This window comes from Choloepus didactylus, chromosome 27 (assembly GCF_015220235.1).
Source record: "Choloepus didactylus isolate mChoDid1 chromosome 27, mChoDid1.pri, whole genome shotgun sequence".
Taxonomy (NCBI): domain Eukaryota; kingdom Metazoa; phylum Chordata; class Mammalia; order Pilosa; family Megalonychidae; genus Choloepus; species Choloepus didactylus.
The window spans coordinates 17833620-18089579 of NC_051333.1; the positions used below are offsets into that span (position 1 = coordinate 17833620).

The 255960-nt window shown below is 36.7% G+C and overlaps 3 protein-coding genes and 1 pseudogene across 9 annotated transcripts; 1 reads left to right on the forward strand and 3 right to left on the reverse strand.

Moving 5' to 3' along the window:
• Nucleotides 1-12630: 12630 nt before the first annotated feature.
• ZNF568 (zinc finger protein 568) lies at nt 12631-60262 on the reverse strand. Of its 6 annotated transcripts, none has more exons than XM_037820227.1 (7): nt 60211-60262; nt 58904-58973; nt 56709-56981; nt 54912-54970; nt 28474-28600; nt 28103-28198; nt 12631-18751 (listed from the first exon to the last, which is right to left on the reverse strand). In XM_037820227.1, exons 4-7 carry the CDS (start codon nt 54924-54926, stop codon nt 17175-17177), a joined length of 1815 nt encoding a protein of 604 aa, XP_037676155.1. In that variant the 5' UTR covers nt 54927-54970; nt 56709-56981; nt 58904-58973; nt 60211-60262; the 3' UTR covers nt 12631-17174. The 6 variants fall into 6 exon arrangements, with proteins under 6 accessions (XP_037676155.1, XP_037676156.1, XP_037676158.1 ...); XM_037820228.1 differs by lacking the exon at nt 60211-60262 and adding an exon at nt 60111-60195; XM_037820230.1 differs by lacking the exon at nt 58904-58973 and having other exon boundaries at nt 60211-60260.
• On the forward strand, nt 60193-111364 carry ZNF829 (zinc finger protein 829). 2 transcript variants are annotated; one of them, XM_037820267.1, is made up of 5 exons: nt 60193-60665; nt 61188-61459; nt 73859-73985; nt 74295-74390; nt 109459-111364. In XM_037820267.1, the coding sequence occupies exons 2-5, from the start codon at nt 61427-61429 to the stop codon at nt 110436-110438; spliced, it is 1236 nt and encodes a 411-aa protein (XP_037676195.1). In that variant the 5' UTR covers nt 60193-60665; nt 61188-61426; the 3' UTR covers nt 110439-111364. The 2 variants fall into 2 exon arrangements, with proteins under 2 accessions (XP_037676195.1, XP_037676196.1); XM_037820268.1 differs by having other exon boundaries at nt 60193-60586.
• Nucleotides 69972-71255, reverse strand: LOC119521688 (annotated as a pseudogene).
• Nucleotides 111365-146562: 35198 nt separating the features above from the next.
• LOC119521185 lies at nt 146563-229982 on the reverse strand. Its single transcript, XM_037819229.1, has 12 exons — nt 229887-229982; nt 225545-225629; nt 225249-225341; nt 224273-224399; nt 219705-219800; nt 210668-212034; nt 182650-182811; nt 179286-179343; nt 177466-177479; nt 174748-174874; nt 173581-173676; nt 146563-150864 (listed from the first exon to the last, which is right to left on the reverse strand). Exons 2-12 carry the CDS (start codon nt 225551-225553, stop codon nt 149504-149506), a joined length of 3510 nt encoding a protein of 1169 aa, XP_037675157.1. The 5' UTR covers nt 225554-225629; nt 229887-229982; the 3' UTR covers nt 146563-149503.
• Nucleotides 229983-255960: the final 25978 nt, after the last annotated feature.

Here is a 255960-nt window from a genome sequence, read left to right on the forward strand (position 1 = left end):
GGACACGTTTGAAGTGTACTTGTCAATCTGAAGAGTACTTGTCAGTTATTTTGTAGAATATCCCTCAATCTGGGTTTGTCTGATGTTTTCTCATGATTATAAGTTTATCTATTTCTGGCAAAAATACCACAGAAGTGAAATTGTGCCTTTCTCAGTCATCATATCAGGAGGTTCATGCTGTTATGACTTATTACTAATATTAACTTTGATAATGGTTAAGGTGGTGTCTGCCAAATTTCTCTGTGAGGTTACTAATTTTCCCTTTGTAATTAATATCTTGTGAGAAATACTTTATAAATATCTGTGTATCCTGTTTCTCCTCAGACATCTGCCTACTAATTTTGCATGTTATCAATGGATCTTATCTGCAAAAATTATTACTGTGATTTTCAACTTTCCTAATGGTGATTTTCATCTTTCCTCTTTCCTTCTACATTTATTAAAATTCTTTCAATAAGGAAGAGTTGTGCCTTCTTCCAAAGCTATTTTTTACTCATTTATTTACATCAGTATGACCTCATGGACATTAGTTCATTCTGGGTTATAATCCAATATTATTATTTTATTTTACTTTACTTGTTGCAGAAGTTGTTCCAGCTTTAGTCATTAGGTGTTCCTTCGGGTTTACCACTCTTCTGATCATCTTTTTTTAAAGCAATTCCTTACTTTCTGGCATCACAAGGTATTCCAGTTTCACCTTGCATTTCCCCTCACCCAACCCTGGAATCAACTGCTTTTCCAAGGAGCCCTGGTTTATTTCATTGGAGAATGGTATTTAGAAAACAAGATGTGGACACTGGGTATGCTCATTGCTATAGGGTGTCATCGTTCTAGGCCCGCTCAGTAGACAGAACCAAGAAATATATGTATGCGTATCAAGCCATTCATCCATCTATCTAATTATGAATTCATACTAATATCTCTGATTCCAAGCCAACATTCATTTTAGCCTCCCTTCTTTTCTTATTTGTAACTTCTTTCTCTAATAGTGAGAAACTGAACTTCATTATCTACTGCATACCCGAGGCAGCTGGCCATTATAGAATAGTGGAATGGCTTGTAGAAGACCACCTATGGCAGGTTTTATCTGTCCCCAAACTGTGGTTCTCAAACTTGGCATGTACTAAAATCATCTGGAAGGCTTGTTAAAACAGATTGCTGAGCTTGACACTGAGTGTCTGATTCTTTAGATCTCAGGTGAAGCCTGAGAATTTGCATTTCTGAATTCTTTTAGCAATGCTGATGTTTTCGGAGAACCACAGTCCTACAGGATGTAGTATAAACTGAACCACTGGTCAATTTCTCCCATAGTCAGAATACATGGGGATTGGGAATCAAATGAGCAAAAGTTTTCCTCACTTTCATGCTGAATAACTCACACAAAGATTTTTAGTTCAAACTTTGAGCTGAAAAGTTGAGTTCTGTTTTAGTGGTTTTAGTTCCTGAAAGGGACATTTATACCAGGGGACACAACAAACTGAAGTTGAGATTGCCACCTGGCCACTTTGGATTCCATAGGCCCCTGAACAAACAGGCAAATAAAGGGATATTTTTGGTTAGGTGATTGATGCCAATTACCAAGAAGAGGTTGAGTCACTGCAACAAAGTGGGACATAAATATCGCTATCTAGAACCCAAGGAATTCTCTGGGGCACTTCTTAGTACTTTCATGTCCAGTAGAAAAAGCTAATGAAGGAAATCAGCAACCCAATATATTTAGGACCATTAATGACTCAATCCTTAAGGAGTGAAGGTTTGGATCATCCTAACCAGATAAAGAAACCAGACTGGCTGATGTCTGGTTGGGACTAAAGGGAACATGGAATAAATAGCAGCAGGAGAAAGTTATAAATATATCAGCTACATCCTTGTGGTAGTTACAGAGCAGCTTTGCATATTTTCTTCCTTGTTTAGTTTGTTTATCTAAACTTACTGCTGCCTATCTTTTCTGTCTCTGTTACAGACCTTTCTACTGTCAATATTAGCCTCACAGAATTCCACATTTCCAAGCAGAACATCTTTATTTAATTCCCAAACACATACCACAGAAGAATAATCTCTGCCAATCACTCAAACATAATTCTGTAAGCACTTCATACTTTTTTCAGGATTTTCCGTCAGGATTGCCATCCTTTATTATCTCCTTCTGATCATATCCAACACATTTGTGTTGGCCTCTGGCTCTCACATCATCCAAGGATCTTCATCCAGGTATACTTAATCTAAATAAGAACCCTATGATATAGGGAGGTTGGTTATTACCATTTTATACTAAATACAGTATGATCGTATGTGTGTATGTCACTCTAGTATGTGGGATGGGTCCTGGGAACCTATATGCACCCAATTCCCCAGAGGAGTTTTCATTCACAAAAATGGGAACCATCAAGTTGGTCTTACTTAACAATAGACTGCATACCTGTCAATGTAGAAAATGCTAATCCTTCTGTCACCTCTTGAACAGCACAGATTATGATTTTGAGAATAACTACAATTTTATCCCTTTTCCCCTTAATTATGCATAATGTCTATTTTTTGGATAACTTTAAGTCATATTTATTTTATTCTAAAGTGTTTTTTGAAGAGTCTAAATGAACATTTTTTTTTCCTTAAAATAGTATGCCAATACCATTTATTCATTAATTTCTTCCATTCCTCTCTCTTCTTAAAATTGCCTCCTCCTCCTTTCAGGACTATTTTTTCTATTTCTTTGTACTACACACCTGTGCTTGCTCACTTTTAAATCATTATTACATTTTGAATGCTTTAACAACTGATAACATCATTCTTTATGTTTTTGAAGACAGTTTTCTTATTTTTCTTTTTAAAAGTTAAAATTTCTTACAAAATAATTTTAGAAAATACAAAGACACACAAAGAACAAAAGAATGGTCATCTCTAATCCACTCAATCTGTGATAACTCCTGTCAAATAGTGAAGCAAATCCTTTAGACTTTCTCTTATGAAAACACACTGATGCTTTTCATAATGTTCTGTAAACTGCATCTATTACAAGATACACAAAGAACAGCTTTTCAGGTTGGGCAATACAGGTCATTATCATTACATGTAATGACTTTGTTCTGTTCAGCTTCATGGCGTTCAAGGCTAAACAATCATTTTACCAAACTGCTACTGCTGAATGCTGGGATTATCTCCAAATTTTTGCTATTTTAAACATCCCGATGAACAGGCCCAGAATTCATTTTGTTATGCTTGCCTGCTTTTTAAAATTCAAACTAAATTTAAGAATACACGAATGCCTTCTCCTTTTAAAAGATATAAACAATGTAGATATGGTTAAATTCTCCCTTGACCACTATTTCTAATCATAATCCTTTCCTAAAGCTCACTAACCTCATGGCGGTTTCTGGTAAGCAACAAGTGTTGAGGATTAAATGAGTTAATATTTAAAGAGAGCACTTGTAACTATGCCTGTCACATAGTAAATCACCAGTAAATGTTAGTCATTCTTACCACTGTTATCACATCATGATTATCTGCTGAAAGGTCTTCAAATTTAGACAATTTATATTCAGGAACGTGTAATTAATGTGAGGAAACCATCATCACCTATTCTTTAGTGAACAAATGATATTTCAAGCTGAAAAAAAATAAGAGGTAATGTGTATAAAAAGCTTCACTAAAAACATCAACGTTTATACTGAATTGTTAACTTCATACCAGCATGAAAACCTGATACAATAGTGTGGGAGCGAGGTTATTTGGAAGTACCGCTTTTAAACAATTAGAAACAGATCTGAAAAAATTCTCCAAACAATTGTAAAAAAAAAGCAGAAATTATATTGGCCATGTAATCTGGCCCAAATTAATCTAAATTTTACACTAATAGAGTAAAAAGTGTCTGAGTATTGATTTTAAATGCTTATCCAGATAGCTCTTTGAATTAAGGGAAATTTTTAAGCTATATAATTTGTTTGGAACTAAACAACACTGATTATAATATATTGTAAAGCCAATTGTTGCTAAAATTAGAGAAAAATGGATAGTTTAAAATACATATACCTATTAAGATATAAACCAACCAACCAACTATGTAAGACAATAAACTAGAAGAACGGCAAAATAAACCCAAAGACAGTGGAAGGTATTTGTAAACCTAAAGGCAGATTAGTTTTAAATGCAAACAAACAAACAGAAAACCTCAATCAATAATATGAAGACAATTTTCTTGAAAGAAAGAAAAAAACAACTGTGAAAATTCTCATTTAAACAAAGGCAAATGAGCAGTGTTATGAATGAGCAGCAAAAACTACAGATTTATTTTGAAAAATGTAAAGGTAATATTAACTGTCATGTTTCCTTTTGTAAGATAGGCCAAGTGGTGATTTTTCTAGGAAAAAAATATTTCACCAGAATTTACTCAATAAGAGAAAAAACTTAATAAATTGATAAAAACACACACACAAAATAAAATATAGCCAGCAGTTTCCGCTAAAGTAACCAACAAACTAGATATTTATAGGATACAATTATCCAAACATTCACAGAACTTCTAGAATATATTAGAAGATCAAATGCTTGACAACTCATTCTGACTGGAATAACCTTAATTAAAAAAATTTATTGTGGTAATATAGATCCAACATAATATTTTCCATTTTAACCACTTTCAAGTTTACAATTCAGTGGTATTAATTACATTAACAGTGTTGTGCTATTATCCAAACCATCCATTACCAAACCAAATGGAAACTCTACCCATTAATCAATAACCTCCGTTCCACTCCCCGCCCCCGTACCTTGTAATCATCTGTCTCTATGAATTTGCACTGCAATAACCTTAATTTTAAAATGGAAATAGGGAGGTGCAAAACAATTTTCCAGTATCAATTATAAAATATACACAAGCATCTTATGTAAACATGCAAATTTAATCCAGCAATCTATCAAAATAGTACAAATAGAAGATAATTTAATCAGAAATTTTGAGGTGACTTATTTCAGATTAAATATATTTCCAGAGTTTGAGTAACAGTCTGAAAAAAAAAAAGAGGAACAGACCCAAACTCAACATTATCTAGGTGCAGTCTCTTCGTATTGCTCAACATTAAATATTTTTACATATAAATGATATTTAATTTTTCACAAACTGTAATTTAAACATTTAAGAATTAACTCTCCTTCCACCTTGCCCAAAAAGACTCACAATAACATCCTAACATTGCAATAGGTTAATTCTCAATCTAGGAAATAATGGTGAACATTAAAATATGAAAATAGTTTGTGAGGTCCTTGAATTAAAAGAAAGGCAACAACATTAAACCTCCACAATTTACCTTTCTTAAACCCAACATGTCTTAAAATAATTTGACTTGAGACTGCTTTGCCCCTAATAGTAACACTGTGGGCCACAGACACAGTATGAGCTATGACTAAGGGTAGAACTTTACAAAATTATTACGGATGGTTAGCTAAGTATTTGGGGGACACACACTTTTCTGGGCTTCTCTTATCTCCATAGTCTTCAGTTGGCTGGATCCAAGGTTGAATCCCTTGAGGGTAATTTTTTTTACTTTGAATTGCTGAATATTTACATAGGGAAAAACTGCACAGCATTGATGTGCTTTTGTCATTTTGAGTTAATTGGAGGTTCTTTTCTAAGTGTTAAAAATGCCAGAATATGGAAAGGTTAAAATAGCTACAACTGCAGTATGCTTTGTTTCTACTTCTTAATATTTTCTGATTATCAGAAACGAAACTTTTCATTTTCTTTCCTTCTACGTGTATATTCTGAAGCTTTCGTCAGCTAAAATTACAAAGCATGCTTTCAATACAAGCTGAAAACAACGCAATGTTTTAGAAAGAAAAGACAATGTTCTCCATTCCTTACCATTTCCTTTTTCCCCCTTCTTCTTCTATTCCTGCATCCTTGGATTTACATCTGGTGTACAAACTTTCACACCCTTCTACTTGCTCAAACATTAACATGTTTGATCTTTTATTTACTTTTAAGAAGTGCATTCATGTTAAACATTTCTATAATTTTTCGCACAACAATACACCTTCAGCTTTAATTCACTCTTTTTAATGGTTGCATTATATTCCACAATAGAATTCTACTGTGCTGGCATATTTTACTGTGAGCCTTCAATGCTACTAAAACCAATGTTTTTATATATATATCAGCTCTTTATTTCCATGAGTTAGTCTTTTCAAACTTGAATTTCTGAGGCAAAGGGTATGGATTTTTTAAAACGGACAATATTTTGGGAACAGTTTTAGATTTACAGAAAAATTTTACAGATAGATTTACTATATGTATAGCAGACAGTACAAAGGGTTCCTATATACCATCCCAGGCCCATGTGTACAGTTTGCCCTATTATTCACATCCTACATTAATATGGTACATTGTTACGATTAATTAACCAATATTGATACATTAAGTCCATAGTTTATTCAGATTTCTTTAGTTTTTGCCTAATGTCATTTTTTGATTCCAGGATACCATAAAACATTTAGTTTTCATGTTTCCTTAGGCTCCTCTTGGCTGTGACAGTGTCTCTGACTTTTTGTTGTTGTCTTTGAGTTTTGAGGAGTACTGGCCATTATATGGTAGGATGACAATGGAATTTCCTGATGTTTTTCTCATGATTAGACTAGGGTTATAGGTTTGGGGAGGAAAATCTCAGAGGTAAACTGCCATTTTCATCATCTCATATAAAAGGTATGTACTATCAACCTGATTTATTACTATTGATGTTGATCTTGATTACCCGGCTGAGGTAGTGTTTGTCAGATATCTCCACTGTAAAGTTACTCTTTTCCTCCCTTTCCATACTGTATTCTTTGGTAGAAAGTCATTATGTGCAGCCCACACTCAAGGAATGGGAAGTTATACCTGTCCCCATCCTTGAGGGTCCAGTACCTATGTGATTTATTTGGATTATTCTGCATGGGAGAGTTGCCTCTTCTCCCCATTTTATTAATTTATTCAATTATTTCTTTATATCAGAATGGACTCATGGATATGTATTTTATATTTGAGTTATAATTCAATACTACTTTATTCATGTTGTTGCTTAAATTGTTCTAGCTTTGTCTATTGGGAGCTCATTCAGTTGGCACCTGTGCCCCTCTGAAATACCTCCAATTGTGTATGTCATGTGGGTGTATTTGAGCACTTTATTTTCTGGTCCTTTAAAATGTCCCAGCCTCATCTTGTATATTTCCTACCCTAGTTCCAGAATCAGAGGGCAAAGATCCTTTTACTGGAGAATGGTATTAGAAACCAGGATCTGGATGTTAGGTGCAGTAGAAGTGTTGTTTCTTTTAGGCTTTCTCATCTGATACAGCATAGATATGTCTCCATATACTAACCTGTGCATATACAAGTATTTATACATATTTTTATATGTAACCATCTGTATCAATATTAAGTTAAACGTAAGTTCTTACTGATGTTTCTAACCCTAATCCATTACCACATGAATCACTGCAGCCTCCTCACCTGGAGGATCATTCACATTTAAAGTGATTATTGATACAATTAGATCAATATCTATCATGTTTATAACTGTTTTCTATTTGTAGCACTTGCTGATTTTTCTCCCTTTCTTTTCCTGTCTTTATTTTATGATTTCTAAAATTGTGGTAGCATATAACATAAAATTTGCCATTTTAACCACTTTTAAGTGTTCACTTCAGTGGCATTAATAATATTTACAATGTTATACAACCACTGCCACCTTCTACTACTAAAATTTTTTCAACACCCAAAACAGAAACTCTTTTATCCATTAAGCAATAACTCCCCATTCCCCCTCACCCCAGCCCCTGGCGTCTCAATTTAATTTCTATGTATTTTTTTTATTTTAGATATTTCCTATAAATGTAATCATATAATATTTGTCCTTTTGTGTCTGCCTTATTTCACTTAGCATAATTTTCAAAGATCATCCAAAATTATAGCATGTATCTGAACTTCATTCCTTTTATGGCTGAATAATATTCTTTTTTTATGTATACTCTACATTTTGCTCATACATTCATCTGTTGACGGGCACCTGGGTAGTTTCCACTTTTTAGCTTTTGCAATAATGCTGCTATGAACACCAGTGTACAAGTATCTGAATCCCTGCTTTCAATTCTTGAGAGTATATACCTTAGAGTGGAATTGCTGGGTGTATTAGTTTACCAGCTGCTAAAACAAACACCATATAAAGGGTTTAGCTTAAAAAATGAGAATTTATTAGCTCACAGTTTTGAGGCTAGAAGTCCAAAATCAAGGTGTCAAAAAGGCAATGCTTTCTCCCTGAAGACTGTGGCATTCTTGGATTGGCTGCCAATGATCCTTGGGTTTTTGGCTTTTCCATTACATGGCAATGCACATGTCAGCATCTTCTTTCTCTTCCAGGTTCCAATGACTTTCAGTTTCTCCTCCCTGGTGGCTTTCTACCAGTGGCCTTCTCTATAAAGCCACCAGTAATAGGATTAAGACCCATCCTGATTCAGACGAGCCATACCTTAACTAAAAATAAGATCTTCAAAAGGTCCTACTTACAATGGGTTCACACCCACAGAAATGGATTAAGATTAAGAACATGTTTGTCTGGGGGTGCATAATTCATCCTACCACAACCAGTTATATGGTAATTCTATGTTTAACTTTTTGAAGAACCACAGAACTGCTTCCCACAGCAGCTGCACCATTTTACACACCCACTAGCAATGAGTGAGTTCCAATTTTTCCACATCTTCATTAAAACTTACCGTTTTCTATTTTTATAATAATAGACATTTCTTGTAGTTTTGATTTGCATTTCCTTAATGACTAATGATGTTGAGCAGCTCTTCATTTGCTTACTGGTCATCTGTGTATCTTTTTTGGAGGTTGCCTCGTTAGTTTTACTTGACTATTTTGTGTATCATTTTCTCTATTAGCATATAAATTATACCTATTTTTGAAAAAAAATAGTGGCTTCTCTAAAGTTTGCAATACACATTTACAACTAATATAACTTTACCTTCCAATAACACCATACCACTTCACAGGTAGTACAGAGTATTGCTAATTACTTGTTCCCATTGTAACACTGCTGTCTTTGTTTTCACCTAATCCTTATTCTATAAACACCCAATTTACTGTTACTATTATTACTTTGAAGAGTTAATCTGAAGAAGAAAAATAAAAAGATTGTTATTTTGCCTTCATTTGTTCCTGCTCTGATACCATTCCTTTCTTTATGTAGATCAGAATTTCTGATCTGTATCATTTTCCTTCTCTCTAAAGAACTTCTTTTAAAATTTCTTTTCAGGGCAGGTCTACTGGCAAATTCCTTCCATTTTGTTTCTGTGAAAAAGCCTTTATTTCTTCTTCATTCTGAAAAATAATTTCACTGGATATAGAATTCTAGGTTGGTAATTTTAAATTTTTCTTTCAATACTTTAAATATTTCATTTCTCTTCTCATGCTTGCATGCTTTCTGATGCATGGAGTATGATATCATTCTTACGATGTAATTCTTATCCTTGTTTCTGATGTAAGGTGTCTGCCCCACCTCTCCCCAACAGTCCCCACCCTGACTCCCTGGCTTCTTTCAAGACTTTCTGCTTTGATTTTCTGAAATTTGAATATGATATGACTCAGTATAGGTGTTGTTTTTTTTTTTTTTGGTATCCGTGTTGTCTGAGCTTCTTTGGTGAGTTCTTTCATGTTATTTATTTCAAAAACTCTTGGCCACTATTACTTAAAATATTCCTTCTGCTCCTTTCTCTTTCTCTGCTATTTGTTATTTCAATTACATATGCTATATTTTTTGTAATTGTCCCACAGTTCATGGATATTGGTTTTGTTTTTTCCACTCTTTTTTTGTCTTTGCATTTAAGTTTGGTAAGTTTCTGTTGACATATTTTCAAGCTCACTGATTATTTCCTTGGCTCTGTCCAGTCAACTGATAAGCACATCAGAGGCAGTCTTCACTTCTGTTAGTGGTTTTGATTTCTAACATTTCCTTTTGATTCTTAGAATTTCCATCTCTCTGTTAACACCAACCATTTGTTCTTGCATGCTAATTTTTCCATTGGAACCCTTAAAATACTTATAGTTACTTTAAATTGCCTATTTGACAATTCCAAAATCATGTTATATCTTAGCCTCATATTTGCTTTGTCTTTTTTTTTTAAACAATGAACTTTGTTTTTAGAATAGCTTTAGATTTACAGAAAAACACAGAAAGTAGACTGCTCCCATATACCACTTTCCCCCTCCCCCCCCCTGCTCCCAGTCTCTTCTATAATTAACATTTTGCATTAGTGTGGTATACTTGGTGCAATCATGAATTAATACTGATGCATTATTAGTAACTAAAGTCCTTATGTTTTGTCTTTTCAAACTTTTTTTCCCCTTTACCATCTTGTAATTTTTTGTTGAAAGCTGTACACGATATACTGAGCAGTAGAAACTGAGGTAAATAGGCCTTAGTGTGAGATTTTTATTTTAATCTGTCTAGGACTGTGCATCATGTTTGCTGCAGCTGTAGGTGCCACAAGCTTCAGTTCCTCTAGTGTCCTTGTTATTGTTTTCTTTTTTCTCCCTTCTCTGTTATCCCTGAGTTTCCCTCACAACTCCTTAAATGGAGTCTGCGCCTTGTAGTTTTCAGTTTTAATCCAGGAGTACTGCTGATGTGGTAGTAAGGTGTGGGGAGGAGAAACATTTCATAATCTTATGATTATAAATCTGTCTTTCAGTGGGCCTGAGTCCCTGGGATATGACTTTCAGAAGGATTTATTAGCCTTTTTTCCTTTCCATTCCCTTTAGTGAGAGAGTAAGGATAATAGGGGCTGTAGTTGGCTAACTGCCCTTCCCCAAAGAAGGTAAGATTTTCATCATTTCCCTAGAGGAGCAGGCTTTTGTTATCAAGAACACGCTGAGGTATTTCAAAGTTGTTACCAGATTTTTAAATAGCTATTCCAAGTTTAATTTACAAAAGGGTCATTTTATTTCACACCTCCACCAGCAGTGAATGAGTAACCTTTTGTTTGCATCATCTTCAGTGTTGGATGTTATAAACCTTTAGAATTTTTGTAAAACTACTGCATGAAAATAGCAGTTTTCATTAAAATTATTTCCATTACTGAGGTTAATTATATTTTCTCATGTATTTTCATTTGGATTTTCTCTGAAGTTAACTGCCTATACACATATGCTGATCATTAATTTGAATGCACTCTATTAATAAAAATATTAATTCTATTATTGCTAAGTATATTAATGATATTTTCCAGTTTAACTTTCTTTACTTTTGTTTCTGATGTTTTTCCAAACTGAAAGTTTTAATTTTTATACTGAAAATATGCCTTTTCTGTTTCTTTCTTAAGAAAATTCTTCTCACCTTAATCGACAACACCGTGAAATTTTTCATTTTTAAAAAGTCATTTTTTATGATTTTACTCCAACTGAAATTTATTTGCAGGGTATGGAATAAAAATTTAACTTTGTTTCCACCTAGATGGAAATCCAGTTATGCCTGAACAGATTTTAAATAATCCATCACTGTTGCACCAATTTAAAATACCTTCTTTGTCATCTATAAGTACTTACATAAGTTGTTTGATTGTTGGACCTTCTTTTCTGTACTAGTGGCCTTTATTTTATATGACTTTACAGTAATTTTATATACATATATATATGGTATAGCAATTTTAGCCTGAGAAACCTATAAATTTTACAGGGGCTCATGGTTATCTGGTTAAAAAACTGTATTTCCCAGCTGATTCTGCAGTTACATCTGGTCATGTTATTGGATTTTAGCCAGTGGGATGTGAAGGAAGGTAATGTGTGTAACTTTAGATAGCCGTCCTTAAAGTAAACTGATGTGCCTCTTTGTCTTTTCCTCCACACAGTGATTTGGGGTGTGCAGAGAAAAAGAGGAAACATCAGTCCTGGACTGTCTAACTGCTGACAAATAAATGGGAGGATAGAATCAGTTTCCATTTTATTTTAGAGCACTGTTATTTTGGGTCCCTGCTACATGCAATTAATTTGTATCTTAAAACATTGGCCTTATCTTTAACAATAATGGGACTTGAAATACTTTCAATTAAACCTATAGTAACCCCCTTAATTATACGCCACTGTCTTCCACTATTTTTTTAACCCCTTTAAGACAATTCTGCTATTCTTTTCCATTGTCAATATTTCTTTATATTTACTCAAATATTTAACATTTTCTTTGTCCACCAATCCTTCTTGCTTTTTCAACCCTCCCTCTGGCACCACTTATATTATTAATAGCAAGTTCACCCACACCCACCCCCCACCTACCTCTTTAGTCCATGACACTGAGTTTTTCAAGAGATCAGGCCAGATGTCAAACAGCAGTGCATAAAGAGTAGTCTGAGAATCCCCGAGGATCCCTGAAGTCAAAACAATTTTTGCAAATTCTAAGACTTTTCCTTTGTCCCTCTCATTCTCTTATGAGGGTACATGAGTTTCTCAGAGCCCACGTAACATGTGACACTACTACAGACTGAAAGCAGAGGCAGATATAAGAACCTAGCTGTCATCTATTAAGCTAGACTATAAAGGGATTTGCAAAATTGTACAACAATGTCACTGTTTTCACTAAATATTTTTGTCTTGAGAAAGTTATTTTTCATAAAAGATATGTTAACATGTAATGAGTTTACTATTTTTTTAATGAATTAAAAACACTAAAAAATTTTCTCTGAGATTGCTGTTGCAAAATTCCCATTTTCTTGCATCAGGTTCTCAGGGAAACAGAATCTAAAATGGAGATTTGTGGTCAGGTAGCTGACTGGGGGAGAGCTCTTGGGAATATTACCTGTCAATAAATGAGGGAAACAGAACAGGGTGGAAGAAGTTGAACTCTGATGTAGCTGCAATCCCTTGGGTAGTTATAGAGCTGGGATGGCTTTTTGGAGTTATCGTAAGTTGAGGCAAAGGGGGACTAGGCTGCCCTTAGGGAGGCAGTGTAACCTGGGGCAGGCAGTTCCCTTCATCTGAGAGCGACTGCAGAGGAACTTAGCTATGAGTTGTCAGCAATCAAGATGCCCAGTAGTTGGCAGCATCAGTGCCTCAGACCTGCAGGGGGTATCTGACAACTCTGAGGCATTACTTACTGTGTAATAAAGAATTTAACCTTGCCCAAAGAGAGAGCTGGCCTTTACCCTTGACTTCTAGTAGGGAACCTCTAAGCCCTCATGTCATGACTAATAGAAGGGTCTTTGCTTGCCTGGGGGCCTTGGGCCACATCAGATAGTCTAACAATATGATTTAGAGTGGGCCTTTGGATCATATAGTATCAGCTTGACCTCTAGAGGGGCTAGAGACTGATATTACCCACATGATAAATTAACCATGCCTACATAATGAAGCCCCAACAGAAACTGGACGTCAATACAGCACTCTGCATTGTCACACATTGTTTCCTAGAAAAGTAGTGTGTCCAAGACTCCAGTGGGACAACTGGAAGCTCCATGCTTGGAACTTTCCTGGACTCAGCCCCATGCTTAGTTTTCATTGGCTGATTTTAATCTGTATCCTTTCACTGTTTTACTCAATAAAATGAGTATAACATCTTTTAGGAAGTTGTGTGAGTCGTTCAAGTGAATTATCGAACCTGAAGGTGATCATGAGGAACCCTGAAGTTACAATTAATGTCAGAAGTGAACATGGTCTTGGTACCCCCAAACTTGCAAATAGGTGTCAGAAATGAGAGGTGGTGTCATGAATTATTCCCAACTTTGCACTTCTACTCCAGAGTTCTCTAGCGATCAGGCTGAAATGACCCATGGTAGGACTAGGTCTAAGATCATAGCCTAACATTCCTCATTCATGATCTTCTTCCTCCCTGCCCTTTCTGTCCTTTTGGAAGCACTTCCTTAATAAAACTTTTGCATGTGAATCCTCATCTCAAAGTCTGTTTCTAGGAAACACAAAGAAAAAGAATGTCCAAAACAGAACTTGATTCCATTCCCTGATATTCACCCCCAAATGCTCCTCCCTGACCTGATGCATTATTAGCCAGTGGTCCACCATACAGTCAGTGGCTCCCCCTAAAATACAGAAGTTAGCTTTTATCTCTTTTTACCTCCTCTTTCATATCAGTGTGTTCTATTCATTCACCCCCAAAATACATCTCAAATCTACCAATTTCTACTGCTGTATTCTCTAGTCCAAGTTGCTATTAATATTTTTTATTTCATGTGTGCTAAGGCGATTTCCAGGTAATGGACATTATGAAGTTAAAAAAATAATACAATCTAGAATAGAAACTTGACAGACAGCAGTTCATGTGTATCCAGGTAATCAGGGATTACCATGATTTAATTAATCATATTTCAGATGTTATCTCAGTCACTTATCTTATTATTTAAACCCTTTAGGATAGGGAAAAAAATACCCAAAACAAAGGAATTCAAAGAACCCAGATCATCCACTTGCTGACATAGGTTAATAAAACATCCTTCCTATACTTCAGGCTCAGGCTAACCCGCAAGCACTTTACCTCACCTGATAAGCACAGCCTCTCTTAATAGCGAAAAGAGGCACCTAAAGTGGTCCTTATGGACCTTAAGTGAAACATTAAATTGCTTTAGTGACTTCAAAGCCATGTAAAGAAAGGGGCAGAAGAATTAAGGTATATAAAGTTATCTTCAAATAAACACGAAGAAGAAAATCAGAAATAAAATGACAGTTTAGACAAAAACAATGTCTTGCAACTGAAAATACACAGGTTTTCTTGTGTGGATAACACATGAACTTTGAAAACTATCTTTTAAAAAAAGACGTCTACAAGTATTAAGTTTGCTTCCAAACTGGATTTAGCATATAACCGTCTAAAGAACAGACTATTAAATGAGAATACTCATTTAGTTATTTAAATTTTGGTAAATTCTTGTTTTCATAAAAAATCAGCCCCAGCTGAGAAGTCCTAAGTCACTGTAAATCTTTTAGAATAGCTAATAAAAGTCAAATATCAATATAGTCATGATTGCGCTTCACAACTTCAGTTTGAACAAACAGGAAAGATTTAATTTTGTGAAATCAGGTTTTCAAACAAATTCAGATGATGTTCAAACATAAAAGCCAAAGACCCTTTTTGATCAACACCCCCAATCCCAATCTCCTTTAAAAAAGGCATTGTGACTTTCTTTAAATCATATTTTAGAGATGACATAATAAAAAAGTATCCATAGTAAGAGTTGGTTCATGCACTGTTACAAAGAATGAGACACTTTTAGAGATACTATAAAATCACTTAAAAGAACTCTTAAAGATGTTGCCCAGAACTCAAAGGTTAATGCCCAGAATCTGAGACCATATCTCTCCACCATTTGCAAACAAAATTAGAGAGGCTATATAAGTCAAGGGCTTGTGGAAGGATGAAAATTTTTGTTAGGGTAAGAATGAAGCAATTTTATTTATACAATTGCTTATGGCTGCCTCAAAGAAATAAAAAGACTTTCTTATTATTACAAAATATTTTAATAATTAACAATAAAATTAATGCCTACAGCTGGCCACATGGAAACTTACAGGGCAAGAAAACTAATATCCCAGAGTCAATTTCTCTTAAAAACATATTCTCTCCATGACTCAGCACATATTATTCATTAGTTAACTAGGAGCCCAGAAAATCTTGTCAAATAATGCTAGACATACTCAGAGGATAGGGACCATGAGTGGTATACTATGATGTCATGAAACAATAAATGACAATGTATTTGATTTGTTACACTGTCGTCTCATTTTCAAAATTTTAAGTTATTATATATTTACTTGAATCTAAGACACTGTTGGTTGAACTATGACTCCCAATTTCAGAAATGTTAAAATGTAAAAAAAAAAGCATTACAGAACAGATAAAATATGTTAAATTCATATTATAATAGGACTATCAGTTTTAATTACTGATTTTCTGGAAATATCTTTGATGAAATAGTTTAGCATCTGATAGGGCATATGCATCTATTATAATATTTTTTCTATAAACAAAGGCTTCCCCATGGCCCTTTAATTCTGAGAAGTAAATAGAAAAACACTATTAAGACACCCACATTACCATTTCACATCCATTAATTTTTAAGATTTATTTTAAATGCTACCAGAGTTTTTTTTTCTTTTTAAGGCATAAAGAATTACAAATAAAGCTAAATTAAAGTATCAACATCCCCAATCCCAATTTCCTGCCAGACACAACCACTATCAACAATTTGGTATGGATCTTTTTAGTCCACATAAAATAGTTTTACATACATACATGTATCAATAATAAAAACAGACTTTTGTTATTTGTGAATGTTTTCATTCCAAATTACAAGAATGGCATTATACAATATGTATCATCTGTATCTTGATTTTTTCAACTCAATATTGTTTCAAATAACTATCCATGTTAAAAAATATGGTTCTACTTCATTGTTTTCAACTGCTCTATAGCATTTTATCATTTGACTACACCATATTTTGTTCATCCATTACCCAACTGATGAATAGTTGTTTTCAATATATACATACATACACATATATATGTATATATATTTTATAATGCATATTTGTGAGTTCTAGAAGTGGAATTACAGGGTCTTGATGTCTTTTAAAAAAATGCTTCCCAGACCTCAAGGTCATAAAGACAGTATCCTGTATTTTCTCCCAAAAGTTTCAGGGTTTGGCTTTTCACATTCCAGTGTTCAGATCCTTGGGAATTATGTTTCCTTAAACTTTGTAAGGTTATATGTAATTTTAATTTATTTCACCCAATATGGAGAGTCAAATACTCCAACAATTTTTATTGACTAGGCCATCATTTCCCTACTGACTTATGTTGTCTAACATATACCAAGTTCACATTTATTCTGTGGTCTATTTCTAGACACTCTATAAAACCTGTTTATCTATTTAATGCACTAATACCACACTTTTTTAATGACTATGACTTCATGTGTATTATATAGTATGAGGGTGTCTTCTCCCTGTTCTTGTTTAAAATTGTCTCAGCAATCCACAGACTTCTATTTCACATGAATTTTAGAATCATTTTGTAAAGATCCTAGAAAATTCTTGTCACATTTTGTTTGGAACTGCATTAAGTCTGTAGATTAATTTCAGGAGAATTCACAAGATATTTTAAAAGTTAAGTAGAACATGGGTTGAATTTAAGAGAAGACTTTCTTCCTTCTCTCATTTAGCACACCAGGCGTTTCTCACCTGTATGACCTCTCTTATGTATAGAAAGGGATGCTCTTTGAGAGAATGCTTTCCCACATTCATTACATTCAAAGGGTTTCTCGCCAGTATGACTTCTCATATGTATAATAAGTAAAGAGCACTGAGAGAAGGCTTTTCCACATTTATTACATTCATAGGGTTTCTCTCCCGTATGACTTCTCACATGAAGAGTAAGGGATGAGATTCGAGAGAAGGCTTTACCACAGTCGTTACATTTAAATGGTTTCTCTCCAGTATGAATTTTCTCATGCTCAAGGAGATTTTGTCTCTGACTGAAAGCTTTTCCACACTGATTACAATGATAGGGTTTCTCTCCGGTATGAATTTTCTCATGTTCAGTGAGATTTGATTTCTGACTAAAGGCTTTTCCACATACTGCACATGCATAGGGCTTTTCGCCTGTATGAATTCTCTGGTGTCGGATGAGGTTTGACATCTGAATAAATGCTTTCCCACATTCATTACATTCATAAGGTTTCTCTCCAGTATGAATTTTCTGGTGCGTAATGAGATTTTCTTTCCGACTGAAGGCTTTTCCACATTCATTACATTCATAAGGTTTCTCAGCTGTATGATTTCTCATATGTACAGTGAGGGATGAACTTTGAGAGAATGCTTTCCCACACTCACTGCATACATAGGGCTTCTCACCTGTATGACTTCTCATATGTATAATAAAAACTGAGCATTGAGAAAAGGCTTTTCCACATTTATTACATTTATAGGGTTTCTCTCCTGTGTGACTTCTCATGTGCAGAGTAACAGACGACATTCGAGAGAAAGCTCTACCACATTCATTACATGCATAAGGTTTCTCCCCCGTATGAATTTTCTCATGCTCAATAAGGTTTTGCTTCTGGCTGAAGGATTTCCCACATTCCTTACATTCATAGGGCTTTTCTCCAGTATGAATTCTCTCATGTTCAATGAGATTTGATTTCTGACTGAAGGCTTTCCAACAATCTTTACATGCATAAGGTTTCTCCCCAGTATGAATTCTCTGGTGTCTAATAAGATTCGACATCTGAATGAAAGCCTTTCCACATTCATTACACTTATAAGGTTTTTCCCCAGTATGAATTTTCTGATGTGTAATTAGATTTTCCTTTCTGCTGAAGGCTTTTCCACATTCCTTACAATCATAGGGCTTCTCTCCAGCATGAACTCTTTCATGTCTGATGAGGTCAAATTTATGACTGAACTCTTGTCCACACTGTTTACACTTAAAAGGAATTACAACATGGGATGAGCAATGGTAAAATGGTTTCCCATACTCATTATATACATAATTTTTCTCTCTTATAGAGCCTTTCTCATTACTAAGAAAGTCTAAATTATGTTTCACACCCTTATCATATTCATAGAAGCTCTGTCTAGAAGTAAGGATGTCTGACCTAAGAGGAAATACTTGTGTAACTTTTTTACATTCACTGACTTTTTCCTTAATCAGAGTTTTCTTGGAGATGGATGTGACTTTTTTCCTCACAAGTGTTTCCTGTTTCTTCTTGATTTGTTCATCAACTTCCCAAACTTCTAAAATGGAGGACCAAAAATTATTACTTGTCAATTTTTCTACTACTGTATTATTAATAACATTTCAGAAATTTGTTAATGTAGAGTTAAATCTTTAATGTTGGCCCTAATCTCCCAATATGAGCAAAATCCAATGTGCAAATGTCCCTAGTTTCTAAGGATTGATAAGGCAATTCCCATAGAAAATATTATGGAGAGAAAACTGACATTTGTAGGCCCGAGGAGCTTTGATTGCTTTTTAGTGTCCCTGCACACTGCAGAAATCAGCAACATGGGCAGAATAATTAAGATGAGTGAACAAACACATAAATGACTGAATAGGAAGTCAAATGACTAGAGAATAAAATTAACACTTGTGGTAAAACAGAGTAGATTATGCTTCTTTCCCTTTCTTCCTAAAATTTCATTAAAATGACAGTAAAAGAACAAAGGGTAAAACCCATAAGACAAAGAAAACAAGTATAAACAAGGGAAAATAAGGATTTCAACAAAATACTGGAAGATGAACATCTTAACTGATGGCAGAGCTAAGAAGTTAAGCAAAAGCACCCTGAAATGAAAATGCCAATAAGCAACAAAGTGATTTGGCCAGACAGTGGAAAGATTCAGACACTCAAAAGACAGGGTAAGAATGAGACTGAAAAGAAGAGATCAATTTCAAGTCTATGAAACAGTTAAGACTCCATGAGCCAGATATTGTGGATCCACTTTGGTAACATCTTTTCCAACCTTCTTCTTTGTTTTTCCATCCTGCAGTGGCTAAGACAGCTAAAACCTAAATTTCCTAAACATACTTGCATGTAGGTATCTGGATATGATTTAGATTTGCCACATAAGATGCACTCATATAACATTTCAATTAAAAACGGACTGAAGAGAGGAAAGAGACTGTGTATGAGGCATCTATTATGTTTATGACATTACAACAGAAGTGGTTCTGGAGCCCAGAGTTTTGTAGTGGTATCTCCTGGTAACTATATAAATAAGTCAAAGATGGCCTTTGTATAGTGACCCTATGTATTGCTTACTTCTTCAAAGTGGGTTGGGTCTCTTAAAAAAGCCCACCGACACCCAATACAAATTCTTACACATCTAACTGTTTTCAAAATAGACAAATATAATCAATTTTTAAAGCCATTTGCAGCTGGCCTGCTTTGCATACCCTGCAAAACAGTGTCCAACATCTTTAATATTAATAAGATAAAATTTTGCACTTATAGAGCCCCAAGCCACTTCAGTGTCTTGGTGCTCTTTGGTCCAGAAGCTCCCCATTATGCTGTTTTATAGTCTTGATTTTACAATCATGTAAATGCTTTTCAATTTAAAAAAATAGAATTAAAAAAAGAAGAAATAAGAAGCTAAAGCAATCTCTATATTTTGAAAAAACTATATATCAAGTTACTGCCATAATCACAGACACGAATTATTTCAAGTGACTTTAAAATACAGTATTTGACTGTATATTCCTAGTAGAATATATCCTAAGGGAGGAAACAAAACTCACAAAGAAATCTCAAACTATATTGAGCAATACCGGTATTAATCTTAGAGAGAGAGAGAGAGAGAGAGAGGGAGGGAGGGAGGGAGAATAGAGAAAAGAGAGACAAATCAGTTTTGCCCTCCAAGGGATATTTGGCAATGCCTAGAAGGTCTGAAGACATTTTTGATTGTCACAATGAGGGAGGGAGGCAGTGTTATTGGCATCTAGTGGATAGAGGCAGGAATGTTGCTAAACATCCTACAATACATAGGACAGACCCCACACTCAACAAAGAATGTCCAAAATGTCAAAAATGATGACATTTCAGAAATATTTATGGATTCAGCAAATAAATATGTAATGTTCCTAGGAGACAAGATTTTCAGCATAAAAGATAAGGGAAACAAATATAAATTTAAAAAAATTTAAGACAATGGAAGTATTGTATGTTCAAGGAACATGATGTATACAGCCTACTCTTAAATGTTTAGAAAACTAATGCATAAGTAGATTGACAGACAGATAGTTAGATGGATAGACAGAATGATATAGAAACTATGGCAAAATATTCAAACTGGTGCATGTGGGTATTTGGGGATGGATGGGAGGTATGTTGGAGTTCTCTGCATGGGCTTTGTATTATTTGTGCAACAGTCCTGTAAGTTTGAAATTATTGCAAAATAAAAAGTTTAGGGGGAAAAAAAAAAGAAAAACCCCATATTCTTTAATCTGAATTGGAAAAGTCAGTATAAACTCATGAGTTCTTCCTAAAAATACATGTTACTAACTCTTATCTGCTTAAAAGCTCTGGAAGCAACGACAAACTAGTATTAATGAGCAACCCTAGTGCCCAGTTTGTGACTTCTAAATATAACCATTAACAAATGCAGGGACTTTTGAAAAAAAATGGCTATTTCCACACCTGAAGCAAGAAATTTACAAGATTAGCCAAGAATCCTCTGGCCAAAGAAGAGACGATTTGACTATCAAAATAAATAATATCTATGGAAAGTATATATGTATATTTTTATTATTTTGATGTTCAAGTTGTATAAACATGGATCTATAATGACTTAACTTAGTGATGTGGAAACGGCTAGGGCATCAATCATTACTTGAAAGATTTTAATAGGAAAGAATGCTGTCCTGTATAAAATCTACTTCAGAGTAATCAAATAGTTGATGAAACATTCTTATTTATGGGATAATTTCTGCTAATAAAAGCAGAAGGAACTCCTAATAAAATAATGGATCTAGGCAATTATCATCAATGGTTGCTAAAATCCTTAAGTGAAAGATTAATGGAGATCTTTAAAAGATGGATAAGGCTGAGAACATCTGAATCTACTGATTAATCTTAATATCTCTAAGAGGTAGATAAACAAGCATGTGATATGCAAAAATATGTACACAGCACACTTATAAGGTATTGCCAAAGAGTCAAACTTGAATCTAGTAAAACCGGATTACAGAAAAATGGGATAGAGGACTACGTTGAACAGTATCAGGACGAAGCAAATTGCCAAACAAAAAATACGGGACATTTTAAAGAAAGGATAGGCAAACTACAGCCGTGGCCAGATTTTATATGGACTACAAGCTAAGAATTGTTCAAAAGTTGTTAGAAAAAAAAAAAAAAGGACAGAAGAATATGTGACAGAGACCTTTTGTGGCCTGCAAAGCCTGTATACTATTTATCCCTTGAAAGAAAAACCTTGTTCATGCTTGTTCTAGAGTACAAATGACTTGGGTTTTTTCATAAATAACAGAATGGGAAGAGACAGAACTCTCACAGATTAAGAGAGACCTGAGACATATCAGTCAAATACAATGTGTGGATCTTGTTTGAATCCTGATTCAAATAAACCAATCATAAAGAGACATTCTTGAATCAATCGGGAAAATGTGAACCAAACTAAGTATCAGATGATAGTAAGAAATTAATTAATGTTGTTACATATTGTGCTGGTTTGAAGCTATTATGTATGTATCCCAGAAAAGGCCATGTTCCTTTAATCCATTCTTAGGCTGTTTTAATTGAGATGTGACTCATCCAATTCAAGGAAGGTCTTAATCCTATACTGGAGTCGTTTATGAAGATAAAAGACAGAAAAAGCCCAGAGTGCTCAGAGAGAGAAACACCCAGAGACAGTAGGAGAGAGCTGAGAGAAAAACCCTGGAGGAGCTAAGAGAGGATCCACAGAAGCTCAGAGAGGAGGCCACTAGAATCAGGAGCTGAAAGAAACAAAATCCAGGAGCAGAGGACAAGCAGATGCCAGCCATGTGCTTTGCTATCTAACAGAGGAATGTCAGTGGCCTTTCTTCAGAGAAGGTATCATCTTGTTGATGCCTTAATTGGGACATTTTCATGGCCTTAGAACTGTAAATTTGTAAATAAATCCCCATTGCAAAAGCCAAGCCATTTCTGGTGTATTGCATTTCGGCAGCTGTAGCAAATCAAAACACATTATGAATGATAATATTGTGGTTATTATTATTTTAAAAATTTTAGTGGTTAGGGATACATACTGTAGTATTTAAGGGTGAAATGTAAAACATTCAGAGAAAAGGCAAAACAACAAAACAACTGCAGGAGAAGAGATGGAAAGGAAACATGACTGCAAAAAGTTGAGAATGTTGAAGCTGAATGATGAATACATGAAGGTTTATCATCCTCTTCTCTTTATTTTTGTGTATGTGTGACAACTTCCCTACTATACATTTAAATAGCAGTATAAGCATATTTATTTAGAAATATTGAGGTCAATACCAAAATAAATAGTTAAATAAGTTGAAAATAACTGCCAAAAGAAGTGAAATGTGAGGTCAGAAGAGGAACTGCTATAAGTTGTATTTCTACTGGCTTTTCAAACTAGGTACACAAATTCTTTGAGAAAAATAAAAAATGTATATTAAAAAGGAAAGAAATGATGCTAAAAATAAATAACAGTAGCATTAGGTTTGGAGAAGCAAGTAATAATCCAAGTCCTCAATACCTTTCCTTAGATTAAATGTCATATGATCCTTCGTACTGGGGTTTTATTATGTCCCCCAGAAAAAGCCATGTTCTTTGATGCAATCTTGTGGGGGCAGACATATTAGTGGAGATTAAGTTGGAACACTTGGATTAGGTTGTTTCCAGGAAAATGCACCCCACCCAACTGTAGCTGATAACTCTGACTGGATAATTTCCATGGAGATGTGGTCTCGCCCATTCAGCAAGGGCCTTGATTAGTTCACTGGAACACTATATAAGCTCAGACAAAAGGAGCGAGCTTGCTACAGCCAAGAGGGACACTCTGAAGAATGCGTAGGAGCTGAGAGAGGAACTGCAGTTTACAGAGACATTTTGGAGATGGCCTTTGAAAGCAGACTTTTGCTCCAGAGAAGCTAAGAGAGGACAAATGCCCCAAGAGCAACTGAGAGTGACATTTTGGAGAGAAGCTGCAGCCTAGAGAGGAACATCCTGGGAGAAAGCCATTTTGAAACCAGAACTTGGAGCAGACGCCAGCCACGTGCCTTCCCAGCTAACAGAGGTTTTCCGGATGCCATTGGCCATCCTCCAGCGAAGGTACCCAATTGTTGATTCACTACCTTGGACACTTTATGGCCTTAAGACTGTACCTGTGTAACCAAATAAACCCCCTTTTATAAAAGCCAATCCACTTCTGGTGTTTTGCATCCTGGCAGCATTAGCAAACTAGAACATCCTTATAAATCTAGTTTTTGTCCATTCTGCAATCATAATTTCTTTATGAGCATACTTGAAACTCAGACTGTCCAAACTAAACCCAAACCATTGTTGGTAATAACTATTGGAGGGAGCTCCAACTTATCATCTAATTGTAATTCATTCTAATATATGCTTAAAGAACAAGGCATATATGTGTCCAATGGAAATGTAAAATAAATCAGGAAGCAAGCAATTTTAGCTCAAGATCTGATTTACTGCAGTGCTCTTATAGCAGGTACTATCATTTTATTCTACCTTCATTTCCAGACTCTGAACCTGTCCTTACCATCACAGCCTGTTGTTTTGCTTCTCTGCTTTCATCATGGCTGACACACTGTCACCCAAAATGATGACAGTCTTTCACATCATTAGTTCTACATTGGTGTTTCACATCCCTGGAGTTCTATCAAACATGAGTAACTTAAAATTCAGAGAACTAGTCACTTTTTAACTTTTATATTCTATTTTCTTATGATACCTCTGCTTATAACTAACCATTGTAACCTTGCTGCCATCATGTAAAATGCAAAACTATAGCTTCAATAAAAAGAAAATACTACACTGCATTTGCCAAAACAATTTTTTTTTAAATATAAAGGAGGGAAAAAAAGCTGACAAAGTTCAGAATCTCTAAGTATACTGGATAACCCATCGTCCATTACGAAAACCCCTTAAAATCATCTCCTCCAATTAGGCCTTGCTTTTACGCTTATCCCACAAATGTATCATGCTAATTTTATTCATCCATCCTTTGTCACGTTTTTCTTATTATTTATGCCTTAAGAAGCTATAGATCTTTTAGAAAAAGAGCTTCAACACCAAGCTCTCTTAAAAAAGAGAAAAGAAGAAAGACAATACTTTCTTAATGTTATTACTCCTTCTATCGCCCTTCTCAAAACTCTTAAGGTAGTCACTGTCTGATCTACTCATTTACAAAACAAATGCTTTGCATGCAATTTACGATTTCAACAGTATTTCATGTGGCTGTGTCCTGTGTTTCTAACTCTAACCTTGGTGTTTCTGCATTTCCTTTGAAGATCTGCAGATACATATTTTAAACCAGTAAAAACAACAAAAATCTCTCTAAACATAGCTTTACATCAATCATTAAGTAATTTTATAAGAATAAAGCCTTACTTTCTCCCATCTGGTTCAAAATTCAAGTCTCAAACATCAAAGTGTTGAAATATATGACAGTCTACGATTTCAGACTCCAAAGCACTCTAAGTAGTGCTAGAATGCTTATTCAGAGATGGGAGATATAGATGTAGGCTGAAAGTGCTAGAAATTGAGCTCAAGGTTAAATGACTGCTAGAACCTGGATAGGTAGAACACTCATAATTAAAAGTAAAGATGTGAAGATTTCCACAATTGTGAGGCATTAAAGATACAGATTCCAAGGCTGCCATTTATGGAGTAAAGTGAAATACAAATTTAAAGGCATGATCAGCCATATCACGGAAGTACACAAAAGAAAAAGGAGTCCATTATGTAAATTAGAACTGCTTTGGGTGTTTGTTCAATAAGGACCAAGAAAAAGTGGTCATGCAAAAGTAATTTCATAAACAAAGAAAAAATAAACAAACAGGAACTCAGGAGAAATCAAAATCCTTTAGAAAGGAGTGAGAAAAGTGATTTACAAGAAGAGTGAACCATATGATCAAATGTAGCACAGAGGACTTCCTCTTACCACAGTAGAATTAAGCATCTCTGCCCTCTCTCTGCAAACATGGAGAATGAGAAACTAAGAATGAGAAAAAGAAATTAAGTCTTTGGTGAAACTAGAACTAAACTCCAAATCCAGTATGTGAGGAAAGAACAAAAGATAGGTTGGACCAGGCAGGGGAGAAACCTAGACAGTGACTGTCTGCTTCTCAGACAAAAACCATAGAGAAAAATGTCTTCCAAAACAGAGGCATGCCCCGATCAAAGACTCAACAAGTCCTGTTTTGCAACAATGGGGTCCAGATGTGTTGCGACTGGTGGTAGAAACATGATGGACCACATCTGGCCCCGCCAAATGATAGAGAGGACAGGGTTAATGAGGAGATGCGAAGAGCTATTGTTCTTGTACAAAGCAGTCTGTTGGTGTCAGAGGGTGGGAGAGACACTTTTTGTGCTAAAGGAACCATACAAATGATAATCTCTCGACTGAGGAGAAGTGAAGGCTAAAACAACTCTCAACACAAAATCTGTATAACAGACTTCCACATAGCTTAGAGCTATGTGGACAACCTCCAACACTATCCTTCTGTAAAGAAAAGGAAGAAATACCCTCATTCAAAGATAAGAAATGTAACTGAAAAAGAAACCAGCATCAGACGTATACAATCATGCTACCAGAAACAAAAAACAAGAATCCACAGGCTGAAAGAAAAAACTGATACTAATTGATTCGTATTAAGACATGGTCTCATGAAGTTCTGGGGCTTTAAAGAAAAAGAAACCTATGGGCATCCAAGCGAATAAACCACGTCACCTATGAGGAGCAACAATCAAGCTTCAGACTTCCAAGTAACATTCAAAGCCAGGTGAGAGTACAGAATTGTCTGGTCTCTGGGGAAATGGTACTAAATGGTACAACCACTGTGGAAGACAGTTTAGCAGTTTCATAAGAAGTTAAACATACACCTACCATATGATCCACCCGTTCCATCACTAGGTATCCATCCAAGAGAAAACGAAATGTATGCCCATACAGAGACCTGTACACGAATATTCACAGAAGCTGTCTACAAAGTCCTCTGGGAAAGAAATGATGGCTCGAGAATTTTACAGTCAACTATGAAGAAAATACAAAGGTTAAAAAAAAAGATACTGTCTTACATGCAAAACCTCAGGGACTCTAGTTAGAAGGTCCATAAGGACAGGGACTTTGTTTCGTACACTGTCATGTTCTCATGCCCAGAATGGTACTTTACTGTTATGACTATAAACGGTTTCCCTTCCTTAGTATCTTCTACATGGTTGTTGCAATATATATGAATGCTACTGATTTTAATTTTATATCCTGTCACCTCCCTGGATTCTCTTAGTGTTTGTAGCACTTTTCCAGTTAATTACCTTTCGTTTTCCAGGGAAACAATCTTATCATATGTAAATAAAGATGGTTTTATAGCTTCCTTTCCAATTCTTATAGTACTGATTTCTTACACTTGTCTTATACTTAGGTAAAAACTTAACAAGAAATATACAGACACTACAAGGAAAACTTGAAAGAATTTCCAAAGAACACATAAGTATACAGATCTGAACAAAGCAGAGCATGTTCTTGGACAGAAAGCCTCAATGCTAAAAGGATGTCAAATCTCCAAAGTTAATTTGTACATCTAACAACAATCCCAAGAAAAATTCCAATGGGTTTTTCTCTTGAAATAGACAGTTGAGTCTAAAGTTCATATGATAAAATAAACAGTCAAGAAAGCCCAGGAGAACTCTGAAAAAAGATATATATACATCTGGGGAAAGGAAAGGACTCAATATCAAGGATGTGAAGCAGACCTACTTTTCAATGAATCCTTTGGACTATTTATGCTTTTTAACCAAGTACATATAATTTTCAAAAATTAAAGGGCTGGAAGGTGAGAGTAATCAGGAAGGTGATACCAATTTCCAGCCAGAAACTTTTAAAGCTGCATTAGATTGAGAGGGTTATGAAGCACAATGAGAAGTACGATTACCATTACAAAACACACCCCTGAAGTTTTTTCAAATGGGAAAAAGGAAAGAAATTAAAAGGAATCTAAGTGTCAAACCAACAAACATGTTTTTAAAATACAACACATCCATGAAACACTGAATTGCATAAGAAAGTAAAGGAGAGAGAGTACCTAAGGAACATAAAGAGGGACAATAATCCTGAAAGCAAGGCCATTAATGAATTAGGAAGGATTGGCATCCTGAAATCAGATAAGTGGGGCTGTTAACCTCGACAATTTGAAAAAGAAGATAGCCCCAATACAGGAAGAATAGAATATGGAAATGTCACAATAATCCAAGGCATTCATACCATTTTTCACTCTAGAAGACAAGGGCCTTTAAGAAAATTTTCTTGGAAAATGTGAAATGGTATCAACCCTTCACTGAAGAACTGTCATGTTCTTTCTTATTCAAAAATGCCTAGTTTTCACTTATTTACCTGGATTGTGCTTCCCAAACATTTCTTCCTCAATCACCCATGGCTCCTCTTCCTGCTCCAACTTGAAGATCACATCTGGTTTGGTGACTTGACAGCCTATTACGGGAAATGGCAAAGGTCATGTGTGTTAACGCTGGAGACAAAAAAAAAACCCCAGCACAGATCTTGGGCTGAGTCCTGGGGGCTTGAGGACTTATACAGGAACTTCCAAGGAAGCACAATGACACAAATTAACTGGCCGTTATCTTGGAAACTGGAACACATACAGTTCTGTGAAACGAGGGGAGGCCAGAATGATCTAGCCAGTAAAAGTCTTCACAAATTTCCAAAATGGAAAGGAATTCTGTGTTAAATGGCAAAGCTACTCTTACCCACTGTGACTAGGTTGCTATAGTTCTCCAGCATCACATCCCGATACAAGTTCCTCTGAGCAGGTTTCATTTGCTGCCACTCCTCCTGGGTGAGGTCCACAGCCACATCCTTAAATGTCACTGTTCCCTATAAAAACACAATCCCAATTAATTTGAAGTCACCAAAATTTGATAATGCAGTCAAAACATATAAGGACTCATTTAGATAATGTTCAGGGGTCAGACGTGATGAAAACTGCATAACAGGTCTTCATATTTACCTAATTTTTGTATTATACTACAGGGGAAAAGGTAACAGAAATACTCTGTAAAAGTATGTTAATTATTGGGTGAACAAACAAATTCATCATCAATAACAAAGGAAGACAGAGATGGTGGTCAATGAATCATATTGGGCTGTGATAGATGGACATGACTCAAGACTAACAACCTGGCTAGTTGGTTGTACAATCTAGTGAGAAAAGGAACATGGTAGAGTGTGGGGATGAAAGAAAAAGAAGGCAGGAAGAGGAAAGAGAGATGTGGAAGTTTAAACATGCAAAATTTGAAATTCCTATAGGACTTCCAGATGTAAATGTCCACTTATAAGTATGGAGAAAGAAAATGAAAATTTGTTAGCCATGAACCCAAAATAGGGAGATGAATCCACGGCCAAAGAATGTTAAGTGGTTATAAAGAACATGCACAATGGGTATAGACAGAATCAACAGTCAAGCATCAAAGAAATGGATCCAAGCTTTTGTTTATTTTATACACCACTAGAGGATTCAAATTAAAACCATGAGAACAGTGTAAGAGAATCTAGGAAACAAATATCAAAGAGGTAAAGACCAATTTCTGGAAAAGAATGTGATGATCACAGATATCTAACTCTTTCTCCATATATAAAATCTTCAATATCCAAATAAGAAAATATGGAAAAATCTTTGTCTGCAAAGGCACTAAGAAAGAAAAGCATCCACATATTTCATACATGTATGAATTTATTCAAGAAATAGTACAAATGAGATGAGACAACATGAGAAATACAAATGGAAATTAACAAGGGCTGAATCACATTGTTTCTCAGAAGCTACCTCTATGATGTTGAGACCATTATTATAAAAAATATCATCACTGACATCCACTGAGTACTTATTATATACCAGGCACAGTCATAATTCCTTGAGATACACTAACTTTTAAAATTTTCCCAATAAGGCTATGAAGTAGCTACTGTTACTATCCATTTTAAAGGTGAGGAAGCTGGGGCTGAAGAGTAAGTTGCCCATGGTCAGAAAGCTACTATGTGTCGAGCTGGGATTCCAGTTCACGCAGTCTGGCTGCAGAGACCATGATCTTAACCACCATACTATAACTTCCTTTCCAAAACAGCAGGAAAAACCTCAGAATCGCACAAACACCCCCTGTTTTAAGACAGACAACTGGACACAGGAGCTCCTCTAGTTGAAATCCCCTTTCTTGCTGAGGTTAAAAGCATTTGGAAGCACTAACAATAGGAAACCACTGGACATGTCAGATTAAAAAAAATCAAAAGTCGATGCAGTAAGTCACGCTGACTTGGGGAAGCACAGAAAGAAGTATGCATGAAGCAGTGAAAAGGAACACTGAAGACTAAATCAGATGTGGAAAACTGACCCCTGGTGCGATGGTTTCACTCATCACTGCGTAAACAAACAAACAAAAAAGCAGATGAAAAGTCTTTTTGTATTTCTACCCAATCCTCCTGATATCCCACAGGATAATGGATTAACTGAACTAGTCAAATGAACTCACATGAGCTACTGTTGAAGATTTTAGGTGAAGAGTGAGGTAATTATTAAAATAACTTAAAAGCAACTACCTGGTAGGACTTGATAAATATAAAAACAAATAAATTAATTTTACATTAAAAATGAGCTATAAAACATATATATATGTATTATTTCTAAAAACTGGTATCTTAATAATTCTAATGAATTAGACAACACTTATCAAGCCAAAAACAATAAAAACAATAAAAAATACAATTATCCAAACTTGGGATTTAAAAAGGACTTATAAAAAGTTATAAGAGGAGTTCTACTTCCAGGAAGGCAGCATGAGGAGCTCCATAGATCTGCTCCCCAGTGAAACTAAGTACTAACAGAGTACTAACTGGTGAGTACTATAAAAAAATAACCATTTAAGGTCTCTGGAAATTTTCCTAAAGGTATACAGCCAATGAACAAATACTCATTCAAGAAAATCTACTATAACTCCATAAGAAACGTGATGGTCTATGGCCTTATAGCCATAACCACTTGTTGCCTCCCCCGATCAGCTTGAGAGAGGGTCCACTCTGGGTGGGTGTGGCCAAGAAGACGGCCCTCTCTCCCTGCCGCTACCAACCCATCAAGGGCTATGGTATCTCATTGGGAGGTGCAGACAGTGAACATTCTCATCCAAGTTGAAGAGGCTAAATTCCTGGTGAATTCCTGTGGTTGAGAAGTCAAGGGCTCCTTTCCTCCTCCATGTTCCCACTAACAGGGAGAAGGCTCTACTTCAGGCACAGTATGGCAGGAATACCAAGGACCAGATCGCCTTGATCCCATCTCATTCTCAGGGCAGACATTCCACACCCGGCTAACCAAGAAGACCACAGACTCCTACCCCTACCCACTGCCTATAGTAGCATCTCAGAGATTTTGCCCAGGGGTAGACACAGTCCATAAGAACAAGAACACCAAAGCACTCCACAAAGGAAATGACTATATTTGAAACAGAATGTGGGGAAGTTCAAGCCTAAGGGAGCACTTGGAAACAAAAAGATTTCAGTGGTAAGCAAATAAGTAGAGGTTAATAGCCTCTTTTAGTTAAGAACAACAAGGTAAACCATAGACCAGCTAGTATGCCAGGGAGAACCAGTGAAAGAGACAGCTAAGAAGAGCCCTGCTGGGGTCAGAACAAACCTCAAAGAATGGCTTCAGAAACTACTACTGCCTCCATTTAATTGGATCAAACTGTGGAGCAATTTATGCTCAGGAACTGTTGAAACAGTAGTGCAATCAGCCAGAAATTAGTAGAGTCTAAGAGGCGGACAGCTTAAACAAGAGTTCAAGGAAAGGGACAAAGAGAGCCCCACTAAAACCACTGTCATCCCAGAGTGACTGTGTGCGTGCCCAAATCTGCACCATTTGAGGAATGACACCAAAGGCTTCACACTGCAGGGGAAAGACATTTCACGAAAAACACTCCAGACAAGTCACTAAGCAAGCAAGCAAGCAAACAAACAAACAAGAAAACAAAATAAGAGAAACAGGTTAAACATTGGAACAATGTGTGCCAAAACAACATAACAATGAGGAGTTAATTCTTAAATACTACAGAGTTTCTATTTGTGTTGATGGACAAGTTTTGGTAATAGCTGGTGGTGATGGCAGCACAACATTGTGAACATAATTAACAGTACTAAATTACATATTTGAATTCGTTAAAAGGGAAAATTTTAGGTTGTATAAAAGCAAAAAACTAGACTGTACAACACGAACAGTGAACCTTATTGTAAGCAATGGATGACAGCAGCACAACTATAAAAATGTTCTTTCAGAAACTGTAACAAATGTATCAGACTAATGCAAGGTATTGATAACAGGGTAGTATATGGAAATTCTGTATTTTACGCATGATTTTTCTGTAAAATCTACAACTTCTCTAATAAAGAAAAAGGGAAATGGACTTGGCAATAGCTGATTGGCTACTTTAAATTCTGTTTTCCAGGTAAGTCAGACATTAATAGGGAATAGAAACTTCCTTAGATTTTGATTTTGTTGATTTGGGGCTTAGCACAGGGCGCTTAAAGTTAGGCATACTAGATTTATCAGCCTCCATTCTACAGAGAAGGAAAATAGAAACTCAGTAGTTCAACAACTTTTCTGACATAATGGTTAGGTCAGAATTCAAACCCAAGTGTTGGGTGGGGAGACAATGCCCATGCTACAACAAGCCATTATATGAAACTGCCGTCAAATAAATCTCTGATTAAACAAACAAACAAACAAACAAACAAAAAAAGTCTTAGGAGAGGGGGGAAGGGAATCAGTATTCAGAGTTGCAAAAATTTATTACCTAAAATGTTCAGTTTTCAACAAAATATTACAAGACAGGCAAAGAAAAGGAAAGTGAGACCAATACACAGGGAAAAAAAGCAGGCAACAGAAACTCTCTCCAAAAGGATCCAGACATTAGACTTAACCCACAAAGGCTTCAAAGCAACCATTGTAAATATGCTCAAAGAACTATAGGAAACTAGGCTTAAAGAAGAAGGAAAGGTATGACAGCAATGTCTCATCAAACAGAGAATATCAATAAAGAGACAGCAGTTGTTAAAAAAAAAAAAGCCAAATGGCAATTCTAGAATTGAGAAGTACAATAAGCAAAATGAAAAATGCACTAGAAGGATTCAATAATAGATTCCAATGGTAAAGAATCAGCAAACTTGAAGACAGGTCAATAGAGATTTTACAATCTGAAGAACAAAGAGAAAAAGAATGAATAAATATGAACACAGCATCAGAGAAATATGGGACACCATTAAGTACACCAACATATGCATGGTGTGAATAAGAAGAATAGAAGAGAAAGAAAGGCACAGAAAAAACATTCAGCCATTAGGCTGAAAACTTTCAGAATTTGATGACAATCTACACATCTAAGAATCTGATGAAAAAACAATCTAAGAATTTGATGAAAAACAATCTACATATCTAATAATCTCAACAAACTCCAAGTAGGATAAATGCAAAGATTCCAAAGCTAGATATATCATAGTAAAAATGCTGAAAGCCACAGACACAGCAGCAAAGAAAAAGAAATTGTCACAAACAAGGAAAACTTGCTAAGATTAACAGCTGACTTCATTTCAGAAACAATGGAGGCCAAATAAGCACATGAAAAGATGTGCAATTATCATTGACCATTAAGAAAATGTAAATCAAAACCACAATCAAATATCACCTCACACCCATTAGAACGGTTATTATTTTAAAAATAAAAAATAGTAAGTGCTGTTAAGGATGCAAAGAAATAGGAACCTTAGTATATTGTTGTTGGCAATACAAATGCTACAGTTGCTGTGGATTAGTTCAACAATTCCTTAAAACATTACACAAAGAGGGGCAAGATGGTAGCATAGAGAGGTGTGGAATTTAGTTAGTCCCCTGGAGCAACTAATAAGCCACCAGGAACAACTAGTAAATAATCTGGAACAACTGCTGGGGGACAACCGTGACTGTCCACACATCATATATTAACCTGGAATGGGTGGCATGGCTGAGATTACAGCATAAAAGCTGTAAGTAAAAACTCTGGAACAGCACCAGGAGCCCTCCTCCCCCCAGACAGGCTGAGCTGCAAGACCTCACTGTGAGATAAAGTAGCATTCCCAGAGCAAGCGAATACAGCTCAGCCTAGCTCCTACTGGGGTTTTAATTAATGGATGTGGACTGCTGAATACAAGATACAAAGACAGACAAACCCCTAACAAGCAGCAAAGTACCCTGAGGTCACTCCCAGTGGAGAGGAGGTGGGGCTGCCGGAAAAAAAAAAAAAAAACAAATTAAATAAAAATAAAAAATACAGAGGCTTTTAAAGGCAGCTGACCTTAGAGAGCCAGAAAACTCCTGTGTCCCAGGAAACAGCCCAGAAGACCAGGTGCTATCTCTAGCCAACAGGTGAAACTGGGTGGCCGTGGACTGGCTCTGAAAAGAGGCTTTCTTTACCTTTTTCTCTCTCTCAACCTGAGTGGCTCAGTGGAGACAGCCCCAGCCATTTTCAGTCGGCAGCGCTCTGACCCAGACAGAGGTAAGTTAACAGAGTCAGAGAGACAAAGGAGTAATTCAAGTGCAGAAGATAACTCCCTAGGGGGTGTATCTTCCCTAAGGGGAAAGAGGTGGGGCCCAGCTCTAGTGTCTGTCTTCCCTTCAGAACTCAGACCCCAGGGCCTGGGGGAAAAGAGTCAAAACAGAAACAACGTAAGCTGAGAATTAAAGGGGCCATACTTTTTATACCAGTGGGGAGTGACAGGCTGATAGGCATCACCTGCTGGGCAGGTTAGGAAAGGCACAGTGGATAGAGGCCTCACAGGAAAGTCTGTCAATCTTCCAAGACACACCCTCAGGGAAACCTGATAATGAATATAGGCCCCTTCTGAGACCTGAGCCCCTTCTGGTCTGGGAAAATGTGATTGGGGTAATCAAGGAAACCAGATGCCTAGACAACAGAAAAACACAAATTACACTAGGAAAAACAATGATATGGCCCAGTCAAAGGAATAAACTTACACCTCACTTAAGATACAGTTGAGATATTGTTTTACTGTAATGAAACAATCAATTAAAAGATTTTCAGATAAATATGCTAAATCAATTCAAAAACCAAGTCAATGAGTTTAGGAAAGTATGGCTAAAGTGATGACAGATATAAAGAAAATACTGGGCGAATATGAGGTAGAAATCAAAAGTTTGAAAAAACAACTGGCAGAATCTACGGAAATGAAAGGCACAACACAAGAGATGAAAAACACAATGGAGACATACAACAGCAAATTTAAAGAAGCAGAAGAAAACATTCAGGAACTGGGGAACAAGACACCTGAAATCCTACACACAAAAGAACAGATAGGAAAAAGAATGGAAAAATACGAGCAACATCTCAGGGAACTGAATGACATCATGAATCGCACGAATGTACATGTCATGGGTGTCCCAGAAGAAGAGAAAAGGTAAAAGGAGCAGAAGCAATAATAGAGGAAAAAATCACTGAAAATTTCCCATCTCTTACGAAAGACATAAAATTACAGATCCAAGAAGTGCAGCATACCCCAAACACAATAGATCTGAATAGACCTAAGCCAAGACACTTAATAATCAGATTATTAAACGTCAAAGACAAAGAGAGAATCCTGAAAGCAGCAAGAGAAAAGCAATCCATCACATACAAGGGAAGCTTCATAAGACTATGTGTGGATTTTTCAGTAGAAACCATGGAGGCAAGAAGGAGTGGTGTAATATATTTAAGATACTGAAAAAGAAAAACCACCAACCAAAAATCATATATCTGGCAAAACTGTCCTTCACATATGAGGGAGAGCTTAAAATATTCTCTGACAAACAGACAGTGAGAGAGTTTGTGAACAAGAAACTTGCTCTACAGGAAATAGTAAAGGAAGCACTACAGAACAGACAGGAAAAGACAGGAGTGAAAGGTTTGGAACACAATTTTGGGTGATAGTAGCACAACAATGTAAGTACACTGAACAAAGATAACTGTGAGTATGGTTGAAAGAGGAAGGTTAGAGACGTGGGACACCAGAAGCAAAGAGGGGAAAATAAAGACTGGGACTGTATAACTCAGTAAAACCTAGAGTGCTCAACAACTGTAATAAAATGCACAAATATGTTTTTATATGAAGGAGAACAAATGAATGTCAACCTTGCAAGGTTTTAAAAACTGGGGCCATATTGGTGGGAAAATGCAATCAATGCAAATTATAGAGACTATAGTTGGCAGAAACATTGTATTATGCTTCCTCTGATGTGGCAGGGGCAATGTACCAAAGCTGGATGCCTGTGAGAGGGGGATATAAAGGAGGGGTGTGGGACTCTTGGCATTGGTGATATTGTCTGACTCTCTTATTACACTTTAGTTTAATTCTATATTTCCTTTTGTTGCTTTGTAGCTGTCATCTTTTTCTTTCTTTCTTTTTCTTTTTCTTTTGTCTCTCTACCTTCTTTGACTCTTCCTCTTTCTTTGTGGAAAAAATGGAAATGTCCTTATACAGATAGCAGTGATGGTGGTGAAAGCATAAATACATGATTATGCAGAAAACCATTGATTGTTAACTTAGGACGGAATGTATGGTGGGTGAACAAAACCATCTTTAAAAAATGGGTTGATGAAGAAACCCTGAGGGCAATATATTGAGTGAAATAAGTCAGACACAGAAGTGCAAATACTGTATGGTCTCATTACTATGAACTAATTATAATATGTAAACTCATAGACATGAAATATAGGTTACCAGAATATAGAATGAGGCTAAAGAATGGGGAGCAGTTGCCTATTATGAGCAGAATGTTAGTAACTAAGTTGAACTTAAGTGTTTGGAAATGGACAGAGGTGACAGTAGCACATTACTGCGAGGATAACTAACAGTGCTGAACGGTGTGTGTGAATGTGGTAGAAAGGGGAAGCTCAGAGTCACACATGTCACCAGAAGGAAAGTTGGAGGTTAAAAGATGGGAATGTATAAAACAGTGAATCTTGTGGTGGACAATGTCCATGATTAACTGTACAACAATTAGAAACCTCTTTCATGAACTAGAACAAATGTATGACACTATAACTAGAAGTTAAGAATAGAGGGGTATATAGGGAAAAATACATACCTCTTGCAAACTATGTACTACAGTTAGTAGTATTTTAACATTCTTTCATCAACAGTAACAAATGTACTCTACCAATACTATGAGTCAATAATGGTGGGGTTAGTTAGGGGTATGAGAGGATTTGAGTTTTCTTTTTTATTTTTATTACTTTTCTGGAGTAATGAAAATGGTCTAAAAATTGAAAAAAAATTAATTGTGGTGATGAATGCACAACTATATAACGGTACCATGAACGAATGATTGTAGACTTTGGATGATTGTATGGTATGTGAACAATCTCAGTAAAATTGAATTTAAAAAAAAGTTAAAGAACTACCACAGGACCCAGCAACCCCACTTCTAGGTATATAACCAAAGGAATCATCTATAATATCAGTGGCACAAACTATCCAATATCTTATTGGAATTTTGTATGTATAAATATGAAGTAGATTTTGGCAAGCTCTAGGGCAAACACTAAAAAAAAAACTCAAAAAAAATAGTGAAATAATCATTAAAGAAATTAAAATTTACTTAAGAAAACAGTCACTTAATGACAAGAAAACATTAAAAGAGGAAAAGAGAAATAAAAAAGAATGACATAGAGAAAACAAAAAATAAAATGACAGACAAAAATCCAATGATTTTAGTATTAACTTTAAATGTACATGGATTCAAAGAAAAGGAAGAGATTCTCAAACTGGATTAAAAAAATAAGATCCAACTATATGCTGTCTACAGGAGACACACTTTATGTCCAAACTATGAACAGGTTGAAAGCAAAAGAACAGAAAAATATGTATCATGCAAGCAGCAACTACAAAAAGCTGTAATGGCTATAATGAAATCAAACAAAATAGACTTTAAAACAGAAAATGTTACAATAGATAAAAAAGAACACTGTCCAATGATAGAGAGATAATCCCACAAGAAAATACAACAATTATAAATATATATGCATATAGAAAGAGAGTCCCCAAAAAGATGAAAAAAACTGATAGAACTGAAGGAAGAAATTGGTAATTCAAAAATAATAGTTGAATCTTCTTGACCAAAAAGGGGGATGGAAAATGAAATGAAATAAAGTTTCACTGGCTGAGAGATTTCAAATGTAGTTGAGAGGTCACTCTGGTGGACATTCTTATGAACTATATAGATAACCCTTTTTAGGTTTTAATGTATTGGAATAGCTAGAAGTAAATACCTGAAACTATCAAACTCCAACCCAGTAGCCTTGACTCTTGAAGACGATTGTATAACAATGTAGCTTACAAGGGGTGACAGTGTAATTGTGAAAACTTTGTGGATCACACTCCCTTTATCCAGTGTATGGATGGATAAGTAGAAAAATGGGGACAAAAACTAAATGAAAAATAGGGTGGGATGGGGCGGTGATTTGGGTGTTCTTTTTACTTTTATTTTTTATTCTTACCTTTATTCTTTCTGGTGTAAGGAAAATGTTCAAAAATAGATTGGGGTGATCAATGCTAACTATATGATGGTACATCATGGATGATTGTATAGTATGTGAATATATCTCAATAAAGCTGAATTTAGCTAAAAAAATAATAGTTGAAGACTTCAATGTACCACCTTTAATAACGGAAGAACAAGGCAAATTATCAACAAGGAAACAGAAGATATGAATAATATCATAAAACAAGTAAACCTAACAAATATATAGAACATGTCACCAAACAACAGTAGTATACACACTGTTCTCAAATGTATATCAAACATCCTCCAGACAGACCATACACTTGGCTTTTATAAAACAAGGCTCAAAATTAAAAGGATTGAAATCACACAAAGTATGTTCTCTGATCACAATGAAGAAAAATAAGAAACAATGAAAGAGATAAGGGAAATACACAAATATGCAGGAATTACACAATACTCCCAAATACCCAGTGGGTCAAACAAGAAATCACAAGGAAAATTAGAAAATACTTTGAAATAATGAAGTTACAACATATCAAAACTTAAGGGATGCTGCTAAAGTAGGGCACTTACAGCTGTAAATTTCCCTCTAAACACTGCTTTAGCAGCATTTCATTTAAAAATTATGTTTATAAAATCCCGTAAAATTTCATAAAGAGTGTATTTTTAATGTAAGAAGAAAGATCTTAAATCAATAAACTAATCTTAAACCGAAAGACAGGGAAAAAAAGAAGAGCAAACTAAACCCAAAGTAACCAGAACGAAGGAAATAAAAATCTGAGCAGAAATAAATGAAATAGACACACACACACACAAAAAAAAAACAAAGAAAATCAACTAACCGAAAGTTTGTTCTTGGAAAAGACCTGAAACTGACAAACCTTTAACTAGCAAAGGTGGGGGGGGGGGGGGGGGTAAAGATACAAATTACTAAAATCAGGAGTGAAAGAGAAGGCATTATTATTACTATTAAGCTTACAGAAATAAAAAGCATTTTAAGGGAATACAATGAACAACTGTAGGCCAATAAATCAGATAACAGAACAAATGGAGAAATTCCTAGAAAGACATAAATTAACAAAGATGAATCAAGAAGAAACAGAGAAACTGAATAGATCTATAACAAGACCCAGAATTAGTAATCAAAAATCACCCACAAAGAAAAACTCAGGATCAGATGGTTTTATTGGCAAGTTCTACCAAAGATGTACAGAAGGATTAATACCAATTCTTCACAAACTCTTCCAAAAAGAGCAGAGAAGGGAACCTTTCCCAATTCATATTATGAAGCCAGAATTAGCCTGATCCTATAAGCAGAGAAAGACATCAAACAAAAAGAAAACTATAAACATCTTTTATGAATAAAAAGGCAAAAACCCTCAACAAAATAATAATAAAACTAATCAAGCAACATATAAAAATGATTACACAGTATGACAAAGTGGGAAATATACTAGGAATGCAAGATTGGTTTAACATCTGAAAATTAATTAATGTTATAGATACATTGATAGATTAAAGGATAAAAACCAAACATCATCTCAAAGGATGCAAAGAACCATCTGACAAAATTAAATAAAACTTCATGATTAAAACACTCAACAAAGTAACAACAGAAGGGGACTTCCTGAACATGATATAAGGCATCTGTGAAAAACCCACAGTCTACATCATACCTAATGGTAAAAGACTGAATGCTTTCCCCTAAGATCAGGAACAAGGCAAGGATGTCCACTGTCATTACTTCTATTCAACATTCTACTATAGGTTCTAGAAAGGGCATTAGGCAAGAAAAAGCAACAAAAGGCATTCAAGATTGGAAAGAAAGAATTAAAACCATTTCTATTTTCAGATGGCAAGGTCCTATATGTAGAAAATCCTATGGAATCACTAAAACACTTTTAGACCTAATAAACAAGTTCAGTGAGATTGCAGAATATAAAATCAACATACAAAAGTTGGTTGTATTTCTATATACTTGCAGTGAGCAATCCAAAAATGAAATTAAGAAAACAATTCCATTAAAAATAACATCAGAAAAAAAAGAATGCCTAGGAATATATTTAGCAAAACAAATGTAAAACTTACTCTCTGAAAACTACAAAATATTGTTGAAGGAAAAAGAAGTCCTAAATAAATGGAAAGACATTCCATGTTCACAATTCAAAAGAATTAATATTGTTAAGATGGCAAAACTCCTCAAATTGATCTACAAATTCAATGCAATCCCTTTCAAAATTCCAGCTGCCTTCTTTGCAGAAATTCAAGGAATCCAAAACATCCAAAACAATCTTAAAAAAAGAAAAAGTTGGAGGACCCACCCTTCCTGATTTTAAAATGTGTTACAATGCTACAGCGTAATACTGGAATAACAACAAACTTACAGGTTACTGGATTAAAATTGATAGTCCAGAAATTAACCCTCACAATAGATTTTTGACAAGGGTGACAAGACAATTCACTGGGGGAAATGACAGACTTTTCAACAAATTGGCCTGGGACAACAGGTTGTCTACATACAGAAGAATGAAATGCAGATACTTACCTCACACTCTATACAAAAGTTAACTCAAAATGGATCAAAGACTTAAATGCAAGAGATAAGACTTATCAATCTTAGAAGAAAACACAAGTTAAATCATGACCTTGGATTAGGCAATGGCTTAGATATGACACCAAAAGCACAAACAACAAAAAGAAAAACAGATAAACTGGACAATAATTAAAAATTATTATGCCTCAAAGGACACCATTAAGAAAGTGAAAAGATAACCCACAGAATGGGAGAAAATAATTGCATATCATAGATCTAGTAAGGGACTTGGATCTAGAATGAATATATATACATGGAATACATAGAGAGAATATATAGAATGAATATATATATATATAACTCAATGATAAAAAGACATATAACCCAATTTAAAAAATGGGCGAAGCGGCTGAACATAGACATTTCTTCAAAGAAGATTTGGAAATGGTCAATAAACACATGAAAATATCACAATATCATTAATCATCAGGTAAAGGCAAATCACAACCACAATATTGGTTGTGTAACAATGAGCCAAAACAAACGAAATAATATTTCACACCCACTAGGATGACCATAAGTTACAAAAATGAAAGTAAGTGTCAGGGAGAATAGGGAGAAACTGGAACCCACATACAATGCTGGTTGGAATGTAAAACGGTGCAGCTACTTTGGAAAACAGTCTGGCAATTACTTAAAATGTTAAAACTACAGTTACCATATGGTCCTGCAATTCCATTTCTAGGAGAAATGAAAACCTATATTCCCACAAAATTAAGTACTACAATGCTACAACATGGATGAACTTTGAAAATATTAAGCCATGTGAATGAAGAGTCACAAAGGACCACATATTGTATAACTCCATTGATATGAAATGTCCAGAATAGACAAATCCATAGAGATAGAAAGGAGATTGGAGGTTGCTACATTGGTGGAGGGGATTGGAGGAAACTGGGGAGTGATAATGGCTAATGGGACAGGGTTTCTTTTTGGGGTGATGAAAATGTTCTAAAATTAATTGTGGCACTGGCCTCACAACTCTGTAAATATACTGAAAATGATCAATTTATACACTTTAATTGGGTAAATTAATGGTATTTGAATTATATCTCAAAAAAGCTGTTATTTTTAAATTATGAAGCTATTTTACAGGAAGTTTTTTTTTTTTTTTGAACAATGGGAATTTATTGGATCACAGTTTTGAGGCTTAAAAGTCCAAAATCAAGGTATCAGCAATGCTTCCTTTCTCTTTGAGTGTTTATTTTTGAATTTCAATTTTTAAAATTTCATAAGAAAATGTTACCTTGATAAACCAGATTACTGTTCATTGGGTAGTCACTCCTCTCACCTCCCTTTATGGGAGTAGTATACTTACCAATCCAAAAAAACGGGGCTTGGTCGGGTCATTTGTTTGGGCCAGAATAATGTAAGTAGACATGATATGCACAGAAGCCTTAAATGTGCTTACTTTATTTGACATGTTTCATGAAATTCAATGATATGTCATGAGAAAAACTTACCCTGGGAGCCACTGTCCTTTTGGCTGGGGTCCAGAATAAACATATGTAGAGCAGACCTGAGCCCACCCACAGCCTGAACATAGGCCAGTTGATCCACAGTCTAAAGCATAGCCACCCACCCAATCTGCAGACCCTTGACTATAAAAAAAAATGCCTACTAGTCTATAACAACAAGTTTTAAGGCTGTTGTTAAGCAGCATTATTGCATCAACAAACTGACTCAAAAAAGAAGTACAAGAGCTTAAAAGATATCAGATTAATACATACACGACTGATAAAAACGTCAAGGTACTAACCTCTCAAATCGAGCTGGGTTTAGATATATTTGCTAGATAACAGTGAGGCTGTGGAGTCAGGCTTCCCGGATTGAAATCTTTGCCTCAAAAATTTACTAATTTTGAACATCACATCTATGGCCAACTGATTATTGACAAGGCCTCCAAGTCCCCTCAATGGAGAAAGAATACTCTCTTCAACAAATGGTTTTGGGAAAACTGGATATTCATATGCAAAACAATGAAGGAAGACCCTACCTCACATGACATATAAAAGTTAACTCAAAATGGATCAAAGACTGTAAATAGGAGGCTAAACCTTCCTATAATTATGCTCAAGAAGCACTTTTCAGAGAACATTTTTTGTTGCTCAGATGTGGCCTTTCTCTCTCTAACCCCAACTCGGCAAAAAAATTCATTAACATCCTCCCTAGGTGGCACATGACTCCCAGGGAAGTGAATCTCCCTGACGACGTGGGACATGACTCCCAGGAATGAGCCTGGCCCTGGCACTGAGGGACTGAAAATGTCTTCCTGACTGTACCAGTTTTCGATGTATTATGTCCCCCAAAACGCGATGTTATTTGATGAAATCTTGTGGGGGCAGACATATTAGTGTTGATTAGGTTAGAATCCTTTGATTGAGTGTTTCCATGGAGAACTCAATCAACTGTGGGTGAGACCTCTGATTGGATAATTTTCATGGAGGTGTTACCCCGCCCACTCAGGGTGGGTCTTAATTGAATCACTGGAGTCCTATAAAAATGTTCACAGACAGTACGAGGTGCTGCAGCCAGGAGAGACACTTTGAAGAATGCATAGGAGCTGAGGGTGGAACACAACCTGGGATCAGCAGACACCAGCCACATGCTTTCCCAGATAACAGGTTTTCTGGATGCCACCGGCCTTCCTTCAGTGAAGGTATACTTGTGCTGATGCCTTCATATGGCCATTTTCATGGCCTTCAGACCGTAACTTTATAACCAAATAAATCCCCTTTATAAAAGCCAATCCATTTCTGGTATTTTGCATAATGGCAGCATTAGCAAACTAGAACACTGACCAAAAGGGGCAAAAGAAAGGTAACAAAATAAGGTTATAGTGGCTCAGACATTTGAAATAGAGTTGAAAGGCTATCCTGGGGGTTACCCTTATGCAAGCTCCAGCTAGATATCCCAAACAGCCATAGCATGCCAAGTGCTTTCCAATAGTAGTCCCAAAATACCTAGGTCCCTATCCGAGATTCTGTAAATGAAAACTCACCATGTTTATAAGTCAGAAGTTAAATCCACCAGAGTGTTCCTATGCCAGACAAGTCCTAAAACCCAGAGACAACAGCCTCTTTAAGAACAACAACCACATGCAGCCCCGTTCCCCATGTCGACACCCATTTTCAACATCAACAAGTTAGGGTGGTCATGCCTAGACATCCCTGAAGATCAAGAAAGTGATTAAATGAGAGGAAGGGGTAGCAACAGAATAAATAGGATTCAACAAAGGATTATGAATATTGAATCTTTATATAAATAATTTTTTTAGATGCTAGGGTATTAAAATAACTAGAAGGAAATAACTGAAATTGTGGACTGTAACCCATAACATTCTTTGAAATTTACTCTATAGCTACTCGCTAAATTGTACTTTTAAAGTTATCATCTTTCTGTATATATGTTGTATTTCTCAATAAGAAAATAACTGAAATTGTGGAACTGTAACCCATAACATTCTTTGAAGTTTGCTCTCTATTTGTTAAATCATACTTTGAAAGTTATCACTGTTAGGCATATATGTTAAATTTCACAATAAAAAATGTATTTTAAAAATGGATCAAAGACTAATATGAGAACCCCAACTATAAAACTCCTAGAAGAAAACCAGGGAAACAGCTTCAGGACCTTGTGTTAGACAATGGTTTCTTAGACTTAAACCCTAAAGCACAAGCAGAAAAGAAAAAAATAGATAAATGGGACCTTATCAAATAAAAAACTCTTATGAATCAAAGGACTTTATCATGACAGTGAAAAGACTATGTACAGAATGGGAGAAAATATTTGGAAACCTCTCATTGAATAAGGGTATAATAACCAGAATATATAAGGAAACCCTACAAGTCAACAACAAAAAGACAAACAACCCAATTAAAAAATAGGAAGAAGACTGGAACAAACATTTTTCCAAAGAAAATAAACAAATGGCCAATAAGCAATAAAAGATGCTTAGCATATTTAGCCATTAGAGAAATGTAAATCAAAACCACAATGAGCTACCACCTTACACTCATTAATATGGCTACTATTAGAAAAAAAAAGACAAAACAGAAAATAACAAGTGTTGGAGAAGATGTAGAAAAAAAGGAAGACTCGTTCATCGTTGCTGGCAATGTAAAATGATGCGCCCATTCTGGAAAACAGTTTGGTGGCTCTTCAGAAAGTTAAGTATAAAATTACTATGTGAGCCAGGAATTCCACTTCTAAGTATATATACCCAAAAGAACTTAACGTAGGGACTTGAACAGACATTTACACACTAGTATTCACAGCAGCATTATTCAAATTGTCAAATGATGGAAGCAACTCAAGTAGCCATCAAGAGATGAATGGATAAACAACATGTGGTATATATATACAATGGAATATTATTCAGCCATAAAAAGCATGAAGTTTATCTATTCTGATACATGCAACCACATAGATGAACACTGAAGACATCATGTGGGTGAAATAAGTCAGACACAGAAGGACAATTATTTTATTATCTCACTTTATGAATTTATATACTCTAATTATTTTATATATAAGTCAGAAACTATAATACAGGTTACCAGAGGACAGGATGCAGTTAGGGAATGGAGAGTTAATGCTTAATTGGTACAGAATTTCTGTTTAGTGTGATGGAAAAGTTTTTGTAACGGATGTTGGTGATGGTAGTACAACATGGTATATATAATTAACACCACTGAATTGTATGTTTGAGAGTGTTTAAAATGGGAAATTTTAAGTTGTATATATGTTAACAGAATAAAAAATTTTAAAAAAATCATAGAACTGTATAACAGTGAACCCGTAACATACACTATGAACTACAGTCAACAGTGTAATTTTAAGAAGGTTTTATCAATTGTAACAAAAGTACCACACTAATACAAAGTGTTAATAACAGGGAAAAACTGCATGTATGTGGGGGGGGGTATATGGGAACTATGTGCTTTCTGTATGATTTTTCCATAAAGCTACAACCTCTCTAACAAAAAAAGGAATTTTTTTTTCAGTAATTGTATAATCTTAATAAGTAACCAAATTTACACCTCAGTTTCCTTATCTATAAAGTGGCATTCACCTAGTAGGGCTGATGTGAGTACTAAATTGAGACAATACATGTACAGATTACCCAGGAATCAATATTTCAAGAATAGATAATCCCTCTAGAATATAAACCATAAGGAAGGCAAAAAACAACAATAACCAAAGAAAACATCACTTCTATTAATTCAAGTAAATATGAATAAATCGTATTTAAAAAAATAACAGAGACACACACAAGTAAACACTATACCACTGACAAAAACTATATAACAAGTAACAAAAGTTCTAGAAATAAATATGGGTGAATTTCCAATTGCATAAAATAGTGAATCAGTGCTTTTTTAAAAAAATCTATTTGCCTAAGATGTTGACTGTCTTTGCATCCATATGTAAAAAATTCCACATTAATAGCAGGAAACAGTGGAATGAACCTTAAGAAATATAAATTCATAATTTATACAATTAAGTTTTAGTTCTCCTGTCAGATAGAATCAAGAAAAGATGAATGTACTCCAGGGCCAGGCAAGAAGCCTTAACAATTTCAGAGTTCTCGCTGGTATTACAGCAATTTCTTCTCCTTCATGTTTAAGATACTCAAAGCAAAATCTTCAGACCTTGCATTTGGAATGGATTCTTAGATATAACACCAAAAGCATGAGCAAAAAACAAAAAATACATAAACTAGCCTTCATGTAAATGAAAAACTTTTGTACATCAAAAGACAATATCAAGAAAGTAAAACAACAATCTAGAGATTGGGAAAAAATATTTGGAAATCATATATCTGATAAGCGTTTAATATCCAGACTACGTAAAAAACTCCTACAACTCAACAACAAAAAGACAAACAACCCAATTTAAAAATGGGCAGAGGACTTGAACAGATAATTCTCCAAAGAAGATATGCAAGAAGCCAATAAGCACATGCAAGGATGCTATTAGGAAATGCAAACCAAAGCCATCACAATGAGATACCACTTTACACTCACTAGAATGGCTATTTTGAAAAATGAAAGTAAGCATTGGTCAGGATGTGAAGAAAATGGAACACGTGTGCATTGTTCGTGGGCATATGAAATGGTGCAGCTGCTGTGGAAAACAGTTTAACCGTTCCTCAAAAAGTCTGACATAGAATTACCATATGACCTGGCAGTTCCACTTCTAGATATATATCCAAAAGAATTGAAAGCAGTGATTCAAACAGTAATTGTACATGGATGTTCAAAGCAGCATCATTTACAATAGCTAAAAGGTAGAAACAATCCAAGTGTCCATCAAGAAAAGAATGGAGAACGAATATGTGGTATACACATACAATGGAATATTATTCATCCCAAAAAGGAATGAAGCTCTGATACATGCTACTACATGGATCAACCTTGAAGACATCATATTAAGTTAAGCCAGACAAAAAGGACTAATATTGTATGATTTCACTTATAGGAAATATCCAGAATAGGCAAATGCAGGGACAGAAAGGAGATCAGAGGTCATCAGGGGTCAGGAGGAGGAGAGAATGAGGAGTGTTGATTAAGTACAGAGTTTCTTTGGGTGGGAGGGATGATGAAAAAGTTTTGGTGATGGCAGCACAACATTGTAAATGTAATTAATACCACCGAAACATACACTTAAAAAGCTCAAAATAGGAAATTTTACTACAATACATTAAAAAAAATGCTGAGGAGGGGGCGGAAGATGGCAGCATAGAGAGGAGTGGAAGCTAAGTAGTCCCCCTGAAACAACTAAAAAAAACCAGAAACAACTAGTAAATAATCCAGAATAACTGCGGGGGGACAAACGAGACCATCCACCCATCATACACCAACCTGAATTGAAAGGAATGCCCGAGATCTGTAAGAAAAACCTGCGGATCCAAGTCAGAAGACCCCCTCCCCCATAGCCCGAGCTCCAAAGCCTCGTGGTGCCAGAGAGAAGCTCTCTCCCAGCAAGCGAATATAGCTCAGCTGAGCTCCAACTGGGGTTTTAAGTAGCGAGTGTGAACTGCTCACTACAGGTACAAATCCCCAAAAAACAGACAGAGGCTTTGGGTGACGACTGACCTGGGAGAGCCGCGTGTTCGCCTCGGACTAGATCTGAAGGGGACTATATGTTTCTTTTTCGGCTCAGTGGAGAAAGCCCCTGCCATTTTCAGTTCCCAGGACGGTGACTCAGAGAAGTGTGGAGATAGCACAAGCAGAGAGAGAGAGACCATTGAAATGCTAATGACCCCCACCTGGGGGGTCTGCCTTCTCTAGGAGGAAAGGGGTGGGGCCCTTTCCATTCAGAACCAGACCCCAGAGCCTGGGGGAACACGGCCACACCTCCTCACACCAGTCAAGAATTACAGGCTAACAGGCGCCACCTGCTGGGCAGAAAAGCACAGTGAGCCGAGGCATCACAGGGTGGAGCAATTTTCTAAGACAAGCCCTCAGGGAAACCAGATACTGAATATTTCTTCCCTCTGGGACCTGAGCCTGTTCTGGTCTGGGAAAACTGATTTGGATAACCAAGGAAACCATGCCTAGACAACAGAAAATTACAACCTACACCAAGAAAAACAAAGTTATGGCCCAGTCAAAGGAACAAACGTACACTTCAACTGAGATACAGGAATTTAAATAATTAATGCTAAATCAATTCAAAAAGTTTAGAGAAGATATTGCAAAAGAGATAGAGGCTGTAAAGAAAACACTGGGCATACATAAGACAGAAACTGAAAGTTCAAAAAAACAACTAGTAGAATCTATGGAAATGTAAGGCACAACACAAGAGATGAAAGACACAATGAAAACATACAACAGCAGATCTCAAGAGGCAGAAGAAAACACTCAGGAACTGGAGAACAAAACACCTGAAAGCCTACATGCAAAGGAGCAGATGGAGAAAAGAATGAAAAAATATAAGCAACGTCTCCGGGAACTTACGGATGAAACAAAGTACAATAATGTACGTATCATTGGTGTCCCAGAAGGAGAAGAGATGGGAAAAGGGGCAGAAGCAACAATAGAGGACATAATTAATGAAAATTTCCCATCTCTTATGAAAGACATAAAATTACAGATCCAAGAAGCGCAGCGTACTCCAAACAGAAGAGATATGAATAGGCCTACGCCAAGACACTTAATAATCAGATTATCAAATGTCAAAGACAAAGAGAGAATCCTGAAAGCAGCAAGAGAAAAGTGATCCATCACATACAAAGGAAGCTTAATAAGAGTATGTGCGGATCTCTCAGCAGAAACCATGGAGACAAGAAGGAAGTGGTGTGATATATTTAAGATACTGAAAGAGAAAAACCACCAACCAAGAATATCCAGCAAAGCTGTCCTTCAAATATGAGGGAGAGCTCAAAATATTTTCTGACAAACAGACAATGAGAGACTTTGTGAACAAGACACCCGCCCTACAAGAAATACTAAAGGGAGCACTACAGAGTGATAGAAGAGAGGAGTGCGTGGTTTGGAAAACAATTTTGGGAGATGGTAGCACAACAATGTAAGTACACTGAACAAAGATAACCATGAATACGGTTGAGAGAGGAAGGCTGGGAGCATGTGAGACACCACAAGAAAGGAGGAAAGATAAAGACTGGGACTGTGTAACTTGGTGAAATCTAGAGTGTTCAACAATTGTGATAAAATGTACAAATATGTTGTTTTACGAGGGAGAACAAGCAAATGTCAACCTTGCAAGGTGTTAAAAATGGGGAAGCATTGGGGGAGGGATGAGATCAACATAATCTAGAGACTGTAACTAATAGAATCATTGTATTATGATTCCTTTAATCTAACAAAGGTGATATATACCAAGGTAAATGCAGATAAGAGGGGGGATAGGGGAGGTATGTTAGACACTTGACATTGGTGGTACTGTCTGATTCTTTACTCTACTTTGATTTAAAGTTATTTTTCCTTTTGCTGCTTCTTAGCTGTCATTTTTTTTCCTCTATCTTTTGCCTCTCTACCTTCTTTGACTCTCCCTCCTGCCTAGTGGAAGAAATGTAGATGCCCCCATATAGATAGTGGTGAAGGTGGTGAACACATAAATATATGACCGTACAGAGAACCATCGATTATTTACTTAGGATGGAATGTATGGTGAGTGAACAAAACCATATTAAAAAAAAAATGGGTTGATGACAAAACCTCGAGGGTAGTATACTGAGTGAAATAAGCCAGACACATTAGGACAATTATTGCAGGGTCTCACTGATAGGAACTAATTATAATATGTAAACTCATAGACATGAAATATAATGTACCAAGATATAGGACGAGGCTTAAGAAGGGAGCAGTTGCTTAGTATGAGCAGAATGTTCAACTAGGCTGAACTTAAATGTTTGGAAATGAACAGACTTGTCAGTAGCAAGATGTGAGAATAACTAACAGTGGCGAATGGCGTGTGAATGAGATGGAAAGGGGAAGCTCAGAGTCATATATGTCACCAGAAGGAAAGTTGGAGATCAAAAGATGGGAATGTATAAAACTCAATCCTATGGTGGCCAATGTCCATGATTAACTGTACAAGTATTAGAAATCACTTCCACGAACCAGAACAAATGTATGACAATACAATTAGAAGTTAATAATAGAGGGATGTATAAGGAAGAAATATATACCTATTGCAAACTATATACTACAGTTAGTAGTATTTCAACATTTTTTCATAAACAGTAACAAATGTACTATACCAACACTACAAGTCAACAATTGAGGGGGGTTGGTTAGGGATAGGGGAGGATTCAAGTTTCCTTTTCTTTTTTTCTTTTTTCATCCTTCACTTTATTTCTTGTATGGAGTAATGAAAAGTTTCTAAAAATTGAACAAAAATTAAGTGTGGTGATGGATGCACAGCTGTATGAGGGTACCCAGGGGCAACTGATTGTAATGGTAAAATTATGTCACTTGAATTATTCATTAATGAAAAATATTTTCTTTTATTTAAAAAAAAAAGAAAAAGTAAATATACAATGAGGGGAGGAAGGGAATGGGATATTTTGAATGTTCTTTTCTATTTTAATTTTTATTTTATTTTTTGGAGTAACAATGTTCAAAGACTGTGGTGATGAATGCACAACTATATGATGATACGGTGAACAACTGATTGTACGCTTGGAATGACTGTATGTTATGCGATTATATCTCAATAAAATTGCATTAAAAAATCAAAAAAAAATGCTGAGATGAATCTTTTAAAAATAGTAAAGCATATTGGGAGGGCACATGATGTATTAGCTGACTAGCAACTTTTTGTACATTTTTTTCTTAAAATTACACAACTATTAAATGAAAATCTGTCTTTTAAAAACTTGAAGCATGACATGCTTTCATGTTTTTCTTACCTATTATGCATGTTTTTATTATTTCCAATATATTTTAAATTTATCTTGAATAGACTAGCCTAATACTAAGCAAAATGCTTAAAATCTTTATTGATATTCAGATAAATCTGCACAGATTAATTTAAAGGGAAATTATACTGATTCAATAATGATGAAATCTAACTAAAAGAGAGGTATTTTTAAAAACTCATTCAAATACTCTCTTTAGGTTTCAGTAAAATTTTAAAGGTTTTTTTCCTTTTCCCCTACATAACAGATAAATTTCTTATTTTTTTTTCCTTAATGGTTTTGTTTCTAGTCTCAGCATCTTTTTCATTTAATTTTGAGCTGGTTGTAGTTTGTATATGAGACTGTTATTCATTTTTTGTATTCTGTTTGGGAGGTGGTCTACATTTGAATGAATTATCTTCAGCTGCCCATATACATAACCATTATATCTAGATATAATATTTTTGCATGCATCTTCCCAATTTTTATCTTTTATTTTTTCTCTTTTATGTATCCTCCCCTAGAAGTTATGAAATTATAGTAAGTAAATGTGTAGTCTGATCTTACACATTTGGGTAGTCTGAGCGTGTTTCTGACTTTAATGGGAATGAATCTCATTTTTCACCAGGAAGCATAGCACTGGCTTTCAACTTAACATATGAGTGTGTATATCTTATATATGTTTGTGAATAGTTTTTTTAAAAAAGCTTGCTAAGAAAGTATCCTTGTACTCTTATTTGATAAATAGGTCCCTTTAAAATCTCAAATTCTGATTTTTTTTCAAAGTTTTTTTTCACTCTAAGGAGCTAATTATATTTTTTCTTGAATATGGTAGATTATGTTAGTTGATTCTTTTAAATTGACCCATTCTTGATTGTAATATAGAAAAGACATTTCACCTAATTCTTCTCCAATTAATCTATAAATTTTTTGCAATGCCAAATAAAATCCCAAAAGGATTTTTTCCTAGAACTAGATAAGCTGATTCTAAAATTCAAAAGGAAGCATAAAGGTTCCAAGGTGGCTGAAACATTTTTGATAAACTAACAAGGTGTGTGGGGAGTGAGAAGAAGAATCCTTGCCCAAGCAAACAGGATTATTAAAAAGTTACAGTAATTAAAACAATGTAAACACAAACACATAGAATAATAATGTTATAGATGTAGACAAATAGATTAATGAAAGAGAAGACAGTTTAGAAACAGAACCAATCACGTATATGATAAAGGCGACATCAAAAGAAAAGATCTATTTAATATATGGTGTTGGAACAACTGGTTTTCTAAACACAACCATAATTCCACCAACAGAATTATCAGTAAATCCCTACCTCACACCAATTACAAAATTAATTTCTAGTTGTACTAAAGATTAAATATGAAAAACAAAGCATTAAAAAGAATATCTCTATAACCTTATATTAGGAAAGATATCTTAGAAAAGACCAACGTTGGCAATACATGAAGACTGTTAAATACTGACTTTCATATATTCATTCTGAAAATTATTTTCTTGTTCATAAACATTTGTCATTTACTAAATGTAACTATCCAAATTTAAAGTGTCTATACAACAAAAGATAAATGATAAAACACAAAGTGAGAGATTGGGAGAATATATCTGCATAAATCCAAATGCAAAAATAGTCATGCTTAAAATTCCCATTTTTAAATAACAAGTAGAAAAAAGACTAACAACTAACTATAAAGTGGACAAAGTATATGAACAGGCAACTAGAAGAATGTACATTTCTTCACTCATGAGTGGGGTTCAATCCATACAGTGTTTTTAGAGTGTGGGCCTTAGAGTCAGACCACCTGGGTTTTAATTCTAGCGTTATCAGACATTTAATGCACAAAGTTTTGCAAGTTTCCTAATTTCTGCGCTTCACTTCCCACATCTGTAAAAATTGAAAAAACAGTAATATCTACTTTATAGGCTTTTCATAATAACTACACGAAATAAGCTATGCAATTTCATAGCACATTATTCCTGACATACTAAGTACTCAATAAAGTTATTATGCTATTGTAGAAGATTTTTCTAGCTATTGAACAGTTATTCATATACAGACAAGAGCTGTCATGGCATATATTTACACCCAGATTCTAGAATGAGTTTAGGGACTATAGTACCAGAAATGGAGTCGGTCCATTTCTATTTGAGAGTCCATTTCTATTTGAGAGTCCAAACCAAAAGATCTGTCTCTGATATCTGGCAAGGATTGTATGAATTTTTTTTACAGCTAATAGTGTCCTATTTATAGATTACAACTCCTTTGACATGATCTCCAGATTTTTACTTTGCAAAGAAAATGCACATGTGAACTAATTATTGGAATCTTCTCATAAAAGATCGTCCTTACCCATCATCAACTCAAAATACACCTAAAAAAACATCTATCTGCAAATCTTAATGGTCTGTTTCTTGAGACATTATTTTAAAATCTTTATCATGCAAGAACTTGCATTTCTTCCAACTGCTTAGTGTTTTTCACCCAAATTCCTATTTTATTAACTATTGATTTTTAAGAGTTGTTAGTATATCTATGTCTGCTATAGGTATTACAAAAACTGTTGCACAATTTTGCCTTTTTACATTTTTGTGGTGTTTTTACAGAACTGAACGATTCATTTTATGTACCCAAACCAGGCAATCTTCCCTTGTATCTCATGGATTTCCTGTTAAACTAAAAAAACAGGTCAATGAATACAGCCAACATATTCAAAGACCTTTTAAGTAGGAAACGAAAGGTCTAGTCTGACTAGAGCCAGAGATTGTGCTCTTAACCAATGTGCCAGTAACAGAAATAGCTGAATAAGCCACAGGATCATCTGGTCCAAAGAATTATAGGTTTTTCAGACTGAGAAATATTTAAGGTGAGGGGCAAAGAGCAGTGAGGTGGGAAATTTTCAATATACAGGAGAATGAAGGATAGCTGACAGATAGAAAGATCAGATAGAAAGATCCCAGAAGCCGAAATGGAAGGAGACAAGAGCAGAGCACAATGGGTTATTTTGTAAAAGGATAAAGAATGCTGCATCTTCTGAGACCATAAAAAAGATCTGGAAAGCTATGGATACCAGAACCATGAGATTTTGCCATGGAGTATTACTCCATATTTTGACTTAACTTGTATCAAAAGCTCAAATGAAAAAAAAATACACTTGGAAAATCATTTGAAAGGCAAAGGTTCCATTTATTCCTCCAGATAATTAAGATTTTTAATCCTTAGCCAAGATAGACTTTTAAAGAAAACAAATGAATTTAACAATTTTAAGAAGAAATATGGAATTATTTCAGAATTTATTTTTTTACCACGGTGCCAATGAAAAGACTTTTCTTTCCTTAAGGAACTATTAAGCTGTTTCCTCATAAACATTACAAATGATGGAATGAACTTTGCAACCCAGTTTGCTTTGCCTCTCCAGATCAGATTCAAATTTGAACTTAACTTTAATAAATGTGTATGGCCCTTTTCCTGAATATCCATATCCCAAATTTCCCCTGGTTCTGATCTTCTATTTGTATTTTTTCCTCACTTCAATTTTCATCTATTTAATTCTTTTCCAAATTAATGGGTGGATTACGGTAACCCACCGAGGCTGCCCTGCAAAATAAGACAGGAAGCAAATACAGGCTCAAAACTTACAAGAGATCTGGTCATATCCTCTTCTTCCTTGGAAAGAGCAGAGTCCTAAGAATGCCAAGCTGAGGGAAGAGAAATAAAACAGATTTCTTTCAAAGCTCCAAAAACTGAGTACAGAAATCTTCAGCACTAGGTGGCTACTAGGTCCCCTATGGACGAATGATCCTCAGAGCCATGAATAATATTAACCACCAGGTGATGGAAACACTGAAATGTACACGGATGACTGATTTAATCATACGCAATCCGGTGGGGATATCTGGAGGGCGAAGTATAAGGTGCCCAATGAATCCGTCAGCACTATAGTATACCCCTAGGTTCTTGCCATCTTATTTCCAGAAACTTATCCCAAGTACATACTAATAATTACCACAGAGATTTAAGAATTAGGATATTCTTTGAGGTGCTATTTTGAACATAAAGAATTTGGCAAAAACCTTAATCAGAGATTGGTCATAGGCATTGTGGAACATTCTAATGATGGAATGAAATGCAGTCATGACTCTAATGACATTTTAAAATAAATTTAATTGGTTTATATTTTACCATAAAAAATTTAGGGCCTTCTGGTAAAAAATGGCAGATTGAATACTTGCATTTATCTCTGCTCTTTCCCAAACACAACCAATGCTACAGTGAGGGAACATAAGAGGGCATCACATCACAAGGAAAAATACTTCAGCAGATAATACATGTCAACAAAATTTTTGAGGCTGTAGAGTGGACAGATGAGTGGTATCTAATGCAGCAAATCACAGGAAGCTAAAACTTAAATCAGGAGAGAAGAAGGTGGGGAAGCTACGGCAGAACCCAGAAAGGCACAGGAACACAGACATATGGTATTTCTGCACACAAGTGTTTTCAGTGGGCCAAAAACCAGGGAACTGAGTATAAGATGCTATAAACAGTGGTGAAGACCGTCTGATGTCCTCTTTCATTTCATATACAGCTTGGAGGCATTTCACCTACCCTAGCAAAAAAATTAATTTTCTCATCAGAAATATTGAATGAAAAAGTCTCTGGATTTCAAGTATATCAGAGCCAGATAAAAATGGGGTTGAAAAATTGTAGAGGAAATACTGAAACATGAGGATTCCTCCCTCACTTCTTTGTTTTGTTTGCCACCCATAAAGCTGGCATCCTGGCTTACACCCTTCAAGCTAAATCTAGAAGAATTTCCCCTTAGGGAAACTGACTAGCCCTAAAGAAATTGCCTACAAAGGCTGACATTTAGTCAAACTTTAATGAAACCCTATATTGGGAGGAAAGGCAAGGGGTAGAGTGTACACATGCTGAGGTAGACATGGGAGAGATGAGGAAGGGGTTAGGCAGTGAAGGAAATCTAAAAATCACCATTGTCAAATGTCAATAGGAAATATCTAAAACTGAAAAAGAAGGCATCAGTAGTAGTAGAATGTTTCTCAGAAATATGGAATTGAATACTCAAATATCCAAACAAAAAATGTTCAAAGTGGTTGCTTCTGTGTAGTAGGAATTCAGTACTAGGAGGGACAGAATAGACTTCTATTCTTGTTTCTTAGTAGCACTTTAAAAAATATTTAAATGGATTCTCCGAGAAAAATAGAAATTACATTTTAAAAATTCATTTAAAAAAAATCAAACAATAGTGAATAGTCAACTAAATACATTAGAAAACAAATGCCTACTCTTAAGAGTCAAAAATACCCATGTGTACTTTCTTGGTAAGAGTAATGAATTTCCTAACTCTTTTTACTCTCTGTGCCCTTACTCTCTCTGCCTCTCTCCCCTAACCTCAGCCCTATCTCTGAGCCACCTCACCTTTCCTTTCCATCAACTGGGTTAAATGCTTCATTGTCACACAGCTACTGCTGATCTCTGAAGGTTGAGACGTTATTCAGGCCTTGCTTGCTCAGGGCAAGAGGGTTAAGATAGGCTGCAGCACCAGCAAGTCCAAGATCCACTCTTTCCTAGGACTTTCCAACCGCTTGGGCAAGTCTCAGGTCAGGAGGTATTTTTCCATGATACATATCTGCACCTAGGGCTTCCTTCTATTCTCACCACAGAGATGTCTTCTCTTTGTGGACACAGGACCTGTGGGTTTAGGACATAAATCCAGTTTACCTGAGGCCTTTTCACTGGATCTCTGTGGCAACCAGCCTCTAATATGGCTCCCCAAAAAGCACTGTCTTTTGGTGTTCATGTCTTTTGTAAGTCCCTCCCACCCCATGCTAAATAGGACTGACCCATATAACTAATAAGATATTGCAGAAATGACAGTGTTTACTTCCAAAGCTTGGTGAAAAGAGACACACATTGTGGCTTTTGTGTGGTGCATTTTTGGATCATGTACTTTGGGGGAAGCCAGTCATCATGCCATGAAGACACTCAACCAGTCCTATGGAGAGGCTTCCAGATAACAGCTAATACCAACTTGTCAACCATCTTGGAAGTGACTCCTCTAGTCCCAGTCTAACTTTCTGATGACAGCAGTCTCAATCTCACCAACATCATGACTGCATGTGAGATCTAAGCTAGAATTACCCAGCTAAAACTACTCCCTGCACCCCAGAGAAACTGTGAAATAATAAATGCTTTTTGTTATTCAAATTACTAAGTTTTTACGAATCTGCAAATTTTATTGAGATACATTCACATACCATATATTCCATCCAAGGTATACAATCAACATCTCACAATGTTATCACTTTAGATGTGCAATCATCATTACACTCAATTTTAGACAATTTCCATTGCTCCAAAGAGAAAAATAACAGGAAAAAAAAGGAAAACCCCAAACACTCCATATCCCTTTTTCCCTCATTATTGACCTCTGGTATTGGTCAAGCCACTAAGTCTTGAGGTAATTTGTTACACAACAATAGGTAACTAACACAGCCCAAAACACTTCTTTTCTTTGCCTGGAATTCACACTCACTGGAGTCACTGACCAGAGATGCTGAATGCAGAGACCAGGAGGAGACTGTAGGAAAACGCAAAGACTCAGCAACCTAGGCTGAACCAAGTACTCAATAGGGACACCAACAGTCTAGAAACAGAGTGAATACAACAGTGATGTTTATACAATATCTGCTCCTCGATTATCTTCTGTGAGTATAAACGTATAGGTTCAGTGCAGGAATGGATATAAAGTTGCCAGAAAACACTCAGATTTGCAGCAACCCCAGATGTAGAGTAAATGTGAGTTGCACTAAAAGCCCAGCTATTCCATTTCCTATCTGAGTTACCCTGGCAATTGAGGTAAAACAGAGTGGCATTAAAAGTCCCAGATTCTTCATCTGAAATGAGAATTATACCTATCTCATGATTCTAGATGAATAAATAAAATGGCTATTAAGTAAATTAAGACATATTAATTTACCATGTGCTATGACCTTTTACTAGATGAAGAGTAAAAAATAAAAAATAAAAACAAAGATACACTAGAAAGCAGATCAATCCTTGCCCAACAGGATAGAACAGAAATAATAAAACAGAAACATTCAATTATAAATTTTGAGAAGTGCTGTACTTGGGGTATGCTCCCATTTTTTTTCAGGACAGGTATCACCTTCTAGCAAACCATATAATTTGTCATATATATTAACCTTCCACCCTTCATATAAACTATGAAAACGGATATTTTTTTTCTTTTTTGGCTATTTGTTCCATTGATAGCAGGTACTAAAAAATACATGTTGAACAAATGAACTAGTACTACTAATCTAAGATATTTAAAACTAGAAGGAGGCACTGTATCAGACAATAACAGAAATGGGAAGGTAGTTTGGAGTAAGTGTTCTAAAGTTTTGTTTGAGTTTTGTTAAATATGCATGTTAAAAATTCAAGGATAAGAACAGATATTGAATTAGTAAACTCCAAGCCAATGGAAAAAGAAAACAGACAAGGTAAATGTGCATAATGGAAAGGCAAAATAGAAAATGAGAAATAAAAAGTAAAACAACAAAAAATTAATATATATCAGCAATTACAATAAAGGTACTGAATTAACTTACATATTAAAATACCAGTCAAACAGGATAAAGGGGGAAAGATCCAGCAGTATGTTCTTTACAACAAACAGACCTGAAACATAAAAAAACGGGGGGGTGGGGGGTGGGGGTGGTGGAGGGGTGGTATTGGAAAATGAAATTCTGCAAAATACATTAACAACAACAAAACCTGACATGCAATATTATCAGACAAAAGAGAACTTGGACAAAAAGGCAGTCATCAGGATAAAGAGGCATGTTTTTTAATATGGTAGATTAGAATATGCGTGACTTGCTTTGGCTAATTAATATTAGGAAATTGGGAGCAGAAGTTTTAACAGCATTTTTATGATCTGTTTTGTGCTCTTGGACTCTGATGATCCCCATGAGAAGAGCATTATCCTGGTAACCACTGTCCCTGTAGCCAGAAACCCAGAAAGAACACATGTTGAACAGATCTGAACCCATCCTGAAGCTGAGCCACGGCAGCCAAGCCCACCCTATATCAACCAAACACAGACAACCTGCAAACCCCGAACATAATAAATGCTTGCTGCCCTATGCCACTGTGTTTGAGGTTAGTTTGTTAGGCAGCATTATTATCATGGCAACAGCTAAGTAATACAACACATGATGAGATAATAATACCACACATGATGAGATAATAATGACTCTGGAAAAGATCACCAAGGAAGAGGACCAAGAAAGCAGCAAAGGAGACTTAAAAAGAAGTACCCAATAGGGAGGGGGACCACTAGAAAATCAAATACAGAAATGTTTTTCAAGGAGTTACCAACTACCTCAAATGTTATGAAGAAGTCAAGTAAGACAAGAACAACCACACATATCAGGATCACACACACACACACACCACCACACGCTTCATCACATTCACACACACACACACCACACACTTCATCATAATCACACAACCACAAATATCATCACGATACAAACATATAATCATACACATCATCACAAATACGCCATTACACACACATGCACACACACCATTCCTTCTTATACACCAACCAGACACACATTAGCACAATCACACACTCCCACCACAGTTTTCTTGTTCCAACAACTCCAACCACACTGGTTCCCACTGCCGCTACTCTGGGCACTCACGGCCTCCTTAGAGGTTCCACCCCATCCACCGCGAGGCCGGCCCAGTCCAGGCCGCTCCAGCCCCTCCCCCCACCGCCCGTGCGGGTCGCGGCAGCGTCACCTGCAGGAAACGCTCGAAAGCGCGTCCTGCTTGCAATTTCTAGGAGGCCTAGCAAAAGCGACCGAAGACAGGCCCGAGCCAGATGCAGATAACGCCGTACCCTAAGCACCCGCCTCGAAGCCACCGGTCCACCACCGAACAACATTTCCCAGGAAGCCCCGCGGCCCTATCAACTTCCGGTCCGGACGTAGTCGTGTTTCCTGTGGCGGGGAGAGGAGGAGCGAGGTTCACGGAGTGGGTTCAGACCCAGCAAGCCAGAAGTCCGCGACCGAGAATTCCGAGACTATGCTGGACGCTGACAAGTGGAAGAACAAGTCATTTTCGGTGCGCTCAGGCCAGGCGCAGAGAGGAATGGGCCGGCCGTACGCTGTCTTGTCGGTCGGATCTGGACCACATTTCCCAGAGCGCCAGGCGACCCATCGCTCTTCTCGCAGGAACTTGAAGGTTTCGTCACTCCTGGCGGGACCGTTAGATCCGTGAGTTGAGCGATCGCGGGTCCTGGGGAACCCTCTCAGCTCTACAGGTTCTGAACCGGGGAGCTCGGGAAAGCCTGAGGTTAGTAGACCGAAGGACAGTATAGACCTTAGGCCTCGGGCCTGTGCGGGCGGAGCGGCGGGAAGAGGGGAGGCTGTAGGATTTCCTGTGAGAAGAGATTGCGTGGTAGATAGTGCCACTCATATATGTGTGTGTAGGTGTGTGTATATATATGTAGGTGTGTGTGTATATATATATATGTGTGTGTATATATGTGTGTGTGTGTGTGTGTGTATATATATATATATATATATATATACATATACACACACACATACACATATGGCCTTACGTGCGGACATAGGATGCCTGTGATTGTGGGGATGTGACTGTGTCCCGTGGTGGGTGTATAATTAATTGACCATATTTGGTTGTGTGTGTGGGTGTGGCTAGTCTGTATTGTACGATGTGACTAGACGTATCCCCCTTTAAGTATGACTGTGCCTATATATATATACATATATATGTGGTACTGTGAGTCGGGAGGAAGGTCCATGAAGCGCTTTCAATTGTGTGATTGTGACTCCAGAACTCTATCTCCAGGCACCCTCGGGGAGATCTGGTCAGATTCCAGCCCTGAACTGCTGTGACCTCATCCTTTCCCTGAAACGCTGGGGATGGACAGTATGCTCCATTCTGTTCTGCTCTCCATTCCCTCTCTGTGGTGGTGATGGGGCTGGGGTGACCTCTGACCTGGCCAGTTTGGTACCAAGAAACAGCTGCTTTCTCCTGCCCCAGTTCTACCGTTCTCTTTGTGAGGGACCCAGAAGAGGAAGGAAGAAATGCATGATGAACTCCTGCAAGCAGCGTCCAAGGTGTGTTGTGATTTCCTCTTTGTTTAATAAGGATAGTCATTTGATTATAGGTTCCCGTAATTTATCCATTGACAGAAACGTAGTTGGGCCTGGCATTAGAACCCAATACCTAATGTTTATTTCTTTGGAAAATGGCTCCACTGCTGTGGGTTGTTTTCTTCTTTTTAAATACAATATTATGATTTAAAAAAAAAAAATGATTATTTTAGAGGTTTTGAAAACATAGAATTCCAAGAAAAAAAGAAAACTGACTGCCCAGAAATAACCAGTGTTAATATTTTGGTGTTTTTCCACATGAAGTATACGTCACTTACTGTTTTATAGTCTACATTTTCACTAGAAAGGGTAGTAAATTTTCTCCCATTTCATCAAATAAGTAGCCTTTGTAAATATCGTTTTTAAAAGATACATATTCCTTTGTATGAATGAGCTATGGTTTATATATTTTTTCTTTGATGGCACAATGTGCATACATGAAGAAACTATGTAATGCAAATATATATAGTTTAACAAATAATTATAAAGGGAACTCCTAAATAACGAACTCAGATCAGGAGTGTCAAACTTTTATATCTTTGACAAATGTGGTAGGCAATTATTGATTGGGGTGTGTGTGTGTGTGTTTATACATTCACCTGTTTTTCTCTTGGGTTAGCTCATGTTGATTCATAGGAGTTTGTTATACAGTCTGGGTCAGGTCCTTTATTGATTATATTTTCCTACTGTTTGGTTTGATTTATCACTTCAAGATGGTTTTATGAGCATAAATCCTAATTCTAACAAAGTCAAGTTTATGATTTTTTTCCATTATGGTAAGTGGTTTGCATATCTAACCTAAAGATGCAATATTGTCTGGTATTTATACTTAAGGTTTTCCCTTTCCCATTTATTTTATCCACCTGTAGTTGACTTTTGCATAAGGTGGGATCAAAGTGTTTCTTTCCATCTTAAAAGTACCTAGTTTTCTCAGTACCATTTATTGGAAAGTCCATTATGTTCCCACTGATCTCCAAATATATCCAGTGTCCTTATGTACATGAGTCTGTTTATGAGCTCCCTATCGGTTCCACTGATCAATTTGTATATCCCTGTGCCAGTATCATAGTCTTGATTACTAGAACTCCTCTCCTTTGAAGGAGATCTGTGTTTTCTTCCTCTGCTTATTTCAAAGATACTCTCTCTTTTTTTATTTGTTTGTGTTTTTTTCTGTGGTTTTATTTCTTTTGTTTTTCTTTTTGGGATTTGTAGAGATTCTTGAATTTGTGCATTGGTATCTTTTATTACTTCAGAAAAATTCTTAGCCATTATTTCTTCCAATATTGTGCCTGCCTCATTCTTTCTTCTCCTTCGCAAGCTCTAATTAATCATAGGTTAGAATTTCTCATTCTTTCCTTTTCTCTTTTTAGTATTTAGAGTTGTTGCATAAACCTCAAATCAAAGCAACGTTAAGCAAAGGAACCTTGCCTCCTCTCAGGAGGGAGCTGTGGGCATAGGCAGCTTGAGGTCTTTGGATTATTCTCTCAAATAATAGTAAAACTGTCTTCATTCAGTTTGTGTTTCAACACTTCTAATCTTGGGGAACTCACTAAATCATCATAGACTACCTATTTACCTTATAATTCTCCTATCTGAAAATGAGAGGCTACAGGGGCAGTATACAGGCATGCCTTGTTTTATTGTGCTTTGCTTTACTGTACTTCGCAGATACCATTTTTTTATAAATTGAAGGTTTATGGCAACCCTGTGTCGAACAAGTCTGTTTTTCCAACAGCATGTGTTCACTTCATGTCTCTGTATCACGTTTTAATTGAGGTATGTACATTTTTTTAAACATAATGCTATTGTACATTTAATTGACTACAATATAGTGTAGACATAACTTTTATATGCACTGGGAAAACATAAAATTCATATGACTCTCTTTATTGCATGCGATGTTTGCTTTATTGCGGTAGACTAGAACCAAACCCAAAATATCTCCATGGTATGCCTGGACTCAGAGTAGGGATAGTGTTTTCTCAAGGTGTAAATTTGGTAATCTGAGTTAGCTTACTCTCAATTTAAAAATTGTGGGTGTTTGTTACAGATGCAGAATAAATCAGGCTAAGAATCAGTCTCCCCAAATCTAATGAACCTTAAGGGCTTTATGTGTAAATTTCTTTAGAAAAGTATCAAGTCTTCTTGACCCATTTTCCTGTGCTAATGCCCAAATAGAGTATGTGGTTCCCCTCTCCCATAAGCCTTTGATTACATTCACCATTTCCTCAGTGAATATTATTGTCCAATGTTAATGGGAAGAACTCTAAAGAGGTAGTATACTGTAGTAGAAAATAAATTTATAAAGGAATAAAATGATGTTCTTCTCAGAAGCTAACCTAAAACTTAATCAGGAAATATTTGAAGCATTCCCAGTAAAATAAGAAAAAGACAAAGGTATATACCATTGCCAGTACTATTTAACACTGTGCTGGAGGTATTAACCGAAGAATTAGACAAGAGATTTTTAAAATGAAAAATAAGTGTTGGTGAGGTTGCAGAAAAATCAGAACCCTCATGTATTGTTATTACTGTGAAGGCATTTCTTGAATCAGCCGTCGTATCCTTTGGTTTATGTTTGTCAGATATATTTTCCCCTCTCTCTCTTTTTTTCCTTTAACATACCCTTACTGAATCTTAGTTCTGAACTCTTCTCCAAATCTCTCTCCCTTTTCTTTGTTTCTCTGCTAGTAGGGCTCCCTTTAGTGTCTCAAGTAGGGCAGGTCTCCTGTTAGCACATTCTCTCAGCATTTGTTTGTGAAGATTTTAAGCTCTCCCTCAAATCTGAAGGAGAGCTTTGATGGATAAAGTATTCTTGGTTGGAAATTTTTCTCTTTCAGAATTTTAAATACGTCATACCACTGCCTTCTCACCTTCATGGTGGCTGCTGAGTAGTCACTGCTTAGTCTTACATTGTTTTCCTTGTATGTGGTGAATTGCTTCTCTCTTTCTGCTTTTCGAACTGCCCCTTCTCTTCAACATTTGACAATCTGATCAGAATATGTTTTGGAGTGGTTTTATTTGGAGTTATTGTTTGGAGTTTGTTGGGCATCTATGATTTGAGTATTTATGTTGTTTAGAAGGTTTAGGAAGTTTTCCCCAACAATTTCTTTGAATACTCTTCCTAGACCTTTACCCTTCTCTTCCCCTTCTGGAATGCCAGTGATTCTTATATTTGTGTGCTTTATGTTGTCCATCATATCCCTGAGATCCATTTTGATTTTTTTTATTTTTTTCTCCATTCTTTCTTTTGTACTTTCACTTTCCATTCTGCATGCTTTTACGTTCGCTTATTCTTTCCTCAGCTTCCTCTAATCTAGTACTGTGTGTATCCAGAATCTTTTTAATTTGATCAGCAGTTTCTTTTATTTCCATAAGATCATGTACTTTTTTATTTACTCTTGCAAGTTCTTCTTTATGATCTTCTAGGGTCTTCTTCATGTCCTTTATATCCTGTGCCATGACGTTGTTTGTGATTACTTTTTTGTTTAATTGCTCCAAGTACTGTATCTTCTCTGATTTTTTGATTTGGGTGTTTGGATTTGGGTTATCTATCTCTTCTGGTTTCTTCATATGCTTTAAAATTTTCCGTTGTTTTTGGCTTCTTGGCATCTGCTTATCTTGATAGGGTTCTTTTAGGATATGCAAATTTATCTGAACAATACGTATAATTTGTCAGAGCTATAGCTTGGTGGAGTGCACTTTCTCTGACTTACCAGCAGATGGGGCCCCCCAAGCCACCTATTATCCTCAAGCCAGTTCTCCCCAACTTCATTTATGTGGCGAGTGGGGTTCCAAATCTTGTGGGGGACCAGTCTGTGCACCAAATTTCTGTGTGTTGTTGGTGCAGCCATCCCTGAAGCTGGGGGGTGTGTCCTGTGCAGTTAAGGACGGAAGGTGGCTTTAAAACTCAGATTTCCCAGTACCGAGGGCCAGCCTCAGCAACGGTCAGGGTCCTGATAGGGGGGCTGGAGTCGACGAAGGAAGGAGACAGACACCTTGTTGTGTCTGGGTACGAAGATGGAATCTCCGACCAAGCAGAGCATCAGAGCTTTATTTTTATAATTTTCTGTAACATACGCACTAGCATTTAGGCATACAATACTAGAATAGTTTGGCTAAATTTCAGACATTATTTATTCTTACACAATGATCAATGGGCTAGCAGGGACAGACTCCCTGAAGCGTAGCAAGACACAGTGTTTTCGGCACAGGCATAACAGTTCCTGTTATTTAGTACCAAGCAACCTATAACTATTTTTTGTGTTCATGTTTTTGAATCTGTTAATCATTACCTTTTTGTTTCTTCTAGCTAACTCTTTTAAAGCTATTTATTTCTTCTAGCTAACTCTTTCAAAGCTTGGGAAGGGGGATTTCTGCTTAGTTGACAGATGGCCAGTGGGAGTGAGCAGAAAGGGTGAACTAATGTCTTCTAAGGAAGGAGCAGGCATTGTCACTTACGCTGAAGCTAATGCAGGGTAAGCCGCTGGCTTATTAATGTAGCTAGGTGTGGGAGCATTCCACCACCACAGAGCCCAAAAGACGCTAAATGAGAAAAAGAGGCAGTATGAATATAAGAAACAGCAGCAAGAAACAAATTCCTTTTAGGCAGGAGTCGTAGGCACCACTCAATGCTCCGCCTTGCGGAACAGTCACCACGACATGTACTGAAGGCCCAGGGACCGTGCCACTAGGCCGACTGCCGGGTGCTGAATTGGCTGCCCACATCCCAGCAGTTCCTGGAGACTTAAACATGTTGCAGGAGCCCAACCCTTTGGCTCAGACTCCCCAGTCTCTCTGCACTCAGGTCCACAAGTCCCTGGGATTGGTGTAGGGCCTTGGGACTTCCACGCGGGATCCCGCCTCCAAACCGTGCCATCCACGGGCCTCTGCAGAGGGAAAACTGCGCAACCTTACAGGTGAGCGGAATCCCCAAGGGAAGCTCTGGGCCACTGCACTGTGCAGGGGCATTCCCAGCCCACTGAAAATTTGGCTTTACGGGGCATGGTAATTTCCCCCTTTTGTAGATCTCCACCTTCCTAGCTTTGGGACAGTTAGCTGTGGGTATGCGAAAGGCTATCATCCACACCAGATACTGAGGCGGATGCCCAGAGCATGGAAGGCATTCTTTGCTGTGCTCAACTACGCGGTATAACCCTCATGCATTGTTGATAGGAATATAAAATGACGCAACCACTATGGAAAATAGTTTAGCAATTCCTCAGAAATAATAGAAATACCATATGACAGCATTCCCATTTATAGGTGTATACCCAAAAGAATTGAATGCAGGAACTTGGACAGATATTTGTACCCCAGTGTTAATAGCACCATTATTCACAATAGCCAAAGGGTGGGAGCACCCCAAATATCCATCAGTGGACAAATGGATATATACAAAGTGGAATATTGTTCAGCTGTAAGAAGAAATGAAGTTCTGAAACAAGCTACAACATGGATGAACCCTGAATACCTCATGTTGAGTGAAATAAGCCAGGCACAAAGGGACAAATATTTTATGATCTCACTGATATTAAATAACTAAAATATCCAAATTCATAGAGACAGAAAGATTGCCAGAGGTGGTGAATAGGGAGTTAATGCTTAATGGATACAGAATTTCTGTTTAGAGTGATGGAAAAGTTTGGTAATGGATGGTGGTGATGGTAGCACAACATTGAGAAAGTAATTAACACCCACTGAATTGTATACTTGAGGTGGTTAAATGGGAAATGTTATGTTCCGTATATGTTACCACAATAAAAATAAAAAGGAAATGATCGTTAAACTTTCAACTTTAAAAAAAAATGTGTGTCATGAACATTGTTCAAATATCTGTGAAAGTCCCTGCATTCCCTCCTTTAGGGTATATACCTATAAATGGGATTGCTGGGTCGTATGATAATTCTTTTTTTTCCTGAGGAATTGCCAAACTGTTTTACATGGTGGCCGCACCATTTTATATATATTCTACTATCTGGTAGGGCTAGTCTTCGCTCAATAAGCTTGGTTTAGTTTTAACAAAAATACCTGCCTATTCTGACTTATTTTGCACATGAACTTTAGAGGCAGCTTGTCTACTTCAAGGACCAGGAAAAATATGTTAAAACATGTTTTTATAAAAAAAAAATTTTATTGGAATACAGCCATAATGGGAATACCCATTCTGTATATGGCTGCATTTGTGCTACAATGGTAGAGTTACGTAGTTGTGACGAAAACTGGCTGGTCTGCAGACCTAAAACATTTACCACCTGGCCTTTTAAGAAAAACTTTACTAACCCTTGGATTACTTTGTTAATTTTTTTTTTTTTTTTACTTTTGTTGTGATTTCTCATAACATTGATTAACTTAAGTAGTTTTGGTATCTTTATAATGTTGACTTGTTTTCTTAGAACATGGTATATCTTTCCATTTGTTCATATTTTCTTTTGCATTCAAGAACTTTTGTTTTTTTGTTTTTTTGTTTTTTGCTGTATTCATCTTTTTATTGACAGTATAGCCAGAGCTAGAGAAAGGATTTGCTGGAGTCTATCAAGTTAATAAATACAGTAATTTAATTGTAAAAGGAAACAGTTGGGAAGTTTTAGCAGAAATTTCTAGAGGCAAGGGACTCTTGGCATACAATCTGTTTGTATATAAAAGATGGCAGAGGAGGAAAACTGAACAATCCAGGTACAGATGTTTGAGATTAGGGATTCTGCAGAAAGAAAAGCAGATGTTCTGGATTGCTCTTTTGAGGTAAGAACTCTGAAAGAGCAAGGTAAGAACTTCATTAAAAATGAGGAAGCAATTGAACTGGGTAACCAATCTTAGGCAAAGAGAATAAACGCTTGGCAACATCTTGGTTTTAGCTGCCAATCTGAGATTGGATATCCTAGAAATTTAGAAGTTACAAAAAAAAAGATCCTTTCTTACTAGAATAAAGATGAGTTGGGTGTTCTAGGCAGGCCAAGATAAGAATGCTGCTGTAGAGTGGGTTTCCTGTTCCAGCACCAGCCACTAGCCCTTACAGCAGAAATGAGATGAGTGTAGGAAGAACTTTCCCTTTCCTAAGGGAAAGGGAGTTAAAAGCTGAGAAGAGTGAAAGAAGAAAAGAATGGAGCCACAAGAAGAAAGCTAATAACATAAGAACAATAAGGAGACATGAAGAACCAGCACTTATATCTTGACTTTCATCCTTTCTCCATTTCTTCATGTCTAATGAGGCAAAAATAACTTGGCTTCCAAGTGACTTCGAAGCCACTGAAGTGGAGTGAAATGTAGACTGACTTGCCCACCACGATGATCAGTGTGGTATCATCAGTGTTACTGAGGATTCTGTTTATGCCTCAGTATGATGGACTTCCATGTACTTGGTCAGTATAGAAGAGACATTCTAGTACTCAAGTGACAATTATGATAATAGTTTCAGGAATCTACTGACTATAGCCTTGGGAAGCACAATATGAAAAGGAAGTCCCCCCTACAGACAAGGGATGGAGGCTAATTCAAGCCCTTAAGAACAAAGAAAAAGATAAGAGACTAAAAATCAGAAGACTGACAATAGTGAGGCAGGCACATATTCCTCTTTTAGCTGAAGTGGGGTGCGAGGCATTTAGGCTTACCGGTTTAAGTGGTGTTGATAAGCTTTATAAAACATCAAGAGGGCAAAGGTTTCAGCTTAAATTTCTCTTTTACTCCATAATTTACTTAAGACCTTAAACTCCTGTGCTTGCAATAACTTTGTAAAAGCAGTAGCATTCCGTTTTATTACCTTAGCAAACAATTCACCCCTTTGAAACAATTTTTACTGTTTATCTAACAGCTGAACGAGTGGCACAAAATTGAGATGATATTTACTGCAGCAAGGTCCTTGTAAATCAAAATCTGAGCTTTACGTAAAAATCTTATTTATAAAAAGTACAATACCAAGTACAGTGAGAATGGAGCATGGAGCAGCAGAGCTCCCTGGCAGGGCCATGTGGAAGTGGCTTTTGCTGCAGTGCTTGCTTAATGGCACAAGTGAAAAGCTGAATAAGGCAAACACTTTAAGAGGCAGTTTTCTGTAAACTTCTTGGGGTGGGGGACTTCCTCTGTTGGGACAGATGCTGATTTGGGATGGGAAAGATCAGAAGGTACGACATTTGGCTGCACCTGACACATCACGTCACAGATTAGGACGCCTCCTGCTGGCTGATAGCAGTTCACTTGTTTTTAGGAGATAGGTTATCACTGTAGCCTCTGCCTTTGCTTTTACAATGTGCAGTGTCCAGCTACTACCCCTCATTGAAGAAATCACCTCCAAAATCTTTCTTAGTGAAAAGATACAAAATAAGCAAAGTCAACAGAAAAGTTTCCTTAGCTTAAAGCTTCTTAAGAATCCTACATTGATTACTAAGCGACTTTGTGAGGGGTGTGTAGCTCGACAAATGCTTTAACTAGAATATGTATTCTCACCCACTTGGTACCCAATAGTAATAATCTATTACGACACTTGGAAAACAAACTGATCTTGAGGAATTTTGGCTTCTTCTCATGTTCTCACTTGGAACTTTCCAGCTTTCGTGACATATTTGACTCCTTTAAATGGCTTATATTTCTCCCCATACATGTCCAAGCGGTTTACTTTCAAGCCTGAAATAGCAAGTTGCTGGATCTTGAACTGAATGTTGAGGCTCAGATTCTCTTCTGGCTTGGATGCTCCAGACTGTAAACTGACTAGTCCTTTAAGACTTGGGAGCTTCTGTGGAGTAATTTTCCCCACATCCCATGTTAGTACCTTGGTGACTGGATCAAATGTATAGCTGCCTTGTGTTGGTATCAGGTTCATATTCAGCACAACTTTTGGCATGTGAACTGTCACTGTGATTCCTTCAATAGTTTTTCCCATATTCTGCTTTGGTCCAATGGTAATATCAAATCTGCCACAAGAACTGTTCTCCTTAAAGCTGATGCTATGTTTCACATACACTAGATTTTGTGAGCTGACACAGTACGATATGAGTCGGAAATTTCCATCTGGAGGAATAAATGACAAAACTCTTTCAAACTCCCAACACTTAAACCTGATGCAGGGGTGGAAGCTGACATCATCCAGAAGCCTTGGGTTCATGAAGGAAAGGAAAAGATCAGGCATTCCAGACAGTTTAATGCAAGCATCAGTGACCCCCTGAATTTCTGCAAAGACTGTAGATCCTGATTTATCTATAATTGCATCTATTTCTTCAATGACATCAAAATAGGCTTCGTTGTTTGTGTACTTTACCCCTGCGCGGCGCCATGGGATGTTGGATAGCTGCCCAGTGGGGAGTGTGTCCCCAACATTACTACTGCCTATAATAGAGTTGACGACAGAAAGGAGAATTGTTGGTGGTTTAATCAGTTCTTTCAAAATGTTAGATTCAGTAGCCAGTGGAAATCCATTGTCTAACATTTCCTCTAAGAGTTCATATACTATGACCACATTATCCTTAATTGCAGCCTCTGAACACTCACCAAAGTAGTCCTGAAAAGTGTCAGCAACTCAATGTAGGAACTCAATTACAAAGAGAGGTGGCACTTCAGTCTGTATGACAGAAACAAAGAAGAGCTTGTCCCGGTAGATACTGATGAGGTAATGGTGAGGCGTTGGAATGGCAGGTGGTACATTTTCAACATCAGCAGCTTTCTCTTGAGCTTCAAAGAAATAATCACAGACAGACTGACTCACAACACTCTTCCAGTGCTTTTCTAGAAATATGTCACCAGAACAGTTTATGAGAAATAGACTGTGGATCATTTTCCTGGTAACTGGGCCCGTCAGTCTCAAGAACATTTTAAAACTTTCTTCATGCAGATGAGACATGGGTCTTATTGAGGTTATTCTTAGATATCTTTTTTTTTTTTTTGATTGCTTGTGTAAATGGGTTTTCCCCCCAGTGTGTCTTCTATCTGTTGTTTATGTATGGAGTCTATTGATTTCTGTATGTTGATTTTGCACCAAGCTACCTTCCTGAAGTCTCATTGCTTTTACTAGTTTTCTGTCTATAACAAGATGTCAAGATGTGCCTCAGTCTGCCAGTTTTGTTGGAGGCAAAACAATAGGTGCCAAATACCCATACATTCTGAAGGAGGATCTGGACCATTAGGCAGGACTTAAAGTTAGTGACTAAAAACTGGTGTTGTCCATGGGTGATTGTATGGTATGTGAATATATCTCAATAAAACTGAAAAAAAAAAACAAAAAACTGGTGTTGTAATCCTTAGTTTACACCTACCTTAATGATATTTCAGAGGTTGGAAAGACCAAGAATGAGGACTGTCTGTAGGTAAGAAGCCTGTTTTTGTAAAGCTGTTACTGTATTATGCATTCCTATCCCTTTGGAGAAGTGAGGGTGTTATGAATCTGGAGCCTCTTCCTTTGGTGTCCCAGTGCAATAACTTCTGATAACCAGGTACAATGCAATTCCAGCACTATCCAGAGTTAGGTAAGTCTCCACATGTTAAGGGCACCATCCCCACAAACTGCTTTTACTTCTGTCACCAGCTTACAAGTTTAGGAGTTCCTGGGCTACCTGCACTTCTGACCAACTGGCTGCAAATTGAGGGGTTCCCACTGCCTCCTCAGGTTTAATAATTCACTAGAACAACATGGAGAACGCAGGAAAGCACTGTACTTAACAATTATAGTTTTATTCTAGCAAAAAAAAAAAAAAAAAGGATACAAATCAAAGAAGCCAAAAGAAGAGACACATAGAGAGAAGTCTGTCAGGGCTCAAGGGCAAAACTTCGGTGTGCTCTCCCTGTGGAGTCAGAACGCATCACCCTCCCAGCACATCAGTGTATATTCTCAGTCATGGAAGTTTGCCTGAGTTTCAGTGACCAGAAATTTTATTGAGGTTTCCTCATATAGGCAAGATCGATTGAATCAGTACCCACTTGATTGAACTCTCTCTCTAGCCCAACTCCCTAGTCACATGGTTGAGCTCTTTGGTGTGGCCAGCCCTTCACTCTAAGACTACCTGGTGTGGCTGGCCCCATTTTGAGTCATCTCAGGTTAGCAATTGAATTGCACTGTAGTTGGTATCAGAAGTTGTTTACACCCAGCAACTAGGAAAATTTCTAGTTGGGTTGATGAATAATTATAACTAAGATCACCCAAAGGCATAAGTTGAAAACCATGTAGCAGATCTACCCAAACAAAATGTCTGAACATGAAAGGTTTATTCAGTAATATCTATATTGTGGAAAATTCTGTCACCAGTAAAATTATAAAATTAAAGAATTTGCGGTAATAGGGTCTAAATTGTGCTCTTTTCTAAGTGATAATATGGATTAAGATTTCCCATACCACATTCCTTGTTCCCTGTCCTTGGAATAAAGTTATATCACAGTTTGTCTTCAAATCACTCTTATCCATGTGATTACCACCTTGCAAACATTGTTGATCTGAGCCAAGTATTGCACTAGGCCCCTGGCTTCTTTGTAATAGAATTTTCGTACTTTTGAGTGTAAATTGCCTCGCCTGTTCCCTTGTGTGTGTGTTGCTAATATTCTTTCAAATCCTCCAACATTGCTTTCGGTTGCCTATCAATATACTTCACACTGTTAAACTTATCTGCTCATTTTTCCTTGGAAACCTCTTTCCCATAGTCTTCTGTCCTCCCTTCCTAGATGCTACTCTCTAGGTCTGCTTCCAGAAGTTATCCTGGAACTTGCCTTTTCTGTTTCTTAGTTTACTCCCTAGTTTTGATGGAGCACATAGTCCCATAGCTTCTAAGAAAAGCTACACAGGAAATAATTTTATCATTCCTTGCAGATCTAGAAATGTCCTGATTCATCCATCATACTACCTTGTTAATTTGATGGGGTTTAGATTTCTAGTCCAGAATTTAATTTCCTTTGTAATATCAAAGGAATTGCTTCCTTTTCTTCTTATTTCAAATGATGCTTTTGAGAAGTCTCTTGCCATTCTGATTTCTGAAATGTTTTATGTGATCTGTGTTTTCTTCTTGGAACCTTTTAGAAAGTTCTCTTTTTCATTGATATTCTGAAACTTTATTCCAAAATATGTCACTTTTTAAAGTTCATCACTTTTTTCCTTCCTTGGGATTTAAAGGGGAAAAGAAAAGGAGGAAGAAACTCATGTTTATGAAGGTTACTATGTGCCAGACATTGAGCTGGCACTTGCGATTTCATCTCATTGGAAAAGTCCACTTCTTTGTACATTCCTACATATATATTTCCCTGTAACACAGGAGATACATCTTCTGATATAATAGGATTCCAGCCCCTTCCATTTGCTCACTAATCTCTTTCCTTTCTTGCAGAGCCTCCACCCCTTCCTCTACTACAATCTTTTTCTTCTCTTCTTCCATTGTGAAAATATGCTTGTTGTTTCAGGGGTCAGTGATGTTCAGGGATGTGTCCATAGACTTCTCTCAGGAAGAATGGGAATGCCTGGACTCTGGTCAGATGGGTTTATACAGAGAAGTGATGTTGGAAAATTACAGCAACCTGATCTCAGTGGGTAAGGATAACTATCCCCCAAAAGTCAGAATCTGCCCTTGGAAATGTCTCTTTCTTCCATTGTGAATTATTCATTTCAAGTAACCACCTGAATTTCTGCTTCCTGGTCTCAAAGGAATGGTTTGAATTGAAATGAAATGGAAGAGTTGGAAATGGGCAGCTCTAGTGGTTTGCAGCTGGAAGCTTCATCTTCTCCATCTTTCTCTGCTTTTTCTGGTAGTGGCATCTTTTCCTTAATCATCAAGGTACTGGATCTGATTTCTGGGACACCCACAACATAACCATGTCCAATGTCTTTTCTTATGAGCAGGACTTTCCAATTCTAAGCCAGCTGTGATCTCCTTATTGGAACAAGGAAAAGAGCCCTGGATGGTTGCCCGAGAGCGGACGAGAGGCCTGTGTTCAGGTAAGTGAGGGGTGATCTGGCAGGACAGGGTACCAAGGAGATAGCACCTTTGAGATATTATTAGGAAGCTCTTCTCAAAAGCCCAAGGCCTCTTCCATATGAGCTTTCATGCTTTTTTTCTCTTATACTTCCTTCCTTTTTATTGCTACATTCCCAGTTCAATGTAGCAAGTACCTTCCTTCTTATTTCCAAGGCAATTCTACTTACATGTTAGATTTCATTTCTTCTTAGGATCTGCTGCACTTCAACTTGTATTATAGTGAATATTTTCAAATCCTCAAAAGAATATCTTTCTGCAAAAGAAATATATTCGTGTATGTCTGTGTGTGTGTGTTTTCTTTCTCTCTCCCTGTATTGGTTTTCATTTTGTCTACTTTCCTATTATTTCTTAACTTCTTTGACCAGTTTGTATTAGTTTTAGCAGTTCGTTCTTTCCTTTATCCAACATTTGATTATTTTTTACTTTTAAAAATATTCAAATGTAACATACAGATAGAAAACTACTCCTGATTATGATTGTACAGGGTGAGGGTGATGACTTACGCATAGTGAATGCGTCCACATAACCATTATTCAGGAAAAGAAATATAACATTATCAGCACCTCAGAACACCTTCTGTGCCTCCTCCCAATTTACTGCCCTCTTTGTACTCCCTCCAAAGAACCACCATCCTCATTTTTAATACCATGGATTAGTTTTGTCTGTTTTTGAATTTTATATAAATGGACTCATACAATATGTACTGTTTTTGCCTGTGGCTTTTTTTGATACCTGATGTTCATTCCCATTGATATGATCTATGAGTTCTACAAATATGTTGTTCTATGAATATATTCCAAATTTTGTATCCTTTCTACTACTGACATTTGTGTTGTTTCCAAGTTTTAGCTGTATACTTAATATTGCTGTGGGTGTTCTTTTACATAGTTTTTGGTGAATGTATGTACACATTTCTATTGGACATATACCTAGGAGTGGTATTACTGCATAATAGGATATGTATATGTTCAACTTTAGTTGATAATGCCAGTTTCCCAAAGTGGTTGTACCAGTTTACACTTCCAAGAGCAGTATGAGAGTTCCCCTTGCTTTGTTTGCATTCTTGCCCATTCTTGGTGTTACTAAACATTTTAATTTTACCCATTGTAGTATGTGTGTGTGTGTGTATGTGTATATGTCGTGGTTTGTCATTATGGTTTTCATTTATATCTCTGAAGTTGAACCACTATTCATATGTTTATGGTATTTGGATATGTTCTTATGTTACATGCCTCTAAATTTCTTCACTAAATTTCTTGGGTGGTTTGTCTTAATGATTTGAAGCATTCTTTATATATTCTGTATATGTGCCCTTTGTTGGTTATATGTGATAAAAATATCTTCTACCACTTTGTAGCTTACCTTTTTACTCTTAATGGTGTCTATTGATGGCCAGAAATTATTTATTTTAATTTAGTCAAGGTTTGTTATATGCTACAGCTATATACAGATATATACAGATATATCTATCTTTTCTTGTATACTTGGTGCTTTTTTGTGTCCTATGTAGGAAATCATTACTGACCCCAAAGTCATGAAGATATTTTCCTGTATTATATTTTAGTAGCTTTATTGCTTTTACCTTTTGCATTTAGATCTACAGTTCCTTGGAATTGATATTTGTATGGTATGAGGTAGGAGTCAAGTTTCATTTTTTTCCATGTTAATAGCCAATGGACCCAGCACTGTTTATTGAAAAGATTGTCCTTTTCCCATTCTTTCTAGAACCACTATTGTCATAAATCAAGTGTTCTTATATCTTTGAGTCTCTCTCTTGACTGTTCTGTTCCACTGGATTATTTATCTATCCTTGTTCTACTGTCTTAATACTGTAACGTATAATAAGTCTTTATAACTTGTAGAATAAATTCTCCTGCTTCTCTTATAAATTCACATTTGCCATTGCAAGTTTTGGAATAAGCTTAGTAAGATTCATACAAAAAACTCACTGTTGCAATGTTGATTGATGTTGAGATGAATCTATAGATTGGTTTGGTAAGAATTAAAAACCTTTAAATATCAAGACTTTCAAAAACATCTGATTTTTTTTTTTTTTTTTTGTATATGTAATCTGCTAGGTGCTGCATAGTTTATAAAATCTGTAGGCTTATTAAGAAACTCATTGTCTAATGAGGGAGCTAGACCATTTCTGTAAATAATTTCCTCAAAGTAGTATCCAACTACAGAGAAGTCATATAAATTAGAAGAAAGTTATCAAACAGTCAAAAAATACGGAAGTAGGAGAGGCGGGGCAAGATGGCAGACTGGTGAGCTGTATGTTTTAGTTACTCCTCCAGGAAAGTAGGTAGAAAGCCAGGAACTGCGTGGACTGGACACCACAGAGCAATCTGACTTTGAGCATACTTCATACAACACTCATGAAAACGTGGAATTGCTGAGATCAGCGAAATCTGTAAGTTTTTGCGGCCAGGGGACCCGCGCCCCTCCCTGCCAGGCTCGGTCCCGTGGGAGGAGGGGCTGTCAGCTCCGGGAAGGAGAAGGGAGAACTGCAGTGGCAGCCCTTATCGGAAACTCATTCTGCTGATCCAAACTCCAACCATAGGTAGACGGAGACGAGACACCAGAGAATCTGAGAGCAGCCAGCCCGGCAGAGAGGAGACAGGCATAGAAAAAAAACAACACGAAAAACTCCAAAATAAAAGCGGAGGATTTTTGGAGTTCTGGTGAGCGTGGAAGGGGGAAGGGCAGAGCTCAGGCCCGAGCTCGGGCCCTGAGGCGCATATGCAAATCCCGAAGAACAGCTGATCTCTCTGCCCTGTGGACCTTTCCTTAATGGCCCTGGTTGCTTTGTCTCTTAGCATTTCAATAACCCATTAGATCTCTGAGGAGGGCCCTTTTTTTTTTTTTTTTTTAATCCTTTTTTCTTTTTCTAAAACAATTACTCTAAGAAGCCCAATACAGAAAGCTTCAAAGACCTGCAATTTGGGCAGGTCAAGTCAAGAGCAGAACTAGGAGAGCTCTGAGACAAAACGCAATAATCCAGTGGCTGAGAAAATTCACTAAACACCACAACTTCCCAAGAAAAGGGGGGTGTCCGCTCACAGCCATCATCCTGGTGGACAGGAAACACTCCTGCCCATCACCAGCCCCATAGCCCAGAACTGCCCCAGATAACCCAGTGTGATGGAAGTGCTTCAGATAACAGGCACACACCACAAAACTGGGCGTGGACATTAGCGTTCCCTGCAACCTCAGCTGATTGTCCCAGAGTTGGGAAGGTAGAGCAGTGTGAATTAACAAAGCCCCATTCAGCCATCATTTGAGCAGACTGGGAGCCTCCCTACACAGCCCAGCAGCCCAGAACTGCCCTGGGGGGACGGCACTCACCTGTGACATATCACAGTCATCCCTCAACAGAGGACCAGGGGTGCACGGCCTGGAAGAGGGGCCCACTTGCAAGTCTCAGGAGCCATATGCCAATACCAAGGACTTGTGGGTCAGTGGCAGAGACAAACTGTGGCAGGACTGAACTGAAGGATTAGACTATTGCAGCAGCCTTAAAACTCTAGGATCACCAGGGAGATTTGATTGTTAGAGCCACCCCCCCCGTCCCTCACTGACCAGAAACACGCCCCATATACAGGGCAGGCAACACCAACTACACACGCAAGCTTGGTACACCAATTGGACCCCACGAGACTCACTCCCCCACTCACCAAAAAGGCTAAGCAGGGGAGAACTGGCTTGTGGAGAACAGGTGGCTCGTGGACGCCACCTGCTGGTTAGTTAGAGAAAGTGTACTCCACGAAGCTGTAGATCTGATAAATTAGAGATAAGGACTTCAGTTGGTCTACAAATCCTAAAAGAACCCTATCAAGTTCAGCAAATGCCACGAGGCCAAAAACAACAGAAAATTATAAAGCATATGAAAAAACCAGACGATATGGATAACCCAAGCCCAAGCACCCAAATCAAAAGATCCAAAGAGACACAGCACCTAGAGCAGCTGCTCAAAGAACTAAAGATGAACAATGAGACCATAGTACGGGAGACAAAGGAAATCAAGAAGACCCTAGAAGAGCATAAAGAAGACATTGCAAGACTAAATAAAAAAATGGATGATCTTATGGAAATTAAAGAAACTGTTGACCAAATTAAAAAGATTCTGGACACTCATAGTACAAGACTAGAGGAAGTTGAACAACGAATCAGTGACCTCGAAGATGACAGAATGGGAAATGAAAGCATAAAAGAAAGAATGGGGAAAAAATTGAAAAAATCGAAATGGACCTCAGGGATATGATAGATAATATGAAACGTCCAAATATAAGACTCATTGGTGTCCCAGAAGGGGAAGAAAAGGGTAAAGGTCTAGGAAGAGTATTCAAAGAAATTGTTGGGGAAAACTTCCCAAATCTTCTAAACAACATAAATACACAAATCATAAATACTCAGCGAACCCCAAATAGAATAAATCCAAATAAACCCACTCCGAGACATATACTGATCACACTGTCAAACACAGAAGAGAAGGAGCAAGTTCTGAAAGCAGCAAGAGAAAAACAATTCACCACATACAAAGGAAACAGCATAAGACTAAGTAGTGACTACTCAGCAGCCACCATGGAGGCGAGAAGGCAGTGGCACGATATATTTAAAATTCTGAGTAAGAAAAATTTCCAGCCAAGAATACTTTATCCAGCAAAGCTCTCCTTCAAATTTGAGGGAGAGCTTAAATTTTTCACAGACAAACAAATGCTGAGAGAATATGCTAACAAGAGACCTGCCCTACTGGAGATACTAAAGGGAGCCCTACAGACAGAGAAACAAAGAAAGGACAGAGAGACTTGGAGAAAGGTTCAGTACTAAAGAGATTCGGTATGGGTACAATAAAGGATATTAATAGACGGAGGGGAAAAATATGACAAACATAAACCAAAGGATAAGATGGCTGATTCAAGAAATGCCTTCATGGTTATAACGTTGAATGTAAATGGATTAAACTCCCCAATTAAAAGATATAGATTCGCAGAATGGATCAAAAAAAATGAACCATCAATATGTTGCATACAAGAGACTCATCTTAGACACAGGGACACAAAGAAACTGAAAGTGAAAGGATGGAAAAAAATATTTCATGCAAGCTACAGCCAAAAGAAAGCAGGTGTAGCAATATTAATTTCAGATAAAATAGACTTCAAATGCAGGGATGTTTTGAGAGACAAAGAAGGCCACTACATACTAATAAAAGGGGCAATTCAGCAAGAAGAAATAACAATCGTAAATGTCTATGCACCCAATCAAGGTGCCACAAAATACATGAGAGAAACACTGGCAAAGCTAAAGGAAGCAATTGATGTTTCCACAATAATTGTGGGAGACTTCAACACATCACTCTCTCCTATACATAGATCAACCAGACAGAAGACCAATAAGGAAATTGAAAACCTAAACAATCTGATAAATGAATTAGATTTAACAGACATCTACAGGACATTACATCCCAAATCACCAGGATACACATACTTTTCTAGTGCTCATGGGAGCCAACTTGAAAGGTGAAATCACTGCCCTCCCCCCTACGTGGGATCAGACACCCAGGGGAGTGAATCTCCCTGGCAACGTGGAATATGACTCCCGGGGAGGAATGTAGACCCGGCATCGTGGGACGGAGAACATCTTCTTGACCAAAAGGGGGATGTGAAAGGAAATGAAATAAGCTTCAGTGGCAGAGAGATTCCAAAAGGAGCCGAGAGGTCACTCTGGTGGGCACTCTTACGCACACTTTAGACAACCCTTTTTAGGTTCTAAAGAATTGGGGTAGCTGGTGGTGGATACCTGAAACTATTAAACTACAACCCAGAACCCATGAATCTCGAAGACAGTTGTATAAAAATGTAGCTTATGAGGGGTGACAGTGCGATTGGGAATGCCATAAGGACCAAACTCCACTTTGTCTAGTTTATGGATCGATGTGTAGAAAAGTAGGGGAAGCAAACAAACAGACAAAGGTACCTAGTGTTCTTTTTTACTTCAATTGCTCTTTTTCACTCTAATTATTATTATTGTTATTTTTGTGTGTGTGCTAATGAAGGTGTCAGGGATTGATTTAGGTGATGAATGTACAACTATGTAATGGTACTGTAAACAATCGAAAGTACAATTAAAAAAAAAAAAAAAAAAAAAAAAGGAAGAAAGAGCCAAAATCAAAGAACTAATGGATCAACTGAAGAAGCTAGAAAATGAACAGCAAACCAATCCTAAACCAAGTAGAAGAAAAGAAATCACAAGGATTAAAGCAGAAATAAATGACATAGAGAACAAAAAAACAATAGAGAGGATAAATATCACCAAAAGTTGGTTCTTTGAGAAGATCAACAAGATTGACAAGCCCCTAGCTAGACTGACAAAATCAAAAAGAGAGAAGACCCATATAAACAAAATAATGAATGAAAAAGGTGACGTAACTGCAGATCCTGAAGAAATTAAAAAAATTATAAGAGGATACTATGAACAACTGTATGGCAACAAACTGGATAATGTAGAGGAAATGGACAATTTCCTGGAAACATATGAACAACCTAGACAGACCAGAGAAGAAATAGAAGACCTCAACCAACCCATCACAAGCAAAGAGATCCAATCAGTCATCAAAAATCTTCCCACAAATAAATGCCCAGGGCCAGATGGCTTCACAGGGGAATTCTACCAAACTTTCCAGAAAGAACTGACACCAATCTTACTCAAACTCTTTCAAAACATTGAAAAAAATGGAACACTACCTAACTCATTTTATGAAGCTAACATCAATCTAATACCAAAACCAGGCAAAGATGCTACAAAAAAGGAAAACTACCGGCCAATCTCCCTAATGAATATAGATGCAAAAATCCTCAACAAAATACTTGCAAATCGAATCCAAAGACACATTAAAAAAATCATACACCATGACCAAGTGGGGTTTATTCCAGGCATGCAAGGATGGTTCAACATAAGAAAATCAATCAATGTATTACAACACATTAACAAGTCAAAAGGGAAAAATCAATTGATCATCTCAATAGATGCTGAAAAAGCATTTGACAAAATCCAACATCCCTTTTTGATAAAAACACTTCAAAAGGTAGGAATTGAAGGAAACTTCCTCAACATGATAAAGAGCATATATGAAAAACCCACAGCCAGCATAGTACTCAATGGTGAGAGACTGAAAGCCTTCCCTCTAAGATCAGGAACAAGACAAGGATGCCCGCTGTCACCACTGTTATTCAACATTGTGCTGGAAGTGCTAGCCAGGGCAATCCGGCAAGACAAAGAAATAAAAGGCATCCAAATTGGAAAAGAAGAAGTAAAACTGTCATTGTTTGCAGATGATATGATCTTATATCTAGAAAACCCTGAGAAATCGACGACACAGCTACTAGAGCTAATAAACAAATTTAGCAAAGTAGCGGGATACAAGGTTAATGCACATAAGTCAGTAATGTTTCTATTTGCTAGAAATGAACAAACTGAAGAGACCCTCAAGTAAAAGATACCATTTTCAATAGCAACTAAAAAAATCAAGTACCTAGGAATAAACTTAACCAAAGATGTAAAAGACCTATACAAAGAAAACTACATAACTCTACTAAAAGAAATAGAAGGGGACCTTAAAAGAGGGAAAAATATTCCATGTTCATGGATAGGAAGACTAAATGTCATTAAGATGTCAATTCTACCCAAACTCATCTACAGATTCAATGCAATCCCAATCAAAATTCCAACAACCTACTTTGCAGACTTGGAAAAGCTAGTTATCAAATTTATTTGGAAAGGGAAGATGCCTCGAATTGCTAAAGACACTCTAAAAAAGAAAAACGAAGTGGGAGGACTTACACTCCCTGACTTTGAAGCTTATTATAAAGCCACAGTTGCCAAAACAGCATGGTACTGGCACAAAGATAGACATATAGATCAATGGAATCGAATTGAGAATTCAGAGATAGACCCTCAGATCTATGGCCGACTGATCTTTGATAAGGCCCCCAAAGTCACTGAACTGAGCCATAATGGTCTTTTCAACAAATGGGGCTGGGAGAGTTGGATATCCATATCCAAAAGAATGAAAGAGGACCCCTACCTCACCCCCTACACAAAAATTAACTCAAAATGGACCAAAGATCTCAATATAAAAGAAAGTACCATAAAACTCCTAGTAGATAATGTAGGAAAACATCTTCAAGACCTTGTATTAGGCGGCCACTTCCTAGACTTTACACCCAAAGCACAAGCAACAAAAGAGAAAATAGATAAATGGGAACTCCTCAAGCTTAGAAGTTTCTGCACCTCAAAGGAATTTCTCAAAAAGGTAAAGAGGCAGCCAACTCAATGGGAAAAAATTTTTGGAAACCATGTATCTGACAAAAGACTGATATCTTGCATATATAAAGAAATCCTACAACTCAATGACAATAGTACAGTCGGCCCAATTATAAAATGGGCAAAAGATATGAAAAGACAGTTCTCTGAAGAGGAAATACAAATGGCCAAGAAACACATGAAAAAATGTTCAGCTTCACTAGCTATTAGAGAGATGCAAATTAAGACCACAATGAGATACCATCTAACACCGGTTAGAATGGCTGCCATTAAACAAACAGGAAACTACAAATGCTGGAGGGGATGTGGAGAAATTGGAACTCTTATTCACTGTTGGTGGGACTGTATAATGGTTCAGCCACTCTGGAAGTCAGTCTGGCAGTTCCTTAGAAAACTAGATATAGAGTTACCATTTGATCCAGCGATTGCACTTCTCGGTATATACCCGGAAGGTCGGAAAGCGGTGACACGAACAGATATCTGCACGCCAATGTTCATAGCAGCATTATTCACAATTGCCAAGAGTTGGAAACAACCCAAATGTCCTTCAACAGATGAGTGGATAAATAAAATGTGGTATATACACACAATGGAATACTACGCGGCAGTAAGAAGGAACAATCTCGTGAAACATATGACAACATGGATGAACCTTGAAGACATAATGCTGAGCAAAATAAGCCAGGCACAAAAAGAGAAATATTATATGCTACCACTAATGTGAACTTTGAAAAATGTAAAAGAAATGGTTTATAATGTAGAATGTAGGGGAACTAGCAATAGAGAGCAATTAAGGAAGGGGGAACAATAATCCAAGAAGAACAGATAAGCTATTTAACATTCTGGGGATGCCCAGGAATGACTATGGTCTGTTAATTTCTGATGGATATAGTAGGAGCAAGTTCACAGAAATGTTGCTATATTAGGTAACTTTCTTGGGGTAAAGTAGGAACATGTTGGAAGTTAAGCAGTTATCTTAGGTTAGTTGTCTTTTTCTTACTCCCTTGTTATGGTCTCTTTGAAATGTTCTTTTATTGTATGTTTGTTTTCTTTTTAACTTTTTTTTTATACAGTTGATTTAAAAAAGAATGGAAAGTTAAAAAAAAAAAAAAAGAAAGAAAAACAAGGAAAAAAAAAAGATGTAGTGCCCCCTTGAGGAGCCTGTGGAGAATGCAGGGGTATTCGCCTACCCCACCTCCATGGTTGCTAACATGACCACAGACATAGGGGACTGGTGGTTTGATGGGTTGAGCCCTCTACCACAGGTTTTACCCTTGGGAAGACGGTTGCTGCAAAGGAGAGGCTAGGCCTCCCTATGGTTGTGCCTAAGAGCCTCCTCCCGAATGCCTCTTTGTTGCTCAGATGTGGCCCTGTCTCTCTAGCTAAGCCAACTTGAAAGGTGAAGTCACTGCCCTCCCCGCTACGTGGGATCAGACACCCAGGGGAGTGAATCTCCCTGGCAACGTGGAATACGACTCCCGGGGAGGAATGTAGACCTGGCATCGTGGGACGGAGAACATCTTCTTGACCAAAAGGGGGATGTGAAAGGAAATGAAATAAGCTTCAGTGGCAGAGAGATTCCAAAAGGAGCCGAGAGGTCACTCTGGTGGGCACTCTTATGCTCACTTTAGACAACCCTTTTTAGGTTCTAAAGAATTGGGGTAGCTGGTGGTGGATACCTGAAACTATCAAACTACAACCCAGAACCCATGAATCTCGAAGACAGTTGTATAAAAATGTAGCTTATGAGGGGTGACAATGGGATTGGGAAAGCCATAAGGACCACACTCCACTTTGTCTAGTTTATGGATGGATGAGTAGAAAAATAGGGGAAGGAAACAAACAGACAAAGGTACCCAGTGTTCTTTTTTACTTCAATTGCTCTTTTTCACTCTAATTATTATTCTTGTTATTTTTGTGTGTGTGCTAATGAAGGTGTCAGGGATTGATTTGGGTGATGAATGTACCACTACGTAATGGTACTGTAAACAATCGAAAGTACGATTTGTTTTGTATGACTGCGTGGTATGTGAATATATCTCAATAAAATGAAGATTAAAAAAAAATAATAATAGGAGGGTATAATGGGTATCAGATATTCTGGGTGTTCTTTCTTATTTGATTTTATTTTTTGTAGTAATGAAAGTGTTCTAAAATTGATTGTGGTGATGAATGCACAACTATACGATGATTCTGTGAGCCATTGATCATATACTTTGGATGTATTATATGGTATGCGAATATATCTTAATAAAATTGCATTTAAAAAAAAAGGTAGGGATACTTCTACTATATCAGAGGAAAAAATTAACATAAATGCTTGCTTTAAAAGCTACACGGACAAAACTTCATTAAATGATGATATACTGGATAACTGAAACAAGTATTTACTGTCTTGCATTTCCATAGAGCTTCTTTTCAAAGCTCTGTTGTGTTGGCTCCCTTGAAATATTTGATTAACATTCCAGAATGAAAAATGTAAGTCAGTAATATTTACAAAAAAACTTGTAAAAACAAAGAGAGGGGACTTAGGGAGTCAGAAAAACCTAGGTTCCAATACTAATTCCTTCATTTACTGGTTGCATAATCATGGGCAAGTTCCTTAACCTTTCTGTTTCAATTTCCTCATCTGTAAATAGAAATAATATTTGCTTGCAAATACTGCTATAAATATTAAGAGATAATATGTCTTGGGATATACTATGTGCTCAATAAAAATGATTTCTTTTGTCTCTTTATAAAAATACTTATTTTCCTCTACATCTAATACAATTAAAATCATACACTACAATACTATTTATGCCAAGATAAATTTTAAAAGAATTATCTTTGATCTAAACAGAAACACCTAACTTTGAAAATAATGTCAGATTATTTCCAAAAGTACAGACTGAAATACGCACATTCTATTAATCAATTATTAATATTTTATTACTATGAATTCCTACTATTAGTATCTATCACTAGAATATAGGTTTCTGCTTCCAGATTACCATGCAGAAACACTGTAAAGAAATATTTAATTGAAATGATACATTATAGGAGCTATAATTTTAGATTTACTTATGTATTATTTATGGTTTATAATAATGTTATTTTAACTCAATAATATACTCTGTGCTAAGTTTTTCAAAAGTCATAATTTTGAAGATAAATAACTTTCAAGAACCTATGAATGCAATTACAAAGGGTAATTATCACCTTCAATGGGAAAAGGGGCCACAATGAACTCATTTCTTTCTTACAATAAAAATCTGCATTGAAAAAAAAAAATACGGAAGTAGACTTTATCCAAGTAGAAGTAATAGTTTGAGCCATGGAAGTAATGTCATCACCTATGGCGATAGTGTTGGAAATAGAAGATCCATACCCCTGTTGAGAAGAACTCTGGATTTATCAGAGCTCTCGAAACCTAGGCAGAATTTTATGAATCTTTACTCTTTCCTTGTCATCAGTAGGTCTCACCTACATTAAGTCTTTATTTTATTTCTCACTGTATCGCTCTTACTAATTTTCTTCCCTGCCAACTCACTAATTCACCCCCTACTCTACCCTTGACTCCATACACTATTACTTGTGGTCTTTGTTTATTTTTTTCACACTTTTGTAATTAATTTTTCTTTTCGTCAAAGTAATACATTTACAGAGTTAAAAATCATATAGTATTGAAAAGCTTATATTGAAAATAACAACTTTTTTCATCTGTACACTCCCACTTCCAATATCACAGGCCACTTAAAAAAGTCAACACATTTCAACCCTTAGGTTCATACTTCTAGTACTTAGCTTCATGTTTTGAACAGGATGCTTATTTTATCCTCCTGTGATCTATCAAATTGTAAAAATATTTCCTGATATATTATTCTAGTCATTGAGGGCCAGGTGCCCACAACCAGCCTATGTTCCTTGATTCTATCAATTTTCATAGTGTATGATTTTACAAATATTGTTGTAACTTTCCTTTGTTAGCTCTTAACATGCCATCTCCCTTTTGGTATGCATCAATCCCCTTTTAAATGCAATTTGTAATTTCTATTTTGATATTTTTTTAATTAAGAGTCATTTAGGATGTTTTTATATTTCCTTCCTAAGATGAAATGCAAAATGAGAATAAATGAATCAAAGCTGAGATTTTTTTTTACCTAAACTAGTTTTCACGAAATCTTGTTACAACTAATTCACATCCCATAACACCTCTGTTGCTATTATTCACAGATAGTATCAACTACTCATGTTATCATTTTTTACCTCAGAGAAATCTGAGAGGAGTAAGCAGTTTAACAGACATGTAATATGACCTCCTTTTGCCATCCACGTGTCCCTTTCAACCTCTATAAAGTGACAAAAAATAAATGTGTTTACATTATCCAAAGGTATAGCTACTCTGACATAAAAATAATGAGGCACATGTATTAAATAATGATAGCATATATATTAAAACTTAGAGACCAATGCTTTAATACTTTATCTTGGCAATTACCAAGGTTTCCAGAAAGTAACACTGTTACTTTTGATATCAAAAAGTTTGACAGAATTATATTCAATTTAGTTTAATACAATACTATATTTTTTATAATCTTAAATCCAATACTTTATACAGATAAAATGAGGGAGAAGATAATATAGCTATTTTTAAATAAAAATCGTTAAAGAAATCTGGTTTGTTGGATGATTCACATTAATCCCCTGCAACTTGAAGTGTGTGTGTGTGTGTGTGTGTGTATTTTTAGAACAGGCAGTTGTGATGTGTTTTGTGGAAAGGAGGGATTATTTGTGTACTATTTTTTTAAGGCTAGCATATTCAAAATATTAGAACTTCTTTATATCTGCTTTCATGCTATGATGACAGCTGAATAGCAAACAAAGCTGGAAATATGTGCTGTCCAGTCCTTTACAGAAAAGTTGGCCAGCCTCTGTGGTCTATATGAACCAGTCAGATTAGAAATACTTACTTGCTTTCTCTTTCTCTTTCTCTGTTTTTCTTTCTTCTCTCTCTCTCTCTCTTTCATTGTGACAACTTTATTGAGATATAATTCACATACCATACAATTCACCCATTTAAAGTGTACAATTCAGTGGTTTTTAGCATATTTACAAAGTTGTGCAACCATCACTACAATCAACTGTATAACATTTTCTTTAACCCAAAAAGAAATCCCATTGTCCTAAACTCCCCAACCCTCCCCAGCTCTAGGCAACCACTAATCTAAGTTTCTGTCTCTGAATTTGCCTACTCTGGACATGTCATACAAGTGGAATTATATAATATATGCACTTTTGTGACTGCCTTACATTTAGCATAATGTTTTCAAGGGTCATCCATGTGGTAGCATTTATTAGTATTTCATTCCTTTTTTATGTCTAAAAATATTCAATATTATGGATATACTACATTGTATTTATCCATTCATCAGTCAGTGGACATTCAGGTTTTTTCCACTTTGTGCTGAATGAATAATCAATCCTGTTATGAAAAGTCATACGTCCACATTTTTTGTGGACATGTTTTCATTTCTCTTGGGTACCTACAAAGTAGTGGAATTGCTGGGTCATATGGTATATCTGTGTTTAAACATTTCAAGAATTGCCAGGTTGTTTTCCAACGGAGCTGTACCATTTTGTACATTTTACATGATACCAGCAGGGTAAAAGGGTTCAACTTCTCTATATCCTCTCCAAGTTGTTATTTTCTGTTTTTTTAAATTATAGCCATCTTAGTGGGTGTGAAGTGGTATCTCATTGTGGTTTTGATTTGCATTTCCTTAGTAACTAAGGATTTTGAGCATGTTTTCATTTGCTTATTGGTCATTTCTATATCTTTGAAAAATTTCTTTAATCTTTGACCCACTGATTCTTTAGCAGTGTGTTGTTTAACCTCCAAATATTTGTGAATGTTCTAGATCTCTGATGGTTATTGACTTCTAGTTGTATTTCATTGTGGTCAGGGAATGTGCTTTGAGTAATTTCAATCTTTTTAAAGACTGTTTTATGCTCTGGCATATGATCTATCCTGGAGAAAATTCCATGAGCACTAGGGAAAAATGTATATCCTGGTCTCTCAGATCCAGCTCACTGTGAATTCCTGTCTGAGCTTATATAGCGGTCTAATAAACTAAACAAGGCCCACGCTGAATGCGTGGGGCCATGCCTCCATGCAAATTATCCAATCAGAGTTATCACCTACAGTTGGGTGGGTCACATCTCCATGAACACTGAACCAATAGGTTCCAACTCAATCCACACTAATACGTCTGCCCCCACAAGAATGTATTAAAGAATATGGCTTTTTCTGGGGGGCATACTATATACAGACCAGCTCAGTACTTAACTGAAAACATGCTTTTACCTATTTGATTAATCAGAGTTGCTCTGAAGTCAATAATGAGTTTATACCTATTAAAAGATGTTATTCAACATCAAATAATTTAATATTTCTACAACATAAAGGAAGTTAAGTGAAATTACCAATCACAAGGAAATTTGTAAGCAATGATATTTATAGCCATGATTCCACAGATGTGGTAAGTAAAACACTGGCCATCTCTTGAAATACAAGAATTTCCAACATGCATAGTTCACAGGTTCCTTAAGAGGTTGTCACTTTAGAGGCTGGATGTTCAAGAAAGATTCAACAAACAAATGTTGGCAAGTCTTTTCACACAAATGCTCCTAATCACTTTGGTTATTTAGTCATCTTAGTAATACAATATATTTATATTCTAAATGGAAGTGGAATAAACATTGCATGAAAAATGCAACCCTGTCAAATTCATTAGTAATAACTCTTATGCCCTCTTAGCAGTAAGATCCATTATTCTTGAACATCAAGTGTTTTATTATTTTCTTTTGGGGCACAGCTTCCATCAAAGAATACAAACAACAAAAAAATCTTTTCTTAAGGACCACTTCCATTCCTTATTTGAAATATAATCAAATCAATGAAACTAAATAATCTCCACATAAAAATAAATGTTAGTAAAATAATTCCTCCAACTAGTGTTGCACACAAGCTACAACTCTACCCCAACTATCGTAATCATTTTGAGCAGGGATATTCCAAGATGCAATAGCACTAGAATGGTCTGTTGCTACTTAGCAAGAAAAACAAACAAACAAAAAAAACTCACCCACAAATACATGAACTGGTGTCACAGCTGCGATTTTTAAACAATCTTTAGACAAACCAGATTTGTTAGGAAGCAAGTAGAAAAATTAAGGTTTGAGTTGTCCTATCACTACCATGATACTATCACTATCACTATCACTATCATGACACTATCACTATCACATTAACACTCTTGGTAAAAGAACACGGAAGGGGAGTCGGAAGATGATGGTGGAATAGAGAAGAGTGGAGGTTAGTTAGTCCCACTGGAAGAACTAATAAACAATCAAGAACAACTAGTAAATAATCTGGAATAATTGCTGGGGGACAAATGTGACTGTCCACACATCATACACCAACCTGGACCAGGAGGAATGCCCGAGATCACAGCATAAAATCTGTAAGTAAAAACTGCAAACCTGAGCCAAGAGCCCCTCCCGCATGGCAGCCTGAACTGCAAAGCCTCACAGTGCTAGAGAGCAGCACTCTCTGTACAAGCGAATATACCTCAGCCCAGCTCCAACTGCGGTTTTAACAAATGTTGACCGCTCAATACAAGTTACAAGTCCCCCAAAAGCAGAGGCTTTTGGTGACGAACGACTTTGGAGAGCCAGAGAACCTCTCTGGGAGGGAGGCGGAGGCCAGACGACCAGGTATTGTGTCTGGCCAACAGGTGAAACTGAGGTGGCCGAGGACTGGCCCTGAAGGGGGCTTTCTGTTCCTTTTTCAGCTCAGTGGAGAAAGCCTCAGCCATTTTCAGCTTGCAGCACTCTGACCCAGACAAGGGTGGAGATAGCAGAGCCATAGAGACTATTCAAATGCAGATGATATCTCCCCAGGGGGTCTATCTTCTCTAAGAAGAAAGAGGTGGTGCCAAGCTCTACTACCTGCCTTCCATTCAGAGCCAGACCCCAAAGCCTGGGGGAAAACAGCCACGGGCCAAACTTCCTTACACCAATCTGGAGGGACAGGCTGACAGGCGCCACCTGCTAGGCAGAAAAGCACAGTGGCTTGAGGCGTAACAGTGCACCAGTCTTCTAAGACATGCCCTCAGGAAAACCTGATACTGAATATTGCCTCCTCCTGACACCTGAGCCCGTTCTGGTCTGGAAGAACCTGATGGGGGTAACCGAGGAAACCAGATGACAAGACAACAGAAAACTACAACTACACTAAGGAAAACATACTTATGTCCCAGTCAAAGGAACAAACTTACACTACAACTGAGATACAGGAATTGAAATTTATGCTAAATCAATTCAAAAAGTTTAGGGAGGGTATGGCAAAAGAGACGAAGCATATAAGACACTGGATGTACATAAGATAGAAATTGAAAGTTCAAAAAACCAACTGGCAGAATCTATGGAAATGAAAGGCACAACACAAGAGATGAAAGACACAATGGATTCATCATCAACCCATTTTTTAAAGATGGTTTTGTTCACACTCATACATTCCATCCTAAGTAAACAATCGATGGTTCCTTGTATACTTGTATAGTCACATATTTATGTGTTTACCACCCTCACCACTATCTATATAAGGACATCTACATTTCTTCCACAGAGCATGAGGAAGAGTCAAAGAAGGTAGGGAGGCAAACAAAAAAGAAAAAAAAGAGATTTAAAAAAAAAACACATGACAGCATATGTGAATATGTGAACAATCTCAATTAAAAAAAAAAAAGACACAATGGAGACATGCAACAGCAGATCTCAAGAGGCAGAAGAAAACCCTCAGGAAATGGAGAACAAGACACCTGAAAGCCTGCACACAAAAGAACAGATAGAGAAAGAATGGAAAAATATGAGCAACGTCTCCAGGAATGGAGTGACAACATGAAACACAGGAATGTACATGTCATGCATGTCCCAGAAGGAGAAGAGAACGGAAGAGGAGCAGAAGCAATAATAGAGGAATTAATCAATGAAAATTTCCCATCTCTTATGAAAGACATAAAATTACAGATTCAAGAAGCGCAGTGTACACCAAACTGAATAGATGTGAATAGGCCTACGCCAAAACATTTAATAAACAGATTCTCAAACGTCAAAGACAGAGAATCCTGAAAGCAGCAAGAGAAAAGCAGTCCATCACATACAAAGAAAGCTTGCTAAAACTGTGTGCAGATTTCTCAGTAGAAACCATGGAGGCAAGAAGGAAGTGGGGTGATATATTTAAGATACTGAACGAGAAGACCACAGTATCCTATATCCGGTAAAACTGTCCTTCAAATATGAGGGAGAGTTTAAAATATTGTTTGGCAAACAGGCAATGACAGAATTTGTGAACAAGAGACCTGCTCTGCAGGAAACACTAAAGGGAGCACTACAGACAGAAAGGAAAAGACAGGAGTGACAGGTTTGGAACACAATTTTGGGAGATAGTAGCACAGCAATGTAAGTAAACTGAACAAAGATGACTGTGAGTATGGTTGAAAGAGGAAGGTTAGGAGCATGTGGGACACCACAAGGAAAAAGGCAAGATAAAGATTGGGAGTGTGTAATTCAGTGAAACCTAGGGTGCTCAACGATTGTGACAAAAGGTACAAATATGTTTTTACATGAGTTAGAACAAATGAATGTCAACATTGCAAGGTGTGAAAAATAGGGTGGGATTGGGGGAAAAATAAAATCAATGCAAACTAGAATTAATTAACCGAAACAATGTATTATGCTTCCTTTAATGTAACAAAGGCAATATACCAAAGCTAAGTGCATATTGGGTGGGGGGCAGACATAGGAGAGGGGTATGGGACTCTTGGCATTGGTGATGCTGTCTGACTCTTTATTCTGCTTTGGTTTGATGCTATCTTTCCTTTTGTCACTTCCTAGCTCTCATTTTTTTTTCCTCTTTTTTTTTTTTTTTTTTTTTTGGTCTGACTTCTTTGGTTCTTCCTCATTCTTTGTGGAAGAAATGGAGATGTCCTTATATAGATAGTGGTCATGGTGGTGAATACATAAATATGTGACTATGCAGGGAAACATGAATTGTTTACTTAGGATGGAATGTATGGTATGTGAAGAAAACCGTCTTAAAAAAAATGGGTTGATGAAGAAACCCTGAGGGCAGAATATTGAATGAACTAAAACAGACACATAGGGACAAATATTGCAGGGTCTTACTGATATGAACTAGTTATAATAGGTAAATTCACAGACATGAAATATAAGTTACCAGGATATAGAATGGTGCTTAAGAATGGGGAGCGGTTGCATATTATGAGCAGAATGTTCACCTAGGGTGAACTTAAACGTTTGGAAGTGGACAGAGATGATGGTGGCATGTTGTGCGAATGACTAACAGTGCTGAATGGTTTGTGAATGTGGTGGAAAGGGTAAGCTCAGAGTCACATGTCACCAGAAGGAAAGTTGGAGGTTAAAAGATGGGAATGTATAAAACAGTGTATCTTTTGGTGGACAATGTCCATGATTAACTGTACAAATATTAGAAATCTCTCTCATGAACTAGAGCAAACGTATGACACTATAAATAAATGATAATAATAGAGGGGTGTGATGGTTGGGTTCATGTGTCAACTTGGCTAGGTGGCCTAGCTGTCTGGTCAAGCGGGCACTGGCCTGACGATTCCTGTGAGGCTATTTGAGGCTGGTTGGTTTGTCGGATCATCAGTCAATTGACTGCAGCTGACTGATGACTCATCAAGGGGCGTGCTTCCACAGTGAGAGAATGCAATTGGCTGGATTTGGTCCGGGTGATCAGTTGGAGGCTTATAAGCCGGACGGTTAGAGACCTTCACTTCTTCTTCAGCTGCTCAGTGAAGCTTTTCCTGGGAAGCTCGTGGAAGTTGCCAGTTCGTTTCCTGAGGAGTTCGTCAAAGTTGTCGGTTTTTTTCCTGAGGAGTTCTTCAAAGTTGCCGGTTCGTTTCCTGAGGAGTTCGTCAAAGTTGTCGGTTCGTTTCCCGAGGAGTTCGTCGGACGTCTTCCTTGGAGTTGACAGCTTGTTGACGGCTCTGCAGAATTTGAACTCGTGCGCTCCCGCAGTTGCGTGAGTCACTTTTACAATTGGATAATAAGAGACATCTCTCATTGATTCTGTTTCCAAGGAGAACCCTAACTAATACAAGGGGCATATAGGAAAAAATATACCAACTGCAAACTATATACTACAGTTAGTATTTTAACATCCTTTCATCAACAGTAACATGTACTATACCAATACTGTCAATCAATAAAGGAGGGAGAGGTGTTAGGGGTTTGGGAGAATTTGAGTTTTCTTTTTTGTTTTTATTTCTTTTCTGGAGTAATGAAAATGTTATAAAAATTTGGAAAAAAAATTAATTGTGGTGATGGATGAACAGCTGTATGATGGTACCATGGGCTAAAATTTGTGCACTTTGGATGACTGTATGGTATGTGAACAATCTCAATGAAATTCAGTTTTTTTAAAAAATGGACAAAGGATCTGATTAAAAAATTTTAACAGAAATTACTAAATGTCTGTAGACAAATGTAAAGAAGAACACAACGTATCAAAACCTATGGGATGCACCAAAAGTGGTATTGAGGGGGAAATTTATAGCTCTGAATGCATACATTAAAAAGAAAGAAAGAGGTAAGATCCAAGAACTAATGGAACAACTGAAGGAACTAGAAGATGATCTGCAAAGTAACCCTAAAGCACATAGAAGAAAAGAAGTAACAAGGATTAAAGCAAAAATAAATGATACAGAGAAAAAAAACAATAGAATGACTAAAACTAAAAGTTGTTTCTTTGAGAAGATCAACAAGATTGACAAACCCTTAGCTAGACTGACAAAGTCAAAGAGAGAAGACCCAAATCAAGAAAATAATAAATGAGTGAGGAGACATTACTGTGGATCCCAAAGAAATTTTAAAAAATCACAGGAGGTGTTCTGGTTTGCTAATGTTACCTTTGTTCAAAATATCAGAAATGGGTTGGCTTTTATAAAGGGGTTTTTTTTTTTTTTTGGTTACAAATATTCTGTCTGAAGGCCATGAAAATGTCCAAATTTAGGCATCAACACAAGTATACCTTCATCGAAGGAAGGCCAATGGTGTCCAGAAAACCTCCATTACCTGGGAAGGCACATGGCTGGTGTCTGCTTGCTCCCAGGTTGCGTTTCAAAATGGCGTTCTCCAAAATGTCAGCGTCAGCTATAAACAGCCGTCTTCAAAATGTCTCTAAGCTGCAGCTCCGAGCTCCTTCTGTCTGAATTCTTATAGGGCTCCAGTGATTTAATCAAGATCCACACTGAATGGTTAGAGCCACACGTCCATGGAAATAATCTAATCAAAGTTATCACCTACAGTTGGGTGCATCACATCTGCATGGAAACAACCTAATCCAAAAGAACGTAATCAAGACTAATATGTCTGCCCCCACGAGATTGCATTGAAGAATATATTTTTGGGGACCTAATACATCCAAACTGGCACATTCCACTCCCTGGACCCCAAAATAACATGATCTTTCCATATACAAATTTATTCATCCCATCACATTATCACAGAAACTTAAATCATTTCAGTAACAACAGATAAGTAAAAGTGCTTATCAAAATCAGTTATAGGTGTGGTCTTGTCCTAAAGCAAAATTCCCCTCTGGCCATGGCTCTGGCTGTGGAACAGTGAAACTTACAAGCTATCCATTGAGGAGTGGAATTTATTCCATGAATGTAAGGGTGGTTCCACCTAAGAAAATAAGTCAATAATAGAGTGAAGGGAATAAAAATATAGATATGATCTTCCCAGTTAAGATGGCAGTTGGCAGGAAAAGTCATTTGACAGCATCCAACAGCCTTTCATGATGAAAACACTGAGAAAACAGAAACATAAGGGAACTTCCTCAACATGGTAAAGGGCACTTATGAAAAACTTCCCACAGCTAACATACCCAATGTTGAAAGACAAAGCTTTCCTTCTAAGACCAGGAACAGAACAGGGATGTGCACTTTCAGCACTGCTATTCAACATTGAACTGGAAGTTCTAGCTCAGAGCAATAAGGCAAGAAAAAGAATTAAAAGCATCCAAATTCAAAAAGGAATAAAACTATTTACAGGTGACATGATCCTTTTTAAAGAAAACTCCAAAGAACCCACAAGAAAACAATTAGAGCTAACAAATGAATTTAGCAAATTTGCAGGGTACAAGATTAACATCCCAAAACCTGTTGTGTTTCTATACACCAGCAATTAATCCAAAATAGAAATTAGGAAAACAATTCCATTTTTGATAGCATCTAAAAGAATAAAGTGTCTAGGAATAAATTTAACCAAGGGGGTGAATGACTTGTATACTGAAAACTACAAAACAGTACTGAAAGAAATTTAAAAGACCTAAATAAATGGCAGGACATTCTGTGTTCATGGAATGGCAAGGTTAATATTGTTAAGATGTCAGTACTATGCAAAGTGATCTAGATTCAACTCAATACCTGTAAAAATTCCAACTGTTTTCTTCAGAAATAGAAAACCAATCTTGAAATTCATATGAAATCATAAGATGCCCTTAATGGCCAAAATAATCTTGAAAAGAACCGAGTTGGCGATGTCGGTTCTCAATTTCAAAACTGACTGCAAAACTACAGTAATCAACCAGTGTGCTACTTGCATAAGAACCGACTTATAGATCAGAATAGAATTGAGAGTCCAGAAATGAACCCACATATCTGTGGCCAATTGAATTTTAACAAGGGTGCAAATTATAGTCAGTGAGGCAAGAACAGTTCTTCAACAAATGGTGCTGCGAAAACTGGATATCCACCTGCAAGAGAATGAAGTTGGATCCCTACCTCAGACTTCATACAACTATTTCCTGAAAATGGATCAGGGACCTAAATGTAAGAGTTAAATTGTTAAAACTCTTAGAAGAAAACATAGAGGGAAAGCTTCTTAACCTTGGATTTGGCAATGGTTTTCTAGATACCACCCCAAAAGCATGAGGAACAAAAGGAATAGTCAAACCAGACCTAACCAAATTACTTTTGTGCATCAAAGGACATTGTCATGAGAGAAGACATTTCCCTACAAAATGGGAGATTTCAAAATCATATATCTGATAAGGGTTTAATATCTAGAATATATAAAGCACTCCTACAACTCAGCAACAAAAGTACCAACAATCCAATTTAAAAATAGGCAAAGGACTTAACTAGACATTTCTCCAAAGATGATATACAAGTGGACAGTAAGCATGTGAAATAAAACATGCTGAACATTATTAACCACTAGGGAAATGCAAATCAAAACCACAGTGAGATACTACCTCATGGCGACTAGGATGGTTATTATTTCATTTTTGAAAGAGGGGAATAAGTGTTGGTGAGGATGTGTGGAAACTGGAACTCTTGTGCATTGCTAATGAAAATGTAAAATGGTGTAGCAGGTGTGGAAAACAGTGTGGTGGTTCCTCAGAAAGTTCAGCATAGAATTACCATATGCCCTGGCAGTTTCCTTCTAGGTATATAATCCAAATAACTGAAAAAGAAACTTGAACAGATATTTGTACACTAGTGTTCATTGCAGCATTATTCACAATAGGTAAAAGGTGGAAGTAACCCAAGTGTTCATGAACACATGAATGTATATACGAAGTGTGGTATATACATAAAATGGGATATTATTTAGTCGTAAAAAGGCATGAAATTCTCTTAATGCTATGAACCTTGAAATCATTATGTTGAGAGAAATAAGCCAGACACTAAAGTGCACATAATGTATGATTCCACTTATAAAAAATATCTAGAATAAGTAGATTAGAGGTTACCAGGGGCTTAGAAGAGGGAGGAATGGGGAGTTATTCCATAATAGCTACAGAGTTTCTTGGGGGTAGTCATGATAAGACTTTGATAATGGTTGGTGGTCAGAGTAGCACAACATTGGGAATCTAATTAATGCCAATGAATTGTACAATTACAAATGGTTAAAATGGAAAAAAATAAAAATTTTAAAAGTTTCCAATCAGAAAAAGGTTTTTTGTGTTTTTTGTTTTCTGGTTTTTTTTGTTTGTTGGTGGTGGTTTTTTTGTTTTGTTTTGTTTTTTGTTTTTTTAGCTCATTAATGAGAGAACCAGAAGGATGGTAAATTAGTTCAGAGAAATAATGCAGGAATACGTCACTAAGTTAGATACAAAAAAAAAATAGTTAATGTCTTACAGGGCTGTTAAATCATAACCTGTAGGTTCTCTTTTTCACCATACAAATAATTTGCAAGTTCCTTTTTCAAATGAATTTCTAAGTTATTTCCCTAGAAAATTATATAATACTCAAATGTACCTGTTAAATGATTGCACTGGTATGACATTGAAAAGATATGCAATAGTCATCCTTTTGCATTAATTCTTTAACAGGATTATACACCCCAAAATGGGGCATATATGTACCTGTTTGGCTAAGTATCAGATGGCTCTACAGAATGGCAGCAAGAGTCTACACCTCCCAGCATTGCCTAAGGGTTTCTGTGTCCCCACCCACACTAGTTATCCTGCTTTCTACTTTCCCAAGGTGAGAAGTGAATATATTATTAATTTGAGTTCTAATTACCAATGAGCATGAACATCTGGTATGCTTATGAACTTTTAGTCTTGTTCATTACTTTACATATTTTTATTGGAGTCAGTTTTATTGGAGTCTCCTCTCTTAGTCTAGCCTCTGTGCATTAAATTTATCCCTAGTGTCCTTTACTTAACAAATATCCTTAATTTGTTTTTCTTGTACCTAGATCATCAGAACAGCCCTGGGGGCTGGTCTTTTCTGAGGCCTATTATTTAATTTTTCTTAAATGTTGTGTGCTTTCCAATGTCATTCCATCAAATTCGTTTGTAATTACTGAATTAACTTGTCATGTCTTAACTTTGTTGTGTCCATATTAATGTTTTTTTGCCTCCTGGTTTATACTTCTGGAGTTTTATTTAAGTTATCTCTCCTTAATTATTTTCACAAAATTTTCTCTTATATGTTCTTTTATACACTATAGTTTTACCTTTTACATTTTATATTTAATCCATTTGCACTAAATCCATTTAGGTGGTGTTAAAGAGGGATCTGAGGTTTTTTCCTCTATAAATTGAGCCAGTTTTCTTTCTGCCATCCATTAAAGAATTTGTACTTTCTTCATTAGTTTGTGGTACCATCTTTATTAGATGATAAATTCTCATATTCGTGCATTTGTCTCTTAGCACTCTATTCTTTTCCTCTGGTATATGTGTCTGTATTTATGCCAGGACCAGAGGGTTTTTATTTCTGTGGTTTGAAGTATTTTTTAATATCCCAAAGAGCAAACCTTCCATGTTGATTTAGAATCTGATTTACTTTTACTCTTTCATATAAAATTATAGAAAAAATTATGGAGCCATTAAAAATACAACTGACACTTTGGGATTACTTTGAATTCATAGTTTAATTTTGAAAAAAATTGACATCTTTCTAATATTGAATTGTTCCTTCTAGGAACAAGATTGTTTCTTGATTCATTTACATTATTTATATCCTTTATTAGAGTTTAAAATTATTCCCCATGTGATCTATTCTTAATTGAGCTTTTGTTTAGATTTGTTAATAGATTCTGTTACTATTATGTTTTTTATATGTACATATAAATAATATTCTAATTGGTTATTGTGTATATAGAGAAATACTATTGTTTTGTAAATTGATCTTGTTTCCAACAACAACAAAACTGAATTTTCTTATTAGTTCTAATAGTCTTTTTTAAATTCCATTGGTCTTTCTAGGTAGATCATCATATTGTGTGCATGTAATTAGATTATTCTCTTCCCTTCCAATCCTCCTACTTTAAAAAAAAAAAAAAAAGAATTATTTTGAAATAATTTCAAACTTAATAGGAAAGTTTCAAAAAGAAAAGCCGAATCAGAGAACTCCAGTGTACCCCAACTTTCCCAAGTACCCAGATCCACCAATTTTATACATTTTATCAGCATTTCCCATGTCATTTTTTCCTTCTGTCTAGTTATCTACCTGTCTACCTACCTGCCTACCTACTGCCTACCTACCTATCATCTGTCTCTCTCTCTCTCTCTATTTTCTGAACACTTGAGAGCAGATGCACACATCATAATCCTTGAATACATAATGCCTGCGTGTATATTTCTTTTGAGTAAGGATATTCACTTCTGTGATCAACTTAAGAGCAGTTATCAATCAAGAAACTGAACATTGCATTCAATTGATATAAAACTTGCATTCTGTATTCCAATTTGTTTCTTATGTCCCAGTAATGCCTTTTTGAACTTTCTCTCCCCCACTCTTTGATTCCATCCAACGTTATGTTTTACATTCGTCATTATCTCTTTAGTTTATCTTTCTTTCCTTCTTTTCTAATTGTGGAAACATATGTACAACATATCTTCCTGTCCCAATGTTTCCCAAATGTATCATTTGATGGGATTAATCACATTTTCAATATTGCAGTACCCTCACCACCATTCGTAACTCAGGCTTTCTTTCATCCTAAGCAGAAACCCTATACTCTATGCATTTACTCCCCATTATCTCTACTCCCTACCCCTGATATCCTGTACTTTACTTTCCATCTCTATGAGCTTACATATTTTCTGATATTTTCTTTGTAGTTACTATGGGGCAGAAATTTAACATCCTAAATGTATAACAATCTCATTTGCTTGGATACCAATTTAACTTCAATAGCGTTCATAAACCATGTTCCTATATACCCTTCTGTCCCTGCACCTTTCTTAGTTCTTGTCACAAATTACATATTAATACATTTTTAATCCAAAAACATTGATTTATCATTACACTTCATGCATTTGCCTTTTAGATCCTATAGGAAGTAAAAGTGGAGTTACAAATAAAAAATACAACAGTGAGAGGTGGGGCAAGGTGGCAGCATAGGGAGGTGTGGAATTTAGTTACTCCCCTAGAGCAACTAGTAAATAGCTAGGAAAAACTAGAAAATAGTCTGGAACAACTGATGGGAGAACATCTGTGACCAGACATCATACATCAGACAGAAATGGGTAGGAAAAAAATAAGAATAAAAATTTAAAAAAGTAAAAAAGAACACCCAAGACATTGCATACTCCTTTTTACCCCTATTATTCAGTTAGTTTTTGCCCCTTTTTTCTTTTTTTAATGCAATTTAATTGAGATATATTCACGTAACATACAATGCTCCAAAGTATACACTCAGTTGTTCATCGTATCATCATATAGTTCTGCATTCATCACCATAATCAATCTTTGAACATTTTCATTACTCCAAAAAATAAAATAAAAACAAAAAAGAATATCTAAAACATTCCATTCCCCACCTCCCCCCATTGTTCATTTATTTATTTACTTTTTTTGACAGTCATTCATCATTTTTTTACCTTTACCAAAAAATTGTAAAACAATAAAAGAAAAAATTTCCAGCAAAACCAAACCAAAGGAATAAGAAAAACAAAATAACCTAAAATAACTACATTGCTTCCAACATGTTCCTACCATATCCCAAGAAGATTAACAAACCATAACCAAAGAAAGGAATAAGAAAAACAAATAACCTAAAGTAACTACATTGCTTCCAAGATGGTCCTACCCTACCCCAAGAAAATAAACAAACTATAACTGAAGTAATGAGAAAAACAACCTAAAATAACTTCATTGTTGCCAAGTTGTTCCTACCATACCCCCCAAAATTAACAAACCGTAGTCATTCCTGAGCATTCCCGTAACATTTTTACCCTCCGTAACTTATCTGTTTTTATTAGGTTATCATTCCCCCTTCACATATTTGCTATCACTAGGTCCCCTGCATTCTACAGCATAAACCATTTATTTTACATTTTTCACAGAGTTCGCATGAGTGATAACATACAATATCTTCTCTTTTTTGTGCCTGGCTTATTTCCCTCAGCATTATGTCTTCAGGGTTCATCCATGTCGTCATATGTTTCACGACCTCGTTCATTCTTACTGCTGTGTAGTATTACATCATGTGTAGATACCACATTTTGTTTATCTGCTCATCTGTTGGAGGACGTTTGGATTGTTTCCATCTCATAGCAATTGTGAATAATGCTGCTATGAACATTGATATACAGATGTCTGTTCATGTCACTGCTTTAAGATCTTCCGGTTATATACCGAGAAGTGAAATTGCTGGATCGAAGGGTAACTCTATATCTAATTTTCTAAAGAACTGCCAGACTGTCTTCCAGAGTGACTGTACCATTCTACAGTCCTACCAGCAATGAATAAGGGTTCCAATTTTTCCACATCCTTTCCAGCATTTGTAGTTTCCTGTTTGTTTAATGGCATACAGTCTAATTGGTGTGAGATGGTATCTCATTGTGGTCTTAATTTGCCTGAAGATGAACATTTTTTCATGTGTTTTTCTGGTCATTTGTATTTCCTCTTCAGAGAACTGTATTTTCATAGCTTTTGCCCATTTTATAATTGTACTATTGTCGTTGAGTTTGTAGGATTTCTTTATATATGCAAGATAGCAGTCTTTTGTCAGATGTATGGTATCCAAATATTTTTTCCCATTGAGTTGGCTGCCTGTTCACCTTTTTGATAAACTCCTTTGAGGTCTAGAAGCTTTTAAGTTTGAGGAGTTCCCATTTATCTTTTTTCTTCTGTTGCTTGTGCTTTGCGTGTAAGGTCTAAGAAGTGACCACCTAATAATACAAGGTCTTGAAGATGTTTCCCTACATTATCTTCTAGGAGTTTTATGGTGCTGTCTTTTATATTGAGGTCTTTGATCCATTTGAGTTATTTTTTGTGTAGGGTAAGAGGTAGAGGTCCTCTCATACTTTCGGATATGGCGATCCAGCTATCCCAGCCCCATTTGTTGAATAGAGTGTTATATCCCAATTCAGTGGTTTTGGGGGCCTTATCAAAGATCAGTCGACCATAGATCTGGGGGTCTCTCTCCAAATTCTCAATTCAATTCCATTGATGAATATATCTATCTTTGTGCCAGTACCGTGCTGTTTTGACTACCATGATTTCATAATAAGCTTCAAAGTCAGGGAGTGTAAGTTGTCCCACTTTGTTTTTCTTTTTAGAATGTTTTTAGCAATTGGAAGCATCTTTCCCTTCCAAATAAATTTGAGAACTAGCTTTTCCAGGTCTGCAAAGTAGGTTGTTAGAATTTTGATTGGAATTGCATTGAATCTGTGGATGAGTTTGGGTAGAATTCACATCTTAATGACATTTAGCCTTCCTATCCATGAACACAGTATAATTTTCCATCTTTTTAGGTCCCCTTCTATTTCTTTTAGTAAAGTTATGTAGTTTTCTGTATAGGCCTTTTACATGCTTTGTTAAGTTTATTCCTAGGTACTTGATTTTTTTAGTTGCTATTGAGAATGGAATCTTTTTCTTTAGTGTTTCAGTTAGATCAGTTCTGGTGTATAGGAACATTACTGACTTATGTGCATTTTTCTTGTATCCTGCTTCTTTGCTGAAGTTACTTAGTAGCTCAAGTAACTGTGTCATGATATCTCAGGGTTTTCCAGATATAAGATCATATCATCTGCAAATAGTGACAGTTTTACTTCTTTCCAATTTGTATGCCTTTTATTTCTTTGTCTTGCCAGATTGCTCTGGCTAGCACTTCTAGCACAATGATGAGTAACAATGGTGACAGCGGGCATCCTTGTCTCATTCCTGATCTTAGAGGGAAGGCTTTCAGTCTCTCGCCATTGAGTACTATGCTGTCTGTGGGTTTTTCATATATGCCTTTTATCATATTGAGGAAGTTTCCTTCAATTCCTACCTTTTGAAGTGTTTTTATCAAAAAAGGATGCTTGATTTTGGTGAATGCTTTTTCAGCATCTATTGAGATGATCATTTGATTTTTTCCTTTTGATTTGTTAATTTGTTGTATTACATTGATTTTCTTATGTTGAACCATCCTTGCATGCCTGGAATGAACCCCACTTGGTTATGGTGTATGATTTTTTTAATGTGTCTTTGGATTCGATTTGCAAGTATTTTGTTGAGAATTTTTGCATCTATATTCATGAGGGAGATTGGCCTGTAGTTTTCCTTTTTTGTGGCATCTTTACCTGGTTTTGGTATTAGAGTGATACTAGCTTCATAAAATGAGTTAGGTAGTTTTCCATTTTCTTCAGTGTTTTGAAAGAGTTTAAATAGGATTGGTGTCAGTTGTTTTTGGAAAGTTTGGTAGAATTCCCCTGTGAAGCCATCTGGCCCTGGGCTTTTATTTGTGGGAAGCTTTTTGATGGCTGGTTGGATCTCTTTGCTTGTGATTGGTTAGTTGAGGTTTTCTATTTCTTCTCTGGTCAATCTAGGTTGTTCATGTTTTTCCAGGAAATTGTCCATTCCCTCTACATTATCTAGTTTGTGGGCATACAGTTGTTCGTAGTGTTCTCATAATTTTTTCAATTTCTTCGAGATCCACAGTAATGTCGCTTCTCTCATTTATTATTTTGTTTATTTGGGTTTTCTCTTTGAATTTGTCTTTCTAGCTAGGGGCTTGTCAATCTTGTTGACCTTCTCAGAGAACCAACTTTTGGTGTTATTTATTCTCTATTTTTTGTTGTTGTTGTTGTCCTCTATGTCATTTATTTCTGCCTTAATCCTTGTTATTTCTTTTGTGCTTGGTTTAGGATTAGTGTGCTGTTCATTTCAGTTATTCCATTAGTTCTTTGATTTTAGCTCTTTATTCTTTTTTAATGTATGCATTTAGAGCTATAAATTTCCCTGTCAGTACCATCTTCACTGCATCCCATAAATTTTGATATGTTGTGCTCTCATTTTTGTCTCTAGATATTTAGCAGTTTCTCTTGGTAGTTCTTCTTGAACCCACTGATTGTTTACGAGTCTATTGTTTAACCTCCAGATATTTGTGAATGTTCTAAATCTTTGATGGTTATTGACTTCTAATTGTATTCCATTGTGATCAGAGAATGTGCTGTGAATAATTTCAATTTTTTTAAATTTATTGAGGCTTGTTTTATGGCCCAGGATATGATCTCTTCTGGAAAAAGTTCTGTGATCACTAGAAAAGAATGTGTATCCTGGTGATTTGGGATGTAATGCTCTATATATGTCTGTTAAGTCAAATTCATTTATCACATTGTTTAGGTTTTCAATTTCCTTATTGGTCCTCTGTTTGGTCTATCTATAGGAGAGAGTGATGTATTGAAATCTCCCACAATTATTGTGGAAACATCTATTGCTTCCTTCAGTTTTGTCAATGTTTTTCTCATGTACTTTGGTGCACCGTGATTGGGTGCATAGACATTTATGATTGTTATTTCTTCATGTTGAATTGTCCCTTTTATTAGTATATAGTGACCTTCTTTGTCTCTTTTAACATCCTTGCATTTAAAGTCTGTTTTATCTGAATTTAATATTGCTACTCCTTTCTTTTGGTTGTAGCTTGCAATGGAATATTTTTTTTCCATCCTTTCACTTTCAATTTCTTTGTGTTTCTGGGTCTAAGATGAGTCTCATTTTGTCCATCATATCCATGAGATCCATTTCAAATTTTCCAAATTTTTTCTCCATTTGTTCTTTTGTACTTTCACTCTCCAAAACATTTTCTTCCATTTCACTTACTCATTCTTCAGGTTCATCTAATCTGCTGCTGTGTGTTTCCAGGTTCTTTTTAATTTGATCAACAGTTTCTTTTATTTCTATAAGCTCATCTATTTTTTTATTTCCTCTTGTAAATTCTTCTTTATTCTCTTCTAGGGTCTTCTTCGTGTCCTTTATATCCTGAGCCTTGATCTTGTTGTTTGTAATTACTTCTTTGTTTAATTGCTCCAAGTTCTGTGTCTCCTCTGGTTTTTTGATCTGGGAATTTGGGTTATCTGTATCTTCTGGGTTCTTCATATGCTTTAAAAATTTCTCTTGTTTTTGGCCTCTTGGCATTTGCTTATTTTGATAGGGTTCTTTTAGGATATTTAGGCTTATTTGAACAGTTATCTATAATTTGACAGAGCTACAGGTTGGTGGAGTGCACTTTCCCTGACCTACCAACAGATGGCGCCCTCCGCCCTGGCCACCTATTACCTTCAAGTTAGTTCTTCCCAACTTCATCTGTGCAGCCAGTGGAGGTCCAAACCTTGTGGAGGTTCAATCAGTTCACCAATTTTCCCTGTGTAGTTGGAACCACCGGCCCTGAGGGTGAGGGGGTTTGCCCTGTGTTGTTAGGCAGGGAGATGTCTTTAAGACCCAGAACTCCTAGCCATTCCTGGGGCTGCGCATGTAATAGGGCTGTTGCACGAGTCCCTCCCTTTTTAGTTTTTATGTACTAGAACAGCTAGAAGGAAATACCTGAAACTGTTGAACTGCAATCCTCTATTCTTGATTCTTGAATATGATCGTATAACTATATAGCTTATAAGGTGTGACTGTGTGATTGTGAAAACCTGGTGGCTCACACTCCCTTTATCTAGTGTATGGACAAATGAGTAGAAAAAAGGGGGACAAAAAGTAAATGGGTATTAGGGAGGAAAAAGACTATGAGATGTTTTGGGTTTTATTTTTTTACTTTTATTTTTAATTTTATTCTTTTTTTTTGAGCAATGAAAATGTTCAAAAAATTGTTGTGATGAATGTACAACTGTGTGATGATACTGTGAACAACTGATTGTACACTTTGGATGATTTTATGGTATGCGAATATATCTCAAAATTCATTAAAAAGTACAACACTACTAGTATTTATATTTACTTATGTCTTTTTTATCTTTACTGAGGATCTTTATTTATGTGGCTTTAGTTGATTGTCTAGTGTACTTTCTTTTCAACCTGTGCATCTGTTTCTTTTTCCCTTTTTAAAGGGAACAATTCCAAACATTCTTCATGTATGTATTATATTTGTTTTGGGTCTGGTAACTTTTTCCAAGTTAAAGTTGTTACCTTGCAATCTTAGTTTGGTAAGAGTTACCATAAATATGTGTTGACCATACCATACAACTTTTTGTATCTCTGGAGATGATCATAGCAATTTGTGGTCTTACTTCACAGTAGTTTTAACTTCACATGTGAGGGTATTTTGACCTGTGAGCTTATGTTCCCATTAGGCAGTGTGCCTGGGAAAAGACCAAAAGCCAGACTCTGATGCATGTCTCTCCAGTTGGATTTAAGAAATGGGTGGAGAGCCCCATAGATTCACTACTGATCACCCTTGTTTGCTCCTGCTTCACCAGGCAACTCTTTTCATTGGGGTTTTATCTTTCAACATTTACACAGAGGCAGCATCCAGAGAAAGAGGCTGTGTTCCTTATTGTAATCCAACAGCTCTGGGGATGGGGGGATTTAATAGTTCAGGAGGAGTAGGAGCAGATGCCTCACTAGCCATATTTCTCTCTCTAGCAGGGCTCTTTCTTTGCTCTGGAGTTATCCCACTGACATAGTGGCCTGGGCTACTGCTTCAGTTTTCTGGTGAAGACATAGGCAGTGATGGTCTCAGGACAGTTCAGAGAAAGGAGGAGTGGTCAGAACTTAAAGACTTTACTTCCAACCTAGCTTTTCCCTGTCTTCTTCTATTATTATCTCCATCTTCAGACACACACAAGCTAGACTGCATGAGTGTTTAGTCTTCCCAGGATTTTTCACTGTCAGTTCCACGAATCCAAATTCTTGGACAGTTTCTCCAGGGTCAGTTGAGAGAGAAAACAGAATTTGTACACATTTAACATCTAGGCAGGAACTACTGATTCTTTTTTATTTAAACTTCTATCATATTTTCATTTTCTAAATACTTTGTGGGTAGGTGCATATTTTGTTAGTGTTTCTTTAATTGGCATCTTATTCCTATTTAATGATGCCAGATCTTCTGTTGTTTCTTTGAGGTTATTTATATTTCTTTGAAATTTTCTTCTGCTCTTGAATTGACTCTGTTTTCTCTTATGTTAAAGGCTTTCCCCAAATGTCTGATAAACCTTGGCTTTCTACTTATTTTTAGGAGTGAGATACCTCAAAGATGGTTGGAATCCCTGTATAGCAGGGAATAGGATCTGGCTATGTAAATTTATTGAGGACTGCCCAGTGCTGGTGACTATTGGTCTTTTCTTCAAGGCATAATTTTCCCAATAGGGTTGTCCTCCATGTTTCCTCCTGGAGTTATGAGCCTGATTACCAGTGTTCTGGGGTTGAAGTTGCTGTAAGACAATTCTGTTAATCCTTTGTTCTCAGTTCAATACCATGCCCACAGCTGTGCCTGATGTTCCTGAGTCCAGATTCTCTCTGGTGCCATTTTTCTAGATTTGTAGTCTTCTGTAAGAGTACAAAAGTATAATCATCCTTCACTGTGGGGTAGGGGTCTAAGGTCTCACCCATTGTTTCCACAATCTTTGAACTTATCCTTCAGCTTCTAGCATTCCCTGTGCACTCCACTATTAGAGGTGCCTGATGCTCAATTCTTGTATCTTCCTGAGGATCTGCACCATGATTCACTAAATTTACCCACAGTAGGCTCAAATGTTGGCTTTCTCTAGATTGCAGAGTTACCACTCATCCATTGACTTTGCAGCATCCAAGTTTTATTGCTATTTCCTCTCCAGTGTCCTTTGTCCTATGGGGTTTTTCTTTCCCCTAATTAAGCTTGTACTGTAATTTTACTATGGATTATTTATTATTTCTTGAACTCATTTGTTCAGTATACCATTTTTATCAGAAATTAGGCCTTTTTTAAAATAAGAATATGTATTTTTTCAGAAATTTATTTTTGAGGACAGTACATCTAAAGCTAATTTATTGGCTCAGAAATTTAAATATGTATTGAGTTTCTGATAGGTTTCAAGCATTTTGCCGAGAGCTGAAAATATACTGATGAAGGTAACATTCTTATCTTCCTAAGGTTTACACAGTCTTATATATAACATTATGAATTAGAATCGCTATTAAAGAAAAGCAGAGTGTTCTAAGGCTTAAAAAAGGCAGACCATAATCTGGATTGAAGATCAAGTGTGGCCTCCCTAGAAATTATGCTATTAAAGCCCAAGCAGCATAGCAGGACCCATGGTGGTGCTGCCATACTCTGTTTCTCAAATTCAAGCTGCCTGTCTTCTTAGTCACTGCCATGACCCATGAAGGATCCATTCCTTCCTCTTCCAAGGTCAGCAGTATAATTCTAAAGCAAATTATTTTCAGTGGATCCCCAACACGTCATGCTATTCACACAAGACTGTTCCTGTGTACCATTCTTACAAGATTCATTCATTACCTTAGACTTGCTGCAGACTGTCTCCCTATGTGATTATGCTAATAATATGGCCTTATAGCTGAGTTGCTGTAGGTCTGACAATTACCCAAAAATTTCAGAACAAAGAGTATGATGCTATATGCTTATATACACATATACATAATTTGAATCACTGTATAATGCAGACAATGATCATAAGCAGTGTGTATTCACCAAGATTACCAGATGATTCTAATCCCCACCAGAATTGGAGGATTCTAGAGGACATCCTCTTCAGCTTCTTCTATTACCTCTTCTAAATCTCCGTGCTTTTTCTGTTATACAAATTGTTTAGCCACATTTGAGAACTTTCTAAGCATTTACTTTCCCAGATACTATTTTCAACTTATTATCCCATTTTTTCTTTAATAGTTTAACTTCTCCCAGGACAGAAAAAAAAAAATTGTCTCTTTAATTTTCTTTCAGATCTGGAATCAATGTGTGAGACCAAGATATTATCTCTAAAGAAGAGAAATTTCAATCGAGTAATATTTGCCCACAGAGACATGCCTACTTTTATTCAACCAACATTTTGTAATCCACATCAAAAAATTATTAATGAAGGGGAACACTGTGAATGTAAGAAATTCAGAAAGGCTTTTAATCACTACTCACAATTTATTCAACATCAGAGAATTCTTTCTGGTGAAAAACCCTATGAATGTAAGGAATGTGGAAAATCCTTTAGTCGTGGCTCACTCATTACTCGACATCAAAGGATTCACGGTGGTGAAAAACCCTATGAATGTAAGGAATGTGGCAAGGCCTTCAGCTGTAGTTCATATTTTTCTCAACATCAGAGGAGTCACAGTGGTGAGAAACCCTATGAATGTAAGGAATGTGGGAAAGCCTTTAATTATTACTCAAACTTTAATGATCATCGGAGAATTCATACTGGTGAGAAACCCTATGAATGTAAAGTATGTGGGAAAGCCTTTACTAAAAGTTCACAACTTTTTCCACATCTGAGAATTCATACTGGTGAGAAACCTTATGAATGTAAGGAATGCGGCAAGGCCTTTACTCAAAACTCAAGACTTATTCAGCATCAGAGAATGCATACTGGTGAGAAACCATATGAGTGTAAGGAATGTGGGAAGGCTTTTAGTAGTGGCTCAACACTTACTAATCATCACAGAATTCATGCTGGTGAGAAACTCTATGAATGCAAAGAATGTGGAAAGGCCTTTATTCAGAGTTCAGAACTTATTCAACATCAGAGAATCCATACAGATGAAAAGCCATATGAATGTATTCAATGTGGGAAGGCTTTTAATAAAGGTTCAAATCTTACTAGGCATCAGAGAATTCACACTGGTGAGAAACCTTTTGATTGTAAGGAATGTGGAAAGGCCTTTGGTAGTCGCTCAGACCTCATTCGCCATGAGGGAATTCATACTGGGTAAATGATCGAAAAGAACTTTTTGTAAACCTTTTTGATATTTTTTAAAGCAAACAATGCATGATCAAAGGGTCTCCTGGTAAGCCAATTTTTTAATGTGTTTATAATTTTCATTTTTATTTAACTTGTTAGTCATTCAAATTTGTTTTAAAATGTGACTTCTAGGTCTATATTAAACCTGTCCTCCCTCTCTCAAAAAAGAATCTATCTGAAAATTAATTCAATAATTCCTTCTTTGTTGTTTTGTTCATCTTCTTGGTAAAATGTAATGTTTGTGTTTATATTAGTTTTTGTTTTAGAGCCACCTTTTCTATGCCTGTGTTCTGTAGATCTCTGTTTCCAACTATACTATACTGTAAGTTGTGTTACATATATATCATTTAATTCCTGGGAGAATTGTAATTTTGTTTTTGAAAAGAGCTTTATTTTTTCTTTTTATAAAATTAATGTTTTCTGATTGTAAAAGAAAAGTTTTTCTTTCTTAAAACAGAGAAAAACAAAGAAAAAAAGTAAAGATTATTTGTATAATACCTGCCAGAGATGACTACTTTTAAAATGTAAAATCTTTCCAGATTTTCCTAAGTGTAATCTTAGTATGCATGCTGTACTTTCATTGTGCCAAAATGTACTGACTTCTGTTTTAGTAAATATTGATCTCTTTATCCTTTTATAAAAACTTATTTTGAAATAATTTCAAAATTATAGAACACTTGGATGAGTAATCCAAAAACAATACTGACAATGCCAATATATGTGCTACCCAGATACCCAGATTTACCAGCTTTTCACATTTTGCCACATTTGCTATATCATTCTATCTACCTGCCTATTTACTAAACATTTGAGAAGATTGCACCATGCTTCTTGAACACTTAATACTTCATATATATTTCTTGAGAACAAGAATATTCACTTATGAGACCATGTTAAGTACAGTTATTAAGTTTAAAAAATTTAACATTGATATAAGGCGTATAGTCCATAATCCAATTTTTTTCATTTCTTGCAATAATGTTCTTTTGGGCATTTTCTTCTGTTTTATTAGATCCAGTCCAGGATCATATATTGCACTTATCTATCATTGTCTCTTTAGTCTCTTCTCTCTCTCTTTTTTATAATTGTGGTAAAATACATACAACCTAAAACTCTCCATCTCAGCCATTCCCAAGCATACATTTCAATGGTATTAATCACATTCATAATGTTGTGTTACCATCACCACTATCAATTACCAAAAGTTTTCATCACCCCAATCATTATGCTTTATCTTCCCATTCTCCCTTTTTTTCTGCCCCTAGTAACCTGTAATATACTTTCTGTCTCCAAGAATTTGCATATTCTAACATGTAAGTGGAATCATACACTATCTGCCCTTTTTTCTGGCTTATTTCACTCAACATGATGTCTTCAAGGCTCATGCATGTTGTATCTTATTGTTATTTTTAATGATGTCATAGATGACTTCTCTGTGGTTGACTATCATTTTGAGAAATAACTACCAACAAAGAGTACTTTCTAAATTTTTGCAATTTTAAAACTTTCTAAATGCAAATTTATTGATATTTTTTGTTGCTGATTTGTTTTCTTTGAAAACATTAATTTTCAATGCCGAAAGAACTCATGGAGATTTTCTCTTTATAAAATATTACAACCACCAAGAGCCCCAGTCACTTCACTGTAATCACTGCTATCTGTTTTTCCAGACATTTTCTTACTGTTTTTTGCTTACACAGTTATGCACACACATATATGTATGTACATGTATGTTAAATACTTGTAGAAATGTAGGTGCTATTTTATAATTTAAATAAATGTATAACTATATATACTTATGAGAATTAAGTTAATAATGTAAAAAGTGGGAAGTCTTATATAGTAAATGTTTTAATGGATGTTATCCATATTAACATCAATATCTTCATCATTATTATTTCTGAGAAGGACTTTAACCATATTACATACCTTAGTTGATGTTTAAGTCTGCTAAAGCTGATGAATAGCAATATGCCAGAAATGGACTGGCTTTTAACAATGGAGATTTATTAGCTTACAAGTTTATAGTTCTAAGGCCATGAAAATGTTCAAATTAAGGCATCAACAGGATGATACCTTTTCCCTGAAGACTGACAAGCAACCTTCAAGTATTCTGTCATATGGCCATGAACATGGCGGCATCTACTGGCCTCTCCCTTCTCTCCTAGGTTTTGTTGCTTCCAGCTTCTGGCTTCAGTGGCTTTCTCTGTTTCCGGTGTATAATCTTTTAGCTTCTGTCTCTCTTAGCTTCTGCAGGGCTTTTTTCTATCTTCTCTCTGTCTTTTATCCTCTTATACAATAGGACTCTAGTAAGAGGATCAATACCACCTTGAATGAAGTGGGTCACATCTCAGTTGAAATAACATAACCACAATGTCCCACCTACAATAGGTCTATACCCACAGGAAAGGATTAGCTGATCTTTTCTGAACATGATCTTTTCTGGGGTACATACAGCTTCAAACCATCAAAATTAACATCAGAGAATTCCTAATGAGAAATACTGGTAAGTGTAATGCTTACAGGAAAGTTTCTGATCAACTCTTTATTCAGCATGCAGTTAAAAAAAATAAATAAATAAAGGTCAAGAATAAATTAATGTATGGCTAGGTCTACATTCATACCTCATTTTTCATTAGGGAGAGAAATTTCATGGCAGTCTAAAAACCTACTTACATGAAGACAGTAGTTGAAAAGTTGTTCTAAAGTCAGAGAAAGACAAAAATTTTACTCAATAATCATGTCCTCAAAGCAGAAAATATGTAGGTCATTTTTTTTTTAGAATGGGGAACGTATTAAAGTAGGATAGACAACAAATATCTGAATACTGATAAGAGCCCACCAAAGAAGAAGGGAAAAATGGAGTTTAAAAGATCAACCCTTGCATTTTGAATTATTTTTAAATGAATGAAAGTGAACGCATTATGTAGAAAAACCTGACAGCTTATAGCCCAATATGTATTCGGATAAAAATGTATTGCCCTCTTGACATGTATATATTTAAATGTCAAGGGATTATTAATAAATGAACTAAATGTACATCATAAAAATCTAGAAGAATAACAGTGTCATGGCCCAAGAGGGCTTTGGTAGCCAAAAGACTAAAAGCACCGGACACATTCTGAGACATGAGCCTTTTTTTTTTTTTTAATTAAATTCAGTTTTATTGAAATACATTCACATACCATACAATCATCCATGGTATACAATCAACTGTCCACAGTATGATAACATAGTTATGCATTCATCACCACAATCTATCTCTGAACATTTTCCTTACATCAGAAAGAACCAAAACAAGAATAAAAAATAAAAGTGAAAAAAGAACACCCAAATCATCCCCCCCATCCCACCCCATTTGTCCTTTAGTTTTTATCCCCTTTTTTCTACTCCTCCATACACTAGATAAAGGGGGTGTGATCCACAAGGTCTTCACAATCACACTGTCACCCCTTGTAATCTACATTATTATATAATTGTGAGACATGAGCTTTTATTTTGGGGCTTACCTGCAGGGTGGGAAGTTGGTCACATGCCCTAAATTCAGGAGCTTCTCTGAATGGATTCAGGAGCTGCTCTGAATGGTGGTCGGTTCAGAGCTCAACATGAAGATACTCTGCAAAAGCAGGGGGTGCCAGGGAGTGGTTTATAAGGATTAGGACATAGACATTCAAATGGGTATGAGAGGGGTGAGGGGTCTTGTGATGTAGGGAGGAATTGATTGTAGTCAACAGGAAAGAGGGGAGGATTATAGATTATCGTGTAACCTCAGAGTTTCAGGGAGGAAGTAGTTTCAGGAGGAAGGAAAGCTATCCTGGAGAGTGAGTCAAACCTTAACTGTCCTAGGTCAAGCAAGCTCCTGTGTGCAGCCTTCAAGGCACTTGGGGAAGGCCCTGGGCCTGGGGCTCCCACAAACAGCAAAGTAAATTTTAAAATAATGGAAAGTACTTGAAGAAATAAAGATCTCCAGTCAGATAATGACATGGGTAAATATAAGTACAGATGCCAGTTGTATGGTAATTTTGGTTTTTAACTCCACTTTTTTCTTCCTCCACAATCTAAAAGGCAAATGCAGAAAATATGATAAATCAATGGTTTGGGACTCATAATGTATAAATATGTATATTATATATCCAACTATATAAAGGTGGAAATGGAGGGTTATAGGAAAAAAGTTATGCTGTTGAAGTTAAGTTGGTACCAAAGCAAATGAGATTGTTACAGATTTAGGATGTTAAACTTACATAGTAACCACAAAGAATATATCAGAGACTATGCAAACTCAGAGACAGAAATTGAGTACAAATTACCTGGAATGTCGGGCAAGGGAATGGGGAGTTAATCCAAAATGAGTATAGGGATTCTTTTTGGGATGAAGGGAAAGTTCTATTAATAGTTGTGAGGGTGCTGCAACACAGTAAATGTGATTAGTCCCAGTGAGAGGTACGCTTGGGAGGGGTTGAGATGGGAAGATTTATATTGTATATATGTTACAACAATTAAAGAAAAAGCAAAACTGAAGAGATGACAAATGCAAGACATGATACTGAATGGGATCTAAGAATGGAGGAGAAAAGGCTTAGAGGGACAATACTGGGATATAAGAAAAATGGAATATAGAATATAAGCTTTATGTCAATGTTAAATCTCTTGAATTTGATAAATGCACTTAAGTTGTTTGCATGAGTGGATATTCTTGTTTGTAGGAAATGTGTATGAAGTATAATGTGTGAAGCCTCCTTTCAAGTGCTCAGAAGGATGGATGGATGGATGGATAGATGGCTACATGGCATGGTGCATCAAGGGTGGTAAAATGTTGAAGTTGGTGGATATGAGGGGCTGGGGTTATGTTGGAGTTCTTTTGCATGGGATTTGTATTATTTGGGGGTCTGTTCTATAAATTGGAAATTATTTCAAAATAAAAGGTTAAAAAAATAGAAGGTGTTCAAAATAAAAAAAAGAAAAAATTGTTTAACATAATAAAAGTGTATCCGTGACAAGCTGGGTGATTTTAGTGAGGAAAAAAGGAAGACAAGTGAATACGTGAGATACGGAAATTATAAGTATTGGAGAGATTAAAAATATCCCTGACTTTTAGTAGAAAATGGAGGGGAAATAAATATCTTGTGGTAGGAGGTGGTTTCCTAGACCTTATGCCCAAAGTGCATACAGTGAAAGAAGAAATAGATAAATGGGATCTCATTAAAATTGAATACATTTGTGCATCAAAGGACTTTGTCAGAAAAGTAAAAAGGCAGCCTATGCAATGAGAGGCAACATTTGGAAACCAAATATCAGATAAGGGTTTAATATCCAGAATATACAAAGAGATCCTACAACTCAACAACAAAAAGACAAAAACCCAATTTTTAAAATGGGCAAAAGACATGGAAACTTTTCTGAAGAGGAAATACAAATGGCTCAAAAACATGAAAAGATGCTCAACTTCACTGGCTAATAGGGAAATGCAAATCTAAACCAAAATGAGGTATCATCTTACACCTACTAGAATGGCCATTATTTAAAAAAAAGAAATTGCAAGTGTTGCAGAGGATGTGAAGAGGCACACTTACTCATTGTTGGTGGGAATGTAGAATTGCCCAACTGCTCCGGAGGACAGTGTGTCAGTTCCTCAAGAAGATAAGTATAGAATTGCCTTGTGATCCACCAATCCCATTACTAAGTATATATTTGGAGAAACTGAAAGCAAGGACACGAACAGACATTTGCATACCGATGTTTATAGTGGCATTATTCATGATTGCCATGAGATGGAAACAGCCCAAATATCCATCAAAGGATAAGTGGGTAAACAAACTGTGGTATATAAATATGATGGAATATTATGCAGCTCTAAGAATAAAGTCATGAAGCATATAACAATGTGGACGAAACTTGACATTATGTTGCAAAATAGGAATAAAAAGGACAAGCACTGTATGGTCTCACTAATATGAACTAACATTAATGAGCAAACTTTGAGAGTTAAAGTTGAGAACACAGGTTATCAGGAGATACAAAGAGGACAGAGATTGGGCATTTGATGCTGAAAGAGTATAGAATGTTCAACAGGATTGATTTGATAGATCCAGAAATGGATAGCACAATACTGTGTGATGGCAACACAATAGTGTCAGTATACTAAATAAAGATGAGTGTGAGTATGATTGAAAGAGAAAGGCTAGGGGTATGTATGACACCAGAAGGAAAAATAGAAGATGAAGACTGAGACTGTATAACTTAGTGAAACCTAGAGTGGTCAGTGATGGTGAGTAAATGTACAAATAAAAGAATGTTTATATATGAGGGAGAATAAATGAATGTCAGCTTTGCAAGGTGTTGAGAATGGGATATATAGGAGAAAAATACAATCGGTGCAAACTAGAGTCTATAGTTAATAGAACCACTGTAATATGCCTTATATGTTTCATATATATATATATATATATATATATATATATATATATATATATACACACAAAAGTCATATGTCTAAGAGGGGGATATAAGGGAGGGGTATGGGATTCTTGGTAGTGGTGGTGGTGGTGGTGTCTGAGCTTTTTGTTTTATTTGTCATTTTTTTTCCTCTTTTCTCATCTTCCTTTATTTGTGGAGTAAATGGAAATGTCCTCATACAGAATTTGATGGTGAATGCATAACTATGTGATTATACTGGGAACCACTGATTGTTTACTTAGCATAGAATGTTTAAAAAATAAACATGGAATCAAGTGCTGGACAAAATTTGGAGAGAGGGATGTACCTAATAACTCTTGGTGGGGAAGTAGAATGCTGCAGCCCATCTGGAGGGCAGTGTGATGGTTCCATGGGAAGCTAAGTATGGGGTTGCCATATGGTCCTGCAATGCCATTACTGGGTATATACTTGGAAGAGCTGAGAGCAGAGACATGAATGCCGCTGAGCAGAGGAGGGAGCACCTCTCCACACCCATGCATGCATCTCAGTAATTAGCTGGGGAGATGATCCTCCTCACATGACCAGGAGCTCCCATGAGGGAACCTGGGACATAGCAGATCTGTGTCAACTGAATTTAGTCTCTTTCCATGGAATCCTGTGTGTACACAGGGGAGAGGCAGGGATAGGTGAGGGTGCCACAGGGAAGCACCAGGAGCCCCTCCCACAACAAAACAGGCTTGCAGGTTCACAGCAGGCAAAGAGTGGGTACATTTGACCTGGAGGGTGAGATGTGCAGCTCCACAGCCTGACAGTGATCCATATGGAGTGATCCACCTGGGAATCACCAGACCCACAGTATCCTTAAGCAGACTCCCTAACAAACTGCACAGGGCCCACACTGCACTCCCAGGGCTGGCAGTCCCCAGTGCACATGTAGAATGGTGTGCTGACTGGATTTCCACCTGGTTTGGACCCTGCTTAGTGCACAGGTAAAGAGAGGGAAGTTGGCTTGAGGATAAGAGGTGGCTCAAGGGTGTCATCTGCTGGAAAGACAGGGCAAGTACAATTCATCAAGCTGTGGCTCTGCCGGAAAAAAATATGTAAATATTTAAATAATCATGTATTTCCCAAAATAACCTTATCAAGATAAGCAAAAACCCTGAAGGCAACAAAAAAATCACAAAGCACATGCAGACCCAAGAAGATATGGACAAGCCAAATGAGGAGATAGTACTAGGAGTAATTAATTAAAGAAGTACACACAAATCTCCAAAACAACTTCAATGGTTTGGCTAAAGACATAAAGGACATCAAGAAGACTGTAGAAGAGCATAAAGAAGAATTTGGAAGATTAAATTTAAAATCTTATGGAAACAAAAGATACTCTAGTATATTAAAAATATACTAGAGACACAACAGATTTGAAGAGGCTGAAGAAAGAATAAGTGAACTAGAGGAGAGAGAAATTGAATACAAATGCAAAAAAGAATAAGTGGTGAAAAAAAATAAAAAAAATTTTGAAATAGATTTCAGGGAAATGGTCAACATTAAGTGCACAAATATAAGAATCATTGATGTCCCAGAAAGAGAAAAGAGTAGAGGGCTAGGATAAGTAATTGAGGACATAAGTGGGGAAAACTACCCAACCCTTATAGAAGGCATAAAAATGCAAATCAAAGAAGCCAAACAAACTCCAAATAGACCCATTCCAAGACATATACTAATCAGATTGTCAAATGCTGAAGACAGGGAGAAAGTCCTGAAATCAGCAAGAGACAAGCAATACAGCACATACAAGGGAAACCACATAAGACTAAGTAATGAGTCCTCAGCGAGCACCATGGAGTTGAAAAGGCAGTGGTATGACAAATTTAATATTCTGAAAGAGAAAAATGGCCAACCAAGTATTCTTTATCCAGCAAAGCTCTCCATCAAAATTGAGGAAGAGTTTAAATTTTCACAAACAAATGCGAAGAGAATTTGTTAACAAAAGACCTGCCCCACAGGAAATACTAAAGGGAGTTCTACAAGATGAGAAAGAAAGGAGAGAGAAATCTGCAGAAGGGCACAGAACTGAAGAGTATTAGTAAGGGCACCTTAAAGGAAAAATAAATGGAGTGGGGGAAAACAGATCTGACAAATAAGAGCCAAAGGATAAGATGGTTGGTTCTACAACTGCCTTAACATTAATAACTTTAAATGTGAATGTATCCTAAATCAAATGCTCTATAAATACTCTTTGACAGTAGGGGTCTTCTGATCTCATATCCAGCTGCATCTGGAAGGGGCAAGAGTTCACAGGCTTGCTAATGTATCAACTTATTTTTATATTAGTAAACTTGTTCCTTTAAACATTAAGCACTCTTTTAGTAAATATGTGTTGAATTTGAAAAAATAAAAAGGACAATTCACCAAGAACCAATAACAATTATAAATGTTTGTGCACCCAACCAAGGTGCTCCAAAGTACATGAGACAAACATTGGCAAAACTGAAGGCAGCAAAAGATGTTTCTACAGTAATTGTGGGAGACTTCAATACACCACTCTCTCCTATAGACAGATCAACCTGAGGGCAAATAAGGAAATTGAGAACCTAAACAATGTGATAAACATATTAGACTTAACAGATATATACAAAGCATTACATCCCAAATTACCATGATATACATTCTTCTGTAGTGGTCATGGAACTTTCTCCGGGGTAGCTCATATCCTGGGGCATAAAACAACCCTCGATAAATTTTAAAAGATTGAAATTATCCAAAGCAAATTGACCACAATGCAATGCAACTAGAAGTTAATAACCGTCAAAGATATAGAACATTCACAAATAACTGGAGGTTGAACACTAAACATCTAAATCAGTGTATCAAAGAAGAAATTGCAAGAAAAATTGCTAAATATCTAGAAACAAATGAAAATGAAAACATGTCATATCGAAATGAGACGCAGTGAAAGCAGTATTGGGGAAATTTATAGCTCTAAATGCATACATAAAAATGGAAGAAAGAGCTAAAATCAAAGAAATGATGGAAAAACAGAAGAAGCTAGAAAATGAACAGCAAACTAATCCTAAAGCAAGTAGAAGAAAATAAATAAGAATTACATCAGAATAAATGATACAGAGAACAAAAAAAAAAAACAAAAAAAAAACAAAAAAAACAAAACAATAGAACAAATAAAACCAAACTAGGTTCTTTGCGAAGATCAACAAGATTGACAAACCCTCAGCTAGAATGACACAGTCAAAAAGAGAGAAGACCCAAGTAAACAATCAGAAATGAGAAGGGGAACATTACTGTGGATCCTGAAGAAATTTTAAAAATTTTAAGAGGATACCATGAACAACTGCACCAACAAACAACATATGAACAGCCTACACTTACAAGAGAAGAAATAGAAGACCTCAAAAAACCAATCACAAGAGATTCAATTAGTCATCAAAAATTTCCTACAAATAAAAGCCCAGGGCCAGATGGCTTCACAGGGGAATTTTACCAAACTTTCCAAAAAGACTTGACACCATTCCTAATTAAACTCTTAAAAAATCGATGAAAAACAAACACTACCTAACTCATTTTATGAAGCTAACATCTCTCTAATGGGAAAAGCAGGTAAAGATACTAGAAGAAAGGAACACTACAGGCCAATCTCCCTAATGAATAGAGATGCAAAAATTCTCAACAAAACACTTGCAAGTCGAATTCAAAGACACATTAAAAGTATCATACATCATGACCAAGTGGGGTTCATTCCAGGCATGGAAGGGTGGTTCAACATAAGAAAACCAATGGACTACAACACATTAACAAAACAAAAGGGAAAAATCAAATGATCGTATTGATAGAGGCTGAAAAAGCATTTGACAAAATTCAGCTTCCCTTTTTTATAAAAACATTTCAAGAGGTATAAATTAAAAGAATCTTCCTCAATATAATAAAGGGCATATATGAAAAACCCACAGCCTGCATAGTACTCACTGGTGAGAGACTGAAAGCATTCCTCTTAAGATCAGGAGTCAGCAAGGAGGCCTGATGTCACCACTATTATTCAACATTTTGCATGAATTTCTAGCCAGAGAAATTTGGCAAGAACAAAGAAATAAAAGATATCCAAATTGGAAAGGAAGAATTTAAACTGTCATTATATGCAGATGATATGATCTTATATTTGGAAAATCCTGAAAAATTGACAATAAAACTACTTGAGCTAAAAACTAATTCAGCAAAATGGTGGGATACAAGATTAATGCACAAAACTCAGTATTGCTCCTATACACCAGAAATGACCTAACTGAAGAGACACTCAAGAAAAAAATTCCATTCATAATAGCAACTAAAGAAATCAAGTACCTAGGAATTATCTTAACCACGGACTTAAAGTACCTCTACACAGAAAATTATAAAACTTTACTAAAAGAAATCAAACATGACCTAACTAGGTGGAAAGATATTCCATGTTCATGGATAGGAAGGCTAAACATCTTTAAGATGTTAATTCTACCCAAAAGATCTACAGACTCAATGCAATTCCAAACAAAATTCCAGCAACCTAATTCAAAGACTTGGAAAAACTAGGTATCAAATTTGTTTGGAAGGGAAACAGGCCTCAAATTGTCAAAAACTTTCTGAAAAGGAAGAACAAAGTAGGAGGACTTACACTTCCTGACTTTAAAGCCTACTGTAAAGCCACAGTGGTCAAAACAGCATGGTACTGGCACAAAGATAGACATATTAATCAATGAAATTGAGTCAATGGTTTTGAAATAGATCCCCCAGATCTATGGTCAATTGATTTTTGATAAGGCCCCCAAATGCACTGAACTGGGACAGAACAGTTTCTTCAACTAATGTGTCTGAAAGAACTGGATATCCATATCCAAGTGAATGAAAGAGGATCTCTACCTCACTTCCTATACAAAAGCTAACTCAAAGTGGACCAAAGACCTTAATATTAGAGACAGTAGCATAAAACTCCTAGAAAATAATATATGGAAACATCTTCAAGACCCAGTAAAAGGAGGTAGCTTCTTAGACCTTACACCAAAAACACAAGCAACAAAAGAAAAAAATAGATAAATGGGAACATCTCAAATTCAAAAGTTTCTGTCCCTCAAAGGACTTTGTCAAAAAGGTGATAAAGTCAAAAGGTGAAGAGACAGCCAACTCAATGGGAGGAAAATATTTGGAAACCACGTATCTGTTAAAAGAGACTGATATCCAGCATTTACAGAAATCCTACAACTCAGGCACAATAATACAAACAGCCCAATTATAAAATGGACAGGGAGAACCTAAAATGGCAGCTAGGTGAGACAGGGAAAAAAAAAAAAAAAAACACCTCTTTGAAAAATACTAGATAAAATCCAGAAAGTGACCCAGAACACCAGTTCCAGTAATGCACCAGCCAGACAAGGTCTGCTAAATCCACAGGGACCATGCATTTGGTGAAACCAAGAGTCTGCATTCTGAAATGAGTGAATGAGCCAGCTGAAAGTCTGGCGGCCGCTCTGCAGTGTGGGGAAACCATGGGTTGACGTTTGGAGATGGACTAGTTCTTTAAGGAACAAAAAAAAAAAACAAAAAAAAAAAAACCCGGGAGCGGCTGCAGATATGGCAGTGAGAACTGCGCAGTGAAGCATGGCAAGAGCAGGCTGTTGCCAATGCCTCAGTGTCTGGCATGGAGGATAGCCCTTCCCACACCTGCTGCTGATTGTCTCAGGCCAGGGGAACAGAGGGGAGCCAAAAGGAGAAAGAAACTGCATCCCTTGCAGCCATCTCCCCGGCAGGCTGGAGACACTCCTGCCTGGGGACAGAGCCATAGCCCAGAGCGCGCCAAGAGTGTTTCCCACAGCATCATGCACATGTCACAATATCAGCCGTGGACAGTGGCCTTTAGGGCACCCACAGCTAATTGTCCCAGAGCTGAGAAGGTGGAGCTGTGCAAAAAGGGGGAAATTAACACGCCCCATTCAACCACCTTTAAAGCAGGCTGGGAACACCCCTGCACTTGTGACATAGCACAGCCTTCCCTCAGCAGAGGTCCTGGAAGAGCACGGCTGGGAAGGGGGACCTGTTCAGAAATGCCAGGGATCCTACGCCAATATCAAAGACTTGTGGGTCAGTGGCAGAGACGATCTGTGGCAAGACTGAAATGAAGGCTTAGACTCTTGCAACAGCCTTAAATCTCTAGGAAGACCTGGGAGGTTTGATTATTAAAGCTGCCCTGCCTCCCTAACCATGCACTCACCCCACATTCAGGGTGGACAGCACCAACAACACACCCAAACTTAGTGCACCAATTGATCCCCAAAGAATCAGATCCCCACACACCATAAAGACAAAGTTGGGGAGAACTGACTTGAGGGGAATATATGACTCATGGATGCCATCTGCTGGCTAGTTAGAGAAAGTATATGCCACCAAGCTGTAGATCTGACAAATTAGAGATCGGTATTTTTTATATCCAGGAAGAATCCTATCAAGTAAAGCAAATGCCAAGAAGCCCAAAACAACAGAAAATCTTAAAGCATATAATAAAACCAGATGATATGGAGAACCCAAACCCAAACACCCAAATCAAAAGATCAGAAGAGACACAGTACTTGGCACAATTGATCAAAGACCTAAAATCAAACAATGAGAGCATGGCACAGGACATAAAGAACATGAAGAAGAGCATGGCACAGGATATAAAGGACATAAAGAAGACCCTAGAAGAGCATAAAGAAGAAATTGCAAGAGTAAATTAAAAAATAGATCTTATGGAAATAAAAGAAACTGTTAGCCAAATTAAAAAGACTCCGGATACTCATAATACAAGATTAGAGGAAGTTGAACAATGACAACATCCTTGACCACCACAGAATGGAAAATGAAAGAACAAAAGAAAGGGGAAAAAAATAAAAAAATTCAAAGTGGATCTCAGGGATATGATAGATAAAATAAAACATCCAAATTTAAGACTCATTGGTGTCCCAGAAGGGGAAGAAAAGGGTAAAGGTCTAGAAAGAGTATTCAGAAAAATTGTTGGGGAAAACTTCCCAAACCTTCTACACAATATAAATACACAAACTATAAATGCCCAGTGAACTCCAAATAGAATAAATCCAAATAAACCCACTCCAAGACATATTCTGATCAGACTGTCAAATACTGAAGAGAAGGAGCAAGTTCTGAAAGCAGCAAGAGAAAAGCAATTCACCACATACAAAGGAAACAACATAAGACTAAGTAGTGACTACTCAGCGGCCACCACGGAGGCGAGAAGGCAGTGGCATGGCATATTTAAAATTCTGAGAGAGAAAAATTTCAAACCAAGAATACTTTATCCAGCAAAACTCTCCTTCAAATTTGAGGGAGAGCTTAAATTTTTCACAAACAAATGCTGAGAGATTTTGCTAATAAAAAACCTGCCCTACTTCAGATACTAAAGGGAGCCATACAGACGGAGAAACAAAGGAGAGAGAGAGATAGAGAAATTTAACAGACATATATAGAACATTACATCCCAAATCACCAGGACACACATTCTTCTCTAGTGATCACGGATCTTTCTCTGGAATAGACCATATGCTGGGACATAAAACAAGCCTCAATAAATTAAAAAAAAAAAATACAATTGAATGTATTCAAAGCACATTCTCTGACCACAATGGAATACAAATAGAAGTCAATAATTTTTGATTTGTAACTCCACTATTTACTTCCTACAGGATATAAAATACATAAACTCTAATGACAAATCAGTGGTTTCGGACTCTGTAAAATATTTAATTTTTGACAAGAACTACATAAAGGTGGGGGAATGGAGGAGTATAGGAACATAGTTTATGTGTCCTATTGAAGTTAAGTTGGTTCAAATAAAAACAAGATTGTTATAGATTTAAGAGGTTAAATTTAAGCCCCACAGTAAACACAAAGAAATTATCAGAGAATATGACCATAGAGGTGAAAAGTAGAGTATGGGTTACAAGAAGTAGGGGAAGGGGCAATGGGGAGTTAAGAAATGAGTGTAGGGCTGTTTGGGGTGAAGGAAAATTTCTAGTAATGGATGGTGGGAAGGTGATAGCATTACAACATTCTAAATGTGATTAATCCCACTAATGGAATGCTAGGGAGGGGTTGGAATGGGAAGATTTAGGCTGTATATATGTTTCCACAATTGAAAAAAAAAAAGAAAAAGACAGTCTAAATAGATGACAATTAAATGCCAAGGATGATCCTGCATGGGATCTGAGGATGGAGGAGAGGAGGCTCAAAGGGACACAGTTGGGACATAAGAAGAAAAAAAAGGAAATATAGAATGTAAGCTTTGTATCAATGTTGAATTTCTTGAACTTCTTAGCTGTGCTTAATGGGATTGCATAAAAGAATGTTCTTGTTCATGGGAATTGTATATGTGAATTATATTGTTTGTTCAAGGATGTGTGCAGCTTGCTCTCATATGTTCAGAAGACAGAGCAATAGATGATGGATGATAGGGAGGGAGGGAGGGAGGAAGGGAGGGAAAGAAAGAAATGGCTGCATGATAGCATGTTAAAGGTGGTGGATCAGGGTATCGGGGGAGGGCGGTCAGGGTATGCTGGAGTTCTGTGTATGGGTTTTGTATTATTTTTGCAACTGTTCCTGTAAGTTTGAATTTATTTCAAAATAAAATTTTGAGTGAAGTACACCAGAAATACAGGGGAACACTTTAATGCCTCACCAATATGTACTAACTACAATGTGTAAACTCAGAATTGAATCTTAGAACATAGCCTAACGTGGACATAATAATTATAATAGTCCCTAGATTGTAAGCTCTTACAGCAGTTAACTCTATCCCTGAATTGTAATGCCTATCTCTAAACTCTGAGATGCTGATCCCCTAGCGTATAACCTGACTGGTCTCTGGAACAATGCATATCTCTGAGACACCTGTAACTCAGAGCTAGAGCTCGGCAGATATGAATGTCAGTATTAGTGCATACAGCCACTGTAAAAAAAAAAAAAAAAAAAAAGCTAAAAAAGAGCCCATACTTCAATTAGTGATATGAATGAAGCAGGTCTGGTTAAGACCAGGGCAAGCCAGGCCAAAGGGTAAAGGTTGAAACTGATTGTGTTTTAAAACTTCAACTTCCATATGAGACCAAGGGAAGAGATATCTATTTGGTACAGGATCTAAATTTTCTAAACGGTACAACTCTACAGTCAATTTGTTCAAACACCACAATTGCATGGAACTTTGAATAGGAAGTGAGATACAGAAGGTTAGTGTAGGCTGGAGTGAAATAGTGACACATCCCAGAATAATTTGGGCAGATAATAAAAAATATATTTACAGCCTCCCCCTCCCCAGCCCTAAGGATCTGGGGGAAGGTGCGGATGTGTTGGACATCCTCACCTGGACTGGTGTTGATGTTATCACAAACATTGGGACTGGCGGTTTGATGTGCTGAGCCCTCGATCATGGGACTTGCCCTTATGAAGCTCATTACCACAAAGGAGAGTCTAAACTTGCATGTAATGGTGCCTAAGAGTCTCCCCCTGAGTACCTCTTTGTTGCTCAGATGTGGCCCTCTCTCTCTCTAACCGAGCCATCTCAACAGGTGAACTCGCTGCCCTCCCCTCTACATGGGACCCAACTCCCAGGGGCGTAAATCTCCCTGGCAATGCAGAATATGACTCCCGGGGATGAATGTGGACCTGGCATTGTGGGACTGAGAGTATCTTCCTGACCAAAAGGGGGATGCAAAATTAGACTAAATAGTTTCAGTGGCTGAGAGATTTCAAATGGAGTCAGGAGGTCACTCTGGTGGACATTTTTATGCACTATATAGATAACACCTCTTAGGTTTTAATGTATTGGAATAGCTAGAAGTAAATACCTGAAACTACCGAACTCCAACCCAGCAGTCTGGACTCCTGAAGACAATTATATAATAATGTAGATTACAAGGGGTGACAGTGTGATTGTGAAGACCTTGTGGATCACACCCCCTTTATCTAGTGTATGGAGGAGTAGAAAAATGAGGATAAAAACTAAAGGACAAATGGGGGAGATGGGAGGATGATTTGGGTGTTCTTTTTTCACTTTTATTTTTTATTCTTGTTCTGGTTCTTTCTGATGTAAGGAAAATGTTCAGAGATAGATTGTGGTGATGAACGCATAACTATGTTATCATACTGTGGACAGTGGATTGTATACCATGGATGATTGTATGGTGTGTGAATGTATTTCAATAAAACTGAATTTAATAAAAAAATAAAAAATAAAAAAATAAAAATAAAATAAATAAATAAAATGGACAAAAGATATGAAAAGACATTTTTCCAAAGAGGAAATGCAAATGACTAAAAAACACATGAAAAAATGTTCATCTTACTAGCTATTAGGGAATGTAAATCAAAACCACAAGATATCTCACACCAATATGAATGGCTGCCATTATACAAAGAGGAAACAACAAACGCTGTAGAGGATGTGGAAAAATTGGAACTCATTCATTGATGCAGCTGCTTTGGAAGACAGTTTGGCATTCCTCAGAAAGCTAGATATCGAGTTACCCTGTGATCTGGCAATTTCAAGCTCGATATATACCCAGAAGAGCTGAAAGCAGTTACACAAACAGACATTTGCACACTGATGTTCATAGCGGCATTGTTCACAATTGGCAAGAAATGGAAACAACCCACATGTCCTTTACCAGATGGATGGATAAACAATGTGGTATATACATATGATTGAATATTATGTATCAGTAAGAAGGAACAAGGTCATGAAACATGACAACATGGATGAGACTTGAAGATAACGCTGAGTGAAATAAGTCAGACACAAAAAGAGAGATATTGTAAGTTACCACTAATATGAACTCCCTGAACAGTGTAAAATCAGTGTCTTATAATGTAGAATTTAGGGGAACTGGAGATAGAAGCTAGTGAATGGGGAATGATTAATATGTACAGACACATTAAAAGAGTGTGAACATAAAGGTATGGGAATGGACAGAGTTGATGGTTCATTAGTGGGACTGTAAGTATCAGTGCCACACTGATGGTGAACATGATTGAAAGGGGTTGTTTAAAGGTTTGTATCCCACAGATTAGCTCTACAAATAGAAGTAAGTGCTTGCATGATCTACTTTTAAGGTATGACACTGGTACAAAGAGTTAACAAAAAGACTTGACACCATTCCTAACAAAACTCTTTTTAAAAAAATGGTATATGGGGAAAACTCCCTTTAAAAAAAAGGAAAAAAAAGTAAAAGAATATTGTCATACATAGAAATTAAGTATTTAAAACAGACCAAATATCAATTCCCTAACCATATTTTTGTTTCCCTGTATTCCACATCTATATTCACCTGACTTGGCTTTTCTTCTTATCATATCAATTTATAGACAAAAGAGATTAATTATAGCAACCAAAGTTGCTTAAATTCATGAAAATTTGTTCCCCAAAAGAGAACAAATATTGCATATTATAGACTATTTAATAGGAATATCTTACCAGTACTACACTAATACTATAGATAAATAATTAGGGGCTGATAAGAGATTCGGAGTGTTTGGGGTTATGATAATTGTTTAAAATTGCGAGATGATGATGGTATAACTAAGTGAAGATAATGTGAGACATTGATTCTTTATCTTGGACAGAATATATGTTATGTGAAATTAGAAATCCCCTATTTAATAAGTCAAGCCCTCAATCTTGAGGTTTGCTCTAGTGAAACTTATAGCTGAAAAGGGGAGGCTAAACCTACCTATAATTATGCCTGAGAGTCACCTTCAGAGAACCTCTTTTGTGCTCAGATGTGGCCTTTTCTCTCTAAGCCCAACTCTGCAAGTAAATTCATTATTCTCCCCCTTAGGTGGGACATGAATCCCAGGGTTGTGAATCTCCCTGGTAGGACACAACTCCCAGGAATGAGCCTGGCCCTGGCATGCAGGGAATGAGAATGACTTTTTGACCAAAAGTGGGGAAAGAAAGGTAACAAAATAAGGTTTCAGTGGCTAAGAATTTTCAAATAGAGTCAGGAGTCTATCCTGGAGGTTACTCTTATGCAAACTCCAACTAGCTAATCCAAATGCCAACAGTATGCCAAGCCCTAATCAACAGTAGTCCTGAAAATACTAAATAATATCTAGGTCCCATCTGAGTCTCTATAAAAAGTTTCACTCACTAAGTTTACTTTTCAGATACTTAAATCCTCCAGAGTGTTTCTCTGCCAGATAAGTCCCAAAACCCAGAGTTAACAGCCTCTCCAAGAGCATCAACCAGATGCATCCCTCTTCCCCATAGGGTTGACATCCCCTTACAATATGAACAAGTTAGGGTGGTCACTGCCCAGATATTCCTGAAGATTGAGAATGATCAAATGAGAGAAAGGGGTAGCAAGAGACAAGATAGAATTTAACAAAGGATTATGAATACTGAATATATATATATATATTTCTAAGGAGCTAGAATAGCTAGAAGGAAATAACTCACATGGTGGAACTGTAACCCATAACATGCTTTGAAATTTGCTCTATAACTGCTTGTTAAATCATACTTTGAAAGGTATCACTTTTCTGTATATATAGTTCACAATAACAAATATAAGAAGAAATTCAACTGTGAACTTTGAAAACATTAAGCTAAGTGAATGAAACCAGACACATAAGGCCATATATTGCGTGATTTCATTTATATAAAATGTCCCGAATAGGAAAATCCATACTGACAGAAAGTAGGTTAATGTCTGCCAAGGGCTGTGCAGGGGGTTGGGGGCTGGGAATGGGGATTGACTACTTAATAGGTACTGGGTTTCTTTTTTTTTTTTTTTGGGGGGGGGGGTTCTTTTAATGTTGATGAAAATGTTGTGGAATTTGATAGTGATGATGGTTTCACAACACCAGATATACTAAAAGTTGCTGCATTATAAACTTTAAAATGAAGAAAAAGCTGAATAAAAGAATTCAATAAAAGAATAGACAAATAAGGCAATTGAGGGTGATCTTTAAGAGAGCCTCTAACCATTAGAAATAAATCCCAATATATCTGTAAATACAGTAAATGTGAATAGATGTAATTCTTCAGTGACTTTATCCACATCCATGGTATTCAATACTATATAAATTTGTATCTACTCTCAAATTTTCTAAAACTCTCTACTTATAAATCCAGTTGCATACTCAACATCTTGAGCATTTAATCATGCTTGATTCAATCCTCCAATTGAAATGAAGTATCTGTCCAGGCTCTGTTCCAGACAGACATTATAGTGAGAGTTGTGACTGTTATGAAATTATTCTCTTCAGCATTTGTACTGTTCAAATTGAGTGATTAAAGATTTTTGTTAACATTCAGTATTCTCACATTCATGAACACATTGGGCAATCCACGTGTCCATCAACCAATGGATGGATAAACAAAATGTGGTGTATATGCACAATGGAATATTATTCAGCCACAGAAAGTAATGAACTTTTGATACATGAACATGGATTAACCTTGAAGCCATCATCATGAGTGAAATAAGCCAGACATAAAAGGGCAAATATTGTATAATCTCACTGATATAAAATAATTAGAATTAGCAAACTCATAGAATCAGAATCTAGAATATAGATTACAAGGGTGCAGATAGGGAATAATAAAAACCATTGGGTAGTGCCCCCTTGAGGAGCCTGTGGAGAATGCAGGGGTATTGGCCTACCCCACCTCGATGGTTGCTAACATGACCACAGACATAGGGGACTGGTGGTTTGATGGGTTGAGCCCTCTAACATAGGTTTTACCCTTGGGAAGACGGTTGCTGCAAAGGAGAGGCTAGGCCTCCCTATAATTGTGCCTAAGAGCCTCCTCCCAAATGCCTCTTTGTTGCTCAGATGTGGCCCTCTCTCTCTAGCTAAGCCAACTTGAAAGGTGAAATCACTGCCTTCCCCCCTACGTGGGATCAGACACCCAGGGGAGTGAATCTCCCTGGCAACGTGGAATATGACTCCCGGGGAGGAATGTAGACCCGGCATCGTGGGACGGAGAACATCTTCTTGACCAAAAGGGGGATGTGAAAGGAAATGAAATAAGCTTCAGTGGCAGAGAGATTCCAAAAGGAGCCGAGAGGTCACTCTGGTGGGCACTCTTACGCACAATTAAGACAACCCTTTTTAGGTTCTAAAAAATTGGGGGTAGCTGGTGGTGGATACCTGAAAACTATCAAACTACAACCCAGAGCCCATGAATCTCGAAGACAGTTGTTATAAAATGTAGCTTATGAGGGGTGACAATGGGATTGGGAAAGCCAGAAGGACCACACTCCCCTTTGTCTAGTTTATGGATGGATGAGTAGAAAAATAGGGGAAGGAAACAAACAGACAAAGGTACCCAGTGTTCTTTTTTACTTCAGTTGCTCTTTTTCACTCTAATTATTATTCTTGTTATTTTTGTGTGTGTGCTAATGAAGGTGTCAGGGATTGATTTAGGTGATGAATGTACAACTATGTAATGGTACTGTAAACAATCGAAAGTACGATTTGTTTTGTATGACTGCGTGGTATGTGAATATATCTCAATAAAATAAGATGAAAGATTAAAAAAACAAGTAAAGAGCACTCAAGAAAAGAATTCAACTTCAATACATTTTTACTGAAGGAGCACTTAAGGTAAAAGGAACAAGTTCACAAGGTAAAAATAGATACATTACCAAGCCTGGGAGCACCTGCTCCTCCAGATGCAGCTGGACATGAGATCAGAGAGCTCCTTCCTGTCTGAGTTACAGAGTACTTATAGCACTTTTGATTTAGAGTATATTCAATTAAGTCATATTCTATTTTTACATTTGAAATATGTGTGGTGAAATATAGGTGGTGAACTACGTGTGGTGAACCGTGAGTGAGTCGAGAACAAAGGAAGGTTTTCACAGTGTTATCAGAGACCTAACATTGAATGTCTGCAAAACTCCATTGAAAATATTTCTAGTAATTAAGCTATGACTTCTGTAAGAGCAATATAACATATGTTTTACTTACATAAAACAAAAAATTAGATTACTATTTGTTATCTCTAACTGATTAATATAGTTTTATTTCATTCTATAATTAGTTTAGCCATTATATCATGTTGATAAGCATACATTTGATTAAAACTATATTCAGCCTTGTTACATTTCTTGTGACTTTTCTATGATTGAAGTAACAGCTACAGTCCCATCCTGTTTTCCTTTTACACAGAGGACCAGATGGTTATGTTATCTATATCTAAGAAGGTTAAGAAGGGCTTTCTGCTTTCTTGAAAATATTCACAGCTTTTAATTGTTTAGCTTCTCCTTAAGTATAATCATCTAATATGGGGCTTGAAGGCTATGAATCATCTGTTGCAGTTACTATAGTAAGGCCTTTCCACTTTTTATCATTTGGAAATTGTACTTGGGTGTTTTGAGTTAAAAGTTCTGTGAAATATGCTTCATATCAGAAGGAATAACTGGTTCTACACTATCAGAACACAAAGCATCAGGTGGTATATGAGAGCAAGCATAGAGAGAAGGAGTCAGCATCCTTATTATCAGATTCCTCAGTAGAGATTATCCTGTGACACCCTCTCTCACTGGCTTCTCTCTCTCTACTCTACATAATTTATTCCATCATTAATTTGATTAATATCTGGATCTCCTGTTCGTCCTATGCTCTTCCAAGGAAATAATCAAACACTGCTCTCTGAATTCTTGCCCTTTCAGAAATTGGCCATACCCATAATTTGATGTATTTGATTAGGGTCAGTAGCCCATTATCAAATAGAGACTGCTTTACCCATAGGTTCTAACAATAGCATTCTTATACCTGTATTAAAATTTAAATACTTATGGTAGCCTGTTACTGGTTTATCTAATTCAGGGTGATCAGAAATCCAAATACCATATAATTGCTTTGTTCCCCTTTTTAGGTGAGTTCCAAAATGAGTAATTATAGTATACAGAAAAATGGTGTTTAGGATTACATGTAAATTTAAACTTACCACCACACCAAGTGGTGTTTTTGCAGTAAAGAAAAATCAAGTTCCATGCAGGGTCATAGTCACTGTCACATAAGCAAGCCCTGGTGAGTTGAAGGCTATTGAGGTCATCGTCCTGGAAGATCTAAATGGAGATGGATACAGGATCTCCTGCCTAGCTGCGCAGGTGTTCTCGCAGCTCAGAATGCTCAGTACGTGTGGTAGGTTATTCAGCAGTGGGAACAGTTATGGCCAGGACACATGGGCTCAGTATCAGGTGCTAGTCATGCTCATTTGCAAAGCTCTGCATTTGGTTGGTTGTCCCCATATCTCATAAGCTCTTAATTTTTATCAAGGCCTTGTAGTAAGGTTTTATTAAGATGGTGTAGAACAGCAGTATTTCCTTGTCCCTCTTTTACTTTTACTGTTCCTTCTTTTTCCAAGAATTTGGAAGCCATGTTACAATTCTGAAAATCAGTACTATAAGTACAATAATTATTAGGATGACCATGGGCTTAGCATAAGTTAATATATCAATTATTCCATCAAAGATACTTTTGGTAACAGTACTCATAAAACTGGCTATTGTTTCAGCAGCTGAGGCAGCAGCAGGCCAGACATCCCCCAATGCTTCTCTTAATTGCTTGATCCACTCTGGAGCATCCCCTTCATATAAATTCAGTCTAAGAAGGTTAGCTTTTACATCTTCTATTTGTTTTTCAATGCTAGTTCATGTATCAGTGACCTTGACTTCCATCTTTTTCAGCTTAGCTAAGATTCCAAATAGGTATGATAACCTCAGTTGTATTTTTGATATTTGAAAGTTACCCAAAACAACACTTTGATCTTTACATAAAGGTTTCTTTCATATTTTTTAAAACATGTTACTGTATCATTGACAGTGACAATTGAGGATTGATATGGAGGTATATTATGGTTTATAGTATCTTACCTAACTATATAAATGCTGTTTTTTAAAGGAGTGAATTCTAAGATGAAACTTTTTCCAGTTACTGGACATTTACTCTTAGTTTTATTTCCACAAGGTTGATGTAGAATAATTTCCTCACATTAAGATAATAATATCTTTCTGGATGATAGATAGGGAGAGAAATAGCGATGTGACAGCATGTTAAGGTTGGTGGATTGAGCTATCGGGGGAGGGGGGTCAGGGTATGATGGAATTATTTGTATGGGGTTAGTATTGTTTTTGCAACTGTTCCTATCACTTTGAATTTATTTCAAAATAAAAAAAGATAATATCTTTCTTCACATCCTCTAGGTTCTAAATAATATCATTCAGAACACTATTGACTAATGAGTATAAGGTTGATGTATCTTTATTGAGTTGAGTTCCTGTTTTTACTAAGTGTCCAATATTTAATATTTGCCAATTACTATAGTATATTTGACTGGGTAGAATTATTTGATAATAAACCCTCATCTCCCTGATACTTTTGGAGATGAATAGGTTTGCTTTATATCATATATAGTGCTGTGTGCTGTTCACTTAATTACTTCCATGCCATGTGGAGGAATACTAAGACCTTCATTAATCCATGTCCCATTCAGTATTTTCCAGTCAATTCTCCCTTCTGTGGAGAGTATTCTAAACTTTTGTAGATAAGACTGTATCAACACAGCTATAGTCAATTCATCTATATGCTGAGTGCCCTCTACGGTAGCTTCCATAAGGATCACTGCATGATCTTTTAACATATGTAATCTATTAGCTAACCAATGATCATCTAAGTCAGAAAGTGTAGATACAGTTGCTATTGAATTAACCATCATAAGGCTTATTTTCTGAAGTTTTTGAGAGTTAGTGAGGCTTCCTTATCCCCATTTTAAGGGACAAGGGTTTACTTCCCTTTGTTTACTCTTAACTTGTATACTAGACATATTGTCTTTATTAACTAATCTCCATATCTTATCTTCCATTGGAAGTTCTTTAATATTAATAGCATGATCCTCTATTTGAGTTATAAAAAAATTCATTTAATGAGCTAACCATGCTGTCTGCATGATGTCTTTTAGCTTCTGCTGTACATTTCTGATATGAGTATATGTTACATTTAGGCTCTACAATTTTCCTTTCCTTTTTACATTTTGGTGAAGGGAACATTTTAGAATATGCTAATTGTCCCCAATCCCTTTTAATTTCGGAGTCAGTCCATTTTGGATAATAAAGGCAGAATTCGCTCAGAGAAGACTGTGATTCATATTGGCATTTAACTTCTTCTTTGATATTGTTTGGGTCAGGGATTGTCCCCCAAAATTGACATGCATAAGGATGAATATTTTTAACTTTAGTAAAGTTAACACATTCAAGTAATATACTGCTTATATTCTTTTGAAAATGTCCACAATCTCCTTCCCATAAGGAATAAATAGCATATGTGGTATTTAGGAAATAAATTAACTCTGGATAATTACAAAGTTGACTAATAGTGGGAGTCTTGAATAATCTGAAGAGTCTCCATTAGAACTATTATTCTTTTTCCACTCTGAAGAAAGGGCACAATTCTTCAATAGTCCAGTTATATTATTTTCAATCATTGGAAATAATTTCTTATTTAGAACTTGTTCTTGTTCAATTGTAATTCTAGCAACCTGCCACCACTATCATACATATTGGTGGAAAAACAGATAGCCTGTTTACATTTAGCATTGCCTCCAGGCTTACTATCTGCACCAGTACATGCATAATTTTCATTAGTAATATTCCCATTTTTTGTTCTCATTATTTGTGGTTGAATGTAATACTTCCAGGTATTAAGTCCGGTGGTATCAGAGATGCCACTAGATGGAGGTATGAGGCAATGATCACGGATAATTTCAGAAGATGACCAATTTCTGTCTGAAGCATAATCTGCTAAATAGCAATGCCCAAATTCTTGAAAACCCCTCTTTCATTGATATTGTTCCTGATTTAATGGCTGATCTAGAGATAAAGTAAAAGGCAAGACAGTTTCTTGAAATTGGGAAAATGCATTGTCAATTAACTGAGTCAATTTTTTGTCCTTCAGTGGCATATATCTGATTATCTTGCATCAAACTAGAGGTAACTATCAAGAGGATTTGTAAGATACCCAAAGTTCATTTCTTGTGTATAACTTCAACATACTTTGTTGAAGACCATGTATTTCTAAATGAACATTAACAGGTGCAGGATGGATGGCTCACCATTCTCAATGACATTGTTGGAGAGTGACAGGAATATCAGTGATGGATGTTTCACTAGTTATTCCAAGAAATTATCGGACCAGGATGATTTTTTTTTCCATTGCAATCTAAAAACTGCTGATAGAATAAACCCTAGGATAAGTCTAATAACTATTAGTCCAAAAAGGAACAAGCAAAGTATTCATGTAGATGTGGCACACAAAGTATACAAAAAATATGTAAACCTAACCTGTGCAGAGTGTTTTGAGTTTTCTTTACATTCCCATCCTGGATCCTCTAGATAAATATTGGAATATTTCCTCATTAAAAATTCTGTATCTTTTTCCCTATTCCAAATCATCCAATCCTGAAGGTTGAAGACTGGTATATATTTTTCCATAATGAACAGTGGGCTTCAAATTATTAATATTAACCTTTCATTTTTGGCCAAGAGGGTACAATATCTTGACAGTATGATCATCAACACTGTAAGAATTTTAGTAGGCTTTTTCCAACATGGGCATAGTTATACTTCTGTACCCTCTCCTAGATGAATTGGCAAATGAAAGGTTTCCAATCAGGAGTTCAGGGGGGTGATGCTACAGTGTAAGCTCCTCTCTGATTTCCTGCAGTAAATATAATTGTTCTTCTCTAGACAAATTAGAATCATCTACATTTGCAAAAGGCAAATTAGAATCAACACCAAACATTAACTTATGAGGTGTCTGATGTGCCTGTGAGGACAGTATATTGCTGATGGAAAGCTGAACAAACGGGATAATCAGTTTAGCCATTATATCATGTTGATAAGCATACATTTGATTAAAACTGCATTCAGCTTTGTTACCTTACTTCTGAGTTATCTGTACTGCAGTAACAGCTACAGTCCCATCCTGCTTTCTATTTACACAGAGGACCAGATGGTTATGTTATCTCTATCTAAGAAGGTTGAGAAGGGCTTTCTGCTTTTTTGAAAATATTCACAGCTTTTACTATTTAGTTTCTCCTTCAGTATAATCTAATATGAGACTTGAAGGATATGAATTATCTGTCCCAGTTATTATAGCAAGGACTTTCCACTTTTTATCATTTGGAAATTGTACAGTGTTTTGGGGTAATGTTCTGTTAAATATGCCTCTGTATCAGAAGGAATAACTGGTACTTCACTATGAGAACAGAAAGCATCAGGTGGCATATGAGAGCGGCATGGAGAGGAGTCAGCACCCTCATTATCAGATTCCTCAGTAGAGATAATATCCTTTAACAAATGCAGTTGAGAGAACCTTCAGTTTATTGGAAGATCTGAAATCATCCTTTAATTCTGAAGAAAATGCCCCCTAGAGTTTTGATGACCTTTAAAATAACCTATTGAGGGAAGAATAATTATTTCTTGTTCATAATTTTCAACAATTCTGTTGTTCAATTCTTTAACAATAGAATTGTGCAAATAGAAAAAAAAAAAGAGCTGTGTTGTTGAAATACTCCTTTCCTTAAAGGAATTTTTTGAATGTACTAAAGAAAGTACTGACAAAAAAAGTTATCCCTTTAAGTGTGAAGGCTGGTCTTAAGAGGGACATTACTTATGATGAACAGGAAAAGGAATTCTGGTTTGAAGTGGATAATTATTACAGCACTTGTCATGACTATTTTTTTAAGTGAATTTCAGACATTGGAGAATTCAATTCTTTTAAATGGTTGTAGCATTGAAGCAAGGAATAGAAATGGATGACAATCTTTTTTATTTCTTTTTTTGGTGTTTTTTTTTTTTTGTCAGGGGCATTTTAAAATATCATTAATCAAGGGATGCAACATAATCTTAAAAAGTGTAAAAGTTATGAAATAATGAAAGACAGTATTGTACTCCACAAATCAAATGTGAAGAACTTCTCTCAGAGTTGTTAATGCCATGTTATGTATGTTCAGTATACTGCCTCATAATGCTAATTTTGAGCATATTTTTTCATTAATGAATATTTAATGAATGAGAGAACAAAATAATTTAGATGTGACCATTGTAAATGCTATGATATAATGCAACTGCAAGGAATTTTATAAGTAAATTCTGCAAATTCTTACGAGAGCCAAATCATCAGGGAAATCTAATTAAAGAAATAGTGTAAGTTAGATATTTAAAATTTATTGCAAATAAAGAATATAATTTTAAGTATGTCTTGTGCAATATTTTTCTTTTATCTCAATGTAGATATGCATTAGAAATAAATAGAAATAATTCAGATTTAACTGGGCATATTGTACTTTTATTTGCTAAATTTGGCAACCCTAATATATGGATATAGTGAATATATATACTTATAACTGCCCCAAGACAGTACTGGAAATATTTTCACCCCAGCCATGAACAGTGGACTTCTCTGAAAGAGAGTATGATTTGGGGATTGTTCTAGTTTGCTAATGCTGCCAGAATGCAAACACCAGAGATGGATTGGCTTTTATAAAAGGGGGTTTATTTGGTTACAAAGTTACAATCTTAAGGCCATAAAATGTCCATCAACAAAGGATACATTCACTGGAGGATGGCCAATGGTGTCTGGAAAACCTCTGTTAGCTGGGAAGGCACGTGGCTGGAGTCTGCTCCAAAGTTCTGGTTTCAAAATGGCTTTCTCCCAGGACATTCCTCTCTAGGCTGCAGTTCCTCAAAAATGTCACTCTTAGTTGCACGTGGGATATTTGTCCTCTCTCAGCTTCTCCAGAGCAAGAGTCTGCTTTCAATGGCCTTCTTCAAAATGTCTCTCATCACAGCTCCTGTGCTTTCTTCAAAGTGTCCCTCTTGGCTGTAGCTCCTCTTCAAAATGTCTCTCAGCTGCACTGTAGCAAGCTCGCTCCTTCTGTCTGATCTTATATAGTGCACCAGTAATTTAATTCAGACCCACCCAATGGGGGGGCCAACACCTCCATGGAAATTACCCAGAGTTATCACCACAGTTGGGTGCGGCACATTCCAAACAAACACTCAAAGAATTACAGTTTACTCAACACCAATAATGTCTGCCCACACAAGATTACATCAAATAATGGCATTTGCGGACACAATATATTCAAACTGGCACACTGTCCATTTTCAACACTCTGCAAGGTTGATATTCATTTGTTCCCCCACATGCAAAACCATTTTTATTTTTGTATTTAGTAACAGTCACTGGCCACTCCAGTTTTTGCCAAGTTATGCAGTCCCAGTCTTTATCATCTATCTTTACCTCTGGTATTATCCATTTCCCTATCCCACCTCTTTCAGCTTTACTCACAGACATCTTTGTTCAGTGTACTTACAATATTGTGCTACCATCACACAGTATTATGCTATTTCTGGACCTATACAATCAATCCTGCTGAACATTCTGTAGTCCTTCCGCATCAATGCCTGATCTCTAACTTCTTTCTATCTCCTGGTAGCCCATGTTATCAGTTTTTAACTCTCAAAGTTTGCTCGTTAATGTTAGTTCATATTAGTGAGATCATACAGTATCTGTCCTTTTGTTTCTGGCTAACTTCACTCAACATAATGTCCTCAAAGTTCATCTATGTTATTATATTTTCCATGTCTTTGTTCTGTCTTACAGCTGCATAATATTCCATCATGTGTATATCCCAGTTTATCTACTCGTCCGTAGGACATTTTGGCTGTTTCCATCTCTTGGCAATCATGAATAATGCTACAATAAACATTGGTTTACAAATGTACATTTGTGTCTTTTAAGTTTCATTTCCTTTGAGTATATACCTAGCAATGGAACAGCTGGGTCATACGGCAAATCTATACTAAGCTTCACAAGGAACCTTCAAACTGTCTTCCAGAGTGTTTGGACCATTCTACCTTTCCACTAACAATGAATAAGTGTGCCTCTTTCTCCACATCCTCTCCAGCACTTGTCATTTTCTGTTTTTTGGATAATGGCCATTCACTTAGGTGTGAGATGGTATCTCATTGTGGTTTTGATTTGCATTTCCCTAATAGCCAGTGAAGTTGAGCATTTTTTTCCTGTTTTTGAGCCTTTTGCATTTCCTCTTCAGAAAAGTGTCTGTCCATGTCTTTTGCCCATTTTTAAATTGGGTTGTTTGTCTTTCTGTTGTTGAATTGTAGGGTCCCTTTATATATTCAGGATATTAAACCCTTATCTACTGTGTGGTTTCCAAATATTGTCTCCCATTGTGTAGGCTACCTTTTTCCTTTTCTAGCAAAGTCCTTTGAGGTACAAAAGTGTTTGATTTTGAGGAGATCCCATTTGTCTATTTGTTCTGTGGTTGCTCGATCTTTGGGTGTAAAGTTTAGGAAACCACCTCCTATCTCAAGACTATTAAGAAATCGCCCTACATTTTCTTCTAAGAGTCTTATGATCTTAAAGCTAATGTTTAGGTCTTTAATGCATTTGGAGTTAATTTTTGTATAAGGTGTGAGATAGGAGTCCTCTTTCATTCTTTTGGAAATGAATATCCAGTTCTCCAAACACCATTTATTGAAGAGGCTGCACTATTCCAGTTGCTTTGGCTTGACTGCCTTATCAAAGATCAATTGTCTGTAGACGTGAGAGTCTATTTCTGAACATTAAATTCCATTCCATTGATTGGTATTTCTATCCTTATGCCAGTAACATGCTGTTTCGAGCACTGTAGCTTTGTAATATGCTTCAAAATCAGGTAGTGTGAGACCTCCCACTTCAATACTCTTTCTCAAGATATTTTTGGCTATTCAGGGTACCTTGCCCTTCCAAATAAATTTGGTTGTTGGTTTTTCTATTTCTGCAAAGTAAGTTGTTGGGATTTTAATTTGCATTGCATTGAATCTATAAATCATTTTAGGTAACATTGCCATCTTAACCACATTTAGACTAAACCACATTTAGTCTTCCAATCCATGAACACAGTATGTGTTCCATTTTTTTTAGGCCCTGTTCAATTTCTTTTACCAGTTTCTTATAGTTTTCTCTGTATAGGTCTTTTATGGCCTTCATTAAGTTTATTCATAAATACTTGACTCTTTTGGTTGCTATTGTAAGTGGAATTTTTTTTATTTCTTCCTCTTGTTGCACATTACTTGTGTATAAGAACACTACAGATTTTTCCATGTTGATCTTGTAGCCTGCCACTTTGATGTCTTCATTGATTAGCTCTAATAGCTTTGCTGTAGATTTTTCTGGATTTTCTACATACAGAATCATGTCATCTGCAAACAGTGAAGGTTTTACTTCTTCCTCTCCAATTTGGATGCCTTTTATTTCTTTTTCTTGCCTAATTATTCTAGCTAGAACTTCCAGCACAATGTTGCATAGCAATGGTGACAGTGGGCATCCCTGTCTTATTCCTGATCTTAAAGGGAAAGCTTTCAGCCTCCCCCACCGAGTACAATGTTGGCTGTGGATTTTCATGCATTGCCTTTATCATATTGAGAAAATTCCCTTCTGTTTCTATGCTTTGAAGTGTTTCATCAAGAAAGGATGTTGAATTTTGTCAGATGCATTTTCTCCATCGATCGAGATGAGCATGTGGTTCTTCTGCTTTGATTTACTGATGTGGTGTATTACATTAATTGATTTTCTTGTGTTGAACCAGCCTTGCATACCTGGAATAAACTCCACTTGGTCATAGTGTATAATTTGTTTAATGTGCTGCTGGATTCGATATGTATCTTGTTGAGGATTTTTGCACCTATGGTCACTAAAGAGATTAGTGTATAATTTTCTTTTTTGTAGTATCTTTGTCTGCTTTTGGTATTAAGGTGATGTTGGCTTCATAGAATGAGTTGGGTAGCTTTCCCTCCTCTTCAGTTTTTTTGAAGAATTTGAGCAGGATTGGTATTCTTTCTTCAATCTGGTAGAATTCACATGTGAAGACTTCTGATGACTCACTCAGTCTCTTTACTTGTGACTGGTTTGTTGAGGTCATCTATTTCTTATCGGGTCAATGTTGGTTGTGTATGCTTTTCTAGGAAGTTGTCCATTTCATGTAAGTTATCTAGTTTATTAGCATATAGTTGCTCATAGTATCTTCTCATTATCTCCTTTATTTCTGCAGGGTTAATAGTTATGTTTCCTTTCCCATTTCTGATTGCATTTATTTGCATCTCCTCTCTCTCTCTCTCTCTCTCTCTCTCTCTCTCTCTATCTATCTATCTATCTCTCTCTATCTCTCTCTCTCTCTCCTCTCTCTCTCTCTCTCTCCTCTCTCTCTCTCTCCTCTCCTCTCTCTACTCTCTCCTCTCTCTCTCTCTCTCTCTCTCTCTCTCTCGTCTCTCGCTCTCTCTCCTCACCTAGCTAGGGGCCCATCAAATTTGTTGATTTTTCTCAAAGAACCAGCTTCTGGTTTTGTTGATTCTATTGCTTTCCTATTCTCAATTCATTTATTTCTGCTGTAATCTTGTTATTTCTTTCCTTTTGTTTGCTTCGTTTAGTTTTGCTGTTTCTTTCTCTAGTTCCTCCAGGTGGACAGTGATTCCTCATTTTTTGCTCTCTCTCTCTCTTTTAATATAGCTGTTAAGGGCAATAAATTTCCCTCTCTGCACCACCTTTGCCACATCCCATAAGTTTGGATATGTTGTGTTTTCACTGTCATTTGCCTCAAAGTATTTACTAATTTCTCTTGTAATTTCTTCCTTTGCCTACTGGTTTTCTAAGAGTGTGCTGTTTTTCTCCATATATTTGTGAATTTTACAATCTTCTGCCTGCTATTTATTTCCAACTTCATTCCATTATGATCTCAGAAACTATTTTTTATAATATTAATATTTTTAAATTTGTTGCGACTTGCTTTGTGACCTAACATGTTGTCTGTCCTAGGGAATGTTACATGAGCACTTGAGAAATGTGTATCCTGCTGCTATAGGGTGTAGTGTTCTATAAATGTCTGCCAGTCTAGTTCACTTATCATATAATTCAACATCTCTGTGTCCTTATTGATACTCTGTCTATATGTTCTATCCATTGATGAGAGTGGTGTATTGAAGTCTCCAACTATTGCTGTAGGGTTATCTACTTCTCCTTTCACTGTTCTCAGTGTTTGCCTCATGAATTTTGGGACACTCTGGCTTGGTGCATAAATATTTATGATTGTTATCTTTTCTTGATGAATTAACCTTTTTATTAATATATAGTGTCCTTCTTTGTCTTTTAATTGTTTTACTTTGGAGTCTAATTTATCTGATATTAATAGCTATTCCTGCTTTTTTCTGGTTGCTGTTCACATAAATATCTTCTTCCAACATTTCACTTTCACCTATTTTTCCTTGTGTCTAAGATGAGTTTCTTGTAGCAGCATATAGATGGGTCCTGTTTTTTCATCCATTCTGCCAATCTGTGTCTTTTATTGGGGAGTTTAATCCATTAACATTTAGTGTTATTACTGTAAGGGCAGTACTTTCTTCTACCATTTTGTCTTTTGGATTTTGTGTCATGTCTTATTTTTTTCTCTCTCTCTTTTTCCCCTTCCTGATAATCTTCATTCTACACTCTTCAAACCTCTTTCTCCTGTCTTTTTCTATCTCCTGTAGCACTCTCTTTAGTATATCTTGTAGTGCCAGTCTCTTATTCACAAACTCTCTCAGTGTCTATTTGTCTGAAAATATTTTAATCTCCCTCATTATGAAGGACAGTTTTGCTGGATATAGAATTCTTGGTTGGCAGTTCTCTTTCAGTATCTGAAATATATCATACCAATGTTTTCTCGCTTCCCTGGTTTCTGCGGAGAAATCCGTAGTCTTATCAAGCTTCCCTTGTATGTGATGAATTGCTTTTCTCTTGCTGCTTTCAGAACTCTGTCTTTGTCATTGGGCAATCTGATCAGTATCTTGGAGTAGGTCTATCGGATCTATTCTGTTTGGGGTGCACTGTCTTCTTGAATCTGTAATTTCTTTCATAAGAGTTGGGAAATTTTCAGTGATTTCTTCTATTATTCTTTCTGCCCCCTTTCCCCGCTCTTCTCCCCTGGGACACCTATAACATGTATATTTGTGTGCTTCGTATTGTCACTCAGCTCCCTAAGACCCTGCTCGTATTTTCCATTCTTTTCACCATCTGTTCTTTGTGTGTATGAATTGAATGTCTGGTCTTCCAATTCACTGATCCTTTCTTCTGCCTATTCAAATCTATTGCTGTATCCCTCCACTGTCTTTTTCATCTTCTCCATTATGCCCTTCATTCCCATAAGTTCTGCCATTTGTCTTTTCAAGTTTATGACTTCTTTATGGTATGTCTTATATCTTTTCATCTTTTTTTTGCTATATCTTCCCTGAGTTCATTGATTTGATTTTTGAGTTCATTTATGAGATTCGTTTGAACATCTTTAATTAGTTCTTTCATCAGTTCATTGAATTGATTTAGCATTAATTGCTTCAACTCTTGTATCTCAGTTGAACTATTAGTTTGTTCCTTTGTCTAATCCATATTTTCATGTTTCCTAGTATGGCTCATTATCTTCAGCTGGAATTCAGAAACCAGCTTCTGACTTTCTGGCTTTCTTGATTAGTTTATTCTGGAGCTCATTTTCTTTTACCTAGGGTTTTCTTTTTGGTTGGCTTCGTTCTCTAACCTTTGGTGTTTAGTTCAGCTTATTCTAGGCCTCTAACTTAGGTTCTCTTTTATCGGAGTTTTTCACCTCTTGTTTTTCTGTTTCTTGCCCTGCCTCTATGTAGCCTTTTTGTGTGAGGGTCTCCTCAGATATGGCCAACCGGAGTCAGGCTTTTCCAATCTGGACAGGCCCAGGTCTCAGGAGAAGGGTAAGGAGTTTCCTTGAGAAGGAGATCATCCTGTGAAGCCTTTAGACTCTGTGCTTCTCCTATGCCATCCAGCAGGTGGTGCTTAACAACCCACAGCTCCCCCACCAGTGTGTGGATGTATGGAGCCGTTAGTTCTCCTGGTGACCCTGACACTGTTGGGGGCATGGGTGACTGAAGCTGGTTTCCGAATTCCAGCCCCTGGGGTCTCAGTTCCCCAAAGGAGGGGTGCCACTGGAGCTGGGCCATGCCCACCTTTTCTTGGGAATTTATGGTCTTTAGTGAATTTTTTCCACCACTAGACTTATTGCTTTGTTTCTCAGAGCATTTTTAGCTCTGCTCTTTACTGGGCCCAAACTGCAAGTCTTTGAGGCTTTCTCTAATGGGCTTCTTAGAACAGTTATTTTTTAAAAAAGAGAAAAAGATTAAAAAAAAAAAAAAAAGGGCCCAGTATAGACTATACAGTCCTTGCAGTTCTGATGGGCTACTGAAATGCAAAAAGACAAGGGCTTGAAGGCAATTAAGGAACAATCAAGAAACAAGAAAAAACGGCTTTTCAGAGAAGGGTCCTGGCCCTCTGGGTTTGCATATGTGCCTGATTCTGTTTGAGCCCAGCCCTTCTCCATATTATGTTCACCCCCAACTCCAAAAGTCTCTGTTTTTATTTATTTACTTACTTATTTTTCCTGTTTTTGCTATCCCTATCTCCTCTCTTCTGGGCTGACTGCTCCAAATTCTCAGTGTCTGGTCTCAGTTTATCTATGGTTGGAGTTTCTGTTCACCAGTCTGAGTTTGTTAATCAGTAGTGCAACTGCAGTTCTCCCTCCTGGTTCCGAGCACTGATGGTCCCTCCTCCCTCGGGACTGTGCCTGGCAGGGAGGGGCATGGGCCCCCAGGCCACAAGAACTTACAGATTTCGCTGATCTCAGCTGCTCCATGCGTTCATGAGTGTTGTAAGAAGTATGTCAAAACTCAAACTCCTCTGCAGTGTCTGTTCCATGCAGTTCCTGGCTACCAACTGCCCCAGAGGAGTAACTAAGACCCACATCTCACCACTCTGTCATCTTGCCCCGCATCCTCCCTCACTTAGTTTTGTATCAGGATTATTTTAGCTCTGCACAATGAATTGGTAAAATCTTAAGGATTATCTATTCCACAGAGTTTTTATCTGTACAAATATCAGATCCATTTATAAAACACAAGGTTATCTGACTCCCAGGGGTGTAAATCTCCCTGGCAACACAGGATATGACTCCCGGGGATGAATCTGGACTTGATATCATGGGATTCAGAACATCTTCTTGACCAAAAGGGGGAAGCGAAATGAAACGAAATAAAGTTTCAGTGGCTGAGAGATTTTAAATGGAGTCGAGAGGTCACTCTGGTGGGCATTCTTATGCACTATAAAGATATCCCTTTTTAGGTTTTGGTGTATTGGAATAGCTAGAAGTAAATACCTGAAACTATCAACTTGCAACCCAGTAGTCTTGGTTCTTGAAGACAATTGTACAACTATGTAGCTTACAAGGGGTGACAGTGAGATTGAGAAAACCTTGTGGATCACACTCCCTTTGTCCAGTGTACAGATGGATGAGTAGAAAAATGGGGACAGAAACTAAATGAACAATAGGGTGGGATGGGGGGGATGATTTGGGTGTTCTTTAATTTTTTATTCTTATTTTTATTCTTTCTGGTATAAGGAAAATGCTCGACAATAGACTGGGATGATGAATGCACAACTATATGATGGTACTGTGAACAGTTAATTGTACACCATGGATAATTGTATGGTATGTGAATATATCTCAGTAAAGCTGAATTTTAAAAAGAGGTTATATATACACATACACATTTGTTTTTTCATGTTCTATAGTATGAAGCCAACTGTAATAACATATTCTTTTATACTTTTACATGTTTTGGAATACATACATAGTATTTATAACTTTCAAAGAATCTTCTTGATGATTTGTAGTTTTATTACCTTCATCGTTAGTGCTCTAAATGTATTAACCTTTTATTTTTCTTTCATTAGATCTGCCAAAATCTAGTCATTGTTAACACTAGATGACGCCTGCTATTGTCTTGTCTCTTAATGTCTATTTTTAATTGTACTTTGCTTCTCTTTACTTGCTTAGGTTTTAATTTGTTCTCTTTCTGGTTTCTTGACATAAATGTCAATTCATTCTTGCAACACATTTATCAAGTGCCTACTATGTAATAGGCCCTAAATTGGTTGCTGAGGATAAAGTGAACAAAATGCGATTGCATATGCAAATGATGTTTCCTTATTGCATTAAAGGGTATTAATTTCTCACTGAATAGAACTTTGGTTACATCCTCTACAAGTTTAGATATGTAAGCATTTCATTGTCATTCATTTCTATCTATACCTCAGTTTTGATCTGCATTTTTAAACATTTTATTATATAACTTTCAAACACACACTTCAAAAAAAGTAGTAATATTATAAGAATGAACAGCAATGAACGAACCACTCCATAATAATGTCAACATTTTGCCAAACTAGATTCCAGCTCTCCCCCATTTTTTTTTCTTATTTTGTTGGAATATTTTAAAGCAAACCCAGACACCTTGTCACTTCATAAATATGTAAGTACATGTTTCTAACAAATAGGGTCTTTTATTTTTTTAATAAGCACATTGACATTATCACCCCTAATAAAATTATTTCTAATACTTGGTTCATGTATACATTTCCCCAATGTCTCCAAAGTGTCATTTTATATTTTATTCAATCCAGGTCAAAATAATGCCCACAAAATGAATTCAGTTATATGTCTCTCAAGTCTCTTTTAATCCATTAATGGTTGCTCTTTTCCTTTTCTTTTTTCTTGTCACCCATTGAAGAAATCAGATCTTGTTAATTAGTTCATTGTGGTGCCATTTACCCTTTCATCTATTCTCCCAATTCTTGATTTTAAAGAATCTGATGCAAAGGGTTGATCCCTTCAGTATATTAACTTGGTAAGACTTCATAGCTAGTGCTCGGTACTTCCTGATGCATTATATCAGGAAGTACACATTGTCTGATAGTCCATAGTCCCACTTTTATTGAGATTAAGATTGAATGAACAAAGGGTTCAGAGGTGGCCAGCTTTATATATCCACTATAAAACTCCATCAATCTTTCACCAGATAGCTTCAGCATCCATTGAAGAGAATTTACTGGATTTATTATTCCATTAGCAGATAGAAAATAGTGATTTTTTTTCTAAACCTATTATTCTTTCAGTATCTACTTTGCAGCCATAATGAATAGTTTGATAACTATCAAACTACTGATGGGGTCAAGTGAAAAGACCCTACTTGAAAGAACTTCTAATCAGCAATGGAGGCATGTGAGCATCAAAAAGTATACTGACTGCAATGGAATTATGTTTTTTTCACACAGGAATCATACACATACACACGTGATATAAAATTTCCAAACGGTTAGTTTCTTTCTTGCCATCTTTTTGACATTTTCTAATTAATCTTAACCTGTGTCCAGACAATGGGGATTGTAAGCCATTTGCATTTTGGAATTACAGGCAAGTAAGTTCATATTTCTCTTTTTCTTTAGCAGATGTACTCTTAACAATCCCATGTTCATGAAATTCATAGGGCTTCTTTTCAGCCTGAAATTTCTGATGCATTTCAAGGGATGAAGAATACACATTCACTATAATCTAGATTTTATCTAGAATAAATTATTTTAAGTTTAATAAGTGCTGAGAGGTGACAGAAGGCCTAACTACATTTATTTACTTCTATAGACTCTTCTTTCCATATGACTTCACAAACACTAATAATAAAAACAATTATAGATAATATTTACAATACATCTATGTGGCTGCTATTCTTCCAAGTTGTAACTACTTAATTCTTAAAATAATCCGATTACAGTGTGGCAAGCACTCCAAAAAGGCCCACTATGGTCCCTGCCTCCTGGAATTTACTCTCTTGATTAATCCCCTTCCCTTGAATATGGGCTGGCCTAGTGACTTGCTTCTAACCAACACAGCAAAGGTAATGAACTGTCACTTCCATGATTAGATTTCATCATTAGACTTTAACTTCCATCTTGCTAACAGACTGTCTTGCCTTCTCAGCTTGCAGATTTTTGATGAAGACAGCCACATTGGAGGTCCAAGTGGCAAGTAACTGAGGATAGCTTTTGGCCAACAGCCAACTGGAAACTGAGGTCCTCAGTCCAACAGCCCTCAATGAAATGAAGTCACCCAACAACCATATGAGGTTAGAAGTGGATCTTTCCTCAGTTGAGCCTTCAGATGAAACTCCAGTCCTAGCCAAAACTTGACATCCTATAAGAGACTCTGAAGCAGAGGACCCAAATAAGTCATGCCCAGACTCCTGACCTATAGAAATTGTGAGATAATGTGTTGTTTTAAGCTATTATGTATGTGGTAATTTGTTACACAGCAATAAATAACATACACATAGGTACTATTATCACAATGTTATGAGTTAAATGAGGCACTGAAGTTGAAGTTTCTTGCCAATATCACACTAGTAATAAAGTAGTGAAATGGAGAAGATAAAAAGGCTAAAGATTTTCCTACATTCATTACATTATTCTCACATACAAATTTGCTAAAGATAAATAATGTTTGAGTGGTGACAGGAGGCTTTTAAATCAATAAACTTGCTCTAATATGAAATCTCTTATGAGCTGTGTGCATGAAACTAATTTTCTCGGGAATGAATTTCCTGATGCTCTATTATATAATATATATTTGAAGGCTTTCTTCTATTAAATTCCACTATGAATTTTCTGATGCTGAGTAAGGTGTGAATGCTGTCTAAAGGCCTTCTTGCATTCCTTACATTTATAGGGTTTCTCCCCGGTATGAATTCTCTGGTGTTGAGTAAGAAATGAATAAAGTCTAAAAGCCTTACCACACTCCTTACATTCATAAGGCTTCTCACCAGTATGAATACTCTGATGTTGAGTAAGTTGTGAGAGCAGTCTAAAGGGTTTCCTACATTCTTTACATTCATAAGGTTTTTCACCAGTATGGATACTTTGATGTTGAGTAAGTTGTGAGATCACCCTAAAGGCCTTACCACATTCTTCACATTCATAGGGTCTCTCAACAATATGAATGCTCTGATGTGAAATAAGCTGTGAGTAACTACTAAAGTTCTTCCAACATTCCATACATTCATAGGGTTTCTCACGATTATGAATTCTCTGATGGCGAACAAGTTGTTGCCTTAATCTAAAAGTCTTTCCACATTCCTTACATTCATAGGGCTTCTCACCAGTATGGATACTCTTATGGACAGTAAGTTGTTGACATATTCTAAAAGCCTTTCCACATTCCTTACATTCATAGGGCTTCTCACCAAAATGAATTTTCTGATGGACTCTTAGGTCTGGACCACATACAAAGGCTTTCCCACATTCTTTACATTCATACAACTTCTCAGCAGTATGAAGTCTCTGATGTCGAGTAAGGTGCGTACACTGTCTAAAGGTCTTCCCACATTCCTTACATTCATACGGTTTCTCGCCAGTGTGAATTCTCTGATGTCGAGCAAGTTGCTGATGCACTCTAAAGGCCTTTCCACATTCTTTACATTCATAAGGTTTTTCACCGGTATGAAGTCTCTGATGTTGAGTAAGTTCTTGGAGCACTGTAAAGGCCTTCCCACATTCCTTACATTCATAGGGTTTCTCACCAGTATGAAGTTTGTGATGTCGAATAAGGTGTGCACGCTGTCTAAAGGCCTGTCCACATTCCTTACATTTATAAGGTTTCTCACCAGTATGAATTCTCAGGTGTTGACTAAGTGTTGAGCGACGAATAAAGGTCTTCCCGCATTCCTTACATTCATATAACTTTTCTCCATTATGAACTCTCTGATAATTAGTAAAGAAATCGTGACTTTTATAAGTGGTAACTTCTTCAGAGGTAATTTGCCTTAAATATCCCTCTTGCGGTCGCTTTTCCCCCTCAATATTGCTTTTGCATTCCCAATCATTACCAAAAATGGAGCCCTGAAGGTTATAGCTTTTAATTCTTTCCATTATCTCCCATTGAAATGAATATATTTCATAAATATCCTTTTCTGGAGAGAAATTATTGGTTGTGTATCTGGACTCCAAATCTGAAAAAAAAAACAAAAAAGCAAATACATACTGTTTTCCTGTTTCAGATGAAAGAAAACTTCTATAGAAACACAGCAAACTTAAAACGCCTATTAAATGTATTGGAATAGCTAGAAGTAAACACCTGCAACTAGCAAACTCCAACCCAGTAGCCTTGACTCTTGAAGATGATTGTATAACAATGTAGCTTACAAGGGGTGACAGTGTGATTGTGAAAACTTTGTGGATCACACTCCCTTTATCCAGTGTATGGATGGATGAGTAGAAAAGTGGGAACAAAAACTAAATGAAAAATAGGGTGGGATGGGGGGATGATTTGGGTGCTCTTTTTTCTTTTATTTTTTATTCTTATTCTTATTCTTTCTAGTGTAAGGAAAATGTTCAAAAATAGACTGGGGTAATGAATGCACAACTATATGATGGTACTATGAACAGTTGATTGTACACCATGGATGACTGTATGGTATGTGAATATGTCTCAATAAAGATGAATTTAATTTAAAAATTAAATTAAAATTTAAAAAATTCCTTACAAGTGAATGGAATAGGACATCTCTAAAACAGGCATTTCTGCTACAATGCCACATGTGTTTCTACAAAACCTCATTTTCTGTAAAATTAAACACAGAAAATTTACATGGTTCATGGGGAAAACAGGACTGAAGCAGACCACTAAAATCTATGCAACTTTATAACCAAAGCACTAACAAAAGTAACAGCTGGTACCTCAAAGGATAACCTGGATAATCAAGAAAGCAGCTCAGCATGTCTGAAGGCTGCTTCATAGATACTAAAATGCACAAAAACAGAGTGAAAATATTGGGTTTAAGACACTGCATATAAAAACTACTTATTCTTATAAAAACAAATTCTTATAAAAATGAATCCCTGAGCCAGTGAGCCTACCATTAAAGTAGGAACACCGAAAAATGCAACCTGTCTTTAGATATAAACCAGGCAAGATTGAAAACACAATTCTCTTAGATGGAACCCTGGGTGCAGGCCCTTATAATTTTCTTAAAACAGAAATGAAAGGGATTCTGATAATAACACATCACTGAGGACTTTACCCTTTCCTACCTAGGGCTATAAATACATTCATTCTGGCTCCACATATCTGAGAAAAATTGCCTGGCAACCAAAAACTTGTACATTATACTAACATCAATACCTTATTTCCTATCAGTATTAAACTTTTTTGTATTATGGAACAAATTTACTGTCATACATTTTGAAAAAAGGCAAGAGACACATGGAGAATAAAGAGAGTCCATGAATGGAGGTAAAGCTGGTGCTTAGGGGAACAAGCCAAGTCAGTGGTTCTCAAATTTAAGTCTGGATAAGTATCAGGTGGAGACTTGTTAAAACTAGTAAGAAGTATTCTTAACTGCTGAAACTAGGTCCTAAGAATATGTTTGTTTCGTTCTTATTTATATTCTCAGAAGATAATATTCTGATGCTTATCTGTGTTTGAATCTTAATTATTTCAATGACTGCTCTTTAACTAGAATAAAAGATAAATATCTTAACCTGGATGATAAAGTTTTTGCTTACCTGTAAGACTTCTTTCTTGTTTATTCTTTCTGTTACTGCCAATATTAGCCTCTTTTGAGCTCAGAGAATGCACTAGAACTGTTTAAGCATTTTATGTTCTGTCTCAGACTTTATTATAGTTTTCCCAATTTTGGAATAAAATATTTATTAATTTTCTCATCTGGTATTTTGTTAGGGTCTTACCCTTAAATTCCCCCAAGGGCAGAAACAATCTCTAACATCTTTCACCATTAAATAACAAAGCCCAAACACACACTTGATGTTACTCATTTAATTCCCATAATTATGTAACCATTAATGATTATGTACACCTGTCCTGAATGTTTTACACTCTTCTACAATGATTTACTTATCCCCACTAGAGTTTATATTACTTATCAATGTTACGTAGACAAACCTTTTGTTCCTTCATATACTTTACCAAGGGTTCCTTTCCATTTCCCCACAGCAAAAACAACTTTTCTACTTTCCAGAAAAGTATCTCAAATACTTTTCAAGCATGAAAACATTAAAATGGTTATGAAATCCTGAGCCAAGAGACATAGGTAGACATTGAGCACAGCAGAATGACTGTCATATACAGAAGGGAGTCAGGGATCACCCGAGTGCAACAGAGTAAAAATAAAGGATATGCTGGATGTGAACTGGAAGACTGTGATCCAGATTGGGTATGTGCTTCCAGAAAATCTAAAATGCTGAACTAGATAAGCAAAAACTGGGGGAGAAGTCACAGTGATAGAAGAGAGAAATTTTTTCTGTGGCTACAGTTTGAATGCGTAAAAATGTTAAAATGACTCAAACAATATCTGGTTATTTTACAACAAAACAGAAAATTTTTTAAATCATAAAACCAAGAGATACCATCACTTCAAATTTTTTAAACTTCCTACTGAATAAGTCTCAGAATAATAACTAAACTGTGGAATTTCTAGAAAACAATAATAATGAAAATACCATTTAGAATCTATTAACTCTAGCCACAAATTGTTGAAGAGTATTAATTCACACATTTAAATTCTTAGAGCAATAAAAAAGAAAATAATTATATGAATTAAATGTCCCACTCAACAGTAAGCAAAAGAACAACAAAGTAAACTGAGGGAATAAGGACCGAATAAATTAAAATAAAATCAGAGTTTCATTAAGAAGATAACAGAAAAACAATGGAATTAATATACAAATAAAAACCCAGGTTGATTGAAAACAAAAACCAGTAAATAGATTAACCATTAGCTTACATAATAAGTAAAAAAGAGAAAGCATTTCAAACAAAATAAAAGATGGCAACAAGGTGTTCAAAAATAATTCCCCATGGGTTTCTCACATTTCTGCATATCCTGGAAGCAGAGGCAAAGATCATCTCTGTTCTGGATTATCTTTAAAAAGATTCTTCATTAGAGGTGTTTGGTTCAATTGTACTGTCTCTCAGGAGCAAAGATCACACATGCTTATTTCCCACTATAACAGATTTGAGTTCTCAAAGTTCAGGGCTCCTCTCCTGTAATGCAACCCAATGCATGGGGAGGTATTCATGCAGACCTACCCATATTGAGGGAATTGGGGCAAGGAGGAACTGAAGCACATATGCTGATGATCATACTGCTTGCTATGCTTTGTAAAATCTCAGATCCTTCACAGTTCTTGACACTAGCAAATAACTCACAAAACAATATTTTGAAAATCCTAAAGGCCTACCATGCCAATAAAGGGCAATTTTCTAAGTATAGAGAAGGTAGTCAAGACTTATTCCAGAAATTATTTCAAACCTTTAGAAAGTATCTAAGTTCAACTGTAAATGGTCGAGAACATTAAAAAACAAAAGAAAAACAGTGAAATTATTTTAAAAAATGAGTACAAAAATGGAATCAAAACCCAACAAAGAAAAAAAAAAAACACCCAGTAAAGGAGAACTATATTCCAATATCACTTATGAAAATTCATGCAAAAACCCTAAATAAAATAAGAACAAACTGAATCCTATAGCATACTAAAATAAAATATATCATGACTGAGTGTGATTTATTACAGGAATGCAAAGGCAGTTCACTATTAGGAAATCTACTAAAATATGATCATTTCCATAGACTTTGAAAAAGCATCTGAACACAATTCAGCACTTACTCCTTATTTTTAAATAAGCACTTGAAATAACAAAAATGTACAGTTACTTCCTTAACACTTAATTAAAAAAAAAAAAAAAATTTTTTTAGCTCAGACACTAATTTAATTTAATGATGAAACACTGGGGACATATGTGAATTTTGAGGGATGATGGAACTTTTATAAAACTTGATTGTGTTGGCAATACAATCCAAATGAAAATAATAATGGATTTATTTTCCCTAGAATTAAACACGTCGATTTGAAATCCATATGAAAAATAAACAACCAAGAATAATCAGAAAACTGAAAGAGAAGAGAAAGGAGAAAGGACTACCCAAGGAGTTAATAAAAACTCACTAAAAAGCCTCAATAATTAAAACAATATGGCTGATGACAAAAAAATGAATAGAAATATTAATTTTTTTAAGTAAACATACTACTAACAATATTGGTGTTGTGATTCTGAAACTTAACTGTGTATATGTGTGTGTTCAAGTCTATTAAGATAAAGTAAATTAGTAATTACGTAAATTTCATTAGGACATGTAAGACTTTTGTTTTTTAAGACTTTCTTTAGAATGCAATAAAGAAATTCTCACATGTTCAGAACTCTGGAGGAAGGTATAGACTGCAGAAGAATTCCATGAATGCTGAATTGAGGAAAGAAAAGTATCAAGTAGGAAACTCTCATCCCAAACCAGCTAGTCCTCTCCCCTCCCCCTCACTTGGTTTCACACATCTCGGAAAGCGCACAGAGGCAGCAGCCAGGATCCCATCCGCCTCCCACCAGGAAAACAGACTATAAAATCTCTCACAGTAGTGAGACAGATCACCGCCTATATCCAGACACAGACACAAGCAAACAGGGACCCACAGCAGGACTTAAGCTGTGGGGAAGGGAGGAATACAAAATGGTAGCAAGGAGGAATTTCCAAAATGGAGGATCAGGGAGGCAACTGCAAAATCATCCCCAAAAGCAGCAAGCAGCCAGGCAGAAACTTCTCAAATCAACTGTTTTGGGACCCAAGCAACAGGGGAGGACACATCAAGGCTCAGGTCACTGAGGGATGAAGAGTCTGAGAAAATGTGGACAGAGACTGTGTTTGCAGCCCTGGATCCTGGAGGAAAGAGCAGGTGGAGGCCCAATCCTTGCCTGGGGGATGGCTGCAGACTGGGCAGCTCGGGAAGTCCTCTGCCGTAAGTACAGTCTATGACCGCCCCATACACGGCCAGATTTTGGACAATGAAGTGAGAGGACGACAACCAAGCAGTTTCAGTCCCACCACGTCAGATGCTGCCAGGAGTCCAGGTGGAAAACAGCTTCTGAGGGTGATTAAGTCACAAAACAGCGGCATCTCCTGGGTAGGCCAGAAAGTGCAGGGGACTTGCAAGGCTTTTCAGAGCCTCTCCAGATCCTATTCCAGGTCCACTGGAGCTGGTCTACACCCCCTGCATGGGCACCTATCCTTATTTTGGCTGAGATATACAAACAACCTAACTGTCGAAGCAGTGTCATAATACAAACCCAGGCAACAATTAAACTTTAAAGAAGAGACAGAAATTGACCTTCAGAACATTCTCAGGGATAGACGATATGCTGGGGCACAAAACAGGTCTTAATAAATTTTAAAAGACTGAAATCATACAAAGTACTTTCTCTGATCATAACGGAATGAAGCTGGAAATCAAAAAATGGAGAACCAGAAAATACACAAATACTTGGAAGTAAAACAACACGCTCTTCAATAATCATTGGGTCAAAGAAGAAATTGGAACAGAAATCAGTAAATATCTCGAGATGAATGAAAACAAGAATAAGAATATATAAAAATTTATGGGATGCAGAAAAGGCATTGCTGAGAGGAAAATTTATAGTCCGAAATGCCTACATTAAAAAAACAAAAACAAAAACAGGAAAGAGCTAAAATCAACAAAATGACTGAAATGGAGGAACTGTAGAAAGTACAGAAACTAATCCCAAAGCAAGCAGTCGGAAAGAAATAACAAAGATCAGAGAAGAAATTAAGGAAATGGAAAATAAAAAGCAATAGAATCAATAAAACCAAAAGTTGGTTCTTTGGGAAGATCAATAAAATCGACAAACCCTTAGATAGACTAGCAAAGAGGAAAATAGAGAAGCTGCAAATAAAATCAGAAATGAGAAGGGGGGACATTACCAAGGATCCTGAAGAAATAAAAAAGATCATATGTGGTTACTATGAACAACTGTATGCGAACAAGCCAGACAACTTAGGTGAAGCGGATAACTTTCTACAGATATCTGAACAACCTACACTGACTCGAGAAGAAACAGCAGAACTCAACAAACCAATCACAAGTATAGAGATCAAATCAGCCATCAAAAACCTAATAACAAAGAAAAGCCCAAGACCGGATGGCTTCAAATGCAAGTTATACCAAGCATTCCAAGAATTAATACCATTCCTGCTCAAACTCTTCCAAAAAATTGAAGATGAGGGAACGTTACCTAACTCATTCTATGAAGCCTCCACTACCCTAATACCAAAGCTGGATAAAGCTACTACAAGAAAACTTCAGACCAACCTCTTTAACGAATATAGATGCAAAAATCCTCATCAAAATACCTGCAAGTAGAATCCAACAGCATATTAAAAGATTATACACCATGACCAAGTGGGTTTTATTCCAGGTATGCAAGGGTGATTCTACACAAGAATATCAATTAATGTAGTATACCACATTAACAGATTAAAAGGGAAAATAATCATCTTGATTGACCCAGAAAAGGCATTTGAGAAAATTCAGCATCCTTTCATGATAAACACACTTCAAAAGGTAAGAATAAAAGGAAACTTCCTCAATATGATAAAGTGCATACATGAAAAACCTACAGCTAATATCATACTCCATGGTGAGAGACTGAAAGCTTTCCCTCTAAAATCAGGAACAAGACAAGGATGCCACTGTCACCACTGCTAGTCAACATTGTGCTAGAAGTCCTAGCTAGAGCAATTAGGCAAGACAAAAAATAAGAGGCATCCAAATTGGAAAGGAATAAGTAAAACTCATTATTTTCAGATAACATGATCCCATATTAACAAAATCCAGAGAAAAAGAAAGCAAAGTTTTTGAGTTAATAAGCAAGTTCAGCAAAGTGGTAGGATACAAGATCAACATGCAAAAGTCAATGGTCTTTCTATACCCTAGTAATGAGCTGTCCAAAGAGGTAATCAAGAAAAAAATTCCATTTACAACAGCACCTAGGAGTCAAATATCTAGGAATAAACCTAACAAAGGATGTAAAGGACTTGTATACAGAATATTACAAAACATTGGTAAAAGAAATCAAAGAGACCTAAATGAATGGAAAGACATCCTGTGTTCATGGACAAGAATGCTAAATGTCATAAAGATATCAATTCTACCCATATTGATCTATAGATTCAATGCAATGCCAATCAAAAGTCCAACAGAATACTTTGCAGAAATGGAGAAGCTAATTATCAATTTTATTTGGAAGGGTAAGGGGCCTCGAATAGCCAAACACCTTTGAAAAAGAAGAGTGAAATGAGAGGTATGATGCTTCCTGACATAAAAGCAATTATAAAGCCACAGTAGTCAAAACAGCATGTTACAGACATAAAGATAGATATATTGATCAATGAAATCAAATTGAGAGCTCAGAAATAGACCCTCAGGTCTACGATCAATTGATTTTTTTTTAAATTCAGTTTTATTCAGATATATTCACATACCATACAATCATCCATGGTGTACAATCAACTGTTCACAGTACCATCTTATAGTTGTGCACTCATCACCCCAATCTATTTTTTTAATTCAGCTTTACTGAGATATATTCACATACCATACAATCACCCATGGTGTACAATCAACTGTTCACAGTACCATCTTACAGTTGTGCATTTATCACCCCAATCTATTTTTGAACATTTTCCTTACACCAGAATCAGAATAAGAGTAAAAAATAAAAATAAAAATAAAAAATAATACCCAAATCACCCCCCCATCCCACCCTATTTTTCATTTAGGTTTTGTCCCCAGTTTTTTGCTCATCCATCAATACACTGGATAAAGGGAGTGCGATACACAAGGTTTTCACAGTCACACTGTCACCCCTTGTAAGCTACATTGTTATAGAATTGTCTTCAAGAGTCAAGGCTACTGGATTGGGGTCTGGTGGTTTCACGTATTTACTTCTAGCTATTCCAATATATTAAAACCTAAAAACTGTTATCTATATAGTACATAAGAATGTCCAACAGAGTGATCTCTCGACTCCATTTGAAATCTCTTAGCCACTAAAGCTTTATTTCATTTCATTTCGCATCCCCCTTTTGGTCAAGATATTGTCAATTGATTTTTTTTTTTAATCTTCATTTTATTGAGATATATTCACATACCACGCAGTCATACAAAACAAATCGTACTTTCGATTGTTTACAGTACCATTACATAGTGGTACATTCATCACCCAAATCAATCCCTGACACCTTCATTAGCACACACACAAAAATAACAAGAATAATAATTAGAGTGAAAAAGAGCAATTGAAGTAAAAAAGAACACTGGGTACCTTTGTCTGTTTGTTTCCTTCCCCTATTTTTCTACTCATCCATCCATAAACTAGACAAAGTGGAGTGTGGTCCTTATGGCTTTCCCAATCCCATTGTCACCCCTCATAAGCTACATTTTTATACAACTGTCTTCGAGATTCATGGGTTCTGGGTTGTAGTTTGATAGTTTCAGGTATCCACCACCAGCTACCCCAATTCTTTAGAACCTAAAAAGGGTTGTCTAAAGTGTGCATAAGAGGGCCCACCAGAGTGACCTCTCGGCTCCTTTTGGAATCTCTCTGCCACTGAAGCTTATTTCATTTCCTTTCACATCCCCCTTTTGGTCAAGAAGATGTTCTCCGTCCCACGATGCCAGGTCTACATTCCTCCCCGGGAGTCATATTCCACATTGCCAGGGAGATTCACTCCCCTGGGTGTCTGATCCCACGTAAGGGGTGTCAATTGATTTTTGATAAGGCTCCCAAGCCCACTCAACTGGGACAGAACAGTCTCTTAAATAAATGGTGTTGGGAGAACTGGATATCCATAACCAAAAGAATCAAAGAGGACCCCTCTCTCACACCCTATAAAAAATCATCTCAAAGTGGGCTAAAGACCTAAATAAATATAAGAGCCAGTACCAGAAAACTCTTAGAAGAAAATATAGGAAAACATCTTCAAGGCCTTAGCAATAGGGGGTAGCTTCTTAAGACTTAACACCCAAAGCACAAGCAACAAAAGAAAAAATAGATAAACTGAACTCCTCAAAATCAAATTCTTCTGTGCCTCAAAGGACTTTGTCAAAAGGGTGAAAAGGCAATGAGTCAATGGAAGAAAGTATTTGGAAACCACATATCTGATAAGGGTTAGATATCCAGTACATATAACAGGAAATTCTTTATAAAGTATACATAACAATAAAGACAAACAACCCAATTTAAAAATGGGGGAAAAAAATTACTACAGATTTCTCCAAAGAAGAAATACAGATGGTTAAGAGGTACATGAAAAGATGCTCACCTTCACTAGCTATTAGGGAAATGCAAATCAAAACCACAATGAGATATTAAACAGTCAACTACAAGTGTCGGAGAGGTTGTGGAGAAATTGGAACACTTTTTCACTACTTGTGGGAATGTAAAATGGTACAGCCACTGAGGAGGATGGTTTGGCAGTTACTCAGGAAGCTAGGTATAGAGTTGCCTTACGACCTGGCAATCCCGTTCCTCAGGCTATACCTGGAAGATCTGAAAGCAGGGATGCGAATGGACATTTGCACACCGATGTTCATAGTGGCATTATTCACAATTGTCCAAAGATAGGAATAATCCAACTGTCCATCAAGAGATGAGTGGGTAAACAAAATGTGGTGTGTATATATATATATACACGATGGAATATCATCCAGCAGTAAGGAGGAATGAAGTCCTGAAGCATACGAAAATATGGATGAACCTTGAGGACATTATGTTAAGTGAAATAAGTCAGACACAAAGAAACAAATATTTTATGATCTCACTGATATGAACTAATTATAATACATAGATTCAAAGATATAAAATAAAGAATACAGGCTACCAGGAGATAGAATGAGGCTAAAGAATGGGGAGCAGTTACTTAATTGTGCAGAATGTTTAACTATTTGTGCCAGTATGAAACTGTTATACACCCCAGGAAAGACTATGTACTTTAACGTAATCTTGTGGGGGCAGACCTATTATGAGAGGGACCTTTTGATTAGGTTAGTTCCATGGAGACATGACTCACCCAATTGTGGGTGAGACCTTTTGATTAGATTATTTCCATGGAGGTTTAACTCTACCCATTCAGGGTGGATTTACTGGAGTCCTTAAGAGAGCTGACACAGACAGAAATGCTTGCAGATGCAGACACAAAGACGTCTGGAGATGCTAGGCTGAGAGATGAAACCCTGAGTTTGCCCCAGAGAAGCTAACAGAGAACCCCCAGATGCTTAAAGAGAAACACATTGGGAGAACAAGCAAGGATGCACAGGAGCTGAGAGAGAGAAGCTGAGAGACACAAAAGGCCAGACACATTTTGGAGAAAACCACTTTGAAAACAACCCAGGAGCAAAGGACCAGTAGACACCACCCTTGTGCCTTCCCAGCTGACAGAGGTGTTCCGGACAGCAGCAGCCTTTCTACAGTGAAGGTATCCTCTTGTTGATGCCTTAGTATGGACACTTTTATGGCCTTATAACTGCAAATTTGCAACCTGATAAATCCCCTTTATAAAAGCCCATCCATTTCTGGTATTTTGCATAATGGCAACTTTAGCAAACCAGAACAACTAGGGAGAACTTAAATGTTTGGAAATGGACAGAGGTGACAGCATGTTATTGTGAGAATAAATAACAGTGCTCAATGGTATGTGAGTGTGGTAGAAAGGATTGTTTAGAGTCAAGTACGTCATTAGAAGGAAAGCTGGAGTTTAAAACATGGGAATGTACAACACAGTGACTCGTGTGGTGGATAATGTCTGTGATTAACTGTAAAATATAAAGTTCTTTCATGAACTAGAGCAGATGTATGACACTCTAATAAGGAGTTAAGAATAGAGGGGTATATGTGAAAAATGTACCTACTGCAAACTATGGACTACAGTTAACAGTAATATTTTAATACTCTTTCATAAACACTAACAAATGTACCAGACCAACACTATGGATCAATAATATGGGGGGATAAGTGGTATGAGAGGATTAGGGTTTCCTTTTTTATTTTTATTTCTTTTCTGAGGTAATGAAAATGTTCTAAATTTGATCATGGTGCTATATGCACAACCATGTGATGATAAGTTGAACCAGTGATTGTATACTTTGGACGGTTTCTATGCTGTGTGAATATATCTCAAAAAATTGCATTAAAATAAAGAATAAACTAAAGAAAAGCAACAGATTCCGGGGGGGGGGGGGGTAGAATCTAAGTCATAAGGACTGATATGAACATTAAGTCCTTTAACCCTATGACAAATATTAATACAAATGTGAGGATTAGGGTAAAGAAAATAATTTAAATTTTCTTTGTTATAAAATGAAGAAATAAAGAACTAACAAAAGATGGGAAAGGGGACTTCTGCTTCTGGCTATGATGGAGAAGCTTATACCAGGCTATCTAAAATCAACTGAAAAGCTGAATTAGAAAAAAAAAAAATGGTTGAGGATACTAATGAACAAACAAAGAGGCATTCTAGCAGCCAACATGCTGGACAGAAAGAGAACATGCTGATACAAACCAACATTCTGTATGGAATTTCCCGAGGAATTTTGCAGACTCTTATTGGGCATCTACCATAGGAAAATGCCAAAAACTAGGCAGAAAGCAACTGCTAAAAGATTAAAACTCCAAGTAGAGATTTTTGGCATTCTCACCATTCTATGGAGTCAGAAATTGGAGTTTAGCTTCAAAGGAGGAAGAGCCTTGGTAATCATTCCAGACTTTCAGTCAAGACCCCAAAGGGCTATTCCTAGAATTCAGAACAGTAAACAGATCACTGAATAAATAGATCAGTGAGTAAACAGATCACTACTGAATAGATGAAGGTGATCAGCCCATACCCTATCTACCTGCCAGAATTAAACAACTTAGTATACAGAAATAATATCATTCAGAGCCTCTAAAATTTTTCAAACATAAAGTCCAGCATTCAGTCATTAATTACGATATATAAACAGACAGGAGAAAAGTGACTAAAATCCAAGAGGTAAAACAGACAATAGAAAAAGACCCATGCCATTCCAAAATTTTGATTATCATCTCAAGAAAATAGAAAACCAAAATGGAGAATTTAACCAAAGAATTGGAATGCATTAAATAATATTTGACATACTAAAAACATTCTAATAAAAATCTTAGAACTGAAAAATAAAATAACTGAAATAAAAAATTTAACAGATAAGTTTAATACATTAGCAATTAGGCTCAGCAGAAGAGAACATTAGTGACCTGGGAAATAGGTTAGCAGAAGATATTCAGGTTGATGCATAAGAAGAGAAAAGAATAAAAAAAGAGAACATGAAGATATATGGGGCAATGTTAAAAGGTTTAACATTTGTGTAATCGGAGTTCCAGAAAACAGAGAAGAGCAAAAGTGGAAAAGAAACAACATTTTAAGTTATAATGACCAAGAATTTTCAAAACTGGCAAAAGACATCCAGCCTAAGATTTTAAAAATCCCTAAAAATCACAAGCAGTATATATGTGATGTAATATAAAATTAGGGACCACCACAATAATTCTGAATAAAAACACATTTTAAAACTTATAAAAGCAGCCATTGGGGTAAAAAGATAAAGTAACTCCAAATGAATTACAATAAGATGGGAAAACTACAGAAATAATAGAAGCCAGAAGACAAGGGGAGAACATCTGAGAGAAAATGACTGCTAATCCCTAATTCTGTATCCAATGAAAATGAAGTCAGAATTCTGTATCCTTTAAAATTGAAGACAAAATAAAAATATTTTCAAATAAAACCTAATAGAAGTCATTGCTAATGGACACAATAAAAGAAACACTACAAGGAGTCTTTCGGAAGAAAGTGAATCTAGATAAAAGAATAAAGAGCATAAATGGTATATATAAATAACACTGGCTCTATAATGCAATTTTAAATTAATATCCTACGGGGATTAAAATGTAAGTAGAATTAAACACTGCAACAGCACAAAAATGTGTGGGACAGGTAAATGGAATTAAAATGTTATTAAGATCCCTGCATTATTGGGAAAAAGGTAAAGGAACTAATTTTTAAGTTACCATCTAGTAAGTAAAGGCAATCATTAGATGAAAAATAAAAGTGCATATAAATGACATGCTAAAGAACTATAAGCTAGAATAAAAATACTTGATTACTCCCAAAAAAAAGAAAGGCAGGAGAGAAAGGAAAAAAACATGTTGAACAAATTTTTAAAATCAGGAATTTAGGAGATTTAAACCCCAAAATATCTGAAAGGTAAGTAAGGCAAATGAATAAAACAGATATATTAAAAGACAAATATGCCCCTTGTCCACACTGGGGGTAGGGGATCATGTGAGATGTCAAAGTCCAGTTGGGCTGAAGAGGGCATCCACTCATGGGAGCAGCAGAGTGCAGAGTGTTAGGAGTCCAGACAGAGGAAAAGCCCTACGTTTACAGTCAGAACACTAAGAGGGTGAAAAAGTATCCACGCTTGGGAGTATTCTGGTAAGGAATGTTGGAGCCCAAGCAGGTTGAGAGCCATACCTGCTGAAGAGGGGGTGCGGCCCAGTACAGATGGCATAGAGTTGGGTGAGGAGGCTGTCTCTGGTGGAGGAGGGCATTAATGGTGGAGGGGGAATGAGGAGGGAGCTGGAACATCATCAAGGAGAGAACTACCTCCAAAGCACAGGGGATGCTGGAAATCAGAGTCTGAATGGGTTGACAAGGACAAACGTGCAATGTGGATGAGAAATTGGTTATACACAGGGGACTGACAAAATGAATAAATATATTAAGAACAATAGGACCTAAGTTTTTCAATGATTGATACAGGAGTTACAAATAAGGAGAGGGGAAAAATTAGAATAAACCCTAAGATTTTGGATTAGAATTATAGGTACTTACATAAACTCATGATTTCCAATACATATGGATAAATCAGAAATAAATATAGATATAAATGAGTATGTATAAATAAAACTCACACATACAGTGTACAAGCATACATAAAAACACATATATTTCTCAGCTCTGTCCAATAAGAAGAGCTCGGAGCAGCAAAGAATAATAGTAATGAGCACACTAAGCATTCCCAGATCTCAGTATCTAAATACCCTTCTTCATTAAAAGGAAGCAGGTCTCTTAGAAGAAAGGACTGATTTAGAACTGGAGCAAAAAGTACAAGATGAGGCTGGAATATCTTGCACCTGAAATAAAGTAAGTAGCCAAAAAATAATGGGGACATGTCAAAAGGAAACAGAAATCTGTTTGAATGGCTTCAATTATCAAATGTGGGATATTCTAAACATTCAAATAAATTATAGTAAAAGAGTATAATCCACCAAAAAAATAGGAAGTTCATAATCTATACAGAAAGGGAGGGAAGGGGAAAGGAGGGAAAGGGAGGGGATGGGGAGGGGAGGGAAAGAAAATTTGATAAAGGAACTTAATTACAATCTCAAAGTACTTCCCCACAAAATAATTACAAAGGGAAAACAACTACATGGAAGCTTACCAACAGGAGCTCTGGTTACACCAACAATGTACTTCAGGGTGGAGGCTTTATGTCACAGGTATCAGCTCAACCCCTAAAGGAGCTGGAGACTGAGCTAAGCCACATGGGTAGCTGACTGTGCCTATATTATAGAGCCCCAGTAAAAACTTTGGAAACCAAGGCTCAGGTGAGAGCTTCCCTGGCTGGCAATACTTCATGTATACTGTCACATATAGATTCTGAGAAAATGACGCTGTCCATGACGTGGAGAAGAAAACTGGGAGCTCCATGTTGGAATTTTCCTGGACTCTGCCTTTGGCTGATTTTAATCTGTTTCCTTTCCCTGTATAAACTGTAACTATTGAGTATTACAGTTTTCAGTGAGTTCTGTGAGTCCTTCAAGCAAATTATTGAACCTGATGGTGGTTTGGGGAACCCTACAAAATTGCATTTGGTATTAGAAGTGAGGGTAGTTCTCATGGATCGGTCCCAAACTTTGGAGTTAGTGTAAGAAGTGAGAACAATCTTGTGCAATGTGTTCCTCTCAAACTTCACACATACTGAAGCATGTGGGGGTAACAGGTCATCAAGTTGGCAATTTACTCACAAATGGTGCAAGATAAAAGTTCTCTAAACTGTCCATTTTTCTTCAAAAGTGTAATTTTTTTCAAAATTAAAAAATATTTAAAGAGAAGACAAAATAACTTTTAAATGCATATATTAGAAGAAAAGAGATGTTGAAAAAACAATCCAAGCATCCATCTAAAAGATAGATTAAAAAAAAGCAAAACCCAACGAAATAGCTACCAAGACAGACACTGTAAATATAATGACATAGAAAGATGGAATGTAAAAGGCTAGATAAAGGTATATCACACATATCTACCCAAAAGAAAGCTATATAATTAAGACATAAAAATATGGACTGAAGATGGATAAAGAGACCAATGAACTAGATATAGTCCAGAAACAGTCAAAACAGTCACCTGAGTTATGATAAAGGAACATTGCACTGCAGTAGAAAAAGATAATCTTTCCATTTAATGGTGTTGGGTCCACTGGATATCCACATGGGGAATAAAAAAATAACATATATATGTATACACATACACACACATATATATCTTTATCTCATACCATATACAAAAACATCAAGGGATTATAGATCTAAATGTGAAAGGTAAATAAATAAGTAAATCTGTAGAAAAAAAATCATAGGATGGTGGTTTTCAAAGTAGGGTCCTGGACCATAAGCATTAGCATCTTCTAGAAACTGGCTGGAAATAAAACTTCTTGGGTCCACCCCAGATAAACTGAATAAGAAACTCTGCAGGTGAGGCTCAGGTATCCGTATCTTAATAAGCTCTCCAGGTAATTCTGATGCATGCTCAATTATGAGAAACACTGACAGAGGAGAATAACATAATGAGTTTGGGATAAATGACAATTTCTTAAAGTGGATGCAAAATCTACCAACAATAAAGAAAAAGCTGATAAATCAGACTAATTTAAAATTAAGAACATCTTATCATCAAAAGACACCATTATGAACATGAAAAAGCAAGCCACAGAGTACAAGAAGGTATCTCTAATACACATAACCAATGAAAAAATTGTATCCAGAACACATACAAAGAATTCCTATAAATCAGTAAGAGAAAGGCAGTCAACACAACCGAAAAACAGACAAAATATAAAGATGCCCAACATTATTAGCCATCAGAGAAATGTAAATAAAATTACAATGAGATTCCATTAGTGACTACACACTCACCAGAATGGTCAAAATGAAAAAGACAGATGACACCAAATGCTGACAAAAAAATGTCAAGTTACAAGAACCCTCATATACCACCAGTGGGAGTATAAATTGGTAAATATTACTTTGGAAAACTGCTTAACTACCAAACATAAGCAAATTTTTATAACCTATCAATTTCACTTCTAGGAAAACACAAAAGAGAAAGGTGTATGTATTTTCAACAAAAGACACATAAAAATATCAACAATGGAATGGGTAAATAAATTGTGGTATATTCACAGTGGAATACTAAACAGCAATGAGATTGAACAAACAACTATAAGCAACTATAAGCAACCATAAGCAACATGGATGAATCTCACAAACATGTTGAGCAAAAGAAGCCAGAAATAAAAAAGTACAAACTAGATGATTTCCTTTAAATGAAGTTCAAAAATAAACAAAACTAATCTATCAGGATAGCAGGTGGTAATGATTGGAAACTGGCAGGAGCGAGTAACTTCTGGCAACCTGGTAACATTGATTTTTGATAGGAGTGTTAGTCATTTCAGGAGTGTTCGATCTGTCAAACTCCAGGTACTTTTCTGTATGCATATTATTTCAATAGACAATTAATTTTCAAAAAGCAAATGTTCCTTAAAGGAATGAAAAAAATAATGAAGGTGGAATAACATGGTAACTAATAAAGAGGATGGACCCTTAAGCCCATTTGTCTTGAGTCTAAATTATGGTTCCACAACTTAATTATTATATAACCTAAGGCAAGGTACTTAAAATTCTCTGTGCTACAAAATGCTAACCATGATAGTACCTACCTTAAAGAGCTGCTCTGAGAATTGAGTCAATAAACATAAAGTGCCTACAGCAATGCCTAGAATAGTGCAAGCATTCAATAAATGTTAACTGCTATTATTATATTATTTGCTGAAACAGAAAATAAAAAAGAGAACAAGTCATTGAAGGGTAGGTAAACTGAACTACCTTAACATCCTCTTTACTCCACACATTCTGGAACAAGTCATTGAAGGGTAGGTAAACTGAACTACTCTTAACATCCTCTTTACTCCACACATTCTGCTGATGACCTACCTTGCTTATTTTACTAAGAAAACAGAGGCAATTAAAAGAGAAATATGTACTCTGCCAACAAAAATAAAAGAATGAACTATTAATACACACACAACCATGTGAATGGTTCTCAAGGGAATTACAGTAAGTGAAAAAAAAAAGCCAATCTCAAAAGGTTACATACTGTATGAACCCATTTATTTAACATTATTTAAATGACAAAATTTAAGAGAGATGGAAAACAGATTAGTAGATGCCAGGGATTAAAGAGGGGGAAGAGAGGGAGGTGGCTGGGGTTATTATAAGATTCCATATCTTTGACTGTGGAAGTGGCCATTTAAACTTTATGTCTGATAAAATTGCATAGAACTAAATGGGCACACATACAAATGAGAAATAAGCCAGGCACAAAAAAGAGAAATATTATATTCTACCACTAATGTGAACTTTGAAAAATGTAAAACAAATGGTTTATAATGTAGAATGTAGGGGAACTAGCAATAGAGAGCAATTAAGGAAGGGGGAACAATAATCCAAGAAGAACAGATAAGCTATTTAACGTTCTGGGGATGCCCAGGAATGACTATGGTCTGTTAATTTCTGATGGATATAGTAGGAGCAAGTTCACAGAAATGTTGCTATATTAGGTAACTTTCTTGGGGTAAAGTAGGAACAGGTTGGAAGTTAAGCAGTTATCTTAGGTTAGTTGTCTTTTTCTTACTCCCTTGTTATGGTCTCTTTGAAATGTTCTTTTATTGTATGTTTCGTTTTTTTTTTAACTTTTTTTTCATACAGTTGATTTAAAAAAGAAGGGAAAGTTAAAAAAAAAAAAAGAAAAACAAGGAAAAAAATATGTAGTGCCCCCTTGAGGAGCCTGTGGAGAATGCAGGGGTATTGGCCTACCCCACCTCGATGGTTGCTAACATGACCACAGACATAGGGGACTGGTGGTTTGATGGGTTGAGCCCTCTACCATAGGTTTTACCCTTGGGAAGATGGTTGCTGCAAAGGAGAGGTTAGGCCTCCCTATAATTGTGCCTAAGAGCCTCCTCCCGAACGCCTCTTTGTTGCTCAGATGTGGCCCTCTCTCTCTAGCTAAGCCAACTTGAAAGGTGAAATCACTGCCCTCCCCACTACGTGGGATCAGACACCCAGGGGAGTGAATCTCCCTGGCAACGTGGAATATGACTCCCGGGGAGGAATGTAGACCTGGCATCGTGGGACGGAGAACATCTTCTTGACCAAAAGGGGGATGTGAAAGGAAATGAAATAAGCTTCCATGGCAGAGAGATTCCAAAAGGAGCCGAGAGGTCACTCTGGTGGGCACTCTTACACACACTTCAGACAACCCTTTTTAAGTGCTAAAGAATTGGGGTAGCTGGTGGTGGATACCTGAAACTATCAAACTACAACCCAGAACCCATGAATCTCAAAGACAATTGTATAAAAATGTAGCTTATGAGGCATGACAATGGGATTGGGAAAGCCAGAAGGACCACACTCCCCTTTGTCTAGTTTATGGATGGATGAGTAGAAAAATAGGGGAAGGAAACAAACAGACAAGTTACCCAGTGTTCTTTTTTACTTCAATTGCTCTTTTTCACTTTAATTATTATTCTTGTTATTTTTGTGTGTGTGCTAATGAAGGTGTCAGGGATTGATTTAGGTGATGAATGCACAACTATGTAATGGTACTGTGAACAATCGAATGTACGATTTGTTTTGTATGACTGCATGGTATGTGAATTTATCTCAATAAAATGAAGATAAAAAAATAAATAAATAAAAGCCAATCCATCTCTGGTGCTTTGCATTCCAGCAGCATTAGCAAACTAGAACAGCTTGTGTCATTTCCTGTTTAAAAATACCCAATAGCCTTATATCACACTTAAACAAAAATCAAATGCCTTCCCCTATGATATACAAACCATTATGCAATCGAGCCCTTGCCTAACTTTCTGACTTCATCTCATTGCCCTACCTTTAACGTACCTTCTTGCTCTTCCTCAAACATACATAAGCTTCTGTCACTTGCCACCCTCCCCCACACCCTAGGAGCTCTGCATTTGCTGTCCTCTCTATCGGGAATATTCTTGATTTAGATACTCATTTGGCCTGAGCTCTTTTTATCAAATATTACTTCCTCCAAAGCCCCTGATGATACTAACTAAAACATTCCCTGTCTATACCTGTCATTTGGTATTCCCTTGCTATTCTCATTTTTCTTAATAATACTTGTCACTACCTAATATTATTTATTCATTTAATGTCTCTCCCATTAAAATGTTAACAAGCATGACTGCTGGGATCTCCAGTCTTGTTCTCCATTGTGCAATGCCTGGCTCTGATTGGGCAGTCAAGTATTTGCTGAATAAATGAATGAATATATTCTTAGGCAATGAAAAATATATATTAACTTACAATAGAAGGTGAAAGAAACTAGATCCAATACATACACACACACATGCACACACAAGGAATTGTAGTCATTGAGCAAGAAAAAATGTAGCCACTATCTTTGTTCAAATTTTTTACCCATTTCCTCTCCCACCCCAAGGGACTTTTTTTCAACCTTTGAAATTATTATTTGTTTATTATTAAATTATTACTTATTTTGAAATAACTAGATTTACAAGAAGTAACAAAGAAATGCATAGAAAAGTTCTGTGCAACCCTCCTCCAACCTCCCCCAGTATTACTGTTACTTACACAATTATAGCACAATACTCAAATCAAGAAACTAATATAGGTACAATCCATAGAGCTTATTCAGAGTTCATCAGTTATACATGCACTCATGTGTGTGTTTGTACATATAGCTCCATGGAATTCTATCACATTTGCATAACCATCACCACAATCAAGGCTCCCATGTGTTACCCCTATATAGAACCTTAACTATTCCTTCTATTCCATCCCTAATGCTTGGCAACCACTAATCCATCATCCATCTCTATAATAATGTAATTTCACAAATATTACATAAATGGAATATATAACCTTTTGTGATTTTTTCCCTCTCAACATAATTTTCTTGAGGTTCACCCAAGATGTTGCATGTTTGAATAATTCATTCATTTTTGTTGCAGAGTATTATCCAGGGAATGCATATAACTTTTACCCATTCTGAATTGTGTTTATCTTTTTAGGATTGAGTTTTGGGGGTTCTTTATAAATATTGGATACCAGTACTTTGTCAGATATGTCTTATTACTATTTTCTTCCAGTCTGTAACTTAGCTATTCATTTTCTTAATGGTCAATTTTTATGCAATAAACTTTTTAACCTGAATAAAGTCTAATTTATCAATTTTTAACTTTTATGGTTATTGCTTTCACCAAAAAAACCTTTGCCTACTCCAAAGCCATGAGTTGGGACTACCAAGTCCGTTTTCCTCTAAAAGGTTAATGATTTTAGCTTTTAATTTCGGTTTGAAATCCATCTCGAATTAATTTAAGTATGAAGTAGGGTTGAGATTTATTTATCTTTTTATCCAGTTATTCCTGCACTACTTATTGAAAAGACTTTCTTTTCTCCATTGGAATACTTTGGTGCCTTTGTCAAAAATTAAATGACCCTCTAGGTGGTAGGAGGCCTATTTCTGGGATCTTGGTTTATTCTGTTTCTTGAGCCTTATACCAGTATCATACTGTCTTGAGCACTGGACCTTCACAAAAAGTCTTGAAGTACCTTGAAGTCATGTAGTCTAAGTACTACAATATGTTCTTCCTTTTTTAAGATTGCTTTAGGGATACTAAGTCTTAAGCTTCTCCATCTATATTTTAGAATCAGCTTATTAATTTCTACAAAAACAGCCTGCTGAAATTATGACTAGAATTGTGTAGAATCTATAAAATTGTTATTTTTACAATACTAAGTCTTCCAATCTAGAAAATGGTATTTCTCCAATCTATAATTTCTCTAATTCCATGATAATTTTGTGGTTTTCATTGAAGAGATCTTATATATGTTTTATTAAACTTATTCCTATGTATTTTACATTTTTTTTACTTCAGAGTAAATTGAGTTATTTCATTTTCCATATTTTTGTTTCTAGCACAGAAAAACCCAGTTGGTTTATTAACTTTATATCCTATGACCTTACTAAATTCACTTACGACTTTGAGTAGTTGTTTTCTTTCCCTAGATTTTCTATGTAAATGACTCTACCACCTCCAAAAAGAGGTAGTTTTCTTCTCCCATTCTGATCATTATGTCTCATTTCTTTTTCTTGACTTACTGCAATGGCTAGGCCCTTCAATATAATACTGAATAAAGGTGCTAAGAGTGGACTTCCTAGCCCTGTTCCCAATCTTAGGAGGGATTTCTTTAACAAGAATGAGAAAATTTAGAATGTCATATTTTTTTAGCAGATGCCATTAGATTGAGGAAGTACCCTTCAATTTCCAGTTTGCTTGGAGTTTTTCTCATGAATGGATGTTGAATGCTGTCCTATGCTCTTTTTTAATTTATGGAGATGATCATATCGTTTCTCTCACTTTTTCCTGTTAATGTGGTAAATTACACTAATTAATCTTTGAATGTTAAACTAAGCTTGCATTCCTAGGATAAACTCTAAATGATCAACATTTTTTTTAATTGCAGGCTCTAATTTGCTAACATTTGGTTAAAGATTTAACATTTATGTTCATGAGAGATTGAGTCTGTCATTGTCTTCTCTTTTTTTCCTTTTTTTTTTTTTTTTGGAATCTCTTTGCCAGGTTTTGGTATAAAGGTCATGCTGGCCTTATAAAATGAGTACCCGCCACTTCTGAAGGAGTTTTCTAATATTACTGCTATTCCTTACACTTTTCATAGACTTCACCAGTTAAATCATCCGGGTCTGGCATTTTTTGTGTGTGGGAAGATTTTTGCTAATGAATTCAATTACTTTAAGAGATTCAGAGTTATTCACATGTTCTTTTTTTTATCTTGCATCTATTCTGCTAAATTATATTTTTCAAGGAATTATTCCATTTAATTTAAATTGACAAATTTACTGGCATAAAGTAGTTCACAGTATTCTCTTACTATCTTTTTAATGGCTACAGAATGTGAAGATCCCTCTTTTATTCCTTAATATTAGTTTCTCTTTTTAATTTGATTAGTCAAGCTAAGTGTTTATCAATGTTGTTTTCTCTTCAATAAATCAACTTTTGGCTTCATTAATTTTCCCTATTTTTGTTTCCTATTTTGTTGATTTCTGCACTTATATTTATTATCACTTTTTCTTCTACTGAGAACAGCTCTTCCTGAAGGTAGAGAAATGAGGAATGAGAAACAGAGAGTTGTAAACTGAGGTCAAAAGGAAATTCCTTTGATACTCCAGGCTTTAAAAGCTTAATTTGCTTTCCAGGTCTCAGGTCTTTTATCCACAGGCCAGGGGCCTTGGAAAGGAGTTCCCCAACAAGATACCAAGGGTGTGCCTCCACCCTAACAGCTTGGCTCACTCACCAACTCACTCAGCCTCACTCACCAAGGCAGTGTCTTCTTGTCCCTTCCTTCACAACCATCCCAGGCTCCTTCCCTTCATCCAATAAAGTAATCACATCTGGCTTAGAAATGGAAGGTGCTGCTTAAAAGAAAGATGTGACATAAAATTATAAGCACAAAAGTCCTCACATTCAGACTTGGTTAAATTTGTAATTAACTATAGATCAAAATGGTACTTTATAAAGCCTGAGCAAAGAAAGGCAATGAAGTTGAAGAATACTTATATTAGGGTTACCTTGGGACCACAAGGACTAAAGAGACTAGATGGTTAAGAAAAGGTCTTAATACATTTTAAACACACAGGCTCTACTGAGAGGCAGTATAGAGCAGTGGTTGAGAACCCAGAGTTTGTATCAATCATGCCTCTGTAGCCTATGTCACCTTGGCAATTTATTAACCTCTTGTGCCTACGTTTTTGCATCATAGAGGTGTCGTGAGGAATAATCCCTAATACAAAATGTTCAGAATAGTACCAACCACAAACATACACAGCTGTATGTATATATAGCTAACACACATAACATGTGTGTGTTAGCTATTAATTTTTATTGTTCTTATTTTTCTGAGAGGAGAACAAGAGTCTTCCTGAGAAAATCACAGATCTTTCCTAAGATATTCATTCAATGTTAAATGCAAAGTTCTTGGATTTTAACTTTCAACCAAGAAGCAGGTAGAACTGAATATGCCTGTTATAGGAAACAGAATGTGTTTACTTCACTTTTAAATTAACTCTGCGGATCCAACTATATAAATTTTACATGCTCCTTTGTTAGAGAAACAAAGAACTCCGTGGCTAGCTAGTCTCCTTGCAGATGGATGAGAAGTAGTGTTGAGCATCTACATCAATTCTTGGTTCCAATATAATGTGAAATCTGCTTTCTTGGTCAATGCTTCTACTCTGAGTAACCCAGAATTCAAATTGAGCCCCTCAGATATTGAGGAAAAGAAGAAATTACAGAAAGAGCCTGAAGAAAGTCTGCAGTACATAGCAAGATGGGTAAAAAAAGGTATTAAACTGAGGGGCCCATTTCCAACCTAACAAAGCTTAATCCATTGGGAACAGAGAGCAAAAATTTAGCTAGTGTTTCAAAATAGAGTCCTGAAATTGACAGCAGAGAAAGTCAAAATCATTTGGGATAAAGAACCTTACCTAATGAGATGAAGTTGCTATAGTTCTCCCACATCACATCCCTGTACAAGTCCCTCTGAGCAGGGCCCAGGCATTCCCATTCTTCCTGTGAGAAGTCTATTGCCACATCCCTGAATGTCACTGAACCCTGAAAAAAATAAACTCATGTATTACTGGTGAAAATAAATGAAAGATTTTTAAATGGAAAGAGAAGAGATTGAGAACTGCAATGCAGACAGGGGGCCACACAGCAAACAAACAGGCTAGGGCTGAAAACTTGTGACATGAATAAGAGACAGTAAGAAAATTACTATGGCTGAAGCACAGTACCTACATGTTCTTAAAGAGTCCTGTAGCTGCAGATTAAATTCTTGCAGTGTGGACTACCTTAATTATCCAAATATATCTGGAAATAAATAAAATAACCAGAGAACTCCAATTAAATGAAACAGTGTAGACAAATCGTCTGCATGCTATGTACCTCCATCATAAATTCATAAGAAATGTAAGGTCTTCCAACCTCTTTTCCCTTTAATGATCATGAAAAAAAAAAAAAAAAGGTAAAAACTTCTCTGAAATACACTACAAAATCTGTAAGAAAATATCATTTGCATAAAATTAAAGTTTTTCAAGACTCAAATTCATCAAAAAGTTAGATTTTCTTATAAACATTTTCCCTGTTACGACCAATTCTTTAATAAATGTTTAAAAATTTGCTACACAGTAGATCACATTTTAAAGTATATTAGATTCAATCTTTTATTATCATTATTATTATTATTATTATTATTATTATTATTATTATTATTATTGTTGAGATGTTTTAATTCAACACAATCTCAAAAGTCTTCCCTTACTCTCTAAGTCTACAATCATCTACTATGTAGGCATCTGGATAATCTTACTCTTTATCATCCATCATCCCTCACTGAACACTTTTCTTTGTTCCTAAGAAGATACAGAATTGTGAAGGTATCACCTTAGACTAGTAGTTTTCAAAAAGGAGCGATTTTACCCACCCACTCCCCCACTCACTCCCCCAGGACATTTGACAATGCCTAGAGACATTTTTGGTTGTCACAACCGGGACAGAGGGTGCTGATGGTATCTAATGGATACAGGCTGAGGATGCTGCTAAACATCCTATGATGCACAGAAAGCTCCCCACAATAAAGGATTATCTGGCCCAAAACATCAATAGGTGTCGAGGATAAGAAACCCTGTCCTAGAACAGCACATCCTGTAAAACTAGACAATGCACATTATTCCTGGTATTCTCTCATGATTTCCCAGAGATGATCCCTGATCTATCTGTAGGTCCCAATCATATCCCTACCCAATCCTAAAAGCCTTATAAAGCATAAGATCACAATAATAAAGAGACTGAGACCAGTCAACATTAAATCTCATCTATGCAGAAAACTCAGGTTTGTAGAGAAGTTGAATTTTCACTCTGAGTAGTCAAATAGGACTAAATTCTCTCTTTCATCAAACCCAGATCTTCAAGGAAAGCTCAAAATAGGGACCTCCCACTTAACATCTGTAATCTATTCCTGAAAATCAGACATTCTAGCACTACATTATTAACCAGGTGCCTATTTTCCTATCACTTAAAATCGGAAAATTATAATGTATTTATTATACATAAATCCTAACCATCCAACTAGCTTTACAACTTTTCCTTCCAGTGAAGAATTATAGTACATACTAAGGTAACTCTCTGGTCAGTGCACACTTGATGTTTTTGGCTTTATTATTTCATCCTCTCTTCCACAGAAATCATTTTTCTCACTTGCTTTATTTCTTTCTCCACAACTGTCTTCAATAATTTTCCAACTTCCTAAGAACTCATTTTACATTAGACTAAAACAAGGGCTAAATATGAAATGCACTGAAGTAAGTATGATGCTCTGATGTCTCCTTTATCATCAGCAGCATCAGACACACAAATACTCAATGTACAGCTCAGAACATCTGCAGATGATTCTGACGGTCTAACAACTAACTGTACTTGGAGTATGACAAGACTCTTCTTGCCTTTTTTTTAAGTTGTGTGGCATTCTGATTCTAAAAAATAGGCAAAATTAGTCTATGGTGTTCAAAGTTAGGACAGTTGCTACATTTGGGCCAGGCTAGGTGGGTGGGCAATGACTGAAAGGAGAGCATCTGAGAGTGCTAGTAATGTTCTTTCTTGACATGAGCACTGGGAGCTTTGATGTACTCAGTTACGAAAATTCATTCAGCTACACGCTTATGATTATGTATGTATATTTTCCTTCAATAAAAATACAAAAAAGTTTCTCAACTGTCATAATGTATATTGGTATATAAATTTTTCCTATATAAAACTAGACCAGAAAACACTGTATAGAGAAAAATATACTTCCTCTGAAGTTTAAGTACTAAAAAGAAAAAGTATTCTATTGGAAAATGTTAATAGAGGAGACATTCGCCAGGGAATGCCTGCATTTTTCTCAAGTCATTTCATTTTTTGCTCCCTCAAGGCTCTTGACAGAAGATTTTATAGATAGGAGATGCTGAGCACTGGTCAAAAACAGGAAGAACTCAAAGAGAAGAAAATGGGCTATTTGTCCCCACCTTTCACAGGAATGAAAAGAACTGGGAACCAAGTTCTTAGTAGGAGCTCTGCTAAGTTTAAAGTTTCAAGATAACAAATTAATATGTAAATATGACCAAAAAATTAACTACTTCAAAAACAAGAGGGAAACACCAACTTACGTGGGCCATGGTTTAAGACCGCAAGGACTCGTCAGTCCTTGTCAAGATTTCCCTGTTGGAGAATTGCAGAATCCAGAGAACACAGACCTAGAAGAAGAAAAGGAAGTCAAGAAACCAGATGTGCTTCAGAGCTCCCAAAAAGACTTATGTTAATATGAGCTTTTTTTCTCTCCCATTTCTGCTTCCAAATTATTCCCCACCACTAAACCAATACCCACCCCATGTCCACACAAACTGGAAGAGAGTAAATGGAATCTGAAGAAATTAAAGCCCTCTCCAACCTTGGGAAAACCCAGCTGAACAAAGAAGAATGTGATGTAGAAGCCCAGATACTTCAGTAGGAATATTTCTGACTAGTTCCACATTTGGAAATGTGGATCTGGTCCTGATATTGCTCTGAGAAGTTCCTCCTCCCTCCAGCACAACTTTCCATGGCCGAGAAGGGGCCACGCAATCCAAAGAGAGGCTTTTTTGAGCTCCCAGGATTCTACATGAACTTCCCAAACACAGTGACTGAAAACCACACAGATTGAGCCTGGAAGCTCCAACTACTGCAAGACTGCACTAGAGAAGTCACCACTCCCTGCTTCCCAACCTCCCATACTATAACTTACTTATTTATTTAGGCCACTCTTTCAGTACCCCAGCTAGGGCGGAGGGGATTCGTGCTCTGCTGTTAGATAAGCGCAAACATTCACTGGGAACTTTTATGTAATGGGTACTTTATACATTACCGTTTGATCCTTAGCACTGTTCTGCAATTTAGTTCTTCTCTCCTCTCGATAGCTCAGGAAATGGATGCTCAGAGTTCAAATCATTTGCCCAAATTCACAGTTATTAAGTGGCAGATCTTTGTTTTGAATCCACATTTCTCTAACTAAAAAGCCCATCTTCTTCCAACTTTGACTTTTGCCTCTGAAGGCTAGGATTTCTACTTCTGTGAGAGTAACCTGATCATTGACAATTCAATAAAAAAGAGGAATTACCAATAACATTTCAAAAGATAGTAAACTCACTACTAATTAGGGAGATGCATGCTAAAGCAACCAAAAAAATAACTTATTTTTTCCTTATGCTGCTATAAAGTGTTTCCCTCGGCCTGTATCCTTTCTTGAGAGGGGTTCCATGGTACCCCCTTGACCTCAGAGAGCAGTGGAACCACTCTTTTATTTTCTGCATAAAAATTTTAGGCATATCAATGCCACCAGGGCAGATTCTAAGAAAATAACTTTTTACAGTGACTAGATTGGGAGATCAAAAAGACTCATGATGTCCCATATTAGCAAGGTTGTGGGGAAATGGACACCAAGTCCAAATTTAAAAGTATGTGGAAGCAGCATTTAAACTGTGTAACCTTGTGAATCAGAAACACCACTTATGGAACTAAAGAAACTAACTGTACATGCACATAAAGATGTATGCAGTTATGCAGAGAAGTATGGTTCATAAAGGATAAAAGCAGAAAAGAATCTAAATGGGGAAATGATTAAATAAATCATTGAAAACCATGCAACTATTAAATTTTATGATATTGCTCTCTCTTTGACATGAAAGAAGCCAATATATTGAAAAAGCAGAATGCTATTTTGAGAGAAAAAAAATCACATGTATGCCTAAAAGGACAAGTTAAAATGTTTAGTGATAGGCAGCAAAACTCACCACCAGATTAAAAAGTGTGAACCTGAAGTACACAGGTACTCCAAATAAGGGAAAGACCTTTTTCTTTCAGTTGTCTCTTGAACTTGGGGAAAAAAAACAGCTCAAGAAAATTTAAAAACAGCTGCTATTTTCCCTGAGTGGCTTTTCTTTGTTTACTTCACCTTCCAAGTCATGAACCAACTCTATGATTTCATATACCCACGTATACTGGAGTACTGCCTAAAAAAAAAAAGCAAAAAGTCCCTGAGGTCTTTTAAGTACAGATGACAATGTCACGGTTGATTCCCTTCACATCCCCCTAACAGATGGGTATTTTGTTTCTGAACCAGTTCTTTTAACTAAGATGCCTATGAAGTCCTCCAGCAGCTGTTGATTCTTCTTGTTCTAGCAGTCTCACTCTGCATATAACATTATTAAAATAAAAACTGTAAGGCATTTACCTCCACAAAGACCCCACAGCTTCAGTACAATTTGGACATATAACCAGACAGCTCTTGCTGTCACTGACTGCTGTCTGCTCCCTATGAACTTCCAAGGTGTGACATCTGAATTCTTGAATGACTTTTACTACACTCTACCTTAGACTTATTCTTTATATATTTTACCTTCTTTGCTCAATTACAAGCAACTTAAGAAGAGCACCTATTTCTTTATAATGGTGGTAGCTCCCCAAAGTACTAGAATAAGTTCTGGCAAATTGCAGGCACTTAATAAATGCCTGTTGTATGACCCCACATTTGCATTTGTAGGAACTTTTCTTTAGGATATAGTTAGAAAAGTTCACAAAGATATATCGCAAGGATGTTTACCAAAGAATAATAATTTATAGTAGCTAAAACTTACAAACATCTAACCAAGCAGGTCAAATTATAGTCAACCACACCATGACATTTAATCTCATTATTAATAATGATGGTGGTCCACAATAATAAAGGGGAAAAGATATCATGATGAATTATTAAGGCAGGAAGGATTTTTTTAAAAGTATACATGATGAGAGTTGGTATACTGTTGTAATTACAAATATGGGATTTGCTGTCAGACTTCCAGGATATAAATCTCAGGTCTGACAATTACTATCTGTGCAATCTTTTCAGTGCCTCAGTTTCCTCCTCTATAAAATGGTGATGATAAAATTCCTGCCTCAAAAGGTTATGAGGATTAAAAAAGGTAATACATATAAAGCACTTAAAAGAGCAAATAAGCATTTAATAAAAGTCAACTATTATCAATGAAGATGAAGAATACTACACAGCTTTCTTTCCGTAATTATTAAAGAAAATGTTCTTCTGCGCTTCTCTTTTTCTTTGATTAAAAAATGTAAGCTTCTCAGCCTGGCTCTTTCTTATAATGCTAACTAATATATTTCAAAGCCTCGCCTTGATAAGCAATGCTTGATTAATAATTTACGAGGAGGATGGATAGATGAAGCAAATGTGACAAAATCCTGATACTTTTTGAATATGGGTGATAGAGAAAAACATGGAATCACAACATAATGGTAGCAGGCATTATCTAAGGGTTTTTACACACATTAATTTATCTACTCATAACAGCCCTATACAGTGGGTTCTAATATTATCATTTTACAGATGAAGGAACTGTGACACAGAGAGAAGAAATAAATTGCCCCAAGTTCATCCAGCTAGTATGTGGCAGGTTTGGGATCAGAACACTGGTAATTTAGTTTTATAACCCATACTATTGCCACTATATTCAACTATCATAAGACCACATAAATATGTGGACTGAAACAATCTCATGCTGTCAAAGACTTCAAACCACATCTTAAATTTCCATAAATGTCTTCTGTAGAATAATTAATCCTTGCACTTGTTGACAAATTTCACCAAAAACCCTTTCACATTACCACTCCTAGGAGCCTCATAAAGCAGAATACCCTGTCACCAATCAAACCATCTTCTTTCTTTTCCTGCTTTGAAACTCTATTTTGTGGAGAAGATAAAAGACAACTAGTGTGTGATTCCATCTAAACCGTAATCTCCTTAACAAATCACAGCCTAAAATAAAGCTCTGCAGTTAGCCTATTTTCAGGTTTACTCACAGACTATCCAAATGATTAGATAGCTTCCAGGAGAAATTAAACGATCTACCAAATGTTCATGTGAACTTCCTCTGGAGAGGGAGGGACATGGTGTGTATGTGTGTATGGGGGTGGGAGGTGGGGTTTCTACCCTTATCACCCCCTTCATTCACTGGAAAGGAAATCAAAAGCACCAGTTCAAAGGACGTGACATTTCCCGCGTGTAATGAGTCTTATCAGCTGAAAACTTAGAACAAGCCTGTATATTTGACAAAATCATATTTATTAACTCGTTGACTGGCAGAATGGGAGGGAATTCCAGAGGGATGGTGGAACACGATGGACAAGAGGAAGGCGAAAAGTATCTTTTGTAAGCATTGACCGCTGAAGAATTTTGAGGACGACCTAAGAGAAGCAGAGATCAATTTTGGATTGGCTGCAGTCTCTGAGGTGAGTTTAGCAGAATGGGGGTTTGAAGGACTGATTGGAAACTAGGTGCTGTCATGAGGCAGGTGATAGCACCCAGTTTCCCCAGCAATAAAATAAAAATAATAAAGCGGGTCTGGGGCATCATTCCTAAGAAAGCAGTAATTTCCCAAAGAAGGATGTCATAACGGTTTTTACAACTACTGCACGACCTTGAGAGAAATAACGTTTTCTATTATTTCTGCAGCCGCTTCATCTGTCTTTTCTGTCTCACCCAGACTAACGACGTGGCTGCTTTTTGTTTTCAGTCCGAGCTGATTTTCTTGCTTTGACAGAAAAAAGCAAATGTTCCCAGGCACAGAAAAATAAAAATTACATTTCACAAACAAACAGGAAACACAAATATCTTAACCTTCATTTTCATACGTGCAACGGCAATTCTTTGCTCTTTTTCCTCCTCTTTCCTAGGACATTTCTAGCAATGATCAGCAAGACTGGGGAAGAAGAAGGGAATCGTGAGACACCAGCCCTTTCTTGGAACTCAGCTCGGCCTGGCTAAGTCAGGACACACCACCGCAACCCCACTAGCTCCCACCGTCTACCACACACACAGCCTGTTATGAAAGGGAGCCTGAGGGAAAGCTGACCCTTCCGGGTGTCAGAGAGAAAGGCCAGAGCACACGAAGGCAGGGGTTATAATTAGTCTCCGAGTTCCCGGCAGTTTCCTTGGAAGGGATTCCGGGAAAGCCGTGGTCCTGAGATCTGCAGCTGTTCCTCACAAGTCAGCACCTTTTTCTTAGAGGCTTTCACGGGGAAGGATTCAGACATCTAACTCGGAGCCGTTGTCGGTCGCTAGGCCTGTGTGGCCCCAAAGCGGGTGGCAAGAGTTTGCAGCAGAGCTGCAGGCGCCAGTCAGCGTCACAAACTCCACAGCCACTGCACCCGGCTCACACCGAGGCCCGCGCCGCCCCCGCGCCGCCCCCGCGCCCATTTCCTCCTGCACGCGACCAGCTCACCTCTCAGAGCCGACACCAGCGGGGAAGCCAGAAGGAAACTAGGCGCGGAGGCTTGTGGGAAGCGTAGTCCGCACACGGAGGGACTGGTGTCCGCCCCAGAGGGCTACACAGAGTGCGCAAGCGCAGGCGCGAGCGCTCAAAGAGAGCGCGCACAGCGGTCATTCGGGCGTGACGACTGCCTGACTTATCAGGGCTTCCAGGCTGTGGGGAGAACAAGGCATGCTCAGTAAACGCGGATTTATGTTTGCAGCTGAGAAAGCCCTAGGGAAGAAGTCTGGGCAGCAGCAGGATCCTAATGTAACTACCTAAGAAGGACTTAAGGCACACAGCAGATTGTCTGTATATCCAAGCAGGGCAAGGGTATACATCAGGCATTCAATAAAAATATCTCCTTAACCCCAGCAGAACCTGGAGCAGACCCTAGACACCCAGAAAGATGGCTCAAGCCAATCTCTCCCTCCCTCCCTACTACCTTCTTTCCCTTTCTCCTACCTTCTCTTTTTCTCTTTCTCCTGCAGTGGTGAATGTAATGTCCTATAAATGTCTATTAGGCAACAATAATTAATACTGTCATTGAGATGTTGTACGGGTTTGTATATATTATGTCCCCCAGAAAAAGCCATGTTCTTTGCAATCTTGTGTGGGCAGACATATTTGTGTTGATTAGATTTTGGAATCCTTTGGATGTTTCCATGGAGATGTGACCCACCCAGAGTAGGTAATAACTCTGATGAGATAATTTCCATGGAGGTATGGCCCTGCCCATTCAGCCTGGGCCTTGATTACTGGAGCTGTGTATAAACTCAGAAGGAGCCAGCTTGCTACAGCTAAGAGGGACAACTTTGAAGAATGCACAGGAGCTGAGAGAGCAGCTGCAGATGAGAGACAGTTTGAAGATGGCCAGTGAAAGCAAACTTTTGCACCGGAGAAGCCAAGAGAGGAAAAACTCCCCAAGAGCAACTAAGAATGACATTTTTGAGGAACTGCAGCCTAGAGAGGAATGTCCTGGGAGGAAGCCATTTTGAAACCAGAACTCTGGAGGAGATGCCAGCCAAGTGCCTTCCCAGCTAACAGAGGTTTTCCAACACCATTGGCCATCCTCCAGTGAGGGTACCCAATTGTTGATGACTTACCTTGGACACTTTATGGCCTTAAGACTGTAACTTTGTAACCAAATAAACCCCCTTTATAAAAGCCAATGCATTTCTGGTGTTTTGCCTCCCAGCATCATTAGCAAACTAGAACAGATGTTTTGTGTCCTTAATGAATTTTTAAAATCTAGTTCTATTAATTGCTGAGAAAGCTGTGTCTATTTCTATTTTCCCTTTAGTTTTATCAGGTTTTGCTTCAAGTATTTGCAAGCTCTATTAAGCATATGCATTTATAATTTCATGGCTTCCATTAATTGTTATGCATAGGATTGAAAAGTGAACATTAGAAGAGTATATTCAGCAGTCTTTCTCAAATTAGTAATCATTGAAATTGTCTCGTCCTTGGTTCATTCAAGAAGAAAAATAGACAAGCCCACCAAGGACACTGGAACATCCTCCTGATCTCATATTCTTTGGGATGTGTTACCAGATGAAATAAGTCGTTGTTTGTTTGTTTTTTTAATCAAGAATATAAAACTTTTTAAAAGTTTTGAAAACGTCTCAGCCAATCTTGTTAAGTCTCATTTTGCAAACAGAATATATATATGAAGTAGAAGATAAAATGAAGTTGAAAACAACCGAGCTACTTTATCCAGAAAGTCTTGGATAAAATTTTGTTTTAATTCAAGACAAAGTCTTGATATACATGTTTACAGTTAAATTTGAGTGAGGAAAAGCAACCCTCTATAAAAACAAAACAATAAAAAGAAGTTCTTAAATGGCTTCTCCATATTCCGTTTTTAATCCTATTTTATACTGTCTCTGGCTTGACTGGGTTTTGAGGAATTTAAAACTCCAGACTGTAAATTCTTCACACTGTAACTGCTGAGAAGATGACTCTTTAGCAGACTGTATCCCATCTTCTTTGCTCAACTGTTCAGCAGCACCAGAGAATTAACTTCTGATTTAAGTGAGATCTAGCAAAAGGATTTTTGGCAATTACACTTCTCTGTGTCAAATCATGGTGCACTTTGTCACTTGGTCCAATATCATGCTCATCGAATTACTGAAATATAATTTTCTTTAGACTGTTTGTTTCTCTGCGTTATTTAGTTAAAAGAGAGTTTTGGTTCTTCAATTCATCACAGCCATCCAGAGCAAAAGATTTTCAATACCTAACTCTGTACTATTTTTAGTTACCTCTTTGATGTTTCTTTGACTCCCTAATTGAAACAAACTCACTTCTTTGAAAACTTTCACAGTAATCTTTTTTGTTGTTATTAACATTTCATTGTATTAACATTTGAAATAATAAACTAAATGTTTTACCAGTTATTAAATCCATGTCATTTCTCAATATATTTTTGGTACTTTAATGTATTCCAATTTAATACACTGTATCTCATGGATATACTTTGTAGTAAGTTTATACTCCAGATCAAGAAAGTGTCCCAAGATGTAATAAGCCTTGTGTTTTAATTATTATCATGTAATTTATGACATGAATTTTTGTGAAATACTTTCATGGCAAAGGCAATGTCAGAAGGTTCTAAGACCTAATTCCACCACTGGTAGAGAAAGAAGTTGTTTCTGATCTTTTGCCTTCTTAATCTTGCATGAGTTTATTTCATTGGGAAAACATAAATAGCATCCAGAATTCTAGAGGCAAGGGAGTCTAAGAATTGTAGTTCTCAGGCTTCCAAACTCTTTGGTACAAAAAGAGAGCATGAGTGTGTGGGGGGGTGGGGGGTGGGGTGGGGTGGGGGGATTGGGTAGAAGAATACTCATTGCCAAAACAATAACAAAAAATGATATCCAGCACATTTTTTTAAATTTTAATATCATGGTTTAGTATTTGGTTTTGATATTTGAAAGAAGAAATATTTAACTTATTACATTAAAAAATTATTGTCCCTATTAGGGAGATGCAAATCAAGACCACAATGAGATATCATCTCACACCAATAAGAATGGCTGCCATTAAGCAAACAGGAAACTACAAATGCTGGAGAGGATGTGGAGAAATTGGAACTCTTATTCATTGCTGGTAGGACTGTATAATGATACAGCCACCTGGAAGACAGTTCGACGGTTCCTCAGAAAACTAGATAGCAATTGCACTTCTTGATATATACCCGGAAGATCTGAAAACAGTGACATGAACAGATATTTGCACACAGATGTTCATAGTGGTATTGTTCACAATTGCTAAGAGATGGAAACAATCAAAATATCCTTCAACAGATGAGTGGATAAACAAAATGTGGTATATACATATGACGGAGTACTATGTAGCAGTAAGAAGGAATGAGTTCATGAAATAGATGACAACATGGATGAACCCTGAAGACATAATGCTGAGCGAAATAAGCTAGACACAAAAGGAGAGATATTGTATTTACCACTAATGTGAACTCCATAAAAAACGTAAAATATGTATCTTATATAGAATATAGGGGACATAGAGATAGGAAGAAGCTAGTGAAGGGGGAACGATAATCTAATATGTACAGATATGATAATAAGGGTGACCTTAGTAGTGTGAGAATAGTCAAGTGTGATTATGGTTCATTAATGGGATTATAGGTATCAGTGATGCATGAAAGCTGAAGATGTTTGTAAATGGTTGTTTAAAGGCATGTAACCCACAGAGTAGTACCACAAACCTAAATAAGAGTTAGTATGATATATTTATAAGGTACGACACTGGTGCAGAGGGTTAACAACAGAGTAGTATGGAAAAACTACCCATTATGTATTAAAGAATACATTTAATAGGAATTAAACTTTACACTAATAGTAGGGATGAATAATTAGCAGCTGATAAGAGCTCTGGGATGTATTATGTTATGGTAATTATTTAAAGTTGAGAGTGATAATTGTTCAACAAAGTGAAAATAATGTAAGAAACTGACCATTTGTCTTGGTATAAAATATAGATTAAGTGAAGTTAGGAACCTACTATTTAATAAATTAAGCCCTTGAGTTGAGGTTTGCTCTTGTGAATTATAGGAGGACTGAGCCCTCCTATAATTATGCCTAAGAGGCACCTCCAGGGAACCTCTTTTGTTGCTCAGATGTGGCTTTTCTCTCTCTAAGTTCAACTTGGCAAATAAACCACTACCATTCACCATAAGGGACATGACCCCCAGGGGAATGAATCTCCCTGGCGATGTGGGACATAACTCCCAGGAGTGAGCCTGGCCCTGGCAGGGAGGGATTGAAAATGCCTAGTTGACCAAAAGGGGGGAAAAAAGAAAGGTAACAAGCTGAGGTCACAGTGGCTGAGAGATCCCAAACAGAGTCAAGAGGCTATCCTGGAGGTTTCTCTTATGCAAGCTCCAGCTAGACATTCCAAATAGTCACAGTATGCCATGCCCTTACCAAAAGTAGTTCCCAAATACCTAGGTCCCTACTTGAGATTCTATAAAAGATTCAGTCACTAAGTTTTATCCTTCAAAAACTTAAATCCACCAGAGTGTTTCTATACCAGACAAGTCCTAAAACCCAGAGACAACAGCCTCTTTAAGATCAACAATCAGATGCAGCCCCCTTCCCCATATGTCAACACCCCCTTTAATATGAACAAGTTAGGGTGTTCACTGCCTAGACACCCCTGAAGATGGAGAAAAAGATTAAGTGAGAGGAAGGGGTAGCAACAAACAAGATGAGATTTAACAAAGGTATATTGAATACTGAAACTTTATATAATTATATATATATATTTTTGGGTGCTGGGGTGTTGGAATGGCTGGAAAGAGGTAAATAACATGGTGGAACTGAAGCCTGTAATATCCTTTGGGATTTGCTCTACAGCTGCTTGTTGAATTGTGCCTTGGAGTTCTTCACCTTTCTGTATATACCTTGTGCTGCATAATAGGGAAGGGACTGAGAGTGTGGAACTGTAACCCATAACAGTTTTTGAAATTACCTATATAACTGCTCATTGAGCTGTACATCAAGAGCTGACACTTTTCTGTATGTATGTTATATTTTATAATAATGAAAATGGCTGAAGTTTTAGAAATGTGAACCATGATATTCTTTGAAATTTCCTAACAACTTGTGAAGTTGTACTTTGAAAGTTATCACTGTTATGTATATGTGTTAAAGTTCACAATAAAAAAAAATTATTGTCCCTTATTTAAATGTCTATGTACCTGACACTCAGTGGTGTAAATCCCTGTGGCAATGCGACAAATGACCTGGATTTGAGCCTGGCCCCAGCATGGTGGAATTCAGAGGATCTTCTTGACTAAAAGGGGGAAGAGAGATGAAACAAAGTTAAGATTCCAGTGGCTGAGAGATTTCAAATGGAGTTGAGAGGTCATTTGGAGGGCATTCTTATGCACTATACAGATATCACTTTTAGTCTTTAGTGTGTTGGAATGGCTTGAGGGAAATATCTGAAGCTGTCAAACTGCAACCCAGTAATCTTGATTCTTGAAGATGATTGTATAAGACAATTGTATAACTAAGTATATTGCATAGTGTGACTGTGTGATTGTGAAAACCTTGTGGCTCGCACTCCTGAATCCAGTGTATGGACAGACGAGTGGAAAAATGGGGACAAAACCTAGATGAACAATGGAGTGGGAAGGAGAGGATGGAAAGTTTTGGGTGTTCTTTTTTTTTATTTTATTCTTATTTTAGAGTAAGGAAAAGGTTCAAAAATTGATTCTGGTGATGAATGCACAACTCTATGATGGTGCTGTGAATAATGTGGATGACTGTAAGGTGTGTGAATATATCTCAATTAAACTGTATTTAAAAAAAGTAAATGAACAATGGGCGGAGGAGGGGAATGGGATGTTTTGGATGTTCTTTTTTATTTTAATTTTTACTTTATTTTTTGGAGTAATGAAACTGCTCAAAGTTTGTGGTGATGAAAGCACAACTATATGATGATACTGTGAACAACTGATTGTACACTTTGAATGATTGTATGTTATGTGATTACGTCTCAATAAAATTGCATTTTAAAAAAGCAATATTCAACAAAAAGTCTATGTGCCTCTGAAGAGGAAATATGAATGGCTAAAAAACACTTGAAAAAATGTTCATCTTCACTAGCTATTAGGGAGATGCAAATTAAGACCACAATGAGATATCATCTGACACCAGTTAGAATGGCTGCCATTAAACAAACAGGAAACTACAAATGCTGGAGGGGATGTGGAGAAATTGGAACTCTTATTCATTGTTGTTGGGACTGTATAATGGTACAGGCACTCTGGAAGACAGTCTGGTGGTTCCTTAGAAAACTAGATATCAAGTTACCCTATGATCCAGCAATTGCAGTTCTTAGTATATACCCAGAAGATCTGAAAGCAGTGACAAGAACAGATATTTGTACTCCAATGTTCATAGCGGCATTATTCACAATTGCCAAGAGATAAATGTCCTTCAACAGATGAGTGGATAAACAAAATGTGGCATATACACATGATGCAGCAGTAAGAAGGAACAAGGTCCTGAAACATGACAACATGGATGAACCTTCAAGACTTAATGCTGAGTGAAATAACCCAGGCACAAAAAGAGAGATATTGTATGTTACCACTAATGTGAACTCTGTGAAAACTGTAAAATAAATTTTTATACTGTAGAATGTAGAGGACCTAGCAATAGACAGCAACTAGCGAAAAGGGAATGATTATGAAATAAGAACAGATAAGTTATGGAGGGTAATCTTAATGTTATGGGAAAGCTCAGGAACAACTATGGTTTGTTAATTTTTGCAGGGTATGGTAGGAACATATTAGAAGCAATGTAGTTACTTTAGGTTATTTGTTTTTCTAATTCCTTTGTTTGGTTTTGGTTTGTTAATTTTCTCGGGGTATTGTAGGAATATGTTGAAAGCAATGTAGCTATTTTAGGTTATTTGTTTTTCTTACTCCTTTGTCTTGTTTTGTTCGAAATGCTGGGGGGGTTGTTTTGTTTTTAATTTTTTGATAAATAAATTTAATAAAGTCTATGTCCTTATTAGCCAAGGTGAAGAGCAGGAGTTAGAAATTCTAGGTCCTCCATCACTTAAGAAAAAAATATTATGCCCAAAACTTGTTTATTAAATATGTTTTATGTGAAATATATGTAAGTAAAAATACCTGAAAATTATATATGATATATGCAAATAAAATACTCATGGAATCAGCACTTTTCATCCCACTTCAGGTCTAGAAATAGAACATTTCTTGCAATCCAGAAGCCCTCTGCACAATTCTTCCAGATTACACCTTCCTTCAATCCTAAATGTAGGCATTATTCTGACTTATGGTATACCTTTACTAGTTTGTACAAAATATTTTATTCACACCTGGACAATTCAATAAACTTCTGCTTTGTTACTAAAAATCAGTAAGAAATGATTAGTACAAGCGTTGTAAGCACTTAACTTCTACTTTGGGAGATGACTGATTCTAAGTTCCTTGTAAATAAAATCCTCTTCTAATTAACTAGGATGGGGTAATTCTTATTAATTTATTAACTTATGATTTTATTACAGTTGCATAACATGTCTGCATGATATTGATCTTTTGGAACATATTAAAGCTTCCTTTTTATTTAATAACTGGACTATGTAAGTTTTCCATGTGTTATTGCCAAGAATTTTTATTGTCTGTTTGTTGGAGCATGATGTCTTCTTTATCTAAAGACAAAGCAATGTTTCCTTTTACCAGTTGTCTGCTTTATCTATCATGAATCAGAAGTGTGTACCAGAAAGACATGTGCATCATTTCCAAATATATTGATTTATATACTTCTCTCTATAGTTTCTGTAGTTGTTGCTTTATAAAATTTTGATGGGAATTTTTGTCTATGATGGTTATATTTTCCTGTTTTATTGTTCTCTTCACCAGTATATATGATCTCCACCAGTATATATGATATTTTTGCCTCACATTGTATACATCAGATAGTAAGATTTATTGTGATTCATCTATTCTGAAATATCACTTCTTGTGCTTTTATTGTAAATCTTTTGTACAGAATTTTCTTTTGATATAAAATTTACCTCAGATACTCAGAACTGCCAATTTTTAAACTGTGCCACCTTTTGCCATATCATTCATTCTATCTATCTATCTACCTACCTATCATCTATCTCTATATTTATTTTCTGAACATTTGAGAGAGTTGCACACATCATAATTCTTGACATAAATACCTCCGTGTACATTTCCTACATTTAAGGATATTCACTTATGTAATCACATTCAGTGTAGTTAACAAGTTCAAGGAATTTAACATTGATATAAAACTTCATTCTATATTCTAATTTTTCTTAAGTCCCAATAATGTCATTTTGAGCCTTTCTCCTCCATTCTTAGATTCCATCCAGTATCACATATTGCATTTAATTGTCATTATCTCTGTTATCTTTCTTTCTCTCTTTTCTAATTGTGAAAACATAACATAAATCTTCCCATCCTAACCCTTCCCAAGCATATCAATCAGTGGGATAGATTGCATTTACAAATTTTGCAGACCCTCACCAACATCCATTACTAGAATTTTCCCTTCATCCCAAACAGAAATCCTATAATCATTTTGCATTATCTCCCCATTGCCCCTGTTCCCCATTTCTGACAACCTGTTCTCTTCTATCTGTCTCTATGAGTTTGCATATTCTCTGATATTTTCTTTGTAATTATGAACAAAGAAAGAATGAAGGGCTTAAATTTAATATCCTAAATCTGTAACAATCTTGTTTGCTTTGATTACAACTTAACTTCAACAGTATACACATACTATGTTCCTATACTCCTCCATCCCCCCACTTTTATGTAGTTCTTGGTCACAAATTGCAGGTTTATACATTTTGAGTCCAAAACCACTGATTTATTATTACATTTAATGCATTTGCCTTTTAGATCCTCTAGAAAATAAAAAGCGTAGTTACAAGTACAATAGCCCTAGTATTTATATTTACCCATATCATTATCTTTACTGGAGATATTTATATCTTCATGTGGTGTCAGTCAATTGTCTTGTGCCTTTCAACCTGCAGAACTCCATTTAGCATTTCTTGTAGGACTGGTTTGGTGGTGATGAAGTCCCTTAGCTTTGGTTTATCAGGGACTGTTTTAATCTTGCCCTCATTTTTGCAGAACAGTTTTGCAAAATACAGAATTCTTGGTGGGCATTTTTTTTTCTTTTTCTTTCAGTACTTTATATTGCCTTTTGCCTCCATGATTTCTGATGAGAAATTGGCACTTGGTCTCATTCAGGCTCCCTTATATATGACAGGTTGCTTCTGTCACGCAGCTTTCAGAATTCTCTTTTTATCTCTGGCATTCAACAGTTGGATTATATCATAGCTTGGTGTGGGTCTATTTGGGCTTATGTTGTTTGGAGTTGACTGAGCACCTTGGATGTGTCTTTCATTAAATTTGTGAAGTTTTAAGCCATTATTTCCTTGAATATGCTCTCTGCCCCTTTATCTTTTTGTTCTTCTTTTGGGACTCCCATTAATGTGTTTGTTAGTACATTTCATGGTATCCCATGGGTTCCTCAGGCTCTGTTCAATTTTATTCATTCTTTCCTCTTTCTGCCCCTCAGATGAGATGATTTCAATTGCCTTTTCCTCAGATTCATTGAATCTTTTTTCTCCAGCTCCAGTCTGCTATTGAACTCCTCTAGGATATTTTTAATTTCCGTTAATTTTCATCATTTCCATCTCTGTATTTAGATCCTTTTTCTGTTCTCCTGATTTACTTAGTTCTTTGTCCACATCCTCTATTAGCTCTTTGAGCATATTTGTGAGCATATTTATGACCATTTTTAAAAAGTCTTAATCCCAAATGTCCCAGGTCTGATCCTCCTCATTCATGGCTTCTAATGTTTTAATTTCCTCCTTTGCTTAGGCCATTGCTTCCTGTTTCTTTAAATGTTTATAACCTTTTCTTGAAACTTGGACACTTTGATATTTTAGTGTATTATCACTCGAATTTAGACTCTGAAACATCTGTTCCTTAAGCTTTTCTGCAACTATATGTCATGTATGTCATATCCAGTGTTATGACAAAGATTTCCTTGAGTGCCAGGACCTAAGGAAGAAGAGGAAGAGAAAGAGGAGGAGGAGGAAGAGGAAGAAGAAAAGGAAAAAGAGAAAACACCATTCCCAGTCTTTGCAGATTGACCTTTGTGAATACACTCCTTGTTGCTTATCCATACAAATTGATTAGAGAATAGCTCCAGACCAAAGTGTGGGGGCCTCCCTGGTCCGTTCTGTGCACATGCCTTGTCTTGGGCATACACATTTGGTCCTAGGAATTACCCCATTTACATGGATATGAATGTCCCCTCTTCCCTAGAAAGTTTCCTCACAGTAAGCCAGCAATCCCTTGCCCTGGAGAAGCATGACTTGATTGCTCTCCCACAGCATTCTGTGGGAGAGCTCTGTGTGCCACCTTCTACATGTAGGGCAAGTTCTGGGACAGCAAGTGCCTCAGGCCACCACCAGACAGATTGGGTCAGACATATTGTATGTGCATAAGGGTTATTCTGCTCCCTCCGGAACGAGGACCAGAGATCCAAACTGGGAGCACAGGCCAGCTCCAAGTCAAGTCAGTGAGGAGTGGAAAAGGGGCCAGCTAGGAGACCAGGAGATCCTACGACTTTTAAGTAGGCTTTTTTGTTGATTCAGCACAACAGCTTTTAAGTGATTTCCTAGTGTTTGAGAAAGATGTTTCTGCCAGTTCTTACCATTGCTCAAAAATTCTGTTGGGGGACAGAGCCCTGAAGCCTCTTACTCTGCTATCTTGATTGGGGTGGCAGTGTCAGTCTTTTTTTAAACATATTTTTACTTTTTATTACAATTATTGAGCACTCTAGGTTTCACCGAGTTATACAGTCCCAGTCTTTATCTTCTTTCATTCTGTTGTCCCACATGCTCTTAATCTTCCTCTTTCAACCATACCCACAGTCAACTTTGTTCAGTGTACTTACACTGATGTGCTATTAACTCCCAAAATTGTTTTCCAAACCTCTCACTCCTGTCTTTTCCTTTCTGTCTGCAGTGTTTCCTGTAGTGTTTCCTGTAGAGCAGGTATCTTGTTCACAAAATCTGTCAGAGAATATTTTAAGTTTCCCTCATATTTGAATGACAGTTTTGCTGGATATAGGATTCTTGGTTGGTGGTTTTTCTCTTTCAGTATTTTAAGTATATCATCCCACTTCCTTCTTGCCTCCATGGTTTCTATTGAGAAATCTGCACATAGTCTTATCAAGCTTCCTTTGTATGTGATGAATTGCTTTTCTCTTGCTGCTTTCAGATTCATTCTTTATCTTTGACATTTGATCATTTGATTATTAAGTGTCTCCATATAGGCCTATTTGGATCTACTCTGCTTGAGGTACACTGTGCTTCTTGGATCCATAATTTTATGTCTTTCATAAGAGATGGGAAATTTTCATTGATTATTTCCTCTATTATTGCTGCTGCCCCTTTTCCCTTCTCTCCTCCTTCTGAGACACCAGTGACATGCACATTCTGGCATTTCATTTTGTCCTTAAGTTCCTGGAGACATTGCTCATATCTTTCCATTCTTTTCTCTATCTGTTCTTTTGTGGGCTTTCAGGTGCATTGTTCTCCAGTTCCTGAGTGTTTTCTTCTGCCTCTTGATCTTCTGTTGTATGTTTCCATTGTGTGTTTCATTTCTTGTGTTGTGCCTTTCATTTCCATAGATTCTGCCAGTTGTTTTTTCAAACTTTCGATTTCTGCCTTATGTATGCCCAGTGTTTTCATTATATGCTTCATCTCTTTTGCCATATCTTCCCTAAACTTTTTGAATTGATTTAGTATTAGTTGTTTATATTCCTGTATCTCAGTTGAAGTGTAAATTTGTTCCTTTGGGCCATAACTTCACTTTTCTTAGTGTAGGTTGCAGTTTTCTGTTGTGTAGGCATCTGATTTCCTTGGTTACCCCAATCAGATTTTCCCAGACCAGAACGGGCTCAGGTCTCAGAAGGATGCAATAGTATGACATCTCCCTGAGAGTGTGTCTTAGAAGATTGGTACACCCTGTGAGGCCTCAAGTCACTGTGTCTTTTCACCCAGCATTGGCACCTATCAGCTTGTATCTCCAGACTAGTGTAAGGAGATGTGGCCCATGGTTGTTTTCCCCCAGGCTCTGGGGACTGGTTCTCAATGGAAGGTGGGTAGCAGAACTTGGCTCCAACTTCTTCCTCTTAGGGAAAATACACCCCCTAGAGAGAGCTTGTTTACATTTGAATAGTCTCTCTGCCTGTGCTATCTCCACCCTTGTCTGGGTCAGAGTATTGGGAACTGAAAATGACTGAGGTTTTCTCCACTGAGCCAAAAACAGGACAGAAAACCACCTTCACGGCCAGTCCATGGCTATCCTCTGGCTCTCCAAGGTCAGTCATCACCAAAAGCCTCTGTCTGCTTGTTGGGGATTTATAGCTTATATTGAGCAGTCCAAGCTTGTTAATTAAAATCCCAGTTGGAGCTCAGCTGAGCTATATTCACTTGCTCAGAGAGTGCTGCTCTCTAGCACCATGAGGTTTTGCAGTTCGGGCCATGGGGGGAGGGGGCTCCCAGCTTGGATCCACAGTTTTTACTTACAGATTTTATGCTACAATCTTGAGCATTCCTCCCAATTCAGGTTGGTGTATGTTGAGTGGATAGTCACGTTTGTCCTCCCACAGTTATTCCAGATTATTTACTAGTTGTTCTTGGTTGTTTATTAGTTGTTCCAGGGGGACAAACTAGCTTCCACTGCTCTCTATGTCACCACATTCTTCCATCTCCAGCGGGGTTAGTCTTTTAAAGTATAGCCATTCTGGTAGATATGTAATGTATTCCATTGTGATTTTAATATTTGCATTTCCCTGATATCTAATGACATTGAGAACATTTTCATTTATTTATTGGTCATTTCTATAACTTCTATTGTTAAGTATTCAAATCTTTTTGCTCATTTAAAATTTTGAGTTATTTGTCTATTATTGAATTGTAGTAGTTATTTATATATTCTGGATACCAGGCTGTTGTCAAATATTTACTGTACAAATGTTTTCTGGGACTTGCCTATTCCTTTTCTTAACTGTGTCTTTTGAAGAGAAGACATTTTAAATTTTGATGAAGTCTAATTTATAATTTTTTCTTTTATGATTATTGCTTTCTGCAACTTGTTCTTTAAACTTTTGCCTATCCCCAAGTTACAAAGATATATTCCCATATTTTCCTTAAAAAGCTTTTTGATTTTGCCAGTTATAGAATGTATTGTGTAATCTTTAAAAATTTTTTTTAATTGTGATTGTTCACATACCGTACAATTATCCAAAGATCCAAAGTGTACAATCATACAGATGTGCATCCATCACCACAATTAATTTTTGTTCAATTTTTAGAACATTTTCATTACCCCAGAAAAGAAATAAAGACACAAAAAAAAAAAAAAAAAAGAAGAAGAAGAAAAGGAAACTCAAATCCTCCCATATCCCTAACCACCCCTCCTCCATTGTTGACTTGTAGTATTGGTATAGTACCTTTGTTACTGTTTATGAAAGAACACTGAAATACTACTAACTGTAGTATATAGTTTGCAATAGGTATATATTTTTTCCCTATATGCCCCTCCATTATTAACTTCTAGTTGTAGTGTTATACATTTGTTCTGGTTCTTGAAAGAGATTTCTAATATTTCTACAGTTAATGTCAGACATTGCCCACCACAAGGTTTACTGTTTTATACATTCCCATCTTTTAATCTTCAGCTTGCCCTCTGGTGACATACATGACTCTGAGCTTCCCCTTTCCACCACATTCACACACCATTCAGCACTGTTAGTTATTCTCACAATGCCCTACCATCACCTCTGTTCATTTCCAAACATTTAAGTTCATCCTAGTTGAATATTCAGCTCATATTTAGCAACCGCTCCCCATTCTTTAGCCTTGTTTTGTATCTTGGTAACTTATATTTCATGTCTATGAGTTTACATATTTTAATAGTTCCTATCAGTGAGACCCTGCAATATTTGTCCTTGTATCTGGCTTATTTCACTCAGTATACTGCCCTGAAGATTTCATCAACCCATTTTTTTTTAAGATGGTCTTGCTCATACACCATACATTCCATACTAAGTAAACAATCGATGGTTACCTGTATAGTCACATATTTCTGTGTTCACCACCTTCACCACTATCTATATAAGAACATATACATTTCTTCCACAAAGCAAGAGGAAGAGTCAAAGAAGGTAGAGAGGCAAAAGAAAAAGAAAAATTATAGAGAAAAAAATATGACAGCTAGGAAGCAGAGAAAGGAAAGATAACCTTAGATCAAAGTAGAATAAAGAGTCAGACTACACCACCAATGCCAAGAGTCTCACACCCCTCCCCTATGCCCCCCTCTTGTCTGCATTTACCTTGGTATATTGCCTTTGTTACATTAAAGGAAGCATAATACAATGTTCCTGTTAATTATAGTCTCTAGTTTATGTTGATCGTATTTTCCCCCAATACCTCCCTATTTTTAACACCTTGCAAGGATGACATTCATTTGTTCTCCCTCTTGAAAAAACATACTTGTACATTTTATCACAATTGTTGAACACTCTAGGTTTCCCAGTCTTTATCTTTCCTCTTTCTTTCTGGTGTCCCACATGCTCCTAACCTTCCTCTTTCAATCATATTCATAGTCATCTTTGTTCAGTGTACTTCCATTGCTGTGCTACCATCACCCAAAATTGTGTTCCAAACCTCTCACTCCTGTTTTTTCCTATCAGTCTGTAGTGCTCCCTTTAGTGTTTCCTGTAGGGCAGGTATCTTGTTCACAAACTTTCTCATTGTCTGTTGGTCAGAGAATATTTTGAACTCTCCTGCATATTTGAAGGACAGTTTTGCCAGACATAGGATCCTTGGTTGGCAGTTTTTCTCTTTCAGTATCTTAAATATATCACACCACTTCCTTCTTGCCTCCATGGTTTCCGCTGAGAAATCTGCCCATAGTCTTATTAAGCTTCCTTTGTATGTGATGGATTGCTTTTCTCTTGCCACTTTCAGGATTCTGTCTTTGTCTTTGATGTTTGATAATCTGATTATAAAGTGTCTTGGCATAGGCCTATTCAGATCTATTCTGTTTGGGGTATGCTGTACTTCCTGGATCCATAATTTTATGTCTTTCATAAGAGATGGGAAATTTTCATTGATTATTTCCTCTATTATTGCTTCTGCCCCTTTTCCCTTCTCTCTTCCTTCTGGTACAACAATGATACATACATTCTTGTATTTCATTTTGTCCTTAAGTTCCTGGAAATGTTGCTCATATTTTTCCATTCTTTTCTCTATCTGTTCTTTTGTGTGTAGGTTTTCAGGTGCATTGTTCTCCAGTTCCTGAGTGTTTCTTCTGCCTCTTGAGCTCTCCTGTTGTATGTTTCCACTGTGTCTTTTGTCTCTTGTGTTGTGCCTTTCATTTCCATAATTCTGCCAGTTGTTTTTTTGAACTTTTGATTCCTACCTTATGTACACCCAGTGTTTTCTTTATAGCCTTCATCTCTTTTGCCATATTTTCTCTAAACTTTTTGAATTGATTTGGCATTAGTTGTTTAAATTCCTGTGTCTCAGTTGAAGTGTAAGTTTGTTCCTTTGACTGGGCCATAACTTTGTTTTTCTTAGTGTAGGTTGCAGTTTTCTGTTGTCTAGGCATCTGGTTTCCTTGGTTACCCCAATCAAGTTTTCCCACACCAGAAGAGGCTAAAGTCCCAGAAGGAGGAAATATTCAGTATCCAGTTTCCCTGATGGTGTGTCTTCGAGAATTGACATACCCTGTGCTTTTCTGCACAGCAGGTGGTGCCTGTCAGCATGTTACTTCAGACTGGTGTAAGGAGGTGTGGCCCGTGGCTGTTTTCCCCCAGGCTCTGGGGTCTGGTTCTGAATGGAAGGCAGGTAGTAGAGCTGGGCCCCACCTCTTTCCTCTTGAGAAGCTATGCCCCCTACAGAGATGTCATTTGCATATAAATAGATTCTTTGTTTCTCTGACTCTGCTGTCTACACCCATGTCTGGGTCAGAGTGTTGTGAATTTAAAATGGCTGAGGCTTTCTCTACTGTAGAGCACTGCAAGCCAAAAATGGTTGAGGCTTTCTCCACTGAGTCGCCCAGGTTGAGATAGGGAGAAAGGGACAGAAAGCCCCTTTCAGGGTCAGTCTATGGCCCCCAGATTCACCCATTGGCCAGAGATAGCACCCGATCCTTTGGGTTCCCTGTCCCGAGACACATACGTCCCCTGACTCTCCAAGGTCAGTCATCACCAAAAACCTCTGTCTGCTTGTTTGGGATTCACAGTCTGTATTAAGCGGTTAACATTAAAACCCCAGTTGGAGCTGGGCTGAGGTATATTTGCTTATTCAGAGAGTGCTGCTCTCTAGCACTGTGAGGCTTCCGTGAGGGAGGGGCTCTCGGCTTGGGTCCACAGTTTTTGCTTACAGATTTTATGCTGAGAATTCGGGCATTCCTCCCAATTCAGGTTGGTGTATGATGAGTGGACAGTCACGTTTGTCTCCCCGCAGTTATCCCAGGTTATTTACTAGTTGTTCCTGTTGTTTATTAGTTGTTCCAGGGGGACTAACTAGCTTCCACTCTTCTCTATGCCACCATCTTAGCTCATCTCCTCTTTTGTCTTTTTGTTCTACATGTCTACGAGATTCATCCATGTGTTGCACGTATCAGTAGTTTGTTCCTTTTTATTGCTGAGTAGTATTCTAATGTAAGAATATTCCACAATTTCTTTACATATTATTCTATTAATGACATCTGGTTTTTCTAATTTAGGTCTATTATGAATAAAGCTGCTATGAACATTCTTGTGTATCTTCAACTTTACAAGAAAATTCCAAACCTTTTCCCAAAGTGTTTATGGCATTTATACTCCCACCTGTAATGCATGAGAGTTCTAGAGACTCCATATCCTCACCAATATTTTGTGTTGCCAAGTTTTTAATTTAGTCATTTTGGTGGGTGTGTAGAGATATCTCATTTTGGTTTTGAAATGTATTTCTGTGATGACAATGATATTGAACACTTTTTTCATATGCTTATTGGATATTTGTATATCTTCCTTTATGAACTCTGTGTGTGTATTCAAGTCTTTTTTCAATTTTAAAATTGGGTTGATTGTTATTTTGTTATTGAGTTATAGTTTGCTTTTTTTTTTTTAATAAACACCAGATACAAGTCCTTTGTCAGATAGATGCTAAGCAAATATTTTATTTATTTGTACTGAGTATTCATTTTCTTATGGTGTCTTTTGACAATATACAAAAGGAGTTATTAATTCTGATAAAGCATAATTTATCAATTTTATTGGTATTTCTTTCTGTGTTTCTTAGGCAAAAAAAAGAAGTTTTTGCCTAATCATAGGTTGAGAAGATATTCTTCTACAATTTCTTCTAGAAGCTTTATTTCTGAAACTAATTTTGTAGGATATCTTTACCCATCTATATATACATATATGCATACATATATCTATGTGTGTGTATATATATAATATACCAATAGATAGATATCCTACCATATATATATATATATATATATATATATATATATATATATATATATATATATATATGTAGCTGGATCAATTTTCAAACATTTTCTTAGTTTTTACACATTTTCCATAAAATTGGTATTATACCTTCTCAAAATGTTTTATAGAATTCACTGCTAAAATGCTCTGGATCTGGGATGTTTTTTGAGGAAAGGTTTTTTTTTTAATGAATTCTAGAAAAATTGGATGGGTTCTGAAATCTACCAAAGTTAGTTTTTACTTTGTGTAGATCCATTTGTCTGTTTTATTTAGTTTTCCCAGTGAAAAGGGTATTTCAATTAGAGCTTTTCATTTTATAAATACACTATGAATTAATGAAAAAGCATGGATTTTGTTTATTCCTAAAATGTACAGTTAAAATGTCCATTCAACATAACAATACTTATGCTAAAATACCCAGTATTCAGTTTTGAAAGATAAGGCAAAAAAAAAAAAAAAGTGTAGGAGAAAGCTGAAGAATGCATTTTAAAAGTTAGTACATTTTGCTATACATCAGAAAACAGGATGAAAACTTGATTGTGTTTCTCAAAACATCATTAAAATCTTTGAGATAACTTTTTCCATTTAATCTTTTAAACATAAATATGTGAGATGTGCTGCTGTGCTGTATTAACACTCCCACCCCTTGTATCAGTCTTGAAATATTTTGTTTAAATCAGTGGGCTTAATATGTTCTGGGTGTTTATCTCCCTGTATTTAGATATATTTAATTGCAAATATACCAGAAATTAAACCTGTGTACACCCTAATCTAGCTGTGCGAGCTTCACCAAGTCACGTCTGCTCACTTTCCTCATTTATAAATGAAGAAATTGGCCAACTGAACTCTGAGCATCTTCAAATCTACCTTCTACCCTGAATTTTGCATGCTTGCCTGACTTAGTATTTCCAAAGTGATCTCTTTTTATGGTATAACTATTGTTTTGATTTTTGCTGAAAACATACAGTTCTGTCACAGCTCTGGAAATTGATCTGAAATGTATCCTTTAAGGTAACTGGGATGATCTGCCTGTAAAAAAAATTTCTTCCCCTTTGCTTTTATCTTTGGTGTACTTTCTTAATCCGACTTCCACTTGATTCATTTATCTTGTCGAACATTGAGAGTAAGGTGTCATGTTGTGGCTGAAGACTTGAAAAGAATGGAGCAAATAGGACTTCTTATTCTCAAATATTGACATGTTATCGGCAGTCACAGATTCAATTTCAGAACTGAGAATAAGTTTCCTTGGTACTTAGTGGCATCTGCTGAACTGAGCAGTATTTCCCATTGTACGGGATAACTTTATTCTGTCTCAAAGTCTGTGAACAGACTCCTAGCACCTTTCCTATCAAATTCCCAAAGAATTTTCCTATGTATTATGCTTTTTATTTTGGTTTACTTACAAACTTTTCTTAACCTAGGGTTGTTTTGTTTTGTATTCTTTTGTTTTTTTGATAGTTGTGGTATAGTGGGAAGAGTTTGAAAATGTAGTTCTAGCTTCTGCCTCTAGTTGGTTGCATAGCTTTGGGCAAGTCATGTTACATCACCTCTAGTATTCTCACCTATAAATTAGAACATCAGCCTAGGTGATGCAAACGTTTAAGGACTCTTCCTTAGGTACCCTCTAGATTTGTGATCCTTGACTCTTAAACAGTACGCTGTTTTGTTTTGTTTTATTATGACACTTGGTGTGCTCTTGGGGGGATGACCAGTAGAAACATGAGGGTTAGTTGGTTTTACTAATATGATTTGAAATTCAAAGCTATGTAGTGGTGATTGGTCAATAATTGACCATGCAGCTTAGAAACAATCTACTTTATTGCAACAGCCTACTTATAAATTGAGGGAGAATTTAAGTGGGGACAAGAGCAATGGATAGACATCCTGGCAAGAAAAGAATGGGCCCAGAAAAACTAAGGATTGGCTGGAGGAGTGAGGGGTCAACTTAGATTTCAGAGGAGTAGAAAGACTTATATATGCTCTTGAAGTTTGTAATGCAATACAACCTTGGTATCGCTTGGCTTTCTGAAAAATCAGCTTTGATCTTATGCTCGTTAAAAAAGTAATGTTATCTTCATACTTATTTAAATGACAACCTTGGAGCTTTAAAATTAGGTACCACTTTTGAAAGGTAAAAACAAACAACAAAACAAAACAAAACAAAACAGTTTTTCCCTAGAAACATAATTGCTGAACACTATGGTTTTCTACCTAAAGTTTTAGAGCAGTGATGAAACCAGGATAAAGTGATGATGCTGGCAAATGGTACACAGTAGGTGGGAACAAAACATAATACAATATTTCAGAAGAGTTAAAAACAGGCTGAATGTTCCCACGTACTAATGCTGCACACTTACATAAAATCTTTGGAAATGGAAAATATGTATTAGTGCATGTTGCCATGCTTCTTTGGGCAAAGATCTATTTTTGTTTTGGTCCATAATTTGCATTTAAAGTGTAAGCATTTAAAATACAGGTGTCATTCAATTTGTTACTGTATTTACATATTTTGATGTTCAGATTGTACCAGATTTGGCCAAATAGAGCCCCTAGAGGCTGACACTGTGATCTTTTGACATGGTTCTATCATTCTTTGAGCACTTTCCTAATTTCTGCCTTTGCAGAATGTTCCAAGCCAATCATGCATTTTCTCTTTCCGATCCTGGAATACACTATTTTTCCAAGGAGCCCTGGTTCCTTGGATATGGATGTTAGGTATGCTCATTGCTCATAGAAGCTAGGGATATCACTACTTGTATCTCCTCTCTGCTAGGATATATGTATATGTTTATTATACCGATATACAACATATATATATATACACACACACACACACAATCTATATTTCTATATTATCCATACATATTTTTTAAAACATAACTTTATATTGATATCTCCAATTGCAATCTAATATCCAAGGGTTCATTCTAGCCTCATTTCTTTATTTGCAACTCCCTTCTTCAACAATGATAAACCTGGCTCCTGTTATCCACAATTTATTTACTCTTGTGCTTAATTCTAGAATACATGAAGTAGTTTCGGAACTGCAAATCTGCATCACAGTGGAAATCAATCTACTAATTAGTGTTCATGATTTGTTTACAGGTTTTTGTTTTGTTTTGTTTTGTTTTTGTCTTTAGTCTGAGGGCATATGGTCAAATTTTATTCAAGAGTTGCTTGGCTTAGTTCTATTTCCCCCTTCAGTGTGGGGAAATAATATTTGTTTTTGCTTGTATTGCAATTTAGTTTCTCCCCTAAAAATTGTTGGTATTTAAAAAAATATATAAAACATTAACATGACCCAAAAAACAAAATATATACAAAAAATACCCATGTATGTCAGTCTATTTATGGACTTCGTTCTATTCCACTGGCCAACTCATGCACTAGTACCACACTGTTTTGATTATAGAGACCTTTAAAAATAACTGTTTGGACAAATCCCTCTTGTAGCTTTTCTTTTTCAATATTATCCTGGCTATTCTGCCATAAAACCTACACAATTACCACTATGAATACTGTATCTACTTCAGATAAAAAGTTTGACACTTCATTTTGTACATTTTTTTTTTCATTAGCCATGCTGGTAGGTGTATAGTTGTATCAGACTGTGGTTTTAATTTTCCCATTTCCTTAATGATTAATGAAATTGAGCACCTTTTCCTATATTTATTGGCCATTTGGATACTTACTTCTTCTGTAATGCTTTTTTGACTCTTTTACCCATTTCCTATTTGGCTTTTTGGCTGTCTTTCTGTCTATCAGTTCCTATTTGAAACTGATTATAAAGAAGTGGTCAAGATTAATTTTTCAATATGGATATTCAGCTAACCCAGCATTATTTATTGAAAAGACCACCCTTTCTCTACTACATTGTAGAGAAACCTTTGTCATAAATCAGGTTACCACATATGTGTAGATCTACTTCAGGACTCTTTATTCTGTACCACTGGTATATCTGTCCATTCTTGCACCAATCCACACTGCCTTAATGACTAAAATACGATTTATCACATTGTGCCAGTTTGAATATATTGTGTCCCCCAAATGCCATTATCTTTGATGTAATCTTGTGTGGGCAGACGTATCAGTGTTGATTAGATTGTAATTCTTTGAGTGTCTCTTTGGAATGCACCCCACCCAGCTGTGGGTGATGACTCTGATTGGATAATTTCCATGGAGGTGTTACTCCACCCATTCAGGGTGGGTCTAAGTTGATCAGTGGAGCCAAATAAATGAGCTGACATAACAGAAGGAACTCAGCACAACTGTGAGTAATGAGTTGAAGAGGAGCTACAGCCAAGAGGGACACTTTGAAGAAAGCACAGGAGCTGCAGATGAGAGACAGTTTGAAGACAACCATTGAAAGCAGATGCTTGCTCCAGAGAAGCTAAGAGAGGACAAATACCTCAAGAGCAACTGAGAATGACATTTTTGAAAAACTGCAGCCTAGAGAGGAATGTCCTGGGAGAAAGCCATTTTGAAACCAGAACTTTGGAGCAGATGCCAGCCACGTGCCTTTCCCGCTAACAGGTTTTCTGGACAGCATTGGCCATCCTCTAGAGAAGGTACCCATTGCTGATGGATTATCTTGGACACTTTATGGCCTTAAGACTGTAACTGTGTAACCAAATTAACCCCCTTTTATAAAAGCCAATCCATCTCTGGTGTTTTGCATCCCAGTAGCATTAGCAAACTAGAACACACATTAACAAATTCACGGAGAAAAACATATTAATGTGCCAAAACAGCATCTGACAATATTCAGCAGGCATTCCTAACAAAAATTTAAATAGAAACTGATGGAAACAACTTAGCCACAATAAAGCCTATTATCCCAAACCAAGAGCAAACATTATGCTTAATGATTTCCATTAAATTTTGGGAAAAGACTACATGCCTTGTGACAAAGATTGTTTTCCTTCTCTTGACCAAGCTGCCGGCCTTAATCCTCACAAGCCCTTATCTGCTCCTTCCCTACCCCTGACCTCCCCCCTCCTCCCTCCCTCTCATCCCAGCTACCCAGGTGTCTGAAAGGCTCCTACATGGGTAGTTATTTAAGTCCCTCTTCATCTCTCTCCCCCTCTCCCAGCCCTGACAGAATCCAGATGGCCTAATTACTGCAAAGGAAAATATTCGGAATCAAGTAGTGCTAACCACACCCTCAGTACTCTCTCAACCAACTCTGTGGAACCAAACCATTCTAAATGCAACCTCAGCAATTATTCAACCCTCCCAGTGATCAATACTCCCTTACTATCTTTCAGTGCCTTTCCTCCAACCCACCCCCACCCTTAAAAAGCTTGCTATCCTTTGTTTCTATGCAATTGCATTCTACTCTCCTGCTATAGCAGCCCCCTAAATAAAGTCATCCTGCTGTGTTTAACACTGTCTGGTGCAAGGTTTTTTTTGTTTGTTTGTTTTCATTTTTTGACACTTGTTCTGGAGGTTCTTTACATTACAATAAGAATAGTTAATAATCACTATAAATATTCAGAAAAAAGTTATATGTATTTGCAGTTGACAAAGCTGGTTGCCTAGAAAACCAAGAATGTAGTAAAAAGAAAATGAAAATGATTATTGGTAAGAATGGAAGCTATGACTGCATCCATAATTAAAATTTTTATATAACCATATCAATTTAAACACAGATGTAATACAAGCCACAATGTGAGAGAAGGAAAGTCCCTCAGAGACTAGATTATTATCCAGGATGCTATTTTTTTAAATCCTATAATTCTTATAAGAAATTTTTTTAAAAATTTTAAGAAAAGGAACATGGGCAAAAGGAATAAATTGGGAAGTCACAGTGTTTACCCAATAAAACACATGAGAAAAATGCTCAACTCACAATTAATTAGGAAAATATTAAGCCACATACCAGAAATGGGGATAAAAGGAAATATTTCACTGGTTGAAGGAATCATAAATTGGTACAATAATATTCTCTACTTCTATGGCAATATTTAGTGAAGCTGAAGGTGACTATAACTCATAACTGAGAATTCCATTTTGCTAAATACCTCAAAAAAAAAAAACTTGCTTATATACAGCAAGAAACAAAGATATTAAAGTATTTTTGAACAGTGAGAAATAATATACAGCCTATAAACATTCATCAATGGGTTTAAATACATTATGGTGAATCTATATAAAGTATAGGGCTAGTGGGTTTTTCTTTCTGTTGAAAAGCACTATTTCCACATTCAAAAAGTCAAGTTGCTGCTTATATAACATGATGTAAATTGCAAAGAACTTTATCTTGCTTTTCTTCCCAAAAATGTAACCCTACCACCTAGCATAATGCTGACTTCCCCGTTCTTGAAGTCACTCCTTTAGGTTATGGCAGCTTCTGTCAAAGTGCAAGCACATCTGCAACTGGTATCTGGAATAGTGTAATCTGAGATACATTTGGGTTATATAAAATGAAATAATTTCCTTTGCTAGTCTTTAGATAGGTACTGTGTTTGGTATTTTTCCTCCAGAAAATATAGTATAGATCTCAAATGCTTCTTTGAACACAAAACCATTTTCTTTAAGTACCACTAAGTACTAGGATTCTGTGGAACATACTTGTAGATGTATGAGTTACGTACTGTCTTCATAAAGATACGTTAACATAAAAATATTACCTGTGAAGAGAAATACATTGATCTATAAGCAAAAAAAAATTATAGCACTTAAAATGGATTTAATGTAATTAATTACACAGACATCAGAGAGGTTTGGCATAAAATGATGAGTTGTAGCAGTAATCATTTTTATTTTGTGGACATTAATAACTCTTCACTGTTGAATTTGTTTTGCATTTGCATTCCTTTTGTCAAGTCAGATAAAGCTAGATGGAAACAATACAAGATTTTGGGACTGAATCATGTCATTTTTTAACCATTTTACATTGCTAAGTTAGAACACTTAAAATGGGGATACATAATTAAATCATAACAAATCAGGCCCTGGGTATTCTTGATAAACCATTTTACGTTCTAAAATTATTTTAGGAGACTACAGAGTTAAATTTACTGTCACTTACTTGGAATTTCTGCAAGTATCTTAAGTGAAATTGGTCCAGATTTTTAGATGCTACCTAATTTTTATTATTGGTATATTTGCCTTATAGTGTTCTAAGTTGAGAGTTAAATTGTATTCCCCCAAATGAGATGATGAAATCCTAACCCTCCATACCTGTGAATGTGAATTTAATTGAAAATAGGGTCTTCATGGATGTAATCAAGTTAACCTAAATCCAATGACTGGTGTCCTCATAAAATGGTCACGTGAAAACAGAGACACGGGGAGAATGCCCTGTGACAAGAGGCAGATGCAGCTGCAAACCAAGGTAGCTGAGGAATTGCTGGTTAAGGACCAGAAGCTAGGAGAAAGGTATGTAACAGATTCTCCCTCAGAGCCTCCAGAACTGTGAGAATTCCTGGTTTTAAGCCACCCCAATTGTGCTTTGTTATGGAAGCTCTAGGAAACTAACAGAGACAGCAAAAACTTGTTAGAGATTATCTTTTCTTTAAATCTTTTTGCCTGCAAAACTATTATAGGTTTTGGGTTTTTTAAAAAAATAAGATTGACTACATTAAAAATTTTATTCTATTTATAGATCTGTTCAAGTTTTCTGTAGTATAGCTTTCTCTAATTTCTTCTGTATTTTTGTACATATTCGATATATGTATACATTATTACATACGTAATTTTTAAAATCTGTGATATCACTATCTCACATCTCCCACATGTAAAGCTGCAACTGAGGTCCCCCCACCGTAAGAACTGCTAATTCTATATTAACGGTTTTTTCAAAGAAACATCCTTGCTTTAAATTATTAAGTATTACATTAATTTCTGCTTTATCATTTAAGTTAGGGTTTTTTTTTTTCAATTTATTTTTGTGGCTTAATACTTTTTTTTTTTTTAATTACCAATTGTCTCTTGTATGACAGGCACTGCACTGTGTCAGATGTGGGGACAGTGGTGAACAAGACATCTTCAATTTAGGTTTTCTGAATGCATTCAAGTTTTCAACTTTCTACCAAATAGAGGTTTTGCAACATCCCACAAATTTTAATTGTAGGCATCACATTATCATTCATTTCTAAATAGTCTAAAATTTCAGATTTGATTTTCTACCTTGAAAAGTGAAAATTTTCAAATATAAGCAAAGTTAGTGAGAATAGGTGCTATCATCTGATTTCTATTATTGGTATATTTGCCTTATAGTGTTGTGGGTTGAACCTAAGTACCCATTACCTAGTTTCAGCATTTAACATTTTGCCAATCTTGTTTCAGCTATCCCTTCCATCTTTTTTCCTGAAGCATTTTAAAACAAATCATAGATGACATAATTTTACCCTTGCCCACTTCAGTGTGGATCACCAATAAACAAGGACTTACATAAGCACATACACACTTCCACAATACCATCATTATGCCTAACAACGTGAACAATAATTGCTTAATATCATTTAATACTCAGTCCATGTTTACATTTCTGCAAGTCTTGAAAATGTCTTATTTGCTCAAATCAGGATCCAAATACACTGCTTACACTATTATTTGATGTGCCACATAAATCTCTTTTAATTTGTAAGATTCATTTTTTCATGATATGTATTGGCTAAGAAACTAGGTCATTAATCTGTAGAATATCCTATATTTTTTATTTGGCTGTTTACTTCCTTGTCATCAATTTGTTCCTTTACTCCCCCACATTTCTTGTAAACTGGCAACAAGATTTAGAGACCTAATAATTTTGGTTCAATTTTTTGGGCAAGAATTTCACAGGTTGTGCTGTATTCCACTGTATCAATTAAGAGGTGTTTATTCTGCTTGATCCAGTTTAGAGATGTTAATATAGATTGGCAGGTTGTCATTCTGCTCCATCCATTATTTTTCACCTAACGGCTTTGATATACATTGATATCACCATTATTATTTCACAAATAAGATTAATATCATTCTTTTGATATTTATCGGCTGGAATTTTCTAATAAAAACTTCTCTTCAATTTTTGGTTGCCTTGAAATACAGTATGAAAAAGAAACAAAAGATAAATTCCCCTTCTTTACCTTAACTTTAAAACAATGCTTTAGTGGCCTCCATAGCTGACCAGTGCATTTGGTCAGACACATAACAAGCCATGAAAGGTTATAGCTGCCCTGACAAATAGACACATCAACCAACTTGAAGGGATTCCTACTGGCCAAAGATAGGATAAATTTGATTTAAAAAAAAAAAAAAAGAATAAAAAAGCTGCAATGCAGTGCTTTTTAAAAGATTTAACCCAATACTTAAAGGTGATTTTAAATTTCCAAATAGTTTCCTATTGTTTTCCTTGTTAATTTTTAACTAAATTTAGACTGTCAGAGAATACAGAACATAGAATACTTGCTTTCTTAATCAACAAACTGCTTCACACTCTTCATGATTCTTTAACATGTAATTCTCAAAAATCCCACATGCACCTGAAGTTTTCTTCCCTACATGAATTTTTCAATGCAGTTCTGTCAAGTATTTCTCACTTCCACTATTTTAACAAGAATTATCTGTTCATTAAGAGATAAGTGGTAATAGGAGGCATTTCTATATTCATACTGCCCATATTCTTTCATATGAATTCTCAAAAAGAGTAGTCTTAATGATAGTAATAAAAACAAAATTTAGTGGCTTAAAACAACCATCATTTTATTACATCTTGGGTTAGGAATATGGGCAGGGAATCTAGTTGAGCTAATCTTCTGTTCTATATGGCATCAATTGAGGTCCCTTGGTGGCATTTGACAAATGACTGGTCTGGAGAATCCAAAATGATTTCACTACTATGTCTGGTGTCTCAAGAAGAAAAGGCTCAGCAGGATGCCTCTTCCTATCCATGTGGTCTCTTCAAATGGACAGCCACACTTTTTTTTAACATGATAGCTCAGGGCTTTTGACAGTGTTCCAAGAAATCACGCCAGTGAAGCCTGGGTCCAGAAACTGGCACAGCAGTACTACTGTATTCTACTGGTCAAAGGAGTCACAGAGCCTACCCATTAGAAGGGAGGTGATATGTACTCTACCTCTTGATGACAGGCGTGCCAAAGAATTTGCAGCCATCTTCAATCTGTCACAGTTTTATGTCAAAATTTTATAAATGAAGAAAATTGTAGCACAGAGCAGTTAAGTGACTTGCTCAATATTAACACAATTAGGAAAGTGGTGGGATAGAGAATGTTAAGGGTCTTTCTCACATTTGTTATATTAATAGGATTAGTCTTTAGAATGAATTTGCTTAAGTTTACCGGTTTGAGTGATGGTAGAATATATTAAAACATTTTTTTCAACGGTATAAAATCTTTTATGCCAAGTCAAGGGATTCATTACTACATTCACAGAATGTTTTGTAACACAAGATTGAGGGGATTTTCTTATACTTTTACATTATGAATTTTCAGATGATGGGTAAGGTGTGAATGCTGTCTAAAAGCCTTCTTACATTCCTTACATTCATAGGGTTTCTCACCAGAATGAATTCTCAAATGTTGAATGAGGGATGAATTAAGTCTAAAAGCCTTCCTACATTCCTTACATTCAAAGGGTTTCTCACCAGTATGAATGCTCTGATGCAGAGTAAGTTTTTGGCGCAATCTAAAGGCCTTCCCACATTCTTGACATTCATAGGGTTTCTCACCAATATGGATACTTTGATGCTGAGTAAGTTGTGAGAGTAGTCTAAAGGTTTTCCCACATTCCTTACAGTCATACGGTTTAATACCAATATGAATACTCTGATGTGAAATAAGTTGTGAGTAACGACTGAAGGCCTTCCAGCATTCCTTACATTCATAAGGTTTCTCACCAGTATGGATTCTGTGATGGAGAATAAGATGATAACCACGACTAAAGGTCTTTCCGCATTCCTTACACTCATAGGGTTTCTCACCAGTATGAATTCTCTGATGGAGAGTTAATTGCTGCCGCACTCTAAAGGCCTTCCCACATTCCTTACATTCATAGGGCTTCTCACCAGTATGAAGTTTGTAATGTACTCTAAGGCCTGAGGCACACAAGAAGGGCTTCCCACATTCTTTACATTCGTAGGGTTTGTCAGAAATATTAATTCTCTGGTGTCGTGTAAGGTGTGCAAACTGTCTAAAGGCCTTCCCACATTCTTTACACACAAAGGGTTTCTCACCAGTATGAATCCTCTGATGGAGAGTAAGTTGTCCACGCACTCTAAAGGACTTCCCACATTCTTTACATTCATAGGGCTTCTCAACAATATGAGTTTTCTGATGTACTCTAAGTTCTGAGCCACATATGAAAGCTTCTCCACACTCCTTACATTCATAGAGTTTTTCACCAGAATGAAGTCTCTGATGTCGAGTAAGATGTGCAGTCTGCCTAAAGGCCATCCCACAATCCTTACATTCATAGGGTTTTTCACCAGTGTGAATTCTGTAATGAAAAGTAAGTTGTTGGCGTACTCTAAAGGCCTTCCCACATTCCTTACATTCATAGGGTTTCTCAACAAAATGAGTTCTCTGATGTGGAGTTGGAGACATGTGTTTTTGGTATGAGGATACTTTTCCAGAAATGATTTTCATTTGACTGAAATATCCCTGTTGAGGTCCCTCTTGTCCTTCAAATTTGCTTTTGCATTCCCAATCATGTTTTAAAACAAGGTCCTTAAGGCCACGGTTTTTCATTCTTTCCATTATCTTCCACTGGGATAAATTTACTTCATAAACGTCATTTTCCGAAAATAACTTCTTGGTCTCATACATGGTCTCCAAATCTGAAAGAAAAGAGAGCAAACATATGCTGTTTTCTTGTTCTAAAAGAAGAAAAATTTCTACAGTGAAATAAAAGACAATCAAATTAATGCCCAATTGAATCATAAAATACTTGTCATACAATTTGAAAGAAAAAAGGAAAAAGAACACTGGGAACAATGAGAGTTCATGAAAGAAAAGAGAGGTTAGTGATAAATATTTGAAGTCAGTGGTTCTAATTTGAGGTGTGGATCAGAATCATCTTGGAGGCCTGCTACAACACTGAAGTTGAGACAGCACCCAAACAACTTGGAACAGATTCTACAGTTCTGGGTGGTCCTATATTTAATACTCTCCACACAATGATTCCGAAGAAGATCAAAGACCAGGTGTAAGAAAGGTTTAAGTTTAGCTTTCACATAAAGGCAACATGGAGTAGGGAAAATGGAAACTAAACAAGACTGGCTCAAATGGGCTCCGCGGTTAAAGGGAAGGACAGAGCCCCTGACACAAGCCCAGAAGTGGTGCTAGCTATAATCAAAGGTGGGAATTCTCAGAGGGAAATTTAAACTGGATGAGCTCTCTCAGATAGGCTTTTACAATTCAAAATCTCAAAAAACGGGCTAGTTAGCTCTCTCGGATAGGCTGTAACTTCTGGAGTACCAAGCCAATGGGGAAACAGGGAAGGGACATGCGTATTAGGTGTAGGATATAACTATGGCCATGTTCTTTTTTTTGGCTTGCCTGCCACGTGTCTGGCTGTGCGTCCATTCTTGCAAGATCGTGAATAAATTCTTTTCTCCTCCACAACCAGGTGAGCATTTTTAAGGTATAATGCTTGTTTCTAACAACTATCCCTACTTAAATTTTTTTCAACAATTTCTCTTTATTCTTACGATAAAATCCAAATATGCCATGGTTAACAAGGTCTCTGCTTACCTACATGATATCATCTCAAATCCCCTTTATGGGTACCCGAAGGGCCTTCTTTCCAACCTTAGAACATGACCCAACTTATTCCCATCGCTTAGGACTTTTCACATCACAGCACGCTGTATCTCCCACAAATGATCTGATAGGGTTCTATAAATGACTGGATCTTTCTTATCCTTGAGGTATCAGATTAAGTCACTTCCTTTAAGGTTGACTGTACGGATATCCAAACCTCCCACAGGGCAGAAACAAGCCTTATTTTACTCTCCATTAAACAATAAATCCATAGCACATAATAGGTTTTATTTATTCAATTCCCATTGTTCTGAATATATCTCCCTGCTCTAATCTCTCACACTTTACTCCAATGATTAAATATTCTCTTTATTCACCCAAGCCAGACAAGTTAAATATATTTATCTAGGCATCCTTCCATTGCTTATGCCCTTACCAATGCAGTGAAAAGGTACTGGGGAGTTCTGCTCACTTATCTCCCTTTAAGCTTATTCTATTACTCATCCATTTTACAAATGTGCAACCGTTTTTGTTCCTTCCTCCCCTTCCCCAAGTCTCTCTTCCACTCCCTCATAGGCAAGGCCATTCCTATATGTCCAGGAAATATATAGCAATGATTTTTTCAAACAGGGAAACTAGGTTATACTATAGTAAAATTCCTAGCAAAAAATACATGGGAATGTTAGTAACTTACAAATGGGACAAAGGATCTGTGCCTTCACCTGAGTGTGAAGGACTTAGTAACAAAAGTCATGCTGGATGCAGACCAAAGGATGGTAAGACAGTACAAGGAATAGAGGAAGATCCAAATGTTTAATGAGTTATGTATAAGAGGGAAAAAGGATGAAATTTTTAATTATTACAATATGGTCTGTATAAGAATTGAAAGCACATAGGCATTTTTTACTAAAACTAGAAATTAACAACAAAATTAGAAAAATCAAGTCTATACACCTGAAAATTTACAACTATATTAAATAATTCTTAGATCAACAAGAAAATAAAATCCAAAATAGCATTTTAATTTTTTTAGAAAACAATGGTAATTTTACAAACTACATGTAAGTATCTATGAAATATAACCACAGTGCTTAGAAGAATAATCAAAGACTTAAACACAGCAATAAAATGAAAGGAAAATATGAATTAATAACCCTACTCAAACAATTAGAACAATAAAGTAAACTGAAGCAAAGCAGAAGAAATGAATTGAGATAAAAGCAGAATTTGATTAGTTGGAAAACAGAAAAAAGAATAAAGTAAAAATGATTCTATTTTTTAAAAATATCAGCAAAATAGATATTCTGTTAGTTAATATAATGAAAATAGCAAGAAAGCAGACATAGAAATAAGAAATGACAAAGTGAAAATAATCATTACTACAGAGAAGAGCTGAGAAAAAGATGACTTTGCCAATAGATTTTTAAGAACAGTTTAAATAAATTAATTTTCTAGGAAAATATAATTTACCAGAACTGACCACAGAAGAGAATGTTTAAACAGATCAATTTCCATAAAGATGACAGAGAACTTGTTCATACTTACCATCTCTCAGCCCCTCACCCCACCCACCATTGCCCCACTGCCAGGAAAAGAAAGCTTTAAAAGGTTACTAAAGCTTTGAAGAATAGGTAATCCAAAATTTATTTAGATTTAGAACTAGGAAAAAAGGAAGACTTTCAAATTGTTTTCATGCAGTGATATCACACTGAATAGAGATCACTCATAAAAAGAAAGCTGTGGACTAATTCTCTCATGAATACTGATGTAAAAATCGTAAACATACCAAAAAACAACAGATTGACAGACCCATTATTGTTTAATCCAAGAATGTTAATGTGGTCCAATATGGAGAAATTTATTAAGGTAATTCATCATACTAACAGAGCTAAGGAAAAAAAAATTCACATGATCAATTCCATAGATACTGAAAAGACTACTAAAAACAAGCAAAAACCATTCCTGATTTAAGAAAAAAAAAGCTCTATAAAACAAGAATGAATACTTCCCTAAAATGATAACATATATTATCTCAGCCAAAAAGGCAGCTTGCTTACCATTACCACTACTGTTTAACCATGTATTGGAATTGTAAGTCAACACTATTAGAGATCAGAAGAAAATCCGAGGTAGACAGAACTATTTCTAAATGATACAATTTCATAATTGGAAAACCCAAGAGATTTACATAACAAACAACAACAGAATTTAGTAAGGTAGTAGGGTATAAAATCAAAATACTAAAACCAATAGCCTTCATATATATATTTAACAATAAGTTATAATTAGGAAAAAAGATCCCATTGACAATGGCCAAAAAAAAAGGGGGTAAACTTCAAATAAATACATAAGGGAACTTCAAATACATACACATGAGGAAAACTGAAACCTTCATGAAGCATTTGGCATCAGAATTTCTAAAGAAATCACAGATCAAGACACAAGAGATTACTCTGCACAAAATGGGAGTGGCCTACCAAGAGTGTCCATGCTGAGAAGCTGTCAAGGAAGGAGCAGGTGTGGAGACAGTGGCAAACAACAGAGTAAATACTGTGTTCAAAGCAGCCAGGTAGATTGAACCCTGCAGATTATCTCCCTTACACAGACAGCAACTACTGTCATCTGCCTCTAAAGGAAGCAATACGCATGGGGGCTAGGGAATGAGAAATAGAAAGTGGTTGGTCCTGTCCTGGGGATATGTCACACTCATGGGCCCAGCTGGCAAAGCACCCGTGCTTAAGAGTCAACTGTATTTGTTTCAAACAGATCAAAGCCAGTTGCAATTTTTCCTGGAAGCATCCAACTTAATTAAATAATCTGTAATCTCATGAATAATCACGAAAAGACAACTGATTCTATGAAAGCAAAACTGAATACTTTGGAAAACCTAGTCATGTATACTCATTGCTAAAAATCATGGCTGTCAAAAACAAGTGAGGGAGGGACAATTGTACTAGAATGGGGAAACATAATAAGTATTCTGCAGTAATACTGCAAGTGTCTTTTGGTTTTTGTTCCACTTAAAAAAACGTGAAACTAGAAATAACAAACAACATATTTTATGTTTAGTTTAGTTAATGAAAAACTAAATACTATGAGGCACAATGAAAATGAAGGCTTGGCCACATATCAAAAGTACTGGCTAACATGTATAGTTTAATGTTCTGAGTTAAAAGTAATACTTTTACATTATGTAAAATATTTAATCCATTTTCATGAATTAACATACCAAAGACTAGATGTTTGATTCTATTGGATCGGAGGATTTCTATTGTGTCACACCTTGCTGATGAGAAGACAGAAAAATATAAAACCTTTTTTTGATCAGGTAAAAATACAGCTAATATTTATTTGCATTAGTTATGGTCTATAAAGTTACTGCTAACATTGAATCATTCCTCCTACGAGAAATTCCTGTTGTTAGATTCCTGCAACCTTCTGGTGACAACATTTTCATCAACTGATCAGTATGTAACCTCGTTTTGTTTGAATTTCTGTTTAAAGACACCTTGTTTAATATATATTGTTGGTTTGTTAACATTGAACTCACAGCCAATACTGTAACTCATACTTGAACAAAGCTTATCTAACACATATATTTTCCACATAAGGCATGTGATAGCCTTTTTGCATTTTGGAACACTAGACAGCACTTCAGTACTATGCTTTTGGGCTATTTTAAGCAGCAAAATCAACAAAAGGTACAAAAATGCAAAAAACGTGGCACTAAATATACAACAAAAAGGACACTTGTTCACAGTATGAGAGCTGAAACAAGAAGGCAGAGTACGACCTTGTTTGATCCTGGCTTGGAACATGCATGTTAAGCAAGTATTGATTTGGAGGTTACAATCAATTCTAGCAAGCAGGCAAATTTGAAAATACACGAATTTATATTTATATACAAATATAAAATCATAAACGTGACTCCCCTGTAAGAATCAGCTTTAATTAAATGGAAAATATGAAGCAAATCACCTGGACTTAGTACTTACCCTGTTTGGGCATCATTAATATAAGATTTGTTTCAAAGAAAGTCTTATTCACATTTCAACATGGGGAACAGTTTATAAAGATCTGAAAATAATAAAATCTGACAACAAAGAACTGTACTTCTGAGAATCAATTCTAATAATATCCTGAGTAAATCCATACTGAATGCTAATACTGAATAATACTCACATACTAACGATCTTGTTTCTTACTTGACTGAAAACACAGGAACAATAAAAAAATATGCTGTATTTCCTCCTCTGCACTGACCAGCCTACCACATCCATAACCACAGTTTCCCTTTTATTCCCTCTTGTTCACTGGATCCGATCCCCTCTCCCATCTCCAACTCAAGGATGATGCTCTACAATTATCCTTTCTCTAAAATAACAATGTCTACCACCTACAGAATTCATTCCAACAAACACACAAACATGTTCTAATATCTTATATCACAAAATACAGTGCTTATCCCCCATACCTCCAACTGACTATAGGACCTATTTCCCAGATTCCCTTCACACATAATTCCTCCAAAGAATTATCTTATACTTACTCTTGTCACTGCCTCATCTACTCTTCTCTCTTTTCTCAGTCCTCATTTCTACTCCCTCCATCTTGGAACATTTTCATTTGTTTTCACTTTATCTCAATGGCTGTTCTTTTTCTCTCTGCTTTGCTGCCCCTTCTTCCAAAGGTCTAAATCATGGACTGCTCCATGAATAAGTCCTTAGGCCTCTTCTCCTTATCTTTCCTCTTCCATCTGCATGCTTTCCCTAGGTGAGCACATCCAGACCCATGGCTTTAAATTCCAAGCAAAAAGAAAACATACCAGGCCCTAGTCTCTCCCTGAGCACCAAGCATTAACATCTCAAACTGGATGAATAACAGACATCTCAAACTCAAAATATTTAAAACACAACTCTTAATGTCTACCTTTTAACTTGCTGTTTCTGTGTGTCCCACCTCAGTAAACTAGGCTTCCATTTACCCAGTTTTGCAAGTTAAAACTCTCCTTGAGCTCACTCTTTCCCTTTTAATTCATTTATAATCCCAAGGGCATGTTCTTTTGGCAATACCTCCATACAAATCACCAACATAACAGTTTCTTACCTCCTTCTACCACTGCCATTCTTATTCAAACCACCATTGTCTCTAGTCTGGATAACTGAAATTGCCTCCATACTAGTCCTCCCTGCTTTTGAACCAGAGGGATCATCTTAACATAAAGTAGATTGTGGCTTCCAATGTCTCCTTTGATTACATTATTTAATCCTTGTTCAGAATGCTCCTTCCCTAGAAAGTCACATGGCTTGAGCCTTTACTTCATGTCTCTCCTCAAATATCACATCTTCAAAAGCCTTCCCTCATTTGTCCACTTTTCTGTATGTATGTTATATTTAAATAAAACTTACTAAAAGAAGGAGGGGAAGGAAGGAACAGATAGGGGAGAATGAATCATCTTGTTTAAGATAAGTAACTTTGGGCCAGCAGTTGTTATTTGTCTTATTCACTTGAAACCTCTGCATTTCATTTTCCTTGCTTCAGTATTAATGGTTGTAAATGTCATTTAATTGCCTTAATATAATTATGAAAATAGATTAGGATGGGCCAAAAAAAAAAAAATCCCTGTTTTTCTTTCCTTTAGCAGAAAGTGAGTGAGAAGATATATACATATATATAGCGACAGACAGATATAGATATAGATATAGATATAGATATAGATAGATAAACATCATATAAAGTGTGGGAACTGAAATGGCCCTAGTTACAAAATGAGAGCTGCTAGTCCAAAATGAGTTTCCTTAGTCAGACCTGAATACACAGATAATAAAATACAAAATGACAACATGTCTCTATATAAAGAATTTCATGGAGTCTTTTTTAACAAGAGGTTCAAAGAGAGAGGAGAAAATAGCAGAGCTAGAAGCTAAACCAAGTGATCACTCTCCCTATAATCTGTTACATTAATGTTCCCCCTAATGTGAAGACAGAGAAATACACAGAATGATATCAGGTAATCCAAGGTTATCTTCTAGAGTAATGATAATGAAACTTTAGTTGCTGATAAATCATTACAATGTCAATCATATCCTTCTTTGTAGTCTTTTATTAAAAAATTTATGAAGTTTTTTCAAAAGACTTCCCTTGACTATAATAACCACAACAGCCTTCTCATCTCATATCACTCTCTATCCTCTTACTCTTACTTTTCTTCACACCACAGTTATTACCTGATATTATATTTTCTACTTCTCCATAGTTATTGTGTTTCTCATATTATAACATACACTCCATTGGTTCTGTTTGCCACTGTAATGAGAATGCCTGGCTCAGAGTGGGCACTTAAATACTTATTGAATACACAGAATAATGTACTTTCAGGTAATGGAGACATGTATTTAAGCCTAAATGCAAAAGAGGAGAGAAACTGAACAAAATATAAATGGACAATTGTCAATAGAAAACAAAAAGAGAACTCCCTACCACCACCCTCTCACAGGGGAGGAAAACAAAAGAGAACAAAACAAAATGCAAGTGGTAAATGGAATAAAGAAGAAGTTATTTTAGTATCCCCAACTGAGAGAAGACCTTCATTTGCTCCCCAGGTCTCAGAGCTTTCCTCCTCAAGTCATGGAGCTTTGAAGAGTGCTTTCTAAACAACATCACAAGGCGGTGTGGCCTCTTCCCCATTCAGTTGGGCTGTTTCCCCTGGTGATGGTGACCTCTTGCCTGATTGACCCTTACTCACCTGAGTGCCGTCGTCTTCCTTTCTTCACAACTTTCCAGGGCTCTTTTCCTTGCTCCAATAAGGAAATCACATCTGGTTTAGAAATGAAACATCCTGCTTACAAGAAAAGAAACATACAATGATGTAGAAATAAAAAAATAAGTTGAAAATTACTTTGATTCAGAAGACAGAAGAAGATGGCGGCACAGAGAGGAGTGGAAGTTAGTTAGTCCCCCCAGAGGAACTAATAAACAACCAGGAACAATTAGTAAATGATCTGGAATAACCACTGGGGGACAACCGTGACTGTCCACACATTGTGCACCAACCTGGATTGGGAGAAATGCATGAGATTCACAGCGTGGAATCTGTGAGTAGAAACTGCGGACAAGAGCCAAGAGCCCCCTCCCCCACTGTAGCCCAAACTGCAAAGCCTCGCTGTGATAAACGGTAGCAGCATTCTCCAAACAAGCGAATATTCTCAGTCCAGCTCCAACTGGAGTTTTAATTGGCAAATGTGAACTGCTCAATGCAAGCTGCAAATCTCCAACAAGTAGAGAGAGGCTTTTAGTGACAACTGATCTTGAAGAGCCAGGGGACTTCTCTTTCCCAGGAGGGGAAGCCCAGAGGACCAGGTGCTATCTCTAGCCGATGGGTCAAACTGGGGGCCATGGATTGACCCTGAAAGGGGGCTTTCTGTCCCTTTTTCTCTCTCTCAACCTGAGCAGCTCAGTGTAGAAAGCCTTAGCCATTTTCAGTTCGCAGTGCTCTAACCCAGACAAGGGTGGAGACAGCAGAGTCAGAGAGACAAAGAATCTATTTAAATGCAAATGAAAACTCCCTGGAGGGTGTATCTTCCCTAAGAGGAAAGAGGTGGGGCCCAGCTCTACTAACAGCCTTCCCTTCAGAACCAGACCCCAGGGCCTGGGGGAAAACAATCAAACCAGAAACAACTTAAGCTGAGAATTAAAGGGGCCACACCTCCTTACACCAGCTGGGAGCAACAGGCTGACAGGCACCACCTGCTGGGCAGGTTAGGAAAAGTACAGTGACTTGAGGCCTCACAGGGTGTGTCAATCTTCTAAGACACACCCTCAGGGAAACCTGGTGCTGAACATTTCCTCCTTCTGAGACCTGAGCCAGTTCTGGTCTGGGAAAACCTGATTAGGGTAACCAAGGAAACCAGATGCCTAGAAAACAGAAAACTACACTCAACACTAAGAAAAAGAAGGTGTGGCCCAGTGAAAGGAACAAACTTACACTTCAACTGAGATACAGGAATTGAAACAACTAATGCTAGATCAATTCAAAAAGTTTAGGGAAAATATGGCAAAAGAGATGAAGTGTATAATGAAAACCTTGGGCGTACATAAGGCAGAAATCGAAAGTTCAAAAATACAACCGGCAGAATCTATGGAAATGAAAGGCACAACACAAGAGATGAAAGACACAACAGAGACATACAACAGCAGATCTCAAGAGGCAGAAGAAAACACTCAGGAACTGGAGAACAAGGCACATGAAAGCCTACACACAAAAGAACAGATAGGGAAAAGAAAGGGAAAATATGAGCAATGCCTTAGTGAACTGAAAGACAACATGAAATGCTTGAATGTACATGTCATGCGTGTCCCAGAAGGAAAACGGAAGGGAAAAGGGGCAGAAGCAATAATAGAGGAAATAATCAGTGAAAATTTCCCATCTCTTATGAAAGACATAGAATTACAGATCCAAGAAGCACAGTGTGCCCCAAACAGAATAGATCTGAATAGGCCTACGCCAAGACTCTTAATAATCAGATTATTAAATGTCAAAAACAAAGAGAGAATCCTGAAAGGAGCAAGAGAAAAGCGATCCATTGCATACAAAGGAAGCTTGATAAGACTATGTGCAGATTTCTCAGTAAAAACCATGGAGGCAAAAAGGAAGTGGGGTGATATATTTAAGATATGGAAAGAGAAAAACCACCAACCAAGAATCGTATATCCGGCAAAACCGTCCTTCAAATATGATGGAGAGTTTAAAATATTCTCTGACAAACAGACAAAGACAGAGTTTGTGAACAACATACCTACTCTACAGGAAATACTAAAGGGAGCCCTACAGACTGATAGGAAAAGACAAGAGTGAGAGGTTCAGAATAGAATTTTGGGTGATTATAGTATAGCAATATAAGTACACTGAACAAAGATGACTGTGAGTATGGTTGAAAGAGTAAGATTAGGAGCATGTGGGATACCAGAAGAAAAGAGGAAAGATAAAGACTTGGACTGTATAACTCACTGACACCTAGAGTGCTAATGTGATAAAATGTACAAATATGTTTTTTTTTCATGAGGGAGAACAAATGAATGTCAACCTTGCAAGGTGTTAAAAATAGGGAGGTATTGGGGGAAAAATACAATCAATGCAAACTAGATACGACAGTTAACAGAAACATAGTATTATGCTTCCTTTAATGTAACAAAGGCAATATTTCAAAGCTAAATGCCTATAAGAGGCGGACATAAGGGAGGGATATGGGACTCTTGGCATTAGTAATGTTGTCTGACTCTTTATTCTACTCCAGTTTAATGTTATCTTTCCTTTTGTTCCTTCCCAGCTGTCATGTTTTTTTTTTCCTCTTTCTTTTTTCTTTTTCTTTTGTCTCTCTACCTTCTTTGACTCTTCCTCCTGCTTTGTGGAAGAAATGGAGATGTCCCTATATAGATAGCGGTGATGGTGGTGAATACATAAATACGTGACTATACAGAGAACCATCAATTGTTTACTTAGGAAGGAATGTATGGTGTATGAACAAAACTGTCTTAAAAAAATGGGTTGATGAAGCAATCCTGAAGGCACTATATTGAGTGAAATAAGTCAGACATGTAAGGACAAATACCATATGGTCTCACTGATATGAACTAATTATAATATGTAAAAACTCATACACGTGAAATATAAGTTACCAGGATATAAAACGAGGGTAAAGAATGGGGAGCGGTTGCCTTTTATGAGCAGAATGTTCAACTAGGTTGCACTTAAATGTCTAGAAATGTACAGAGATGACGGTAGCATATTGCTAGAATAACTAACAGTGCTGAATGATGCATGAATGTGGTGGAAAGGGGAAGCTCAGAGTCACGTATGTCACAAGAAAAATTGGAGGTTAAAAGATGAGAATGCATAAAACAGTGAACCCTGTGGTGGGCAATGTCCGTGATTAACTGTACAAATATTAGAAATCTCTTTCATGAACCGGAACAAATGTATGACACTATAAATAGAAGTTAGTAATAGAGGGGCATATAGGGAAAAAAATATACCTATTGCAAACTATATACTACAGTTAGTAGTAATTTAATGTCCTTTCATCAACAGTAACAAATGTACTATACCAATACTATGAGTCAGCAATGCAGGGGGATGGTTAGGGGTATGGGAGGATTTTAGTTTCTTTATTTTGTCTTTATTTCTTTTCTGGAGTAATGAAAATGTTCTAAAAATTGAAAAAAATTTAATTAATGGATGCACAGCTGTATGATGGTACCGGGGGCAATTGATTGTACACTTCGGATCTCTGGATAATTGTATGGTATGTGAACAATCTCAATAAAACAAGAATTACTTTGATTCAGTCTTGGTTAAACATGTGAGAAACTATAGGTTAAAATGGTAATTGATAAAGCCCTCTGAACAAAGAAGTGCAAAATGATTAAATAAAAACTTTTACATTAAGGTTATACAATAAATAAAGATTAGAGAGGAGGAAAAAGGTCTTATTTTCATTTTATTCATGCAGTGCTCCTTCTTTTGAGGTACTAGAGTGCTGTGGCTGAGAGCACAGATTGCCTGGGCTCAAATCCTGCCTCTGCCACATCCCACCTGTGTGATCTTGGGCAAGTTACTTCTATTCCTCATGTCTAAAACAGGGATAAATAATAGTACCTATCTTATCACAGTTGTCTTGAAGATTATATTAGTCCATATGTCTCAGAACAATGCCTTGAATATATAGCAAGCACTATCTCTCTATTTGTTAACTATTCTTTACTATCATTGCTATTGTTTGATAAGAGGAAAACAAGAAGCTTCCTGAGACATTTATTTCTTAGGATATTCCTAAGTTAAATGCAAAGTTCTTGGATTTTTAACTTTCACAAAAGTAGGTAAAAGTGAATGCTTATTAAAAAAGGAATGTGTTTTCATTAACTGTAATAAATCCTATTGATCCAGCTTACCATTACATAAATTGTATATGTTCTTTTGATAGAGAAAAACCAAGAACCAGGATCTAGCTATTTTCCTTACAGGTGTACCAACAAATAACAAAACATCTATAGGAATTCTGAGTGCAAAGTAAAGTGAAACCTGGTTCCTCTGACACCGATTAGGCTGTAAATCATGTAGACTTCAAACCCAGCCCGTTCATCATTAAGGCCTGAAGGCTATTTAAAGATGGGGAAGATTAATGTGCTTAATGGTGTTCACTTCCAACCCAATAAAGCTCAAACCATTTCTCAGAGGACTGGGAATAGAAATGTAGCTAAAAGACAGCACATATTCCAGAGGACTGAGTCTAAATTACTTGAGGAAGATAGCCTTACCCAATGAGACCAAGTTGCCGTAGTTCTCCAACATCACATCTCTGTACAAATCCCTCTGTTCCAAGTCTAGGCATTCCCACTCCTCCTGAGAGAAGACTATGGACACATCACTGAACATCACTGACCCCTGAAATGACACAGTATACTACAAAGTTTAGAAACTGAAGGAAACTTGTCTGGAAAAGGAAAAAAATCAGTTTTCCAATTAAATGAAATGTTGTATGTAAGCCTTCTGTTATTTGTCTCCATACAATCTCAAGAAATGTGAGTTATTCTACCTTTTCCCCCTCAAAGAATAGAAAAAATTTCCCTTCAATATCTCTTAGAAAAGGATCTAAATACAATTAAAGTATTTCATCATTGAGCCAGAGTATACCATAAGCATTTTTCCTTGATATGACAAATTTTATAATGAGTATTTTTTAAAAATTGATTGTAAAATAGTTTATGCAATGGATACATGAGACAATCTTTCTCCCAAACTTAGATATTTTGGTGAGACAAAATCTCTAAGGTCCTCTTCAATTCTGAGAGCCTACGATCATCTACCACTTATGTATCTGGATGATCTTCTTATGTGCTACCATTTTTCATTGCTACTATATGCATAGTTCCTTGTTCCTGAGTTAGAGGATACAGATGTAGTATGATCTAGAACCACAAACATGCCACCCTAGACCAGCACATCCTGTTCAACTACAAAAGGAACCTTGTTCCTGGTTTATAGCTCTTAGGGATTCCCAGAGAAGATCCCTGATCTCTCCTATGCACAACCTAACCCCATCTCTCCCAGTCCTAAAAGCCTCAGAATGCTTGAGATCACATCACATACTGAGGCTGAGGTCAACCAACAACAATGCCTATCTTATATTCTTGGAAAACGCAAGTCTGGAAAAGTTCAAAATTTTCTTTTGAGTGGTCAAATGGATCCATCCTCTCTCATCAATTCATAGGGATGGTCAGTCAGCTCTCTCACAGGCTTGTGCTTCTGCTCCAGCACTGCTCCTGGCAGAAGACTGAGCACATAGGAGATGCTGAATGATCTGTTCAATGAATACACGACCAATGACTGAAAAAAAAAAAACAAAACAAAACAGAGAGCTCATGGGATGAACATCGTTCTGTTTAGTTTCATCCCTCACTGGATATAGAGCAAATGGGGACTAGGTTCTTGGATTGGGCTCTGACAGACAGGAAGTTTCAGGATAACGAAATGTTTACAGGACCTAAACATGACAGAATTTCTAGATGGAGAAATAAACAGTGACTTACGCAGGCCATGGTTTAAAAATTCAGGAACTGGTCAGTCCTTGAAGTTCACTTGCCTCGAGAAGCACAGCATCCACAAAGATCAGAGCTGAAAGAAGGAAAAGGAAGTCATGAAAACAAACAGGCCTTCAAACTCCCCACATAACTTGAATTAATATGACCTCTTCCCTCTCCAGACTGCTCCACCACACACACACACACACACACACACACACACACACACACACACACACGGAGATATGAGAGTCTGGACAAATCTAATCCCTGCTTTTACCTTTTAGTTCTGTTAAGAGGCTACATAATCCAAACCAGAACCTCCTTCAAAGTCTCAGAGGACTACTTGGACTCACCAAACATAAAAGAGAGAAATTCACAAGGACCCAAGCTGCCAGGCTTTAGCACTGCAAAACTGCTGCACTGCACATCCCAAAGTAATTTGGGCAGAGAATAAAAATATATAATCGGGCCCCCCCTGAGGAGCTGGGGGAGGATGCAAAGGTGTTGGACTTCCTCACCTGGATTGTTGATGTTCTTTCTCACAAACACTGGGGACTGATGGCTTGACATGCTGAGCCCTCTGTCTTGGGGCTTGCCCCTATGAAGCTTATTACTGCAAAGGAGAGGCTAAACCTGCTTATAATTGTGCCTAAGAGTCTCCCCCTGAGTGCCTCTTTATTGCTCAGATTCAGCCCTCTCTCTCTAATCCACCTTGGCAGGTGATCTCACTGCCTCCCCCCTTCGTGGGACCTGACTCCCAGGGGTGTAAATCTCCCTGGCAATGCAGGATGTGACTCCCGGGGATGAATCTGGACCTGGCATCGTGGGATTGAGAACATCTTCTTGACCAAAAGGAGGATAAGAAATGAAACAAAATAAAGCTTCAATGGCTGAGAGATTTCAAATGTAGTCGAGAGGTCACTCTGGTGGACATTCTTACGCACTATATAGATAACACTTTTTAGGTTTTATTGTATTGGAATAGCTAGAAGTAAATATCTGAAACTATCAAACTCCAACCCAGTAGCCTTGACTCATGAAGACGATGTATAACAATGTAGCTTACAAGGGGTGACAGTGTGATTGGGAAAACCTTGCGGATTGCACTCCCTTTATCCTGTGTATGGATGGATGAGTAGAAAAATGGGAACAAAAACTAAATGACAAATAGGGTGAGATGGGGGGATGATTTGGGTGTTCTTTTTTATTTTTAATTCTTATACTGATTCTTTTTGGTATAAAGAAAATGTTCAAACATAGATTGGGGTGATGAATGCACAACTCTATGATGGTACTATGAACAGCTGATTGCACACCATGGATGACTGAATGGTATGTGAATATATATCAAGAAAACTGAATTAAAAAAAAAGAAATTGACATAAAGAACTGATTAATAGGGTGAGAAGGAATTTTATCAGCTAATAATAAAATAGCAACAATAAAAACAAACAAACAAACCCGCTGCACTGACAACCCCTCCCACCCCTAGCTACAACAAATTCAGAATCCTCTGGGCTTGACTCTCTCTATTTCCAATCAGAATGATCAGCATTGTTTTCTTGTATGATTTCATGTGCCATTCTCTTTTTTACCACCTAGGCTGAAGAGAAGTGTATTCATGCAGCTAGGCAATAAGATATCTATTGAGAACTCCCATGTGATGGGTGTTTTATACACGTGAACTTTTATTTTCAGTATTGCTATGCAGTATAATTATTATGTGAATCAGAAAATTCACACTTAAAAAAGTGAACTCACTTTAGAAATTCAGTTTAGAAGTGATAAATCTGCATTTATAATCCTTACTTTTCTGACCAAAAAGCCAGCTCTCTTTCTACTCTGGGTCTTGGCTCTGGGAGCCAGGATTTTCTTGTTTCAACAAGATAAACCTGAGCATGACTGATTCACTACAACACAGAAATAATGTATCAACTCATCAAAAGATACTAAATCTCACTTCAAAATGTGTTGGTGCCCCACATTAGTAAGTTTGTGAGGAAATGGACCTTCTACCAGTATACAAGATCGTGTAAATTTACAACTATGTACAAGCAGCATTTAAACTACGCAAAACCCCTTGACTTGGAAATTCTACTTTTGAGATTAAAGAAAATAACTGTACATGTGGACAAAGATGTAAGACTGTGCTGGCAGACACTGTTCATAATGGAAAAAAGCTTTAAAAATCTAAACATCCTTTGATAGGAAAGCAACCATAGTGTGAAAAAACTTGCCATTTAAAAATGATGATATATATCTTTAACTGGAAAGATGGCTATATCTATACAACATATTGCTGAGTGATGAATGTACGCGATAAAACAGCATAAGTAGTGTCATCCTGTTTTGACAGGGCAAAAAGACAATATGAATATAAGCATGTGCACAGTAATCACTAAATGCTAAGTTGTAGAAAATACATAAGATCATAGTAAATATTCAAGATATATATATATAGTCTTCAGAAAAATAACATGGACATTATAATTATTTTTGTAATCATAATATAAAGAGGCATTAACAAGCATCAGCAGACAAAAAAATCTATGAACTGTGAATCTCAGGCCTGTGATATGAGTGGATCCAGTGAAAATATCATTGTTAAAGAAATATACACCTATTAGTTCTTTTACTGTTCTTTATCAAAATGATGAGTCACTTTCACTATCAAGATTCTTCTGTGAAGGAACACAATCAAGGTAAACAGCATTTCCAAATTTAGCAAAAGTATACCAACTTAGAAAGAATAGTGTTTGGTACACAATAGATGCTTTATACCTGCCTCTCTCTACTGAATAGCTAATCAAAGTTTCACATTAGCGGTAATCCTTGCAAAATGTCTTCCAAATTTCTGGTCTGATAAAAAAGATTCATACCTAATTAAAAATTTCTTGAGTCTTCTTGTTCAAAACTATGACTACTGCTTAACACAGATCATGCACTTTTTCTTTCTCATGACTAACATAATATTTATTAACAGAAAAAAAAGCATTACATGGATGGAGTGTGATTTAAACATTTTATGTTGTTAGACATTCATTTTACATAAGACCATCTCAAAAAAACATTCCCAGATATTATTATAGTCTTTGATTCCAGGCTGTGGGTCTGAATCTTTTTGGATCATGTTTGACAATTTCATGAAGTTATAAACTTTCTCCCTAGAAAAATGACAAAATATATACAATTTTTTATACAATTTTAAGGGGGCTTTTGGTCCCCAAAAAACCCCAAATGGGTTCAAATTGCTGCAGGTTAAGAACTGGCCTAGACCATTTGAGCATCTGGCTCCTTTTTTTTTTTTTTTTTACTAGGAAGCACCCATCAGAATTAACTTGGTATTTTTCACCTTTACTGGTCTATACAAGGCCGATGGTGAATTGCCCAGAATCACCACATAACAATAAGCATTATATTAAGAACTTATGAAGTACCAGGCTTTGTTCTAAGAACTCTACACATAAAAAGAAACCACAAAGAAGTATCAGAAGCATCTACCAAAAGGGTACGGGCATAAAGGTACTAGGGAGGTGACCTAGGTATCAGTTCAAGGGACAGGCATTTAAGAAGGAAGTAAATGTTCCCATGGTCCTAAAAAATAAAACGCCTTTCACAAAAGAAAGGTCTTGACCTTTTTCTCCACAGAACCCTTTTCTTAGAATTCCGCAGGACTGGGGAAAAAGGGACTCTTAAGACACCAGGCCTTTCTTGGAGCCCAGCTCAGCCTGGCTGATTTAAGGCACGATTACACAGGCACACCTGCCCACCAACCACCACCCACACGCCAATCCAGACAAAGACACGAGGGAACCTACGTAGTTTCTTTCTGATTCTGGGCGGCAGCCGGCCTGGGGTGCACTTTCAGTTCTAACATTTTCATTCCAAGATCTGAGCCTTTTTACCAGGAGACGACTCGTCTCAGGAGCTCAGATATCTGACCATCTTTCTACAGCTCAACCCGGTGTGGCGAGAGAGCAGAAAACGCAGCTGCGGCGCTGGAGTCAGAGTCACATCACCTACCACCATGGCAACCATCGCTCAAACAAAAGGCTCCACAGACAGTTCAGTCACACAAACGCGGCCACGTACCAGTCCCAGTCCCAGTCCCAGTCCCAGTCCCATAACGGTTGCACATAGTTCCGATGCCACACCCCGGTCCGGTCACGCCCGCAGACACGCACGCAATCACACCACCGGCCTTCTCACGCACACTCAGGCCTGAGGCGCGGGGTCCCCAACGCCCCGCCGAGCCGTAGGGTCTTCCCTCCCCTCTCTTTACGCCCTGGATCGCAGCGCCCTGCTCTGTGTATGGCTGGAACCGACGAGCCAATACAGGATTGCTCACCCGGAGCGCCGAAACTGGCCCGCGGTGACTTCCAGCGTAGCTGACAGCCCTACCGCCCAAGAATATCCACAGGTACCCGCAGCACGAAGGGAGGCCGCGCGCAAGGCATGCCGGGAGCGCCAGCTGTCCGCGCTGAAAGCGCAGGCGTGGCCGGCCCGAGGGGACGGAGCGTCGGGCCCGCCCGCTAGTGGGCGGCTGCCCGCCCAGCCAGTGAGCAAGCGCGGGGTTGTCTGCTTGAGGAATTCGCCTCAGCGCTTGTAGCAGAGCGGCAGCCGATGGCAAGCGCTATAAACTGGGATTTGTGTGAATGTGGACTCTCCGTGGGCCGACTATGGCCGCGTGACGGTGGACGGCGCTGCCCGTCTAGAGAGTGGTTCTGGGTGTAATTCTGCCATTGGGTGTGGCTGGTTTGTGTTTGAGAAGGTGTGGGGAGGCCGTTAACCTGGCTTGCGCCCGTCTGTAGGGCTGAGAGTGACGTGGGGACCTGTGAGATCAGGATGTTGACTCTGAGTGCCTGGCATTGTGTTTCTGTGAACTGAACGTTTATGTGGTGGTTTTAATAGATTTGCTTTCCTTGTCGTGCCTTCCCTGGGGACCGTGGATGTGATTACTCTTTGTGTGTCTCAGAAAAGAGCTCGCAACGGGGAGTGGTGGGTGTGTGCGCTTCTGGCGTGTGTCTGCGGGGCTGTGATGAGGTGCCTATCTAGATGATTGGATATGCCCATAAGCTTTATCTCCTCAACTCGGAAATAGAAAGAGGAATGTTGTATCTTCATGGAGCATGGCCTTTACTGAAGAATTTGTTAGAAAAAAAATTTTTTTTTTCTGTGTATTATGTATTTATTTTACATTCAATCACACCCGTTTATTATGGAGAAGAATGCAAATGAACATAACTTTTAAAATAAGATTTCAAAGGAACTCCTGACATGGCCTAGCTGATTTGTTTCTGCCCCAGATTCCCAGGAGTGGGCTTTTCTTCTTATTGTTAAGGGCATTCATTAGTCGGGAAGATTTGAGAGAAATCCTGGACTAAGAAAGAGCATCTTTACATAAAAGAGATGCAGTATGAAGGAGAGGCTAGGCCTCCCTATGATTGTGCCTAAGAGCCTCCTCCCGAATGCCTCTTTGTTGCTCAGATGTGGCCCTCTCTCTCTAGCTAAGCCAACTTGAAAGGTGAAATCACTGCCCTCCCCTCTACGTGGGATCAGACACCCAGGGGAGTGAATCTCCCTGGCAACGTGGAATATGACTCCCGGGGAGGAATGTAGACCCGGCATCGTGGGACGGAGAACATCTTCTTGACCAAAAGGAGGATGTGAAAGGAAATGAAATAAGCTTCAGTGGCAGAGAGATTCCAAAAGGAGCCGAGAGGTCACTCTGGTGGGCACTCTTACGCACACTTTAGACAACCCTTTTTAGGTTCTAAAGAATTGGGGTAGCTGGTGGTGGATACCTGAAACTATCAAACTACAACCCAGAACCCATGAATCTCGAAGACAGTTGTATAAAAATGTAGCTTATGAGGGGTGACAATGGGATTGGGAAAGCCATAAGGACCACACTCCACTTTGTCTAGTTTATGGATGGATGAGTAGAAAAATAGGGGAAGGAAACAAACAAAGGTACCCAGTGTTCTTTTTTACTTCAATTGCTCTTTTTCACTCTAATTATTATTCTTGTTATTTTTGTGTGTGTGCTAATGAAGGTGTCAGGGATTGATTTAGGTGATGAATGTACAACTATGTAATGGTACTGTGAACAATCGAAAGTACGATTTGTTTTGTATGACTGCATGGTATGTGAATATATCTCAAAAAATGATGATTTAAAAAAAAAAAAAAAAAAAAGAGATGCAGTATGTTAAAGCAGACAGCCCGGGATTAGGTAGTCAGCTATCTGGGGTTCTAGATCATTCTTCCCTTTTTTCAAGGTGGGAAAGAAACCTGTTTAAGACTCAGAAAAATAGTTCACACTAACTACCAATTCACGTTTTACATTACAGGATTACACACCAAGTTTTACATTATAGGATTTTATTCTTACCTTTTTTAAAATTCATGTTTCTTTTCTCTAACAGTAAAAATCTTGGTTCCTAATAACATTAACATATATTTATTTGCTTTAGCCTATAATTTCAATAAAATCATTTAAAATTACAATGCCAATATTATTACTAAAAATAAATCCAGTAAATAAAATTTTAGATTGAAGTATCTCAGAGCAGATGTCAGCAAACTACAGCTGCCACCTGTTGTTCAGCTGGTGAGCTAAGAATGGTTTTTACATTTTCAAATGGTTGAAAAAGAAAAGAAGAATATAATTTTGTGAGATGTGAAAATCAGGAATTTCACATTTAAGTGTCCACAAATGAAGTTTTATTGGAACACAGACATGCTCATTTATGCTTACTAGTTGCCTCTGATATACGAAGCCAGAATTGAGTAGTTATGACAGAGACTGATTCGCCCGTAGAACCTAAAATATTTATTATCTGGCCAAACCCTCTTTCAAAGTATATCCCTTAGTTATACATTTAGAGTGTTTTAGAATAATGTGAAAAAATTCTTTTCCCTGTGCCATCAATAATGGCTGAAGTTAATTGTAGTCCATTAAATAAATCAAAATCCACAGTTGTAATCCATAGAAAAAATAAGTGAGAATGAAAAAGGAAAACTCTTTTAATAGAATGCCAGCTAGTAAGTGTTTGATTTTACATAAGTTGTGAACTCTGCTTCCAAAACATTTGTGATATGTGGTATTGATGAGGATTTTGTAGAATATGGTATTTTCCTTTAAATTCAAAGTCATTTCTGTTGCCTTCTCTTAAGCCAGCTATTGCCTGCAGTCAGGTAAGACAGTGACATCATTAGAATGAATACATCTTCATAGCATGATGGCTAGCCATTGACAGGATAATATTTTAACAGTTTATCAGGTAATACCAAGACTTTTAAGTCAAGCCTCTATCTGATTTTTTCCATTGCTTGGTGTTTGCCATGTCTGCTAGTGACCAACTTTTTCCTTCTTTACATAGCTTCATCATTCACTGAATGTAAAGGCAAGGCTGGAAACAAGGTACCCCATGAAATAACTTCCAAAACTGGGCCTCAGTTGACAAAGGAGTTCTAATTATGGAAACAGTGCTAGTAACTTCTGTGTGTCCTCAGCTGCATTACTACTGGAGTGCTGGCCCAGGCCTATGTGGTTGCTAAAGCCCTGTCCAGGCCCTAGTCCAGGGAGTGAGGGCAGTGTTGCATTGGTCACTTCTTGGGGGTAGACTATTGGGGCCACACCTCGCATTTGCTTACTCCCCAATAAGTATTGCTGCCATGAGCAAGTCATTCTCTGAGCATGAAGTAATCTTTACAGCTGGCAGGCTCAGGCATTCTCTTAGTGTCTTCAAAAGCCATAAGAAATTGCAAGTGTATCTGTATCTTTTATAATAATGTATTCATATATTGTTTAATGCAATGAATGAGAGCAAATAAAAAGGAAACAATGAGATAGGTTATGAATAGACAGTTAATAGAAAATGTTAATAAATATACCAATTTACACAAGTTAATGAGAAATATCTCAGAAGAGAAGCCAATTAAAATAAATTTTTTATTAGGTGGAAAAATTTTTAAAGATTAAGAATACCTGAGTAGAGGAGTGTGAATCCCCCCAGCAACATAGGAAATGACTCTTGATGATAAGCCTGGATCCAGCACTGTGGGATTGAGAGGATGTTCTTGACCAAAAGGGGGAGACAGATGAAACAAAATAAGGTTCCAGTGGCTGTGAGATTTCAAATGGAGTTGAGAGGTCACTCTGGAGGGTATTCTTATGTGCTATATAGATATCACTTTTTAGTCTTTAGTGTGTTGGAATGGCTCGAGGGAGATACCACAAGCTGTCAAACTGCAACCCAGTAACCTTGATTCTAGAAGATGATTGCATAACCATGTAGACTGCATAGTGTGACTGTGTGACTATGAAAACCTTGTGGCTCACACTCCCTGAATCCAGTGTATGGACAGGTGACTGGAAAAATGGGGACAAAAATTAGATGAAGAATAGGGTGGGATGGAGGGGATGGAAAGATTTAGGTGTTCTTTTTTTGCTTTTATTTTTATTTTGGTATAAGGAAAAGGTTCAAAAATTGATTCTGGTGATGAACGCACAGCTGTATGATGGTGCTGTAAATAACTGTACACTGTGGATGACTGTAGGGTGTGTGAATATACCTCGTTTAAACCGTATTAAAAAAGGTAAATGGACAATGGAGGGCCAAGGGGAATGGGATGTTTTGGATGTTCTTTTTTATTTTAATTTTTCCTTTTTTTTTTTGGAGCAATGAAAATGTTCAAAGTTTGATTATAGTGATGATGATACTGATTGTACACTTTGTGTTACGTGATTATATCTCAATAAAATTGCATTAAAAAAAGAATACCTGGGTAGGCAGAGAAGTGGAACACAGTCATACTCATAAGCGCTGTTTAGTAATATGTATCAAATGCCAAAGGCCAATGATTCAACTTTTAAGAAGTTATCTTAAAGAAATAGTAGGACAAGTACACAAAAATATGTGTGAATGCTTGTTCACTACAACATTGTTTATAATTCTGGAAGAAGTACATGATTAGGGAAGTTCATAATTAGGGCCTCCATATGCAGAATATTAGTCTAGACAATATATCCCATGCATAGTCTGGTCTAGAGATGTGAGAAATCTAAGTCCATATTATTTCCAGATTAAATTAGATAATGCAAATCACCTACCTCTCACATACTTGAGTATGTTCTGAAGGAAAAATTTACTTCTAAGATATTCATAATAAAGTAAAAAAAAAAAAAGGTGACTCTATTAGGTAGGTATTTTAGTTTCCTAGGCTGCTTAAGCAAATACCATGAAATGGGTTGGGTTAAACAATGAGAATTTATTTGCTCATGGTTTTGAGGCCAGGAAAATGTCCAAATCAAGGCATCATCAAAGCGATGCTTTCTCCCTGAAGACTTTGGTATTCTGGGACCAGCTGCTGGTGATCCTTGGTTACTCTGTCACATGGCAAGGCACATGGCAGCGTCTCCTGATCTCTTCCTTCTCTTCTGGGGTTCCATTACAGCTTCTTGTTTCCTGTAGCTTTCTCTCTCTTTGTGTGAATTTCATTCTCTTATAAAGGACTCCAGTAATAGGATTAAGACCCATCCTGATTGAGGTGGGACACACCTTAACTGAAGTAGTCTCAACATAAGGTCCTGCTTAAAATGGGTTCACACCCACAGGAATGGATTAAGTTTAAGAACAAGTTTTTCTGGAGTACATATGGTTCCAAACCACCACATTAGGTATTATAAAATCTATTCAAGTAATCAGCATATAAATGTGACTTCACATTTTCTTATGCATTATGAACATCACATTTAAAATTGCATCATGAACCTTTAATTTATGATTTACCCTTAATAAACATTTTAATGGATGCATAGTATTCCTTTTTAGTAGATGTGGTAATATTTATTTCAAGCCCACATAATTCTCCCTTGAGAAAAAAGTGGTCTCATCCTTTCTAATGTAAGGAAAAGTTCAGAGTTAGATGTTTGTTCATAGCCCTTGAAAGAAAATGTGACTCCATCTCCTGCTTGTGTTTTTTGAGGTTTTGAATTCTTTTCTGGCCTGCAACCCAAGTCTCAAATACAGAAAACACCCCCAATTGCAAAGTATTATTTTTTATAAATTTATGCCCGAAGTGCATTCTTTCTCCAGCCTGTGGGGGCCCAAGGAGAGGTTGCCATAGCATACTTAAGGCCCAGGAATGTGACCTTCCTAATATTTTATAAAACCCTGGGCTACAGGTAGAATTTTTGGTTTGTGCTTCTCATAAATAGAGAATAGATCTGTGTTTTCTTGTGAACCTACAAGGTGAGTACAATGTATCATATTAGAGATTTTTCCCATTTCTGTGTTTATGAAACCAGATGCTCTGTGGCCTATATTTCTCTTCTAATGGCGTTTCCCAATAAGAAGAAAAGGTAAAATGTTTTGAACTAATGCTTCTGCTCCGCCAAGGATCCAGCTATTTTTTCTCTAACGGAAACTGAGTCTCTCTTAATCAGAAGACCAGTACTCGAGTAACACTGACTTTCTGCTTTCAATTCTCATCGGCAGATAATTTTGATTAGCAGAACAGATAATCTTCCAGACCCAAGAAATGCCCAAGACTGAAAAAGCTAAATTCAGGAACATAATGGGGTCATGATGGGTTGCAGCCTCTGTCTCCTACTATAATTCAATTATTGATATATTCTTGTTTGAAGAAAAAATAAACTTGGCTTAGGATACCCTAAGGCAAATTTTTAAAATTCAATTCTTGTTTTGTTTTTTGTTTTCTTAGAACATTTCTGCATACATTTTCTTTCTATCCTCTATTTTCTGTGGCTTGGTTCCTTTGCTAAAATGGTAATCAGCTTTGAAGATATGCCTATGCATTTGTATCTTGGAGGAATGGAAAACACTTAAAACTGCCCAAATGAAACTCTGAAGGGATGTTATAAAGGAGAATTATAGAAAAGTGCTATTGCTAAATAAATTCCAGTTTGCTCCTGTTGTTATTGTTCCAGTATAATTATTTTGGTTTCTCCTTGGTGCAGTCTACATAAGTTCAGAAATTCTGAATTGGGCATTAAAAGAAGATACGGGAAAAAGGGATTTTTTTAAAAAAAATGTCTTGATCTCCATGAGGGAAGAGGACTGAGAGTAAGTAGGTCTTTGTTTTTTAACTCTCTTGATCACATTAATGGGTCAAATATTTAATATTTATGATACATCCAACCAAAAATGCAAAAGTGTTTGGTATGTGTTATTACTTTAGAACTAGTATATTAGTTTAATGTTTATTCTTTTACTACCAACAGATGCAAAATTAAAGGGCAATTAACTACATCTCTTAAAATGTTCAATAAAATTTTGTACAGCTCTATGGTTAATTAAATATGCTTCTGTTCTTAAACACTTTTTTTGTTTCACTTTACTTGGGAAGTGGGACTCTCTAGGAATAATGGGAGCATGGGAGTGTAAGACATACACTATGAGAGTGAAATACATATTTTTTCAGATTTACAAATATCAGTAAACAGAAGGCTCTGAACAAAGAATGATGCATGTAAATTAATCTTCCCATAGATATACTGTTGAAGAGAGGCTGTTTATTCTCAGCTTCTATCTCGTGGAGCAATTCTTTCCAAACACAAAGTAGACAGCCACTAGCAAGAGGCTATACAGGAAACACCAGAGGGATATAATAACATCAGGGACATTTATAATTAGAAATTACAGGCCATGTGAATTCCACATGTTGGAAATATTTATCTCAATGTCAAGACTTGCTGAACATGACAGTGTCCATCCACTTCAATCTGAAACTCAATATGTTTTGTGTATAGTAAGAAATTTAGACAGCTTGGATCTCATCCTTTCAAGTTGAGAGAAAAGCCAAATTAATGTGATGAATAAATTGAACTCTTACTCCTTCATCCAATGCTTCATAAATCTTAGAAAATCTTCCCAGGGAAAAAAAACATATACAAATAAATGCAAGAATGCAGCTATACAAATACAAAGGTCAATATTTCCATGGAATTTCAAATTTTTACACTCACCTAGGAGTCTCCATAAGAGAAAAGCTGTATGTTGGAAATGTGGTAAATGTTTTGTTGCAGCTCAATTTTTCAGAGAGGCAGAGAAATCTGATAACTGACACTAAGCTGTCATTGCTGTTAGTTACTGAAGAATCCACATGTGCATGACCCTCCAGAAACAGACATGTGACACTAATATTGCACATTCATCCAATGTCCTCAGACTACAGTGACCCTATTAGTGGGAAACTGGAATAATGTATCTTATTATTAGCACAGAGCTAGAAGCAGGGCAGACAGTGGTAGAGACTTGTTTGGGCAACAAGTATGCACCAAGTTCACTGTTGGCTACCAATGATGATAGCAGGCATTCTTGCCTTGGTCCTAATTCTAAAGTGAAAGATTTCAACATTTTGCCATTAAGTATAGTTTGCTTAAGTTTCTTAGATATCCTTTCTCAACTAAAAGAAGTACCCTTCTATTTCTTTTTTTCCAAGAGGCTTGATGATGAATACATATCAACTTTTATCAAATGCTCTTTTCTGTATCTTTTGAGATAATCTTGTGGTTTTTCTACATTAATCTGTTAATGTGGAGAATCACATTAACTGATTTTCTAATATTAAAATTAAGCTTGCATTTCTGACCACAATGAGATACCACTTCACACACACTAGGAGGAATATGATTTTTTTAAATGGTAAATAACAAATATTGGTGAGGATGTGGAGAAATGGAGCTTTCATACATTGCAGGTGGGAATGTAAAATGGTGCAGCCGCTGTGGAAAACAGTTTGTCATTTCCTACAAAAGTTAACATAGAATTACTATATGACTTGGCAATTCCATTCTTAGGTATATACCCCAAAGAACTGAATGCTGGAACTCAAACATATACTTGTACACAATAGCCAAAAGATGGAAACAACCCAAATGTCCATCTACAGATGAATGAATAAACAAAATGTAGTATATCTGTACAATGGAATACTATTCAACCACAAAAAGGAATGACGTTCTATTACATGCTACAACATGGATGAACCTTGAAAACATGCTAAGAGAAATAAGCCAACCACACATATTATATGATTTCACTTACATGAAAAACTAGAATAAGCAAATTCATAGAAACAAAAAGGAGTAGATTAGAGGTTAGCAAGGGATTGGAGGAGGGGAAATGGGGAGTTATTGCTTAATGGGTAAAGAATTTTTGTTTGGGTGATGAAAAAAATATAGTATTAGGTGGTGGTAGCAACACAGCACTGTAAAAGTAATTAATGCTACTAAATTGTACACTTAAAGTGGTTAAAATGGGAAATTGTATGTTATATATATGCTATGAAAATTTAAGAATTCAATGAAAATATCCCTTGTATTTCTGGAATAAATATCTGAAGTTGGTCATGATTTGCTATCTAAAAATTGCTGGAAAAGTTTGATGACAATTTTTTTTTTTTTTTTTAAATCATCATTTTATTGAGATATATTCACATACCACGCAGTCATACAAAACAAATTGTACTTTCGATTGTTTACAGTACCATTACATAGTTGTACATTCATCACCTAAATCAATCCCTGACACCTTCATTAGCACACACACAAAAATAACAAGAATAATAATTAGAGTGAAAAAGAGCAATTGAAGTAAAAAAGAACACTGGGTACCTTTGTCTGTCTGTTTCCCTCCCCTACTTTTCTACACATCCATCCATAAACTAGACAAAGTGGTGTTTGGTCCTTATGGCTTTCCCAATCCCATTGTCACCCCTCATAAGCTACATTTTTATACAACTGTCTTCGAGATTCATGGGTTCTGGGTTGTAGTTTGATAGTTTCAGGTATCCACCACCAGCTACCCCAATTCTTTAGAACCTAAAAAGGGTTGTCTAAAGTGTGCATAAGAGTGCCCACCAGAGTGACCTCTCGGCTCCTTTTGGAATCTCTCTGCCACTGAAGCTTATTTCATTTCCTTTCACATCCCCCCTTTGGTCAAGAAGATGCTCTCCGTCCCACGGTGCCAGGTCTACATTCCTCCCTGGGAGTCATATTCCACGTTGCCAGGGAGATTCACTTCCCTGGGTGTCTGATCCCACGTAGGGGGGAGGGCAGTGATTTCACCTTTCAAGTTGGCTTAGCCAGAGAGAGAGGGCCACATCTGAGCAACAAAGAGGCACTCAGGAGGAGACTCTTAGGCACAAATACAGGGAGGCCTAGCCTCTCCTTTGCAGCAACCGTCTTCCCAAGGGTAAAACTTATGGTAGAGGGCTCAACCCATCAAACCACCAGTCCCCTATGTCTGTGGTCATGTTAGCAACCATGGAGGTGGGGTAGGCGAATACCCCTGCATTCTCCACAGGCTCCTCAAGGGGGCACTACATCTTTTTTTTTTTTTTTTTCCCCTTGTTTGTCTTTTTTCTTTTTTTTTTTTTTTTTTTTTTTTTTTTTTTTTTTAACTTTCCCTTCTTTTTTCAAATCACCTGTATGAAAAAAAAAGTTAAAAAGAAAACAAACATACAATAAAAGAGCATTTCAAAGAGACCATAGCAAGGGAGTAAGAAAAAGACAACTAACCTAAGATAACTGCTTAACTTCCAACATGTTCCTACTTTACCCCAAGAAAGTTACATAATATAGCAACATTTCAGTGAACTTGTTCCTACTACAACCATCAGAAATTAACAGACCATAGTCATTTCTGGGCATCCCCAGAACGTTAAATAGCTTATCTGTTCTTCCTGGATTATTGTTCCCCCTTCCTTAATTGCTCTCTACTGCTAGTTCCCCTACATTCTACATTATAAACCATTTGTTTTACATTTTTCAAAGTTCACATTAGTGGTAGCATATAATATTTCTCTTTTGTGCCTGGCTTATTTCGCTCAGCATTATGTCTTCAAGGTTCATCCATGTTGTCATATGTTTCACCAGATCGTTCCTTCTTACTGCCGCGTAGTATTCCATCGTGTGTATATACCACATTTTATTTATCCACTCATCTGTTGAAGGACATTTGGGTTGTTTCCATCTCTTGGCAATTGTGAATAATGCTGCTATGAACATTGGCGTGCAGATATCTGTTCGTGTCACTGCTTTCCGATCTTCCGGGTATATACCGAGGAGTGCAATCGCTGGATCGAATGGTAGCTCTATATCTAGTTTTCTAAGGAACTGCCAGACTGACTTCCAGAGTGGCTGAACCATTATACAGTCCCACCAACAATGAATAAGAGTTCCAATTTCTCCACATCCCCTCCAGCATTTGTAGTTTCCTGTTTGTTTAATGGCAGCCATTCTAACCGGTGTTAGATGGTATCTCATTGTGGTCTTAATTTGCATCTCTCTAATAGCTAGTGAAGCTGAACATTTTTTCATGTGTTTCTTGGTCATTTGTATTTCCTCTTCAGAGAACTGTCTTTTCATATCTTTTGCCCATTTTATAATTGGGCTGTCTGTACTATTGTCATTGAGTTGTAGGATTTCTTTGTATATGCAAGATATCAGTCTTTTGTCAGATACATGGTTTCCAAAAATTTTTTCCCATTGAGTTGGCTGCCTCTTTACCTTTTTGAGAAATTCCTTTGAGGTGCAGAAACTTCTAAGCTTGAGGAGTTCCCATTTATCTATTTTCTCTTTTGTTGCTTGTGCTTTGGGTGTAAAGTCTAGGAAGTGGCCTCCTAATACAAGGTCTTGAAGATGTTTTCCTACATTATCTTCTAGGAGTTTTATGGTACTTTCTTTTATATTGAGATCTTTGGTCCATTTTGAGTTAATTTTTGTGTAGGGGGTGAGGTAGGGGTCCTCTTTCATTCTTTTGGATATGGATATCCAACTCTCCCAGCCCCATTTGTTGAAAAGACCATTATGGCTCAGTTCGGTGACTTTGGGGGCCTTATCAAAGATCAGTCGGCCATAGATCTGAGGGTCTATCTCTGAATTCTCAATTCGATTCCATTGATCTATATGTCTATCTTTGTGCCAGTACCATGCTGTCTTGGCAACTGTGGCTTTATAATAAGCTTCAAAGTCAGGGAGTGTAAGTCCTCCCACTTCGTTTTTCTTTTTTAGAGTGTCTTTAGCAATTCGAGGCATCTTCCCTTTCCAAATAAATTTGATAACTAGCTTTTCCAAGTCTGCAAAGTAGGTTGTTGGAATTTTGATTGGGATTGCATTGAATCTGTAGATGAGTTTGGGTAGAATTGACATCTTAATGACATTTAGCCTTCCTATCCATGAACATGGAATATTTTTCCATCTTTTAAGGTCCCCTTCTATTTCTTTTAGTAGAGTTATGTAGTTTTCTTTGTATAGGTCTTTTACATCTTTGGTTAAGTTGATTCCTAGGTACTTGATTTTTTTAGTTGCTATTGAAAATGGTATCTTTTTCTTGAGTGTCTCTTCAGTTTGTTCATTTCTAGCATATAGAAACATTACTGACTTATGTGCATTAATCTTGTATCCCGCTACTTTGCTAAATTTGTTTATTAGCTCTAGTAGGTGTATCGTTGATTTCTCAGGGTTTTCTAGATATAAGATCATATCATCTGCAAACAATGACAGTTTTACTTCTTCTTTTCCAATTTGGATGCCTTTTATTTCTTTTTTTTTTTTTTTTTTTTATTGTTTGTTTGCTTATTTATTCATTTATTTATTTATAATACACATACACCACTGTATTAACATGTAAATGATAAAACATAAGAAAAAATTCCAAAAGTGATAAAAAATTAAATATTTAAAAAATTTATTTAATGATATAAAAAAGTCTTCACTCTTACTAAATTACTATTAATACTTGAATATTGTAAGCAATGTGACTCAGTATCCTTCATTATTTTGAATCCCTTGGCTCAAAGTTATATGGTTTAAAATTATATGATACAGATTGTTTGAGTACTTGATTTTAACAGCTGTTATAAATGAAGAAGTAACTTCATAAAGATATGTCTTCCAACTGAAGAAAGGATATAACTTGCTGTACTTTTTAAAATGCTTTCCATATTTCAATTCTATCTACAATTTTACAAGTTTTGTTAAAATTGGGCCAGATTTTGGCTCCCTCGCCTAAGGTCAAGTGTTGTTCTTGAAAATTACTGAAAAGTGTTGAATTTTAATATTTTTAATACAGGAGTATAAAATTCACTGCAGTGCTGTGCTGTGATGATTTTAAACTATATTACACATCTCTGTTTCCAGGTCTGTAGGCTTGCGCATTTATATAGGGGGTTTACAGTATTTTGGAATAATGTAAATAATATCAACATTAATCCCTTAGCAACATTTCCAGACATCTGTTTTTGAAATGTTCTCTCCATGGCTGGTTTCTTTTTTTTTTTTTTTTTTTTTTTTTTTTTTTTAAATCATCATTTTATGAGATATATTCACATACCACGCAGTCATACAAAACAAATTGTACTTTCGATTGTTTACAGTACCATTACATAGTTGTACATTCATCACCTAAATCAATCCCTGACACCTTCATTAGCACACACACAAAAATAACAAGAATAATAATTAGAGTGAAAAAGAGCAATTGAAGTAAAAAAGAACACTGGGTACCTTTGTCTGTTTGTTTCCTTCCCCTACTTTTCTACACATCCATCCATAAACTAGACAAAGTGGTGTTTGGTCCTTATGGCTTTCCCAATCCCATTGTCACCCCTCATAAGCTACATTTTTATACAACTGTCTTCGAGATTCATGGGTTCTGGGTTGTAGTTTGATAGTTTCAGGTATCCACCACCAGCTACCCCAATTCTTTAGAACCTAAAAAGGGTTGTCTAAAGTGTGCATAAGAGTGCCCACCAGAGTGACCTCTCGGCTCCTTTGGAATCTCTCTGCCACTGAAGCTTATTTCATTTCCTTTCACATCCCCCTTTTGGTCAAGAAGATGTTCTCCGTCCCACGGTGCCAGGTCTACATTCCTCCCTGAGAGTCATATTCCACGTTGCCAGGGAGATTCACTTCCCTGGGTGTCTGATCCCACGTAGGGGGGAGGGCAGTGATTTCACCTTTCAAGTTGGCTTAGCCAGAGAGAGAGGGCCACATCTGAGCAACAAAGAGGCATTCAGGAGGAGACTCTTAGGCACAAATACAGGGAGGCCTAGCCTCTCCTTTGCAGCAAACCGTCTTCCCAAGGGTAAAACTTATGGTAGAGGGCTCAACCCATCAAACCACCAGTCCCCTATGTCTGTGGTCATGTTAGCAACCATGGAGGTGGGGTAGGCGAATACCCCTGCATTCTCCACAGGCTCCTCAAGGGGGCACTACATCTTTTTTTTTTTTTTTTTTCCCCTTGTTTGTCTTTTTTCTTTTTTTTTTTTTTTTTTTTTTTTTTTAACTTTCCCTTCTTTTTTCAAATCACCTGTATGAAAAAAAAAGTTAAAAAGAAAACAAATATACAATAAAAGAGCATTTCAAAGAGACCATAGCAAGGGAGTAAGAAAAAGACAACTAACCTAAGATAACTGCTTAACTTCCAACATGTTCCTACTTTACCCCAAGAAAGTTACATAATATAGCAACATTTCAGTGAACTTGTTCCTACTACAACCATCAGAAATTAACAGACCATAGTCATTTCTGGGCATCCCCAGAACGTTAAATAGCTTATCTGTTCTTCCTGGATTATTGTTCCCCCTTCCTTAATTGCTCTCTACTGCTAGTTCCCCTACATTCTACATTATAAACCATTTGTTTTACATTTTTCAAAGTTCACATTAGTGGTAGCATATAATATTTCTCTTTTTGTGCCTGGCTTATTTCGCTCAGCATTATGTCTTCAAGGTTCATCCATGTTGTCATATGTTTCACCAGATCGTTCCTTCTTACTGCCACGTAGTATTCCATCGTGTGTATATACCACATTTTATTTATCCACTCATCTGTTGAAGGACATTTGGGTTGTTTCCATCTCTTGGCAATTGTGAATAATGCTGCTATGAACATTGGCGTGCAGATATCTGTTCGTGTCACTGCTTTCCGATCTTCCGGGTATATACCGAGGAGTGCAATCGCTGGATCGAATGGTAGCTCTATATCTAGTTTTCTAAGGAACTGCCAGACTGACTTCCAGAGTGGCTGAACCATTATACAGTCCCACCAACAATGAATAAGAGTTCCAATTTCTCCACATCCCCTCCAGCATTTGTAGTTTCCTGTTTGTTTAATGGCAGCCATTCTAACCGGTGTTAGATGGTATCTCATTGTGGTCTTAATTTGCATCTCTCTAATAGCTAGTGAAGCTGAACATTTTTTCATGTGTTTCTTGGTCATTTGTATTTCCTCTTCAGAGAACTGTCTTTTCATATCTTTTGCCCATTTTATAATTGGGCTGTCTGTACTATTGTCATTGAGTTGTAGGATTTCTTTGTATATGCAAGATATCAGTCTTTTGTCAGATACATGGTTTCCAAAAATTTTTTCCCATTGAGTTGGCTGCCTCTTTACCTTTTTGAGAAATTCCTTTGAGGTGCAGAAACTTCTAAGCTTGAGGAGTTCCCATTTATCTATTTTCTCTTTTGTTGCTTGTGCTTTGGGTGTAAAGTCTAGGAAGTGGCCTCCTAATACAAGGTCTTGAAGATGTTTTCCTACATTATCTTCTAGGAGTTTTATGGTACTTTCTTTTATATTGAGATCTTTGGTCCATTTTGAGTTAATTTTTGTGTAGGGGGTGAGGTAGGGGTCTTCTTTCATTCTTTTGGATATGGATATCCAACTCTCCCAGCCCCATTTGTTGAAAAGACCATTATGGCTCAGTTCGGTGACTTTGGGGGCCTTATCAAAGATCAGTCGGCCATAGATCTGAGGGTCTATCTCTGAATTCTCAATTCGATTCCATTGATCTATATGTCTATCTTTGTGCCAGTACCATGCTGTCTTGGCAACTGTGGCTTTATAATAAGCTTCAAAGTCAGGGAGTGTAAGTCCTCCCACTTCGTTTTTCTTTTTTAGAGTGTCTTTAGCAATTCGAGGCATCTTCCCTTTCCAAATAAATTTGATAACTAGCTTTTCCAAGTCTGCAAAGTAGGTTGTTGGAATTTTGATTGGGATTGCATTGAATCTGTAGATGAGTTTGGGTAGAATTGACATCTTAATGACATTTAGCCTTCCTATCCATGAACATGGAATATTTTTCCATCTTTTAAGGTCCCCTTCTATTTCTTTTAGTAGAGTTATGTAGTTTTCTTTGTATAGGTCTTTTACATCTTTGGTTAAGTTGATTCCTAGGTACTTGATTTTTTTAGTTGCTATTGAAAATGGTATCTTTTTCTTGAGTGTCTCTTCAGTTTGTTCATTTCTAGCATATAGAAACATTACTGACTTATGTGCATTAATCTTGTATCCCGCTACTTTGCTAAATTTGTTTATTAGCTCTAGTAGGTGTATCGTTGATTTCTCAGGGTTTTCTAGATATAAGATCATATCATCTGCAAACAATGACAGTTTTACTTCTTCTTTTCCAATTTGGATGCCTTTTATTTCTTTTTTTTTTTTTTTTTTTTTATTGTTTGTTTGCTTATTTATTCATTTATTTATTTATAATACACATACACCACTGTATTAACATGTAAATGATAAAACATAAGAAAAAATTCCAAAAGTGATAAAAAATTAAATATTTAAAAAATTTATTTAATGATATAAAAAAGTCTTCACTCTTACTAAATTACTATTAATACTTGAATATTGTAAGCAATGTGACTCAGTATCCTTCATTATTTTGAATCCCTTGGCTCAAAGTTATATGGTTTAAAATTATATGATACAGATTGTTTGAGTACTTGATTTTAACAGCTGTTATAAATGAAGAAGTAACTTCATAAAGATATGTCTTCCAACTGAAGAAAGGATATAACTTGCTGTACTTTTTAAAATGCTTTCCATATTTCAATTCTATCTACAATTTTACAAGTTTTGTTAAAATTGGGCCAGATTTTGGCTCCCTCGCCTAAGGTCAAGTGTTGTTCTTGAAAATTACTGAAAAGTGTTGAATTTTAATATTTTTAATACAGGAGTATAAAATTCACTGCAGTGCTGTGCTGTGATGATTTTAAACTATATTACACATCTCTGTTTCCAGGTCTGTAGGCTTGCGCATTTATATAGGGGGTTTACAGTATTTTGGAATAATGTAAATAATATCAACATTAATCCCTTAGCAACATTTCCAGACATCTGTTTTTGAAATGTTCTCTCCATGGCTGGTTTCTTTTTTTTTTTTTTTTTTTTTAAATCATCATTTTATTGAGATATATTCACATACCACGCAGTCATACAAAACAAATTGTACTTTCGATTGTTTACAGTACCATTACATAGTTGTACATTCATCACCTAAATCAATCCCTGACACCTTCATTAGCACACACACAAAAATAACAAGAATAATAATTAGAGTGAAAAAGAGCAATTGAAGTAAAAAAGAACACTGGGTACCTTTGTCTGTTTGTTTCCTTCCCCTACTTTTCTACACATCCATCCATAAACTAGACAAAGTGGTGTTTGGTCCTTATGGCTTTCCCAATCCCATTGTCACCCCTCATAAGCTACATTTTTATACAACTGTCTTCGAGATTCATGGGTTCTGGGTTGTAGTTTGATAGTTTCAGGTATCCACCACCAGCTACCCCAATTCTTTAGAACCTAAAAAGGGTTGTCTAAAGTGTGCATAAGAGTGCCCACCAGAGTGACCTCTCGGCTCCTTTTGGAATCTCTCTGCCACTGAAGCTTATTTCATTTCCTTTCACATCCCCCTTTTGGTCAAGAAGATGTTCTCCGTCCCACGGTGCCAGGTCTACATTCCTCCCTGAGAGTCATATTCCACGTTGCCAGGGAGATTCACTTCCCTGGGTGTCTGATCCCACGTAGGGGGGAGGGCAGTGATTTCACCTTTCAAGTTGGCTTAGCCAGAGAGAGAGGGCCACATCTGAGCAACAAAGAGGCATTCAGGAGGAGACTCTTAGGCACAAATACAGGGAGGCCTAGCCTCTCCTTTGCAGCAACCGTCTTCCCAAGGGTAAAACTTATGGTAGAGGGCTCAACCCATCAAACCACCAGTCCCCTATGTCTGTGGTCATGTTAGCAACCATGGAGGTGGGGTAGGCGAATACCCCTGCATTCTCCACAGGCTCCTCAAGGGGGCACTACATCTTTTTTTTTTTTTTTTTTGCCCTTGTTTGTCTTTTTTCTTTTTTTTTTTTTTTTTTTTTTTTTTTAACTTTCCCTTCTTTTTTCAAATCACCTGTATGAAAAAAAAAGTTAAAAAGAAAACAAATATACAATAAAAGAGCATTTCAAAGAGACCATAGCAAGGGAGTAAGAAAAAGACAACTAACCTAAGATAACTGCTTAACTTCCAACATGTTCCTACTTTACCCCAAGAAAGTTACATAATATAGCAACATTTCAGTGAACTTGTTCCTACTACAACCATCAGAAATTAACAGACCATAGTCATTTCTGGGCATCCCCAGAACGTTAAATAGCTTATCTGTTCTTCCTGGATTATTGTTCCCCCTTCCTTAATTGCTCTCTACTGCTAGTTCCCCTACATTCTACATTATAAACCATTTGTTTTACATTTTTCAAAGTTCACATTAGTGGTAGCATATAATATTTCTCTTTTTGTGCCTGGCTTATTTCGCTCAGCATTATGTCTTCAAGGTTCATCCATGTTGTCATATGTTTCACCAGATCGTTCCTTCTTACTGCCACGTAGTATTCCATCGTGTGTATATACCACATTTATTTATCCACTCATCTGTTGAAGGACATTTGGGTTGTTTCCATCTCTTGGCAATTGTGAATAATGCTGCTATGAACATTGGCGTGCAGATATCTGTTCGTGTCACTGCTTTCCGATCTTCCGGGTATATACCGAGGAGTGCAATCGCTGGATCGAATGGTAGCTCTATATCTAGTTTTCTAAGGAACTGCCAGACTGACTTCCAGAGTGGCTGAACCATTATACAGTCCCACCAACAATGAATAAGAGTTCCAATTTCTCCACATCCCCTCCAGCATTTGTAGTTTCCTGTTTGTTTAATGGCAGCCATTCTAACCGGTGTTAGATGGTATCTCATTGTGGTCTTAATTTGCATCTCTCTAATAGCTAGTGAAGCTGAACATTTTTTCATGTGTTTCTTGGTCATTTGTATTTCCTCTTCAGAGAACTGTCTTTTCATATCTTTTGCCCATTTTATAATTGGGCTGTCTGTACTATTGTCATTGAGTTGTAGGATTTCTTTGTATATGCAAGATATCAGTCTTTTGTCAGATACATGGTTTCCAAAAATTTTTTCCCATTGAGTTGGCTGCCTCTTTACCTTTTTGAGAAATTCCTTTGAGGTGCAGAAACTTCTAAGCTTGAGGAGTTCCCATTTATCTATTTTCTCTTTTGTTGCTTGTGCTTTGGGTGTAAAGTCTAGGAAGTGGCCTCCTAATACAAGGTCTTGAAGATGTTTTCCTACATTATCTTCTAGGAGTTTTATGGTACTTTCTTTTATATTGAGATCTTTGGTCCATTTTGAGTTAATTTTTGTGTAGGGGGTGAGGTAGGGGTCTTCTTTCATTCTTTTGGATATGGATATCCAACTCTCCCAGCCCCATTTGTTGAAAAGACCATTATGGCTCAGTTCGGTGACTTTGGGGGCCTTATCAAAGATCAGTCGGCCATAGATCTGAGGGTCTATCTCTGAATTCTCAATTCGATTCCATTGATCTATATGTCTATCTTTGTGCCAGTACCATGCTGTCTTGGCAACTGTGGCTTTATAATAAGCTTCAAAGTCAGGGAGTGTAAGTCCTCCCACTTCGTTTTTCTTTTTTAGAGTGTCTTTAGCAATTCGAGGCATCTTCCCTTTCCAAATAAATTTGATAACTAGCTTTTCCAAGTCTGCAAAGTAGGTTGTTGGAATTTTGATTGGGATTGCATTGAATCTGTAGATGAGTTTGGGTAGAATTGACATCTTAATGACATTTAGCCTTCTTATCCATGAACATGGAATATTTTTCCATCTTTTAAGGTCCCCTTCTATTTCTTTTAGTAGAGTTATGTAGTTTTCTTTGTAGAGGTCTTTTACATCTTTGGTTAAGTTGATTCCTAGGTACTTGATTTTTTTAGTTGCTATTGAAAATGGTATCTTTTTCTTGAGTGTCTCTTCAGTTTGTTCATTTCTAGCATATAGAAACATTACTGACTTATGTGCATTAATCTTGTATCCCGCTACTTTGCTAAATTTGTTTATTAGCTCTAGTAGGTGTATCGTTGATTTCTCAGGGTTTTCTAGATATAAGATCATATCATCTGCAAACAATGACAGTTTTACTTCTTCTTTTCCAATTTGGATGCCTTTTATTTCTTTGTCTTGCCGGATTGCCCTGGCTAGCACTTCCAGCACAATGTTGAATAACAGTGGTGACAGCGGGCATCCTTGTCTTGTTCCTGATCTTAGAGGGAAGGCTTTCAGTCTCTCACCATTGAGTACTATGCTGGCTGTGGGTTTTTCATATATGCTCTTTATCATGTTGAGGAAGTTTCCTTCAATTCCTACCTTTTGAAGTGTTTTTATCAAAAAGGGATGTTGGATTTTGTCAAATGCTTTTTCAGCATCTATTGAGATGATCAATTGATTTTTCCCTTTCGAGTTTTTAATGTGTTGTAATACATTGATTGTTTTTCTGATGTTGAACCATCCTTGCATGCCTGGAATGAACCCCACTTGGTCATGGTGTATGATTTTTTTAATGTGTCTTTGGATTCGATTTGCAAGTATTTTGTTGAGGATTTTTGCATCTATATTCATTAGGGAGATTGGCCGGTAGTTTTCCTTTTTTGTAGCATCTTTGCCTGGTTTTGGTATTAGATTGATGTTAGCTTCATAAAATGAGTTAGGTAGTGTTCCATTTTTTTCAATGTTTTGAAAGAGTTTGAGTAAGATTGGTGTCAGTTCTTTCTGGAAAGTTTGGTAGAATTCCCCTGTGAAGCCATCTGGCCCTGGGCATTTATTTGTGGGAAGATTTTTGATGACTGATTGGATCTCTTTGCTTGTGATGGGTTGGTTGAGGTCTTCTATTTCTTCTCTGGTCAGTCTAGGTTGTTCATATGTTTCCAGGAAATTGTCCATTTCTTCTACATTATCCAGTTTGTTGCCATACAGTTGTTCATAATATCCTCTTATAATTTTTTTAATTTCTTCAGGATCTGCAGTTATGTCACCTTTTTCATTCATTATTTTGTTTATATGGGTCTTCTCTCTTTTTGATTTTGTCAGTCTAGCTAGGGGCTTGTCAATCTTGTTGATCTTCTCAAAGAACCAACTTTTGGTGATATTTATCCTTTCTATTGTTTTTTTGTTCTCTATGTCATTTATTTCTGCTTTAATCCTTGTTATTTCTTTTCTTCTACTTGGTTTAGGATTGGTTTGCTGTTCATTTTCTAGCTTCTTCAGTTGATCCATTAGTTCTTTGATTTTGGCTCTTTCTTCCTTTTTAATATATGCGTTTAGTGCTATAAATTTCCCCCTTAGCACTGCTTTTGCTGCATCCCATAGGTTTTGGTATGTTGTGTTCTCATTTTCATTCGTCTCTATATATTTAGCAATTTCTCTTGCTATTTCTTCTTTAACCCACTGATTGTTTAGGAGTGTGTTGTTTAACCTCCAGGTATTTGTGAATTTTCTAAGTCTCTGATGGTTATTGACTTCTAATTGTATTCCATTGTGGTCAGAGAATGTGCTTTGAATAATTTCAATCTTTTTAAATTTATTGAGGCTTGTTTTATGTCCCAGCATATGATCTATTCTGGAGAAAGTTCCGTGAGCACTAGAAAAGTATGTGTATCCTGGTGATTTGGGATGTAATGTCCTGTAGATGTCTGTTAAATCTAATTCATTTATCAGATTGTTTAGGTTTTCAATTTCCTTATTGGTCTTCTGTCTGGTTGATCTATCTATAGGAGAGAGTGATGTGTTGAAGTCTCCCACAATTATTGTGGAAACATCAATTGCTTCCTTTAGTTTTGCCAATGTTTCTCTCATGTATTTTGTGGCACCTTGATTGGGTGCATAGACATTTACGATTGTTATTTCTTCTTGCTGAATTGCCCCTTTTATTAGTATGTAGTGGCCTTCTTTGTCTCTCAAAACATCCCTGCATTTGAAGTCTATTTTATCTGAGATTAATATTGCTACACCTGCTTTCTTTTGGCTGTAGCTTGCATGAAATATTTTTTTCCATCCTTTCACTTTCAATTTCTTTGTGTCCCTGTGTCTAAGATGAGTCTCTTGTATGCAACATATTGATGGTTCATTTTTTTTGATCCATTCTGCGAATCTATATCTTTTAATTGGGGAGTTTAATCCATTTACATTCAACATTAAAACCGTGAAGGCATTTCTTGAATCGGCCATCTTATCCTTTGGATTATGTTTGCCATATTTTTCCCTCTCTCTATTAATATCCTTTATTGTACCCATACCGAATCTCTTTAGTACTGAACCTTTCTCCAAGTCTCTCTGTCCTGTCTTTGTTTCTCTGTCTGTAGGGCTCCCTTTAGTATCTCCAGTAGGGCAGGTCTCTTGTTAGCAAATTCTCTCAGCATTTCTTTGTCTGTGAAAAATTTAAGCTCTCCCTCAAATTTGAAGGAGAGCTTTGCTGGATAAAGTATTCTTGGCTGGAAATTCCTCTCTCTCAGAATTTTAAATATATCGTGCCATTGCCTTCTCGCCTCCATGGTGGCTGCTGAGTAGTCACTACTTAGTCTTATGCTGTTTCCTTTGTATGTGGTGAATTGCTTTTCTCTTGCTGCTTTCAGAACTTGCTCCTTCTCTTCTATGTTTGACAGTGTGATCAGTATATGTCTCGGAGTGGGTTTTTTTGGATTTATTCTATTTGGAGTTCGCTGAGCATTTATGATTTGTGTATTTATGTTGTTTAGAAGATTTGGGAAGTTTTCCCCAACAATTTCTTTGAATACTCTTCCTAGACCTTTACCCTTTTCTTCCCCTTCTGGGACACCAATGAGTCTTATATTCGGACGCTTCATATTATCTATCATATCCCTGAGGTCCATTTCGAGTTTTTCAATTTTTTTCCCCATTCTTTCTTTTATGCTTTCATTTTCCATTCTGTCATCTTCCAGGTCACTGATTCGTTGTTCAACTTCCTCTAGTCTTGTACTATGAGTGTCCAGAATCTTTTTAATTTGGTCAACAGTTTCTTTAATTTCCATAAGATCATCCATTTTTTTATTTAGTCTTGCAATGTCTTCTTTATGCTCTTCTAGGGTCTTCTTGATTTCCTTCATATCCCGTACTAGGGTCTCATTGTTCATCTTTAGTTCTTTGAGTAGCTGCTCTAGGTGTGTCTCTTCTGGTCTTTTGATTTGGGTGCTTGGGCTTGGGTTATCCATATCGTCTGGTTTTTTCATATGCTTTATAATTTTCTGTTGTTTTTGGCCTCGTGGCATTTGCTGTCCTTGATAGGGTTCTTTTAGGGTTTGTAGACCAGTTGAAGTCCTTATCTCTAATTTATCAGATCTACAGCTTCGTGGAGTACACTTTCTCTAACTAACCAGCAGGTGGCGTCCACGAGCCACCTGTTCTCCACAAGCCAGATCTCCCCTGCTTAGCCTTTTTGGTGAGTGGGGGAGTGAGTCTTGTGGGGCCCAATTGGTGTCCCAAGCTTGCGTGTGTAGTTGGTGTTGCCTGCCCTGTATGTGGGGCGTGTTTCTGGGCAGTCGGGGAGGGGGGGGTGGCCCTAACAATCAAATCTCCCTGATGATCCTAGAGTTTTAAAGCTACTGCAATAGTCTAATCCTTCAGTTCAGTCCTGCCACAGTTTGTCTCTGCCACTGACCCACAAGTCTTTGGGATTGGCGTATGGCTCCTGAGACTTGCAAGTGGGCCCCTCTTCCAGGCTGTGCACCCCGGGTCCTCTGTTGAGGGATGACTGTGCTATGTCACAGGTGAGTGCCGTCCCCCCAGGGCAGTTCTGGGCTGCTGGGCTGTGTTGGGAGGCTCCCAGTCTGCTCAAATGATGGCTGAATGGGGCTCTGTTAATTCACACTGCTCCCCCTTCCCAGCTCTGGGACATTCAGCTGAGGTTGCAGGGAAGGCTAATGTCCACGCCCAGTTTTGTGGTGTGTGCCTGTTATTTGAAGCACTTCCGTCACACTGGGTTGTCTGGGGCAGCTCTGGGCTATGGGGCTGGCGATGGGCAGGAGTGTTTCCTGTCCACCAGGATGGTGGCTGTGAGCGGACACCCCCCTTTTCTTGGGAAGTTGTGTTGTTCAGTGAATTTTCTCAGCCACTGGATTATTGCCTTTTGTCTCAGAGCTCTCTTATTTCTGCTCTTGACTTGACGTGCCCAAATTTCAATTCTTTGAAGCTTTCTGTATTGAGCTTCTTAGAGTAATTGTTTTAGAAAAAGCAAAAAGGATTTAAAAAAAAAAAAAAACAAACAAACAAACAAAAAAAAAACGGCCCTCCTCAGAGATCTAATGGGTTATTGAAATGCTAATAGACAAAGCAACCAGGGCCATTAAGGAAAGGTGCCCTGGGCGGAGAGATCAGCCTTGCTTCGGGATTTGCATATGCGCCTCAAGGCCTGATCTCCGCCCTTCCCCTTTCTGTGTTCACCAGAACTCCAAAAATCCTCTGCTTTTACTTTGGAGCTTCTCGTGTTGTTTTCCTTCTATGCCCGTCTCCTCTCTGCTGGGCTGGCTGCTCTCAGAGTCTCTGGTGTCTGGCCTCAGTCTATCTATGGTTGGAGTTTGAATCAGTAGAATGAGTTTCCGATGAGAGCAGCCACTGCAATTCTCCCTTCTCCTTCCTGGAGCTGACAGCCCCTCCTCCCCCGGGACTGAGCCTGGCAGGGAGGGGCGCGGGTCCCCTGGCCGCAAAAACTTACAGATTTCGGTGATCTCAGCAGTTCCACGTTTTCATGAGTGTTGTATGAAGTATGCCCAAAGACAGATTGCTCTGTGGTGTCCAGTCCACGCAGTTCCTGGCTTTTTACCTACTTTCCTGGAGGAGTAACTAAAACATACAGCTCACCAGTCTGCCATCTTGCCCCGCCTCTGATGACAATTTGTATAAGAATTTCGCATTTGCCGTCATGAATAAAACTGCCCTATAGTTTTCTTTTCTCATACTGAGTGATTTTGAAACCAAGTAATCATATTTCCATTAAAAGAGTGACTGAAGGTTTTTTTTTTTTTTTTTTTTTTTTTTTTTTTCTATTCTTTGGAAAAGGTTAGGTAAGGTTGGAAGTATTTTTAACCTGAATGTTTGGTAGAGCTTTCCAGTGAAATCACATGGGCCTGAAGATCTCTTTTTGGGATGATGTTTCCTAATAGTCATCCTAAACACAAGTCTATGCCAAAAAAGCCATGCTAGGTCTCTTGATTCATGGTTCACTTAGTGTAACTCACCATTAACATCTCCTTGAAGGTAATGTAAAGGTCAACCTTCACGCTTTCCAATGAATTCAGGAAACAGCAACCTTTTCCCCAACTCAAGTTGACCTTACATATAAATATTGTAGCCAGATCCATTTTTTAAAAATTTTGAAATATTACATAAATACAGAACAGTGATAACTTTCAAAATATGATTTAATAAGCAGTTAGTAAATTTCAAACAATGTTATGGGTTATAGTTCCACAGTTTCAGTTATGTCCTTATTGTAAAATACAACATACTTACATAATGGTGAGAACTTTCAAAGCACAATTTAATGAGTAGCTATAGAGCAGATTTCTAAGAATATTATGGGTTAAAGTTCCACCCTTTCAAGTATTTCCTTCTAGCTATTCTAATACCCTAGAAACTAAAAACAAGTATTAATATAAAAATTCAGGATTCGTACTCCTTTGTAAAATCCTATCTTGTCTGTTGCTACCCCTCACTCTCATTTAATCACTTTCTCGATCTTCAAGGATGTCTAGGCAGTGACCATCCTAACTTGTTCATATTGAAAAGGGATGTTGACATTACAAGGAAAGGGGCTGCATCTGGTTGATATTCTTGAAGAGGCTGTTGCCTTTGGGTTTTGGGATTTATCAGCCAGATTCATTTTTATGTCCTTGGTGGATTTGATTGTAAATGAATCACAGTTCCAGATAGCCTGAAAAAGTGGGAAATGTTGGTTGGGAGAAGATAATAGAGGTGAACCGATGAAGAACAGCATCACAGGAGATGCCAGACAAAGCCAAGTTATAGAATTATAAACCTGGTCCATAGAATTTTACATGTCAACAAGGAGCTAAGGTTTAAGAGGGCTGCGGGGCCAAGATTGAATCTGGGTAAAGGCTGGGTAACTGGAGTTAAAAGTCCTAAATTATAAGATGAAGAAGACAATAAAAATTTTTATTATGGTAAAAAATATATATATAACATAAAATTTACCATTTTAACCATTTTAAAGTGTACAATTCAGT

Bases quoted from the DNA above. Each gene is read 5' to 3' on its own strand.
- ZNF568 (XM_037820227.1), bottom strand. The intron at 28,199-28,473 runs GTAAGAGTAGCT...TTCCCGTAATAG, and splicing joins TAGCAACCTAGTCACAGTGG to GCTGTCAAGTCACCAAACCA. The intron at 18,752-28,102 runs GTAAATAAGTGA...CCTCCATTTTAG, and splicing joins GTTTGGGAAGCACAATCCAG to AAGTTTGGGAAGTTGATGAA.
- ZNF829 (XM_037820267.1), top strand. From the start codon at position 61,427: ATGCATGATGAACTCCTGCAAGCAGCGTCCAAG. The intron at 73,986-74,294 runs GTAAGGATAACT...TCTTATGAGCAG, and splicing joins CAGCAACCTGATCTCAGTGG to GACTTTCCAATTCTAAGCCA. The intron at 74,391-109,458 runs GTAAGTGAGGGG...ATTTTCTTTCAG, and splicing joins GACGAGAGGCCTGTGTTCAG to ATCTGGAATCAATGTGTGAG.
- LOC119521185 (XM_037819229.1), bottom strand. The intron at 182,812-210,667 runs TAAGAAAATCCC...TTCTCCCCACAG, and splicing joins AAATTCATAATGTAAAAGTA to CCTGGAAGCCCTGATAAGTC. The intron at 150,865-173,580 runs GTGAGTGAGGCT...TTTTTTTTTCAG, and splicing joins GACAAGAAGACACTGCCTTG to ATTTGGAGTCCAGATACACA.